Raw genomic sequence first — 263,557 nt, 5'->3', positions numbered from 1 at the left:
CAAGCACGGCGGGAGAGGAACCGCAGCGCCCCAGCAGGCGGGTGCTGCTGGCGGAGGCGGGGACACCTCGGGGCGGAGCTGCGGCGGCGCGGAGGGTGGGACCCCCCCAGCCCGCGGCTCCCGCCCGCAGGTGCGGCCTACACACACACACACACACACACACGCACACACACACACACACACACACGCACACACACACACACACACACACACACACACACACACACACACACACACACACACACACACACACACACACACACACACACACACATACGCACGCACGCACACACACATTCGCACGTACCCGGCACGGGGCCCACGCGCGCCAACTGGGCGCGGGCCCGCGGCCAGTCAGCGCGTCGGGGGCAGTTCCGCGGGTGCGCGTGCCCGCTTTGGCGGCCAATCAGCGCGTCGGGGGGAGTTCCACGCGCGCGCCGTGCGCCCCGCGCTGACTCTCGCGATAGCGGCGGAGGGGCGCGGCCGGCGCGCGCGAGGAAGCGGAGGGTGAGCGGCGGGTGCCGGGAGCGGGTCGGGGTTGCGGCCGCGGGCGGCGACACCGCCAGCACCGAGCCCGGGGCAGGGCGGGCGGCGCCCCGCCCCTGGAGAGTCCTCCTGAGCCGGGTGCGTGCATTGCCTGTGGCGCTGTATGTAGCGAGCCCGCGGAGGAAGGCGCGCGGCGCCTGCGCAGTGTCCCCGCCGTGAGCCGCCCCTCTCGTCCGGGACCCCGGCGCCGCTTCCCGGCCGAGCGGCGGAACCGCGTCCCCGCCGGCACCGCCGAGGCTCCCGGCTGCGTGGGGAAAGCCTCTTGGCACGCGGGTTCCGCGGCTTGGGAGCCGGGAGAGCGCTGGGCAGCTCGGCTTGCAGTGGGGGCTGGCAGGGGTCAGTGCTGCTTTTCCTGCTGATTGCTTGGAGGAGCAGCCTCCCTTCGCCCCAGCTGGCCCCAGGTCTCTCCGTGCCTGGAGACCTGCTGGCCTTTGATCGCCGCCGGCAGGTCACATTGCCTCTGGAAACATAGGAAAGGGTGGGGGACAGACAGACTTTGTGGGCAGCAGCTTTGGGAGAGGGAGGCAGAGCGAGCGTGGCGGTGACACGCGTGGCAGCGGGCCGGGCGCTGCTGCCCTCATCTGCGAGCTTCTCCCGTCCGTGCCTAAAGCGTTTCTCTGGCCTGTGTGGGCACGGTGTTCCCAGAGCCAGTGACGCTGGCAGACCGCCTGCTTTGAAATACAGCCAAGAGTACTCTGGAACGCAAATTCGGCACCTCAGGTCCGTGGTCAGCAGGTTGAGAGTCTCAGTAGGGTGACTGTGCACTGTCACTGTTTCAGGACTGTCAGTCACTGCACTGATAATTTTCTGCACTGTAAGTTTATTGGGGAGAAGAGTCGATTGTGTTGTCACAAGTCTTCATGCACTCTGATTAGTGTTCTGTGTCTTTTGATGTGTTTGGGCAGGGAGAACTTTACAGAAAATTATTTGGCTGTGTTTCTTCACACAGCAATTAGGTAGTGGCTTTTAAATCCTCTTGCTGGCTGCTATAAGTTGCTGTTTGCAATAGCAATTTTCTGGAACTAATTAAAGCAGTGTATTGGCCTAGAGCATTTGCTGTTGAGCACCTTGTCTTTCTTGTAGCTGAGGAGAGGAGTGTTAATTCAGATTTATATATGTTAATGTGCCTGAGGGGCTTAAAGTAATTGCATTTGAACTACTGGTACAAACTTACATACTGAGTGTTGCTTAGACTTGTTCTGAGGCATCCTTTACCTCCTCCCAGCAGCTTGGAGCTCTCCAACTGAATCATCTTATTTCAGAATATTTATTAAAGTAGGCACATCTGGCTCAGGATGGGTGTCCTTTTGGAACTGATGAATTTTTCTTCTTTATATTAACAACCAGTTTTAGGTTCCTGTGCACTTTCAGTAGCTGCCTTTGGGGCTGAAATAATAGGACTTAATTTATATCTTTGCCATCTGTGTTCATCATGAAAGTATTCTTCAAAATGGGTTGCAATAAAGAAAAGAACTATCTGCTAACTACTCCTGTGTTCAAATAGCAGAGAACTTTGGTTTTTTGTGGTGTGAACTGCAAGCAAAGAGCGATCAGAGTTTAAATTAAGTGTTTGTGTAAATTCCTTGTATGTTAATTCCTTTTATCGCTGTTTCCACAGCTCTGAAGAGACCACTTTCCAGCTAAAGATGGCTGCTGATACCTCTGTGGATATCCTGCAAAAAGTTCTGGAGAATGAAATACTTCAGTCAGCCAAGGTTGTGGAAGAACATCTGGATGCTGAACTACAGAAGCTGGACCAGATGGATGAAGATGAATTGGAACGCCTTAAACAGAGGAGGCTTGAGGCCCTAAAAAAGAGCCAGCAGCAGAAACAAGTAATTTCTGTAGTATAGACTCTTGATGTGTAGAGTGTAACAGAATTTTTGGAAATTGTATATGTGAACTAAGTGTTTTGGGGTTGTTTGGTTGGTTTTGTGGATTTTTCCCTTTCTCTCCCTTCTGTGTTTATTAATTTTAAATTATCCAGGAAAGTAAGTGTCTGTCCATGTGTGCATGCTTTGTGTTTTTTAACAGAAGGAGAGAAGCACCTCTGTGGTTGTTACAGTAAGGATAGGATAAGGAGTTTCATACAGAGATTTGAGTGTGTCCCTGTTCACTGAAAATTGCTATCTAGAAGCATAAGTCCTGTAGCCAACCTAACCATAAGGCTTTAGGCTCTTTCTGAAGTGTCTTCTTCTGAAGCTTCTGGATTTTTACTTACAGCATGTGATATGTGCCCCCTTGTTAAGGTATTTTGTAGAAGGGTGAAATGGCATTTTTCCTTGTTCCTAGGCTGGAATCATTTGTCAGACTCCTTTTGAGCCAATGAAATGTTGGCTTTGTGTGACTGCTCATTTCCTCCTACAGGAAGGAAATACTCCCTTGGGACCTGACACCTCATGTCAAACGAGGTCTTTATGCTCCCTGAGAGCTCTTTTTGAGCAATAGCTTACACCATAATTTTGGTAACATATGGTGTGAGACCTGAATTACAAGTAAGGAAGCTGTAGGTTTCTCAGCTTATTCCATCTGAGCTAACCTAAACAAGAAATTGATTGTGGTGGGGGAGAAGCTTGGCTGAAAGGAGATGCCTGGCTGTGATGGAGTCCTTTAAAGCTGGTGCCAGACTTTGAAATGGGAATGCAGTGAAATGTCATGGCATGGCTGGGGTGCTGCAGGACAGGCAGCACCAGCAGCTTTGGTTCTGTAAACACAGAAGTAGAGAAAGTGGCACACTATTCACTTGTCTTCAGAAGTTCAGTTTATATTTGAGTCTAGCATTCTCCTTTTTCAGAAGTCATGACACTTAGATGTCCTTGGATGTGAACATGTGATAGGTCTCATGCAAAAACTTCATGTGTTTGAGCTTAAGTCGCTGTTCTCACACACTTTCAAGTGCAAATGTGGAGTAGGATACTGCTCAGTAAAAGGAGTGTGCTGTCACACTATTCCACAATAAATCTGTGGAGAGAGGAATTAATGCATAATCACTGTTGAGGGATAACTGAGTTCTTGATTTGCATCATGGTGACTTCTTCATATGCTCATACTTCCATGAATTTTTAATGTATACAGTATTCAGGAGAGTCTTTGTTCTATCCTAATTTAGCTTACAGGATATGTTTGGTTTGCTTGGAAACCTTTTTTTTCTGTCACCTTCCTAAGACAAAACTGCAAGATTAAGAACAGTGATTTATCTAAATTTTTCCCCCACTGGAAAGTTAAAGTTTTTGTCACTTTTTGTCATACTGCACTACTTCTAATCATGTAGATTAGTCTGTACTTGTTTAAATACACTGCAATTACCTTTTAGTAATGTAGAGGTTGTGGGGTTTTTCCTTTAAGTGTGTTTGTTGAAAATGTGGAAGATTAGCTCTTTGGAAACTGTGTTTGCACACTTAATCAGACAGTTTTTGAAGTTACCTCTAAATTTTAGCTTGTGACATTCTGTTTCTCTATCAGTGTTATGACTGATGGTGCACATGTGTTTTCTGCATGATTTTCTGTGAGCCTGGTTCATGTTAAGATCCCTTCAGTGTATATTTGATAGGTAAACATCATTTATTGCAGATGAGTTAGTAGGCTTTTTCTCTCACAGATTTTTTTCATAGAGTAAAAAAAATTTAAAAATGTATTTAATTCATGTAATTACTTGACTAAGTTTAGACAAGTTCTTTGAGCGTACATAAAAATTTTCAAATGCCAAGAGTTTTTGTTGTATTCTTTGAACTACTCTTGTCTTACTAAGAGGCTGCATTGCAGAATTTTATGTAGCTCTGTACAAGATTTGTGTTTACAAGTAAGTAAGGTGGACTTATCTGTGTATTTTTAAAATACAACTAAAGAGGAGGAAGTAATTTGTTTCTCCACTACTGTATGAAATGGGTTTTCCCTGCAGGCCCCCTCTTCCATTTTCTAAAAGCTGTAGAGTTTGCACAACAGATAGACTAACAACCTCCATACTAATTATTTGCTTTTATGTTTTTCAAGGAGTGGCTTTCAAAAGGACATGGAGAATACAGAGAAATCCCAAGTGAGAGAGACTTTTTCCAAGAAGTCAAAGAAAGTAAAAATGTGGTTTGCCATTTCTATAGAGATACAACATTCAGGTATAGTAAATAAGCTGTGCTGAAGAAACTTTTGTTTAAAGATGTCTACAAAAACAGATGTGTTTTTTGTTCTTTCAAATCCCACTCATGAACAAGCATTTTTAGAAGTATTCACTTTGCTTCATTATAAATCTCAGTCACTTTTCAAGACATTTGATTTTTAAAATGTATTTTTCCACTACAGTTAATCTGAACATGATTGGATAACAATTCATATTCTGCTACATAGTTGATTAGATCATAGATGTTTAACCTCTTTGACAGTATTTGAGAGACTGCTGTGTTTCATTATTGATTTAGTTTGAGGCAGTTGGGTCTGTAAATGTAGAGCATACAAGAGCAGCCTTTCAAAAAGATGGCTTTGGTTAGTCCAGATCTGGGTGGTTCTGGCAAACAGGAAAAAATGCCCTAAATCTTGTCTAGGCATCTTGAGAATTTAACCTTTTACTTTGAAAGGATCAGTTGCAGCTGCTTTCCCTTTGTGCCTGTGCCTTTGTGATTCTGTCACTTTTTTTAGAGTGTGAGACACCAAGATCTGAGAATATGTGGTGACTCAGAATAGGAACCCAAACGAAGATGTCCACTTCCTTGGAAGAATTTTGGAAGTTCTGGGTTGTAGGCTGTTTCTCACTGGGTCTCTCAATGTGTTCTGTTAAAATGCAGTAGCAAAGTAGAGTAGTTTATTGAAGGAGGAGCCATTTTGTCCTGGTTTTGGTTCTTTGGGGTTTTTTTTTTCCCCAAAGGTGTTATGTTCTCCCTAGCGTATAGAATATAAACTGAAACAGCCTCCATGTGAGAAATTGCAAGAGGTCAAGGCTGGATTTTGCAGTGAGGTATCCATCATGTCCTACATTTCATAAGTCTTTAAAGCAGTTGTATTTGGCTAGCTTTTACTCAAGAGAGTGAAAGGCTGTCACTGAAGATGAAGCAGCTTATGACAGGTTTGGGTTCTTGTTTCTTGAATCAGCAAAGTCTGTAGGCTCAGACAGGAGAAGGAACTTCTGAGAAAGTGCTTTGTAAAGTGTGTCATGCTGACAAACAGGTTGAAGCTCATGTGTTGGGTTTACCAGCCACCTTATCAAGTTGCTTTCATCTTTGTCCAGTCCAGCTTTTTTGATCTGTTCAGCTCTCCTCTCAAGTTTAAGGACAGTCACATCACAGAGTTCATGCAGCTAAACCAAACTGCTTAGAGAAGGCAATCCAGGAAGCTGAGATTGCAGGTGATGAGTCCATGCATCTCTGTGGTCTGACAAGTATTTTGGGCAGTTCACATCCCTGCCCCATGGCTGAGAAACAGTAGTTGTATGCTCACTCCTATTCCATGGCAACAGAAGCCAAGTATTTTTGCCTTTAGCACTAATGTGCAAAGCAGTCCATGCAAATCACTTTTTTTTACTTACTCTGAGTTACTGCATCTCAGCTGTGAAGGTAGTGACTGCAAAACTCCAGAACACTGTAACATTTCTCTGAGGAAATCTTCTATAGAGAAATGTTTCCAGTTGACAGGCAGTGAAGCTTGAACTGGAAGAACAGAAAGAAATGTCACCAGTAAGTGCAGGCCTCCAGAAATGAGGGCGAGGCTTCCAGGTGTACGGAAGGTAATTAGGAAGAAATTAGAGAAAAGGATGGTATAATTATACAGTAGAGGTGCTCCAAGCTGTTCCACTATTAGTCATTAAATCCAGCTACCTCTGAAACATAGTTTGTCTTGAAACTAAATTCTCTATTACAGAGGTAATGCTAAGTATTAACATGATAGAGCTAGTTCTTTTAAACTTTAAACTGCTCCTTTTAAACTTCCTCTCAAATGCATATTCGTCAGCTTATTCATTCTAACACTTTATATATTTTGGGTTAATTTTTCCACAGGTGCCAAATAATGGACAAACACTTGACTGTATTGGCAAAAAAGCACATTGAGACAAAATTCTTGAAATTAAATGCTGAAAAATCTCCTTTCTTGTGCGAGAGACTGCGCATCAAAGTAATTCCCACTCTAGCACTAATAAAAGATGGGAAAACACAGGACTACGTCGTGGGCTTTACTGACCTCGGTAACACTGATGACTTCACTACAGAAACCTTAGAATGGAGATTAGGCTGTGCAGATGTAATTAATTACAGGTAATTAAGTGTTTTGTGATTCTTTTGTTTTCAGATTAAGTACAAAGAGAATGAACTTGCAGACAGGAGAATCTGAAAGGTTGTAACTTCATTATGTTGTATGCTAAAAAAGACATTTAAGAGTTTAATCTAGTTACTTAATCTGTGTGCTCCATCAAGGGAGAGAAGATAATAACTTGCCAAAGAGATTGAGATGTTGTAATGAGTGTTGAGTTGTCCTTTTTGTAGAGTAATAAAAATAAACCCAGTTCTTTTCATGAGGTGTATGGTGTAGCAGTGATGCTCTGATGTGGCTTCAGTGTCATGCATCTAATGTAACCCTATAGCATCTATAGATGCTTCATGTCACTGTTGCAATGCAGTGAAGTCTGAGCATTTTTCGTCCACTTTAGAGAAAACTCAGCAAGTCATCCTTAAACTGCATCTAAGTCAGTATTACATACTTTTTTCTTCAACAAACTGTATATGAATATGAATATTCATATACAAAAGTATATGAATATACTTTTTTCTTCAACAAACTGTACTGAAAATGGAAAATAATTCAAATAAGTGTAAATAAACTGAGTAACAGTACAATATAATCATCATAAGTACCTTGTTAAAGACTACAGAACAAAAGGCAGTAGAAAATATCTGTCACCACAATAGCCTAACTTTACCAGAGAATTATTTACCAAAATTCTGCTTTCCTTTCCAATTTGATTCAAATGTCATCTCTTGTTTTAGGTTAATTTTGCTCTATTGTTTTGAATGTATTTAGTGCACTTTAAATTTTAAATATCATTACCTGACTTTATTTAAATGTCTAATGAGGTAAATTTTTGGCAAGAAGTATTGTATCTTAAAGCCAAAGAAACTACTAGTCAATTTGACTTGGTAGCTGTTGAACTTCGGGTGAAATGACTGAAACTTACAATTTTAAAACAACTGGTATTTCCCAGTCCAGTGAAAAGCAAATATGCAAAGACAGCTTGGATGCAACAGCCTTTTATGGGAAAAATCCTTCACTGGAGTTGTATCAAGCACTGCTGAATTTGCTAAATGTTGATACATTGGCTTATGGCATAATGTTATTTCTACTTGACTCAACTAGTACTGTGAATTTGTTCTTAGCTCCTTGTGGAGTGGGGGAATTTTGTTCTTCGTTCCTTTTGGCAGACCCTGGCTTTGCAATACAAGCCACATTTCCAAACTGTTCTGAAACAGTTCCCACGTCCCTCTCTCTGGAGTTCCTGAAAAGGGCATAGGCCTCCTGAGAGCTTAGAAATAGTTCTTTTCCTTCAACCTGTAGGATAGCAGATGGTAAAAGGGTATACTTTGTTTAGGGGAAAAACTGTTCAGGTCAAATTATTTGCCCAAAATCAGGATTCAAGTGGTATGTTAACATATGTGATTAGGTTGCAATCTGTGGGCTGTATATTTAGGATTAATATCAGTAAAAGAGTATTAACATTTTGTAAAGAACTACAAATTTCTGAACATCCCTTTATAGCTAATCACAGAAGGTTGCAACTGTTGTAATTGCTCGCTCACTCACTCACTTGGATGCAAACCCCTCACAGGTCATGTGAGCAAAAGCCGGGCACGCCCATTTCTGAGCAGCCAGAGGGGATTCCCCTCCTTGCACAACCCTGCTGGAAGAGAAGTAGGTGCTCCAGTTTCATGTGAAACCTGCTGCTTCCAACAGGGAGCACAGGCCCATTCCCATGGATGCACATGCTGCTGAGAGAGCCCCTGCAGGATCATGGGGGCACTCTGAGGTGTGAGTTCCTGCAGGGAAGAGATAGCAGGGATAGCACAAGGTGCCTTCTGGCAAACCCCAGTTCTGACTCCAGAGTCCTTGTTAGCAACATTTTAGCTTCTTTTGTGCTGGTGCTTCCTCACCTGTTTTGAAAAGTCTCTCTGTAATTCCCTACTTAGAGTTTGCTCTGACAGACTGTCGTCTTTAGCATGATCAGTTTACAGGAAAAGCCTTTTCATTTTACAGCTCCACTTAGAGGTGCTGTTTACTTTCACACGCCTGTCTTAACTCCAGTTATCCAGGCCATCTTCACCAGGATGTGCTATGCTAGCAACACCACAGTGCTGCTTAGGGTACAAGTAGGCATTGTGTTCTCTTAGACTGTGTTTTTCTGTAGAAACAGGTCATGAGACATGATGCTTACTGTCTGGATGAATATGGCTTTAATCAACTTGTCTTACCCTTTTTCTGTAGTGGAAACTTGATGGATCCACCTTTTCAAAGTCAAAAGAAATATGGAACAAGCTTTACAAAGCTGGACAAGAAGACCATCAGAGGAAAGATATATGATTCAGATTCTGATGATGACTAGAAGAGCTGCTAAATATATTTGTAAATCATCTTTTGTTTATGCGTGGTACATTTCTAAGAATGATTTTTATAAAGCTTACTGCTTTTCATTACATCTGCACATAATTCTCATTTTTCTATACAGTTTTATACAACTGAGTCACAGCAGGAAAAAGCTTAAGTATTTTTTTTCCTCTTTTGGAAGTCATTTGTAATTTGAAAATCTTAGTCCTTCTAACTAAATGACGTGGCAAGTGATGAACTTAAGCCCTTTGTCTTAAGTATAAGTTTATGAAATGTTTTGAAGTAACCTAGAAACTGCTGTATGAAGTCAGACCAAAGGTCCCTCTGGCCCAGGATCCGGTCTCAGTGGCTAAAAGGAGATGCACAAGGAAGAATGCAAACAGGGTGACCAGATAGCAATGCTTCCCCACAGTCTAGTTTAAGTAATCTGTGGCTTGGGGAACACCGTATCTGAGAGTGTTTGCTGCTTAAAATAATAGAAGAAAAATCTCTTTAAATCCTCATAGTATCCAGGCATCCACATCATGTGGCAAGGAGGTCACAGTTTAACTGTGCTGTGTGAGGAACTACTTCCTGTTGTTTTCATTGAATCTAACAAGTTTTTTTTTTCTGTTTTTCATTATTAAAGGAGGTAACATTCACTTCTAAAAAAGATTGTTCTTTATAAGTTCCTCTTCCAGTTGTCTTTTTATATTTATTATTACTTACATTATCAGTAAAGCATCACAAAATTATTAGTAAAGAAATTGTGCATTTTAACAAATAATTGCTTTTCTTATGGTGCCATATCATGCCATTGAATAAATTAACTGCATTGCACTGTAAGTTGTAAAAACAGTCATAACTTCTGTGAATTCTGAAATAGATGGCCAAGAGAAATGCCCTTTTACCATCTACGAATGCTGCATGTCAGAGCTGATCCAGCAGGCAATAGCACATAGCAACAAGCATATTGAAAAGAGCCTTGTTCATGGGTTTGTATCATTCTGTGGTTGTCAATGTGTGGATTTTATAGCAGATGCTTTGTACAAGAGAGTAGAATAGAGAAAAGTATTTGGGAGAAACCTTGATCGTTAAGCTTAGATATAGTGCCGCATACTGTGTACTGTTCTTCAGTGATGGACAGAATTTTTGAGATCTTCCTTGGACACAATGTAAAATTCCTGGCTAGGTGAACCATTGATGGGGTTTTTTTTTCATTTTTAGAAAAATTGTTTGCTTTGTGCTGAAGGATCCTTTTGAGGTGGTACTTTGAATCTAGTTGGTCCAAATAGCAGTGAAATGGGTCTAGCCAATCTTGCTGCCTTGTAGTAGAGAACACTTGTGATTGGGCCAGCCCAGCAATATATCTCTTTAAGTTTAAAAAATTATATTTTATTTCTGTTCATGTACATTGAAATAAAATTATTTTAATTCTAATGTTGACTGCTGTATCCTTTCAAAGAAGATCTAGGTGCTGTGGAATAATTTCTTTATTAATAAAGTCAATCAGAAAGTTTGTTTGAGCCCTTTCTGGATTTCTAACAGGTGATATACAGTTCTGTCCTAACATACAGGATCACTTGAGAACACAATCAACTTAAGATGTGCACAGCTGCCCATTGATCTAGGAGAAGCATAAAGGAGACTTGCTTCACACTGATCACTTTTTTAATCCACAATGCTTTAGAAAGTGCCCCTTTTTTTCCCCCTGCATCCAGTTGCATGAAATTCAGGAAACCAATGTTCCAGCAGTATTTTTACAAGTGTCTTAGCAGGAATCATCACTGAGCCCTAATTGTGTTGAATAAGCTGTGGAAATATAAAATCACCTCTGATGCAGCTGTGTGCTGTGTGGAAACGTGTGGGCTTGTCAGGATTCCAGCACGGTGCGTTGGTGGAGGTTACTCAGTTCCACACGTGAAAAGCCTCATTACAAACTGAGTGCAAATCCTACTTGGAGTCTCTGCTTTCATGTCACTTTAAGCTGATGATTTTTTTTTTTCTAGGTTAATCTTCCTGGGACCTCTTCCTTCATCAGGCTTGTAACATGACCACACATACTCTAGTGCTGATACAAGGAATTTGCAGGAATGTGTGGCTTGGGTAGAATCAGGCTCAGGGAATGGGCTGGGTTGCAGGGGACCCTAGAGATAATCTAGTTCCAACCCCCTTGCCACGGACATGGGTAGCAAGGGAAGTTGAGACTGTTCGTAATGTAAGTTTAGATTTATTTTGAAAATAGTAATCTTACAGATTTTCTCTTCAAGTCTTTACTTCCATGGAAACTTTTCTTGTTTCTGTATATTTTGTCTTGAATGAACATTGAATCTTTTACTGAACAGTCGTCTTGGTTACACTTCCATCCTGCATATTACTTTGAGATTAACAAACCCAAAAATTTTATTTTTTGCTGAAACCCAGAAGTTCTTTAAGAAATGGGAAATTCATCTCGTTTGAGTAGTGAGGAACAAATTACTCTTCTGTTGTAGAGTTTAATGATTTTGCCATGCAGGTTAAATTAATGAATTGCCCATGATATAAGACCTGGGACAGCAAGCTACAAGTGTCACAATACAGAGAACACCAGCTCAAATAAATGTCAGCTGTACAGACTTGAAAAGCAGAAAGATAACTTTGTCAACAGCAATCTAGTAGTGATATGGCTGATTGATGAGATGCTAATGATTCTCAATATGCAGAAGAAATGCAAGTTTTATGTGATTAATTGCTTACCACAGATGGATGAGGTATGTCAGGACATGACTGACTAAGGTTCCTGAGCTTAGACCAATTACAAAATGGTGCCTGGTCTGGCATGTGTCAGCCATGAAAGCTTGTTGGACAACAAAGAGATGAGGAATGTTCAGGTATAGTTTGGGAAGTGATGGGGTTTATGCCTGAACTCAGCATATAATTTTAAAATGATTAGTGCTTACGTCTGTGCCTGATGCTTGGTATGAAATAATAAAAGAAACCAGAAGGCAAAAATAATAACCAAACAAGATCTCAGTTGTTCAGCTCTTGATGCTGAATTATGTGGACACAGCTGGACACTCCTTGATCACTGACTTATCCTGGCTTTTGCTCTGTTGCTAGAAATCTTTTCTAGCAACAGAGCAAAATCTACCCCAAAGTGAAGTGCTGAGCTGAGCTTTGGGATCTGAGAGTGTGAAGAAGTCTGGTCCAAGAAAGAGGCAGGATGAGAAACAAGTTCTGGAGAGAGCATCAACTGAGTAGCTGCTCTCAGACCCCATTAGTAGGCTGGATTACCTGCAAGTGTCACAGGGGTGGAGGGAGGCCAACTCAAAAGATAATTGATGTTAAGTCCTATGTTACAAGTAATCCCCTTTTTTCTATCCCCCACCTAGAAATACTAAAATGAAGGCTTTTCTACAGAAATTTGTATAGAAATTTGGGCTTTGACCAGTACAGTTTCTAAGACAATCCCTTTGTCTGCCCCATAAGGGTAAAGCTGGTGTTCTCAACCCAGTGTGAGGGATGTTGTCACTTTATCTCTCATATATACACAAACAAGCACTAGCTGCTGAAGAAATAACATGGCTTTTGTACTCATTGCATATACAATAGCTGTGTAACCCACTTTTTGAAAGGAAAATTCTGTCAGGAGTGGCTGATCTGTCTCTTTAGAAGAGCTGCATGTGACAGTTTGAGAGTTATGATCTGGAGCTGAAGAAAAGCCTCTAAGAATCAGAAGGTGAGGGTGCTTGATGTTACAGTAGTCTGCTTGAGAACTCCTCTGAGGAGTATGTTGCTCCTGAGCCACATTTAAAGGATAAATAGAGATAAGTTGCGCCACATTTGACACAAAAAAGATTTACTCTGATCTTTTGTTCTTTGGATCGTGCTTGGGAGCCTTCAGTATTCAGCCAGTCCAATATGGTTGTGGTGATCCAAGACATTGTGGTCTGCCAGTTGCTCTTTGTTCCCTGTCCCTGTGCAGAGCGCTGTTCCTGTATCATATGCTACAGAAGGCAACTTATGTTCATACCTACTTCATCAATTTAAGGTAACACATCACACTGGCTAAAGCAGTACATAGCACCCCAAAGCACTACCCAAAAATACCTTGTTCAAATTTGGTTAATTATTTTTAAGTGCATCTAAACTGAGAAATACTGGGTGCTTGTTGATGGAAAGGAAGTAATTAAGAAAATTTACTTTTAGAGAGCCCATAAGGTGCATATTCTAAAGCTACTTTTTGGGTTTTGATTAATTGTTACAGCCATGGCTTGAGGTGCCTAAACTAAGCCAGCCCTGATCTAGTTGCCATGTAGCTATGTCAGTTCAGTGTTGAATCTGTGTTAATATAATTTGCATTTTGGAGCACAGCCCATTCAAGCATCATCCGCCTGGTGGTATGACTTCAACATGTGACTCTTATAAAAAAGGTTTAAAAATTAACTTACCTTCCTTGCAAAACATGTAATATCCAGAGTAATGATTGGCTTTCCCCAAGATGACATTGTATGAAAATCAGATGATTGATACACAGAACAAAATTAATTACCTTCCTGATCTACTTCCTCCTTGCTAATTATTTCTTTTGTTAGTGCACCACCCTAGAAAAAGCCTGAAATGGTTTCCTGTTTGTTTTCTAGAATGTTAACAGTCTTCAATGCTTTGTATCATTAATTCCAGGCACACAGAAATGTCCTTAATAGTTATCATCAAAACACAGAATAGTTTGGGTTGGAAGGGACCTTAAACATCACTTAGTTCCAAGCCAATGGGCAGGGACATCTTCCATGAAACCAGGCTGCTCAAAACCCTATACAGTGTGGCCTTCAACACTTCCAGGGATGGGGCACCCACAGCTTCTCTGGGCAACCTGTTTCAGTGTCTCACACAAAGACTTTTTTCCTTGTATCAAACCCAAACCTACCCTCTGTCAGTTTGAAGCCATTCCCCCTTGTCCTATCACTACCCACCCTTGTACAAAGTGCCTCCACAACTCTCTTGTTTGACCCTTCTAGGTAGTGGAATGTGCTATAAGGTCTCTCCAGAGTCTTTCCTTTTCCAGAAAAATCCTAATCCTAGCTTGTCTTCATAGGAGAGGTGCTCCAGCCCTCTGATCACCTTGGTGACCCTCCTCTGGACTTGCTCCAGCAGTTGCCCATCCTTCTTCCTCTGGGAGCCCAGATCTTATGAGACTGTAGTGGAGGGGCAGAATCCCCCCCTCAGCCAGCTGGCCCCAGCTGACTTTGCTGCAGGCCAGACACAATTGCCTTTCTGGTCTGTGAGTGCCCATGCCTGGGTCATGTTGAACTTCTCGTCAACCAACGTCCCCAAGTCCTTCTCAGGGCTGCTCTCAATCCATCCATCCCCCTGCCTATATTTGTGCTTGGGATTGCACCCATGTGCAGGACTCTAACTTGGCTCAAACTTCAAATTACTTTGCTTTAGGTGATAGATCTGTGTTTAAGATGGGATGTGAACAAGCTCTCATAGAATCCAATCCAGTAATCTTTTTGCTAGGACACCTTTCCTGTGGTCAAACTTCATTTTAGAGAACAGAAGGCAAACACTTGTTTCCCTCCCTCATAAACACTTCTGGCCTTAGATACTTTATGTGAAGGCCAGAGAGATGCAGAGGTGGATGTTACTGCAATGCTCATCTGCATTCTTCAGAAAGGCAAGGTAAAGGAAAAGATTGGGACACTCCACACGTGTTTACTTCTGAATAGAGTGAAAACTGACAGCCTCATGTCTTACAAGTTTGAAGACTTGAAGATGTGTAGATGTGTTACTTAGGGATGTGGTTTAGTGGTAGAATTGGCAGTGCTGTGTTAATGGCTGGACTCGATGATCTTAGAGGTGTTTTCCAACCTAAATGATTCTATGATTACTTCCAGGTATGCTAGATGTTAGAAAGAAAAACCTATGGAAATGTAACTATTAAATTGGGTGTGTCCCTTTAAAAGCTGGGAAGGACAACAGTAGAGGATTTGTCTGAGATGATGCTACAGATGCATCTTTAACTGGTCAGCTAGTGGTAGGTATCCAACCTACGTCAGCATGATGGGCAGCTTCCCTATAAAGCAGTTACAAAGTCTGAGAATACCTGGTGTTACCTGTAATTACATCCCAGACAAAAGGAACAACCTGGGAAATTCATCTCCCTGTCGATGTTATGAAACAAGCTGAAACTCACAATGGAGACAATAATTAATGTGAGTATCATTCCAAGTAATTTTAGATGGTATTCTCACCACCCAGTGACATGTGATGCTAAAACCTGGAACCTGAAGGAGAACAACATGTGCAGCATGTAATCCTTTTCAAACTGATGCTCGATTTTGATCACTTCTCCATCAAGCCGAAAGTAAAAAACTTCCCTTGGCATGAGGGGCAAAAATATAAAGTGAAAATCTGTGAGTAGGAAAGAACTGTTGGTAGTGAACCTTGGTGTCCTTTAGATCTCAGTTGTGGTCCCTTCTAGTTTATGTAAGGGGAAAATGCTATTGTGTCAGGTAACATTTTTTGTCCACTCTGCTCTCCCTTTACCTGAATGTAACCAACAGTGTCATTGACAGATCACAGAGAAAGTGTGTCTGTGGTCACTGACTGCAGCTTAATGCCAGGATGCCCATGAATACCAGGAACCTTTCCTGCTTCTTAAATTTAAGATGCAGATACTATTTGATAAGTGAACTCCTCCTCTTTCCTTGACTTTCCATCCCTTCCCTCCCAGTCACACACTGTGCTGACCAAACCCAGACAAGGAGAACAGGTATTGACATTCCTCCTGATGAAAATTTCCAAATTAAATCTATCATAAAAATGAAAATATGTGCTGTACTAGTGACAGATGCAGCCCACTCTCATTAAGTGGCTCACCTACACTCAATGCTCTGTGTTTACACAGCCCCACAAAGACCTTTTAGCAGAGGATGGTGTTTTCTAACATCATGCAGCTCTCATTAGGTGGTGGTGCCTTGGACAAATGCACTAGCTGAGAGCCCTGCTCCATTCAGTATATATGAGCATGTTTCCATAGAGGCTGCTTGCTTTTGGCTTTTACTCTAAAAGACAGCTGGAAAAATTTGTGTGGATAAAGAGGGTTTGAGTGAGAAGAAGTCCATAACAGTGCTGAAAAAGTATCCTCTTATTTGGGCTTACAGTGGAATTTGTGTGAATACAAGGAATCTGTCCCAGGGACCTAAGAGCTTATAGCAGCACAGATAAAAACTTGCATTTCAAACATAATATCCACTACTCAATGAGTATATAAGGAGCAATGCAATGCAGAAAAGGCATTAAGAATTCATGTGACTACTGTGAAATGTAGAAAAATGTGATTACACGGTAACAAATGAAAGAGAAAAATATGTAGCAAAAGCAAACAGTATTTCAATTAAAAACTTTATCTCAAGGACCATCAGCAAGTGGACAACACATTAGGAAATAAATCTTACCTAAGATTATAGGCTACTTCTCAAAGAAGGTCCCAAGTCATCAGCATGAACACAGGCTCAGTGATAGAGGAGCATTAGTTTTTTGTCACTAACATGATGTTGTTTTTATAAAGCATACCTAGATGTTAATACTAAATTGTTATAATCTATTTGAGAGAATACATCTCTTTCTAATACAAAATTACTGTCTTGTTCTGTAGAGGACAAAGTAATGTGAAAGAATAAACCCCTACTGGGTTTGCTGCCATCAAGCTGTGCAGTATGAGCTTTTCCCAGAAAATTTCTTCTTCTTCTTCTTGTCCTTCCCTCCAGCATTTAATCTGTAGCCATTGCCTTTGAAAGGATTAAAGCACACTGTACATGTGATGTCTCTATTTTCTAAGTGTTAGACCAGGACAACACCACAAAGATGTGCACCTTACATTATATCAAACTTTACCTTCTGCTGTTCAAAATGTTAAACCCCAGTAAAAGGATTACATGATAGTCTAGTCTGAAATACCACAGAAGATACCAGATATGAGCACAAAGAATTATTGCCTAGCTTTGTTGTAATCCTTGAGAAGGTTTCAGTAGGAGGTCTGTATTTAACACTCACCTTAACCCTTATAACCAAACCTCCTGTAACAATGCCTGGTTTTGAACATACTCTTTAGTAACTGGCCAAAACAGCATTTCCTACCTGCCACATCAGTCCCAAAAGAGCAATGGCAATAGATGGATTTGTGATGTATCAAATAATGAAGAGAAAGCAACCAGAAGAAAATCTTTGCCTTCCTAACCTCCATGCATGCTGGGCAGATTCCAGGGAAGAGAAAAATGCGGCAAACAGAACAGGATTGAAGGGCACTAGCCTTCCAGACTCTCTTTCCTTCTCCGAGTAACTCAGATGTTTTAGATATGTGAAAAGTGTCTTGGCTGCAAAGTGCAAGTCTTTCAGAGCCCCTCTGTGTGTCCCCACTAACTCCAGTTTATGGGAGACCAGTTTCTTCCTCCTAATTTCTGCTGCAACCTCCTGGCTCCCCACATCTTAAACTCAGACCCTGCCTCTGCTCAAAGTAATCAAGTGCCTGTCCTGAATTGGGTTTGTTGTAAACAATGAAGCTGTGGGAGGATTTTCCTTAATTGTCCTTGTTAAAATTCATATGGTACTTAATTAAAGTATAATACTTAATTAAGTATGAGACTTAATTAAAAGCTTGCCTATCTGAAACCACTGAGGAACCAAGACAAAAACAATCCTTCCAGAAATATGTCCAGATGCAAAGCAAGGAGGGGACTCCACGTGGATCTGTTTTTTGCCTGGCCTCTGCCACTGATTCACTTCAATAATTTCTGCAAGTCATTTATTGTGCATCAATGTGCTTATTGATGGAGGAAAAACAGTGTTTATTTCCTTTCACAGAGTTGTCCTGAGTCTGACTAACCACCCTTTGTGCAAATCTTTGGATGAAGGAAATCTTTGGAGTTTTAAGCTCTTAATATATATTACTTAGTGTACTTTAAAACAGTCATCACAGTAGCTAGGAATTAACATTCCAAAGCCCATAGGGTGGATACCTTTTCCTATGTATATATATAAAAGTCATCAAGGGACCTGCCTCAGAGGAAGGACAACTGAATACAGGTGAGTCTGAATTCACTTACAGAATATTTATTTAGAACCAGAAGCCTTGATTTGTTTTGATTTAGCATTTTGCCAATATTGTGATTGCAATGGTGTTTCTGTATAAGGTCTGTGAGGTTTTTGTGATGGGAGTGGAGTGAAAAAAATTCCTGCATGTGGAAACAGCTACATCCTGTAGCTTTCAATGGGGACACAGATGGATTTCATAGGTGTTGTATCAAACTGTATTTATCTGGGCTTGTGAATACTTAGCCTTAGTGTTAGAGCTCAAACAGAGCTACTGGGTGTACCCTGATCTGGCCATGGGCATTGCTGGCCTGAAAAAGCTTAGTCAGGACAAGAGAGTCTTTCCAATGATACTGGTGGATTATTTGTGTTTCTGCATCCATATAATCTGGTTTGCAGTAGAAATGCACTCTAGAGAAATGGTCACATGCTATTAAAACTAATAATGTTTTAATGTTTTAATGTTTAACTGATAATGCCAAACAGGATTAGTGTGAATTGCCTACAAGATTCGTGTGTATTTTATGTTTGAAATCTTCTTGGGAAAAAAAACCCCAGATATTTGTAAGCCATAAAAGCTGCTCAGTTTAAATGTGTTCATCAGCAAGGCAAATGCAGTCAATTTTTTTTTTTTGCATTTGATAGCTATCATCTGATGATATTTTGGAATTTTATTAATAGGCACAATATACACATTTATTAGTAAAGTGGTTATCTGCCAGTATCACACAGAGAAGTATTATTTCACCAGATAAATGTTGGAGTTGCCTTGCATGTTCTTAGCAGAGTATTAAGGATCATAGTTCTTGATTTTTGATAACAAGTTTTTCCAAGAGCCAAGAAAAAATCCTTTTTGAACAGGGAGGCAGGGGTTGTGTGCACTGTATAGCACATTAGACTTCAAACACCTATAAAATTAAAGCAAAGTTAGTGGATGTGCTCATCATAAAGACACACTATGGGCCTTCAGGAGGGGCTGTATGAGCAAGCAATGACAAATGACAGGGGCTAAAAAAGGCCCCTGCTAGTCCAGGGAACCAACCCTGGTCCCAACCTCCCTAAATGGAAAAAATTCCTCTGCTGCCCAACTCCTCTTCAGCTAATGCCATCCCTGTCTGGTGCCCCAGGGTGGAAGCTTTTGGTGTGCCAACTTTGCTAGAGTGCTGCTGAAAATCATCAGTAATTTCTTCATGTTTTGCAAACCATGTGTTTCCAGGTCTCCTGGGACAGCTGAGGAGAGCCATCACCATGATCCCTGCACTGCTGTTGCTGGGTCTTTCAGCCCTTGTTGGTAAGACAGGTTTGGGTTGCTGTCAAAAGCAGACTGGGAATTGTTTGTGGAAGGGCCTTGGAGCGGAAGTGCAGTAGGCCTGAGGTTCCCTTCCTGCATGGCCCTGTAAGATCTGGTGTGGCTGAAGGTCCTCAGCTGCTGTATGAGGCTGCTTGCTGCCCACATGTGCCTTTTAAAGCAGACCATCTGCAGGATGAGACTGAAGCCAAGGGAGTCACAGCCATGTCTCCTCTTGGTTTTCCCAGCTAACCTTATCCAATCTCTCTGCCTTCTCAGAAATGGTCTCACAAAAGTGGCAATCTGTTTGATGGTGGCTATTTGTCCCTCAGTTACTAGGGAAATAGAGAAATTTTCCCAGACTGAGGCAAGCATTCTCCTGAATTAATTCTTCACCAGGTTATCAAGGGACACAGCAGACAATCCCAGCCAGGGTGCTCAGTGACCACCAGCCATCATCTGAGTGGGTCCAAACACTGAGGGGCATTGGATGAGAACTGCCCTCTGAAATAAATGCAGAGGCTCTGGTTCTCCTCTCCCACACCAGCCTCTAGACCTAACAGGGCAGGTGCATGTTCACCTAAACAGTTATTACATCCATTTGCTTCAATATTCAACTAGAAAAGAGCCAATTTCTGTTCTCCATCTTTCTTTGATAACATTACTGATGGAGACCAGTGGACCCCACACAAGCAGGGCCAGCACAAGGGGATGTGGGTTGCAGGCCTGGGCTCTCTCATGCTTGACTTGAACAATACTGCTCTGAGACCTTCTGTGTTCAAACACTTCTGTTTCATATTTCAGCTCCATCCCTGAGTTACAGTTGCTATGGTGATATAAGTGCTCTTCAAGCCCCCACGATCTCCTGTACACCTGTAAGAGCCTCTGACTGTGGTATGTATCATTCACTGCTTGATTTGTCAACTTGTTTGTACCTGACAGAGAGATGCCTTACCTCCTGCCATTACCAAACTAAATGTGGTGCAGCTATTCAAACAGCCAAAAGGGAGAAAGCAACACTTCCTCTCCCAAAAGAGCAGGTGAAGCCTCCAGACCTGATGGGAAGTGGAAGGACAAACTTCATGTCCCAAATCAAGATCTTTGGCCTCAAAGCAAAAGGAAATAGTACCACCTCTTTTCAGTTAAAACAGCCTCTTCATCAGCCAGGACTTTAGCATCAGCCTCCTCACTAAGCCCCAGGGCTTGTCTGCTCCCAGGGTAGGATACACAGAGCATGTCCTGAGTGCTGGCATGTTGGCTGAGCTGGCCAGTGCTTCATGTTTCTCTCTTTCTTGCCTGAAGTTACTGCCTGGTGTGAGCACAGAGCTGACTGTGTCATGTTCCTACTGCTGATATCTCCATGTTTCTTGGATGTAGGCTTTTCCAGGGAAGACACCTGACTGTGAGAGTTCAAGCATAGATATGAACCTGCTTGCTTGTTTCCAAACTGTTCCAAATTTGCTTTTAAAAAGCCCCCACTTTCTAGAGATAGAACATAGCTGTTACTGCAATGTGGACAATCTGTAGTAACACACCCTTCAATTTTTTCAAATCCATTTTGAAACTTCACTTCTCTGACTCCAGAGGTATTGGAATAATACCGATATAGCCGGATGAAATGTGCCTGGGCTTGTCTGGCCGTTGCTGCTTGACCAAAAGGCAGCAACTGTGGTGGTTTCACCTCAGAGACACCTTTGGCTAGCTGGATGCTGCAGCTGGGCGCTTAGGACAAGTCCAGGCATGCAGGAGCTCAGGTTTACCTTGGCAGAGAACTTTAAGGCGAGGATGAAGGAAAGGAGTTGGTTCTGATGGAGGGTTTCGATCCAGAGCTTTATTCCTGGCACGCAGGCCTCTGAATGCAATAACAGCTCCAACAGGACTCTGAAGTGCATGGTTGTTGTTCCTTTTAACCCGGGGGAGAGGGGGGGAGGGAAGGGGCACGAGGGACCACCAGCCAGGTAGGGGGGAAGTCTCAGGAGACAAATGACACCTGGATGGCCCAATGTCTCTCCAGGGGTGAAAGGCATCTTTTGAATTCTGCCAATCATTTGATGCCCTTCTGGAATGCCAGGACTGACAGACAGCGCTCAGCAGGGGTCAGGGTGTGGAAAGGAGGGATGATTGACACACCTGGCAGGGAATTATCAGGCAGGAACCTGGGGTATCTGAGGCAAACCATGACATCACACTGCAAAACAGAGGTGCAGCAGAAGAAGAGGACCATGCATTCCACCTCCTAAGAAGCCTCCCTGTTTTCCTGCCCATCCTTGGGTAGTGGAACAGCAGCTCCCTGGCCATAGTTAGAGCCAATAGAGCTGTGCTTGTTCCTCAAACCCTACTGCCCAACTTGATGTAGATGCGATTTCTTGAACATTTGAGTACTCCTTTGACACACCTGCTCACGGGGAAGCCAGGGGTTTGGGCAGGGCTGTGTGTAAGTCTGCCTTTTCCTATGCAGCAGGATATGCCATGATACGGAGGACAGCTGAGGCAGACCTGCCACGCCTGAGGAGATACGAGATCCCAATTAAGAGAGTAGCCAGAAACCTGTGCTTGGATCCAGCGCTCATCGGTGCCATCATGTCCCAGGAGAGCCGCGTGGGCCTGCTCCTGGACAACGGCTGGGACCGCGCGCGCCAGAAGTACGGCCTGATGCAGGTACTGCAGGGTGACAAGCATGAGCAATAGCAATGTAGTGCACACCCCAGGCTTTATCGCAGCAAATCACTGTTCTGTGTTTGAAAGAGCACTTTATTGCCATCCCTCTGTATCCAAGGCTGTCCTGAATAAGGTCATTCAATGAGTCAAAGCCTGGGAGGGCAACGAAGAGGGGGAGGCATTCAGAGGGAAACCTGTTTTCTTGCTTGTCTTTCCTAGATCAGCAGGCAGCAAGTGCAACCTTCTGTGACGTGGGATAGTGAAGAACACATAAATCAGTGCTCAAATATCCTGGTTCTTTCCATTAATGAAGTACGGGCAAGACATCCTACCTGGTCCTGGGACCGGCAGCTGAGAGGTACGGAATGGGCTTTGTACTAGGGAGGGACAGACCGACTGATGGGAATGCTGTGTGCTTGTTGGTGTCACTTTTGAGGGAAAAGGAGCATCAATCTGGCAGATTTTACAGCATCTCGTACGAAATAAAACCAAAAAAAAACAAAAAAAAAAAAACCACAAAAACCCCCAAACTAACAAAATAAACCCCCAAAGCCCCAAAATAACAACCAGAACCAAAGTTTTCTAGTTGAACAGAAGCAGTACCAGACCAGCAGACTGGCAACGAGAAATGGCTGTTAGATGGATAAATAAGATAGAAAGTAACTAAAGAAAAGTCACTGGAGAATGCAGAAACTGAGGCATCACAACACAACAGAGTTATTGTGGCAACCTGTTGTGTCCAGGAAGATTGCATCCAGGTTTCCTTGTAGTCTGTGCTGTGTGCTGGTTTGTTCACCCTATGCTATTTCTTACTCTCCCTTCCTTGCTCTGCTGCTGCCCTTCCTTTCCTCTGATTACACCCTTTCCTGGTAACAGTGTTCCATTTCCACCTGCATTTGGAGAGAGTCATGGCCTCCTTCACTACAGCAATAAAGATTTTACAAAATCAGTCACTTTTCAACAATAATGTACAATTGGCACTTTGTCAAGCAGTTCCTGTTTGATGAGATGCATGGTGGTTTTTTGCTACAAATTTTTGCTCTTAAATCCCTATTTCTTACTTACAAGCCCATAAACTTCTTCTTAACTCTTTCCAGGGGGAATCTGCACCTACCATGCCAGAATGGGCAACGTCCAGGTCTACGAGGCAGACCCATGCAGCAGCGACTACAACTACGTCAACAGCGTGATTAGGAGAGCCCAGTACTTTAAAAGAAATGGGTTCTAGGTCTCAAACCCACCCCACCACGGAGCCTCCCCTCTGCAGACTGGCCCAGCAGTGATGTAGTACCCACTACAGCCCAGTGCTGTAGTACCCAGAGCAGTTCCTCAGGTCTCCTGGCAGGACCGATGCTGGTAGCATTGCCAATGTCACCTTGCTCGCTTCAGCAAACCCCAGCCCCCTGCTCACTGATGGGCAAGCTCAGAACTGACTTCCAGGACATCCCCAGGGATGAGATTCCACCAGCTCAGGGCCTTTGAAAGGCAGATGGGGACACATCAGCAATGTTTAAATTTTGAGTGAGGAAGGTGACTCTTCCTGTTAAAGCTGCACCCCAGGGCTGTTTGTGCATCTCCCAGACGTGGACACAAACAGGTCTCCTTGGGCATCAGCTGCACTCCTCCCATCTGCATCCACCTTCTTTCCTCTCCATGGCCAAAGCAGGCCATGAATAGCCTGTGTTCCTTGCCTTGGTGCTGCTGGCTAAGGAGCAATGAAGAGACTTCTCTGCAGTAGTTGAGTGTTCCTGTAGCCAACCTTCAGGGGAACAATACTAAACATCTTTGGTTGGTCTCCTGAATCCATGGCCATGGTGCAGCTGGGGACCTCATCATGGCATCTATATGGAAAATACTGCAAATGCCAGAGCAGGCAAAATGAGCAGCTTTCCATCAGTGAGCAGCCCTTGGAGCAGGAGTCAGCCCCATATGTACCCACACCAGGAGCCATATCACAGCAATAGTTTTGGTAAAAAACCCCACAGCCTTTCCTGGTTTAACTTTGGCATATTTATGCTGAGGTTCCTCCAAATTTAAAAGCATTTCAGCATCTGTCCCTGTGCCAGGAATCCCAGTTTCTAATAGAAGTGAATGAGCTCTGGTCTGTTTGAAAGTGGATGGGTCTCTTGGTGCCAATTTATTAATTAGATAATAATAATTAGAATAAGACAGAAATAAAGATAAATGTTAAATCCCAATGTTTATTTTTTTCAGTTTCATGGGACTCAGTGGGTAGCTGTGGGTACAGCTTGAGTAAATAACCCCATTCACTGCTCTTGGAAGGGGTCTAAAACTCAGTTTGAGAACAGAGAGAGGATAATGGTGTTGCAGACTGGATAGGTCAGAAGAGCTGGGCTTGAGTCTGGCTGCTGACCCAAACTTGTGAACATGGTAATAGGAATGTTCACATTTAGCCTTTCAAATAACCATTTTGGAGGCATCAGAGTACTTTTCTTCCAGCTGCCACCATTGCTGATGCAGCAGTGATGTTCCTGGCAGCCCTTGCCTGGCAGCAAGGGGCAGTGCTGTGCCTGTGCCTGGGCTGCCAGGCAGGGTCAACACTGGCAGCATGAGAGCTGGACTGGAGGCAGCTTTTGCCAGCAGAGCACTTTTAACACTGTGCCCCTTGTCTTGCCAGTCCCTCATCTGCTTACCATCAAGGCAAGGACTCTGCACGATTAACATACATTACAAGCAAATTAATTTTATCACCTCTGGAGACCAGAGGGAACCCTATGTTGTCGCAAATGTCACTGATTTCTTTTTTAAGACTAACATAAACAGTTCAGTGTTGAGCAACACAGATATTGAAATTAGTCCTTAATGAAATCTGCACTATATTAATAGAATTTTACTAAAATAATTACTTTGTAACACAAACTTATGACATGTATCACATTGTTGTCTACTTAACATTACCTATGTAAAATTCACAGGATGAAGCCTTTGGTGCATTATGTTATGTAAACCTATGTTACATAAACCTTTTATGTAAAGCCTATGAAAGAATTTTTAGTAGATCAGTATAAATTTCACATGGGGCAGGGAATCTCATTGCTGACTTTGTGTACAAAGCTGGGGCTTGAGTTCCAAGGGTGAACAAGAGTGGAGCTTTCTTTGGTTGCCTTCACATCATCCCCCGTTGCTGCCAGAAGCTCCTTGTCACCACTATTGGTGCTGCCAACCCTGCAGATCTCTGAGCTCCTCAGGAGTCCAATTTGAAGCTATGAAGCTGCTGCTTCACATTGTGGTAGCAACACCCAAGGGCCTGCAGACCTGCCTGCTGAGTAGTGCAGCATCACCACAAAGGATTATTTAGATTTTAAAGTCTATTTAAAATTCCAAGTTATGGAAATTCCATATTTTGTTCCAAATTTTGTTTTAGGGTATCAGCATTTTGCAGCAAATACGGGAAATCTCTGCAGAAAATTAGGTGAAGCTTGATAAAATGGTAGGAAGGAGCAAATAAACAATGAAAGTTTAACAGTAGCATGATGCCTTAAGATTTAACAAAAGGTTTCCTGACAAATTATGAGTTCAGATTGTTGCTCCTCTCTGATCTTTTCTGGTCACCTCTGTCCATGTTGCTGGAAGCTCCTTTTCTGCCTGATGTAGACAGAGCAGCTGCAGTCGCACTCTTGGTCACGCTTTTGACCCATGGCCTATTGAAAAAAAAAAAACCAAAAAACCAGACATTTTGCAAAGCAAATTACCAAGTAACATATCAGAAAAAGCAGAAGCACAGGAAAGGAAAGAGAAAAACCAAATCAGAGGGGGGAAAAAAGGTCCAGGGAATCAAAGACCAAGACACCTGCCTGAAACAATGAAGAAGGTGCTAGACTAAAGGATTGAATGGTTCCTTCAAGAGATCCTGTAGGACAACAGCAGCAAGAAGCTGTCAGGAGGGTGCTGGCAGCCTGGCTTGGCAGGGAAAAACTATCTCAGATCAATTAAAATCTTTAACTGGGTAAGTGGCCGAGAGAGAAACCATGGTTGTGCCATATCATGAGGTCAATAATGCTTTCAGCAGAAATATGAATTGCCCTCATATGTGAAGGGCTTTAAAATAAATGGAAAAAGCACTGGTTAGCAGCAGCTTCTGGCCAAACTCATGGGATTTCCAAGTGGAGATACACAAGTCTGTCCTACAGCAGTGCCTCTGAAATTTGCAGTCAGAAAATGAATGGAGGACGTGAGCTATCTAACCATGGGCTACATGGAAAGGGAACATGAGTGCTTCCATTGTGGTTAGAAACTGTGAAAACCTGTTAGGAACCAAACACAGGAATCAATAAACACAGGTGCAAAACACTCGATGAGGTCAAGCAGCAGTGTAGGAGGTGAGCAACCATCCCACAGAAAGGGCTGGGGATCCTGATGGGAAGCAAAGTTGATGCCAAACACAGAAGAAATCAAAAAGAAGGAATATCTCATTTGTGAGGTTATCTTTGTTACAGCACTGTGTGTGAAGCACCTGGGGTAACTCTTCTCTCAGCTATTCAGCTGTCAGTCAGTGAGGCTTGGCAACAGTGCTTGAGGCTGTTGCACCAACAAAAATATGCTCAGGACAATCAAAACCCTGATGGAAAGTACAGCCTGTGGAAATAAGGAATTAGATCTTCCCCTCAACCCAGGAAAAAAAAAAAAAAAAAAAAAAAAAAAAAAAAAAGAGAGAGAAAGCACATAGTTATGATTTTCTAATATACAAAAGAAACAAAGGGCAAGGACCTACCAGCTTCCATTCCCCTTGAGGGTAAGACAAATAGCAGTGAGTTTAGCAGCAGATTTGTTGGATACTTAAAAAAACTTTCAAGATAATGAAGTAATGTAACACTTCCTGGGTTTTTTAAACAACATTCAAGACCAACATGTAAAAGTTGCTGTACATCATGTATAATCACAAAATGGTTTGAGTTTGAAAGGACCTTAAAGATCACCAAGTTCCAACTCCCCTTCCATAGGTAGGAACACTTCCCATTAGAGCAGGTTGCTCAGGGCTCCATCCAATCTGGCCCTGAACACTTCCAAAGATGGGGCATCCACAGCTTCTCTAGACAACTTATTCCAGGGCCTCACCACACTCACAGTAAAGAATTTCTTCCTAATAGCTAATCTAAACCTGCTCTCTTTGCAGTCATGTTTTGCAGAGAGGGAAAATAGGTGTTGTTTAAGGACCTTTCCAAGTTAACACTGCTGAATCAGAATCAGCAGTCAGCAAATGGAAAACAAATTGCAGACTGGGAAGAAAAACCTTCTTTGTTGGGGACCTGTGATTTGGTTTTACAACTGATGTTACTACTGGGAAATTTATTTAAATGTGCTTCCTACAGTAAAGAGCAAGTGTGAGGTGGAATTTTTTTCTCTCATCAACTTGTTAAGCTGCAGGTGGCATGGGCTGATCCCTCCGTGGCTCAGGCAGGGATCTGCCTGGAGACTGGAGCTGCAGTGACTGGTTTTCATAGAAACCAGGCAGAGGGACCAATTAAACCCCCTCTTTCAGCAGTAACTGAAGCAGCAGGAAAACACTGTCAGAACCAAGTCCCTGTTGGGTCAGAGCCCTAAGCTACGTGGGAGAGCAGATTGTTCTGACGGCTGATTCCAAATGCTGCAGCTGGATCTGTTTGAGCCACGTGTCTGTGCCTATCTCCAAGATATGCAGAAAACAAAGGGAAACACCAGCACATGAAGGGAGTGCTGAATAACTGTGTTTGTTCTGCTTTGTTACTCATTCCAAAACTGGGCTGGGATTTCCTAGCCAGGACAGAGCCTCTTACACTGCCCAGGACAGGCACCAGCCTGTGGTCCTAGGGATCCCCATGGAGCCAGTGCTGCAGCTGGGGGTGACTGGACTGTTTCTAATGCTTGCCTTAGGTTATTTAATTGCCTTCCTGGAAACTGAATACTCCCAGATTGGATGCACATGGCCTGCTTTTTCCTATTTCAGTGTTAAAAGAGATCACATTGTAGGATTGCAATCTCAGAGTAGTTTCCCACCAACATCCCTCAAACAAAATCCTATTGTCATCTTATTGTGAAGCTCCCATACCTTCTCGGTGATTGCAGCCCTGACTCCTTCACAGCACAACCAACAAAACCCCAGATCTCCTCTCACCCAACTAACCCACTCTTTTGTAGCACTCATCTTATTGGACACAGCTGTGACCTATTAAGGGCAAGCCTGTTCCTAATCTTTGGTGATTGGTACAGCTGCAACTCCTCAGGTGTGAGACTACCTTCTGCACAATCTTTATTTTCTTACATTCTATGCCTCCACAAAATCCTTGTGCCTCTCTCTACCATTTGTTTCTGTCAGTTCCTTAACCAGCTCCTCCTAGAAGCCAGGATTTATTGCAAGCAAAAATTCTGCTTCTGCATCTCCTCCTGATGAGGCACTGATCCAGCCAGTGTGCAGGCTCCCACTCACGCCACCATCCCACATTTACTGCTCCTCTGGCCTCACTGACCACTGTCACAGAACTGAAAAAGAATAGTACAGTCCTACTACAGCATTTTTATCAGTAGCAACTGGGATTTCCACCCACAGGTTTTTAGGGTGCTTTTCTTTTCCTGTATTTTTGTGCTGTAACATTTTTATCCTTCACATAGAGCATCCCTCTACATACAGCATCACACCTCCACATCCTCCTCAGTGGTTCCTGTGAGGCTGGCAGTGCTGCATCTCATTGGTTTTCTAGCCTCCACCGAGACTCTGAGACACCTTCTGTGTCAGGGCTGTCATTTGGTCCAGGCATTTGTGTTCTGGCTTGATTTTGAAGTCTCTAGCAACTGTACAAAAACACCTGCAAGTTTGTCTTTGCTTTGTTGCTTAATATTGCACTTGCCACTGAATTCTGTTTATTTTGTCTTTCTCACATATTGTGATTGTGCTGTTTATTCCCCTCATGTTTTTTTCAGAGGTAAACTGAACATCAGCCTTGTTCACCTTGCAGATCACGTGAGTTCAAACTAGATACTCCTCTGTATTTGTCAGTTTTCACCTGCTTCTAGTGGAAATGTTCCTGTAAAAGCCCTTCAATTTCCAGTGACACTGGTTGTCTATGTTACAGCTCAGGCGCAGCCTGCCCCTTCCATGCTGCACGTCTCATCCATGTTTTGCCAGCTCCTCACATGCCTCACTCATCTATAAATCCCTGCATTTCCCCATGAGGCCATCTTGCAGCCTCAGGACACAGACCTTCTCCCAGCACCCAGAGCACTGTGCCTTCCTTACACGGGCTGGGTAACCTCCCCCAGCTCAAATGGGCTTGATTGCCTTGGGAAGCTTGTGTCAGCCTGGTTTCTCCCCTGAAAGCATAACTAGGATCACTCATTTCTTACCCACTTCTTATTCAGGTAATTAGCAATTAGAAGAAATGTTCAAGAACATGAAAAAACCCACATAGGGAGAATGTAGCTGACCTGAGACTCTACTGCTGCAGCCCTCAGTCTTCCACAAACACTCAATTTCCAAGAACTGGAAAGGTTTCTTGTTCCAAAGCAGGCAAGGAGAAATTTGACTCATTTTTGTCCTTTAAATCAGGTTTTATTTTATTAATCCCCTGCTTATTCAGCCACCCCTTAGCTGATTCAGATAAGAAACTAACAAAGTTTTTAAAGGGGTTTGGGTGTGTGCATAGTTACAGAAACCAGGTTTATAGATTCTTGTCATAATAATAAAAATCCTGGCAGCATATTTTTGTACCTTTCCTCTAGAAATGAAGACAAACTCTAAAAAGGCACAGCTGCATGCCTGAGCCATAAATGACATAATAGAGGACCAGATTATCCCACAGATGTTTTCCCTGAACCATTTAATTGCCAGAGGCAATTTTTCCTTCCTGCCAGACACATGAGAGAAGAGTGAAGAGTAGCTGGTACTAGATCTGGCCCAGTGCCCTGCAGCCTGGCTTCTGGGTAAACCAAATTGTCCCTGCCCTGAGACTCTTGTGATCAATAAAGAGCTTGCTAATGGATCATGGATACTGATATTGAATGGATCACTGTGACCCTTGTTATATATACTACAGGTGGATGTCCTACACTTACCACAGGCACAAAATATTTCAGTAGTAGAGCTGTCAGGTTGCTCTAGATGGAGGCTGAAGAGCTAGCTGAGTGTAAATAAAGACCCAGGGAATTCAGGTGAAACTGTCCAGGTGTGGCAAAGGAGGTTTGTATAGAGAATAGGGGCAGGGAGTAAAGTTGGTCATGGCGGGAGTGCCTCAATTACTGTGATGCAGAAGAAGCAAACTAGTACATCCTTTATGTTTGTGCCCCAGAAATAAGGGAATAGTAGCACAGGCCACTTGGAGATTACTGGTTTGTGAATCACCTTTAGTGCTTTTTGAATTTTTTTAAATGTCACTTGTTTTGAGCCACATCTGTTCTATTCTTCTTCCTGTCAGATGCACTTTCCTTTTTCAACCTTCTTTACACTCAGTCATAATTGTGAACTTGAAGAGCCCCATGCATGAGCTGCTGTGACTTTGTGCAGCTGATTCTCTATGGGAAGTATCAACAGCACAGCAAAAACTTACAGAATCTCTCAGTGTCATGACACGGGACGAATTCCCCCGCTAAAAATGTAAAAGAGCTGCTGAAAGAGCAAAACGGCATTTCACACCCTCAAAATCTGCCGTGGGGGAGAAGCGGGTCAGGATGGATTCTGCCGCGGGAGCTCTGCCATCCAGCGGCTGTTTCCTTACTGCTGCACAGCTACAGCAGCTTGGAAACCACACCGCCTGCTAATTTGGGGCTGCCGACCTTTGTTGTTCCTGTGCAAGAGGGGCCTGGTGTAGTCTCTGCATATCCGAATGCTGAGCAGTTGCAGCTCTGGTCGTGTTACTGTTCCTGGATCTTTGCCTACAAAAATGTCATTAAAGCCAGAAGCCCATTTTCCCATTGTCAGCATGTTACTGCTTCCAAGAACTGAAGGGGAGCAGCCGTTTTCAAACAAGGCTCCTCCATGGCTCCTAGCAATGGGACTTAAAATTAAATTAAAAGCTATTTCATTTTTACAATTATAATTGTGCTTTTGCTGTAGAACAGAATCCCTGCTGTGTTTGGGAGGATGCACAAGTTGTTAGGCGTTTCTGTTTCTTGTAAGACCAGTGGGGGTGGGAAGAGCTCTGAGCCAGCTGTTCCAGAACACTGCCAGCAGATACAAAGCCCATTTGTCTCCAGGAAGTGCATTGAGAATGTGGGGAGACATCCTGCAGCAAACATGTCAGGTCTGTGATCTTTGTCTAATATTCTTGTAAATGATTCACTGTACCAAAGTCTGTACTCCATTAGATGAAATGTTCCTCTCAGTTGATGTTTGTGTGTTTTCCCTTCTGCAATGTTGTGTTAAGACAACAGATAAATGCAGATAAATTGCAAGTCAAACAATCTGCAAGTCAGATAAACTGTAATGGGTGTAATTGAAGGATGTTTCTGTTTGATTTTCTTGTAGCTATGGAAAAGCAAGCTGGAGCCAATAAATAGTGTAGGATTTCAATTGACTCTCATGTTTTTTTTTTCTTTACTTTTAAAAAATTTTGGAATAGAAAACCTGCCTTTTTGAGATGCCCTCCTCCACTGGCCATGCAGGCAGCCCAAGTCACAAGCTTAGACCAGGACAGCTAAGTTTTAGGTAATTAGGGGAGATGAATTGGGCACAAAGCACCAGTTCATAAGGCACATGAGCTAGCATGACTAAGAGGTAATCCCCTCCAGAGCAGGCCATACACACCATGACTGCATCTGCTAGCACAAACACCTGCACTAGTATCAAAAGGATGCCATGGGTTTCAGTCAGAGATCTGAAAGCATTTTAACAGCATGAGTCACACATTGCACTGGCCTGACATCTGCTTGTAAAGACTGCTCTGTGCTGGTTTCAGCTGAAACCAGCACGTGTTCTTAGGCTGTTCAGAGTGTTATGGGAACATACTGAATGTTGACACAACTGGTGCTTTGGGGACAACTGTGAAAGCAGATGGTGTGAGCTGTGTAGGTAGGCACTAATTCAGTTGTTCATTCCCCCCTTACACCCATGCACAGGCTCATGCCTCCTATGGATCCTGGTCTCTGACTCTCAGTCAGTGCCAAGCAAGCAGATATTTTCACAATCAATCAAATAAGACCCTACTTGGGCACATAGTTTATGTTGCGAATAGGGTTGACTTTGAGATGACATTTAAGACCATCACAGAAAAAAACAAAAGTCTTCTGGGTGCATCCAACCTCTGAACCTACTTTTCTCTCTCCACTGAGAGTTTCCCTGAAAATCAACTTCTGAACATTTCTCCACTATACTCATAAATTCAAAGGGACTAAATCTGGGACTAAAGCACACAAAGGCTTAGATTTAAAACAAGACTCACCTCACTTTCAATCTGCATGCTAGAGAAATGCCCTCTGAATCTGAAGAAAAAAGTCTTTTATATCATCTATGTATTGATTTCTAAGGTATCCTTCAGTAAAATTAGTTAAATCTATCTTTGTTTCACTCTAAACAGATTCAGAAGGATTCAAAATGTCAGCTCAGCCATAATGACCTTTAGAAAATCTGTGTTTGGATTCTAAAATGAAAGGCAAAGTCATGCATGTCATGTTGTAGAAGTTCCTGCCTTAGAGAAGACAGCAGAAGAACATGGAGAAATACCAGGCCAAGATGGCAAAAGCTGGCAATGGTGAGGGTCTTGCTCCAGCTGTGATTGATTGCTGGTGTGATCTTTCAAGGGCTGGGACAGAACTGAAGGACAGCCTGAGTGACCATGGGAATGCATTTGGCTTAACACAGGTATGGTCAACCTTCTTAAAAACATAAATCTCATTCTTCCTTTGAAGCAGAGTCAGAAGAGTGGCAGGAACCCTGTTGAAAGGCAACCCCCTAAGCCTTTTCAACCAAGTCTTTGGCCAGGCTAAAGCCCATGCTGACCAGGCTGTCAGCTCCCAGCACCAGAGAAGGACCTGAGTGAGCATCAGTGCATGAGCAGACTGCTTTTACACTGTGACACTGATGATTGCTTCCCAGCACTCCTGTGGGATTGAAGAGATTAATTGTTCTTATTTCACATTTAGATAATAAGTCTTTTTTTCAAAAAGCACCTTTTTAAACTGAGCATGCTGTAGGCTGCAATTACTACCATCAGGTTAATTATACTTTATGCACCACAGGGGACTCGGTTGTGGGGGATCTTGCTTCATTATTCATGCCTACATTTGTGCTTAGCTTGTTTGCCAAGTTGTAGCCTTATCTGTAAAATCCCTAAACATTTGCTGCATGCATGGGATCTGTTTTTCTAACAGCTCCAGCCCCCTCAGACTTGTGCTTTACTACCTCATGGATTAAGGGGAGATCCCTATAGGAAATGGATTTTCTCACCCTTGATTCAGCTAGGGAGGAGAGGGGCAGTCACCTTGCACCTGGAAACAGTGAAGCGGCAGTAATCCTGCAGTAATTTCTTTATACTGTCACCTTTTCAACAGCAGCTGTGCTGTTTTTTTAAGACTCTGACAGACAAGGAAGTAGGGCTGGCATTCCTCTTCTGTGTCCAAAGGGACCTCAGACATCTGCTGGCTTTGCCTGAGCCATGAGAAGTGCTTGTGTCCTCTCCATAGAGTAACAAAAGAGGTAAATCCTGAGACTGAGGACCAAAATGAACACCAGCAGCCTGTAAGCAAAAAAGAGCTCTGGATAAGTACTGGAGTATCTGGTGTGGTGATGTTGCTGTCTCACTTTCAGGCTGGCAACCATACCATAAGTTTGGCAAGCCATGGGACACTGAAGAGCACCTAGGACAAGACAGAGATTTTATACAGGATGATAAATCCAGAAAAAATCTCCATCTTGGACAGAGGAACAGCACCTCAGAGGTTGAGTTTTGTCAGCTTTGAAACACTTCACATATATAAAGTCAAGCATGATAATGCTGTAAGCACTACAGAAAGCTAAACACATCCCAGTCCCTGTGTTCATGTGGAATAATATTCCTTAGTATGCACTAAAAGGAACAGAAGAATAAGATTAGCCTTCTAGCAGGTTTTTCTTGAAACCTGGCAAATACCATGATATTTTTCAGTTGCAAGGAGTAAGGGTGGGTGTCACAGACATCTTTTGTGAAAAATTCTTTCTTTAGGATTTTTCCCTCTTCTGGGAAGCTGAGGCCCCAGAAAGAGAATGTAAACAATGGTTATCTGCTGCTGTGGAATGCAACAGGTGCACCTGTGATTGGCCTGTGTTCCATGTTTACAATTAAGGGCCAGTCAAAGACCGAGCTCTCTCTGGGACAGAATCAGAGAGAGCTCCTTTGATTATTTCATTCCTTTTCTATTCTTAGCATAGCAGCTTCTGAACTTTTCTCTCTATTCCTTTTAGTATAGTCTTAATGTATTACATATCATAAAATAATAAATCCAGCCTTCTGATCATGGAGTCAAGATTCTCATCTATCTCTTCACCCCTGAGGAACCCTTGCAAGCCTGGCAATAGGTGGGCTCTACTCCTTCTCTCTCCATCCCATTTGTTTTATGGTTCTATACCCATCTACAAAAAGTAACCTTTCCTGGTTGCCTATCCTGGCAACCCTGAAGTATTATTTACTGATGAAGTAGCACCTCTGTTTACATGTTTCTTTCACCTTCTTTCTGGGTGGGATCTCATCTTATAATGCAGGAGTTAACACTGTGAGACCTACAACAAAATGGGTATTGGCAGAACACACAACTATGCCAATGATGGCGATGTCAGAGCCAGGTTTTATAGGAAAAATGGATATTGAGATCTCTGAGTGTTGATTAGAGGCCCTGATTGCATACTTTGCTTCTAATTTAAAACATTCCGAATTTCTTCTCCAGACACAATAAGAATGGGGCAGGACAAGCCAGGAACAAGAACAAACTTGCAATGGGTTTTTTTCCAGCTAAGGCTAAAAAAAACTTAAAAGATAACACAGCTAACAGTCCAAAATGTAACTTGCCTTTTGCCTTTAATTTTTATCTTTCATCATGAGAATATCCAGAGTTTTCATCTGTGCCTGCAGTTTCTCAAGCAGCAGATTAATGCTGCAAGGAAGTTGTAACACCACTTAACAAGATTTTACCCACGTTATGTTTTATCTGTCAATACACATGTCTAACAGCAGAACAAAACAGCAGTGCCAGCTCTGGAGAGAGGCTGAGCTGTCCCTGTCAGAGGCTTTCAACACCCACTGAGCAACCTCATCTGGCCTCAGTGCTGGCTCTGTGTTGAGCAGTAGGTTGGACTAGAGACCAGAAAAGTACTTTCCAATCTGAATTTTGCAATCATCCTAAGTCAGTCTGTTTGTTCTCTACACAAAAAGTTTCTTACCTGTGCTTCACAAAGATCTACATGGAGCATTACAAAGCTCTATTACTGAAAGGGTGTGGGCAGACACTGTGTTTGTGCATGATGCTGGTTCAGGTTTTAGGGTTTGAGAGCAAATCTATGCTCAAACAGAGAAGGTTTGGGATAGCAGACTAACTGTGGGAGAGTGGGGGCCCTTAGGGGAAATACCATTTCAGAAACACCCAAACATACACATATATTAAAAAGTTAAAAAAAATAAATTCTTTTTCATTGAAACTGTCAGCTTGTCAATTAAACATCTCTGTAAAGATCCCTTACAGCTGCATCTTACTCAGAAATAACAGCTACTATGTATTTTGCCTTCTCTCCATGTGGGAGCCTGCAGTGTCCATAGTTTATCAGACACTTCTTCAGCTGTGAACGGTACCAAGCCTTTTCATTAACACAGGCCCTCCGGGATACCCTGCAGCACTTCTGTAGGCTGCAAAGCCAGAGATCCACACTCACATACATACACAGAGCACACAGAGCGTGTGGGATGGAGCTGGCAGAGCCCTCTGCTGGAAGCTCCCCAGGCTGCAGCGCCACGGACGTGAACCCCGAACGCCCCCAGCCAGGCTGACCCAGCCTGGCCCTGGTGCTCCGGGACACCGATCCAGCCACAAGTCTTATTATTTGCTATCCACAAGCAGCAAGATCCATTTGCCTAATTTTCTGTGTCCTAGTACTTGCACCATCTCTCTAAAGAATGCCTTGTGCCTTGGATGCACTACACATGTCCTTTAAAAGGGCTCAAACTCCAGCTTGTACCTCCCTGTGGGAATATGATCAACACCTTGCAGAGACTGCAGTCATAACACACTGCAGCACAAGATGCTGTGCAGATGCTGGAAGAAAGGCAGGAAGTGAAAAAAAGCAACATTAATTTATTTGAAAAATGATTAATTTATCTGAAAAGTTATTAATTTATGAGTTCTCCCATGCTATTTTATTTCAGCTCAAATTCTCATTTCTGGCTTCAGCCTGGCCATAGGGGCCATTGCACTCCTCAGTGCCACTACCACAGCCTGTTACTAATGATATTTTAAGAAAATCCTGTCACTAAGATTTTTCTCCTGAGAAGCTTCAGAAAAAAAATGTAAACAATAACTATCTGATAGCTGTAGAATGTAGTCTAGAGATGATTTACCAACAGGTGCATCTTTGATTGGTCTCATGGAAATTGTTTCTATTTGATGACCAATCAGAAGTCCAGCTGTGTCAAGACTCTAGTCAGTCACAAGATTTTATTATTCATTCTTTTCTAACCTTCTGATGAAATCCTCTCTCTATTCTTTTAGTATAGTTTTAGTACTAATTTTCTTTTAATGTATATCATAAAATAATAAATCAAGCCTCTGACACATAGAATCAAGATAGTCATCTCTCCCCTCATTCTAAAAACCCTCAAACACCAGCACACCTATCTTCTTCCCTCTGCACAGTGCCTCCAGCTCTTATATCCCTGTCCCCTTTGAACTCCTACAGGTGTTTACTCTTCTCTGCAAGCAGGCAGAAAGGATAAACACTAATTCTCAGTGACTGCATCCCTCTGATGTTCTCACAACATGCAATCATTAAGATTAACTCCTCTTCAGTGTGTCTAATGTGGGAATGGCTCACGGCGTGTTAAATTACAGAATTTATCCTGACTGGAATGCAAACTACTTTATCATTTGATACAGCAGCAGCTTGCTAACTTTGGCCACAGTTCTTAAAACTGTAAATAAAATTACACACACAGTAGTATTTTATAAGCTTGCAGCCCATAATTCTAACTCACATCAGAGGTTTTCTTCAGTGTCTCCACATTTCTAACGTCTGCCATTCTAGAAAAGGAAAAGCATTAACTTTCACATGGACTGCAGCTCTCAGGCTATTCTTACTGAACACTTAGGATCAGGGGATACATATGAACACAGCAGGTTTCCTGAAAGACAAATTAGAAAGCAATGAAGAGGTGAATAACTCCCAAATGGAGAGTTCACATGCTTTGTAAACTACAGAAGAAGCCAGAGGACAGACTGTTTGCTAGGGAACTGTCACAGACAGATTTTTTGTGAAAAATCCTTTCTTTAGGATTTTTCCCTCTTCTGGGAAGCTGAGGCCCCAGAAAGAGAATGCAAACAATGGTTATCTGCTGCTGTGGAATGCAACAGGTGCACCTGTGATTGGCCCGTGTTCCATGTTTACAATTAAGGGCCAGTCAAAGACCGAGCTCTCTCTGGGACAGAATCAGAAAGAGCTCCTTTGTTATTCATTCCTTTTCTATTCTTGGCATAGCAGCTTCTGAACTTCTCTCTCTATTCCTTTTAGTATAGTCTTAATGTATTACATATCATAAAATAATAAATCCAGCCTTCTGATCATGAAGTCAAGATTCTCATCTGTCTCTCTCACCCTGAGGAACCCTTGCAAGCCCGGTAACAGGGAACAAGCAGAGTGAGATCTGGATGACCATGGTAAATCACTCTCCAATTCTCATGTGACAACTAAACAGAGGGCTTTTCAATTCCAATTCCAATTGCCTCCTCTGTGCAGTGAAAGTCCTGCAGTATTCCTGTAAATCTTTCCTGCTAGCTGTGAAATGTCCTCACCATCATTAGCTAGAACTATTCTACTCACCTCTCTGCTTATTTGACTTTACCAATAAAGTCAAACTTTAATAAGAGAACTTACAGTTAGCCAAAAACTGCACCAATCTAGCCACAAAATTAAAACACAGAGATCCTATAATTATTTAATATTTCAGGTAACTATTAACAACGTTGAATTTTGTATCTGTACACCTGCAATCCTTCTTTAAGCATCAATACCACCTTTGCCATTCATACCAGAGTAAGAATTTTTACTTTTCATACACAAACTCTCAACTGGGGATTTAAAATATTTATTTTATAAAATCTAAATCCACCCAGCACACCTTATGCCTTAATTTTTTTCTGCTCCACAGGTTTCAGGCGCTTTTTAATGATAAGCTCTCCTCTGCTTGTCAGAAAGGTGCTGGACAATTCCTCTTCTGTTGGCAGCCCGTGGGGGAGCTTCAGTGGCTGAATCCTACAGGCAAAAGAATTTGCTTAGTGAACTCCTGTGACTAGAAGGGAGTTACATTAAATGTTCCAAATAAACAAATAAATAGTTAACAAACCTTATCAGATGTTTAACAACTTTCAGTCTGGAATTCACAGAAGGGATATTTTTGTGCAGTCTTGGCTGATGTGCCTACGTAAGGGATAAAACAAGTTTTACAAATGTGTTGCCAAATACCAAATCTTTGTTCACTGAACTTTGCACACTACCAGAACAAAAATAGACCACATTTGCAAATGTAAGGTTTAGAGAAGTGCCATTCATCAAGATCAGACATAAAAAATATGCAATCAAAACTTGATTCCAGTAAAAAAACAATTCCATCTTTATTCTTACTTCACTATAAATGCATTTTCCTTCCAACTGCTAAAAATACCATAAATGTAAATACAAGAGTTTAGGGGCAAAACTGCTTTCTTCAGTTTTATCTTAAATTGATCAAGCACACATTTTTTCTCTGTAATATAACACTGACTAGACAAATCTTTGCATAATGTGCAGTTGGTCTGAAAAACTCAGATAAACACATCTTTGACACAAACTTTTAGAATCCTGAATTTGGAAGCCTTTTCACTGATAAATGAATTTTATTTGCCTTCCTACAATTTCTGAATAATATGACCTGCAGAGACCTGAATTCAAAGTATTTACAAACATATTTCTATTATTTTAGAAGAATTCTCAGGGCAAAGTTCTCCTCATGCAATGCAGCGCAATACCATACAGAGATATTCTGAATTCCCACTAAAAGCACATTTGCCACAAACATTCCCCTCAACTCTTAAACACATCATCACCTTCTCAGATTGCTTTATGGCTGCTATACATGTAATTCTGGTTTGTGACTGCAAAATGGAGGTCTTTATAAAACCCACCAACTTAGTGCTACAGTTCTGACATACACAAGTATAAAAAACAACAATCATACTTTATCCAGCCCCAGATCACGGATTATCTTCTTTTCCCAATATGGGCGACCAATGACACTTTTTATTCTGGTGATAACATGGATTTTGTGGGGCTCCTCAGGGTTACCTCCATACTTTTCATGATCTCCAGGCCGTGGCTGAAATACCTAGAATAAAAAGTTCACAAAACCAGAAGTTTTATCCCTAAATATCCAGTCATCAGTACTGCAGTTCACTACTGCCCAAAACACACTTCAACCTTGGTAAAAATTCTTACATCTTTTTCTTTTCAGGCAGTCAAAGCACCAATAAAGTGACCTCATATTTAGCTTTTATAACATGAAGTCAAACACATTGCTATAATGGTTTGCTGGTAAGTATAGTAACTCTAGAGTTTAGCCACAGAATGACACAGAAATACACGGACAACACCCTGTACCAGCACAACACCTAATTCACATGCATTTTATCAGGGAGCCTGTGATCAGCTTCTGGATGGCAAGTTTTTCCACAGGCTTTAAGAATGCTTTTAGGGAAAAGAGTCAACTGGCACCAGACAAAATTAAAAATAAATAAAACTAAAACAAAAATAAACTGAAACTATAAATGTAAAAAATATAAAGTGCAAGTCAAGCACATACCGAGTCTGGAATATTGGACCTGGTAAAGAGACAACGAACCCACACCGAGGACGCCATCCCCTCCAGGCTGTTCCCCAGCACCTGCAAGGAGAGGAGGGCATAACTTGTCTGCACTTTCCTTACAGCTATGAACACCTGCGAACAGATGACACAGCCACGATTCCCAGCCCCACCTGGATCCCCCGCTGAATTCCCAGCGGGGCCCCGAGCAGGATCCCCAGCTGGATCCACCCCCACGAGATCCCCTTGTGTCCCTTTCCCGGAACCCCACCTGGATCCCCACTGTCCCGGAGGCTACAAATCTCAGCCCCAGCTCAGATCCCCAGCTGGGTTCCCGTTTCCCCTGGATTCCCTCACACCCCCAATCCCCACCCCAGGTCCTCACCTTCCCGGTGCCCGCAAGCCCCAGAGCCTCACCTTCCCGGTGCCCACAAACCCGAGGCCCTCACCTTCCCGGTGCCCGCAAGCCCCAGAGCCTCACCTTCCCGGTGCCCACAAACCCGAGGCCCTCACCTTCCCGGTGCCCGCAAGCCCCAGGCCCGCCCGGCCCGCCGCCGCCGCCGCCGCCATCGCCATCGCCGTGCGCAGCCTTCGTCCCGGCCGGACACCGGTGCCGCGGCACTTCAGTTCCGGGCGGGCGGAAGGACAACGGTGCGGCACCTCCCCTCCGTTTCCCCGCCTAGTCCCCGCTCCCCGTCCCGTTCCCGTCGGGAGCCCTCCGGTTCGTGTCCCCGTCCCTGTCCATGTCGCGGGCGAGGAACGATGGCATTGCCGCGCTGGAGCGGGCCGGGGCGGAAACGCTGAAGCGGGCGGTGCAGCTGGACGAGGCGTCCCGGTTCCAGGAGTCGCTGGTGTGTTACCAGGAGGGCATCGACCTCCTGCTGCAGGCGAGGAAAGGTACCGGGCGGGCGCCGCCGCCGGGCTCGGGGTGGCCCTGGGGACACACGGGCAGTGCTGGAGCCCTGGCGGTCTCTTCCCGGGAGAGCCGGGCCGGGCAGGGCTCGGGAGGGCCGGCCCCTGTGCTCAGCTGGCCCGTGACTTTCTGTGATTCACAGCCACGACTGATGAGGCAAAAAGGCACCGCTACCAGCAGAAGATATCCGAGTACCTGACCAGAGCCGAGGAGATTAAAGAACACATTAAGAAACAAGGTATGAATACCTAAATTGGGGGGTACCGAGAGGAGGGAGGCAGGCCCTTCCTGGTGGTGCCAATCACCAGGATGGGGCAGAAACTGATGCACGGGAAGTTCTGCCTGAGCATGAGGAAGAACTTCTTCACCGAGCACTGGAACAGATTGTTCAGAGTGTTGAGTTTCCCTCTCTGGAGATACTCAATGAAATAAATAGGGCAGGAGAACTTTCTCCTTTTTAATGCCTTTATTAAAAAACCAGCTCGGGTGGGAAGAACCGACGGGTCGCTCTCACGCCGCCGCTGCTTCCAGGAGTGGCACGGAGGAGGAGGAGGGATGGAAAAGTGCAGCTTTGTGTGCTGGTCTGTGGGCAGAGCTGGGGCTTCTGTCCTCATGAGAGCACCAGGAGATTCCCAGTTTTTCAATTTAACATTCGAGGTCCTCTGTCTTGCCAACGTCTTTTAGGTTAGGGTGAGGGGTAAAAAGGGACACTGGATTCTGTTCCTCACGTCTAGACATCACTTCGATCCCTCAATTCCGTGTTGGCTCGTTGTTTTTAGGGGTTTTTGCTAGGTTTGGTGAGGGGCTTCTCCATTTGCATGCCAACCCCGATGTCTCCTCCTCTTCACCATCCCGGGTGCCATCCTCCTGGAAGCAGCAGGGTGTTACTCAACAAAAAAGGGGAATTCCCAACCATCAACATCAGGAAGTTAACGAAAAACCAATAACAACAGGTGATTATAACAACAAACAGTTAGAACGCCACCCTGGCAGCAACTGGCCCAACCTGTCAACTCTGCAACCTGTTAAATAAATGGGCAACTTTTCTACTCATAACACTCAAGAACTGTCTGGACACAATCCTGTGCTATGTGCTCTGGATGACCCTGCTTGAGCAGGAGGTTGGACCAGATGTCCTGCTGTGGTCTCTTCCAGCCTGACCCATTCTGTGATTCCCTGAGCTGGGATGTACCCGAGGTACCTGTTTGCTTTTAAATGTCTGTTGTTACATGAATGTTTGATGCGCAAGATGTTTAACATGGGAATTATGTCCTGACCTTTACTTAAACAGAGATTTACTTTCCTTTCAGATAGTAAATACCATAAGCAAATCAGGATAGAAGAAAATGCAACAGGTTTTGGCTATGAAAAGCTTTTCCACGAGTACCTCACTGAGAATGTTTCTGAAGTTTGGGTGGAGGACCCGTACATTCGCCAGGTTCATCAGGCAAGTAGATATTTGATGTAACTGATACAGATATAGCCACTAGAGAAATTCCAAGCTACTAAATTAAATAAAACTTTTTCAGTTGTATAACTTTCTACGATTCTGCGAGATGCTAGTTAAGGGGCCGTGCAAGGTGAAAACAATCCACCTCCTTACTTCCTATGATGAGGTAAGTGTCTAGATTTTGAGTTCTATTCTCTGTACTCAGATGATGCCACATGCAAAACAAGATATAAAAATAGACTTGTTTCTAGATAGTTGAACATAAGTAATTTTGTAAGTCCAGAGTTTTCTGGTTAACAAATTCTGAGTAAGCTAAATCTTAAGTTGAAATTTCTCTGAAAGTTTTGTTGTGGAAAATGTCATAAAAACCAAAGCATCTGTTGAGACAGGGTTTTTTTTTGCTCTTCCAACAGCTGTATTTGTTATTTTAGAGGCTTTCATGAGCTGAAATCTCTCAAACTACCACTGCACTTATTTAAACTATTACTGCATTTACTTTGGCTCAAATAGTACATATCAAGTTTCAAAGAGCTGAGAGTGAGCTCATCCTCCACATTCTTCAGCAAATATACCTGTAGACTGTCTGCTTTTTATCCTGTCTTTGAAACTGTAAATCTGCCTTCATCCAAGTTACTTTCTTTTGGTTTACTTTGATACTGAAAATGTTTTGAGTTGAAAGGTGTTTAAGTTTAAGAAATGGTGACCAGAAATAGAATATATAGTTAAAAAAACGAAAATGAAACCCCATCACATTATTTTTACTTTTGATAGGGTAGTGGGAGGAGTCAACAGATGAGTGCCTTGGAAGAAATAAAACAGTCATTGAGAAATTATGGAGTAACACTGAATATTAACTTTTCGTCCTCAATACATGATCGAGAAATCAGGTGGGTGATATAAAAAATGACCAAATGGCAATTGTTTGAACTCAAAACTATTTAACCCTAAAAGTTAAATAGTTAACTTTTGAGATAATTACGGCTGTGGTTAACAAAATAAAAGGCACTGGCCCTCACTGGATGAAATCAGCCCTCTGTAGTTCTGTATTTTTTAATTGTGAATAGTTGTCTCTATACAGAATGGTGTCTTCTGTGGTTCACACAGGTGTAGGTGATACTAGGAAATAATTGTTATTGAAACAAGGAGCTTGTGCATCATGTGGATGTAACCTTTTTATTGTGCGTTTTTCAAACAGATTCAACAATGGGTGGATGATTAAGATAGGAAGGGGTCTTGATTATTTTAAGAAACCAAAGGTAAGGATGCTTTGACTTCTTTAATTAAGTTAAAATGAGCTCTTCATGGTGAGTATATGCTCAGCATGTCAATTCTGTTCATTTCTGCAGGGTCTTTTCAGCATTGGATACTGTGACTTTGACTTGAGACCTTGTCGTGAAACAACAGTGGATGTCATTCTTACTAAACACACAAAGAAAACGTGATCAGAAATGACTGCTTTTAATAAGTGTTTTCATAAGCATAAAAATGTAACACTGAAACATGCTGCTTGAGTCCAGCTGGTTGCCCACAGAAGCAACTCTTCTAAGTACTTAGTGCAGCACAGCTTTTAAAATCTATATGTTTTAGAATGTTTGAGACTTTCCAGTCTGAGGAAACAAAACTGCGTGATTCCTTCATTGTACTTCTGTAATCTTAATTACCATCCATGTCTAAATTTTATCTTGATTTCATAACAGACCCTCAATAATGTCTTTCAAAAGCCTCTATACTGTCATTTCTATTTTTACTGTTGATTTTTTCTTGAGCCTGTTTTGGATTTTATATCTTTAACTGACCACCCAACAGTCATTGGAAGCTGGGCTCCCACAGGTCCCCTTTTATAAGCATTCTTACTTATTTCCTTTAATTCCTGTATTCTAGTCATGACTATTCTTTTGCAGGGTTTTTGTCAGTCCTGTAATACTTTATTTCCCAGACTTTACTAGTAATCCCAATTTTCACATTCCAATTTCCAAGCTCTTTGCCTATGGATGTGGTAGTGTTCAGTACACAGTCATTTTAGGGTTGTCTTATGTGTCTCTGCATAATGGATTTTGGACTGGGAAGGCTGCAAACAGCTGTAATCTCTTCCCTGGCACCCCTGTGTGTTCTTTTATTCCATGATACATGACCAAATACCTGATATCCATCCTTTGCATTGTGTGGAAAGGATGTGTGATCCTCTCAGTCTTACTCTCTGTCTCTAAAGCTCAATGACTGGCTTTTCATGCCACTCTCAACTGCAGTAAGTATTTTGCTACCTCTAAGGGAGTCCCCTAAAAAGAAAATTTAAGTTTTTTCAGAAGTTGGGTACCCTGAGTATCTCAGTTGGTCAGAGAATGGTGTGAATAATGCCAAGGTCATGTGTTTTATCCCTGTAAGGGCCATTCACTTAAGAGCTGGACTTGATCCTTGTGGGTTCCTCAAAATATAATAAGTCCCTCAACTCAAAATATTCTGCAATTCTTAGCAATATGCTATATTTAGAATAAAGACAAAGTCTTCCCTTGTCATTCCTTCAGCCTTTGGAAACCAGAAGGAATTACCAGAGGTGCTGCCTTTTTTTTTTTCCTTATACAAGAGTTCTTTGTTAGCAAGAATCTGCCTAAGTCATACAATCTGACATGAAAAACAGGCAGTGGCCTCTTTTTCAGGTCCCATCAAAATGTTTTCAGCCTCAGGACTGACACGTGCCTTACACTTTCTGCCTTGTAATACAATAGGCCTTTATATTCTAGTAGCATGTTTATTGCTAGAACTTTTTTTTGTTTCCTGTATTTATTTTTCTTGATGGTTGGTGTATTCCATTATCTTTTTTTCCCCCTTAATGTACTTTATTATTTCATCTAATGTCATCTAATGCTGCTATTCTTTTCCTCTTGTTTTTAATAACAAATCTATTCCACAGCAATCAATAGGAAATGGAGCTGGTCTTTGCCTTGTTTTCTGGGTCACAATTAGCCAGTGGTCTGCCTTCTTTATCCTTTCTCATAATAATGTTTCAGCTTTGCAGTGTTGCCTCAGCAAAATTAATAATATATGTGCCACAGAGCTGTGTGCTATTAGTCATTCCCCCAAACATTCCATAGGAGCTTCCTGGTTTGCTGCTGTGATATGAAGTTTCTAGTCACTTGTGAATTTTATTCAGTTGTGTCTAATATATGCCTATTTTTAATGGGAATAAATGTTATTTTTTATTATTTGTAGCTTCAGTCATCTGTTTGATTTCTTCACAATATCAGGAAATTCAAGCAAGCTGTGTAATGCCTCAGAGATCCAGCCACATTCTGGAGAAGTCTCACTGTAAATACAGTAATTTCCCATATGTGAAGCTTTGTGTCTTTTAACCTAGTATGGCAATTTCAAACATAGAGAATCACAGAATTAACTAGGCTGGAGAAGACCTTTGAGATCATCCAGTCCAACTTGTGACCTAGCATCACCTTGTCACCTAGAGCATGGCACTGAGTGCCACATCCTGTCTTCTTAAACACCTCCAGAGAAGGTGACTCCACCTCCTCCCTGGGCAGCCATTCCAATGCCCAATCACTCTTTCTGTGAACAGTTATTTCCTAATGCCCAGCCTAAACTTCCCCTGGTGCTGCTTGAGGTTGTGTCCTCTTGCCCTGTCACTGGTTACCTGGGAGAAGAGCCTGAACCTCACCTGGCCACAGCCTCCCTTCAGGTATCTGTTCTGACCTAATCAAAATTGCATTACGCTTCTTCTTCAACAACAGTGAAATACATCTTGAGCCTTTTTTCCATAATTTTACTATATATAGAGCTATTATTTAACAATAAAACTGTCACATTGTTGCCTTTTATGGGAAAATCTGCTAGGTGGTAACATAAGGAAACTCTCCTAGATCTGTATTTGCATTTTCAAATGTTTAGCTTTGATAGCAGTACCCATGGCAGCAGGGACTCCCAGCGTTGTGCCAGGCACAGGAACAGAGGAGGCACGTGTGGCCTCCCAGTTAGCCTCTTCTGTCCACATCACACAAACCCCCACACTGAACTTGCTATTTTCCCCTGCTCTTACATGTGCATGGACAAAAGCCCTGACCCAGGCTGCACCTACCCAGCAGTGAGCTGAGCTCACTGCAGTGCTTATACAGCAGAGGCACAGCACTCTGCAAGAAGGGACTCTGAATCAGAAACCAGGGAACATCCCTCTCCACACACCTCAGGGGCTGTGACACAGCCTTTGGGCTACTGTCCACAAGGAGCAGGATGCAGCCTGGGGCATCCAGTGCAGCAGCACAACACCAGTTTTACACCTACCCATTCCATCTGTGTCAGCCATTTGTACCTTCTCTGCTACACGGCCAGTTTGGGATGTCCCCACCATTTTCCCTGGTTCAAGCAGCAACCATGTCTTGTCAGCAGTGGTTTCAATCCTACAGTTTAGGAACATCAGGTGCATGCAGTGTGAAATTTAATTGTAATATTAAATAAAAGCACAAGATTGAACAGTTTGTTTTCTACAAGCTGAATTTTTCTCTTACTAGTGATTGTTTTAGTTTTGTTTTCAATACATTAAATAAAAAAGCAGCAGAAATTTAACTTATATTTTCAAAATGCAAGTCACATTAATCTTATCATATTCTCACACAGTAGACTCCACCTGCTGTGCAACTCATCATCTTGTGGACACACTCTTAGTAACGTTGTCACTAGTGCAGTGATTTCGTTTGGGCAAAACTTACTGCCAGTAAGACTCTTGACCAGTTCACTGTACAGTCCTGGTGGCAGCCACTGCTCTGGCAGATCAATGTTACAGACTTCAATCCTTCCATGCTTTACATCCATATTTACTTTAACGTCAAGAACAGAATCTTTATAGACCATGTTAAGACATGTGCTGATGCTGAACTTTGGTGTCTTTCCATACACCCATTCCCAGGTTTGTAGTTCTTTAGTTTTGTCACTAATTCCAGGAAGCAGAATCTCATCAGCTGGATTTATTAAGGTGATATGGTGATCTATCTGGTGCTGCATAGCATATTCTTTAGCAATGGCATCCAGGAGCATCTCAGAAGTTAAACTAGGAACCTCTTCAAAGAGATTTTTCACCAAGGCAGGCACACTAGGAGTGGCATTGCTCTTTAATCCTTTAAAAGGACTTTTTAGCACAGAAGATAAAACAAACTTATCTGCATTACAGAGTAAGGTACAGTGGTGATAAGCACTTGTCCTTCCCAGCTTAGCAGCAGTGCCTGAGATTTTATATTGCCTATCTAGCAAGATGTCATACCTGTCAGTGACATGTACATCTAACTGGGGTCGCAAGGCTTTCAGAGCCTTCACAACAAGCTTCAGGTTTTCCATTCGTTCATATTTTTTTCTGGTTGTAAAGAAAGTCAAATTGATATTGCCTAAGTCATGGTAAACTGTTCCTCCTCCACTTCTTCTCCTGGCTAGTTTTATATTTTTTTGCCTCAACAGCCTGAGGTTGCATTCCTGCCAGGGATTCTGATGTCTGCCTATTACCACGGCAGGGGAATTTCTCCAAAGGAAAAGGACCTGTTGCTTCTCTAAATCCATGTGGTCATGGATCCAATCTTCCACGGCTAGATTTTGGTAAACATCATTAGAAACAGACTGGATAATGAGGCCACCACCAGCTGTGCTCCAGAAGCAAGCTTTTGGAGTCCTGAGGACGCAGGGCAGCCAAAGGCAGTTCTTTACCGACTGGAGCACCATGTTTTTAATAACTGCACAGTGCACAGAAGGAATGCCTGCTCTGCTAATGCTGAATGCGGCAGGAGCGCAGCCGCCTCCTGTGACAGAGCTGAAAGGCGGGTGGCGGGCATGAGACACTCATGCTCTGCCCACAGCAGCACGCCAGCTCCCAGGCACGGCGCTCCCCCGCTGATGCCGCTCACACCCGGCGGGAGCCTCGCAGGACATCGGGGGTGTCACAGCAGCTGCTCCTCGCACTCCCTGGTGCCTGAAAGACCAAAGGAAAAAGCGGAATGTAATGTATATTATCTCCTCACTCAACGCAGCCTTGCTAATTCGATTTCACTTTGCGTAGTCCAGCTTTGTTAAGGTTTTCTGCCTTCTTTTCCACGGGGTTACCGGCGCAGCGTGCCCTCAGCCCCGGACGCCGCGTCTCCGCCCGTACAGCCCCGCCGGGCGCCCTGCGCTACTCACGGCGGGGAGCGGAGCGGCTCCAGCGCCCGTCCGTGCTCCCGGGGACTCCTTGGAACCGGCGGCACCGGGAGCGCCTTCCGCTTCCCGGGTGAGAGGTGCTGGGGGCGGGCGCTGCGCCTGCCGTGCGCCGGGGAGGGTTGGGGGCGGTGGCGGTGGCCGGGGAGAGCCGGGGGCTGCGGCGGTGAGGGCTGAGGGCCGGCTGCGAGCGCGGCCTGGTGCTCGGTGAGCGCCGGGGTCCCGCCTGTCACAGCGCAGCCACGGCACCGGGCGGGGGATGGAGCTGGGGAGAGCGGGAATGACCAGATCACAGAATCACCGAGCCGGTCGGGTTGGAAGGGACCACAGCGGGACATGTGGTCCAGCCTCCCGCTCAAGCAGGGTCATCGCAGAGCACATGGCACAGGATTGTGTCCAGACAGTTCTTGAATATTCCCAGTAAGGGAAACTTCACACCCTCTCTGCGAAACCTGTTCCAGTGCTCGGTCACCTGCGCAGGAAAGGTCTTCCTCATGTTCAGGTAGAGCTTCCTATGCAGCAATTTCTGGCTGTTGTTTCTCATCCTATTGTTTCGCGCCTCCAAGAAGAGCCGGACTTCATCCTCTTCACACCTTTGCTTCAGATACTTTTGGGCATTTCCCACAATATTTACAGGGCAACAAGAGGCCAGTGTACAATGCATAAAATGGATTATTTTTCTTGCAAGACCCAGATGGGCAGTTCCTCTCTGCAGGATATTCTGGATGCTAGAAGCTTTTATGAGTTCACAAGGAGACAGTTACTGCAATTGCAGAGACTTGTGAAATATACTCTCTGTGGTGGTCATGAAGATACAGAAGCGAAATGTCAATAGTATAATTCATTAACAAGCTGGAAAGTGATCAAAGACTAGACGTATTGCCTGCAGCAGATTGTCTTCAGATTTGCATTTAAGTCATTCTTAAAGTCTGCCAGACCTTAGCTATAATTCTTCATCAGAAGCTATTGTCTGTGCTTAAGCTTACACCGTGGGAGAATGTTCAGTGCTAGGTGAAGTTTTTTATGCACAGTAGTATCCCTATGGGCAAATATGTGCTGTATTTCTCTTGTTCATGGATGTGTATTTCTAAAAGGTACATTACATACCTTTGTCTTCCATTCTGCCTTAAAAGAACTGTGTGGGTGTAATAGGGCAAGTAAGAAACCATCACAACATGTGTGCTGGTGGTGATTAGTGAGAGAAACAGACTCTAAAAGGAGCTTGATGAGATGTGTGTGCCAGTACCTTTAAAGTTGTACTGCCACATTAAAAAAAAAAGAGAATTTTTTAAAGCAATTTTAAATGGACAGAGCTTTTTGCTGAATTAGACTGGTAATCATTTTTCAGTGGAGTGAGCTATTCTGTAATGCACAGGTTAAAAAAGTTAAAAAGCATGTGGAGTTTGTCCATAAAAATGTGCTGGAAATCAATGTTGAAGGCAGTTGACAAAATGCAAACACAAAGCTGTGCATTCTAGCACTGGTCAGAAGTATGGAAATGTCTTGTGAGACAACTGATGTTACTAAAACCCCCAAAAATGTGGGACCACTTGTCTCCATTTTGGCACTTGATTCTTGAACGTTTGCAGTGTGTCATTTTGCCACAGGGTGTCCCTAAAAACCTACCAAGAGATGTTGCAATGTTTTCTATGTTTTTCTACTCAAAAACTGTTTTCACAATTAGAACTATAATTTTCTAAAAAACGTAAAGTGAACAGAATACTGGGTGGACAGATAAAAATGTCATGGGTCACTTTCTGATAAGCTGAAGGATGAAATACACATGCAACAATAAATGCCTTCCTATTGTTGAAGACAAATCCAGCAAGATAGAAATATTCTTAGAATAAGCAAAAAGTATGAATTTGTAAATGCACACCATGATTTATTTATATTGTCAGAATATAGAAATATTCTGACAATCAGCAAAAAGTATGAATTTGTAAATGCACACCATGATTTATTTATCTCTTCTGAATTGGGCATTTAAGTTTTTTAAAGTCCCAACTACTATTGTATAAATCACATATCTGTAAAATACACCAAATATTATTTTCACTTTTGAAAACAATCCTGTATAGGAATTTAATTTCTTTTTTGATCAATGAAGCATTGTTTGATATTTAAAAAGCAATGCAACTGCTCTGCACAACGTTAACCAGCATTAAGATATGAAAAATAATTCACCCTATGTCCCTTAGAGGATACCTTAGACATACCAGAATAAAATCAATTAAAAATAAATTGAATAAATCCTAAAATGAATTTTCATTAGGAATAATTTTGTTAAAGTTGTGAAAACATAAGATGCCATTTTCACATCTCTTTTGGAGATAAATGTGATAATACAGAGCCTCCACTTCCACCGTGCCAAAATTTGAAAGTAAGATTTACAAGAAATCTAGGATGGGGAAAGGGAAAAGAAAAATACTTGTTTCTCTAGCTCTGTGTCTGGAAATTAAAATCTTCCAATTTCTTTTCTGGCTTTAGGTGGGGATTTTATTTCAGAGGTGTTTCTCACTCCTGATGTCTGAAAAGGCGAGCTGTATCCATGAGTGCTTAATAGTGGCTGCTTGCCAAAGAACCCCGTAACTCACCCTGCACTGTCTCCAGAATATAAAACCTGTGCTAGTGGCCAGCAGGAAAGAGAGGACATTTTGTCTGGTTTCTCTGCTTGACTTTGGAACTACCTAAAGCAGCCTCTTACAAGGGCTGTTTGTATCCTTGCCATGAGCAGGCAATAGGAGTCACAGGGTTCACATGGCCTCTTTACCCTTTTTGCATCAGTTTCTTTGAAGGCACCAGTCTGCTTCTCCCTGTCTGTGCTATTCCAAGAAGATATGTGCAGCCAGAGGTACTGTAAATAAGAACTCCTATCTTGGGATATAAGGAAACATAAGAAGTAATTTCTCTGAAATTATTTTGTTGGTGGGATAAAGAAAAGCTTAATTAGCCTTGTAATACTCTGATGTTTTAACTTCATGTTGTTTGTAAACCAGTAATATATTATCCTGGCATTAAAAATCAGGATTGAGTTCAGACTGGTGCTTATCATACGTGTGAAGCTAATGTTTGACACTGTCAAGGAACAAGTATAGTGCAAAGAATAATATTTATTCTGGGTGATACAACTGGCACATAGTCTTACAGATAGATACATTAATTAGATGGGTTTTGGATAGAAGATAAGGTTTAATTAAAGGAAGCTATTTTCACAAGATTAAGTCAGTCTTATCTAACACTTGCTTTGTTCTTGTCAGGCCTGAGAGATTGTGTGGCAATTGCTGGAGTTTTCATCTGTGCAAGTGTCTCCTTGGATATTAGTTTCTGGAAGAGATGAACCTAATTAGAGTGGAGGTGTTCAGCTGAGCTCCCTGAGTTCACTGTCAGTCCCGCCTGATCAGCTGTGGCAGTTTCAGAATACCCATCTCTCTCCTGGGGCTGGGACTGACAAGACTTGGCTGCTTGGCTTTGTCTCTGAAATCCTGTGACCTGTAAGCATTGCTCATGCTGCCTTTCCCTGCCTCTTGTGAGGCTTTTGCATTAATCACATGCTCCATGTGTGGGCCCAGGAGCTTTGGGTTAAAGGTGCTTTAAAGAAATTCTTTGAAAGAATTTCACTCAAAGCAACAGTGAATGGTGGTATTGCATGTGTCTGAGTGTGCCAATTTATGATCCATCCTCCTGTTTCCATCCCCAAATAACTATGAAGAATTTTAATTATTATTTGAGGAAATCATCTTTTTATCTGTCAAGATGTGGAAAAAGTGTTGTGTCACTTGAGGAGAAGCTTGGCTTAACTCCAACAGAAAAGCTCTTCAAAAAGATGTAGCAGGAACCAGTCACTCAGTATTCATTTGTACTTAAAATCAGAAATAAATATGAGCACCTTTCCTTAACTTTGGTAATGTTTATTGAGAAACTGTGCTCTACATCATAAACCTGATAGAGAAGGTTGAATTTTCATAGATAAGATTTATTCAAAAACCTCCCAGGATGAAATCAAGTAGAGAAATAATTAAAATTTCTATGAATGCAATGGTCATAAATATTTATATCAGCATTAATGGGAAAAGGGGTTTACTGATAGTTTTGTACAAGATTTTACAATCCATCTTTTCAAAAATTATTTTTAGGAATATTTCTAACCTCTCATTTTGTTTTGCCTATAGAATTTCAGTCATATACACCTGTAGAAACAATATGATCATCTTGGAAAGCAAGAGTAAAGAAAATAAAAGTGCAGAGATGTCATGCTTACTGGAAAGCTGTTTGGGTAAGCTGTTGTGCTGGTAGTGAGCCAGAAGTCAGTGTGTCAATCACAGCTGCTTGGTTTCTGTCCTATAGAGCTCCTGTCTCAAGGAAATCAGAGTCATAGAATAGTTTGTGTTGGAAGGGACCTTTAAGACCACCTAGTTCCAACTCCCCTTTCATTGACAGGGACACCTTTCACTAGACCAGGTTGCTCAGAGCTCCATCCAGCCTAATTTTGAATACCTTCAGATGTGGAGACTCCATAGCCTTTTTAGGTGATCTCTTCCTCATCACCCTCCAAAGAAGTGAATTCTTCTTGAAAATAAGCAATTCCTCCCTATTGTGTAATTTAAACCTTCCCTCCTTCAGGTTAAGGTCATTCCCCCTTGTCCTATCACTACTTTCCCTTGTGAAAAGTCCCTCTCCAGCCTTCTTTAATCTCCATTTAGGTACTGGAGTCTCCCTGGAGCCTTCTTTTTCCAGGCTGAACAATCCCAGCTCTCTCAGCCCATCTTCAGAGGAGAGATGCTCCAGCCCTCTGATCAGCTTAGTGGCCCACTGTCACAGACATATTTTCAGGATTTTTTCTCCTGAGAAGCTGAGAAGCCTCAGAGAAAAAGAAAAACAATAATCTGCTGCTGTGGAATGCAACAGGTGCATCTTTGATTGGTCCATGTGAATTGTTTCTACTTGATGACCAGTCACAGGTCCAGCTGTGTTGGGACTCTGGTCAGTCACAAGATTTTATTATCATTCCATTCCCTTCCTTGCTAGCCTTCTGATGAAATCCTTTCTTCTAATCTTTAATATAGTTTTAGTATATAATTTTCTTTTATTATAATATATATCATAAAACAATACAAATCAGCCTTCTGAAGCATGGAGTCAAGATCTCTTCCCTTGTCCTGGGACCCCTGCAAACGCCACCACAGCCCTCCTGAGGACTTACCCCAACAGATCAGTGTCTTTCTTGAGCTGGGGGCTCCAGAGCTGGCTGCAGCACTCCAGGTGGGGTCTCATGAGGGCAGAGTAGAGAGGGAGCATCACCTCCTTCACTCTGCTGGGCATGCCTCTTTTGCTGCAGCCCGGGGTGTGGTTGGCCTTCTGGTCTGCAAGGCCACATTGCCAGCTCATGTTGGACTTCTTGTCCACCAGCACCTCTAGGTTCTTCTCCCCACTGCTGCTCTCCATGCATGCTCCTCCCAGCTTGTGTCCATATCACTGACAGATGTTAAACAGCACCAGCCCAATATCAGCCCCTGAAGAGCATCACTGGTCTCCACCTGGACATTGAGTCATTGGCCAGTTTGAGTGCAGCCATCCATCTAATTCTTTATGCACAGAATGGTCCATCTGTGAATTCCATGTCTCTCCTGATTAGAGACAAGGACATTGTGCAGGACAGTGTCAAATGCCTTGCACAAGCCCAGGTAGATGATAGCAGTTGCTTTTTCCTCACCGCTTATTTACACCACTGCTGTAACCCCCTTGTAGAAGGCCACCAAATTTGTCAGGCATGATTTGCCATGGTGAAATCCTGTTGTCTGCCACCAATTACTGTCACTGTGATATTTTATGAAAAATCCCTTTGCCAGGATTTTTCTCCTGAGAAGCCTCAGAAAAGAATGAAAGCAATAATTATCTGATTGCTTGGAATGTGGTCTGGAGGTTGCTTACCAACAGGTGCATCTTTGGTCTCATGTGAATTGTTTTTAATTAATGACCAATCCCAGTCCAGCTGTGTCAGACTCTGTGGTCAGTCATGGGTTTTTATGATCATTCCTTTCTAGCTTTCTGATGTATCCTCTCTTTCTTTAGTATAGTTTTAGAATAATATCATATCATATCATACCATATCCAGCCTTCTGAGAACATGGAGTCAAATTCTCATCTCTCACGTCTTCCTGGGGACCCTCACAACAACACAACAAATTACCTCCTTATTTTCCACGTGTCCAGGTGGACCTGCTCCATGATCTTGACAGGTACCAAGGCAAGAGTTACTGGCCTGTGTTTCCCTGGATCTTCCATATTTCTTTTCAAATCAGTGGTGAAATGTGTCACAGCAGTAAATTCTTACCACTAAATGGCAAGTGTAGTGTAAGTGTATATTTTAGGATATATAAATATTATAATGTTTTCCAAAAAGTGCTCTTTCACTAGTTGGTAAAGGTAGTGTTGTGAGTGAGCAAATACTGTGTGTAAACTCTGTGTGTAAATTTGAGTCCTCGATGCTCAGTGAGGTACTGAAGGTGCCAATTGCTGATTGCTGTGATCTGTTCCCTTCCCTAGGACTAGGGAAATGCACATAACTGCAGAACCTGAGTGACTCTTTCAGAGAGAACAGTATATTAGGATGGGATTCACCTAATCTACATGATATGTCAGCAGTGATGATGACTGTAATAGATATCTAGGCTGTCTTTATCATCAGAGGTACTCCTAGGATGTGATTATTTAGTATGAATGCCAAAATCGATTGTAGGAATCACTTTCTAGAAATTACTCTTTGTACTGACTCAAAATTACATTAGTTTGCTCTTAAACAAATGGGATTTGATGTGCAATTTTGGATTTCTGAATTGCAGTTGATCTTCAGAATCTGTCTTAGGCTCTTACATGACTTCCTGGATTTCAGCAATACTTACTTGCACATTACTTTATTTCCATTGCAGAAATTCACCTTTCATGGACCTTAAACAAACATGGTGGCCTACTTTCGATCATATTTAAAAATTCATTAGATATTCCAGTAGAAATCTACCCTTGGTTTTGAACAGATATATTTCAAATTAATTAACATTTTGCTTTTATGTCCCTTTCTTTCCTGTTAGATACGTATTAGAAGGACATTCAGGCATATTTGCAATATAACAAAGAAAGAAAAATACAGACATTCAAAAGTTACTTTAAAGTATTATATGGATATTTATTTTAATTAGATATATGCTTCATCTTCATTTTAAAGAGCATATTTATCCATTTTACATTGAAGTATCAATAATTACAAAAGTGTTATTTCTATGCATGCACTCTCTCATTGATGCTAATGCAGGTTATGTCACAAAGAGAATATGAAATAAAGCAAGGATACCATCTTGAGGCATGATGCCTTTATTTAGTCACTGGAAAAGGACAGAGACTGCCATAAATGTGAGACTGAGAATTTGTTGTAGGCATTAGGAAACACATTCTCAAGTCCTAAGTATATCTCTACTTGTGCAGCATAAAAAAAATCATCCATCCAGGCTGAGCTTGGGAAGTCACTCTGGAAGATGAAGAATATATTTTTTAGAATATATCTCATGTTAAACTACTAAAGCTGCAACTACCAGGAAGAAAAACTAGTTGATTGTGAACAGAAGGACGTGTAAAATGGGAATGGGCCAATAATAGAAGTTTTCTAACCAGATATAATAAGAAAGTGTTTCAAGTTTTGTTTCTCTGCTTTAACACTATATCACCATATTCTTTAAAGGAGTGGTTTCTGATCCAGAAGTCTTGAAAATATTGAGAGAATGTGAAAAACTTGAGTCAACATGGAAAATAAATGAATGTCATGGCAGAAATTCATGGTAGCTAAAGTTTTAACAGCTGAGAGAGACAAAATTCTCAGTGTTTATGAACAGATCGTTTTATTTATATTTGTGTGATTCATTGAAATAACAAGGTAATGTGCAAAAAAAATATATTTTTGTCTTCATATGAAAGAAAAAAAGAAAGAATGCTAAGTATTTGTTTAAAAAATATTTTTTTAAAAGTTATGGAAATTCTGTGATTTGAATCTGTCAGTTCAATACAAGTTTTTAAGTGCTGTCTTGAGTTAAAAATGCTTTCCTGAATCAAAGAATCTGTGCACAAATGTTTTCTTCATCTTCGATATTACACAGTTCTGGGATGCTCTAGCCAGCCACAGGACCCAGTAATATATTGATTATCTATTCCTGTTTCTGTTATTCTACTGATTTCAAAAACAGGCACAGGAGGAGATTTCCCAGCTTTGTCAGGAAGTTACAAAATCCCCCAGGACTCCTAAAAGCATCACTCCTGTGACAGCTCAAGCTGTATTAAGACACATGGAGCCAGAAAGGAATACAGCCCTGTCAGATTGCCAAAGGATGCCTACAGAACATGATAGCCTCAGGGAGCAGTTACAGGTTTGAGTCTGTCCCATCCCACCTCAGCCCCACCCCACAGGTTTTTTAAACATGAAAACTACCTAGCAGTGTAATTAAAGTTGCTCAGGATTTCTCTTCTGGTTCTGAAAATTAATTGCTTTACAAGTCTGTGGTGAGTTGAGACTTGTTTTATAAGGGATTTTGTTGCTGCTATTATTTGATAAAGATTTCCCAAGAAACTCCTTTTAATGAAAGGGCTCATTTGGAACAGAGAATTGAAGAGCTTTAAACTACTATTCACAATGTAAGGGAAAAGAATTATTTATGGAATATATATTTATGGTAAATATTTATTTATGGAATATATATTTATGGTAAATATAATACAGATGATGTTATTGGTTAATCCTGCAGCACCAGCCAGACTGCTGTCAGGAAACAGGCTGAGAGCAGTGGATGTTATTTACCAAGACTCTTTTCCCTCTACTGTGCTCTGGAAAGGCACCACCTGGAGAGCTGTGTCCAGCTCTGGGGTCTCCAATATAATGGTAACAAGGTGATCAGAGTGGGCTGGAGCACCTCTCCTACAAAGACAGGCTGAGAGAGTTGGGGTTGTGCAGCCTGGAGAAGGGAAGACTTCAGGGACATCTTTTGGCACCTTCCTGTACCTAAAGGGGACCAGCAAGAGAGCTGGGGAGGGGTTTTCACAAGAACATGTAGTGACAGGGCTAGGGGGGTGGTTTTAAACTGGAAGACAACAGGTTTAGATTAGATACAAGTTAGAAATTTTTGACTGTGAGGGTGGTGAGGAGCAGGTTGCCCAGAGAAGTTGTGGATGCCCCATCCCTGGAAGTGTTCAAGACCAGTCTGGATGGAGCACTCAGCAACCTGGTGGGATGGAAGGTGTCCCTGCCCATTGCAGGGGGTGCGGAACAAGATGGTCTTTAAAGTCCTTTCCAACTAAAACCATTCTGTGATTCTGTGATTTTAAGCCTGTACCAAGCTTTGTCAGATTTACCCACAGTGATCATATCCAGGTGAGGATTGGCTTGTTTCACCTGGAGTAGAAGGGGCTTAAGAGGGACATAAGTCCTACCTGCCAGTAGGTATGACATCAAGAAGTCATAAACAGGCTTTTTACTGCAGTGCTTGGTGGAAAGATGAGCAACAATGGGCATCCACTGAAGCCAGGAGGGTTCAGGCTGAATACAAGGAGATACTTGCTTCTCATGAGGGCAGTTGAGCAGTCCCCAGCCTTGGAGATTTTCAACAGTGGACTGGACACAGTGCTGAGCAGCCTGACCTCAGAGCTGGCTCTACTTTGAGCAGGGGTTCAGACTAGAGACCTGGAGTCTATTTAAATGTGAATTATCTTATGACTGTGCATTACTAAGACCTGATGCTTCAAAGCTAAATGTAATTGCACTCTTCTGGCAAGTCGGATTTAATAGGGGTTAAGTTACTTGTGTGTGCAATTGTTAGCTAACAAATGGCACTAAAAGAGAAAATGGAAACATTAATATAATGAATATAAATCCTAAATTTACTTACAGTCTTGGTAGAACTTGATTTTTAAATAAATTAACATTGATTTCTGCAGTATATCTTTCTTCTAGATCTTATGGTTATAAATTCTGGTTTATCTTCTTTTTTCACCTCAGCCTTCTAAAATCCTGCCAAGCTTATAAATATAATACCACAGTTTATAATATTAAATAGAGTGCATCTGATATGAAGAATACACTGTAGGCTGAAATAGCTCTGAGTAGTAAATTAACTTTAATCACACGCCTACATGTGACGTGTAGTGATATTGGGAGCCCTGTTTTAGGTACATCATCTTTTTTCTCCAGTTCTTTTGGTAGCCTTTGAGAGCAATACATCAACATGAAATTTATGGCACTAGTACTGAAGAAGCTACTGTATAGCAGAGGCTTACAGACTTGCTCTTTAGAGGCCTGACCTTTGATTGTAGTAACACAGAAATTAGTACTGAAAAAATTGGTAAAGGAAGAGAGCGATGAGGTGAGAATTTTTGTACTTTAAAATATGTGTTTCAAATAATTTAGAAAGGACAATCCTTTGAATTGAATCCAATAATGTTAAGTGTAAGCATTTTAATAAAAACATAGAGGTTTCTTTAGACTGAAGGTTTCAAACTGGCTTTGTTGGAGTCTGTGAAGGAGGCTTTGGATCTGTTCTTTGTTTTAGCTACAGACCTGAAGGCCTTATGGTGGTAACTGATGGTTTACATGGTGGTTACATGGTGCTTCATGCAAGTGTTTTACAGTGATTTCTCTACCTGGTTATTGACATAAGCATGTAACTTTATAGAGACCTAAAGCCATTATTGGTCATGTTGTGTCCCAAACCATGATTTCTCCCTTCATACACTCATAATGTTTCCTTTCATGTTAATTTGCACTGAAAACTTTTAATGTTGATCAATGGCAAACATTTTTGCCCTTGAGCATTGTTACCAACCAAAAATGTATATGAATAAATGAAAATACTTCCAGAGATCTAAAAGATGGGAAATCAATTTACCTTCAAAGGATGTGAAAGTCGCATTTCAGGTGTTTGCCAACTATTTTCAGTAAACTGATTGTTGAGTAAATGAGATACTTGGACATTTCTTCTTCAGCAAAAGATTTGTGCTAAAACCAGTAAAAATTGAAATAAATTCTATAAATCAGCTCTTTTTATTTTCGCCAGCTGTTACTGTTTGATTATATTTGTAGTTAGATAGTGAACAGTTAGAACAGATGTCTAAAGTGGCACTGATGAAAGACACCATTGATTCTCTGGAAACTGAGATGAAAAGATTGACAAGAAAAGTACTGGATTCTGAAACTGAGTGAGTTGACAGGAAGCTGAATATGCTTCTCTTAGGTAAGTAAAAGTATGTAATTGCATTAATTTGACTAGTAACACCAGCCTATGTCTTGCCACAGTAGGCCCCTGACCGGTAATAATTTGCATTGACTCCATGATTCTCAGAAGGCTGATCAATTTCTTTATTATTCTATTTATGTTAAAAACCCATTGCTTTTATAGACATTTACAATACACCTGGACCTAATTGGTCCTCCAATCTAAACACCATCACCATTGGCTTATTAAGAAACCACCCTTTGATAAACAAATCTCCATAACACATTCCACGTGTTCACAACAGGTGCAGCAAGGGAAGGTAAAAATTGTTTCTCATTCTTTGATCTTTTCACAGCCTTTCCCAGAAAGGCTTGGGAAACTTGTGTGCTGCTCTCTGTAGCCAGAGAGCTGCTGCCACACCTATGTTCACTGGTTTCTGTAACTTTTATAAGGCAAAGAAATTTATGAAAGCTGCTTATGAGCCATCATTCATTTTGGAATGAAATTGTTTTCTTCATTGCTTATTTATATGTAAATGTTCTTGTCTTATTGATATCATGATATGGTGGAAACCATCTTCAGTGAAAAAGTAAGATTAATTTAATTTAGGGTTAGGAGCTTTCTATTAGAAACTATGAGGATTGATGGGTTTTGGTAAATATCATATGAATAATTTTGTTTTAATTTTTAAATTTAAAAAAAATAAAAATAGGTAAACATGCATAAACTAGCAAATGTGTTGTTAGTTTTAAAGAGCCATTTCTTACTCTTGCAGCCTTTTCATGAGAGGAAGTAAAACTGAATCATTGTGTAGGGCTTATTGTCTGCTGCTCAACTGGAGCTCCCAGTCACGTTCAGAATCATAGTGGGCCTAGACTCGATCAAACTCTTTAGGGAATAAAAAATATGTCAGTGAGTGCTGCTTTATAATAAATTGTCAGATTTCTGAACACTGTTGAATTGTTGAAAACTAGGTGCTGCTACTGAAAGATCTCTTTCTTTACATCCCCAAACCAAACTGATGATTCTTTTCAGTTTGTTGAACAGTGCGAGAATCATGACCATTACTACCTTTGAACAGATCACTTGGTTATAACTTGAAACAGGTCAGGCATTCAAATAGATGTCTCAGGGGATGGTTTTTATTTTAATTATTTTTGTGACTTTCTTATAATCACCTGTTGCAACGAATTCTTCTTAATTTTCTGTAATCCTTTAGACAATTATTCACTTACACAATTTAATACACTGAGATTAAACTTAACATTAATAAAATATTCCAAACAGTCTGAAATAGACAGAAAAATCACAATTTTTTCCTATCTTTTGCAATTTTAGTGACTTTTCTAAAAGAAAAAAAATAGTACATCAGCGTCTGAATTCTCCTGTTTAATGCTTCTGCTTTTCCAGTTTATTGAATGAAAAGACAGAACTTAGTGTTTCAGAGATTCAGTGAAGCCTTGTGAAGAAAAAAATTGAAATGCAACTTAGCCAAGAGAAAATGATGCATTTAGATTAAAAAACTGGCGAGTGACAGATCCAATTTTTATAATAAAATTCAATAGGCTAATTTTCATATTCTACAGTCATTATTTTATGGGTTGAAAGAAAAGGCATTGAATGCAAATAAATAAATATACACTGAAAGTTTTAACATTTTGAATGCAAAACTCTTGTTTTCTTTCATTATTGAAAGCTTTTTGCATTTTAAAATTGTGTGACAGAGCTCTGGCAAGTGTAAGTTTCAGTGACAACACGTATTTATGTTTCTTCAAGAGTTACTTTTGGATAGAAGATACTTGAAATAGTGGTTTATAATACAGCCTTACATTATCTACTGTGTTATTTATCTCTGTGCAGTTCCTGGTGAAAGTAGTTAAAATATTTCTAGTGTCATCTCATGCACACACAATACTCCTGCACTGATGTGTTTTCCAGGCAGCAAGAAATGTATCTTAATACCTGTAGGAGTTCATTACTTCTCTAGGTGATTTGAGTTTTCTTCTTTTTCTTCAGCTTCTTGCCTTCATTTGGGTTTTTGGTACTTGATCTGTGCACTTGCTCTACTGCTCACTTGACTTTCTCTTCCTCTAGAAATGCTACTCAGTTTTAAAGGAGCAAATTACCTGTACCTGATGTCAGGTGTATAGAACTTCTAAGTCATTAAGGGTCACTTTTAAGTGAAGAAAAGTCCTCCAGGATATCCCACCCCAGTTTTTAAAGTGATTAATTTTACCTCTCTCCCTTCATTATAGAGGTAGTATAGCTAATGGATTTAGATCAAGTGTTTAATTCTTAGGTGAGACCAAAGTTTAGGTGAGACCACTTGCATTCTAAATAACTTTTCTCCCAAACATACTAATTTTTTGTCTTAAGTGCCCTCCTGGAAAAGGTGAGGTTGGTAGTGGGTTTGACTGCCAAAGGTTCATCGGGGAATGACAACTTCACCTTCTCTTGGAATCACACTTTATAAGGATGATGTCAGCTGGTACAAAATGCAGCTTCCTGTGCTCCCAGCTACTCCTGAAAGGTTCACGGTTTTCTTTGCAATACTTGGATACCTGTTGAAGCAGTGGGAAACAAAAAAATCTTGGTATCATAGGATGAAGTACTTTTTAGTAGAATTGCCTCTGGAATATGTATTGATTCCTCCAGGCCCTTCCATTAATTGAAGTGATACTCCAATATTTAAAGTATTATTCTTTGCTGGGGTTTACTGGAAAGTTTCCAGAACACCTTTCTCAGTAACTCACAGCATTTTTGCAACAGGAATGGGAGTTTCTCCATAGGGCCTTCCCCACACTACCACACCTTCCCCCAGTTCTTACAGCTGAATTCTCCTAGCAATTTTGCACGGAAGAAATTTCTGAGCTGTGCAGTTGAAGACAGCCTTTCTGCAGCTCTTTTCCCTTCTTCTGTTCACTTTTTCAAGCAATAGTTCTCAGAAGTTCTGTGTCTGTTCTCCCAATACTTGTGGCTTTATTTCTCCTGATTGGGAGATAACCACTTGATTAATTACTGTGTCAGCAATTACATAATAATTAAATTACTTAATTTTTATCTGTCTTCTACTTTTAAAAATATAGGCTTTTAAAAAACTGTAATGTAAAAAGAAATGGAATTGATTGAGCTCTACTTGTTAAATGGGACAGGCTGTTTTTTTAATGACAATCTAGATGCTAAATAAACCATCTTTTTTTTTATTTTCAACTGTTACATTCCTTTACAGACATTTTTCTTCTTTATAAGAAGATTTAGCATTATTTATAAGTAAAAAATATTTTTCACAAATGAAAAATTTGGTTTATAAAAATACACATAATTTACATTTCATATAGCCTTTAAACACCAGTTAATAAAGCCACAGACCTTAGATACACACTAATTATTATTTTTTAAGGTACAAGCAGTATACCTAATACTTATGGAAAAAACTTTTCTTCATAGGTACTATATAAAAAACTAGCAAAGTACCAAACTGAGCTTGATAATATGAAGTTGAAAGCCCAGAGTTCAAACAGAGATATTTTCAGGATGAAGCATGTGCTGAAGTCTAAAATGAGTATACAAATTAAAACTGTTTTTACCAAAAAATTAAATTTTTAGATATCTCTATAGAAGAATTAGCTTCCAAACCAAAACTCATTTGCATTCCCTTAATTTGGTTTTAGTAGTTTGGACACATTTTCATTATTGCTTTTGCGGTGCAAAATTGATGTAGAATATTTCATTGTGGTTTTATACATATATATATATATATATATATATATATATATATATATATATATATATTTATAAAGCACACACACGTGTGTGTGTATTGAGCTTAAAAAATCAGACAGGAAATGATAGATGAACTTGGAACTCTTTATTTTAATCCTATAAAATAATAAAAAATATTACTGCAGTATATTGCTATACCTTGTATGTCTAATGTTAACCTAACCATTCTTAACAGATGTCTATTCATCATTAAAATGTGCTCATCTTGGACAAAACTCTGGTTTATGAGGAGTCTCTCAATATTTTCACCAAATGGCAGAATTTTCAGTGGAAAGAGTATATCCAATACCATATCTGTAGGTCTATAAATATCCCTATTTTTTGGAGCTTACTGTAAATTATTAAATAAATAAGCTTTATGTGTTTGGAGAGAGAACTGTGAGCTCTTATCACAAAGCCTGTGATCAAGGAGAAAGTTGGGAAGCAAAATGCCATGAAGCAGAAACAGGCTTTTCCTGTTAGACTGGCAGTGATCAGTGCAGTCTGAGAGCCACAGTTGGAAAGGGAAAATAGAGTCCCTTGAAACACAGATGGAGCAAGTGAGTTGAAATCATTCTTTCCATAGTTCACCTTTGAAATGGTCTGGTAATATTTAAAAATTATGTTTAATGCCACTTCTATTTCAGGGAGGTTTTCCACCATGAATGTATGCATTTTACTTTATATAATTATATGATTAGAATTCAACTAGTCACATTTGGGAAAAAAAAATATAAAAAAAAATCAAGGAAAATAAAAAAATTAAATGCTCTTGTGGTTTGGAATCACTGAAGGCATAAAGTCATACACAACTCCACTCAGCATACCTGAATCATATGAAGTACTTTGTCATCTGTCACGTTCCTGTCCCTGCTCTTTTGGCTTTGAGCTCCTTAGCCTTCTTTCCACTGCTTTAGATGTCCCAAAGAGCCTCTTCCCATTTGAAGATCTGAAGAATTTTAAGAAAAATTCATAGCTTGGCTTTGGAAATACATTGTGAGCATATAAACATGGTTTGGGGGCTCTCCAGTTTTTGTTGCAGATCATCTGTGCTTACTGAACATCACATAAGCTGCTGAGGGCTATCGGTGATAATTTTTGTCCAGCATCCTGGAGGAATGATGAAGAGGACTCAATCTTATCAGCAGGCTAATTAATTAATTTATTATACTATCTTATTCTGTATTATATTGCATTCCATCTAAACTGAATCTGCCAAGCACTCAACTGCACTCTACTGCACAGCATCTTGTGACTGTCAGCTGACAGTCCCAACACACACAGGTTCAGTTGGTCAGTGAATCAAAACACTCACACCAGAATCCAATCATCAATTCCCTTCAGGTAAGCAATCTTCCACAATGCATTCCACTTGTGAACAATACAGGAGCAGTAAATGAGATAGGAATTGTTTTGATCATTCTTTTCTCTGTTTCTCAGGTTCAGAGAATGTGAATCCCACAGAAGGCTACTCAAGAATATTAGATACTCTAGAGGAAATAAACTGTTGCTGTGCATAAAGTGGATGAGAACACAGCAGTAGCAAAACAGCACAGGAGGGTGGTGTGGCAGATTTTAGAATTCCTTGAAGATATAATAAAACTGGTACATGGTTTTAGTTTGTCCAACAAGCCTGACACCAGCAGATATTTTATCATTCTAATCCCTCCCACATGCCTGCTATTAAGTGTAGAAATAAATAGGCCTCTTCATGAGCACTATGTCAACCTACTGGGTCAATTCCAAATGTCATATTCCAGTTCATACAGTTACATGCAAGGCAAGTATCTACAGAAGTTTTTATTCAAAAATCTTAATGTGCTCAGCAGTGCTCTGTGTTCCTTGTGCTCTTTTTTTATGTGATGAGACAGAGCTAGAATTAATGTGATGTGCTCCCATAAAATAATCTCTTTGGATGTCATGTCTAGTAAATCCTTCAAGCAAATCACAGCGCCTTACCTCTCACTTTGCTCTGTTAACCTCCCCCACTCATTCTGCCACCCACTGAAACTTAAGGAGTTGAAAGTGGCTGACCAGGAATGTCACTGGGCAAAGTACAGGCATTTTTCAAACAGGAAAAATCTAGGTTATGTTAATTTGAAATGTACGAAACTCTTAATGCTTTTAGTCAGACCTGCTGCTGCTGCCTTGTGGACTTCACTTTAATGTGACTCTCTCATCTCTTAGTCATGCCTGAATTTACAGGTGACAGCAGTATAAATATGACTGACAGAATCTCAGCATCCACAGATCATCTACACACAAAGCCAGATTTTATTGCTAAAATGAGAGGATCTCATCTGAAAATAAAATGCAGTCCATAGCAGAATTTTCAACCTTATTAACTCTGCAAAAGGAGTAGAATTCTAAGAATAGTTTAAAATGCCAGAAGATAATTTTGATGTCAGAAGCAAGAACTCTTCTAATTTTTGTATACAGGAGGTATTTAAAGAAATAACTTTAAAGTTTACTCTAGAATAAATTACTGTAGCCTCTTAAAATTTGCCACAATTACATGGAGATATTTTGTAGGATTTTGGAAGCTGTTTTAATTAATTTTTTTTAGTAGACTTTTATATTGCATTGTTGTATCATTTAACAACAGAAGCAGCATACAATTCTCCTATTTTTGCCTTAAGCAACTCTTTTGTGAAAATGGGCAGAGGGCCTCAAAATATACATTAGGAGAGTGTCTCTGTACTTGAAAATGCCACATCTACACCAGAACTTTGCATTAAAGTAGATGCAATCAAAGAATGATTAAATTCGGATTTAATTTCCACAGCAGAGAAGGTAGAAAGGGTATGTGAAATATATTAGAAAAATAAGTTTATGTTAATATTACACTTAAACTAATCGAAATATACTTTAGGATTATGAATGATCACTTTTGCAATTTTTTCAATGTTTAATTTGGCATTTCTCAGGGGCTTACTCCTCAAAGGGTATGAGTTGAACACTTTTTGATAGGGACACTGCTTCACTGCTTTGCAGAGTTTTACTATGAACACTCAAAAGTCAGGGCTAAAAATTACTGTTGTTTTCAAGAAAGAGATCTTGGATTTTACATCTAGTCACTAGGGAAGCAGAATAGCTGAAGCTGTTTGTTAGCAATGAAACTAAGTGTGGACTTTGAAATGATTGACTAATTTAGGAAGTACCAATATCTTTTAATATTTTCTTAATTTCCCTTGAAAATCAATTTTTGCTGACCTTGATTTTTACAGAAACTACAAAATTATTATGTGATACATTTTTTAAAATTCAGTTTGGATAAACTTTGAAAAGTTGTTCATACACACTCAGATTATTCAGGTATTTTCAGTATGATGCTATTGCTGACCTGTCCATCCTCTGCTCCAGCTGAGATAATTTCTTGTTCTTTATAGACTTCCAGCAGTCTCTTTAAACCTTTTGCCTTTTGGAAGCAGAGTGGGTAAAGCTGCTGTTTGCAGTTGGTTATGCATTCCAGCCAAATGTGTCTGATGTTTTTTGTATCCTTGTGAAATCCTCTATGATTCTCTTGATATGAAAGAGTTCCAGCATAAGACATTTATCTGAAACTTTATGAGATCTAATATGGCTAAGCCTCCCTGGATCCTTCTGTGAAGGGGATTGCTGGGACTGTGGAGAACAGCAGCAGTTTCAGGAAAGAAAACTGCAGAAATGCAGTTGGAGAGTGTGAGAAAAGTCAGAAGTTGGGAAATTTTCAGTAATTTTTCTGTATCTTCAACCAGTAGTCTTTCATTAGCCATGTATAACCTTCAGATAAGGCTCTTGCTTTACACAGTATTCCAGCACAAAATCTACATTATTAGATTTCAACATATTTATATTCAGAAGTGGAAACTAAACCTGATTCTGAATAATGTTGTTCTCTCAATGTTTCTAATACTGTTTATTTTCCTGTATCTTCTTCTGTCTACAGTTTTCAGTGTTCTTATTTTCTGAAATGCAAATGTAGAATATCAAAACTGTTTCTCTGCAAAGGAAGTAGATTTTTGAGTGACATAGAAAATGGGATCTTTCAGAATGAAGAAACCTTTCAGTTTAGTTTGGTAAAAAGAAAAAAAAAGACTTTTGTTTTGATAAGTGACAAATGCTTTTTTCTTGCCTTTATCTTTCTTATTTCTTTTTTTCCTCCCTTCGCTTGGCCTATGATCTTAGTTCTTCCTCCTTTGAACACACAAATGATTATCTTCTGAAATTTCTGAGAAATGTGCTGCAGAGGTGGAGAGTTTGTTAAGATGTCCCAGTTCATAGATTTCCCATGGCCTTTGGCTGAGCATTATTGTGCTTAATGTAAACTAGGCTTGAGTAAAATACAGATAAAAGTGTTGCAGCACCCCAGACTCAGTTAGTCAGACTATAATGCATACATGAAAAGATGAAGAGAAAATACCATCCAGTTTACTTATACTAAGATTGAAACAGGCAGTTTTCTTTGTCTCTATAGCTGACCCAATACTGATTTTCCTGATTCTCAGCCTCTGGAATTATTTTTTAATGTGTGTTTGTAACTATGTCTCAGGTATGTCCATTGTTCCCTCTACAGTAAAATATACTAGGTTTTTTGGGTATTCTTTTTTAGGTTCCTCAAAGATATATAGATATTTAATCTCTTTGATTTGATTTTATTCATTTTCCCTTTTCTCCCAGTTTATTCTTGATGCTCCTGTAAGTAAAATAAGTGTAATCTCACACTGCTGGTGATGCTGGTACCAGTTTGTAGTATCACATGTTATTTCCTGTGTGCAAACAGTTAATCAATAGCTTCTTGCCTCAACAAAATGTGAAACTTCCTTCTTCTTCATTAATGATTCTGTCTACAGAATCCATTGATCTGTCTATTTCATAGTGTTTTCTCATTTGTATCAAGTGTATTTATATTAAGGTATGTACATTGGATTATTTTATAAATCTCACAGAAGATTTTGACTGGGAAAATATAAAATATAAATATAAAACTAACCACCCATCTTGCAGTGAAAATAAATTTTGTCATTGATCCCAGACTTCCTCTTTTAATTATTATCTTTTTTTTAAAGATTACCCCACTAGAATGCCAGTAAGCTTGATAGACATACTGCTGAAACTTTAAAATCTTTGTTTTTCTGCAGAGCAAGTGTGAATCAAACCATTCTGAAACAGAACTGCTGAGAAAACAACTGGGAAATGAAAAAGCATCTATGAAAAACCTGGAATCTTCTCTTGTGTCCAATTGTGAGAAGGAATTTCAGTCACAGAGAGCAAACCAAGGGAAAGTCTCTGAAATTCAGGTTCACAAGGAACAGCTTGCTTTAGTAGAAAATAATCTGTGAGTAAATGACCAGGAGATTATTGCAGTTTTTCTCATAACTTCCAAGCATATTTAAACAGAGGTAGTTTTATGTCTAGCTGTGTTTTCAAATGGCCAATGTGCCTTGACTATATTAATAGCAGAAGATACCAAGAACCTCCTTTGGATTTCCTCAGTTAAACCCTAATAAACTCTTCTTCATAGTTTTATATTTTGCTCCAAAAAAATGTTCCTAATCTCATTTGCATAGTATAGCTGCCCTTTTGATTTTGAATAATTGCATGTGGCTACATGCTTGGAGAATTACAGATGCTATCTAATTAATGTGTATGGGCTTCAGAGTGCTGTGCAGAATCAAGATTTTACTCACCTCAGAAACAGAGCAGCTCAGTTAGAGTCAGAACTGGATATCAGCAAAGCACAGCTGGGGACTGAGCACTCTGATAGGCAAGTATATGTTTTTGTATTGTGCTTCCTGCAGCTAATTGGGGTGAAATGCAGTATAGTACTCAGACTCAGGCTAATTAGTCAGATAAACAACAAAGTTTGGGTTTACACTGCTCTACATCTCCTATGTGTTCAGAGACTATTCATGTCACTAAATTTAGTCTGTTCAGCTGTTACACATGCTGTCTAAATTAGTTATGTAGGTTGCATGTGTAGCCAACAGAATGAGACAGTGAGATTACCCTCTGCAATAGCCTGGTTTAGGATGAGGCAGGTCACTTTCCATCTCTCTTCACTCATATATACTGATGCCTGCCTTGATTTATAGTGAAAATCCAGGTGAATAGTCATTTATACAGGTGCTCTATATCCTACTAGTTCTCTGCACCTCTGGAATGATTTTTGCCTGTACCAACCCCATTTTCCCAGGTACTACTTGAATATGGGTGATTCCCAAATGACAGTATGACAATTATATATATATATATTTTTTTTTTTTTTAAATTTTGCAAGAAGAGAGTTTAACAACATGTAGGAACTATTTCACAAGACTTGGCCACAGCAGCAGAGAATGGTCCCTGTCCTGCTTCATGCATTAATTTATCCGTGTAGTCATGGTGTCTTACCAAGATAAGATAGTCTTCTTATCTTTGAAAAAACAATACTTCTCTATTTCATGGATGTATTGAGGATAAAATATTACAGTTTTGGGTATTATTTTGGATATGTAAAACAGCAAGCTAAAAGAAGCAGAGTGATGTGATTATAGCACAGGTCTGAGAATGGGGTATCTCATTTAACTAGTAAATTGTTGATATTCTGTTCTCTCATAAGTAAGGATGAAGGGTCTGAAGAAGACATCTCTGGGAAGATCATCTTCTTCATGGGAAGAAATTAAGCAGCTTCTCAGAGCCAAAGTATTTTTTGGCCACTGGCAAGTGAAAACCAGAAAATTTGCCATATAAGAAAAATACTATCATTAATATTATCATGTTAGCAGATAATGGAAGCAACAGCTGTGAGTAGTGAATGGTTTGTTGTTAGTTTGAAGAGGGAATGTGCTATCCTTTTTATAACAGTGGCTGGACTAGTCCTACTTATTCACTGCCTTGGTGCAGAATGAAATAATGCCTGAAATTAGGAGGTGGAAGTGCCAACATTGTCAGACCTTGAATAGGCACCAAAACAGTGATACCAGGAAGCTTCATCCATCAGTCTGGCTTTTTCTTTACCAGCCAGGAAAAGCACCTGCCCATCCCTCCCATCTCTCTGACTGCAGAAGCAGTTTGGACTTCTGTGGAAACAGCAGGATTTAATTATTGTCCTGCCCTGGCTCTGGTGACCAAGCACAGGGACTGTTGGGCTTGCTGTGCTAGAGCAAGTGCTTTTGTTGTCCCTAGATCCAGCTCCCTGAGCCCGTCTGAATGTGATCATTCCCCAGCAGGGTTTAGTGACCTGTTTCAGTGGTCCACTCTACAGGTAGGTCTGTGGTAATGGCTGAGCCACACTGAAACCCAGGGGTTGTTGTAGTCACCCTATCTGTGTATTCACCCAATCCAACACAGACTAGATTTTCTTTAGTGTAAACATCTGACAGACTGAAACCAGGATCCCAGAAAAGCATGTACCTTCAAAACTTTCCAATGGATTATCCAATCCCACATACTTCCTTCCCATGCAGCCAGATGCAGGAGTTATGGATTGAACTAATATCCAGGCCCCATCTCTTGCACTCAAAATGACTGGACTTCCATTTTGCAACTTTCCCTTTGGGGATTCCAGCATCTCTTAAATATCCATCAGTTTCATGGTGCTTCAGCAGACTCTACTCCACTGGCCTTGCCAACTCAAACAGCACAGGAATACTGCAAGCAGCACTGTTCTTACTTTTGAATAACCTTAAAATTAAGCTCTTCTTCCCAGGAGATGTTTACAATTTTTCATTTTAAACCTGCAGTTACCATGGATATCTTCTGTCTTTCAGTGAAAAATGAGACAATAGATACATAGAAATAAATCTCAGTAAGAGAGATACAAAGAGACTCACTAATCAGTCTTTCTGAGAAATATTTGATGAAAACTACATTGCCTTTTAAAATGTTTAGAAGCTGATAGCATGCACAAAAAAATATTGCCCATGGAGGGGGAAGAAGTCTCAATTCATGACTTGCTTTTGAGATGGTTATGTACTTCCAAGTTTAATTTGTTCACTGAGATTATTTCCTTTGGCACTTGACTAATCTTTGCTATCAAAGCCTTCTCTAAGTATTAAAAATGGCTCCCAATAATAAGAGACAAGTTTCCTCGGGTCAGTGAGCTGGTTCTGGTGCCCTTAGGAAGAAAACACAGCTGTGCAGGACAATTATTTTTTAGTTACTGCCAATCCTTGATAAAAGTACAGGGAGTCTTCATTCCTCTGATAGAATTGTGTCTACTCCTCCTTCATCTGAGTACAGTGTAGCTCTTAAATATGTTGAAAGAAACATTGTGTCATTTGGAACAGTTTCATTTACTTTTAACTACCATAACAGTTTCTTCTATTTTGATACTTACAAAGAGGAAACAATCCATGCAGTTGCCACGCTGTTACTAACAATTATGGTGCTTTTTCTATTTGCGTTACTGCCTTTCCAGGGTGATAAAATTCCATTCTAAGAAGTAAACTCCTAGCTAAATAGCAAATGAAGACTAATCTTCTACAAGCTAGATTAGGAATTAAATTCCTATCTTGCTTAATGTTCCCTTTCCCCCCTGGTTTTGTGGGGGATTTTGGTGTTCTGTTTTCGTTTGATTTGGGCTTTTTTATCTTGGTTGGCCTTATGTGACTTTTGCACATGCCTAGGGTACATTGAGTTTAAAGACTAAAAATGAAGTAAGTGAGCCAGGTTTAAAATTTTCATACTGTTTTAAGCTAAGTTTTTCTTAATTAAATCTAGGTAGCTTTTGAATGGCAATGAACTAATTTTTTCTGTTTGGTTGTTTTCCATTTTTGAGAATTCAAGATATATAATTAATATGTAATAAATAACATAATTCATAACTTTTTTCCTCATCCAAGTCCTTGGTATACTTTTATTTTTTGCTACATGGGAGGAACTAAAGTTGTTTCAGACTTACAGAATCCTGGAATTCTAGAATGGTTTGAGTTGGAAGGGACATTAAAGACTATCTAGTTCTAGCTTTCCACTAAACCAGGTTGCTCAATTCCCTTGAGCACTACTTAGTTACTTGTTTATGCTAAATGGTTTGGGATTGTTTTCATTTAAAAAAAAAATGCAATAATAACTGAAACATTAGCTGTCTGTGCTACATTTTAAAAGCTTAAATTGAAAGAATTTATCAGGTTTGTGTAGTCTAGTGACACAGGGATGAATGAAATAGCCTGTTAGAAAAGGCTGTCCTAAAATAGAGCAGAGATCTGAACCTGGAAATCTCTGCTTTGTATAAGTGATTTACATTTGATCTACATATTTGCTTTAATGTCCACAGAACTAAAGTTCTTGATTAATTTTATGTCAAGAACTTAAGAATGTCAATGAAGAATGAGATGGAGTAGTAGAAATGTACGAAGTATCTATGAATGATGATTTTCCTCTCAGCTAAGTCTAGAAAGAGTTAGAAAATTCATTGAGACCATAACAAAATAAAAACAAATGTAGAATATTGCCTGAGAGTAAAAGCAAGAATGTTAATGCAAATATCTGGTTGTAATAATCATCAGAATTACAGAATTAAGACTTTAAAAATAGATATTTGGGGAATCGATGAAATATGATTTAGGTGTAAGTTCCTGTTAGGTAGTGTACTACCATTCCAGGAGGGTCTTCCTGGAGAGGACATCTCATTTTCCAGCCACTTTAAGATAAGTCACCAGGGATTGAAAAAGGTACTGTAGAAACAACTGCTAGAAACTGGAGAGGCTTCTTCCACAGCTAATGTGTGACTCTGCATCATACAAGAAGTATAATGAGATATTGGTGTTGGAATCACAATTAATGCCCTTCCTTCTTTCCAGCTGCTGTTTCAGCAGACACTCTGTGATGGGAGATGAGGCAGGCAGTCACCTTTTCGTTCTATGGAGGATGTGATATCAGAAGTAAGCTGGACAGTAACTTTTTCTTATTATTCCATCTTTCTCTTTGTATTTGTTGTACCAGAGCCCTTGCTCCAGTAAAGTGCAAAGGATGTGCCCTGCAGTTTGTGTTGCAGACCTGTTGGGAAAGACCTTTTCTGCTTGATTTTCTTAGGTGATAGGAGTCCAAAGCTTGCCTTACACATCAAATGTGCTATGACATTTTTATACAATAAAATCTAGTCTGTCAAATGATCTGGATGGACTGTTAAAGAGTCTTGGAAGCTTCCTCAAAGTGCTTTCAGAATCCACACCTGAATCCTTTTTGCTATCTTCATAAAATAATCGATTACGTCTCTGGTTTATTTTTGCAATGCATGTTGGTCACAATAATGGATTAAGCATAAACTTGCATATATATTCCTTTATAAGAGTTTTTTTGTGATAAGCTGAATGTTCAACATTAACATACATGTCTGAGTAATAATTAAGGACAGCATAATCCATATGAATGCTCCTAATACTGAAATAAAGCAACTGTGTAGCTTTTTGGGAACAGGTGGCTTTTAAAATCCTCTAAAAATAGAGGATTGAATAATGAATAATGTTTTTTAAAAAAATTACATTATAGATATATATGTGCAACATAAATTTTGGATTATCTTCCACAAGAGTAACAATATTTTTCAGTACAGGTGAGCTGATTTTAATTTCTTATTTGGCAGACAGCCACAGAAGCCATATCAACAATCAGCAGTGTTAATGAGACTGCTTGCAAGTAATAAATAAAGACTGTAGGAGCAGACATAATGATATTAACCATTGCCTCATTATGCAGTTATTAAAAGGCATATTGTACACTTTTCCCAGATGAGAGATGATAATTTCATTATCCTGGAAGATGAGAAAGAAATTTGTTGTTTTGCAATCATATTGTCATACTGATTTTTTTTTTTCCAAGAAGGTGATCACAAAACAGCTTGAGATATGTGATCTTGGTCTATAAAACTAATACCCTATCATCTAGAAGGTGAGAAGCTCATATTAGATAAACTTACTACAGATAAAAAGAGTTATTTTTGGGAGTGGATATACTGTGCAGAGGCCATGTCCTAAGATGTAATTCTTTAGTTGCAATGATGATGCTTTTCCATGTAACATAATGAAGAAGTCAGTAAAGAGGGGCTAGGTGCTCATCTGAAAAGTAAAAGCAGAAGATTCTTTAGCAATCTGGACTTTAAAACTCTTCTCTTATGCAGAAAGGAGTAAAGGAATATGAGATTATAAATATCAAGATGTAATAAACCTGCTTTTTCTTGAGTACTCTGGTAAAGTAATAGCCTTTTTATTAGGGTTAGCCTTTCCTTAAAAAATGTTTTGGAAATGAAAACCTGAATTTTTCGCAGGAAAATTGCAAGGGGATTACAATGTCATGGATTGGAGCCAAAGGAACTTTTGTCCATGGTGATGACATACAGACTTCAAGTGACTTCTGACAGCAATTAATTGCTGCATAATTTTTGATGATTAAGAAAAAACCCCATTCAAGTGAGTATATTCAGAGAGCAGGATCACTGTAGTGGCAATCGCCCTATGTCTGATCTAAATCAGAAACTGAAAGAAAGAAAAAATTGAAAAAAATAATTGAATTTGCTGAAGTTTGCAAACAATATGTTTTATTTGACAATAAATTTGCTTGTTGGCAATGTCTGTAGTAATAGCCCAAGAGGACTGGAACAGTGTTTGTTGGTTGGGAATTGTACACACTGCCCCAATAGTATATTCTAAAAACCTTCAGACCATGACTGAATATTATAGGCCAATAAGCTCAGAGTTTTTACAGTTCTTTACTTTTGGTTGTAAATGCTCTAATCTGTAGTAGTACTTAATTTTTTCAATACCCAGGAGTTGTATATGCCCAGCCTGAAGTGTGTTACTCACTTTGTGATAGTATTTATTTCCTCATGATGTAGGTTACTTGTCATTTTCTTGTTGTTGCTTAGTTGCAATATTTTGAGTGGAAACAGACCTACACAAAAAAAAAAATAAAATCTATGTATCATTTGTTTGCATTTGTGGCACTTATTTGCAACTGTGAGCAATGCTATACTTGATTTTATACATATATTTAAATTGCCTCTTACCACAATATTTTTACATAGGCAAACCTGGAAAAACAATTTGTGATTTTATAAAAAATAAGAGTATTTTAAATTCAGCTATGCTGTTAGGACCTAAAATCATGTGGTTTGCATAACAAAGAAACCTATAGTATTTGTAAAAGTATTCATGATAATTTTTAACCACTGGTTACAGAGTTGTTTCTCACTAAGTTTTCTTACCTGTGGCAGTGGAAATTGTCCCCACTTCTCACTAGAAGGTATTTCATTCAAGCATAACTGGTTTACAGGATTTGTAGAAGAAAGAATTCAGTATGTCTGGTGTCATTCTCCTTATTATCTTTTCTGCATTTTAGAAGAAGCAGGATCTATGGACACAGAGCGTTATCTCCATTACAATATGACATCTGTTGTTCACCCTTTGTTGACCACTGCCATCATTCCATCTTTTCTTCTTCCTCTTTCCAGTCACTAATAAAGCTTGAACTTTAGCAACATGTAATTGGAGTTAAGATTCTGCTGTCAGTGTTAAGGCAAGTGGTTTTAGTCTTTGAGCAGAAAAAATGTTCATGGTATGTGGTAGTCTTTGCTAGTGCTACAACTGAATTTTTTGTTCTACCCCCTTTCTTCTCAGACCAACTAATCCTGTCAGTGTAGGCAGTGGGGTATTAGCAACATGGCTATCAGCATCAGGTATGTTTTAGCTGTTCTGTTACTCAGTTGTTTTTCTATATTTATTTAATCTCTGATACTGGCAGTTGCAATGATACAGTAGAACCCATAAAAACTTAGTATATATTCCATATTTAAGTAGTTAATTTGCTTCGCCTTCCTTATCATTTTGGAATGAATAGCCTTGCAACAAGAAATGCAAATTGATTTACTGGTACAGACTGGAGAGTCTATAAAGAAGTGTGATCTTTAAAAGAAGCAAAAGAGGCTTTTTAATGTATGTTGCACTCTTAATGATCTTTCCTCTGATCCACTGAACTTTCACGCTAATTCCCAGCAGAGGGAGTAAGTGAAATGAAGATGAATGAATCATACATAGATTTGTGGTATTAACATGCACTGTTATCTGAACACATGGAAAGATATTTAGTTTAGTTTTGCATTTTGGACACTTTCCAAACAGAAGAAAAAGAGCTTGATAAGATGGATAAAATTTTCTTATGACTCCACTTGGACTGAATGTATCAAAACATAATCTTATTTCATGACAAGGATCAGATTTTTTTATTAATAAACTTTGAAAAAACAATATTGGTTTGTAATTAAAACATTATATATAAAGGTATGGCCTGAAATGATGTTCCCTTCCAATGGATTTTTTTTTAACCTGACTTTCTAATATACTATAATTTGAATTTCTTTACGCTGTCCCACATTTGATTTTTATTAAAATCCATGAAGCAGTTTAATAATTTATTTCAGCAGATGAAAAAGTCTTAGCTTAGTTTTAAGTTTCCTATCTTGTGCTTCTCATCTATGTTGTACTTTTGGTGCTTTTATTTCCTGAGGTGGGAGAAGAACAAACATTTTTTATCTTGAATGCAGCCTACACCCAAGCAATTATATAGAGTACACAAAGCAGAAAACGTCTTTGTTGTCAGAGTTGCAGTGCAACCCAGCAAGTGAACAATGTACTTCTCAGATTTGCTTTACATGAGGGTATGTCTTTCCTACACATAGAAATATTTTATAAAATCACTTCTGCCAGTATAGCATGAATATTTTTAAAACAATGCTACTTGGGCAGAAATAAAACCTATAATTGAATTTCGTTTTTGACCCACAGTGACTGCTCTGGAAGTAGTGCTGAAATGATTTTTCACTTTAAGACTGAGTCAGTGTGCATCAGCTTTCCATTTTCATTTCTGGCTCCCTTATCAGTGCCCTAAGAAAAAAGCAACCTCCACAGCATTTTTCACTCTAATGCTTTTACCTTGGACTGCAAGTCAGTGTGGTGTGGTGTTCATTCATTTATCAGGTAACACCTGTATTTTCTATGCAAAAGTGCTGTCCTCAGACTCACTGACTATACGGGAGACACTCCTTAGGGGAAAAAAAGTAAAAATAAGTGCTCATGTTGAAACCAGAACTCACAAGTTTGAGAGAAGTTTATTAAAATACATAAGATGCTGAAGTGGGGAACCAGCTACCCAGTACTATTTTGGTCAGTTCTTGCAGTCAGTTGGCCCAGCCTTCCTTTCTCACCTCTAGCATAGAAGCTGAGCTTGAAACGCCCCATTTGAAGACCCAAGGGCTCTATAGTTCATAGATGCAAGCAGCTTCAGCCGAAGCCTTTCACCAGATACCACCGCAAGGATCCTGACTGCAGCTACGTGCTGCGATTGCCCCGCCACCTCCAACACTCGCTCGAGAACAAAACCTGGAGATGGCTCGTCGCTACCTTAAGCCACTTAGGGTAGGCGAAGGGGGAAAGAAAGGCCGAGGCGGAAAGTTGCAATGTTGAAATCGCCCTTTCTCAGTGCCTGGCCGCTCCTACTCCTCCTCACCCCCGCGTGGCCCGGTGACTCGCTCAATGTCTTGCCGAGGTGGCACCACCTGAGCGCCGCACCCCGCCCTGCCCGGGCAGCGCCGCGGGCTCGCCTCGCCTTTGGCCCCGCGGCCGCGGGCGGGCCCTGGGCCGCAGGTGGCGGCGGGCCCGGGGCGGAGCGGGCAGGCCGGCGGGCAGGTGGCGGCAGGTCCGCGGCTCGCATGGCTCCGCGCCGCCCGACACCGCCGCTCCTCGCTGCCGGCACCGCCGTGCCGCCGCCCCGGGCCGCCGAGGGCCGCGCCGCCCCTCACGGGCTGCAGGTGAGTGAGGCAGAGCGGGACCCGCCGGGCAGCGAGCGGCTCCTCGGGCCGAGCCGCGGGCGCTGCCGTCGGAGGAGGCTGGGCGGGCTTCGCTCCCTTCCCCGCGCCTTGTCCGGAGGCTGTTTGTCTGCGGGCACAGCGACGGGAGACCCTGAACCTGAAGCAAAACAGGCGCTTAATTTGGAGGCCACCCGTACCTAGCGGGACACGGGTTTCCGTGTACACAGTACCTGCGGGTCCGGCTTTCCCGAAGGTGTGAATTGCATTAAGGTGAGCAGCCTTGTGCTCCCACAGCCCGGCTCCCCGCAGCAAGGCCGAGCTCAGCAGGCAGTGCTTTCTTGCCGTAAAGGCTGTGGCTTTTCGTCTCCCATTCCTCAAATATCTCTCAAAATGCTGACTGATCCTCTACCCTGAAATTAGCTAAAAATTGTATGACTTTTCCATCTCTTTAATGTATTTTCAGACGTGAAACCTGAAATACCACAAATGCATTGTTTTCATTATTATGGTAGCCTCTGTTGACAAACTTTACTGTCCATAGTATATTTAATGTATTGAATTTTATTTGCCACTAATGGATCTTAGGTTACTGTACAGTAATCTCTTCAATTCAAAGCCATTTAAGAGCACAATGAAAGTTTAGTTATGAAAACATCACCTTGCCAGTTTTGCTATACCATTAGCTAAAAACCACTCTATATATAAAGAGAAGTTTTTAGGAACACACCAACAATATAAACACTAATTGCTATGCATATTTTCATGCTAGTTAAAAGCCTAATTTTTTCTCTATAGCTTTTAAAATTGTATTTAAATTGGATAAAGTAACACATGTCTTACACTTTATATGTGTATAAGTACCAAAGCAATGTTAGTATCAGCTAGAAGCATGCAGTGGACTGTACATTCCATCCTTTGTCTGAAAATAAATTATTCCAGGTAGACACACAAGATCTTCCAGAAGCTTTTCCTGTTCTCTTATTTTGCCATTATAAATCTTAGGTACCATAACTATCTCCCATAAATCTTTCTTTGGTTGGACATCATGTTCTCTACTCAGTACTGTACATTCTCCGTATTTGTCATCATTAAGAAGTTCATTTGTTTTACCACTCACAGATCATTACCTTCCAAAAATAGCAACCATGCATCAAAGTCTGTTTGATGCGGATACAAGGCTGTACATCATTTCTTGCATCAGAATAATTTGTCAGTCTTGGTATCACCATGCCAATAAACACCGGGGCAACAGTCCTTTTCCATGCAACATGATATGGATTGTTTTTATGTAAATTTTAAGTGGAACTGAGCTCTCATCAGCAGTTTCTACAGGGCAAAGATTAGATTACAGAAGGAAAAAAAAAAAGTAACTTTATTACTGGCACTTGTCTTGTAGCTCTTTAATCATTGAAAGAAGGCGTTTTCAGGGTAGGAGTTGGCTTATCATTAAAGGAAAGGGAGCAGGTGCATTTAAGCTTATCCAGTGACGAGGTAGGAACTGTCTGTGGTTGTTTATAGTGATGGGTAATTAGTTTGTCTGTGTACAGACGTCAGAGTTTAGAGAAAGTAGAAGGTCATGTTTCTTTGCTTTCGCAGAGACCTTGTGAACTTAAATTCTGCTGTGTTTTTAATTAAAAAGTGTTTTATTTAGCATGTGCTTCTGGGTGTATAGGGTCTAATTCTTCTCTTGGAAAAAACCCAGCCAAGCTGGAAGTGTTGCTTCTAAGGCAGTGGATGGGAATGTGAGTGTGTGCTGGCTGCCATTGAGCTCTTCAGAAGAAAAGGTTCTGCTCCCACTCAGCCTGTGGTGGTGCTGACAGCCTCTGCTGTCCTCTCTGTCGTGCAGGACATTAACAGCTGTACAGTACTTGGCTGGTAGCCTCAGAGTTTATAGTCATGAGAAAAGAGAAGAGAAAGGAGGAAAAAACTCCTAAATAAGAAGGACTGGCACTGAACTGTTACTGAGAAACTGCAAATAGGATTGAATTATGGAAATGTCTCAGGCAAATATTTATTGCAGTAGCAAAGCTGCATTTCAGATTCACCAGGACAACAGTGAAATCATCAATGTCTAACAATACATAGATTAATTCTCCCTGTTTTGTGTGAAGGTTTAATAAATGGTCATTGTCTCACAGGCCATCTGTTCCACTCTTGATTTCAGATGTGTGTTGCAAGCACAACTGGTCTTTGACTGGAGAGTGTAACCAACACACATTGTGGAGAGGGACCTGGAGAGCACTCACTGTGCAGAAAGTGAAGGTGACTCTGAAGTCTGTTGTCACTATGTCACAGACCTCTTGTGCAGTGCCCTGCACAGCTGGAATCCATCAGTTTTCTTCTCTGTGGTCTTGCTTCATAACAGCAAGCTCAGGCTTTGGCCCATTTACCCAGCAATGCACAGTTCATTTATCTTTTTGTTACAGAAGCCTACAAGTGCCTTTCTGCAATTGTAGGTGCTGATGAACTGAAGATGTCTTATTTGTTGAAGTCCACAATAATAAAGGCCATCCATTTGAACATGGAAATCTTTGTTGGAAGGCAATAGAATGAAGGCTGTACATGCCAAGATTGTAAAATATTCTTAGAAAAAGCTGCTTCATTTCTCAGCTGTCCATATACTGGAAGAAAGTTAACAATCACAAGAGAGATGAAGTTCAGTCATAAAATGTAATTTATCCAAGATATTAAATATACAGTCTTCTCTTACTGCAAGATTTATGGTTCTGTATTATTAAAGGGACAGTCTGTGCAAAAATGTCAGGAAAGGAGACCATTTACCTGCCTATTTTATTGCAGTGAAACATCCAATCATGGATGTTGTCCCTTAAGGAAGATGGCTTTATTTGTACCAAAGCATTTCTGTGCATTGCTGCTCATCCTCAAGTCAGCAGAACTCCCTCAGAATTATTTGGGTTTGATAAGCTTGGAGCACAAATCCCTCCCCAGTGGCTTCTCAGTGTGGTACTGCAGCCTCTCTCCTTTCACACTACACATGAAGAGGGTTAAGCTAAGACAGGCTCATTAAATCTGTGTCATCTCATAAATTCATTAATGGAAAGGTCTTCCTGATACAGTATCAAATTTGATTAACTTTTTGGAGGTAGATGTGGGTAAAACAGTGCAATGTAACAGTGCAATATAAGAGTCTAGTTGCTCTGAAATACATTTAAAATGGAAAGTTTTGAAATTAAACATAAAAGTAAACAACGCAATCAGTACAGGAATTCTGGAGTACTCAATTTTTTGGTGTCTATAAAGAGTGCACATAGTGGGTTGTAGAATTGTTAGTGCCTACATCTGTTTGATGAGTTATAACAGGATGAAACTAAAAGTCTTGGCAGCTCAGAGCCAAGCAACTGGGTCTGCTGGCCTCTGGGAAAATGCAGACAGCAGTCTGGGAGCAGAGTGTAAATGTATTAATAGATGTTTCTGTGAAAACTATCAGCAGTGATGCTTCTAGTGAAGCTCAGACTTAAATAATCATTGTCTTAATTTCAAGGGTACCATTTTACTGTTTTCATACCTCTTGCAAGTCCTATTACTCCTGATGCCTGTACTCTATATAGCCTCAAAGGGAGTCAACAGAATTCCTCTTGGCAGTAGTGGCTTATCCAGTAGTTGCAGGAATGGAACAGAAAATTGTCTTGGAACACTTTAAACAACAGATGGTGTATCTGCTTTTGTGCAGCACTTTTGAAATACACCTTGGGAGCAAATTTCACTGTAGACATGGGTGATGCCTTAAATTCTGACACATTTTGAAATAATCAAGAGGAAGACTAAATCAAGGACTCAGAGAAATATGCATCAAGACAGGTCTAAGAGATGAAGTGGGACTTTTTAGCAGTTTATCACCATTGACTCTTCATGACCTTGAATGAGTCTAGTGAACTGCAATTACTAGACTATTTACTTAGAGTAAATGGTTTTTTAGCCAGCCTGTTGATGTTCAAAGAGAATGAGATAAAACAGGACACTGATTTCTTTGGTGTTTTTTCCACTGCATTTTGTTTCTCAGAACTCTCAGGCCTGTGGTTCTCCATGCTCCCAGCTGCTTCAGAGCAGCCTTCATCAGTCAGCTCCAGGAGTGTGGAAAACCTTCATGTGTATAAGCTGGCACACACCTTCAGTGCTGTCCTCTGCCAGCTGCTTCTCTGCTGAAGTTCATTGCTAAGTTAAGACAGAAGTAGCTTTGAAAAGAGTCTTTCAAGGAAAATTTCTTGACAGTACTTGACAGCACAACTTTTTCTTTTATGGAAACACTAAATGATTTTAGGGATAATGTCTGAGTTTACAGGCAAGACACGCCTGAGAGTACATAGTTATAAGGAGTGCTTCAGCTTGCACTGCTAAGATACAGTCCCCATAAATGGTTTGTTTATTCTGTGGATAAAAATACACAATAGCTCTGCTTTTTTTCCCTTTTTTTTTCATTTTTCTTTTTTTTTTTTTTTTTTTACAGAAAAGGAGTTTATATTTTAAAGAGTCTATTTATTTTTAATGAAATTGTTTAATATTGCATCCCTGAAAAGTGAAAAACTCAGTGTGTTTTGGTTTGTTTGTTTTTATCTGCAGCACATAAAAGTTCTGGGCAATGGAGACAGGTAGCTTTTTTTTTTTTTACTTCTTTGTATCTTAAAGTGGTGAGTGAGATGGGAAGATTACACAGTTCTCATTCTCCATGTCATTCTTCTTTTATCACAACAGCTTTAGCAATTCTGCTATTTAAAGAGAAGTAGGATATAACAAAGGAACTGCTTCATCTTCTAACTCATTGTCTAATACAATGCAATCAGCTGCATGTATTTTAGAATTATGGGGTTTGTTTGATTCTTGAGTAGATTTCTTTCCTTCCTAAAATGGAAAACATTCTAGAACTGAACAAAGAAGCTATAAATACAATATAATGTGGAACTTAAAGGACTCAGGGCACTGTATGCCATCAAATTAGTAGCTCTTTTAATCTAACAGCTGTGGCATTCTTTCCTTAATACTGGAGTCAGTATCACTAAGGTTTTTTCAAGGTATTGGGGGGTTGGCAGATGCAGGGCTTGCATTGCATCAGCTGACCATGGAGACACCAAGAGTTTCCATAGGTACTTGGACAAATTGGAGGTTGAGGAGGGACAGATGAATGATCTGTGTATGTGTCCTTCTAATTCCATTCCTAGAAGAAGAACAAATTTCTGCAGCTACAGGCCTTTTGAGTTGGTGTAGTGGTGTTCAATGCATCACCATAGAGTTGACAGTTTCATAGGTAGGAGCACTGTGCAAAACATCCCCATGGCTTAGGTCTCAACTGGTAGGGCTACAGGATGGGGAGGTTCCAGATCCACATCATTTTGTGTGTTGCTCTGCAGTGGAAGGCATGGATGTCTGGTCTGTTTGAGGTCTGATTTTCACTTACTGATGTTAGCTTCAGAAAACTATGGGACAGAAAAGCATCAGGAGAGGATGAGAATTAATTTCTCTGCTTACTGGTCCTAATCAGAGTACAGTAGAACATGAATGGAGTATTTTTGGGAGTATCTGGGGAAAGTTCTCTTTTAGGCCTCACAGAAACTTCAGATCTGGTTTCCATCCTATCTTCTGCACTGTAAGCTGGTTGTGTAGTGCTTTCAGGCATGCTCTCTGGTGTTTGAAAGGAACCATTCATGCTGGTTTAATAGATATTCACCTCAGAGTCACCTGTTCTCAGACCTTCTGAAAGCAGTCTCTTCATCAGAGAACATCAGAGTATCCAAAACTGGGGAGATTACTTAGTGGGACTAGAAATTGCAGAGGAAAGATGACAAAAGCATGTCCCCTCAAACATTTTACTTGCTGTTTTCCTTGCTGGGTGGGGTGATGTTGAAAGTTTTAGCAAAAGATAAACAATGTAATTTTTAGAAATTTAAATGAAAATCAAAACTGTGCAGAGGTAACGTGGCATTCAGAAAGACTATAGGTGGCAGCATCATAATAAAATAGAGTTTATTTAATGTCATTAGTCAAAGAGAAATCAACCCTTAGTTTCTTCAACAGCACGTCAAGAACAAATATATAAGACAGTGTGAAACAAAAAGAGGAGATAAGAAACCTGGAGTTTATAATCATTTAAGCAAACAGTTAAAATGTGCCAATCGGTCTCTTAATCTGTGTGATGTCACTTCTGTAAACATGAATGAACATGCAGACTTGCAGAGATCCTTCTCAATATCTTGCTTGGTGCATTCAAGCTCTTAGTGGTAGCTAAATTTTGCCACACGGGCACGTAATCCAAGCAAGAAAAAGAAAATGCTATTCTCATTAGGACTGTTGTGTGAGGATTTAAAAAAGGAGTATTTGAAGAAAGACAAGTTAGTGTACTTTATGAAGTGTCCTGTCCTAGGTGGCTAATGTCTTTGAGACATTGAAGGTGGATGAAGTAAAGGTTGTTTTTTTAATGGAGAGGAGTACTCAACAGTCTATGAAAATGGAGTCCCTTTCAGGTATTTTGGATGTAGCTTCCGAACATGAACACTTCTAAGTTAACTTTGAAAAAGAAATCTGCTTTTAAAATAAGGAGGACAACATTTTTTACTTTTGTCCCTCTTACTTGCCATTAAGGTTTATAGAAACTGTTAATGAGGAGCAGCTTCTTGTGCCAATCAGCTGTGTGCCATAATTTTCTCCTAGTATTGGTTTATAGGAGAAATGAGAATTTTTTTCCCCTGCAGCCCAGGGAGAGCTGTCAGACCCATTTGGCAGGGCACAGATTCAGTTTTTTGCTTGTACTAATGCATTCCCCTCGAATCACTCAGTCCAAAATTATCAAAGTGAAGTCATAGACTGTATCTGGTCCATGGGTTTCTTGCTCCTCAGCAGTCTGCTTTATAAGATACTGTAGAGCTTACTTCTCTCAAAGATTGAATTATATATGTACTTCTCTCAAAAGTTATTTGATACAAAATCATGGGAGCACAAGTATAGATTTGTTTTTATTTAATCTTGTAGCCTAGCTCTTTTTCAAATCTTATTGTGAGATGAAGTATGGTGCAGACTGTAAACTCAGTTTGTTTAATTGCTACTGGACCAACTGGTGAAGAGTGCTCTGCTTCTATATTGGTTTATTTTTTTAAAGTGAGGTGCTTGATGTACGTCAGTGTTTCAAACTGACTGTGCAGATTACAGAGTTCTGGGTGACTTGCATCAGTGAAAGGATGCTGGGGGAAAACAGTCAAGTGTCACTGTGAAAATTATTTGTTCTTTCTAATGACTTAAGGTTCCCTTTTTTTTTATTATGTCTACAAAACCTCTTTGACCAAATGACAAACCAGTGTGAATTAAACTAATTAACTATTTCTGCCTGTCTTGTGTCTCACACTACCAGGTAGTGTTGAAATTTACCTGAGCAGCTTCCACAGGACTTCAATTTGTTTGCTCAGAGATAGACATGAAGCAAGGTTGCAAAGCTGAAATACACAGATGTTATTTTTTTTTACCCAGCAGAGGGAGGAAAACACTTGCCTGTATTATTTATTTCTTTCATAAGCCAGTGTAATGAATTAGAGACATTGTACTTTAATATAAAGAGTTAACAAAGGGATCACAAAACAGAAGCTTTTAACATCTTCAGGGACAAATCCAAGTCAACTGCAACAGGAAGGAGACACCTAACCTCAAATTCTTGCTGTGCATCTTATTGGATAATGATTCCTATTCACTGCAAGAAGTGATGGCTCCCATCTCTATTTTTAGGTATTTAATGGCTGTAAAAACTTGACCCTCAATAACTATTTATCTGAAGAGTGGGTGCTTGTAGGAAGTACTTCTGAACTTGTAAGCACTGGCTGTGCCATGTCTGCAGACATGTCTGGGTAGTCGCTGTATGTGTGTCATTTTCACCCTTTTTCCTTGTTCACATACCCTGATTTCAAGGAAAGTAAATTTGGTTCTCTGAGCAGAGAAGGCAGCTGCCCTGTGCCTTGGACATGCTACAGACTGGAGCAATTCAGATAGGTGGACAGGGAATATGCATCTAAACCACTGAAGAGTGCAGGAAATGTTCCTGGGTCAGGCTGCCATTGATCTTGGGTTGTTGGAACAGCCCTGGACACGATCATGGTTGGATAGTCTGATGATGGCTTGCAGCAAACACAGTGGATATAGTCAACCTCTTTTGAAGATCCTGAGAGTTTAGCAGTCTGGTTTCAAGCATTGTCCCCCGTGCCACAGAACAGTCCTGAGAGTGTTTCACTTACAAAAGCAGAGGCAGCCTGAGGCAGAGGCTCCTGGATATGGGCTAGGCTGCATCAAACACATCAAGCAAAGTGATTTTGTCCTTACTCTGGCAGGTGTCAGTAGGTGAGCATTTAGGTATATTGAAGGGGAGGGGAAATTGTGTCATCTGTTTTGATGATTTTTTTAAAGCACAGTTCTATTTTCTGTGCTAGTCTGTGGACTTTTTATAGCATGGTATGAATGATTCGTGTTTGATCCCACAGCTAGAGAGAGCACTTCCAGTCTGTAGGGCAAAGGAGGTCATTTATGTGTTGCTGGGAAAGGCTGTGGGAGCAAATGCCAATTTTCTCACAGTCACAGCTCACACTTCTCTTTACACTCTGGGGCTGGAGGTAAGGTCAGTGGGCAGCAGGGTGCCGGCAAGAGTAGGAGTTCACTGGAACAAATGAGTGTTCACCCAGCTAACACTTATTTCTGTCTTTTCTTTTGCTGTAAGATTACTCAAAGATGGTCTAGTACAACACTGTTCCAACAGCTGCTGTAAGCAGAAGATATTCTGGGTATAATCGGACTCTGTACACTGATGACTGATCACACAAATGTGATAAATTCTTATGACAGGATCTGTGGCTTTGAGGTTCATTGTAGAAGCCAGATTGTGCCTTATTTGCTGTTAAGGCTTAATAGAATTGCCCATTGATTTCTCTGCAGCCACGTCCCCCAAGGGATTTATTCATTCAGGGATTAAAATTGTTCCACGGTTGTCTGATTTGTTTAAAGCTCATGCATTTCTCTTAATTTGAGACAGTGACCTCAAAAATAGCCAAAACCTTCCATTATCCTTATGTGGAAGAGAAAGGTGTACCAAAAAAAAAAAAGTCATATTCTAATGAATGAAGGCTCCTACATTTCTACTTTTGTACCTTCCTACTTCTGCTTGCTTGAGTCAAAAATGACTTGAAATATCTGTCTGATGAATTTGTTTGGAGTGGAAGGAAGCCAAGAATTATTTTAACAAATGTTTTAGCTTGACACTGAGTATGGAGGCTTATTTTGCCAAGCTGGAAAAGTGAATAACTAGGCAGTTTTTGTGAGGCTTATATAGGGTGTGGGTCATCTTGAATGTCAGTTCCAATCTGTGTTACATATTTGTAGAGGAGCATATATCGTGGATGAATTGACATGTTCTCATAAGTTTCGTGTTTCTCTGAAGCAGCAGATTAGTTTTGAGAAACTGTGGCACATAGTGCAGTCAGCAGAGAAGCTGAAAGGACTTCAGGAAATCAGCTCCTTCTATGTGCTGGACAAAATTTCTGAGGCACCCCCAAATGTGTCTGGAGGAGCGTTGTGTTGGGTGCCATGACGGTGCGAAGGGAACGTGTCTGGTAAGCTGGGTGCAGAGTACAGTCAGGAGCATTATGGCTCCTGGGAAAACTGGCTGGAGTTCAGCACAGGAGAAGGGAGCCTGTGAGCGCAGGGTCCTGTGGTTTGGTGGGCTGCAGAGCTGTTGTCCTGTCTATGGCCTCTTGGCTGTAGAACAGGCTCTCTTGCTTCTCTTTCTTCTGTGCCAGTGTTAATTCTTCCCACAGCTGTGAAAGAAATCAACAAAAGCCACCTGAAAGTCGATCTGCTGCTGCTCCCACTTTTGCGCGGGCATTTGAGATCACAGTGTAGTGTATGTGAAAAGCCATATGTGGGCAAGACAGAACAAGGATCTGCTTCAAGGTCAGAATTGGATTGTGTCCCTAGATTCACTTGAGATCTGAGGCTGTCAAAACTTAGGTCAAAACCAGGGTTTTAGCTAATGTTATTCTGATGATGAAGCCAGATACAATCCTGGTAATTAAAAACGAAACCCCAAAAAAACCTTGATTCCATGGATGAAGGAGAATTCATTGAAGAGAAGGGAGGCTTCTCTGAGCATCACTCTCTACTTTGTTCTGCCCCCAGTGAAGTGGTGCTCTATTATTACCCCTTTTTAGGAATTTTTTTTCAATGACTATCTTGCTTTCACTCAGACTTTCTGCAGCCTTCGCTGCTGTTTTCCCTGCAGAGTTTCTCCTTCCTTGCTTTCTTCTTTTGCAGAGAAACATCTCTGCCATACCAATACCTGCATTTGTGATAGCAATCTTCAGGGACACCTCTCTGCCCCAGAACATGAGTTGCTCCTTTGGACTTGCCATGCATAGATATATATATATATATATACATATATATATAGATATAGATATAGATAATGATTCTGTTTCTTTCATTATGTCCTTGGATAAGGAAGGTCTGTTGCATTTTACTCTTGCTTTGAATTGCTTCAGTAATGCTTAAACCAGTTGCAACAAGGGGTTATTAATTTGAAATTTAACAGTGGAAGATGATAGGAGGAAAAGAAGTATATTTCTTTCCTAGAAGCAAGTTGAAATCATGGGTTTGTAATATACCAGTGCATATCTGATAATCCAGGGTCCCCAAGTGGGCTTCAACCCTTGAACAGGCAAAGTTTTATGACACTGAAGGTCAGTCCATTTCAGAAATACCTGAACTGAGTAAACAGTCTGGCTCCTCTGACATTTGCATTGAGTCTGCACTATACAGAAGGATAATAGTAGCTAGCCTGCTGTTTTGACAAAATTATGCTTTTTAAACTGGTTACCTGTGCTTGTGTAACTCAACACTGTTAGCATAAGCATATGAGTGTTTTTATTTGGACTCTGATGGAGTACTTTAAGGAAGTGCTGTCTCCTCTAGAGTAAAGAGGTTGTTTCCATGACCTTTCTCACAGTGAGAGGATGTTTTTAGCAATAGCTAATCCTGTGAATCTGATATGAAATGATTCTGTGAGCAGAGAGCACAGTAAATTGTCATGTATACACAACAATTTTTGGTCAGTTTTCTTGAAATATTGTCTGCAACTCTTGCAATGAGCCTGGTGTCACAAGTTCCTTAGTCAAAGCAACATACTGACAATTAGAGTTTTAAATCAGATTCTTAGTTTTTACTTACATTGCTTCAACAGTCTGGTTTAGTAACCAGCTCAGCTGCTTTGCCTTCTTATTCTGAATGAAAGTCACAAGCTGTAGCTGAGTCACAAGATAAGAGGACCATGTGTGCAGATAGGTACATCTCAACCTTCTGCTCCTAGGTACTTTGGGTCTGTGGATGGTGGTGTGAGAACCTCCAGCAAGGGCTTCTTGGTTCTACCTCCACAAAACAAACTTGCAAATTCTGCTGAAAAGTATTTCATTGTTTTTTCAACCACATCTGCTCCTACACAGCACTGCACTTGTCAGCTGTATTTCCATCATATAGAGTCTCATTTCCTCCTAGCTTTTTGTATCTGACTAGTTGTTATTTTAATAGCCTCTATTTCTGAAGCATGGGGCAAAATGAAAGTGACCAATCTAGTTTTATTCATTGTATTTATAAGTGATTACACCATTTTGTTTTCTCAGTCCAGTCTTTGGTATGGAATGTGGCTGGAATTTCCAATAGCATTGAGCATCATCCTAACTGTTTATTTGGCTGTTAGAATTAGACTGAAGCTGAGTGTTTATACTAGCTCAGCCCAAGAGTCTGCTGTGATGTTATTAAAACTTTTTACTCCCCAACAGTCTGTAAAGTTTGTAGTGATCTGGAGACAATATCTGCTTTAAAAGTTTAGGGTAAGGAAGCAAAAGCCATTTGCTAATGAAGGTAACAGTGCTACTGTGATAGGAACATGCAAATGATCTACTTACATGAGAAGGTTCATTATCAAAATAATCCTCAACTTTTAGCTAGTCTGTGTGATGTTTCCTATTACTCAGCCACTTTGCTTACGACGAGGAAATTGCCAAATACTGGGTGAGATCATTTCAGTTTTTAAATGTCTTAATTAATTATATTGGATGTGTAATGCCTGATAAGATGCTGTTTGTTAAACCATAACGCCCTGGCAATTTTCTGCAGACTGCTTGCAAAGAGCATTATTTACTTTGCTGAGTCAAAGCACAAGGCTGAGTGTGTCAGAACCAAAGTTCATTGGGGAGCTCTTGTGTGTGGGGTGGACTCCAGTTACACCATTCCAAGTTATTCATCCTTTTGTCCCCTCACTTGAAGGACCTAAAAGTTACACCACCTGCCAAAGCTATGAGTGACTGAATATAATGAAGGAAATTAATACAAGTATCGCTGTTGTCTCTAATAAAATATCACTGGCTTACAGTGACAACCTAAAGGGAAGTTAATCAAGAGATAAAGACATTGTGTGCTGCATAAATCAATGCTGATTTCATGTAGCTGTAAAAATGAAGATGTAAATTGTTTACATGCAACTGTCAATTCTAAGACTTTGAAAACCAGCTAAAATAGAAAATTACTTTTTCCTGGGCTTTTGTGTCATTGGAAAAAATAAAAGGTACTTAAGTCCCATTTTCTTAAAGGCATTGTAGAATTTTACATCTTATTCTAGATTAGGAAAGTAGTTTGCTCTGCTGTGTAGTTATCAAATCATGCAATATTTAGTAACTAGATCACACCCAACTTATTTTAAAACAGATTATTTAAAAACATACCATGTAGTTAGTATAGCTTGGAAACAGAAGATATATTTAAAAATAAGAAGGAACTTTTCTGCTTCTCTTTGGATGTTCAGATGACTTTCTGGGTATGTAAAGTCTTTTTTTTCCTAAATTTTCTTTCTATTTCCCCTTTCTTTTTGATATCAGTCTCTCTTGCCTCTAGTAAAACCCAAGAAAAACCTGGACACGAAATAAGCTGGAGAATTGGAATCACATATCTTAAACTAAAAATTGTTGCAGGGGCAGGAGAATAAGAAAAGGAGATTATTAAAAGAAACTGTATTTGTAGAAATTTTTCATCCTTTTGCTTCAGAGGTTATGTACAGTAGCATGAAAGAGGGTGCCAATTTCTTCTCTTCTGTCTGACTTCTGCCTGGCAGTTCTGGATGCAGGCACCCAGAATCCAGTCCGTGTGGGCTCAGCTCAGTGCTAGTGGTAGTACTGCCCTCCTGCTCCAATGATGGCTGTAAGGAAATGGAGATAGATGGCAGTTCTGTGAGTGTTGTTTGCGGAACACAGAGCGCTTGGGAACTCAAGTGATTGCCCTTTGAATTATTTGAATCATGTTACATGTGTGAGGACACTGGTATCACTCTGTGTTGCATGCAGTTTTGGCTTTTTAACTCTTCTGAAATTGCTCATGCTTCCTCTGGACATTGTCCTTCAATAGCAATAGAACTTTTATGGCTAGTCATGAATCAGTAAAAATTGTAAAACCCAGCCTAGAACTGATGCAGTTGTGTCATCATAAATGTATTCAGAGCGTACTCATACACACAGAGGGAAATGAGCTACACTGGTGCTTGGCAGTGCTAGATTAGCAGTTGGACTTGATGGTCTCTAAGATGTTCTCCAGCCTAAATGGCTCTGTGATTGGTGCCTAAATGGTGGATGCTGAGAGCTGCATAGAAGGTCATTGTTTCTTTCTGTAGTCTTCACATCCCAACCAGCCTGTGTATGCCTTGGGTACTGTACTGTATTATGTGTATTATAATGGGCTGTTTCAAGGGCCACTGGGTGTGCTTGCATCAACTGCAGCCTAGGTGGAACAAGAGCTGTGAGCATGCAGAGACATGGACTGCAGTGCAGGCTAGACAAGCCCTCTGAGGACTGAAGGTGCTGTGTTGTTCTCTTTTCCTTGTTGCTCTTACAATACAGAGGTGCACATGTCCTCAGCCTAAATAATCTCACTAGATGGTGTGAGCTGTTTAGCCCTCAAAGGGGAAAAGAATTCTTTGTTCCCCATCTCACAGCTCCTTTTCTCAGGAGATCCTCTCTTAGTTACCATGGATATGTAAACTGGTGGTACAGTCTTCCCATCCTTTATTCATACACCTACTAACATCTGCACCAGTGCAGCTTTCAAATATAGGCCTGGCTTGTGCTGGATCTGGCTAAATCTGGAGCTGTTTTACACATTTCTTTGACACATTGGTTTTGGCTGGTCGTTCTACCTTTTTGAGCAGATGTAACATTTCATAACTTGTCACTGAATTTTTATCCTTCCATTCATGATGGTGACAACCATAAATCTGATTGTGAACCACCAATGTGAAGCATATAAAGCAGCTTGGGAATTTCAAGAAATCTATTTCTCAGCACCCCTCCCTTGAACATTGGGTGGTGTACAAAGTATGAGGTTACATGGAGACCTGGACCAGGTGGGTCAATTCCATACAGTTCAGCAGCAGAGGAATTTGCATTGCAAAAGAATTTATGCATCTTATTCTTCAGTGGCACTCAAGCCTAATTGCACTTGATTTGACATTAACTGGCTAATTAAGGAATCTTTCTTTAGGCTTCAATGGACATTGGAACAGAGCTGCTGAGACCAAGGGCACTGAACCACCTGGTTAGGTGTATTACTTTCATAACTTGGTAGGAAGCTCTGGAAAACTAGGACCAGCTCTGTAGTATCAACATTTATCTAAACATTAAGAGATAAAGACACTGCAAATGTGACACTGTTCCCACTTACTGACCATGTAATGCATGGAGAAAGTGGAGAGCAGACAGGCTGCTGGCTGTCAGCTGAGCCACAGAGGAAACAGAAAAAGACAAGTGTGTTTGCAAATCTAAATATACAGAGAAGCATTGAAGTAGGAGTTCTCAAGCTTTTGTTCACTTAGACTCTTTGGATAAGCTGTTGGTCTTTTGTGGCATTCAGACGTGAAATACAGTTAATATTTTTTCATGACATTTTTTCTGTCTTTACCTATAAAAGAAGGCCACAATAGTAATGAGAGAATTAGCAAATGTGTGTGTTGAGAGTGTTGCTGTGGCTGTGATTTTTCCAGAGCCATGTGAGATCTTCTCAAGTATGAATAGTATCAAGGTTTTTACTGCTCTTATTATTTAATTGTATTCTTACAGTATTCAAAGGACTCAACCAGCACAAGAAGCTATTGTGCTTGGAACTGTGCAAACACTCAAGACAGAATAGTCTCTAAAAAATTCTGAGTTTAATGCAACAAGACAGGTAAAACATGCGCATTCAGGCAGCTCCGTAATACCTTGCTGCTAGGCATTTAGGTGGGGTCATAACAAGACTTTTTGTCACCTTGCCCTTCCTCCTCCTCCTATGCAGCTTCTGTCCTCCTCCTGACACCCTTCCCAGCCAGCTGCTATTGCAGTTTTGCAAGCTCTTGCTCTGGCACTGCCCCTGTAGCGGGCCCAGGGTGGGCAACCTGCAGGGTGCAGGCATGGTCCCATATCCAAATCAGTTATTTCAAGAGTCCTCATACATTTTCACTGAAAAGAGCGAGACAGTTGCTGAAGACTCTGGAAAATTATTTGAATTTCCAAGTCAAGCTTTTTCCCACACAGCATTTGTTTCTTTTGGAAGTCCATGTGCAATTCTCTGCACTTAGCTGCTGCACAACTTGATGTCTTCTCTTTGCACCAGAACACACACAGCCAGCTGCTGGGGCTGCAAATCCTGCTTCCAAGAAATAGCTGCAACACAGACCACTTTCCATCACTGAACATGGTTCATAGTTCTTGGTACCTGTCTTTGCTCTGGCTTTGTACTTTGTTCCCTCTTAAAAACTTTGCTCCTATGCTAATGGCTCTCAAAGGGGCAAGGAGAAAATTCCTGTTGGCGGAGCAAGGCATTACCCAGATCTGCCAGTCTGCCTGCCATACTATTTTGGATGCCAAGTTGACAGCAAGAATGAATTTATGCCATGAGATTGAAAAGGAAGTGTATCATTCAGCTGTTTGGACCAGCAGATGGCAAATGTAAAGGAAAAAAAATCAATCTAAGAGCCAATTCAGAGTACAGACATTAAATAAAACCATCTGGCAAACATATGAAGGGAGAGAAGATGATGTGACAAAGTTCTGCTTTAAATATCTGCTCACATTGAGAGGAAGTTGGTGGGAATTCATTCCATGGGAGAGCAGGCTTTGAGCCTATAAGGAGTCCTGTGTAGTGTCAATGCCTGTGGCACTGTTGAGGATTTATAAGGACCCTAAACTATCAAGCCTAAGCAGCAGCATTCCTGCCTGTGTAAGGTCCTGGTGATACCACAGAACAGTGAATACAGAACTGCTTGATCCCCCATGATGGGATTGAAAAGACCACACCTAGGAAACTCATTTGTAGAAAGAGACTAGAAAGATAAGCATGGAAGTAAGCAGAGAGTGATCTAATATTAGTTGTGGAAGCCCCATCCTTGGAAGTTTTCAAGGCCAAGTGGGGTGGGACTTTGAGCAGCCTGATCTAGCGGAAGGTGCCCCTGCCCATGGCAGGGGGGTTGGAACTAGATGATCTTTACAGTCCCTTCCAACCCAAACCATTCTATGATTCTATGATATCACAAATTCTGAAAGACACTGATAAATCTATGCCAATGCCATGGCATTTTGTTACTTGGACCTACTACATTAATTCCCAGAGAAGAAAGATGTTTGTGGCTTTGCACTTAGGCTTTTATGTAAAATTTCAAAAGAGAAACATTGTCCCTTGAAAAGGGAATTGGTATCTTACATAAGTGCCCAGCCTTTCTTTTGGAAACTTGCTCTCAGGGAATGTGATTTCAGAGCCCAGAAGTCTAGCAGATGTTATTACTATTTCTATTTTACAGGTCAGTGCTTTTGGTTTTTATGCTCTGAGAAATGCCTACAGCTGCTAGCCTGCCTTTTATGTTATAAAAACAAGTCAATTCAGTATCGTATTCTTAATTTGTACATGATTTTTTCTTTTTCTGGTAAAATGGGGATACTGTTGAACATTGCAAAAACATCTAGTAGCCAACAGTTTTGTTAGCAGACTGTGTCATCTTATTTCCATGAAGGGCAACAGTGGATAATTGTGCAGTGAATTTTGTCCTTGATATCCAGGCCCGTGGCATTAAACAGAACAAATCATACCACCACTTAACTGCAGTAAAAGAAAAATATTTCAGTATTGTAACCTAAGTTTTTAATGCCTCTGTTGATAATAAGGTTCACATGAATGATGATGTTGTAGGAGTATTTTGTGCATTAACTGTTTTCAGACTTTACATGGGAAAAAGTTGCCAACTCTCACTGAACAAAATTTTCAAATAGCTATTTTCTTTCCATTTCATCTGTGTTGTTACTGATTAGTTGCCGTATCTGAGAAAGTTTTCTTTAGTTTCTCTCAGTGTCTAATAGCCAACAAAAAGGCAGTATTTCTGTCCCTCTGCTCAGATGAATAATTCATTGCCCTGCATTTTCTTGTGTCAAGTAAATTTCAACTCTTGCTTTTGTAAAGATGGTTTATGAGAGGTCCTGGACATACAGAAATTAATTACTGCCTTCAGGCATGTCATTATCTATGCTGAGAGGGAAGTAACAGTTTATTTCTGTTAAATTTTGGTTAAAGAATTTACTATGCAGAGTGTTAGAGGGATGGTATCCTTTAATTGAAGTTGGAGTTTGGCAGGTTTTTTCAGTGCTGTTCTGCTGCTATTCCCCCCAGCTCAGCTGAACAATGGGCTGGAGAGATGCTGGCAGTGTTGCTTGGTTACAATTCAGCAGCGTGAATCAGTGCTCCACGCAGCTCCTTCTGCGCCGAACAACACGGAGACTTCTCGGCACTGTGTCACTGATGTGAGGGAGATGTGAGCAGATTAGGGACCATCTCAATTACTGTAACACTACACCTTTGCAGAGGGATTTGGACAGCTGTGTTTGACTTTCAGGGGTTGAAGTCAGGCAATTTGGAGCTGTCTGTTTTACATGGCTTTACAAGTATGTAGCCAAGTAAAGCGAATTTTTAACAGTGTGTTTTGTTGCAAGGTGTGTTTGACAAGTTTGGTACTTTGGCATCCTTTTGTATTCATCAAGGAGATTAAATCCTTCATTAAGTATGTTCCTCTGGAATAGACATGCCATTTGTTGAAGCCTGCCTGCAGGCAAAGTGAAACATGTAAGAGGAACTGCTACCTTCCTCTTATTGCATTTGACCAAGTCTTAAGCTGGCATAAAATGAAGCTGGTGGAGTTATGACAGTTTAGACAATAGCAAGATGTGACAGGTTATTTTTAACACCATGGAGTGAATTTTCTCTACCCTACTTAAATCCATTTTACTACTTACCTGTTCTTGCTGTTCAAGACGTGACTGGAGGAAATGTTAGAAGAGAGGAGAGGTCTTCAGTTTGTGCTTTCCATGGAATCAGCCTTTCCCACAGCATTGTTTCCATCTACATATTTTTTCTAACTTTTACATGAATCCTGAAATTATTTTCTTCTTCCTCTCTCTTTTGGGTTCAGCAGTTCTCCATTTCTTCTCAAATCTACCATGCTTGTGTCTTTTTATTTCTCTTTGCCTCCACTAAGGACCTCACTAGTAAAAGCTTATATTTGCCACACCTTTGATCTTGCCAAGCTTTCTCTGTTTTCTCTAATATCTGCTATTTAATGCAGCTTGTTGCATGGCTGAACATTAAGACCATTTGGAAAAATCTGTAGGAAAAAATGCACTGAAGTGCCATGCACTTGACTTGGCTTGCAAAAGCTGAATCGATAATAAAATATTAGTCTAGAGCTATCTAAAACACTAATATTTCTATGAGTAAATTCTCTGCACTGTTTTGCCTCCTGGTGATGGTATCTGTAAGATGGCCTTTCATCAGAAGATTGTTTCAGAGTATCTGCACTGCTTAAAAATCAGTTGCACTGCACAAAGCTGTGATTTCTGATTTGTGCTGTGTTGTTACATGATCAGTTTTTCTTTGGCAGCAGATGAGCATATATTTAATATCTTAAATTTTCAGTATGTTTCCTCCAAATGCCTATTGGTTATCTACAGGGATTTTTATATTTTGAGTCTATTTAAAACCTGCTGAATTCAGACTGTGGAATTTGTAAGTATTATGTTTGGAAATTTAAGTGCTTATGGGATAGGACTTAACTCTGACCTCTTCCTGTTTCTACAATAAAATAAGAAAGGGAAATTAACAAAATAACTTTAATTTTCCTATTAATATGATGAGCTTTGGCTCCTGTTCAGAAAGGTACTTGAAGCACCATAATACTCATCTTTTGGGCAGTTATATTTGCTGCAGGGATAGACTGATTCCCTGGATAAATAGGCATGTTTATGGGGTGGGAGGGGTCTGAAGCATGGCTAAGAGACTGCTTCCTGACCTCAGGCCTGTGCTGAACACAGATTTATAGGGCCACTGGAGCTGGCTACAGTGAAAGGAGAGCCTTTTTGGGGACACACTGCATGCATGAGGAGTAAGCACTAGGTGTACCATTGCACATCTGAGCAGGGCTGGCGTTCTGCAATGGCACTTGTGTGCCCTTCCCTTCCATTAAAGCATTGCTTTGTTTCTGCCAGCTAGAAGGCTATTGTGGAGTAATTCCTTCCAAGGTCATAGCTGGACTTCTCTAGACATGACAGGCCAGTTCCCCTGTCCCCTGAGACCCTTCTTTAGGAGAGCAGTTGCCTGCATGGTGGCTGTGTGGTAGGGACACCCGCTGCAAACAGAGATAGGTACACCCACTGCAAACTCATGTAGAGATATGGAAGCTACTGCCCTGGCTGAGCTGGAGTATGAGCTGAATATCCTCACAGATGTTCCTGTCTGGGACTGGCAGAATCTACTTGAGCAATGAGGGAGCTGCTCACGTGTGAGAATGTGCTCAGATGTGATGGAGAAGCAGCCGGCTGGAATGAAAGGACTTGTTTCTGCACCGATAGCCCTCAGCCCTCCCAGCCTCATGGGCCCCTCCAGCCTGTGGGAGCCCTGCCACATGTGGGGTGCACAGCACTGCTTTCATGCCATTTTTGCCAAGAAGTTCCTTGGAGCCAGTAGAAAGCAAACAGGCATCTTTTCCAGATAGTTGGGTCTTTGACATTCGTGTTATGCTGCATATGAGGAGGCATTAATTCCTTTTGCTCTACAGGATGATAGGGCTGGGTATACCCCATCCAAGGGACTCAGAGGCACTTTAGCTCTTCAGGTCTGGCTCAGCATTTACTTTTCATCTTTTAGAAAATACATCCTGAGGAATTTGCAAGCTAAATAGAGTAAATAATACAATGACATGGGAATAACTTAAAATATTTACATGACCAGAAAATGCAGAGTTCTTGTGTCATCATAAACTTCTCTGATTTGCTTCCTTTCAGTTTCCTATGTTGAGTTTGGCTTTAGATTATGCTTCATAGTGTTGTGTATGGGATAACATTTTTTTTGTTTTCATATGCTTAATATTTTCTCATTGCATTTGTTAATGTTGAAGCTGTGCCTATGGTGGGTGGTTTCTTCTGCTTTATTTAATGACCAGATTTGAAATAGATCTTATTTTAAGGTTAAAAACTTTCTGGTTTCATTGGCATGAAGAGCAGAAAATGTTACCCTCCATTTTTGTGTGTGTATTTCCTATTTTCACAACAGGTGCCTTTTTATCATAAAAAATAGCTCAGCACCTGTTCCTTTGTCCTGGGTGCCACGCAGTGGCCTTTACAAAGCCAGGAGTAACTTTTGGCATGGCCCTCCCTTTCCAGGAAAGACCCAGCTAAGCTTCCTGAGTAACATCAGCCTCTGCTAAGAATTCAGGTCAGGATCTCCCTGCTTGTTACCTAGCAACTGGGGGATACTGGTGCTTTTTCCTCTGACCGACTCCTTCCGCGTGAGATCCAGGGATCACTTGGGGAAGGATCAGGGCAGTGCTCATCACTCATGCTCTGGGAAGGCAGGATAGCCCCATGCTGGCTCTCTGATGAGGCATAGGATGCACTGTCCAAGCTGAACGGAATTGAGACTTTCAGAATTCTCTGCACAAACTTGAAAGTGCCTCTGCTGGTTTTGCTACCACTTAAATGTCTGGCAAGGTGACAGATCGCATCTGAAACACCAGTAGCCTTCTGTGGTGTGTTGAATCTGACAAACAGGAACCTACGCAGGTAAGCAGCCTGAAGAAAGTTTATGTCTGAGGTACTTTAAGGGTTGTTTTCCTCCAGGTGAAATTTGTTTCTTGGTTACACAGGTGCACAACATTCACTTCTGGGACTATTGACCTGCCTTTGTACTTATTAAAGTTTCATTGGATGGTAAGTAAAAAAGTTAAGTAGAAAGATGAACTGTCCTCCCTTGTTCTTTGTGGTGTGTGTTTATATATAAATTGCTGAAAACAACCTTTAAACTTTTCTGGTTAATTTATTGTAGAACTGGCTAATGAAAAATCTTTAAGCGATCAAGAGTTATTGGTTGCCATGCTCTCACTGCAACTCACTGCTGGTAGCATATTTGCAAAATAGAAAGCAGCAAGTCCCTCTGGCTGTGTATTGTTTGCAGAGGCCAGCAATCATTGCCTCTGGTTAGTAACACAATGGGATTTTGTTTCCCTGTGGTAGATTACAAGTAGAAACCGTTTGTCAAATGTAAAAATTAGAGCGATGTGCCATTCTAAGAAAAATACTTACAAAGAAAAAAAAGTGTCCCTCGTGTTGTAGCTTCTCTTCTCACAAATAGTAGAGATGGTGGGAATCAAACCAGAGTATGTTCATATCTAGTGCTGGTACAGGGCTGGCATGGTAGTTTTCTGAAGGACCACTCTTAACAGAAAATACAGTTTTCATGTTTTGAAAAACATGGAAATTAATGTTTCCAGGTACATACAAACTGTTTAACTTGCCTTTTTCAGAAGTCTATAAGCAGCACATTCCATCTCTTCAGAAATATGAATTGATACAGATCAAATTGACTTGAGCAAAGGCATGCCTAGTGACATCAGCCAAAGATCTGGCTGCACATCTCTGGGGCAGGTGCACTCTAAGCATGTTTATATGATTTTTGCACAGAAGGTTGTAGTGGTGGATTCAGAATAGGGACATAAAAGACCAGATTATTTTTAAGCAATATATTTTAATTATTTCTAATATGGTGCTGTTTAATTTGTGTGCTGACTCTAAGGCATTCAGAAGCTGATTTCTTCAGAGAGACTAAGTGCAGCTTCAATTGATATTTTCCACATTTAGTATTCAGAAAAACAATTCCTGGAGTCTCATGTTGCATACCTGATACAGCAGCTGCTTTTTAAGTGTGCGTGTCCAATTTGGTATCTGAGACTTTTTGTCTCTATCGTACTTCTGGGAGTGCTCATGCATTCATTCCTAGGACTTGCAGGCTGTGTGTCCACATAAGAAGAGTGAAAAAATATATACCAGGTCAGTATCTTCATGCAGTTCACCATGTCCTTTCTTACAAAAAGCTCTCCCAAGTGTGTAACTTCATACTACTGTCTGATTAGGGGATGTAGGACAGAGTAGGAAAAATATCTGTTTGAGGAGGTGCTTCACATTTCATTTAATTGTTCTGGTCTCTAGGTCAACAACTTTCAGGAGGCAGTTAACAGCACAAACCTCTTCAGTAGCTTAGATCTAGCTCTCAGTAAAATAGCACCCTCAGAGCACAGCGTGGGACCTGAGAGATTAGGTCACCCAGCACCTCCTGATCTCTTCTCTGTTCACAAAGCCTGGTAGTGTCCTCTGAGTAGTGCTCTTCTGGCAGAGCTAGGAGCTCTGCTAGATATCTCATTCCCTACCCATTGCTGTGACTCACAAATATTTTTAAAATGTTTAAAAAAAGCAGGCCCTTAAGCAAAGAGGATCAGAATTTCTTCAGGCTTGAGCTAGTATATTTTCCAACTGCATGTAAAAGGCTAAATATTTTCCCATTATACCTACACCAGAGACACTCTGTAGATACACAGATGGCTGGGCCCTTGCAAATTCAGCCAAGGGAGCGTATGTTGGCACTTCAGGGTTTGAAAAGAAGCTGGAATGGGTCCTGTAGTCTGGTATTGGCAGTCAGCAGCAGCATCTGAGTGGTTGGACCTAGGAAAGAGCCAAGTCTGGAAAGGTTATTGCAACACTGGCCTTGCATGAACAGTATTTCTTGATAGTAAATAGCTCAAACATGTACTTGGACTCTTCAGTAGTCAAGAGGAGGCAGGTGAATGCTTTCTCTCTATTTGTCTGTCAACATGTGCAAGCCTAACTAGGAGCTGGGAAGCTTAAATCCAAGAGTTATCTTTGTGTCATTTAGCTATAGAGGCTGCCTGGGACCCAGTGTCTGGTTCTGGGCATCTGGCTTCCAGAAGGGGTGAGCTTGGAGTAGGGCAGGTGCAGGGAAGAGTTAGTAATATGTCAGGATAACGGAGAGCTTCTATCTGTGAGGAAATTAGGATGCCATGACTTATTTGGCTTTGCAGATGAAGACTGAAAGGGGAGATAGACATCTTCTCTAAATACCTGTGGCAAAAGAAAAAGGCTCCTTCAAGGAAAGTATTACATTAGCACAAAACCAAACAGGTATACACTGGTCATTTAGTCTGGGATTTTCTAACCATCAGAGTTACCAAGTTCTGGAATAGCATTTGACTTCGAATAGTTTTCAAAATAAGACTTTAATCAGCCTGTGAAGGGTTTATATTGAGTGTTTGCTTGCACTGAATGCTCAGGAAATTTGCTCTGATAGTATGTTCCCAAATTTTATTCTGAAACACCTATATGAAGCTCAAAGATATAAGTGTATCAAAACATTCCTCAGGATTTTCTTAAGGAGTTTTTACCACGTGACAGAACTGAAAAAGTCCAGGCAATGCATGGAGCTCCTGCAATGAGAAGGACCTGATAGGTGGGATGCATCTGATAGTGATAGGTCTTGCAAAACCACAGAGCTAAAGAGCCTTTGTTTGCAAAATGACTCATCTGACTTTGGACCTACCCAAGGGACCAGCAAAGGCCAAGAAGTGCTGGGACCCTTCTAAGATGTTGTGGGATTGATTGTTTTGGACTTGAGTTTCTGATTTGTTACTGTAACTAGCTCCACACACATGGAATTTTCACCTACCTCCCTGGGAAAGCAAGCAAAACACAGCAGTTTGAGCAGGGAGTTCCTTCCAAGGAGTTCCTTCCCTAGGCATGGTACAGACCTTCAGGGGTGACCCTGGAGGTCTGTGCCATGCCCGAGAGACAAGTAGTTCCTGACTGAAACCACTTTGGTGGCCTCACTCTGCATCACCTGCCTTGGTATGAATTATTGCAGACCCACAGAAGGTGGGAGAGAAGCCCACACAAGGAGGGTTTCCTATGCACAGTTTTGCTTTTTGAGTTTTGATTAGGAATATTGCTCTGCCACCCTCTCTCCCAGTGGTGTCCCTTTTGCTGCCCATGGGGATATTGTCTGCTTCTCTTTTTCTCTTTCTACATCTGGGTTCTTTCTAGCATATGAATGTCAATGGCATTTAATTTATGAATGCTGCAGTACATTTTGTTGTGTTTATTTAAATAAGGCAGAGATCAAGCATTGTACAGTCACATCACAAGGTGATGGCAGATGAGTGCTCTTTATGTCATGCTGGATTTCTGCTGCACACTTGCATTTATATTTGCCAAATTACAGGCAGGAAATTTTTTGAATTAGTGACAAATATTTCCCAACAGTAGTTACTTAAGTGCCTGCACATGTTAAATTAACCATAATAATCTTGTCATAGTCATGAATTAATAACCTGCATCTCACTGGGCTTTTGAGAATTGAAGTAAAACATTTGTGGTACATTCAAAGAAGGGAGCCTGGGGATAAATGGGATGTCTCCAAATGGCTTTACATTCCTGTCCCCACCATCCTATTCCCCTTGCCAAGTAAGCCCCAAAGGCTATACAGGAACCTGAAAATTAGGTTTAGAAGGGGCAGAAAGGAAGAGATCTCCTCTGCAGAGGAGTGTCTCTTTCAGGTGAAGTGATTTAGATTTATTCATTCCTGAAATGTCTTCTTCTCTCCATTGCTGAGAGCGAGGTGCTGCCAGAGGCAAGTGTGCACGCAAGAGATTTCTGACAGAGATCTTAAGCAGTGAGGAGTTTAACAAGGAAGGTGTTTATCATGTCAGAGGGGGATGGGAAGAACTTCTGTCCCAGTGGCAGAAAGGAGAAGAGGCTGGGGGCAAGTGGGAAAAGGGAGATATTTCTCACAGGGTATTCCCCATCTGTGGTTCATGGAACCCCTTCCAGTGGGGACCTGGGGAGCACAATCACGTTCCCTTTGCCTCCTGAGTTCCAGTACCCCACAAGGTGCCAGGGGGATCTGGGCCCTAGGCCAGAGAGGGCACCTCAGTCTATGCTGCGCTGGACCAAGGGACCGGCCTGGAGCCGAGCATCATTTCTGCATGACAGGCTTGCTCTGGTCCCTGCTCTGGGAGTAACGACTTGAAAAACATCAGGAGAAGCATGGAACCTCTCTTGTGAGGAGAGGCTGCAGGAGCTGGGCCTGTTTAGAGAAGAAAGGACTGAGAGGAGATCTTATTAATGGATATAAATGTCTCAAAGGTAGGTGTCAGGAGGATGGTGCCAGACTCTTTCCAGTGGTGCCCAGTGACAGGATGAGAACAAAGGCTATAAACTAAAACACAAGAAGTTTTACCTCAATATGAAGAACTTCTTTATGTATGAGGTTGACAGTGCAATGGAACAGGTTGCCCAGGGAGGCTGTGGAATTTCTCTCTCTGGAGACATTTAAAAACCCACTGCACATGTTCCTATGTCACCTGCTCCTGGTGACCCTACCTTGTCAGGGGGCTTGGGCCAGATGATCTCCAGGGCTCCCTTACAACCCTAACAATTCTGTGATTCTGTGCTATGCTTTCTACTTCCCAGTCCAAGGGAATGAGTGGGCTTGGGCAGGTGGCACACTAGAGACTTGCCTCTGGATTTCTGACAAGCTGGCAGTAAAAACTATTAGGATGCATTCAGGGATTTGACTTTCAAAAGTCTGCAAGTCTGAAGCAGCAGCTGGAGGTGATACATATAGAATGGCTCACCAGAGGTTATATTTGCTGAGATTATTGCTGCAGGGAAGGAGTGAACAAGAAAACAAGAATCTGAGCTAGTGGCAGTTATTTCCATTTGCTCATATCTTTGCTTTGGAGCACAGTGTGGTTTGGAGCATGGACCTGCAAGTAAATGAGATAAGAGCTACAGAAAACATTTCCTCTCTTTCAAATATAAAGAGCAATTATGTCCTGAATAGATAGTAAGTATGAAAAGTTTGCAAGTTTGTGTCATGAGGGGAGGAAATGATAAATACTTATGGCTCTTACATTGGTGAAATCCTGATTGTTTTTCTTATAGACTGTGGAGAAATGTTCAAAACAAAGATGAAAAGACTCAGCCACGTTTATTGTGGCATGGAGAGAAAGCAACGTTCCAGTCTTTTTGTGTAGGAAGTTATTTGGATTATGAAGTCCAACTTAACTGGACTCCTACCTGAAACCTCTGAGGAAGTCATGTATTACGATACCCTTGTCTTAAAAATCTCATGCTCTTTCTTCTAGAAGTGATCTGAATGTTACTGGTGTGGAGGAAAGATAAAAGAGCCTGTGGCTCATCTGTGTCCCAGCAGGGCTTAAGAAAATAATTATATTTTGAGGGCTGAGAGGGCCTAAATTAGGAAGGGTCAAAAGAGGCTAAATAAGGTCCTTTCCAAATGAAAGCCTGCCACATGTACTACCTCAGAGCAAGCCTCATACAACCGTTAAACAAGAGGCTGTTCAACTTTGCATTTGACCTGTGGGGTTTAATGCAACAGGAATGTGGAATGTGTTTACAAGGCAGCAGTTATTGCTGAAATATGTGAATGCTGTTGCCTGGGGAAATTTCAGAGGATTGTGACTGTGCTGACAGTGGCTGTACCTCTTGGACGGACTGCGTGGATGCTGGGGAGGAAACTGACCCCAGAGTCTGCAATCTACAGAGGGAATGCAGGGCGTGATGGTCCCCCTCCCCACCTTCAGCTGGATCTCACTCCATTCCTGCTGCTCCTCCGTGCTAGGATGACCCAGGAGCGTGCCCTGGTCCTTGTGCTGGAGACATGCCTTCTTGTTACCCCTGCATCCGAGGGGACTCCAGGTTAGCGCGCGGCCCCAGCCGGTTCAGCAGCGTGAGGTAGAGCTGGGGATGGAGAGCCCCTGATGGCACCTTTCATGAGCAGGTCCTGAAAGCAGCCTGCTTATGTTCTGCCTAGTCTCAGCTTGCAGGCTGGTGTATCTCTGCCTGGAAGCACTCAGGCTTCTCCTAGAAATATCTATTTGGTTGTCTTTGCATTTCCAACTTTCTTTTTTTCCCCTCTCTATTTTAAATGTCCAGTATTAATACTATTCTGCACATGGTTCATGGATGATTTCAATAATTACTTCATCCTTCCAGCACAGGAATTCCCAAGGAAGCTGGTAAAGCCCAGCTTAGTCTCTTTGTTTCATTCACTTTCCTTCTTACTGAAGTTTGCCTAATTTTCATTGCACTAATGGCAAAATATTTGGAAGTAGGCCTAGGATATAACTATATTCTGTATTCAGCTGAACACAACATTTTAAAAGATTTTTCATTAACTTTTAAAGAAACTTCATAAAACTGTTGAAATTACAATGTTGACTATACCACACCTTATGGACCTGTGGAGTTTGGGCCAAATTCAGCTCTAGATGTTGACTAGTTAACTTGGCCCACTGAGTCTCCTTCAGAACAGCAGATAAAGCTCAATAAGGATCTCATTCCAGGTACTGCTAAACACTTTCTGCATCTTAAACTCCCATTAACCTCTGCACTGTACAAGAACACCCTTACATCAGGCTAATTGATGGAGCAGCAGGTGTCAGTGAGCCATTGCTCAGGGCTTGCTGTGCTTACAGGGGAGATTTACTCTTCCTTCACCACAAAGAAAGTGTATGTGTGTGTCTGTGTGTATGTGTGTATGCAGGTGAATAGATAATTTATTGTATTTATGGTTCCAAAAACCAAGGAAGGATCAATGAAAGTCCTGTTATGTTTTCCATGAATTTAAAGGCACTGAGACCTTACAACACTGTTGATACTTCTACTCACTCTGAATACCAAAAGACCTGGTATAATTATTTTTGTGAAATAGCTTCAGGAATGTTCCTGGTGCTGAATTCAACAGTAATTGCAATTGCAATATGTAGAATCAAATGTAATTTTGTTCTAACTAAAGAAAGGCCTTTTACTTTATTTTCTCTTTTTCTTTTCAAGGAAAGGCACAGTGAATTTTTAATACTTCACTGACACTTGACTCTGAGTGATGTTAGCCTGCTATTGTAAAAAAGTATGACCTTCTTCACAACATTATTATCAAAATACTCTATGTGAACACTCAATATTGTTTAACTTAAAAATACAGATTGTGCTTCTATCAGTAAAAATGGCTGGTACAAACCTAAAAGTCTGGTAGTGTACTGAGCTGTTTGTGCTCATAAATATAGCAGAGGATCTCTGGTAGGCAGCTAGCTAGGGGAGATCTTGTGTCTTTGTATAAAATAGCTCTGCCTTTATTATCCCTAAATGCTGAGGAAGGAGAGCCAATGTGGCCTTTTTTACTTCAACAATTCTCTTTATAATCATGCTTTCCATGTTGCTGGAATAAATCTCCTGACCCCTCTATTAAATCACAAAAAGTTAAAGACCAAAAGCAAGAAAGAAGGATTACTGCATAGGAATAAGACATTTCACATGAGTTTACTTTATTCTTTTGTCCATGCAGACTCCTCCCCCCACCCCCCTTCCTGTAATTCTTTTATATGGTTGTTTGCTTTGCTTTGGTTTTGGTTTGTTGTTTTTTTTTGGGGGGTTTTTTTTTTTTTTCTTTGTTGTTTTTTTTTTTTTTTCTTTGTTTAAAGAAAGCATGCAAGTCAAACTAAGGCTTTTCCCGTGAACAAGTGTGGTCTTTGTGAAGATGTATACCTTCAAGTTACTGGATTCTATCAGGGAAGGAAGTTCCCCTCACCCTTCTGGAACAGCTAATTCCCTGCACTATCCAGGACATCAGACTGGGCAGTCCTAGTAATGCCTTCTGACCTCTTTTTTTCTGTGCTCTGTAGCAATGAATTGTTTTAAAAAATAAAAATCTCACTCCTCACAAACTGCTTGGGAGGAAAGTTTATTTTATGGAGTTTCTCACTTCTCAGAAATGCTGAGGGAAGGACTATTAATTCTTTGGGGGAAAAAAGAGGTAGAAAATGAAGGTTTTTACCTCTCCCTCCTATCTCTTGGAAATGCACTGTGCTTGTAATAGAGAAAGGAATGTGCTCTTGGCAGGGCATGGCAGAAGGGCTGATGAGGCTCTGATGAGAATCTGCACGGCCTTTGGAATAGCAGGGGTAGATGCATCAGAGGGTAATTTGGGCTGGTTAGACAAAGGAAAATACACACTGCCCAACAGCAGTGGAAGAATGAAAACAACTGAATGCCCAGAAAACCCTTCAAGGACTGGGAAGAGCTCTCTGTTGTAGCCCCTAAAACCTCACCTGTTGCTCATGGCAGGCCTTGCCCTCTTTGCACAAAGGCTCAGGCTTGAAGCCCATGCAGCAAACTCTATCCTATCTCCCCTGTCCAGTCTTCCTTTAGGCAGGTATTTTATTACATGACAGCCCTTGATGTCTCTTCTCAGTGATTACAGGAATGTTTACATCGTGTGCAGCAGGAATTTGAGTGATAAATGCAAGAACTGCAAAGGCAAGGGCAGATGCAAAGGGGCAGCAGTGTGTCAATAGTTACACATTGCTGCTCCTTGTGGCACAGCTTGGTATTCTTCCACCTCCACCTATGCTGAGCAAACTCTGGTGCAAAGAACAGCATTGGAAGAGATGTGTGCTGGTGCAACTGACTTTCATTAGTTATTTCTAAGAGAAAGGGCAAATCAATCACAGCTAGCTCTATTTGTTATGACAGAGAGTGGGAGGAGTATTAGAGGATCCTGAACTGGCAGAGTTTTAAAAGAGAGGGACATTGACTTATGTTCAGGCTGCACGTTGTCACCTGGATGCTGGCCTAGGGCTCGTGCAGCCCTGGAGAGGATGCTGGCAGCAGACACTTGAGCCAGCCTTGCTCTGAGCACGAGGAGTGGCTCATAGGCTCCCACCATGCACCGTGCTTGTGCAATACGCACATTGTCTTTTAACGCTGCAAACATTGCATTAGCTGGAGGTAAATGTTAGCCACAAGCAAGGAAACAAAGCCTTTTATCCGCCAATAATGCAGATAAGAAAAGATATGGGTAAAGTGTATACCAGCTTCAGGGAGAGACAGATGAAAATGGATAGCAAACTACCATTTAGGCAGCCAACCATTTGTGCAAATACCGCATTTTGTTGGTGTTCTCATGGACATCAGTGTAAAGTGCTAACAGCAAAGAACACATGAAGTCATAGACTTTGCAAAGCAATAATTTTTGTTTACTGATACACACTATTTGAACAAAATGGAAGGAGATGATTGTCTGCCCAATTTTGAAAACAAAAGGCAAAGTTGCATACAAAAAGTGAAAGGGTGGGTTTTTTTCCTGATTTGGCATGAAGATTATTTTTTTATATTTTATTTAGACTTGGTAGTACCAACCAGTGCATAAAATGTCTCAGAAAATGTCTTCTCTGGTTAAATTATTTTTAATAATTCACAAATGATGAGGACACAGCTAGAATATATACTGTGGAGTTGCTGACATATGGTAGAAAGGCAGAATGACCAGATGCTGGCACTCTGGATAAAGCAGCTAGGATGGCTGTGTGTATGTAAGCATGCACTCAGGTGCATTTATTCCCTTGATTTAGAAATTGGTGGCCAAATAAAAAATGAAAAGTGAAACTCCTTTGGCCTAATGAGAGGTCTGAAGCAGAAAAATGTATGGCTTTGGAAATGGTGTTGCAGTTGTTATGAAATTCTCCTGTCTTTTTTATGAGCTTTTTGGATGTGTTTATACAGACTAATGAGATTCCCAGAGACCTGCTCCTCACTCATGTGGACACTCCTAATACCTGGGCTCATATGTGTGTGCTCTGCTAGCTGAGGGGGAGCATTCCCCATGCTTTTTAGACCTTCTCTTGCAGGTGATTTATCTTAGAAAGCAAAGCTTAAGATGATGACTGCCCTTTGGAAATGATTTCATAATTGGACATACTGTGAGAGATTTAGTTTTGGCTAGGCTCAAGCCTTGTCACCTGGGAGCACTGAAAGTTGTTTGAGAGTGTGGAAGGCGGGGACAATGACCTCTGCTAGCAGGAGCATGTCTGAGCAGAGAGGTGTGCTGAATGAACAGCAGGGTTTCTTGGGCTGTGTGAATACCTGCCTGCTGCCCTACGCTTCCTTCTGCCACACCCTGCACAATGTTTTCAGCACAAGGTCTCCCCTGGCTGCAGAGACAAAGCTCTGTGTGGGAGGCAGGAGATCACAACACTATTTGAACCTGTGCTATGCCAAGGCAGGGCACCCTGGGGCAGTGTCCAGGTGGTGCCCTTGCCGATGCACATGCCAGACAGCTGGAGTGCCTCCAGGGTTGTGAAAGCACTGCTGATGTGCCTGGGGTGGCAGAGGACCATGGCAGGCACTCTGGGCTTGCTCCCTCTGGAGACTGTGAGCTGTCCTGTTTCTGCAGTCCAAGTGACAGGAGAAGAGACTGTGTGGCCTCTGGATGGTGCCTTCACTTCAGGTCCGAGTCCTCAGAGTGGGGGAGGATGAGACAAGGCTGCCTCGGTCTTTGCTCCAGGCACTTAGGATGGTTTTGTGTTGGTTACTCTCTCAGCTACAGGAGTATCTCTGAGTATTTGGGTTTTCTTTATATCCCCAGAATCCCTGCTTTATCTTCTTTTTTCTTTCCCATCCCAAATCTTCAAGGCTCGGTAATACCAGAGGGAATGTTAGTGTATATAGTGATGTTCTGAGAAAAGGGCAGCTCTTTGTCTCATGTAAAATAATTTCCCCAAATTCCGATTTTTTTAACTCCTCATGTTTCTACTAGAAAAGGGATATTCTTATACAAAAGAGAAATGAAAATGTAAATTGCTGTTGGTTTTTGAAACCCGCTTTTGAGTGTACCGGCATTTGGAATGGATAAGAAGGGAAATAAAAACTTGCTGTGCTGCTACATTCCATCTCTATTCTCTGCAGTGGCATAGTCTCAGATGTGTTTCTTGTGTCTCAGCTTATCTAGAAAGGACCTAGGAAGGAAGGAAAGTGAAAAAAAGTCTCTGCTGGGAAATACAGCAAAAATACTGTTATAAACAGGTAATATTTAGCGGTTTATCATCAGACATTATATTTTGCTTATAAAAGCTCATAATAAATTGATAAACCAAGTATCTCTAGTATTCCACTGTGAAAAGAACCACACATACAATGTGGGAAAAAAAAAAAAAGGAAAAGGGTGTGACTGCCAGTGGTGTGGTAAATCTTGCCCTTGCTAACAAGGGAGAAGCAATGCCAGTTGCTTCTTTAGGATGAAAATCCTGCTGAATTTTCAGATCACAGGATGATTTAGGATGATTAAATTAAGTGATGGACTTCAGTAAATCCTTAGGGAAACTGGAAATGAGAAAGCTCAGCAGCCAAGCCTCTAGATCCAAGCATAAGTGCACAATGAATGCCACCCATCCCAGTGGGTGCCAAATTCAAAGCTGCTGGATTTTGTCAGTATTTCTCTGCACAGCTCTTAAGCTTGTAGACCATTGTAGATTTTAAACAAAGCTTTGAGAATGAAAAAACTTGGCTCCAGAGCAAAAACTGCAATCTCTGTTTACATCAGGGAAATGACAAGCAGTTACAGTAATATCAGGGGTAAACTCTGGATTTTTTTTGTTTCTCCTCTTAAGTATCATGTTCTAATCAAATCTTTCCTATGATGAATACATTAATACTGGAAAGCTTATTGCAGATGTTGAGGAAAAGGCTTGAAAGATTGAAAATCTGCCTAAAGATACCGTTAAAATACATTATACTGAAAGAAAAAGGGAAGATATAGATAGTATGCTTCTCTGAAGCATAGAAAAAATATATTTTTTCTATATTTGGGAAAAAAATAGGATTATCTCCTGGTGTTGGAAACCAGTGTTTTCACCAAAGGAAGCATTTAAAAGGAAGCCCAGTTTCCCCCACGTTAATAAAAACAACACAGTAAACTTCAAGGTAGAAATGAATGTGATTGCCTTCAGCTGGGCTTGGTGGGACACCAAGGCAGGCAGTGCTTGGCTTGCAGAGCATCACAGAGGGATCTCTGGCAGCTGCTGGATGCTCAGCAAGGACCAGTATTGCTTCACACTCTCTTGGGACACTGCTCCAATGCAAACCATCACCTGGCAAAGTACTCAAGTGTCAGCTTCAGTGTTTGCTCAAAACCAGGGTTTTGAGCAAACACTAAAATGAATCTGTTGTCTTTTGAGTATTTTTCTGAAAAGCTGAACACCAGTACAGTGCCCAGAAGCATTTTGTGAGTTCGTGCAGTCCTCTCTGCTGCCTGCTGATTCCCTCCCCACCCTGTGCCCTTCTCAGTTGAGGAAGCATGTGTCCATTCATCCTTTGATGCAAACAAACAAATCTCCCTTTGGTAACAGAAGGCACAAAACTCTTCCTGCATCCTTGGTATGGGGCAGGTGGCTGCACCTTGCTGCCCTTGTCATGGTGTGTGTTTGCACAGCATAGTGACTGCTGCAAGGGCTGCTGTCACCTCCTCCTCTGTGTCAGCCACCACTGGCCTGGGACAGTCACACCCAACCCTGGGTTCAGGCTGCAAACTTGTCTTTTGAACTGAAAACCAAATCCTTAGAATGGCATGATGAGTTGAGAGGCAGTTTTTATTAAAAGCCTTAGTGACACCCCACTGCAAAGCCAGTACTGCTTACCCAACCCAAACTTACAGGATTTATTTACCATAATTTAAAATAGCCATTTCCTTGCTGAGGGTAAAGGAGTCTCTGGGCTCCTGCACAGGAGGTTGAGGCCACTGGTATTTGTGCCTGGTGTCTCCTGCACTCAGGTGCCTCTGACCCACACCTTGGGTTGCTTTCTGCCTCACTCCAAAGTTATCTCACCTGGACAACCTTCCTCCCTGCACACAGCCCGGGTCTCTTGGGCAGCCCTCCCACAGCAAGGCAGCCAGGTTTTTCCCCAGGTGACACTGAGCTGTCTAGGGATGACTGGCAGCAGTGGTGGGACCTGGTGTTATGGAAATTACACATGCCAGCACAATAACTGGGTTCAATTAGGCTTCTGCTCAATCAATAAGCTGAAAGCCAGATTCCTCTGTAAAAGTATTTTAGAAGTGCTTTTTATTAGTAGCATTACAGCCTGAGTTGGGCATCTCTCAAGAGGATACTTAAACAAGGAAATCCCTGGATAAAGCAGTACATGGAAAAACAGTATATTTCAAACAATCTTTGTGTGTTTTGCTGGCAAGTAACAGATCATTTACATATTGGACAAATTTAGAACCCCTAGATAATATAATATCTTTCTGATTTTCTCTTTGTCACGTGATCCTTTCTCTTTGACATGTGATCCTTAAAATAGTTGCAGATGTCAGAGGCATCTGGGTCCACAAATACACTTGCTACTGTATTTTATTATAATAAATAATAATAAAATATTGTTAAGATTCTGGAGAGTCATTCTCCTGTATCTCAACAGTACCCATTACAATCTTTTCTAGTATTTATTGTATGCTGCTCTGGTCTCTGTCTACATTCCTGTACTTTAGTTCAATTTACTCATCTCCTCACAAGCTCTAATCACACTTTGGGAGTTATCTCTCTCTGATTATAACAATTCCAACTAGGATCAATGTGAGGCCAGAGAACCTAACTTTCCCTTGCCAGTAGGTCAACTCCACATGTTTTTTTGAATTGTTTTATCTTGCTCTTGAGAATGGAACAAGTCCTTCAGCAACAGGCCAGCATTGGCCCAGGGTGGGTCATATCCAGAACAAATAATATAAAATAATGATGCACATTGACTTGCATCTTCCCTTAACCTAGGAATTCGATTTTCCCACATAACTCAATCCCCAGGATTCCAGGGGTGATGGAATATGAGGAGCACATACATAGGCACAGGTAGTGGCCAAGCACTTCCTTCCTTCTCACAAGCCAGGGCTCCAGCCCTGTACTCCTGCAAGAGTCGCAGTAATGGAGGGCTGCCTTCCTCTCAGTAAAACACACATTCTGAAATAATGTTAGAAACCAGCAAAAACATGGTGGGGCCAAAGAATTTCTGCATGAGGAAAGAAAGAGAGTGAGGATCTTGCTTCAAAATGCTAGACTGGCAAGAAGAGAGCCCATTCAAGGTTCAATGTCCTTCTGTTTCCTCTAAGTGAGGAGATTTATGCTGCACCCCTGGTCACGTATTAGTGTCCCTCAATGTTTGAAGCATCCAGAGGAAACACTTTTTGTGACCTCAGATGTCACAAAATAAATCACACTAATCTTTGCATGCATTATGGTGGAGCTAAGTTTTTTAAAAATTGGTTTTATTCTCTAGAAATTTGGCTGCCAAGGTTTGAGACAGGAACATAGTTTTGGTTTGTCAGGAGTATAATATACTATCTGATTGAATTTTGCCAGAGGGAACATGTTTATACTTGCCTGCATGTTTCCAACAAACATTGTCACTGTGTGGGAGTTTATCTCCCAGTGGCTTTGCTATTGAGAACTAGTGAAGTATGGCATACAAACATTTGGACAAAAAATAATATACCCTTACCTGAGTGCAGCTGAATGCAGCAGGCTCATGCCAATGAACCACAGATGGGGATGTGAGTTATGTCATCCACAATTTATACAGAGACTGTAGAATCCCACTTCTGGATGTGTGCAGCTTATAGATGCTACAGGGCATGCATATAAAGCTGAAGCTTTAAAGATAGTGATTCACATTCCTGCCATTGCTACTGCAACGTGACAGCAGGAATCTGAGACACCCTGTTTAACAATTGACTGGGTATGCCACAGCCCACAATACATATTTATCTGCCACCTCCCAGTGGACATTTACTTTAAAATAAAGGTATCCTAGATCACAGAATTGTTTGTGTTGAAATGGACCTTAAAGAACACCTAGTTCCAACCTCCCTGCCAGGGGCAGGGACACCTTCCACTAGAATGGGTTGCTCAAAGCCCCATCCAGCCTGACCTTGAATACTTCCAGGGGTGGGGCATCCACAGCTTCTCTGGGCAACCTGTTCCAGTGCCTCCTCCATTTGATTTTTTTCTGGGGTAAGTTCCTTATTAATTCTCCATACTTTGGGCAGGTGCCCTTGACCAAAAGTTGCTCACCCTCATGTTTGTGTTAATTCTGATTTGGTACCTGGTGTGTGGTGGCAGGGGATGTTTCACACCCAGGCTGTGGGGCTGTGGTGCAGCAGCCCTGGAGCTGCCAGCCAGCAGAGGTGCCTTTGCTGTGGCTGTCACTGTCCTGCAGCCCTGCACTGTGGCCCAGCCCAGGTGGCTGCAGATGGCTCAGGTGATATGTTGTTATGTTTTAGATTTGAATAATAAAGGTTTCATTTCCATTTCACTACCTTGTTGGATTAACAAGCCTTATTTCTTAAGTCTCCTGGTACTTCAGAGGATCAAAACAGCCACGGTCTACTCACCCTCCCATGCAGGTTGTGGCATGAGCTTCTGCCTCTGTTCCAGCCCAAAGAGTGACTGTACAGCATTTAACTCACTATCCAGTCAATGGCACCAATGACTTTCTTCTCCCTTGACCATGAAATTATGGCTCTCCAGATGAAGAAAAGAGAGCACAAACAGACTACTGCACCAGAAATATAATTTAAATTACAAATAAATTGTCTTCAGGGTTTGGACATGTACAGTTTTGCAATTATTTTTTAGTTTAGGAACCTTAATAAGCAAAGTAATATTTTGCTCTGAAAAGCAAAGAAGAGAGAAGAAAAAAAATCAGGTTTTTTATTTTTGCTTGTATTTCTCTGTTACTAATTCTCCCTAACTCTGTTATCTATCCAAAAAGAAAGGAATGGAAGGAATCACTACCTTTCCCGAAGTTTCTTTAGAAAGAAGAAAAACTGTAATCTACAGAATACTTAAAATTGGACATAAATAAGGGAAAAATATGTGGGGTTCTCTACTATTGTTACTTGTATACTTGCTGAAATGCTGTCATTTTGTCTCTGGACCTAAATGGGCTGAGAAAGGGAGAATCAAAGAAGCCCATCTCCCCTAACACATATTTTCAGAAGCATTCAAGAATTCACCAAAGTCAGTTGTGAGACAGGAGGGGCTGGTGGACTAAACTGTCATGTACTATTGTCTTCTTAAAGTGGAAACAGTCTGTGTAATCACTTATACCTCTCTATAGCCTAATAAGTACCGCATGGGATATTTTTATATATTATGTATATTTATATATAATATACACACACACATATATTTAGACATGTATAGAGACGTATTATGTAAGCATACACATAATATTCTAATTCTAATATTCTATTCTATATCTTTATATTTTAGCAACTTGCCTTATGTATGTGTACACATATATAGTGAAGTACTGTTATTTTGTTGATACAACTAACAGTTTTTGTTCCTCCTTTAGTGATTGCCACATGAGTTCCTCAAGGACAATGGACCCTAAGATGAGAGAGGCTGAAGGAGATGGAGAGGACAATTCAGGTATAATTTCACTCTTCCCTGGTGAAGGAAAAGTGCTGCGGCTTCTTGAGCTTCTATGCCTTAGCTCTCTCATAGAAGTGAATTTGTTTGTTTAGAGAACGCTCTCTGCCTTTCTCTTCACATTTTTCCAAGAGCTGTTACATGTTTTCAGCATTTTCAGAGGTTTGAAATAAGATTTTTATAGCATCTTGTGACCAAGCTAACTTTTTTACCCAACAAGATCCAGGAGGGAATGAAATGCTGACAGGGATGCCTCACAGTACTGTCATGTCAACTTAAACAGGCCAGGCACAAGTTGCTGGAATTCTTGAGGAAAACACTGATTTAATTTGAAATAGTTTCCTTCACAGAGCTGCAACTGATCCTAATTTAGGTCTTTCCTCACTGAGCAGACTAAAATTGCTTTTCAAGGTTATTGCTTAATTCCTAGATTAATACTTTGTGATCCACTGAATCTTGTAATCAGCATTAAAAATATTCTTGATATATTATAAACCCAACATTTTAACAGCATTAGCCTCCCAACACTGTGCATTCACCTATGTTTGCCTTTTCTACATTTAAATTGGTTTTGGTAGCATTGCTCTTATCATCACTATTTAGCTTGCTGAACAAAGGCATTGGGTTTCCAAGTAATAATTTCTTTTTCATATCCCAGGCAGTTTAGACAAAATTTCTCCTTCACAGTTTAATTACCTCAAGAGGCAAGTAGAAACGCTATTAGGAATGATTCTACACCATTGGTTATTTCTTATGTCTCATAAACATTGTAATCCATTCTCCAAGATAACAGTAATTTCATACTATCAGTACAGTCGTGAAAGACATTAATGCAATAGTGGACTGTGTTACATTTTCCAGGCAAAATCCACTTATGCAAAAAATTATAAAGAAATGTTATTGTTCAAAAATTTGCACATGCCGCTGGTTGCATCTTCTTTATGTTTCTTCACTTAGGAAAGAAAAAATCAAAGTTCAAATCTTTCAAAAAGTTTTTTGGTAAAAAGAAAAGGAAAGAGTTGTCATCTTCTGTGAGCAGCAGTCTGAATCTGTGCCAGTCAACAAATGATGTCGCGGCCTCTCATGACACGCGCACTAGTTATGATTCTGAAGATGAGCTTGAGTAAGTCTTTGGGCTCTGTTTGGTAAACAAACACAAAATTGCTACGATGTCTGTAGATTAAAGACACCCCAAAATTGCCTCCTCCCCTTGTTCATAGTGCTGTATTTTCAAATAGTTGCTTTTCCCAGGAAAGTACAAATTAAAATGGTTGATGCAAGGCAAATCAGAAGGGAATTGAGTGGGGTGTAGCAAGAAATATTAATGTAAAAAGCTTTCATTTAATCATAAATAAGCCTTGGGTTATAATTTCAAAAGAATGTAATTCCCATCTTCAAAAATGAATTAGATAATCGGTTTATATCCTACCAGGATATAAACCTTAGTCCCCTAAAATGTAGCTACTAAGGATTGTTAGAGAAGGTTGACTAACCATTTATGCCAGGGTTTGAAAGCAAGGAAGGAGTAATGGGAGTAATGCAACTGAAATCAGCAGGATCCAGAGGCTCTGAAGCCTTCTTTTCCTCTGTGTACATGGGATTCATCTGACCAAAGTAAAAATGTCTGCATTTGAGTTCTACCACAGGTCCACAGAATGGTATGAGTTGGAAGGGTCTTTAGAGATTATCCAGTTCCAGCCTCTCTGCCATGGACAGGGATAGTTAGTTACTAGCTGCCTTTTCTAATCAGAGAGAAGTCAGCATTACTAACAAAGATTGTATCATCCTTATACATGAAATAGGCTCTGGAAGTGCCTACATCTTCCCACTGAATGTAAACAGGAGCCTGGGATGGCCACCTCCAATGTAAATAGCTGCAATTTGATGTCTGAAGTTAGACCAGATGAGTCCCATCCTGTGTACCTCTGCCTCTGAAAACCCTGTCTTCATGTTACCCACTATGGAAAGTGACCATGAGAAGCCCAATCCAAACATTCAGATATGTCTCTGGACAGACAGGTGGACTGAAGAGCCCCTTCGATAACCAAAGAGCAAGCCTTTGCCTTGGTGGATGTTGTGCCCCTCAGTACAATTCTCCTGGTCCTCAAGCAAGGGGTGCTGCTGTGCCCAGGAATGGGAAAGGAAACCATCCCGGCCATTTAAAACGACATTTTTCGATGTGGCCACCAGGCAGCGCCAAACAACCAAAAGAAATTATTAACAATCTTTTTTTTTTTTTTTTTTTTTTTTTTTTTTTTTTTTTTTTTTTTTTTTCCTCTCTTTGATGGTTTGGTTTTGTTTTTTCTTTTTGCTTTCATGGCATTGGCAATAGTAATGTTAGTTAGTACAGCTTGAAGCCCTCGGAGTTCTGGGCTGGCAGACCAGGTGGTGTGAAGTTCTGTTGTTTGACAACTTGCTAAGTCCTGTAAGACGTGGATGGTGAGATTTTCTTTCCCCCATGTGTGCCTTAACAAGGTCATGTCTGGGTGGGTGCCATCTCTGGCTGTTCTGGCCATATTCCTGTGCTGTAACCTGAAGTGTTGGTACATGATTGTTTCTTAATATTTATGCAGACAGACAAAGACCAGGAAATTATTTGAAAGGAAGGAAAATTAATTTGAACACTCTTAATCTGAGGAGACATGAAGGGTACTTCCATAATGTAGCTGGGAGGGATGCACTTACTAGAAAGAGGAAATGAGGATGGAATGGTGGGATAAATGTGCCCACACAGTGACACTGCCTGTGAGTGACACTCACCCTTGTTGAGTGCTGGTGCAGGGGGCACCACTGCAGCCCTGGCTGGCACCTACTCTGCAAATTGCTATAAATCTGTCTGACCTTGGATGCTTTGCACAGATCACATTTGCACTCAGATAAATTGTTCTTCTAATGTCTCTAATGCATTAAGCAGAGGTAGCAGGCTTTCCTTCCTTCTGCAGCAAGAATGTAGATCAACTCTTTCCTGCCATTGTTTTATCAAACATATTTATAGCAGCCACTATGGGGAAAATGTTGCTGTCTGCCATGATTGTTGATGTTTGTCTTCAAGGTTCCTATGACAGTATGTAGGATCCAGAAATACAGCTCTTTTTTCTTTTCTGCTCAATTCACTTGATAGTTACATAAACCCAAACAATTATCTATTCTGGACTCATTTACCATTTCATGGCTCCCTGATTTAAAAAATTAGAAAAAGGTAGTCTTAAAAAATGCTGTGTGCGCACATTTCTTGTCCCTTCTCAGTCAGGGTATGAGCTAAGCTGAGGAAAATGAGCATAAGGAACCTCCTAGCAGCTGTCTGTGGGCCTCCTCTACCATTCCCATAAAGGAGCATGGCGCTCATACCCCACATGCACCATTTGCAAAAGAAGTTACGTAACACATGCATCAGAAGTAGGAAACAGAATATGAGAGAAACTGCCCACAGAGCATCTCCTACTTCCCCCAGCTAGGCCACAAACATTGTCAGTGAAAAAATAAGTCCCACAGGCTCATAAGAGAAAATCTGAGGGACCTTGATATAGAGCACAGCACCTTTTAAGGATTTATGCAAAGGATTCCATGTAAGGACTACATTGCCTGAAATGCTTTTGTTTATGATCTGTATGGCAGAGATATATTAAATGCTGTACCACATTTAGATAGTAAAAGGTACTTGTTCTTTCTATGGTCAGTCATTTGCAAGACACGGTCTTACATTAGCTAGAAGTCTCAGTACAGACTCGTTTATGTGAAGTCCGTTTTGCACCTGGGCTTGCCTGTGGCACTGTGCCACCACCCAGCTGCTGGCTTCCACCCAAGGGCCAGTAGCTTTTTTCATAAGACATAACTCGTCTTCTGGGGTTAAACTGTCTTTAACCTTGATTCATTTTGTTAACGTGGAAGATAACAGCATTTCTATTTTTTTGTTGTTTTTAAAGATGTTACTTAGATTACCCTGAATGGCTGTATTCATGGGGAAGTATGGAATCTTGTTTGTGATGTTGCACATCCCTGTATCCCATTCCACCTTCAATACACCCCTTGAGTTAAGAGAAATGGCAAAAAAGTTTGCATGTTTTCACTCATTTTTTATATTATTGTAGGACACATAAAGGCATTATGGGAAGCAGAGCTTTGTCACATGATAGCATTTTCATCCTGGAGACTGGGCAAGAGCCTGCAAGGCCAGTAAGAGTGTTTTCTCAAGAAAACATTTCTGATCGGATTAGAGCTTTACAGGTAACTTAGACAATATCATTTTTTTTCAAATGCAAGAGATGGAATGTCTTTCCAGGCTTGATTTTTTTTTTTTGATAGTATTTGTAGTTGAATGTTTGATTAGTAAGTAATATCTGGCTGCAGTTTACATCAAATTATGCATATGCTAATTAGACAGCAGTATCCCATCTTAGTTCTACATAAATGATAGCTGAAAAATGGGTCGTTTATTTGGCTCCCTAAGATAATGTGTCAAGTCAGATGTCCTGTGCCCTGGATCATTCAGCTGTGAAGTTAAAATAATGGTAACTCATTGACCTCAGCTAACAAATATTCTGGGGAAACCTCCATCACTATCATAAGCTAATGTATTTTATGCCACACTGAAGGTGAAACTCCAGCCTACCATGAAATTGGGACCTCCGCCTCCATTTGGACTTCATGCAAAGAGAACAGAGGATGCTGGGACCAGTTCTGAAGATGATGGATTACCCAGGAGCCCTCCAGAAATGTCTTTGCTTCATGAAAGCCTAAGCTCAGGCATGAGACCAAGAGTGAGTAGTTCCAGTGTTGGCAAATGGGTGTTTAATGCCTTGTTTTACCTATATGTGGATGGTAGAATAAAGTATTTGGTTTTACATATCCCTCTTTTACCTCTGAGCAATTCAGAAATACCTTACTCAAATTGGGAAAACACTCTCTCTGTAAACAGCTATTTAGAATCTGTATTCCTATTAAAACATAAATATCACACCAGAAAATGCAGAACTAGGAAGAAGAGTATGTGATTGTGTACACGCATGGGAATGTTGTGTTTTTTATAGAGACTACAAAGAGCTTCCAGGCATAAAAAAATAAGGCTTAAAAATCTGTATTCCCCCTTGAGTGTGTTGATAAGAGAACTCTCTAATGTTCTTTTAGGTTGTCATTGGAAAAAGAAACATAAAATAATCTGATTTTTTTAAATTATAGTTTTGTTAGACATTATTTCATTCTTTATCTGTATGTCTTACACTTTATGTTTGCAGTGTCCTTGCTAATCCTTAAGACTGTAGAGAAAAACAACTTACATTGTCAGTACCTTTGTGCACTTTGTGTAGATGATTTCTGTGATTATATCCACCTTGTTTGTCATCTTTTACTGAATCTCTTCCTCATTCCATCCCACAGTTCTCTGACTCTCACAGGCACCTTAGCTCTTTGAGTTTAGCTGGAACAGGCAGTGAAGAAGAAGAACAGGTAACTTCTGCCAAATGTATTAAGGGACAAGTAATTACCCATAGTGGTTTTTAAAAGAAATATTAAAAAAATATTTTTTGTTGCCTGTCTGCTGCAAAAAACACCATTGTATACATGTAATTGCCTGCCTGTCTGTTTGCTGTTTTAATCTTTGTCTGTCTAACATAAAAAACTATGATTATTTATCAACATAATTCTGATGCAAAGTCATCCCATTATTATCTCATTGATGATAATGTCTCTAGAAAAGCTCATATCCTTTAGCAAACTTTAATCTCCAAGCACAACCAACCAGATTTAGACACTGAGGAGTGTCCATTTTTTCAAAGATGGGAAACTGCAGTAAAGGCTGTTTGAGTTACATGCACAGGATAAGGGAGAAAGCTTATTGAAGAGACAGGAGCAGCTCTAGATCCTCTGAAATCTGCCCAGACCCTGCTTTAAGTACAAAGTTACCTCACACTGACACAGAAAGTGTTTGCCTGATGACAGTGGCTGACACTGCTGCTCAGGAGTCTGAGTTCAGCCTTCAGTCAGATTCTGGCTGTGAATTTTGCTGAAGTGGTGTTTTTCAGAGCTCAAGTATAGGCGCATGGTTGGCTTTCTTCAATCAGAAGCCAGCCCTTCTGGCTGATTAAAGAGCTGTTTTGCAAAGCTCTGAAGAGTCCCTTTTAGCTGCCCGCAGCTGGAGTCCTGGTGGAAACAACACAGGGGGTAAAGGGAAGAGCATTTTCTAGGAATAGGAGGAGGAGTAGAAGGAAATTGCAGAAATGAAATAGAGAAATAGTCCTGAGCTGACCATTTCTTGGTAATTATGCAAAATGTACTTCAGGACCAGCTGCAGCACGGCTCAGCAAAGATTTCTGGCCTTACTTCTTAGATTCCACATGAAGCTGTTTGAAAAAACTGCTTATATGCAGTGCAATATTATTATTCTTAAAATAAAAACAACAGAACTCATGAAGGAAGTATTTCTTGAAAGCTGTTACGGGCTCAGTGCAATTGTGCCCAGTCCAGGTGCATGTTTGCTGAAAGAGGATTTATGTCTCTCTGTTGATCCATTAACATTACTTTCTGACTCACTTGCTGACTCCTGAGTCGTGGCGATGACTACACAGCTGTTTAGCTTTTTCCACATGCCCTATCATTTAGCTCAGAGTTCTCTTCAACCCATGCCAGTTTGAGAGTGCAGCCAGAATGCAGCTCCATCTAAAGGCTTTCCTCCCAAACCACAGGATCTACTACCTGACATTTCAGAGAAATTATCCCTGCTTCTGGGAGCCAGAGGAGAACAGTTCACAGGGCTGAGGAATTTTGCACAACCCAGTCCTGAGGTTTTGGGCAGCAGTGACACCTTGCTGTGTCTTGGCAGCTTTTCTGGATTGAAGAAAGGAATCACAGCTCTCCTGTCTGGGCTTTGGGGATGGGGTTTCCTCCTGGCCCCCCACCTTGTGCCACCCAGCACGACCAGCTGAAGGATGACTGAGCCATGTGCACATGACATTTGGAGAAAGGGTCTGCCAGCTCTTTCCTTCTCCAGCAGGGTTTGTCAAAGCCAAACTTCATGGGACAAACAACTTCTGCAGCCGGCTCAGAGCTGGCATTCACTAAGGCTGCTGAAATTTAAGCAAGAAAGCAGATTTTGGATTTTCCGGTGTAATGGCCAACACTGAGCACTGCCAAGGAGAAGACATGCAAAGTTCTCGAGGAAAAGCAGGAGCCAGAAGAAAGGCAGGCAAATAATGACGTGCTTTGAAAGAGAACATGTGCTGTGTTTTTATCATGGAGCTGAAATGTCAATGTATTCACTGTTAGCTACTAATGTATAATGCAGCCACCTATCGTTTGTTGTACATTAGTCATGTCTGACTACTAGACTGCAGATATCATAGAGTTAAAATTAATGAGAGCATCCATTATCCATTATTCAGCATGTCTGAGCTACCTTCTTTTTCTTAAGTAGAAAGTATGATTAGAAGGTGTGGATCCAGCCTCTGCTAAAATCAATAGGAGTTTTCCCCTGGCCATTGAGCAAGCTGTAGCAGGCCCTCACTACACTACAGAGTTTCTTTGGGCTGCAGTGCATATTGCAGAATTCTACTTGCAGATATTGCTGATGCTTTTTCTCTTCCAAAATAAGATGAACACAACCTGCCCTGCCTTTCTCCCATCCAACGTCTTTAGTAAAATACCACTTCCAGAAAAAAAGAAAGAAGAAAGAAGAATGCCCACAAAAGAAAGTGTGACAAAGAAAGAAATCTCCAAAGGAGTGAACCAGAATTTCAAGCCTACAAAGGGAGTGCTTTAATGAGTTGCCAGAGGTGATATTAATGCTGTGACAGATAGTTTGGAAATACCATTTTGCCTATATGCCAAACTGAATCTGAGAGGAAGGAGGAACTCTTTTTAGAGTTTATTTTAAATAAAATTTCCAGTGTTCTTGTTGCATCATCCCTGGAACTAGGGTAGTTTTTGGCGAAGCTCACAGGCAAGCTGAATTCCAGCTTTGTGAAACTGTGACAGCAGCATTCAGGAGCTGTTTCTGGATGGGCTATTGGCCTCTAGTAGGAATTATCCATTGCTTCCTTCCCCAGAATAGTTTACTAATGAAACTTTACATTTCCAGTAAATGCAGATATAAATACATGAGGTAAAAACACAAGCTGAGTTAAGTGTCAATGCCACGAATTCTTAATTTTTTTTTCTTTGGGAGGGTATTGTAGAGTTGAAAAGGACCTGTTGACATATAAGAAGCTAAAGATGCTCAGCACAAAACAGCTGTGGATAGGAGCATAGATAAAGATGCTAGAGGACAGACCCAGAAGGGAAAATGGCCCTTTAGGTTCTGTAACTGAGTACTCTTCATAAATCTGTCTTCTAAAACATGCTGGCCATGTATTTGTGTGCTTTAGATCTTCCAGTTAGATGGGATTTGCTCCTTCCCCCTGGACAGTATATCATAATACTCTAGCAGCTAAAAATACAGAATTGCTAACACCAGTACATCACATGCAACTTTAGGAAATGCAATGTATTTTAAAGAAAAGTCAAAAAGAAAAAGAGGCAAATGGTAATAAATATGGCTACTTATTTGTAGAATTGTTATTTTTGTGTCTTTGTTTGATTCTCCATTTGGGGATTTTTTTCTTTTTTCAGGTTGCATTGGGTTCTTCTAGATCTCGCTCCACAGACGGCCAGCTGTTCCTTAGGCACGGAAGTAGCAAAGCTGGGTCTCCCCGGACATCTGACAGCACCATCTCCCCTACAGCCAATTTTGACACTCCACCTGAGCTTTCTGCTTTCTTGGATAATTCTGCTGCTAAGCATAAGCTTTTAATAAAACCCCGGAACCAGAGATCCAGCAGAATGAGAAAATTTTCTCAGGTACATGTGAAAATAAACAGTGTAACTTTTGACAAAAACCCAGAAAGTTCTTACTGGACTTTTTACTTCAAACTCAGATATGATAAATGAAAGGGCATACTATTTTTAAAAAGGCTATTAAAAAGTGTATAATATTTTTTAAAAACCACATATTTTTTTCTAAACCATCCTAAATACAGTTTATCTGATCCCTTGTCATATTTTGTGAAGGGCATAGCTTAGTTTTTCTTCTTGCTTTCTTTCCTTCCTCTCTTTTAGCACTGAAGCTTTCAACTTTTACTACAGTACTTAGACTTCTTTGTTCATAGGTTTTTTCCAATGTTTTAAATACAGTAAAACCATTAATTTGGCTTGCTTACTACCAGAAATATTATTCTCCCTGTCTCAAAATATTACTAGCTGATAGTCTGTATTCCCCAAATCTGTGAGTGACCTTCCAGCTTGGTAGAGCACCGCTGTGAGCAGCACAATGATGAGGCCAGTTATTTAGAAAAACACATAAAGCAATAATTCAGCAATCAAGCCTTCTTTTCCATTCTAACATTGTTACTAAAATATGATTGCTTTGTCCAGACTGCCCATAACTGCCAGCTGACTGGGCCCTTCTGGATTCCCACAGAGAGTGTTCACGTGTTTTGATAAAACAATTTTTCATATTTTCTTGACCAACTCTGCCTGTGCTCCTTGCTTCTGGCTAACTGATACCTTGCACTTTTATGTTCTTGTGTATATGGATTGTATATGCAGGTGGCATTGCAACTGGAGAATTTTTGCTATTGCATTTGCAGAACGAGAAGTCATATGCACCCTAAAATATCTTCAAAGTGTAGGTTTTGTGTTCTTAGTGTTAGGGCCTACATCCAAAGTATATATTTACCCAACAAACTATGGGGAAACAGTGAGCTAATACAGGCACCATATGAAAAGGCATATTCAGCAGCTCACTACTGTGCTTTCAAATAATCCTGTGTACTTAGCCAGTCCTCACATCAAGTTTAATCACAAGACTTCACAGATAACTACATATGAATTTGTTAACTTTTAAACTAAATATGAATTTATAAACTTTTATCAAATAGTCTAACTCTTGAAAAAAAAGAAAACTTTTACACAAAGGAAGCAAGGCTGTAATGCTGTATGACAGTGGGATTAGAAACAAGACTGCCATATGGGGCAGATACTCAGCTGGAATGGAGTGTCATAACCGGATGTTTTTTTTAGGCTTTTGCTCTTGCTTCTATGTACCCTTTCCTCTTCAGAGCCATGTTTAAGGAAGAATGGGTTGTTTTATTTTTAATGCTAGTATGGAGTAGCAAAATACAGAGACAGATTTTTCTCTTTCAAGTGTTGCTTTTTGCCCAAGGGCAGCACAACATAGGCAGTATGCTCTGGAGAATCAATTGCCAAGGACAGTCCAATGGCCATTGTTCTGATGGACTTCCCATCTACAAGGGCATGAAAGCACTAGTTGTGCAGAAGGAAATTTCACACATTGCTTTTATATTGGTTAAATGCATTATTCCAGAATCTGCTTAATTAAAAAAACATCCAGTCTGTAGGTTAAGAAAACTGCAAGCTCAGCACTGGAGGCAAGTATTGCCTTCCTCTAAGATCTCAGCTGTAAATGTAATGATGAATAAGAAAAAAGGTGAAGCTGTACATGGTCACAGGGCTTTTTGTATTTCTTTTTTACAGAGGACCCAGTCTGAATCTCTGACTGATTTGAGCTGTACCCCAGAGGAAGAAGAAGAGGATGATGCTGTATTCAAGCCCAGCAATCAAGAACTGCCATGCACAGCTGCAACACAGGATGTGGCTTTCTGGCCAAAGCCCAAAATGCCTGAGGACCACTCCCCTGCTCTGAGACCAGTGGTGACTCAGCCTGCTTCCGAGCCTGCTGATGGACAGGAAACCCTGCTAGCAGAGAATCAGCCAGAGGACTGCCAACCAGCCCTGGAAATGACGTGTGAGGAGCCTGAGCCCTCACTGCCATCAGAAGGCAAAGACTCTGCAAGTTCTTCCTATTCCAGTTCAGACAGAGGAGTACAAAAGCAAGAAGATTCCTCAGAAACACTGGTTCTGTTGTCTGGGGATGGGTCAATCAATATTGTAAATCAAGAAAATAAGGAGCTTCCTACTGTGTTTCCATTAAACAAATTACCGTCTGAAGAAAATATTTCAATTAGTAAGAATAGTATTGTTTGCTTGGGAAGGTCAGAAGAAAATAAGCAGAAGGATGATCAGGTACATGTGGAAATGCCCTGTAATAAAGGGACAGACAAAGAGCTTACTCTATTTTCAGAGCCCAGCAAGGAGTGTTTCATGGGTTCTTCCCAGCCCACAGACTCATTGCATGTTTCACATCCTGCTTCCTCAATGCAGATGGGATCACCTACTTTCTGCTCTCTAGAGAAAATAAAGACTGCACAGGAGGCAGCTGCTTCTGAGAAGGAGAACAAGGAGGAACAGCTGGGGAAGAAAGCTGAAAAAGCAGTTAATGAACTCAATGCCTTCAAAAAGTTTTCTGTTTCCTCTGCACGGGAGAGACCAAGCACCAGAAGCCTGTATTTCCCAGAAAGATCAGAGTTGGAAAGATCATTAAATACTGGATTCTTCCTGTCCAAAGCAAAGGTCTCCTCAAGAAATGAGAAGTGGCAAGATGACTTCCAGAAGAGATCAGATTTGGACAAGGAAAAAAGTAGCAGCAAAAAGGAGACTTTGCTGCCAGAATCCTACTCTGAGAACACAGGCCAATCTACAGAAAGTTTGGCTGGTTATATTTCCCCAGCTGTTGATGAAGTACCAATGCCAAACAATTCTTCAGCAGTATCTCAGAATCAGCCAAGTTTTAAAGATAAAAGTCCTTTTCAAGTGAAACTTAGATCCACCTCACTGTCCTTGAAATATGAAGACAACTCACCACCAGAATCCAAAGGGATTAAAAGATACAGTGCAGAATTTAATTTAGAAAATGAGGGATTGCCTTCTTTTCTAAGAGGTGATAAGCTAGAGATCAGAAAAACAGCCAATACAAATACAAGTGATTCTTTAAATGAGAAGATCAAACCCAAAGCAAAGTCCTCTGAGCAACTTAGTTGCAAACCACCATTGCCTAAAAAGCCAGTGTTGCAAAGCATAACCATTCCAAACACTGCTGCAAGCAAGGAGAAACAGGACAAAGCTATTCACTCTCCTGAATCCAGAAATGAAGACAGAGACCTGGAGAAACAACCAACTGCTTGTAAAGTGCCTGGTAAGACTCCCAAAACTTTATGAAGTTATCTTCACTTGCAAAGAATGATCTTACCTGTGGAGAGCATGAGGCAGCACTGTTGTGTCTGCCTGGTGAGCACGAGCTGATGGCTCTGCCTTGAGTGATGTTGCTCCCTTATCTTCCCTTGCTGAAAAGATTATAAAAAAGACAGCAGGGAAGAAACAACAGACAGAATGAGATGTTTTTACCTCTGATTTTTGAATTTCAGGTTATTGTTTAAAGGATGTTCAAAGTGACACTTAAAAAATAAAGTACACTAGCACATATTGGAGAACAGGAATAGCAAGCTACTAAGTGTCCCCATTTAGAGGTGCTGCATGGCAATTCAAAATCCAAGAGTCCATATTAAGTGCCCTTTGTGGGGCAAGTGACTCAGACCTCTAGACCTTCTTTTCACCATAGCATTGAGGCAGAAATGCAATGAGGCTCCACCACTGCCTGCCATGGTAAACACACCACTTATTTGTTGCCTCCTGTGAGGTTTTCTTATTCATTTATCTATCTTTATCATTACTCATTCCTTGTTTAAAACCAAAATTAACAACCCTGCAGCTTCCTGGAGTTCAAAGGCAGGAGAGACCATAAGATCGTGTGCACTGCAGATTGTTATATTTTACCCTGTTGTCTGTATTATATAATTAGGTTAGAGATTAAAAAAAATCAGACCTCTGGAGACTAATTATACACTGTGGACTGCAGGCAGAGAACAGAAAAGACTGGAAGAGGCACCAATGTCTGGGATCTTTGCAATGACAATAAACACGTTAGGTGAAGCACACTCAAGCAGTTCTAGCAGGAGACCTCTGCTCTTCACTTCAGAGAACAGCTGAGAGGGGGAAAAGTAAATCTTTAGGTCTTCTGATATGTGGAAGAAAAGTCTTCCTTGTCCTGGACCTGTATGGGCATGGGTTTGATGTTATGAATGTGAAAAGATGCTGGCCAAGTAAATAATAGGCTGTCTCTGTGCCATTGCAGAGCTGCCCCCCATCTGGTTGCTCTTCCCTGATTGGGGTCTGTCTCTGAGCTTTGGACTAGGCAAACACCAAAACAGAAGAAGATCTCAGAGCACAGGATGCCCCTTGTCCTCTAGGGTGACAAAAGTCTCTTGCTGGTCCCAGAGGCAACTTACCTGACACCTGATTTCAGTTGTCTTCTGCTGCAGCATTACAGACATTTTTGCAGGACTTTGGCCATGTTCACAGTTTCCTGCTCTCCCAGCCATCATAAAGCAGGAGATTATTAAGATCCACAGCTGGATGTGGTCCCCACCGCCATCCAGCCAGAGCCTCCCCACCCTGCAGGCAAGGCAGGGTATATATATATATATATATATATATATGTATGTATATAATCCCAATACACCCTTTAAAGGCATTTTCCCTTCTGTGCTGCCCTGAGCAGTTGATTATTTGTTGTGATGTGTGATGCTGTGATGCCCACATCTCTGATGGAGTGAGATTTTGGGGAGGGTCATACTGGGAAAAGAGAGGAGGAGACCTAGCATAGCAGGATTGTTCTGGCGGGGTATGGAGGAGAGCAGTAGGAGTACCAGTGCTCCCTCTCACAGCCCTGTATCACATCTCTCTTGCTGAGTCCCAGAGTGCCCGAAGGTGGACTGGAATGTCTTCCTGCAGTGAAAGACAATGAGTGCTGGAGAAAGAAGAAGGGGAAGAAATGAAGCCAGGGAGCACATTTCTCCTCCAGGCTTCTCCTGTGGCTCCTCAGCCCTAGGATGAAGGAGCCTCTGCCCTGAGATGCAGAACTGCCCTCTGCAAAACAGATCTGCGGGTGGGAGTTGTGCCTTGGTTTCCCTGATAGAGATGCATGCACCTGGAGTTTGAAACAGGGTTGAGAAGTCCTGCTGTGTTCCCCTCCCCCTGAGAGTATTACACCAAATCTGTATGATCTGATGTTGTTTAAAATGATGCTTCAGATTGGTCTGTGATGGCAATTAGTTTTCTTCCTTATCTACTGCCTTCTTTAGACACCTGACCAAGCATCTCCCTGTGCTGTTGCCACATCAGCCTGACCTGGCCACCTGAAGTCATGGGTGAGTGAGGTGTGCCCACCTCCTCTGAGTGCCCTGGAAAAGTTGCACAGTGACTCCCAAAATTATGTCCCTCTGTGAGGCATAGGAGAGTCATGGGATGCAATGAGGCCTTGGCAGGGAAATAGCCCAGCCCAAACATAATTTTAAGCTCCTTGAAAAGTTTCCCTCAGCTCAGTGAGTCAGGACTATGTCTTTGCAACTGCAAACAGGAGAAATCCGACAAACACAATCAACACAGCCCCTCATGGATCACATGTGTCTTATCAGGCATCTCTGGGCTCTGGATCTGCTTGGACACTCACTTCTTTTTTTTACTTTACACCCACCCAGCCGTCTCCTAGCCCTGGAGTTCATCAGCCTTTTCAAAGAGCTGTGGTCACCATCAAGAGATGCTGTTTATTTAAGCTGTCAGGGAGTTTCCTCTGCATGTTAGGAAATCTGTGTGCTGAACAAGACAAGCTGTGAAATGGTGATACAAGGGGATGCAGCTCCCTTCTCATGCACACTCATTTCAAAAAAGTCATTTTGCTGTGTCATTGAGGTCAGCAGGAGCAATGTGGTTCATTCAGTTCACATTTAAGCTTTTCAGCACTTTTGGTACCAAAGGAACAGGAGAGCTGATGGATGCTGGCTTACCACTCCAGGTGAAAGCATCACACCTGCTCCCCAGGGCTTTCTGGGGAACTTCTGAGGGATTGCTTTACCTCTCTCAGGCTGCAAGGAAACCCTTTAATGTCTGTGTGAAATTAGTCACCCCAGGAGGAGTCTTTTTGAAGTGTCTGGAGCTAAAGGCACAAGTCCTTGCAAGATTTAAAAGGTTAAGCTGTGTTGTTTGGAGTTGATACTTTGCTATAAATCCTGTAAAGGGCAGAAACAATTACCATATGTTAACAGGTTATTACAACAGCGAAGCCATAGGCAATACTTGTCTGAATCTGCATATTAGGATAAACAAAAATCAGCAGCTGAGGAGCTGTAGTGGGCAGACATCCTCTGAAAAGAGCAAAAGAGCTCAGGGAAGAACAATGGATGTTATGGTGAATGAAATTGGTGTGCATTGCCTGGAAAATAGAGGCTCTGAAATGACAAGAGAAGTGTTTTTCTCTACATCAAAAAGACATTGCTTTAATGCTGTCCAGGCTACAGCTGAAAAACAAGCTGTCTGGCTTTTTTCCCCCAAAAGAAGTTGCTTTCTCTGTTGTGTCAGGCTATTTTGCAACATGGCTGTTTTCCAGCAGTGAAATAGACTTTGATGCAAACAGCAGTTTCTTGTGTAAAAAAGACTCTTCTGGCATCGGTGGTATAGATCCAACCAAAAGTCAAATACCTCTCAGAGCAGCTTAGGGAAGAAAGAAATGTCAGAAATTCTTAACCAAATATCTAGAATAGCTTTGTCTGAAATTAAGGAATTGGGTGTGAACACTGACATGAATGCATGTAGTACTTTAATAAACAAAGGGAAGTATGTAGGCCAGGATATTCTAAATGCTATATGCATTTGTTAAGCCCTTCTTAAAATAACTGGAGTTTTATAAATGAGCAAAGATACAACAGTGTGGAATTAAATATGCATGCATAAGCAGTGTTATAAAACAATGACACTTACATACAGAGTGTTATCTCCCTGTGTAAAGTTGTTTAGATTAGTTTTGAGTATGTTTGCTTTTAAAACACTCAGGGAATCCACAAGCTAGCTTTACTTGCTGTTAGTGGTTTGACTTTCAAAAGACTCTAAATTCTGGCTCTGACCTTTCACCTGCACGCATGTAGGGCAAGAAGAACCACTTTGCAGTCCTTGCAGGCATAAGATGTTCTTTTCCAAGTGTAAGAATTATATGTCATAAAGAACCTCTTCTACAATTTGTGTGCACAGAGGCTTTTAGATGTAAAGAAAGCAGGTCTCAGATATAAAGAAATCTGAGGCCATCTCTAAAAAAGACAAAGTTAAACCCTAAATCTCAAGGTAATGGTTGAATATGTCTTTGCTATGTTTATCCATATAAGCAGCACACACAGGGAGGTGTATTTTAATACATGAAGTATGTCTGTCTGTCAATAGACAGAAGTAGGTATTTTTCTTTCACTTCCTGTGTGTGTGTATAAACCCATGCACAGTAACAAGTCAATCATAGTTCCTTTTGTACATTAATGTATTATCTTCCTCTTATTGTTCATACAACCAGTCTGACACATGTTACAGGATAATATCCAAATATCAGTGAGAAGTGTACACATTTATTTCCACAATATTTAGGCAGAAGACATTTCATCTATAAGATCAGAGCTTTAGTCTGAGGAAAAAAAGGAAGTTGTTTTAGTAAGATACTAAGAGAAACAGATACCTGTATTAAATGGGGTTGCAGAAGGGGAGTATCCCCCCTCTAGAGGACCACTGAGGCAGCCAGCCCTGATGCTTTCAGACTCAGTGGAGAGCTCAGGGGATTCTGATCTGCAGGAGGGAATTGAGAAGGTGGCTATGGTTCACTTGGCTTCAGAGCTATCCTCAGTGGTTGGTCTGGAAGCTGTGGAAGTGATGAAGAATGCAGCAAGAACAGCTGACCTTGTGACTGTCCCATGTGTGTTTGTTGGCTGTGGGGAGGACATGAAGGGAAGGCTTCAGCAGCCTCTGGGTGTGGTTTCAAGAGGCATCAGATCTCAGCTTACAGTAATTGCTGGCTTTAATACATGGTGACATTATGCACAGACTGGCTTGACAAGTTCTGACCTGGTATCTTTCCATTGTTGGTGGCTTATCCCAAGGGGAAAAAGGGGCTCCTCTCTTTCAAAAAAGCCTGAGGCCAAGCCAGCTCCAAGGAAACCAGGGAAAGAGGCAATCACGAGGTTAAAGCTGTGAATGAATGAGAGACAAATTGCTGCCAGCAATATCCTTTATTAGCTTATGAAGTTATTAAGGAATGAGTTGAATAGCACATTGTTTAAAACAACATGTTGTAATATGAAATGAAGAATATTATTTAGATTTTAGTTTTGTTCTGAAAATCTCTCAAGTGCAACACAGAAAGAAGAGGCTCAGCCCTGCTTCAACAAAGAAATGAAACACAGGGCATTTGTGGAGGCTCTGATCTGTCAAAACTGACTCAGCTTTGGATGGAGCATACCACTGCTTGCATTTTGTACTTCTTTGTTATCTTCCTAAGAGTGGCATTTACCAGCTGGGAGTTTCTGTATCAGTTATTGTGCATGTGACACGCAGCAGAAGCAGGAGTTTAAATCGTCCTTTTGAGTACTTTTGGTTCCACTCTGGCTACCCAGTTCCTTAAATGCTGTGCCTTGCCAGGGGGTGAACCATAAAAGCACATGGACTATCCCATGACTAGATAAGACAGAGCTTGTTCAAGGCAATCATCCAGTCATGAACCCAGAAAGATGTGTGAGCAGCTCTTCCCTTGGGAACAGTCACTTCCTGAGAAAGCTTTTTGCTTCTTTGTGTCCCTTGGGGTACCAAGAGCTGCATAGGACAGTCTCAGGTCACCTTAAACTGCCAGCTCTCTTCCCCACACTATCTCCTGGATTACTTCACCACCTTTCATCCTTCTGCCTGGAACAATGGTGTATATATACTGCCAAGAAACCTTATCTAATTTGAGGTGGGAGGATGTAAAGGACCTCTGGGCAATGGGATAGGTAATAAATAGTGAATATGCTCTTCTACCTCTTACAGTAATTCTGGCTGACGGATGAGGTAGAAAATCCTGCGTGGGTTGCATCTGATGGGTTTTTTCTGAAGATAAGGCACTTCCCCTGCCTTGTCTGCCTGTCTGGCTTACTGCAGCAAAGACTCTCAAAGGGACAAGGGCAGAATGTAATTGCTTAAAGGTACAAGAAAGCCTCTCCCAGCAGCAGATCAGCTCTTGATCCTCTGTAGATGATACTACTCTGCTGTCCTAAGTTGGCCTGTACATATATATATAAAATCTTCAAGATTATAATGAAGAGCTTTTGTTCTCTACTATCAAAGGGACATTTGGATCTCCTATGGAATAATACCTAGCTCTAATTTGGCTGCCTTCTAATTGGCATGACTAGAATGCCTAGCATCTCATCAGGGAGAACTGCCTGAAGAGTAAGGGTGCTTGATGCCCTCATTAGAGTGTCTGCCTTATGAAAAACATTGCTATAATAGCAGCCTCCAGACATATCACTGCAGGACTGGGAACCTGTTATCTCAGGCAATGCACAGTGAAATAACAGCAGGATGAATCCTAAGCTCATGAGGATGACAGAGAAATGGAAGCACAGGTACCAATAAGACCATTACATGTAGTGCAGTAAATAGAGCCTGGGCATAACATTCATTTTGTCAGTGTGGATTGTGTGGTGGAAGCAAAGAAGGAACAAGCTTCATGTTTACATAAAGCTCCTGTGGTGTGACAGGGAAAATGGGACAAAACACAAAGGGGGATTTGGAGTCACAGCATCTAAGATGTATATCACTAGCAGCATCAAGGCAGAAGCCAGGTTCCCAGTCTCATCAAAAAGTGGGTGGCTTGAAAAGGACCTTCAGTACAAAGACATTGGAGTTTTTGAGCACCAAGACATTACAGATATTGAAGGAAGGTAAAGAGGTGGTGGAAGAGGTTGCATGTGGTGGTATGTCTGCAGCTGTATAGCCAGAGAGCTGCTCCTCAGCTCTGAGGAGCACGGGACATCATCTTCAGTCAGGGCTCAGGAGTGCCGCAGGAGAGCTTTGGGAGCTGAGGAAGCACAGCACCTGTTTTACTGGGCAATGCACCTGGTTTTACTGGGCAATGCCCAAAGTGCCCACCACCTGAAAAGGTGCAGATGGCTGCAGATGGGCTTAAGGACACGGCTACAAGCAAAGGAGGGAATGTGATGGCAGATGCATTAGCAGACATCACATCATTTCAACTGTGTGGCTTTACTTAAGATCCCAGTGGGGTTTGTCCTAAGACACTGGGAGAAGATGGCTCACAGAATTTGACTTGCTAGTGGTTATCTTGGAGAGCTGTGGGAGTTAGGGGGCACTGACTGACATGTACAGAAAACCATTCCAGGTGAAGTGGTGTAGTCCTTCCATGTCAGCTGATGCTAACACTGTTTCATCTCAAGTGCCACTTCTGACCATCATATTTGAAGGAGATTTCTAGGACAATTCCTGCAAAGGAAAGAGTGATCTAGAGAATTAGATTAATAGAAAAGTTAAAAAAGTAGGGAAAATGTGGTCTAAGTCTTCAAATGCATAACAGGCTGTTGCAAGGAGACTATGAGTAATCTGCTCATGTCCATAGTGTGTAGGAGAAGTAGTTACAGATTTAAATTAGAGCAAGGAAGATTTAACTCACCCAACAGGCACAAAAAAAAAAAAAAAAAAAAAAAGTAGAAAAAAAGAGCTATGCCATAGGATAGGTTGCTTAGGGAGACTCTGAGACTCTGAGACCTGTCCTGTTTCAGGAGACTTAGATACATATTTGTGAGGAAACAGTTTCTATGAAACTAATCTTTCAGCTGGTCTTGCCTTGCCTTGCAGTTGAAGGATAGACTACATGACATATTGAGATCTCTTCCAGCCTTATTCTTTAGCATCCTGTTAAAGAAGATAAAAATGAAGCAAGGAGAGCCAGTAGAAGGCTGATTGGGAAAAAAAAAAAAGATTGGAAAAAGATTATGGGAGGAAGAGCTGCTGTCATGCAAAGATGGGGGTTAGGTGGGATGCAGAGAATTAGAGTAACACGCTGTGCAAGAGGGAGAGCAGTTCCTTCAGTGTTCAGGGACCCTGCTTTATCTGTGCTGCATTTGCACAGCTGGACTTCTGAGTTGTTTCTTCCAGAGGTTTTCCTGCAAGATTGCATGAGGTGAATGTGAAGGGAGATGCAGGCATCAGCTGGCAAAACATCTTGCTTTGGCATTAAAACATGGGAGTTTTTCTCTTTTTCAGTTTTTAGCTGACATAGGCTTTACAATGTTTTCTTGTTCAAATAACTACTCTCTCTCTGGTGAGGTATAAAAATGACTTGAGAAAATCCCTGAGCAAAGCAAGTTTGTGGGCTTTCATAATATGCCTGTGTTGGCAGACTCCAGCTCTTGGGAGTGCATCATCCCTTTTATCTTCCATGCCTTCATGAGGCATCTCAAATGTGCCTTCAGAGACATTTGCCTGCTTTCCTGAGCAGGGCCAAACTCCACCAAACTAGACCATAGTGCTCCAGAAACATGTCTGACAGCTCCACAGGGTCCTGTGGCTGCCTCTACTGTCAGCAGAGCAGCTGAGCCCCCAAGAGACCCTAGGGCAGTAATCCTTTCTAGCTGGGTCTGCCTCCTCCCAGGCCCCTGAACAGGATGCTGGCTAAGTAATAAACTTTTCCAAAGAGCAAGACCACATGTCATTTGAGGATCAGAAGCTTAACTTCTGCTCTGCAAGAGCCTTCTGTAAATTTTGATACATCAGTGACCAGAACTGGCTGGGAAAGGTGAAATCAGCCTTCTTGGGTCTAAGGTTGTTATTCTTGTTCCTCATTTAAACTACACAGAAGCTCTACCATTCATTGGGAAACTCAGTTTTGTGTTCGGTGTGAGTCAAAAAATGGAGAACCAGGGGGATGGAGCCAATGGAGCTGCTGAGGCTCTTCTCTTGACCAAGTTCTGTTCAGTGACTAGACAGGGTTTCCTTTCTCAGAATATTTGAGTACAGGGTATTTCTCTTTCTGCACACCCTTGGGTAGCAGTTGTGAGGTCAGCAGGATAGTAGTTTTGACTTTCTTCTCCAGAAATTGTCTTTTTTCTTTTTGTGTTACTCAAGTCTCATTTCTGGTAGAGCACCAGAAGATGATGACCATGGTCAGCATCAGCAGGGATAAGTCAATGTAGACCTTACATCAAAAGACCAGAAAGTCCCTCTGTGGTTTTAGCAGTGCTTCTGTGTGCTCAGTCACCACAGACTGCTGTGCACAGGCACCCATGACTGAATCTACACCTGTGAGCTCCACAGAGCTGGGGAGGAGGCTGCTCCTAAAGGGGTGGAAGGGAGGCAGGAAACAATTAGGGCATGGACTGCTGCTGCATGTGAAAAAGCTGCTCCTAAAGGGGAGCAGCTTGGAAGGAAGGCAGGAAGCAGACTCAGGCATGGGCTGCTGCTGCAGGGGCATCAGAAGAGCGGGAGCTGAGAGCAGCCACACTGGGGAGAAGTTTGCCTTTGAAACACCCCAGTCCCTCTGTGTCCACCTTTGCATGGTCTGCTGCTTGTCTCAAAGGTACTGTGGGAGAGGGAGCAGAAGGAGCAGACCTTGGGAAAGGGGTAGATTAGAGAAGTTTCATTCATGTTTCTGCATCTCCCTCACATGAGGGCAGTGACACTGCCACTCCAGCTGAACAAAGATGCAAAGCGTTTCTCACCAGTAGAATGATAACTTAAACCTGTGAGCACAGGAAAATTGCTCTCTGGAGACCAAACTAAACAGAACTCCTATTTATCCAGGCTGGTTTCATATTCTGGGGCCAATCAGTACATTGAGAAAGTATGAACTGAATCTGATTACAACTCTTTTTCCTCTAACCATGTACATAAACAATCTGTCAACAGAGAAAAGCGTGTCTTCCCCCATGGCTGCAGGAGACCCTGGAAAAGATCCTGACACTCCCACAGAGCCAGCCTGGATTTCCATTGCAAGGCAAAAACAGAGGGGCATGCACCAGGAGAAGGAACTCGACAGAGGAAAGCTCATGGCTCCAGATAATGAGTCAAATACAGAGAAACAGAATAAAGGAAAGGAACAAACAGAGGTACTTGCAGTACAAATTTGTGATGCTTTTGTATCACCTGCTGTGGTATTCTTTGGATCTACTGCTATGTTACCAGTCATGCCATAATGATTACAGATACTTAATGAGTGTAACTGTAACTGAAAAAGACACTGTTCTCATAAATGTGTTACAGATCCAAAGTTTTCTGATTGTTCAGATATGTAATTTTGTGTCTCCAAGAAATCAAAATCCTGGAACTATGTGAAGTGTGTAAAATTTCTTGGCATACCACCAGATCTAACACATGTATTGCATGCTGAAATATCCAAAAGGAAGTGCTAAATTGTAGTCTTTGATCCTCCTCAATGCAGAGGAAATGTGTTCTCTTTTAACTACCCTTCTAAGCACAGCCTTTCATTGAAGCTCTTATACCTCCTGACTGAGTTAACTCTGAATGAGCAGCTTGGTCCCAGAAGCTCCTAGGTAACAATTTTTAGAGCCCTGAGAAGTGAAATAGGATAAAAATAACTTTTGCATTTGCAGAGATTGCCGATATACAAATTCTGGTTCCCTGTATATGGATAATTCAGAAGCCCATGTGGTGCCATGGAATCTGGGCTGACACTGCCTCTTCAGAGATCCCATGGAAAACAGGGTGATTCCTGTAGCTAATGATCTTCCCAGATGACACAGCTGTGCCAGTGGAAGTGCTTGGCATGGATCCAGAACACTCATCTGCTGCCTTTTTTGCATCCTGCACAAATAAGAACCCTGGTCTGATGCAGCAGCATGTGTGTCCTACACCAGTATGGCATACCCAGTGCAAAGGACCTACTTTCTTGCTTCAGGTGGCACTGCTAGCACCCCAGACAGGTGTATTATATCCTGGAATAAGAGATGCTTTCTAGGTGATGAAAAATAGCAGTGGTTAGATTAACAAGAAATAATACCTAATAAGATGTCTAGGCCAACTTCTGAACTGCAGTAATGCCCAACACAATCCCAAAATACAGTTTCTATGTCAGAACAGGAAACTCCAGATTTTAGCTGGCAATGATCCTTGAAATTCATGCCATGCATTTTATTTCCCTGTAGCAGCTAGCAGAGAAACATGCCAAGATTCTTCTGACTGCAGCATGTGAGGCTTGGTGCCACTGTACTACTCCCACTTTCTCTTTCTCCCACATGGCACCAGGCACTATCACTTCAGGGTAGTTTTTGATACTGGCAAGAAAATCTGTTGGAGGATATGTTTGACTTCTTTTTTATGAAAAATCCATTTACCACCAACTGTCCAAAAATACAGTGCCATAGCCCTCAAAATTTGGGAGATGGAAGGAGAACATGAGAGAATGAGGCTGTTTCTAAATCCTGTGTATGCTTGTAGAGATATGCAAAGGAATACATTTTGAAGTGAAGACTATAATTATCTACTCATACCATTATGGGTAAGAGATACTGAGGGATAGTTTCAGTTAGTAAAATTGAGCTCCATGGATATTACCTGAAAACACTTTAACTTTCTGAACAGGTGTCAGCTCAAGGGAGAGGAGTGGGACCAATGTCTGCTCAACTGTGGCAGGCTCCCCATCCACTGCTTTGCTTGTGTTCTTCCAAACTGAACTCATTCTCCCTGAATTACTTGGATTTTATTCCTCTCTGTGCCTAGGGGGCAGTGAAACAACAATGGAGTAAACCTTCACACGTGGCACCTAAAACCACTTCTGAAGAGCAGAGGAAAGACACCAAGTCTGAAACAAAGTCCCTGCTGAGAACCAATTCATTGTCACATTGTGTCCCTGGTAAGAAACAAAATTCTTAAAATGTAGGCTGTTACCTCTCACCCTTGTCAGAAGAAATCCTATTTGAGTGTGCTGCAAAAGGAGTAGGGGCTAGATCCTAATCTCTTCCTCAGCCCCACATCAGCCAGGACAAAGAGTTTTCTCAGCACTTATGTCTGGGATTTTATTTGGTGTTTTATTTATTTATTATTTTATTTGAGGTTTTATTTATTTATATTCTTCTGACCAGTTTGACTACAAGCAAAAGAGTAAAAAGGGGTAGCCAAAAGCTTGTGTTGAAAGAAATGTGAATAAAGAGCCCCAGGCCCTTTCACAGGACAGAGGCCCAAATGCACTATCCCAGTGTAAAATGTAAACAAAAATATTTACAATAGCACTCAATTTAAATGTGGCTGCTTCAGCAAGCTGAGGACTGGTGCAATCACAAGCTGTCTGACCATCAGTCCTCCCACAGTGAGTTTGTTATAAATCTCTTTGGTAAATTCAAATTTGAAAGAAGGGCAGAAGTTTTGAAGTAATAAAATTCCTGTGAATTGGGGGCTGAGTAAAGGAGGAATTCACATGTGAATACTTTAGCTAATGAAAAGACTCTCTTCTTTGGCCTGGGTGCTAACATAGGACACTACAAGGAATCCAGGTCATCATGTTGAGTTTTGGTAAATTTAGGGATCAAATTGTAATAGTGATGAGAAAACCATTGCATTATTTAGAGCACAGATGGGTAATTTTCTCAATAACTTATTGCACAAGAAGTTTCCATGTGAAATGTAAAGATTTTCTACCACAGGGCAAGGCATGGGAATTATTTAATAAAAGAGAGTGCTTAGTTGCACAGCAGGTAAATGTAAAATGCCCATGTGCTTTATTCCCAGTAGCTCCATCACCTGCACTGGTGGATAAGGAGGAAATGAGCCACTTGAAGAAAGCCAGTAATGCTGCTCCCAATCAGCCATCCTGGATGGAGCTGGCCAAAAAGAAGTCTCAAGCTTGGAGTGATATGCCGCGGATTATAAAATAGAACCACGCAAACAAGGAGCATCTTTCACAACTACTTGACTGAACTCCTACAGACCAGCAAATCACAGTAAAAAATCTCTTGATACAGAAGGGTTTTATTATGCAGCTGTGGAGAAAGTGTGCAATAGGTGCAGTCAAAAAGTTTACCTTCAATTTTGTAGCAATCAGAATTGCAATAGCAATGGATTACTTAAATTATGCTAAGGACGTACTTACACTTCAGAAAATAAAACTTTTGCCTTATATATTTCCTGCATTTTCTGCTTTTACTGATGTTTGTATCCAAACAGGATCTTTGCTAAACTTTGCTGAACTTCTGTTGTTGCTGGAAAATTCTATTTGTTACGGTTTTCTCTGTTTACAGATATAAATTGTGCCCTTACATCCTGATTCTCTTGATGCCTTTCACTGGAATCACGGGACACACTTTTTACCAAAGCTGTTAGGCCCATGGAGATACTCCTGAATAGCTGCTAGTGAGTGCTCCATTAAAATGTGTTGCTTGAACTTCAGGTTTGCCTAGCTAAGCCACTGGTACAGTTTCTGGGGTTAGGCTCCATTTTGGGAGGCACAAATATGCACATTTATGTGTGACCATGAAAAAAATTCTCCTTTCTTTCTGTGAGTAGCCTGGGTTGCACAGTGTTTTCAAGCAGGCAAACAGTAAGGAAATGGAACTGCAGTTGGAAGCTCATCAATATATTCACAGTTACTTTCCTACCTGGGTTCATCTGGCTGCAACTGGCAACAGGAAGGACTGTGGAACCTCATGCCCAGTCAGGAGGATGGTATTAGCAACAATGGTCAATATGAATTTAATTAAAAATTAAGAACTGAAAATACTGGAGCTAAAGTTCAAACTGAATGCTGAGAAAAACTGTGAATTTCATCACAGTGCCAGCTTCACATATCACCCCCCACATAATCTTAATTCCTCTCATTAAAAACCAGTAACATACAGATGGCATGTCTGTACTTGACTACCTTTATGTAACATCCTCATGCTCATTGGCCTGAGCCTCCCCCACCAGTTTGTGACTCCCACTCATGAAGTCTCAGCTCTTCACCTTCGCTTGTTTAACAAGATTGACAAGATAAATCATTTACTGCTGATTGACTGAGACTACTCTGAACATATTTTAAGACTTCCCTATGAGTTACAGAAGCAAAGGACAAACCCTGTGATGCCCGACTGCTAAGACAAGCATTTCATTTTGTGTATGCATGGGTGAAGTACTACCTTAGCACTGCAATCCCTAGGTTTATTTATGTTTATATTAATGGTTTTGTTTTTATTATCACATTACATTCTCTTTGGAAAAATGTGGGCAGACTTTAGGAAACATAGGATTTTCTAGCACCTGTGTTTGCAGTTTTGAAATCCTGTCTTCTCTACAGAGACAGGAAGGAAAACCTGAGCCCTCTTGGTAATGACAACTGCATTTAGTAATGAATAAAGAAATAGAAAGTTGAGCACATGAATATCCAAGATGCTGCTAAAGGCTTTCAGTCAGGTTGTCTTCCATCATTGAAAACAGGAGGAGGAAGAGCTAGTTTTACATTTGCAGAGCTTAGGACAGAGCCAGAGAGCCCGCACTGCTGTCAGCCTGCATGGCTGCTGGGGTCCTGGATGGGCCCAGACCTGCTGCAGCCCATCACAGAGCTGTCAGCAGCCCCGACCCAAACAGGGTTCTGCTGCTGTCCCAGGGTTTTCTCCTTCCTGCAGATGCAAGAGGCAGTGTGAGATACCTGCTGAAATCACCAGTGGCAAGACAGCTCTCTGTCAAACAGATCCACAGCAGAAATGGTAACAATTACAGGACATGCAGCCTTGGGCTCAACTGCCCGAAGGTTGGTTGTGCAAAAAACTTTCACACTTCTCCCCCATGAGCAAGCATGCACAGTCCTTAATCTCCAGTGATATTTTTTTGTTTTGGTATTAATATTCTAGGACCTACACTAGAAATATACACATTTTTGAGATACATTAAAACCATCTTAACACCCTCTCTTTTCAAACACCCTTTCTGAAATAAATAACTTATTAGCAAAAAGTGTAATGTTATTACCTTTTGCAGCAATCTTGAAAAAAAACCCAATTTCTCTCTTTAAGGAATATAACATATAAAAAAAGACCAAATTTGTACCCTCTAATTATTGCCAACCCATGAAAAGGTTCCCCGGAAATACAGTTAAAGGTACGTTCTGTCTTCTTACAATTCCTTCTCTTTTGAAACAATTAAAACTGCAAGAACTTTTGCAATCAGTGGTCTTCTTCATATTCTCCCACCACTGCAATGGCCTTGGCCTTTTTGCAAGAGAAGCCACTTGGCTACTTGAACCTCTGATATGACAGCCAGGGGAATTTTGATTTTCTCATAGTGTTGTTCTGTCTCCAGATCTCTAAGACAAAGGGTCATGCAAGTAGGACTTGCTACAGGTGTCCTGCAGCCAGTAGGCAGAATATAGTTGTCAAACTCATGTATTTTTCTTTGGTGAAATGGCTCATTTGTGGAAATAGAAAGATGCAAATAAAAATATAGTTCTCTCCCCTGTATGAACAGTGAGCTATGTTTCATGCTTGATGCCACCAGAGAAGCCATTCAGATCTGATCAGTTTTCATGAGGACATCATTATACTTTTCCAGCTGAGAGGCAATATGACTGACTAAGGCTGATCCATTTTGTTCAGGCAGCTGCAATATATATTGTTGGAATATAACATCTAACAGAGAAATTAAATATAAAAATTCACCTTTTGTTCACAACTCACACGCATAAGCTAACAGAGTCAGAAATACAGTCAAAGAACAACAACAAAATGGACTTGAACAATAGAAATTTCCTCTTCCAGAAGTGCTGCATGAGCCATCTTTGGCTTTCTGTTTAATGAGCAAGGTGCCTTCCCAGCAGTGAAAGGCTTCACATAATGCAGGTGAAATCATCTACCAGGTGTCTTTCAGCACAAAAGGCCTAAATTTGATGATTTATGCAGTTTACTAGTTGGATTACCCTAATCAGCTACCTCCCAGTGTTTAGTAATTTTATATTAAAAAATGCACCTAAATGATTTTAAATGGACAGTGAAGTGCAATGTTTTAAGGTCAAAATATCCCCTCAGTCTTTATTTTGATATGGTGTTTTGCACTGTGCTGCCTTTGACAATAAAAACTGTTGCATTTGTTTTCAAGATGAAGAGGAACATAAAATCCTGTTCCAGTGAAAAAATCCAGCAGCAATGTAGCAAGCAGCTTGCTGTAATTTTGCAATGCCATTAATTCTGTCTTAGTCTCAAGGAGCACAATAAACTTGCCAAAATGTTTGCTTTGTATACATGATGAGCCCTTTGCTGTGGGTAACAAAGATTTAATTATAGGATTTTGTGTTTGTGGTTAGAAGATAACTTTTGTACTGTTATAAAGTCCAAAAAAACCAACCCCAATGTGAGCACTGGGCAGTGCTGTGTGTCTGCAAAAACCCCAGGGGGGAAGGTAACCCCTTCCTGCAGGTGTGATCCTGCACCATGGGGCTGCCTGGATTGACTCTTGCAGGAGAAGGCATTTCAGCTCCAATGGGGCACAGGTCTCACTCAGGCTCACATACTCCCAATGTTTGACAAGATGCTCAACAAGTGACAGAAAACACTGAGTTTTTGTAGCATGGGATCTTTTATTGTCTGACTTCACAAAATAAAAACTACATATCAATTTTTTAATGGATTATTACTCCCAGATAATGCTCTGCATCATGTTTCACTTTGAAGCTGGGGACTGATGGGACATGTACTCACAGAGCATTCAGATCTTCTTCTTTGCAGTATCTTGCAGCACCTTTGCTGCAGATTCTAACTCTCTGCGTACACTGGCTGTATTCCCAGAAGAAAACCACTCTAGCTTCCTTAAGGCAACTTAAATGGAGATCATTCTGGGAAATGCTGAACTATCTCCCTCTCCAGGATTCCAAATCTCTCTTTTAAGAATTGTTAGGAATGCAGCTAAGAGCATATAAATATTACTGAAGCAAAGCGATTGAGGACAATTTTCCTTCCTTCCATCTCACTCACCATCACACTGAATACTTTCACTGTTGATTTCTTTTTGCTTTGTTCATTTACCTATGCAAATAAGTATAAAATGATGTATTTTGCAGGTTCATAATTCCATTGAATTGGATTCAAGGTCGCTGAGCAAAGTACTGTGGTATCTTAACTCATTGTAACCAGTAGTCTCCACTTTTTCCCAAATATGGCTTGATTTCTCAAGTCTAGAATTGACATGTAAATTATTACCCTGCCTTTGAAAGTCAGTTCTTCCTGAAAAACCTCTAATTAAAAAAAGGAAAAAGAAAGAATTCTCTGTTTACTGTCTACTAAAAAATGACACTTTGCACCAATGGGTCTGCAAGAATTACCAGCACATGGCTTTTACACTGGCACTTGTCACCCATGCTGGCAGCTCTGGGACATGGCAAATGGGCCATCCATGCTGCTCTTGGGCCAAGCAGCAGCAAACCAGCAGCTGGTACCAGAACATGCTGAGGCAATGCCAACATTTACACACCTCTGGGGTCCCTCTCCAGTCATGGGACTGCTTGTGCAGGTGGCAGTCCAAGGTGCTGCGAAGATTTCAACACTCCATCAGAAATAAGCAATTGCTGAACTGCAGAGCCAAGTTTGTCCCAAAGTCAGAGGCTCTGGTCATTGTGTCTCCCAAAGAAATCCTATTTCCATATTCTTTTTATTCCCCCTGCCCCAAATTTAACAAGACTACCAGTAAATCCCTCCAAGTCCTTGCCTCCACTGAAGAACCAAGGAGAACTGTCTGGAAAAAGCAGAGGAAAACAACCAGAGTTATGACAAGAGAAGAATTCAGTTAATAACCCTTCAGGAAAATAAAAGCCACCTTTCTCAGCAGAAATAACAGAGACTCCTATTTAATAAGCTGTTGGCTCATCCTCTCTGCACTCAGCACTGGAGACAATTTTGATGGGCAGGCTGCCTGCAGACAAGGCAGTAGAATAAGGTCCTGAGCCTGTCCAGGCAAAACAGACATCGTCTTCCCCATCTAGCCACTCCTTGAAACAAGACTTGCCTTCTTTTAACTCCTCTGCCTCTTCCTGCAGCACTCACCTCAAGTACACAGAAGGGATTGCTTTTGCTTAATGAAGCCTGCAGATTGGCTTATGCCTTTTTGTTGAAACACAGCAATGAGAGTCCCAAGTAAGACAAGTCATGGCACCAGTCACTCCCTGGCCCCCAACTTTGTGGAACTGCAAAGCTGCTTCAGTAAATGCAGCTGCAGTGCTCACAGGATGTGCTCCAACACCTGATATGCTGCCTATGCTTTTGGGCAGCACAGCAGTGCGTTGGGCACAGCCTGGCTATGGTGCTGCTACAGTCTTGGAAGGGAAAAAAGCCGTACAAAGTAATAACTTTGAGCAAGAGATAACAGATTCCTACCTCAGCTGGGAATTCCAACTGCCCGGTTTCCTTGCTGCTTCCTCCTCTATGATTTTCTGTTTGTTTTCCACGTGTGCTGAAGCAGCCCAGAGTGAGCTGCCTGCCACCCAAGGGTGCCTCGTGCTCTGCAGCATCAGACCCAGCTACTGAGCTTGGTCCAGCAGCAGAGTGCAAGGCACTTTTAGTGGTGGATGGTGCCGTCAGCTGCTCACCAGAGAGCCTTTGAATGGCCTTTTCATGCCCTAACTTTCCCAGTTAAAGTGAGAATATATTTTACTTTACCTTGGGGTCATGGAGAAGAGATTGGGGAGGCAGATTCTGATCTGTGACCTAGTGCCCTAAAGCAGGATGGTTTTGCTTTGGCTGAGGAAGAATGCAGTGTTTGCTGTCAGAGCCGGTTTATGTGGGCCCAGGTTTTCACGTGGTGAAAGCAGAGGGTGGTTATTCCAGCAGATAGATATATGCTGGTTTCCCTGCTTGCTTTATCCTTTTGCACAAACACCTCCCCAAATTGCTCAAATTCACCTACCAAAGTCAGCCATCCCTTCACCACATCCTGGGTGACAGGACCGTGCCACAAAACAGTAATGCTCAGACGGAGCCCTGCAAGTTACACAAACAGTATTGGAGCAGGAGAAGTGGTTTCCTTGGCTGCTTTTATGTAATTGGTGGACAAAAAGGGAGCCTCTGAACTATATGCATATTGCAGAAATTGGTTTGAGTAATGCAGAGTTCCTGTTAGCAAGTAGCAGATGAGTTTCAGAGAGGGCAGAAGGACACAAGCTTAATTTCTTGCATAATGTTATTGAAATACAACAGAAGTATAAAGTTAAATTTAAAAGAGAGGATAAAAACCTCAATCTTACCCAAATAAAATGAAACAAAATAACCTTTTAATTTTATGCTTCTCTTATGTGCAAGCTCATAATTTCAAATTTCAATTTATTAAAATCTTTTACTTTAGAGGTGAGCGCTTGTTTCCAGGACATAAGACATACTTCCTCTTAATTCAGTGTGCAATTGTTTCTTTAATTGAGAATTCTGGTTCTGAATTCTGCCTTCCTTTCAAACAACCTAATACAATTTGGAGCTTTCAAACTTGGGCAAAATAAACTATTTTGATCAAATTAGAGTCCAGTAGGTGACAACCAGGGTCTGTCTCTTCCTCTGCAGCCTGCAAATTTTACTTGCTTGAAAGAACCTCTGGATCTTGCCTTGTGCCACATTTGTCAGCTTCAGTGTCTACTCTGGCCATTCATTTTAGGGGAATGCTTGCACTTACACACCAAAATGACTGAGATCCAAACTGGTCACTCTTCCCTACCAGCAAGCAATGGTGCAGAAAGGCTGCAGAAGCATTTCTTATGTCAACAAGGCAGATGTTTTTTTATTATGTGCCTCTGGCTACTTTACTAGATCCTGTTTTGCTTTCTTCCAGCCTGTTAGGCAACTGCCTAGAGGAACCCTACGAAGAAACCCCCCCTATCCCAGGTGCCACTGGGGTGGGACAAATGTGTGCCTGTCACCTGGTGGGTGGGCCAGGCACCTTCCAATGGGCAGTGTGTGGGAGCAGGAGCCTGCAGATGCCTCTCCAAGGCTGCAGCACCACGTGTAGGCCCCCAGCTGACCCCCAGTTTTACCTTTCATGGACAAAAGGCTCACTTCAGCTGGCTCAATAGAATTGATCCAGTCTTCTTAAAATGTTATGTATTGATTAAAGAGTGAATTAAGCCATTGAATTCTGGCTCCCTGACCCCTCCAAGTTACAGCTGCTGAACTGTTACGCTTTTAATTGTCTTCTGCTTGGTTGGACCCAGAGTTCATGCTGGTGGTTGCCTTGCTTGGGGACCCACTTTGGAATGGCATATTTTGATTACTGTAGATGCAGCTACTTGCTTTTTTCTGACTAATACATTTCATGAATGTTCCCTGCTGTTAATAAACATAGTGGTGTTTAATTATTGAGACATTTCACCAAAATGCTTTTGAGAGGAAGACAAATTTTATGTTCTGCCTAAATAATTAAACATTATGCAAATGTTTGCAACCCCAGCATTCTGGTTATGCAAAACAATATTTGGATGATGGTCTTGTTTGCACACTGAGTTAGTATTGTTGGGCTGTAATTAGCAACAGATACAGTATTAAAAATATAAACATCCTTTATGGGTGCAATGGTAACAGGATGGGTGCAATGGTAACACTGAGAGCCACACTGCGGCCACGCTCTGCAAGAAGAAAGATGTGTTTTCCCCAAGGACCACGTACCATCTCAGCTGGGCTCCCTGGCAAGCCAGGCCAGCCCCAGGCTCACACTCTTGCACTTGGCAGCCTCACCTAAATGCAGAGGGAAAAGGAGACACAGCCTGCAGCAAGGGAGAGACAGGGAGGAAAGCCACTGCTTTCCAGACAAGTCTGCTTTGCTGTGCCCAATGTGAGCCTCTCTGTTCTGTCCTTGCTTTTACCCCACTTCAGCTCTGGCAGTCAGGGAAAACACCCAGCCCTTGGTGGTTTTAAAGTTTAATTATCCATTAACAGGAGTCATCCTTAGAACATGTTGCTACACATGTGGCCTAACTCTGTACCTGTAATTACCTTAAAAAACAAAGGACTGCATGTGTCAGTCTTGTCATTTATGAAAGCTCTGTGTCTCTCAGCATAGGGATAACAGCAGTATTATGCATGACATGCAATGTGCCAGTGATACAGCTGTTGCAGTTATCAAACTCACCACCACCAACATGGTAGCAACTTAAGGAAGGGTTTATCAATTGCTCAGTGTGCTCCATCTGCCTGTGGTACTCAGCAGCTTTGATGGGAGTCTGCTCCTGACCCCAGTCCTGTTCACTCTCATTACCTGCACATTTGGTGGGTGGAATTAGCATTTGCCCACGTGGCTGCACAGCACATGGGATCACACTAGGAGCTGTCATCATGAAAAGTACTTTTTGGGAAAAAAATACAATATCAACACATTGCTCTTAAACTGCTGGTTTCCCTTTGTGTGTCAGGAGAGTAATCTGCATGCAATTGAGAGGAGGCTGAACCTACTTTGTAAGTGGAGATGGGAATCTAAAGCTTCTTTTAAATCAATGAAGAAAGGGAATACACTACTTCATTAAAAAATGTACATCCTCACTGTCCTTCCTGGGGGAGGAACCTGCCTGATAGTCCCAAAGCTCTTACATTATTACTGAAATTTTTGGTGCCTGTTGGAGCTGCACCAGTGCCTAGCTTGTTGCTACTTACATGGTATTACAGCTATATGGTTAGGGCTCCTGTCTGACTGAGGTTCATTTCTCCTCTTCCTGAAATTATGGTCTAAAAAGTCCTAAGACCTAGGAAATTGCACTCATTATTTCTAAATGCCACAAAGAATGCTTCTGTGCTATGTTTTCCTTGCCACCTACCATCCTCCACTACTGCTTGGATAACTACAGGTTTGCTTTATGGGGAGGAGATGGGATTCTAAATTGGCAGAAAGATAACGCTCAAATGAAAGAAACATCACTAAAGCCTTTAAGGCCAGCAAGAATGACTTAATACAGCCTGGATCCCTGCTGTGATAGGGCAAAGCATGAGATCTTTTCATTACAGTAGAGCAACAGCTCTTCTAGTTTAAATGGAGAGTGGCTTTGATAATTCTTTTCAGTGCTGCAGTTCACAGGCTCACAGTGATTATGTTGACACTTGATGTGTCTTGGAAGAGAACTTAATGTTAATGATTTGTACTACAGCTTGAACAAGGGGCTCTAAAGGTATAAATTCTCCTACTCCTTCATTCCCCCACCCCAAATCACCTGCTGACAGAATCATTTGGGCACAAACCTCAGGTTCAAGCAACAGACCTCATCTCTCCAGGCTGGATTTGGAGAGATGAGGTCTGGATGCCCTGCTGTGGTCTGGAATGACTTGCACAGTAAATACACTGTTCAGGGTGAAATTTAGACCAGGCAGATTAATGAGGAGACCAAAAACCTCTTACCAATCATTAGGGATCAACTGGATTTGAACATTTTACCCATATCTGATGGGATGGTGCTGGACATGATTAGAAGAGTGCAAGCTTCAGGGTCATGCTTTGTCAAGGTGCTCATAAATCTGTCTCTTTTTCCATTCATACCAGTTTTAATGGAATCAACCACTTCTGCCTGCTCTTCACAATATTGGCACAGCATTATGAAAGCAAAGCAGCTGGGGAAGACAGGAGAGTGGCATGGGATCAGAGCAGCAGGTGTGGTGAGCAAGGCACAAGAGGAAGAGTTCTGCTGCTTTGCCCCTTGAGGTGATGCTGACTCAGGTGCTGGTGGGCCACTGCTGTTAGCGCAAATCTTCACCCAGCCATCATCTCCAGCACCAGCTTCCATGTACACAGTTTGGATTGGGAATTAAGTCACTAGGATGAATGCACACTGCTAGAGTCACTCATGGACATGCAGCCTGCTCCATCCTTGAAAACATTCCATTATTTACTTGTTGCTACCCACCTCCCAGCTGATCTTTTGCTGTGAGAAGGAATCTTAATTCCCTGCCCCGTGCTCTCTCTAGTGACAGAAAATGTTCATCCTAGTGCTCTCTCTCTATAAAGAAAGAGGTCAGGTCAGCATGAGGAAGCACAGGAAGCTTTCTCTTGCTCCTCCATCTGTAGAGATCTTGTCTTAATTGACCCCCATCAGAAACAGAATATAAAGTGAAGAAATGTGGCTACAAATGTTTTATTCCATTTTGGTCTGCAAGAGATATCTAGACCTGCCATTCAGCCAGCAGTGGAAGGAAAATACATTCACTCTCCAGATGTCTCCTGAGTGACAGGGCAAGAGTAGGAGGGAGCTACTTGCCCCAGAGTTAGATTTTAGCCAATAACCAGGTGCCTGGTTTTGACTCTTTAGTATCTGGTTCTAACAAAGTAGATTGAGCCATGCCTTGAATAACCCCACCTTCCTCTGGGAAGAAGGATTGGTGAAGAGGAGGCAGGCTGGGTTAGACAAGAAGAGAGATGAGACAAAGGAAATGATGCAAAGACTAATGTGCAACCAGCCCATTCTTTGGCAGGGGAGCGTGTGCCAGAAGTCTGGAGCACAAAGTTTTATAGTTCATACCCCTTGGCAGTCAGATATTTAGATTGGCATTTTTTTTGCAAATTTTAGATCAGTCTTTACAAATCTTCACATCTTTGGGAAATACTCTAGAGCCTTAACTGTTCATTATTCAAGTAGGTATTTGGGCATTTGCAGTGAGTGGAGCTTGAAAATCAGAGTTCATAACAATTTTGCACAGAATAATTAAGAGTTATAGAGGGGACATAGACTCTGTCTTTCAAAGCCATCAGTGAGACAGTATGCTGGATTTTGACAGACCCTTCTAAAATATCTCATTTTTTGCCTGTGCATGTTGCCTTGGATTCTCTTGCCATGCTGTCTGGACCTATATTCAGTTTTTCCAGGAAAGAGTGAAACAGACCTTTAGAAGAAGAAGACCTTCAGAAAACCACACTTGCTGAGGACCTAATTCTGACTTCCCTTTAACTGCAGCTTCCTGGCCATCAGTGGATCATCCACCAAGTTACCCTGAGGTAAGTCACGGGAGCCACCTTCACAGTGTGTTTTGCTTACAACGAAGATGTCCAGTGTGTGAAGTCTATTTATCAAAATTTCCCGGAACATTTTTCTTCTAATTGTACAAGAGCAGTACCACAAAGCAGGCAACTGGAAAATGAGCTGGCAATGAAAATCCTTAATTCTTCATGTGATTTCCTTTCACTTGGACTATCTCTTCAATATAAGCATATTTGACTGCTCTTTACGCAGACACCGGACCTCAGCTACCATCAACAACATTGGCACACTTTGAACTTCACAGTTTCCAGGTTTATGTTTATGTAACAGTATAAATGCATTTAAAAGCCTCTGCCTTCAGGAAGAGATGAATAAATGTAAATATTCATTACCTTTAAGAATATGACAGAGGCTTTTGTGGCTCAGACAGAATCTCCACCAAAAGGGGAATTAAAGTGATGTGGGGGTGAGAGTAAAGAAACAGAGACTCAATGATCTTAATGGTCTTTCTCAACATAAATGAGTCCATGATTCTGTAAGTTTGGAGACCAACCTCTGTTCCTACCTTCCCAAAAGACTTCTCAGAGAGATTATTTGCTCTCTCTCACTCCTCAGTTTTTATCTTGTCAAAGTGGAACAACAATCTACCTACTGGAAAGAATCATGCCTGATTTCTGAGCAAAACAGCTGTGCAGAGATGCAGCATCACAACATAGATTATTTCATAATGTTATCATGGAAAAGACAGAGTAAAGATTACCTAAATGTGGCATTTTATGGCTACTAAGCATTTGTATATATAATCATATTTCAATATGATCTCCATGTCCCTTTTCTTGTTGAGTATTAGTGCTACAGTAGGTGCTACACGAGCCATGAACTCTACATCTAGCAGTTTTGTGTACAAAATAGGTTTACAATACTACAAACCAAAACCTGTATTTTGCAAACTAGCACAGCAACTGAGGCATTCATTTGTTTCAGTTTACATCTACAAAACCAGAATGAGATTTGAGTTTGCACGAGCATGAAATCTGTCTGTGAGATGGGAGAACCTTCTCTATTCTCATGCTGTTTAACCTACTCATGGGAAGGGGATGGGAAAGATCCCCTTCTTCCTCCCTGCCCTCCACATGAGCCTGGCCTCCTGCTGCCCTGCCATGGTGCCAGGTGAGGGCCTCAGATCCTCCCTGTGCTGTGCCCTGACTTGAAGCCCAGCTCCTCAGCACACTGGGTTTAAGGACATGGTTGAAGGGCAGCTGGCTTTTCCTTCCCCCATCCATGCACTGTAGGGATGGCACGTGGCCTTAAGCAGGAGCCAGCCTGGGGCACAGAACAGTTGCAGGGCAGTGGGCAACCATGGCCAGTCCTTCTGTGGTACACACTGGTGTATTTGTGCCCCTCTTTCTTCATTGTTGATGTGGGAGTATAGAAAAGGCCCAGCAAAAATACAGCTTCTCTGAGCAAGGTGCTCAGCTAACATAAAGCAAAAAAGAGATGGTCATGAAAGGTTTACAGCTGAAAAAATAAAAACTGAGGTTAAATGGAGGTAGAAGCACTGAGAGGAATTTGCTCTGTTAAAAAACAGGGTAAGTGGCAGGCTGGGAATAAATCCTGTCTCTAAGAGAGAACTCAATTTTTGGTTGGGAAATGCTGACAATTTTCAGATGGCCATTTTTCAGCCAAAAAAAATTCAGATTTTTGCTGCCACTGCCAAGCCCCTCTACCTTTTTTTGCATGTTTTTCAGTGCCTGAGAAAGCCAGAACACAGTGAAATTCAAGAACAACAGCTGCTGTGCTTCTGAAGGAGTCAGGAAAATGCTTGGATAAAACAAGAGCCAGATCCAATGAATAGCAACAAACACACAGCTCTGTAGAAGCTGGCTACCTAGGTGTGCAGCCACTGCAGCATATATGAAATTATGGCAAGCCTGGAGCATCTTTTACCAATTTATCTTTACTCTGATAGTTAGGTAATACCTTAACAAAAATCTCCCAGCATGAAATCTTCCTTCTGTTGAAATATGATTATTCATTTCTTACTTGTGTTGTTTCCTGCTGCAAGTTTCTTGGTATTTTTTTTTTTTTCAGCAACCAAAGCTGGAATGCTAGGGATTTAAACTTCCTGTATTTTAAAAATTTTATTTTCTCCCTGCAGGTCTCCCCAGTTAAGGCTGTTACAGTGTATGTACCTTACACTTGTGTTTAAATACAATTTTGGGAGTTTCAGATTGCTTAATCATCTCTCCCATTTCAGACAGATAACTCCAGTTCAACAGCAGTGGCTGCAGGATGAAAGAACAGCAGGAAGGATGAATTCAGAAACTTGCTGGCATTAAATATTGTTCAGGCCTAAAAGGGGGCTGCCATCTTCACCAGAAGTAAGGGATGTTTCAGTGTGCCTGCCCCAGCTCCTTTCCACTGGCAGCTCCAGCATTTCCTTCACTGTGCACTTTGTTCATGCATCAAGCTCTGGAATAAGCCAAGAGGCATTTGATATTGCTGTAGTAGGTCAGATGAGGGCAATGTGGATTTTTTTCCTCCCAGTTTTGAACCTTGCCTTCTTTCTCAGGAAAGAAGCACAGCTAACTCAAGAGGATGATTGCCAGAGGAGCAGCTACATTACATGCACTCTATTGTTTGGGGAAGTTAATAGTTAATTGGATACTGCCAAGCTCCAGTCAATAAACCTTCCTAATGTAAACGTTCAATCAGTGAAAGGACAAAAATTAGGAAGGCTCAGACAGTCCTTGTGAAATAACTGTCATTATACTCATCTTGTAACAGTCTTTTCTTCAGCAGACTAAGCTCTCCTGACAAAAGGACTTATCTGAAAATGTCTCTGCCAGTTTTTTGGTTTTTTTTTTGCAGCACAGAAATGCAAAAATTCATATCCCTAAGCAGCACTAATCTATTAGATGCAAACAATGGTGCCTTTAATGTTTCTAGCTCTTTGGGATCTCTGCAGAAAATTCTGCCATAGATGTGTCTGTGTGCATGAGGATATGCATGCTCTAATTTCTGTTTGAAAGTTATTGTGTTAAATTTGTTTTTCAATAAAAAATCCACTTCATTCCACTTCTTTGTAAAAGGGAGGATTGAAGCATACATTTACATAATAAATTCTCACCACTCAATGAGTAAAATCACAGAACAGCCTGGGTGTCAAGACCTTGCAAACTTCTCCTGAGCTTCTTTATTGCAATCTGCCTCAATTGCCACAAGACCCTCTTTGAAATCCTTGAGAAAGAGAGAAAAATCACTGAGGGCTACTGTGCAGGTACCCAAATGTGTAAAAATACTGTAATGTGTTGAAGCACTGTTAAGAAAACATGAAGGCATATGGAAACTTGTTAAATGTCACTCTGCAGACAGAACAACTTGCAAGATTTTTCCACAGTTACTAAAGTTCTAGTGGGGAACTATCCCACTACATCCAGTGTAAGAGCCTTAATGGAGAACAAAACTCCACAGGTTTCCCAGAGAAGTTGTTGATACCCCAGCCCTGGCAGAGTTCAAGGCCAGCTTGGATGGGACTTTGAGCAACCTGGTCTAGTGAAAGGGATCCCTGCCCATGGCAAGGGGCCTTGGATGGACCGAGATAATCTTTAAGGTCTCTCCCAATACAATCCATTCTATAATTCTATGGAGATTAGAAAGGTATACTATGGACTTTGAAGTAGATGGAAGGTAAGCACAGAAGGGGAAGAAATCGAGTCCATAAAAAGGATTGAACATTGCCAGCTAGTTAGCACTACACGTCAATAACAGAGCTCTTGTGAGGTACATGGGACCCTGCTCTAAGCTAAACATACCATCTGATTTGAATTGAAGTTTTCAGACCCTAAAAGACGCATGGAATTCCTGGAACACATGAAACAAACCACTGAAGATAGGGGATTACTTACAAAACAGCAGCATCGTGACCCTAAATAGTGAACCCACAGAGTAAAGCTGCCACTGACTCTCTCTCGGTGATGGCACAGAGCAGGAGCCTCTGGAGAAAGCCGCGTTGGTTTTCACGCCCACACGGCTGTACCTGTGTAACACCCCGGGGCGGCCCACACGCCGCTGCCCGAGAACACCGTGCCCAGAGCGGGACAAAGCACACTGGGCTCCATTTACTGCCGTGAAGCAACAAGCCGCTCTTTAATTTCAACACCTCCCAGTCCAAGCTCCGGGAGGTGTTTATTAGCAGAGTGTGAACTCAACGGTGAAATTCATGACTGTGACTTCTTGTAAGTGGTGAGCCGGCAGGTCACAGGGGGCATCGATACGTGTGGCTTGTGGGGCACTGACAGGCAGACGGAGAAACACCCACGTAGTAGGCTAGGGGCTCAGCCCTGAGCCAAGTTCAGAGTGCACGTCACCAGGGGGCAATGAGTACCCAAGCGCTGCCGCAGCTAAGCCGTTCCTGGGGCTCTCCCGAAGCCACAAACCCCCAAGAGCGGCTCCAAAAAAGGGAACGCGCTGCCGAAAGCGGCACTCCAAAACACCACCCCCGCGCTCGGCTCCCGCCGCAGCCGCTGAGGGAGGCTTTGCGAGACAGCGCCATTTATAGCCGCGGCCGGAGAGAGTGACAGGCGTCCCAGCCAATGAGTGGTGCCGTCCGCGGCGGCGCCCATTGGCTGCCCGCTGTGTCGGTGGGTGGGCGGGGCGGGGTTCCGCGCGCTCCATGGCGCTCGGGCGCGGGGGGCGGTCGCCGGGGCTGGGCGCGCCGCTGACGCGGGGGGCGGGCGGGGAAGGGGAGCGAGAGCCCCGGCGGAGCCCGCACAGCCCCCGCGCCCCGCGGGTCCGCCGTGCCGGAGCGCCGCGCACAGGTGAGCACGGCAGCGGCGGTCAGCGCGCCCCGCTGCTCCTGCGCGCTCCGCACCCTGCGGACCGCCGGCTCGGCTCCGGGGGGGTCCGGGGACGGGTGGCTCTCCTCACCCTCTGGAGCGGCAGCGCGGCGGAGGCGCTTCCCCTCCCCGCGGGTCTCTGCGGTGTCGCCGGAGGGAGGCTGGGGGCCATCCTGCTCCGCCATCTGCCCGCCCGCTCTCCTCTGCGCTCCGTGCACCTGCGTGGCGGTGCGGGGAGCGCCGGCCGCTCTTCCGCAGGACTTGCTGCCGCCCTCTCCCTTGGCCCGCTGCTCGGCGGCGCCCGCGGGGCTCCGGGGCAGAGCGGCGCTGCGCCGTCTCTCTCCCTTCTGCCGGGGTGCCTGGGGATACCCCGCTTCCCACCCTTCTTCCTCCTCGCCGCGCTGGGATCGCAGGGGCGTTCAGCGGAGTTTGCAGTTTCCTGTGTCTATTCCTTCCCCCGCAGCCTCGCCGCGATGCCCCGGGCGCCGCGCAGCTCCCCGGACTGGCGCTCTCCCTCCCCTCCTCCCTCCGTCCCCGTCAGCTCTCGCCCTCTGCCGCCCGGCAGAGCTGGCGGCTCCCGGTGCCCGTCACCCCCCCGATTTTTCGCTTCCCCGACGAGATAGCTGCGGCCGGAGCGGAGGGGCAGCGGGGAAGGTCCTGACTAACTCGGACGGGTTCCACGGAGGCAGCCGGTCCCCCTTCCTCGCCTTTGAGGGCTGCGGGTGCCGGGGCGGCGGCGGCGGGCTGCGGGGGAGCGTGTCAGTGGAAACACGGCGGAAAAACCCCTGTTTAGCAGGTCCCCGCCGCCTTCGCCTTTTAGCTGCCGTTTCCTCTCGGGCTGTTCTTCCGTGCCTTCAAGAGCGCCCTTTTCAGTGCAGCAGCGCTACCGCGGTAGGAGATTTCGCACCCTCCCGGCAGGATGGGGTCTGGCTCATCCTCTCGGAAGCCTGGCACGCTTCGTGCTGTGATCCCGCACCATCCAGCCCTTCAGCAGCTATGTGAAGAGCCTTTGCAGGCGCACTGGAGTGTATCAGTTTTTATGTTTTGCGGTTGGGAATATGCTTTGTATGTGTTGTGGGAGTGTCTGGATACAAGCAGAAACTTCTTGGTTTATTTAAGTCGTGATTCAGTAGGGCTCTGCTCAGCATCCGAGAGGTGCCGGCACTTCAGCACCCTCGGCCTTCAGCATCCAGCCGGGTCATTCCCTTTGGTCTGCAGTGGGAAAGGTTCAGGTCATAATGGTGCTGGCAAATTTCGTAGGCTTCATCTGTCTAGTTATACCCTATCATACTGTCATCTCAAACTGGATTACCCCTCAAATTTGTTTAGATTGTGCTGTAAATTATTGAACAAACCTAAAGTGACCACCTGGGACTTAAATAATTTATGTGCAACTACACATGTGTTTCTGCTGGTTTAGCTATATACATTTTTAAAAGCTGGAACATGTCTAGTTTATGCATGGCCTTGAAGTATGCAGTTTGATACAGTGAAATGCTTAAATAATCATCTAAGTACTGCTGAGCTGTAGCTGGGCTGCTGGTGCCTGTGCTAAGAGGAGTGGTTGCAACACCCAAAGAGAAGGATGAAAGCAGAATCAGCCAACTCAAACTCATGATAGTTATTGATTTGACACAATGTTGCACATACTGACTGCTGGTCGAATCAGGTTGCTACTGTTCCTTTTGCTTTTTTGTTTTCTGAATTTTTCCTGACTATTTTGGAGGATTCAGATAGCACAATGAGAGGCCCTAAATGCAGCATCTTGGTTTTGTTGCAGCAAATGTAAAAATTATGCCTATGTTTTCTGGAAAGGCAGACGGTTCCTTGCATTATTAGATAGTATTTCTACTCGCCTGGTTGCCCTCTCTTGTTTGCACGTTGGACCAGCTGCCAGTTCCCCTCCCTGTGATAAACCCTCTAGCTTGCAGCCTGGTTCTTTGTGCACCTGAGCTGCTCCAGAGAGATCGGTCTGATGCTAAAATAATGGGGAAGCTAAGTTACAGTTTAAGGATACTGAAACAGGGTAACAACATCCTTGCTTCAGAGACACTGCTCCTAAGTTGAACTGTCGCTTATCTGGTAGTTTGGGAATCACGTGAACTTCCTAAATTCACATAGTCCTTATAAAACTTTGGGACTTGGGATCTTTGCCTCTCCTTGCTATTAAAGTTCATCAAGACAGTTATCATTGCCCTTACTTCTGGCTTTCATTTTGTCCATCTCCCATTCTGGGACTGATGATATTTCCTGGCATTCTGTGCTGTGTTAGCTCTTTATAGGGGTCTCAGTTGTCTATATCTCTCGTTGTGTTGAGCTTGGGTTTCTCCTTGTAAGGCATTTTGCAGTTCTTTCTATTCCAGTTCATTATTTTGCTTCTCATGAATTTTATCATCCACTGCGTCTGCTTCTCATGTACTTGCATTTGTTCCCTTCCTCATAGGTAGTGTAGGCTTTCTGAGTTAATGTTTAAAGCCACAAACCTATCTGTGCATGAAGTTCCTCAAATAAAGCACGTTACTGGCGTTATTCCAGTAACCTAGATTATGTGACTGAGATTTGAACACAAGAGCATGTAGTTCTGCAACTTTATTGATTGTTTCCATTCTTTTGTTAACATGCTTGTTGGTTATGCCTTGTTTTGTGGGCCCTTTCATAGAGGTGATATGTGTTGTGATGTAAGCTTGGGAAGAATAGTTCAAATTGGACTGGAATCTCTTGGTACCATAATAATAAAGAACATTTTTTCCCCTGTTGTTCTGAATGCAGCAGTGCAAGAAGGTGACAGAGACTGCTTCCAAAGAAAATGCAGAGCAAGTTATTTATTGCTGAGTAACATACTTGCATCAGATATAGTTTATAGTGGGGGAAAAAACTTGGCAGTGCCTTGAAAGAATGTTGACTGCTAATGTTTGACTACTGTAGAGATGATTTAATACTTTGAAAACCTCTCCCCTCTCTTTTAAAGTCAGTTTATTTATTGCCCTATACTCTCTTTGTCCTGCTTAAGACAGTGTGATTAACTGGTTTTGGCCAGTTGATGATTTTTCTAATACCAGGCTATGGAACTTTCCTGAGGGATAAAACTGAGCTGTAGGTAACTTAGGTTTTATCTTTATGCCTGTGTGGTATAGAGGAGTTCTGGGTTGATGCCAGTTGGTATGCATTGAGCAGTCTCTGCAGCTGGGGCTGTAGTTAGGGCTTTAGCTGCAGCTGAGATAGGAAAAAAATGGTTGTGGATGGATCAAATCCTCTTGCACTGAGCAAAGATGAGAGATGTAGGTTTTTACAGTGTTCAAAGCTCCGGTCTCTCAACTCACTGGAGACAGTTCTGCTCCTGCAGTTACATGAGACCCACTGATTTCAGAGGGGTTTTGTTGAAGTGAGGTCTTAGGAGTGGGACCTCCTGAAAGTTACTGCATCCTGAAAGCAGCTGTTGTACCAGTTTGACACCTGCCAAGTGACACATGACCTTCCCTTGGGCTGAAAGTCAAATTGTAATGTTGGTGACGTGTGTGTTTGTCCTTTGGTGACCAAATTCCCGTGAAATACAGCTCCCCCAGATGCAAATAGTCTTAGAAAAGGCACACATTAATTTAACAAGTTCTGTTCTCTGAGCCAAGACTGAGGCAGTGAGAGGGTGGTGCACCTAAGACACAGAAGATGTAGTGTATTTCAGTTCTTGGGGGACTCTTGTAAGTTTTTTTGGCATAATCTGTCAAAATTTTGTTTCCTTTAAACAGGACTAGAAGAATAAAGAGAAGCTAGATTGATGAGAATGATGAGAAAGCATCCAGCAGTTTGGAATGGATTGATTTATGATACACCTGATATGTGACAGCCACATTTCGTGTTGTTGCTGTCCAGCTGCTGCTGGAGTACTGGAGCTGACTTCACTGCAGCAAGCCCAAGTGATCAGTCCTCACCACTAGCAGAACATAAGCAAGTGTGATGCTGAAATGAGATGAGGCTCCGAAATGGAACTGTGGCCACCGTGTTAGTTTTCATCACTACTTTCCTCAGTTTGTCCTGGTACACTGCATGGCAAAATGGGAAAGGTAAGGAAAAAACTCCAAAACCTTCACATGGCTGCATTTCTGTGTGCTGCTGCTGTATTTTGGCAATCTGTAAATTGCTTGTTGACTAGCTCTGCTACAGAAGGTACTGCCTTGGTGAAAAATAAACAATTGCTAATAAGTTCAGGAAAATTAACTTTGAGTGGTCCTCATTTAAAAAGGAAAAAAAAAAAGAAGAAAAATACCTAACAAAAACAAGTGCTGCTCTTGGATTAATGAGTTGGTCAAGGCTGAGGAGTTGTGGTTCGATTTTATTATTTTTTTGTTTCTTGGTTTATGGTTGTTGGAGAAATATATGTTTGTTTTTGGTTGGTGGTTTATTTATTTTTTTTCGTGTGTAACATATGGCCAATGGACCCAACTAGAGAATGTTATTTTTGGTTCTGCTTTCTGTCTTCCCCGGTGATTTACTGATGGCAGTGGCAAACTGCCAATCAACACTGTTGGAAGACTTTTCTTACTGTCTTTGAAAAAAAATTTAAAATACTTTTTGTTAAAGTGCCATGTAAGAAGTGAAATACAATTATGAAATCCACTAGGTAAAAGGAAATGCATCTATTAAAGTAAGGAGCAATTTTATAGAATACTTAAGTAACTGTTTTGTATAGTAGACTTTTATCTGTTCATATATCTTTGATCTTACTGCACTCCCTGTGAACCCTGAAAAATCCAGTTTTTCTGAGGGTTGGGATTGTTTATGAAAGTAAGGTGATTTAGTTTTGTCCTTCAGTAAAGCAAATAAGCTTGTTCGGCAATGTTTTCTAGAAGAAGAAAGGATTGTTTTTTATTTTATAAACATCTGATCTCTTGAAAAATAGGAGACTATGTCCTTCAAAGATCAAGTAATTTTAAAACTAATAATCATCTTCAGTGATTGTTTGTTCTGACTGTTCTGCAGAAAATATTATTTTCAGTTGTGCCTCAAGTCCAATTAGAGGAAGCTGAGGTTTTCCAGGAATACTGTCTGTTGTAGCATGGCCAACTATTAAAGTAAAAAAGAAGCAGCTGAGTTCTGTGGCGTGCTGGGGTTTTTTTCCATTGGACACTTGTGGAAGAAGCAGATGCTTTGTGATCTCTGCTGTAGCAGTTGGTTGGTAGGCCACCCTTCTGAATGCAAGCAGCAGGAAAAATGTCAGGTTCTCAAGGTTATGGTAATATATAGAGATTTTTAATTAGACAATAAAAGCTTAGATGTGGCTAAGACAAGAAAAGGGTGTCTGAATAGCACTGGAAGGTAGTACTTTCTTCATTTTGACTACTAACCAATTCAGTAGTTACATTTTTACTAATTTCTTGCTTAAGAACTTTGTAAGAATTTTGCTCTTGCTTCAGCAAAGATGTGTTTCTATGAAATTCTTCCATATGTTGTTTTTTTTCTTACCTGATATATGACTTGCAAGTCTTGTTCTCTTTTGTCAAAGCATGACACAAAGAAAAGTCTCTGCTAAATCAACAAAAGCCTGCTATTTGGAGAATATACAATATATGGCACTTTGCAACAATTTAAGATTTTGTTAGTTAGACTGCTCTTTTTTCTTTTATGCTTTTGTTAGTTAGACTGCTCTTTTTTCTTTTATACTTTTGTTTTCCATCTGAGTGCTTAAAATCAATACTTTCTTAATGCTGGTATAAAAGTTCTGCATTTATCTTCTTCAAGATCTTGCTGTTGAGCATTATGATAGTTTGTGAAATAAAAATCAGTGTAACAGGACATCAGTAATTTGTTAATTAATCATAAGTCACAATCATGAAAATAAAGTCTAAATAATATTGTTCAAGAAATGTTCGTACATAGAACATTGCCTTTTAATTTTTTCACAGGTTACTCAAAATTAAAACAGATTTGAGTTAATTCAGTACCACATTTTCAATCAATGCACAATGGAAAGGTTTCAGAAACTGATGATAAATATTTGCTGAAGTTTTTTTTTCCGGTGCAATGTAATTTTATAGCCTTGTGGGATGGTATTTTAATTCATTGATAACACTTTCATTACAAATTTTTGAGTGGCTAAGTTAGAAACAAACATAGCTTGCTGTTCCCATTCACTGAAAGGCTGTGGGGTGTCACATTCTTTGTTGATCATATTTTGGTTTTCATGACATTTAGATTCCTGTACGTATTTGTCAATCTTTGGACTGCAAGTTAAATCTACAGTCAGAAAGAAAATGCTGTTTTGCACTTTCTTAAAGAAAAAGCTACCTCCTTCAAATTGCCCATTGATAACTAAAACAAATTCTGCTTTTTAAAGCAGAAGTGTAATGCTTTTTTTTAACTACTCTAATCAGTTTTCAAGTGATTAATTTTAATTTAGAAACTAAGATCTTGGATGATTGTCACTTAAAATGCAGCATTATTTGTAGAATACCAATTAGACTGGGATGATCTGATATTTTTGTAGATCATACCTTCCTCTAGTAAATGTATGTAGACTTAGTCTATACAGGATAGCATTTAGATACTTGTAAGTGGTACAGACTTTTAAAGCACAAAAGTTTGTCTCAGTAGAACAATGCTTTACAAACTTTAAGATATGCTAAGAAGTTGCCAGGAGCTGAAGGAAATATTCATTGCTGGAAAGAGCATGGCTGTATCTTACCCAGAGGTTTGATTATGTGAATAACATTTCACAAGTCATATATTGCTATTTGCATGAAATGGCCCATCATATGATTTTGCTTTTAAAATAACTGTGTTTGAAGAGGGTTCACTGAAATATTTTTTGGTCATTGGAGAGAATCTTCAAAATGAGTCCAAGGTCTTTGTTGCTTTCTGGACTTCATTCAATGTGTAGAAGCACTGGTGGTGTGAGGAAGCAGTACAAGTCCTGAATGCATCTGGGAAAGACCTCTCCTGGGGGATTCTTGCAAATCAGTTGAAAGACCATTTTCTAGGGTTTAAAATGTGCTATGGTTAGCATGAATGAAGTACATGTTGGAAATGGAATCGTAAAAAATGCTCATTACTGTGGTGTGCAGAAGAAACACTTTAAATGATCTGCAGTCACTTCACATTCACAGTTCTGTGTAAGATGTCCTTGAGTTCCTCCCAAAACCGACCTCTTATGCAAGGAATAACTTTATGCTTAATACTATCTCCTCTGACTGAATTGTGTTTTCTGTTACTACTGACCTGCTCAGGGTCACTGATCTTGTCTTCACCACCCCATTTGTGAGCTCTAGAAATGTTAGGTTTTTTACCCTGAAGGCACTGCTCTTAAGATCTAACCAGTACAGAACAGTACTGCATACCTATTAGACCAATCACAAAATTTACATCAAAGCAGTTGTGTGCTATATAAAATGTGTAGTCTAGATGCTTTGTTCTTTAATGTGACTATTGGTCTGAGTCCATAATGTTCCAGGAAGAGTCCTGTGCTCCATAATGCTAAATAACTTTCCCTACTTGGATCAACAAACTTTCTGATGGCTGTGGAAACTGGGAAGGAAGGTAAATAACTTCACTGAATTAGTGCAGGCATGGTAGGATAGAATTCAAGTATTTTTTCATTTAAAGTATGTAACTTTTATTCTTGACCAAAGACAGTTGTTGGCAGTGTCTTGCATCACTTCTAGGAGATGTTTGGCTACTTGAAGTGTTGAGAACAGGTACTGCAATATCTATTGTGAAAATCTGATGCAATTTAGTCCTTCAGAATTGATTAAACTATGTAGTTGTCACAGCACCCTGAAACCATTAGTGTATTTAATCATTCTTCTTTCATGATGAAGAATTGATTGAATAACTTGTGGTTTTCAGTTCATCCAGGGGTGTCTTCCAACTGCAGGATTTCCTCACTACATGGGGATGGTTTATTTTGGTACACCAATACAAATTCCCATGTGAAGACCTCCAGGAAAAGTTTTGAGATATTTATCTAGCCTCCTGGTTCACTGAACAGTCACAAATGCTCAAGTAATGAAGGTTGAATGTGTTTTCTGTTAAGCATGAAGTTTTATCTCATTGGGAGAGAAAAATGGCCTAGACTTTATAATAAAAATGTCATCTTCCCTCTTTTCTGTCTATTTTTGCAAAATTAGAATTGCAGTGCTGGTTCTCAGCCACAATAGTCATAAGTGTTCAAAAACATCTAAACTTAGCAAGGATAACAAAACCTAACTGTGACTAAAACAAAAAACCTCAGCCAGGGGTGGCTAATTTTGGAGTAAGAAGCAACAATATTTATCCCCAGAGGAAGAAGAGTCCTACAGCAAGTACCACAGAGGAAACAAGGCAAGGAGGGCACAATCTGTCCTATCTATCTACCTACCTACCTATCTATCTATCTATCTATCTATCTATCTATCTATCTATCTATCATCTATCTATCTATCTATCTTCCCCCTTGGCAGTAGTTATGCAATATTCCCATTAAGAAAAGGTGAAAATTCTGAGAGATACATGTATTTTGCAACTATAACCCACCTTAGTTTCTACATTGGTCCAGGGAGAGGCTGTTGTGCAGGTAAATGCTGCTACAGCCCTCTGGCTGTGTGTTCTGATCTTCAGAGTTAGACACTCATTTCCCACTGATGTGTGAGCTAAGACCAACCAACCAAAAAAGTTAAATGGACTACAAACTAGGAGGAGTGAAGGCAGGGGAAGGGATCGGCTGCTAAAGTGGAAAGTGCTATAACAATTTATGCCAGTTTGAAGAAGAGGGGGCACTTTAATTTCTGTTAAATAGAAGGAAAATATTGGTTTCCTTTGGAAATTCTGTTGCACATCCTCTAGGAGCTGAAATTGAAGGAAATAAGAATTTCCGTTTTCTTTTTAACACTGGAACATGAATGCTGTTCTGTTCTTTATCTAAAATAAATTTCAAGCTTGTTTTCAACAAGAAATTGGCCTATAGCTTAGTGATACTAAAAATAGTTGTATTTCATTGAAGCTAATCAGGAATGTAGGTTTGGTTACTGGTAGTGAACACTCCGTCCTGAGTGAATAATACAGAAGAGCTGTACAGCTGTTCAGGTGGGACAGCGTTTAGGTCTGCAGCATCTTTGTGTCTGTCTTATGACTGCTGCAGGAGGACTGCTCTGGGAGCAGTGAATTTTGGAGAGCTGCAGTGAAAAGGATTGCTACGAAAGGGGTTTTGCAGCACTGCCTTACTCCTGGCACTTTTTTGGAACCTGCTAGCTAGGTTAGCTCATCTGTGCATGGGATTATAAAACTTGGTTACTACCAGAGTATTTGATGGGATCTGGCTTAGCCAACATCTTGAGGTACTGCTCTTGATTACAGCCTAGTGTTAGAGTTGGGGAAAGCCCATACTTCTGCTCAGTGTAGCTTCTTGTAATTCTTCTTCAGCCTGAGTCTTCTGTGCTTCCATGAGATACCCCCTCTTGCATCCAGCCAGAGGGAATGCCTGCTTCCTAATGCTACATTAGTGTTAAGGAGTTTTATTTTTACTAATTTTTGGTAACAACTCCTCCAAAATCCTGGTTGCTGCTCACATCCAGAGACTATTGAGACTATCATGGGTGTAATTTAGCCAAGCTAGAAAAGACAGTTGCATCTGACACAATTGCTCATTACTTACTGTAATATTTTTAAGTGAGTAAAAGGGGCTTTGCAATGATCTATCCTTTTTTGATGGCATTTGATGTTTTCCTTAATGAATCTAGAGAATTCTTACACCCTGATGGGAGGAGCAACAAAGGTAGACAATGAGATTGAAATTTAAAATCGGTTAAACAAATGAGAGACCAAGTCAGGAAGCAGGGTGAAGGTGGCTTGAAGATGGGTGAAAGTGCCCCAGTCAAAATATGGGGTGCTGTAAAGAAAAAGAAAATCAAATATGTACATGAAGAATTGGGAAGAAGTTTTATGTTGGCATTATAGGTAGGAATGGCAGTCATGCTACCTATGACTCATCATGTTATTGCAGAAAACAATAGGAATTGAGCAAAAAAGAGGTTTAAGGAAATACGTATGAAGTCTACTGCTCTGTAAGACACAGGAAATCTTTCTGCTCTGCTTTGTACTGTGTCTGCTTTGGGATGGTGCACTGGAAAGAAAATAGATTCATTAGATGGGGTTCAAAGAAGCAGCAAGTGATCAAAGATCCAGAAAGTCTGCTCTGTAAGGGAAGGGTCAGCATCTGGACATTCCTTACCTTAAAGGAGAGGTGTGAGGTGAGAGACAGGATGATAATTTTCAAATATTTTAAAAGTTCTTGCCAAGAATTTCTTGTCAAAAAAAGAAAGAAAAAAAAAAAAAGGCATCATCTGTTGTTTGTGGCCATAGTGAATAACAGGATCTAAGGGGCTGAAATTGAATGGGAGAGGAAGGTTTGATAGTGGACAGTTTTTGTAGTGGCAAGAATAGTTACATAGTAGAGTAGATTATTGGGGAGGAGTTGTTGGTGAAGAATTTTTATGTAGGCAGTTTCAAGAATAGTTAAATCAGCAACGACAAATAAATGATACCATAATTGGTACCAATAGAGATTTGGGCTAGCACAAAAAGAGTGAGTCAGTATGACACTTCCAAAATAAATCTTACCTAGGGAAGACCTACAGCTGGCAGGAATGCTTTAGCTTTGAAGTAGCAATTGTGGTGAAAATAATTTTGAGCAGGGGATTGGACTACATGACCCCCAGAAGTCCCTTCTAACCTAAATTATATTAGTTATTCTTGGCATTCGCCAGGTTTATCTCTCTTTATGCCAAGAGCAACATGATAGTGTGTTTCATTACTAAATAATATTGATGTTTGCATGAGATATGAGAGTGTTGCCATTTCTTATAATATAATTTGATCCCTTAAAATACATTAAATATTTTCTTATATTTATCAGATTCCTTTATCTGTTTTTTATCTTATCTGTTATTCCTTTATCTTGTTTATTTTTAGTCTCTTGCTGTTATTAAAAATAAACAGCCACTTCTGTAGCTAGGAGCCATGAACATACTGCGTTAGAAAAGCATCAAAAAATGACTTACTTTTATTTTCAAGTGTGATTTTTTTTTTCCCTCCCCTCACAGTTTGGAGTAGTACCTTACTCAGTAACCTTTTTCCTGCTGTGTAATTATGACTTTATTTGCTGCCAGGATGACAAAAAATCTTTTTTCTTTGTTGATACAATCTTTAGGACTAGAATCCTGAAAGTTGTTTTTTTTTTTTAAGATGATACACTGGTAAGTCTATAATTTAGTTTTGTTTATAATGCACTATATTTTGTTTTCCTGAGCATGGCAGAAAGTGAATAGAAAGCAGTTTCCTTGCTCACAGTGAAAGGCTTTATTCCAGCTAGTCTCTGCCTAAAAAGCAATTGCTCTGCAGCATTTTAGAACTGTGCTTCCAGCTGTTTTTCTGGTTGTCTCCTCAGCTTTCATGCAGATTTCTGCCTATTCTTGTGGATGCTTCCCACAGATGTTCCACCCATCCATCTAACTGTAAACAACAGATCCCCTCTTTTTTTTTACATACTTGTGACAGTATGTAATTTTACTATATAATGCTCAAAAATAACTTAAAAGTTTTCAGCGCCTATCAAGCATAAATTTTGCTATAGTTGCCTGCAGATCCATTGTGGTCTTACATATCAGTGCCATGGATGTGTAAGTTTCCTCAGACAGTTCAGAGGTGGGCTGAACGCAATCTTTTTTGCCATTACAAATTACTAGTGTAGTGCTTGTGCCAATAAACAGCCCTCATACTTGGTTGCACAGCCCCTGGAGACAAACTGTAGAGCTACTGTTAGAGAGAGATTTGAATAAAACAAATGTGATGGGATTACATTTGACTTACAAGGTTGTTGTTAATTTGCAGCAATGTGTGAGCATGATGAAGCTTTGATCCTGTGTTGTTTGCAAGGAGGACAAGTTAGGAAGAATGTGTTCTCAGAAACAGTTTGTTCAACACAGTTGTCAAGGCACAAAGAAACAAGGAGTGTCAGCAACCTCAGCCCGCTAGCGTGTGTGGAAACAATAACCACACTTCCGCAATAACTTGAGTTTTGTGCCCAGGCTATTGAGAATTTCTAAAAGTTTCAACTCTTAAAATAGTGCTGGTAATTTTGAGGTAGTAGTACTCACTCCTCTGAGCACTTATTTTTGCTAGATGAATTTTTTTCTAATGTATTGCCATGTTAAACATTTGGCTGTAGATCAATCATTAATCTCTTTTTAGGAAGCTGGGTTTTCTTGCTGTAGTTCCTGCCTTGTATGTATATGTTTGTTTCTGAGAGGAGGGAAAGGAATGATTGAAAGTAAGAGCATCTTGATTTACATGTACAGAAACTCACTGAGTTACTGACACTTCTGTACTAGAGACAAATCATGTTAAAGTGTTTGGAAGCTTTCAGGTTATCAGAAGTAGCTGCTTTTTCTGTGTTCCACTTTGCTGTGCACTTTGTTTCCTTGCCACACTGGACTCTAAGTTAACTATGCTGAGAATATTCAGCATCTTAACCCTCAAAAATCTTGAGCCCTGAATGTTGAAGAATATGTGAGCATATTAATGTGATAATTTTTGGACAAGGTTTTTGACCCATAAACAGGAGTCTTTCTGGACAAGACTTCAATTTCTTCATGGAGATTTTGCCAGGGCAGAAATCCCTTCAGAGGCAGAGCCTGCAGCCTGGATGGGTGGGTGCTGCTGCACAGGCATCCTGTTGCTGATGAGGTTACTGCATGAGCAGAAACTCCAATTGTGTTCACACGGACTGAGTGTGCACAGCAAGCGTCACCTTTGGGAAGCTTTCTGTAAGTGCATATTTGTGATCAGTAGTTGCTGAGCAGCAATGGCACAGTAGTGCTCAATCCACGTGCTTGGGATGTCTGAGAGGGGTCAGCCACTCGCTCACTGCACAGTTGGTGTATGTGCTGTGACTCACAGTCTGGAGGATGTGTGGAGGTGCGTGTGTTGTAGAGTTTGTTTGTGTGGAAGCATCAGGGTTAAACATTTTTGCTTTGCACAAAGTTCTCTGTTGATGAGAGGGGCTCTGGAAGAAGTAGGGGAGACCTTTCTGGAATTCACATCTGTACACACGTGCTGGTAGAATAACAGCCTTCTCATAGACTCCCTCAGGTCAGGGCTCATTTTCCCTTGTTCTCCTCTTCCACATGCTTTACTGAGTTGTACAGAATGCTATTTTATGTTACACAAAAACCCTGAAAAAGGGACTATGCTTTACTCTGTACTTGTAGTATGTTGCTTTAGACCTAACTGTATTTAACTCAGTTTGAGGAAAGTGTTTAACTTGTAACAAGCTGTAACTGAATGGAAGACTTCTCTTGTTGTGTTTTGGGATCCAGCAATTAATTGAATTGGGTTTTGTGGTATTTTAGCTACATGTAGATTAAAGCGAGCAAAGGTTTGAATTGAGTGAAATTGAGGGTTTATTCTTATACAGGACAACAATTGATGTTACGACATTCACAGAATGTTTAGTTAAGGGCTTTAAGTTGTTTTAAGTGCAATCATAAGATAACCTAATATCTTGGATAATGAATGTAGAATGGCTTTTTTCAAAAATTGCATTTAAAACATACTACTGTATCCTCTTTTTCCCTCTTTCATAATACTGTTTTAGTCTGGCTTGGTTCAAATTTACTGCAGAGTAAAAGTGAACGTTGTATTCCTCTGAGTTTGTTGGAATGCTCCATGCTGCCACTGCTCATGTTCTGCTGACTGTGTGGGTGCAGAGCTGCTGCAGCACTGCTGCTGCTGGGGGTCAGAGGCTGCTGCTGGTCGGGGTGGAAGGGCTGTTATGCATGGGAAGGCACACATGGGGAACAGCATTAGGGCTGGTGTGTGCTTGGGCTGAATGCTGGTTTTGAGGGCTGGGGCAGAGGAACAGAGAGTCTTGGGGTGTGGGACAGAGTCTTGGGAAAGAGCAGGGGCTGCAGAGACAGAACCTCCTGTAAGTGAGAAAGGGTGGAAACTGCTGGAAGTCAAATCTGTGAAGCTTGTGTGGATGCTGTGTTTGAGTTTGGGGGTACCCTCCCCACCTCAGTCTTGGCACTCTCTAGCCACAGAAACTTACCAGAGTGCCAGGTGAGAGAGATGGCTTATTTAAAACTCAAGCAGGCATTTACATGTAAATTGTATGCCTTAGTTTTGGATTTTTCATGATACTGCTGGTTCAATCCTTCAAAGTGTAAGACAAATGCTTGTGATAGTGTTCACAGTCTTATTTTTGTACTTGGTATTTTTTTTTTAATTAGTGGAGGCTCAAAGCCTGGCTCAAAGCTCAAAGCCTGGGAAGAACCTATGCTTCAGCTTTTTTTTTTATCTATACCTGGTGTTGTGGTACATCCTAACTTCTTGTCCATGCTGTTGGTATTGTTAAATCTGCCATAGAAGAAAACAGCATTAAAGGCTACTTGGCTTTGTTGTTTATTGAGACATTATAGATGCATTTTTCAAATGGAAGTTGGATGTAGGAGGTTGTTATTAGGTTAGGTTTTTATACCAAAGGGGAGTGTTGCCATTTGTGTTGTTTAGGTGGAACTGCAGAATGTGTGGCTGATGCAGTTGACTCTACCCTTCATTCTCAAAAAAAAGCTTTATAGCAAATTTTTTGATATACCATAATAATGATATGAAAGGAACAGGACACTTAATAAAAATTTCTATGCCTTTATTGATCTGCATCTTTCAAAATTAAAAGCATCCATGAATTTTCCATCCAATTTTGGCAATGCAAAATTTTTTGGGTACAAATCTTTAACAAAACACAAAGTCCTTCCTGTTAGGAAAATAAAAACTTTTTTCAGTTAACCTTTATTAAGATCATATTTCTTGGATCTCTTCTTCTGTGGGAGTAATTACTACACTGTGCTAGTTCTTCTGCAAACTCCTTGTTTCCTTGTTGCAGAAAGGATCAATATGAAAATCATAATTCTATTCAGAAGTGTTAACCCATTTGCAATACAAGTGGTGCCATATTTCTCAGTGTTATAGCATCATAATGTTCAGTAATACTGATGAAGAGTACTATAATGGAAAAATAATTTAAAATGTGTAATTAGCAGAGTGATTTGGAAAATTTAGACCAAAATACTAATTTCCTGCACTGAATCCCCAAAATACTCAATGCAGAATTAGTATTTTGGTTTAAATTTTTACTTGTCACCAAAAGCATTTAAAATTTCACCTTCCTATCCTTTGTGGCACACATGCTCTAATGGCCTTAGTCAAGGCTAGCTAGAAGCTCAGTAGTAGAAGCCTTGTGCAAGCATCTTTGTTACTGTTTCAAGACCATTGTTTTCCTGTTTGAGGCAACTGAGATCAGCTCAGTTGATCAGAGCGTGGTGCAAATAACACCCTATCCAGCCTGGCCTTAAACATTTCCTGAGATGGGGCATCCACAACTGCTCTAGGCAACTTGTTCCAGTGCTTCACACCCTCATAGTAAAGCAGTTCTACCTTGCGTCTAATATAAACCTACCTTTTTTTTTCAGTTTAAGGCCATTTCCCCTTTCCTGTCACTCCATGCCATTGTAAATGGTCCCTCCCCAGCTCTCTTGTTGGCTCCCTTTATGTACTGGAGGTGCTGTAAGGTTTCCCTTCCAGGCTGAACAACCCCCAACTTCTCAGCCTTGTCCTCATAGGAGAGGTGCTCCTCTGACCATCTTTGTGACCCTTCTCTGGACTGTCTCCAATACATCTGTGTCTTTCCTGTGCTGGGGACCCCAGAGCAGGATGCAGCACTGCTGGTGGGGTCTCATGAGAGCAGAGAAGAGGGGCAGGCTCACCTCCCTCACCCTGCTGGCCACACTGCTTTTGATGCAGGCCAGGACACAGCTGGCTTTGAGGACTACACATGCTCATTGATGAGTCCTGTTGAACCTCTTTTCAACCAGCAGCCCCAAGTCCTTCTCTGTAGAGCTGCTCTCAATCCATTCTCCACCCAGCCTGTGCTTGAACTTGGGATTACCCTTACCCAGAAGCAGGACCTTTCACTTGGCCTTGTACTTCATGAGATTCACTCGGTTCCATGTCTCAGGGCTGTCCAGGTCCCTCTGGATGGCATCCCTTCCTCCCAAGACATCAGATACCACACAGCTTGGTGGTGTTGGCAAACTTGCTGAAGGTACAGTCAGTCTCACTGCCCTTGTCACCAACAGAGATGTTAAAAAGCGCCACGCCCCATGCTGACCCCTGAGGGTGCCACACATCACTGGTCTCCATGTGGACATTGAGACATTGACTGCAACTCTGACTGCAGCCATCCAGCTCATTCCTTACCCACTGAGTGATTCATCTGTCAAATCCACGTCTCTGCACTTTGGAGACAGGGATGCTGTGCAGGACAGTGTCAAATGTCTTGCACAAGTCTGGCTGTTTGCAAGAGGTGAGAGTTAGAGGATTAGAAGAAGCTTGAATGATTACCAAATTGGTAATTTTATGGAAACTTGTTTTCTCTTTCAAATCCCTTTTCCAGTTTTAACTTACCAAGTTAGTAACAAAGAGAATCAAACCCCCTACTTCCATAAATTCGGTTACAGCAGAGAATGTTGTGTTAGTAAATGGAATTAGAAGTTCAGTGGGTTATAAAATGTGGTATGCAGAGAAAGTTTTCTTTAAAATAAAAAGAAAAACACCACAAAAGAGCTCCCCAGGAATTTGAGGCCACTAGATAGCATGATATCTTAATATAGGTCTATGTGCTTGTTTGTAGAAGGTAGCTGAAAGTATTATTGTCTGATTGAGATCTGAGGAGAAACATGAGATATCACAGATGACTTGTAGTCAAACTGACTCTAAGAGGTCAGATTACCTATGGGGTAATTACATTTGTTTATATGGTCAGCAAATCTGTAAGTATTTCAGGTGAAGGGTTGTTTCTTGTGCACTTTTAACAGATGTGAAAGAAATGCGTAACCCAACCCATCAAGGTTAGGTTTTGTTGTTATTTTTAATGTTGAAATTATGATACCATGCACAGATGCTGATTCTAAAGCCACACACTGCTCAGATCAGATCAATGGTTATGGCTTCTTTAAAATGTGTAATGAGGAATGAGTGTAATTAGCTGTTATGTGGTTTTTGGAAGATACTCCTGTTCACTGGTAGAAATAATATGTACAATAGATCTAAACTAAATGATGGAAGCAAACATAATAAATGAATGCAACAAGTATGCTTAATACACATGTTTCTGCAGAAATGTAGAAGATATTGTTTTATTTTGGTATGTTAAAAAAGCAATAGAAATGCTTTCTTTCACCTAATATGCTTCAGTCCTTGAGTGTTGCCAAGAATGCAGGCTAGCTATTGACCTGTCCTGTATCTTAAGTGTGCTTCAGTGTTATGGTTGTAATGTTTGCTTAAACTCGAGCTTTGTGCTTGCTTGAGCAGTATAGTTACAGTCTTCCTTTTTATTTGGCAGTTAGCGTGAAAAAATAATTGTGACATGATGATCTTTGTAAAAGCTGTCACTGTAAATTATGTTTTTGAGGTAATACTGTGATGTTGTTGAAGGTTTCCTAGTTTCTTTTACACTGCTGTATGCTTTAAATCTTGTGCAAGACATGTTAGAAATGTCAAAGTGGGATGTTTTAGTGACAGTTACTTGAAGGTAATTTTCTTCACTGTAAAGAGTTACTGTCCATGTTACATGAATTCATTGCTTTGTGTACTCAGCTGAGCTTTTCTTGTATCAATTTCTTAAACTGAACTCTTTGTGCCATGAATGTCTTCAGCAGAAGTTGCAATGATTTTTGTTGTTCTGCTTTGCTTCTTGGGAATAGAATGTATGAAGGGATGTATGAACATATCCCTTAGTGTTTCTGTTCAGGGACAGAGTTGTGTTAAATACTGATTGCTTATTGTGGGACAGATTTAGCACATGATTTCAGTGATGTTTTTATATCACTGTCCCCTTAAAGAAGAAATGCCAGTAGAGGTGGCTTTACTTAGCTCTGGGAATAAAATAAGAACCAAGTAGCTAGAACCTAAAAAAGCCCTGAGGTTGATATTCATCCTTAGAGTGTTGGGCAGTGTTGTTTACTAGTCAGAGAAGTGCAAAGTGAAAGTTAACAGTCAGATCAGGACAAATAATTTGCAAATGCGTGATTGTGCGATTTCTTTCTTGAAGTTCTTTTGTTTTTTGTTTGGGGTTTTTTTTTTTTTTAGGGAGGGGATTGGGAGTTTTTGGTTGGTTGTTTTGGGGTTTTTTTTTTTGTTGGTTGATTGGTTGGGGTTTTTTTTGTTGTTGTTTATTTGTTTGTTTGTTTGCTTTTTCCCCATCACTGTGGCTTGCTTTTCTCTGCTTTAAAAGAAGACCTTCAGCTCAAGTGCTGCCAATAACTCTTCTCAAACAAATCATGTGTTTAATTATCTTTATTGTCTGAAGCAAGTGCACAGACAGAGGACCATATGCTTCTGTTGACTTGACCTCCTTATTTGTGGGCATCTGGATTTTCTGATATATTATTCTTTTTATTCCTTGTGTCCAAAGGAACATTCAGACTCGCTGTCAGCCCTCATCAGGGGATGTTTGAATGTGGTGTCATACTGGATTTTATAATTGATTTGTAAATCTTCTTAGTTGTGACCTTTCTTTATTGAATAAATTCTATCTAGAAGCGGAGGTGTGCAATTGCATCTGGAGACGTTTAAAACTGTTCCTGGCTGTTCTATCCGGCTATGAAGATACTCCTTAAGTAAATCATTCATCAGTTGTCACAATTCTAGTTTGGCTTTTGGCTTTTTAATTTCTTAGGACTTTTTTTCCTCTAGAAAATTGTTGAATTTTGTGGCTTTTTAGAAAAAAAATCAAACAAACATGATGTACCATTTCATGCTTCCGTTTTCATTGGTAAGCTACATAATTTTTAGTGTATTTATATTAAAGATTGAAAAAATGGAGGGAAAGGGAATTCTCAGATCAAAGAACTATTTACAAGAAAATTGATTCTGAAATTTACAGATCAAAGTAGAAAGGTTTTACCAGTTGATATGACAAAGGATCATATTCAGATTGCTTAAAAAATTTTAGAGAAAACAACTTCAGCTCCTGCTGCAATGGAATGTTTAAACATAAGTATCTAGACTGAGATTGGATCAGGCCCTGAAAGTTTCAAAGCAAGCACTTCAGACTTGTGCTAGTGCACGAAATGTGGAGAGAACAAAAAACATTATTTGTTTATACAGATCCTTGAATTGCAAAATGTAAAAAGTTGCAATGAGAAATGAAGTAATTAGAATTATTGAGTTGTTTTTTTACCAAAGTTAGGAAAACCTGCAGAAACCTTCCCTCAAAAACAAATTGTTCTTCACAATGAAAGCTACTTGAATGAGCACTTTTAAAAATACTTGCAGTCCTGATAAATACATCTCTATGTGAAAAACAAGGGCAATAAAGAGTAGTTCTGATGGATTGTTTTGGTAGATTGAACTAGTGAATTGCTGAAATGACCTATCAATTTGAATAACAAGATTAGGGATAAAGAAATTACTTGCCCACTTGTTTTCCTGCATCTTGATTTTGTTTGTTTGTTTCCTGATGCAGAAAATGTTTTGTCATGATTAGTAGGATACATTTTTTTGTGAATCATCTCCCACATTTTTCTATCTTTAATTTCACAGAGTATTATACTCACAAAAATTTGCATATCCTCTAATCCCTTCAAAATAGTAAGATAGCATTATGAATAGGCATAGCTACAAACTCTGTAACTAAAAAGGCCTACAGAATCAAGTGTTGAAAGAGGACTGATAAAATTTGACCTTGAGCAGTTTTCTTAAGAGCTTTTATTTATAGCATGTCTTGTTGTTAGCCTTTACAGTATACTGCTTTATTTGTATTTGCATGGTTGATTGCTTTACTGCTTTGGATTTTATAACTCATCACAGCTTGTTTATAAAAGGTTTTAATTTCACTTTAAGAGCAGGGAAGCTAATTAGCTTTTGTTGAGTAGTCATCCATGGTAATACATTGTAACATTTCAAGGACACCATGTATCAGCTTTTAGCCAGTTTTGAGACAAGTCAAAATTTGATTTGTGTGCGCACTTGAGATTTAAACTTTGGGGACAAATTTTGTTAACACCTTCTTTACTCTTCACTGTTTGACATTGCTGATTTCTAAATATGATTTGTGCCTATGTGCAGGTTTTGACACTTGATAATTAGCTCAGCTTGCTGTAGTGTTTTGCTGTTTTTGTAAGTCTAAATGTCACAGGAGGATTCTGGAACATCTTTAATATCTCTTGTGTGGACACAGCTTTTTGTCTGTGCCTGTGTGATTGGTTTGACAATTCGTCTGCTTGCCTCCCTCGGTTGGACATTTGAGAACGCGGTGCCTCGTCTGTGCCTTGTGAAAATCTCTGAGCTCTGGAGTCACTTCCAAAGGGCAATGGAGGCAATGTGCATGCAGTCTCAGTAAATGCCAGTGTGTGGATTTTGTCTGTGCATCTTTATTGGGTACTGGATGACTGTGCAGTGCAGTAGGAACAGAATTTCATATCACAATAATGGGTAATTGTATTTGCAGTTACATTTTGAAAAACCTGTGCTAAAAAGAAAGTATAGCCTTTGTCAAAGAGTGTCAGTTTTAAGATGAAGTTTAGAATTACTTAAGTGTTAGCATGGTAAGAGTTTTATTTTATATATTAGAGAAATTCACTTTTTCTGGTTGACAGTGGAAATAATTTAGTCTGGCATGTATTAGCATAGCAGGGTTTTAATTTAAAAGGATATCTGCTTTTAAGAGATGCAGATGAGTATTTTATCACTAATACTACAAATGTGATGGCTTGTAATGTACTTGGGTATTATGAACCAAGCATGATCTAAAAGATTCATATTGCTTACATCTGTGGGAATGAAATGCAGGTTCATGCAGGTATCATCATGACTTACTGGATACTGATTTACTTGATACTACAACTTCATGGGTCACATACAACATTTGAACTGATTTTACGGGAAGTGCAGAACTTAATTTTTATACCTCATGTAGCTCAAACAAAGGAATGTTCCTGTAAGAGCCATGCCAGATTGAATTGGCTGGCACATTGACAAATCCCTAATTCACTGGGGAATGACCTCCTCTTGCCTCACCACAGTCTCTGTGTGAAACTTTTTAGTGTGGAAGCTTGCTGCCAGTTAAGACCTCTACTCTCTATCAACCTGTAAACTGATCAACATCCTTGATGGGAGTGTAATGAATTAATACATGAAGCTTGTTAGAGCCTCTGACCCATGGCACGATGGTAACTACTGTAGGCTTTTTATAATGGGAGTAAATGAGTTGGAGAATAACTAATCACCGAAATACCTGAATTAGCACTAACTACAGTGTGTTCTCACACATTCAAACATTTATTTAATGGCATTTTAATAACTCTTCAATAGGGTGTACAGAAAAATGAGGCTTTTGCTGCCGAACCTTTAACTTGTAAAAGCTGAAAGGGTTGTCATTAGGGTGGGCCATAAAGTGTTACATTGGCGAATGCAGTGATACATTGGTGAATGTGTGATACATTGTTGATTTGAATCATGATTTAAAGTCTCCCCGCTTGGGTAGAGGAAAAATCCTCTTGTGTCTGGTACCTGTTCCTTCTCTAGGTGTTTTACTTATTGAGTATTTGTGTACAAAGCTTTGTTGCCAACCAGGGCCTTTTGTCTGTGTGTCCTGTTGCTCTTTAATGAAAAAAGGGGGTAAGTGAGGTATGGTTCAGTTGGGCAAGGGCAAAAAATATAAATCAGGCCTACAATTAATTGGCAAAGCTAAGCCCTCTGTGCTTGGCTTGCTATCTTTTTTGAGTGCCAAGTCTATTGCTGATTACCTTTTTGTCTGTGTGGCAGATCCATCACTTTGGGTGTTTAGCTGGTTTGGAGTTTGAAGGAAAGCTCAGCTGCCTGCTTGTGACACAGAAAGATCATAAAGCTTTTCCTGATCCTGTCTGATGCATCTGTCTTTGGTACAACCAGCCATACTAAAACAGAGCTCTTGAGTAAATTATAGCTTGTGTTTTATTCATTTAATTGTTTATTTATGTGAATGCAGCCACCTTAGTTCAACAATCTTAATTCGATGTGTTCAATTTTCAGTTGTGAAAATGGCCTGTGATTTAACATGTTTGGGAACCTGCTTGATTGATAAGATAAATAACAGCTTGCAAAGCTTTCATGCTGCTTTTTGTGTTGTAGACTGTAGTTCTTTTAGCAGACAGTCAAGCTTTCCTTGAGGAATAATGGCAACACTGAGGATTGCCGAAACATTCTTTGGTTGCGAAAGGGTTTTCAGGCAATTCTGTTTTCTTTCACAAGTGTGCACTCCACTCAGTTTAGAAGTGCACTCAAATAGTTTCTTCATGAAGTTTTCATGTTAGAATAGAATAGGCTGTTTCAGTTGGAAGGGAACTACAGTGGTCATGTAGTGCAGCTGCCTGACCACCTCAGGGCAGACCAGATGCTAAAGCACGTTGTTAATGCCATTGTCCAAATGCCTCTTAAACACTGACAGGCTTGGGGCATTAAAAAAATCTAACTTAGCTAAAAAAGTAACATGAACCAAAAACTAAGCTGTTGATGATTTTTATTGACTTTGAGACTCTGTAGCCTTGAAATTGCTTTGATTGAGTTTCCACAGTATGTTTTCTGTTTTGTTGTTCAGTAGATATTTCATTTGGAATTACAATTCAGCAGGTGTTCTGACAGTGCTGGTAATTTACCTGGAATTCAGATTTATGCTATTTCAGCTGAGCTGAAATACTCTGCAAAATGCTTTTCTAAATTCAAACTACAGCCTATTTTCTTATTCCTTTACTTGGATGTCCCTTTTTATCTCAAGGGAGAACTCTTTGCTGTTATGGAAAGCAGGGGTGAAAGTACATTAACAGATTTTTCAAGAAGTACAAAAGCCCAAACTAAGAAATTATATGCATGTAAAGATGTTAGAAACTCCATGTTTTAAAACTTTGAATTTTTCTTCAAATTTAGACAACTCTTTAGCAATCTGTGTAGTTAATATTGTCTATGGCTAAGAGGAGAGTGGACTGAGTTTGTAATTTTGGGTTAGTGGTGTCTTTTTGGAATATTTTTTTTTTTACAGTTATGTAGTAGAAGAGTTGTAAATAACCCAGAGGAGGCTGAGAGCTGAGATTTCATCTCTGGTTGAAAACTGGCAAACCACCCGAGTTTCATTTGAATTTTCACTTTTCAAAAGACTGCATCAACTTTCAAGTGAGCTTGTCTAAATTCTAAGTTCTGCATATTTAAGGGAATGTATTGCAACAAAGGAAAAAGTTGACAAAGTACTGATTCAGTTGGCATAGTGCTGGGAGAACTGCACAGCATCTGGCCAGCTAAAATATTTAGTCTTTAGCTTCTGGAGTTTTGCTGGACCAACTAGAATTTAAGAGAAAAATTATGAAGAATTAATGCTTTCATTTCTGAAGTAATTTCTTAACAAGATATTTATTTTATTTGATCTTTCTGGCTTCCAGAGAAAAGTGTGGAAAATCTTCTCATTTTAATGTAAAATAGTACATTATTCTTAAATAAAAATATGCCTGTATGCTGAAATTATTGGAGACCAGATGTCTTCAATATTGGCTACAGCTGCTGTTAGAAGGATGTTTTGTTTGTCAGAGAACAGACAGATATGTTTGGGGTTCTTCCATCAGTATTGTAAGGCCAATAACTTACTGTCTGGATTCCTTCTTCTGTCTTCTTAAATAACTCTAGATTTCAGTATGAAAAGAAGAACAGAATCCATAATCCTGTAGAAAAATAATATTTTTTTACTGGTGGTGATCACTCTGTTTTCTCTGTGGTTTTAGGCTCACTACTCTCCTTTTTGCTGTAATAGCAATCAAAAAAAGTGTTTTCATACTTCTGGACAAGAAATCAATTCAATTTCTTTTAGTTTTGGAGAAATCTCTCAACAGTAAAACACTAAATGGTCAAATGTCTTTTGAAAATATCAGGTGCACTATTGACTGTTTTGTATATACAATGCCTACAAGTCAGCTTGTCATAGAATGGGAATCTCAGTTGCAAGGGACCTACCAACAATCATTTAGTCCAACTGCCTGACCACTTCAGGACTTACCAAAAGCCAAAGCGTGTTATCAAGTGCATTGTCCAGATGCCTCCTAAATAATTATGCACTCCAGGAAACCTGTTCCAGTGTTTTACCAATGTCTCAGAACAGAAATGCTTTCTGATGCCTGATCTGAACATCCCTTGGCATAGCTTAGGGCCGTTCCCGTGTGTCCTGTCACTAAACACCAGGGAGTAGAGCTCAACCATCCCTCTCCAATTCCCCCCCCTCAGGAATCTGCACAGAGCAATGAGGTCACCCCTCCAACCTCCTTTTCTCCAAACTAGACTGACCCAAAGTCCCCAGCCATTCCCACAGGACAGACCTTCCAGCTGTGTTCCCCTCCTCTGGATGCATTCAGAGAGCTCCACATCCTTTTTAAACTGTGGGGCCCAGAACTGCTCACAGCACTCCAGGTGAGACTGCACCAACCACTGCCTTTCCTTCATCTTGCCTTTATCCATGAGGAGGGTGATTTTATCTCAGAATGATACCAAATTAGTTAAATAGGGCTTTACCAAACTTGACCTTAGTCAAAGTTCAAATAAAAATAGACTCTTTAAATTTAATCTTCTAGGCTCATTCTCACATACTTAGTCAGGAACTCTAAAAAGTCAAATTAGAATTTTTATAAAATGCTGGTGGCTTAAGGGATGCTTTTGTAAAGCCTGGGACATGTGGTCACTGCTGATGGTGGTACTGTAAAAGTCTAAGAAGTATTTTCTCCTTTGCAAGTGCCTTTCAGTATGAGATCAAATTTGTTGTGTTTTTTTGTTTGTTTGTAAGTAATAAGTATCTGAGCAGTTGATCGTTGAAGGGCTGAAAGTATACTAAAGATATGAGTGTTGGGCATTTAAATTTAATTTGTGTAGTTTTAAAGTACAGGCAGCCATATTATAAAACCAGTACCAAAATGCCAAATTACACATTAATCTCCAAAATCATGAAAAGGGCTCTACTAGTGTTAGAGATGTAAATGTTTTAGGTCATGTAAGTTCACATAAATAAAGAATTATTTTTTACTTTCATTTTACATAAATAACTAGAAAAATATTCATAGGGTAGTAGACTTAAAAATTGTATCGTATTTGTAATCTTAGGATTTTTAGTTACATTTCACTGAATAATATTGTGCCTAATTGAAAAAAAATCGCTGTATATTTGTGAAGGATAGATTCCCAGAGTTTATGTATCTTTTAGAGCAGTCTCCTTAACCTAGATATGTCTGGTTGAAGCAACTGTTGAAGCAACAAATACTTGTCTAGTATTTCTCAAAGGAATTAATGCTTTTGAGGTCTCCAGTACCATGGATGCAATACCAGCACAGTTCACTGGAAGCATCAGAACTGAACTACTTTGTTAGTTATCATTGGCAAATAAGAATGGCCTTCATGCCAGAAACTTCAAAAAATTTACCCAGTCTTCTAAGTGCTGCTGACTAAAGCATCAATTCCTATTTCAAAGAGCAGCCTGATCCAGTCAGCAGTGTATAGTGTGCCTAGCACTGTGGAGTGGGCCAGCAGCTGTGTTCTGGGTTTGTTGGCACAAAAGCAATGATCTTCTGGTTTTAATGAAAGAAGCAAAATAAAGCTGGCAAAGGAGATGTTTTAAGAGATAGTGAACCATGTTTTTATTTTTCCATCTTCAGAACAGAGGGCATTTTACTTAATTAAGTTTTCTAAATGTAATTGAAGCAGTACCTCCCAACTACCAAAAAAAAAAAAAAAAAAGAGGAAAATAAATGTAAATTGAAAGAATTTGGAGGAAAAGCAGCCTTATTAACAAGGGAAGTTGACTCTAATTCCTTCTTGCCGTGTGTCTTATGTAATATAGCAACAGGAAGGGTTTCAAATTGCTTGCTAAACTTCTGCATCCCTGCCATTGCATTATGAAAAGGCTGGGAATGGATAGGTAATTAACAAGAGAGAAATGTCTGTGGATGTCAGCTGAATGGCTGGAATACTGATTGAGTTACAAATTCACTCAAAATACTCTAGTCAGTGTCTGTATATTGGTTGAAGGGGGATGATAATGATGATGGTGAGCAGAAGATTTGAGGAAATTAACAATGGGAAGGAGGAAGGATACAAAATCTAGGCCCACTTACTTTACTGGGTAACAAGGGAAAAGGGAATATATCAGTTTTGGTGTTTCCATCTCCCTTTTGGTCCCCTTTCAAGAGTATGTATATGTATCAACATGAGCAGAATTTTGGTAAAAAATGTTGTTCTTCAGTTCTCAGGCACTGACCATAATATTAAGTTAAAACTTGGGTTTAAAATTGATATGTCTGAAATACTGTCAAATTCCACTCATCCTTATAAAGTATTCAGAGGGGTCTTTCACAAGATGTCACATCTTTCACAAGATGTGCTTTTGAAAGGGGCCACTGCTGTGTGGCTTCTTAAAAGAAATTGTTTGTGTGCATCTGTTCCAAGAAATGGTTCAGAACTGCCTTGTGCTGAGTGCTCAGGGTGTCCCTGGTCTGTGGCTGAGGTGAGGGGCATCCCCCTCAATGCCTGTCCCCATCCTGGTGTGTGCGTGTGTGCAGCTGTCCCCTTGCCGTGCTGGGGAGACAGCTCCTCAGGTGGGGCCGTGCCGGGCTCTGCCTTCCTTGGAGAATTCCAGGTGCTCCAAGCTGAGCAGTGTAAGCTGCTGGTCAGATCTGTCAGCAGGTGTTGGTTTCCACAAGTAACCTGGATCGTGGCTTTTTTCCCCAGAAAAGTTGATTGCCTATTGTAGCATCCCATGAATTCCCTCCCCTCAGCCAATTCCCAAGGGCATTGCCTTGGAAAGACCATAGAGTTCATTCCTCCTGTGGGACAGATGAGACTCCCTCATGGACCTCTGCCCATATTTTACAACCTACCCTGGTTTTTCCCTTCCCTGTTTTCTCACTGGTTGGGTACCCCTGGTGGCTGCTACCCCTGGAGACCAATCTCCTTTGCCCCGCCCTTATCTCTGCCCCCATCCCTTCCCATTCTGAAGCTGTCCAGAGCCCATGGTAGCCCTCGTTTTTCACCTGCATTCCCTTCGGCTTTCACACAATAAATCTTGCTGGAATTAACTCCTGCAGAAAGACCCTTCTTGCCTCTCTCGCTGAGCCAGCTGTGATGTGTGAGTCTAAATGCACTGCCTGAATGTTAATCCAACTGGCTCTTCCACAGGAGGTGCTTGTTGGAAACAGATAATAGGCAGCAGTGTCCACCATCCACCGCTCACATTGGGTGCTGGCACCCAGCTGCTCAGGTGGAGCCATACCGGGCTCTGCCTTCCTGGGAGCATTCCAGGCGCTGCCCAGGTGAGCAGCATTAGCTGCTGGTCAGATCTGTCAGCAGGTGTTGGTTCCCACACATAACCTGGATCGTGGCTTTCTCCCCAGAAAAGCTGATTGCCTACCAGCGGGAGTTCCACGCGCTGAAGGAGCGCCTGCGCATCGCCGAGCACCGCACGCTGCAGCGCTCCTCCGAGCTCAACGCCATCCTGGAGCAGTTCCGGAGGGCCGTGGCAGAGACCAACAGCAGTAAGAATGCCATGAATAATTTTTCAGGTACACGCTCCAAAATATTTTTTTTTATAACTCTGCAATGCCAATATTTCTTGTTATTACTCTAGAATAAGAAATTGCTCCCAAGACTGGTGAATGAAGCTGTTCAGCACTGTGAATAAAGTTGTATCTGATGTGGATGTTTTGGTTTGTTTTTTCCAGTTGTTGTCCTTAATGATTCACCCACCCTTATTCAGTCCCTAAAGTCATAGGAATTACTTACTCCACACCAAGCTCCCAAAGTCTGGAACTGCTGGTTACTTATCTATTAGGTTGAATATACTTTGATGATTAATTTACATCACTTTTTTAATAGAGTCAGAGGGGAAAAGTGAGCAAACAGAAGAAATGGATGAACTTCAAGCAGTTAAAATAAGCTTAAAAGTCAACTGGAAAGTATTAAATCATATAGACTAAAGTATTGCTTATGATTTGTAAGAAGTACAGGAAATGGCCTTTTCAATAACTAATGATTAAACTGGTAAAATCTTCCATAAGTTTTTACCCATTTTGGAAACTGATAGTCAGATTTATAAAAAGCTGTTTGGCAATATTAGAGACAAACACTGCAATATTCACCAGACTATTGATGTTGACTTCTAAAATCACACTGTTTCTATTTTGTTGCTCTGATTTTTGTGGACGGAAAACGAATAACAAATAAGTACAAATTTTCTGTCAAGGGGGCTGACTTGGTAGGTTGCAGAAATTTCACTGTATTGATCTTAAGGAGTTGGTCTATAAGGAGTTGAAGCTCGAAGAGTTTTGCAATTCAAAAGCGTGGAACAAGATTTTTTTGAATTTGTTGTCTACTTGCCTTTGTGCTGTGATTTGCAATTTTCAATAGACTTTTTTTGGTTGGGAAATGGTTATAATTATAGGCTCCAATGTTGATGCCACTAATGAATTGCTGTCTGACACTAATGGCCTGATCTCACTAGTTCCCTGGATCTCCAGGAATTGCACAGATAAAGGTTACATTTAGCATGGTCTATAAATCTTGTCTTCCTATTTCATGTGTGTGTTTTTGCTTTTAAAGTAAAGCGTGGAAGAGGTCAAATAATTTTGATTCTGGGTTTAGGATTAAGTTATTACCACATTTGTTTCTAAAATTGACTTAGCTTGCTTTTAGGCATTATGTTTGTAAGGAGTTATTCTCTTCTGATGCAGCTGAAAGTACTAATTCATTTAACATTCTACCATGTCTGGATCCCAGCTGGGATGGACATGCACTTTTTTCATGCAGAGCCATAATGGGAAGCCATCTGAATTACTGAGCTTTTGTGCTCAGAACATAGGATTAGATAGGTTTTTATTAAGCTTAATACACTTAAGTATACATAATACTCTTTGCTCTCTTTGAAGCTGAAAGAATTCCAGATTGTTTTGTGTAGATCCTTATTCATTCAGACAAGAGCTGTCATACTTGGACAGAATTTAGTCCAGGTTTTGCAGTTGAAGTTAAAGAAATGTTAGCAGGAAAAGTAAAATGTTCCTGTATTGGAGTCTATCAAGATAGACATACCTACTTATGGCATCTATTTACAAAGCTTTTTGTGAGGTTTGACGTGGTTAGGAATTTAGTTTCACCTAAAAATAAATGCTTTAAAAATCCCCAAACATACAGAACCAAAATCCACAACAAATCCCATCTATCTTTGTAGAAGCTGTGCTAAGACTCTGAGAGGAATTACACTTATGGCTTTCTTTTTCTTGCTTCTCAATTTTATCTCAAGAAACCTTGACTACAGTTTTTTGCTTAACTTGATATTATAAAGCCCATAAGTTTTTGAAGATCCATATGCTATCATATTTTCCATTTGAAATTAGTTGTTTTCACACTTGATGCAAGAAAATCAACACACCCAGCAGGGTAATTTTAAAAACTGTTATTTGCAACTTTGAGAGCCACCTGGACATACTGAAAGGCAGTTGCAGTAGAAAGAGCAAGAATGATTCTAATGGAATCTAATAGGATAATACTGTGCTAATGGACTAAATTAAGTTTGTGTTAATCTTTTTTTTTTTTGCAGGAATACTCAAAATATCAACTCTATGTTTAATGCTATTTTATTTTGTATTTCTATGTGCAGTATATTCCAATATGTATTCATAGCTCTGAAAAGTTATTTGCAGTAGTGTTTGCTGGATGGTGATGACTTCTGTAAGCAAAAATGAAAAATTATTTTGGGAAATAAGCCTCCCATTTGATTAATTGGGGAAAAAACCCAACAAAATTACCAACCCCCCAAATAAATGGAGCATTATTTACTTCTGTAAATTCACACTAAATCTTATGTGATCAAATAAATATTAACTTTATCTGTAACAAGATGATAGGTGCAAAATAGTCTTGGCTATTTTTTATTAAAAAATCAAAATAAGAAAAGACTTCTTTGCAGACAAAATATGATGACTCAGAAAAGTGCATAATTTATTCTGGCTTTCAGTTAGGACCAAGTTTGGGATTTTATACTGTTTACTATTGCTTAAAATTTCATGTAATTTCTTTTCTGCATTTCTGATTTCATGTATGTTTGCAGATGAGACGCTGAAGCTGTTAAAAGAGCTAACAAGTAAAAAATCTCTTCAAGTGCCAAATATCTATTACCATTTGCCTCATTTGTTGAAAAATGAAGGAAGCCTTCAACCTTCTGTGCAGGTTGGCCTTGGAAGGACAGGAGGTATGCTGATATGGTGGTTATTTCATGTTTTATATCTGGAGGACCTTCTAGTTTTAGGAAAAGAATTTACTGCATTTCTTGGTAGATGAAGGACATCTCATTTAACTTGTGTGATATTGAAATCCTTTAAATTCACACTGAATCTGAGATGAAAGGAGCTTGGTTTCAGCTTTGCTCTTTTCTGCATAATCTCAGTCACACCCCATGCCATGTTAAGGCACACATTAAGAAGCATTTAGTTTGGATGAATTTTTTTGTAGCTAAAGGGAAACAAAGCTCAAGCAGTACAGAATATGGCTTTTCAGATTTGTAGGGCAACCATGCATGGTTGTAATTATTTTAGCATTGATGTTTCTCTTGTTCTGAACAGTATATTTCAATATATAAATTAAAAGTTGAGAGAGGTAATATAACCAGATATAATTGCATCAATAAAATCTGGACAGTGTTGTAGTTAATCCTGGCTTGTATTTTTTCATTACTTCAGTGAATTTGACTGCTCCTTCTTTTTACAGAAGGTATGCCTGTATGACAGATGTGTGGGCTCAGGCCACAGGTTTATTTTTCTGACTATAAATACCTTTTATTTCAATGTTGCTGTTCAGGGAGGAAAAATCTAATAATTCATTATTGTTTTAAGTGAAGTCTGTATTATGTCCCCAGGGAATATATGGTAGAAATTTGGAATTGAAAAATAGGAATTGGAATCAGATTTATTTAAGTAAACAGAGGGAGGAAATTCAGAGTTTTAGGACTTGATGAAGTCTGCTTTATCCTTTCACTGCATTCCTGCTGCTATCTGCAATGTTCCCAGCAGGTAACCAGCAACCAGCCCTAGGTACAGTGCAGAAGGAAAACTATGGAAAAGTTAAGCAACACAGGACTCAAATGGCTTGCTGAAAGATGATGTTAATAACTTTCTAGCTAGGGATGTATTGCTTTGTATTTGTGGTGCTTTTATCAGAGAAAAGGAACTTTGTTGAGCAACTTCCATGCAGTTCTGTTGTCCTGGACTTGTTTATTTAGAAGAACCAAGACCAGGTGCAAGGAAAGTAATAGAGGCTTTCAGCAGTATTATTTTAAAAGATAACTTCTGAGAAGTTAAATACTTGAGTTTTGAAGAATGGTTATACCAGTTTTATTTTAAAACTTCAGTTAGGGAGTTTAATCGGTCTTGGTGCACCTTGTCTGAATAATACCGTGGTTGTTGGTAATTTCCCATTGCACTGGGGTTTGTGTGACAACATTTTGGTAACAGGGAGGATACAGGGGTACTTCTCTAAGAGAGGCCAGCAGATTTCCCTGTCTCCAGTGGAACCAATAGCCAGACCAGCACCACTGGAATAACAGATTGAAGAGGGGGGAAAAACTGCTCAAGGGCAATTGCAGCTGGTGAGAGGAGTGAGAACATGCAAGGTCAGTGCAGAAGGAGGGGAGAAGGTGCTGCAGGGCAGAGTTCCCTGCAGCCTGTGGTGAAGAGCATGGAGAGGCAGCTGTGTCCCTGCAGCCCATGGAGCAGAGATCCACCTGCAGCCTCTGGAGGACCCCATGTCACAGCAGGAGGATGCTCAAAGGAGGCTGTGAGCCCCTGGGAAGCCCACACAGGAACAGGCTCCTTGGCAGGACCTGTGGGTCCATGGAGAGAGGAGCCCATGCTGGAGCAGGCTTACTGGCAGGACTTGTAACCCTGTGGAGGACCCACAGTGGAGGCGCCTGTTCCTGAAGGGCTGCAGCCCATGGAAGGAACCATGCTGGAGCAGTTTATGAAGTTTATGAAGTTTATGCAGCCTGGGGAAAGAACTTAGATTGGATGGAGATGTTCATGGAGGACCATCTGCCATAGTAGAGACCCCATGCTGGATCAGGGGAAGAGTCTGAGGAGTCCTTCTACAGAGAAGAAGAAAGTGGTGGAGGTCATGTGTGATGAACTGAATTCCAGCCTCCATTCCCCATGGCCCTGTGCTCCTGGGAGGGAGGAGGTAGAGAAATCAGGTGTGAAATTGAGCCCAGGAAGAAGGGAAGGGTGAGGAAAAGATGTTTTTAGATTTGGGTTTATTTGTCATTACCCTCTGTTCATTTTCTCAGTAATAAATTACTTCCTCAAGTCTGCTTTGACTGTGACAGTGAGGAGGGGTGTCTCCCTGCCCTTATTTCTACCCATGAGCCTTTTGTTGCATTTTCTCCTCCCTGTCCAGCTGATGAGGTGAGCAATAGAACAGCTTTGGTGGGTACCTGGTGTCCAGTCAGGATCAGCCCATCACACCTACACAATAGTCTGGCATGTCTAGGATTGGGGTTTTTTGTCTTCTGTGTTTGTTCTGAGAACTGGTGTTAACTGTTAGTCATGCTGCTGATGCTGGGTGGCATATTTTAAACTATTTTTAATTACTGCAATCTCCACCTTTTAAACCTTTGCATTTATTAAGCAATGCCTTATTGCAAGATTTTTTTTTTTCTATCTTGTGTATGCAATCACTGAAAGTACCTTTCTGGTTTGTTTGATTTCAGTTTCCATTGTAATGGGAATACCTACAGTGAAAAGAAAAGTCAAGTCTTACCTTACAGAAACTCTCCACTCCCTTATTGATAAGCTGTCCCCTGAAGAAAAATTGGATTGTGTTATGGTTGTCTTTATAGGAGAGGTAAAATCGCTTACATTTTTTAATACAATTTCTAACCTGCCTTTAATCACAAGTAACACTCCTTTCAGGAACTGATGAGGATCTGCTTTTTCTTCAAGATGCAGACAGATGACACTTTCCTTCCAAGAAAAGGAAAGTGCCAGTCTTGGGTTTCTGAGATACAATCCTGAAGAGCCCAGATTTTTCTGTTATCAGGGGAATGGTGGACATGGATTCAGTGAAGTGATTATTTTGCAAATCTGAAGTTTATATTTATTGGCAAAGAGGTGTTATTCCTTCAACATAAGAATAATGGCTAAGGAACTCTGTTGTAGGGGAGAATTCCTTCCATTTTCTTTGTGCTGCTGCTTAGTCCTCTGTCAAACGAGTGCTGCAGTTGGAGATGTGAGGCACAGATTGTTATTGAATTAATTTTCTGGACAATGTGGATGTTTGAATCCCAGACCTTTCTAATGGATTAATTCAGTGTTCAGTTGGACTGTTTGTTCACTTTGGCTCTGATTTAGTGGAAATCAAATTTAGGAAAATGATAGAGTACTTTCAGAAATAATTCTGTTAGATGCTGGGAATTGCATGTACCTATTTTGTTCTCTATGCTTTTCTCAGAAGTCTGACTTGGACAGTGGGAAATTTATGTTTGACCTTCATCCATCTAACTGCAGTGCTCTGCTGAAACAGTGTTTTATAAGTCCCACAGATGAAAATTCAAATCCCCAATTATAACTGGAAATGGTTTTAATTTAGTGAGCTGGTGTCCATTCAGGGATGAATCAGTAGAAAATCAGTCATTTTAATACTTCTGTTATCAACATATTTTAAAACTTTCATTGAAAAGTTTGTAAACATTTTGCTTTTATCTGAGAATTGTTTCTCAGTATTTTCTAATGCAAATTGCTCTGTTTTCTTTTTCTTGATAGCCAGTCAAAAACTATCTGTCTGGACAGATACAGTTTTTCTGGGAAAAAAAATGCTTTCAAAACATTTCTTGGTTGAGAGTATCAGGGAACAGAATCCTTTCTGAATTACTGGAATGCTGTGTTTTTCTTCACTGTATTAGTTGGAGAAATTTTATTGCCTGTGAATGTGGCTTATTTTCAAGGTTTAAAACTGAAGTTTCTTTTGTTTTGCTTAAGGAAGTCTGAACTATGAGGTCTGTCTGTTATCATTGGATTCTCTGTCTTCTGCAAAATTTGGAATAGGAGTGAAGTGTCCCCAATGCCCCATCTTGTGTTGCCTTAGACAAGGCATATTGCTGTACCTGGGTTTTCCGTAGCTGGAAACTTTCTTCCTTTGAGGTGCTGTGGAACACTCTCACCTTGGGAGTGTTTCTACAGAGGTGACCACCAGTGAATGGAACATTTCAACAGGGGAGCTGCTGCTCCTGTGCCTATGGAGAGTTGTGTGGTTACACAGCGGTTACCCCCTGTGTTTTACTTCTTTATTGCACTTTGAGAGCAGTTCTGTGTGCTTATTCAGGCACCTGTGCTGGGCACTGCTAGTCAGGAATGTATGGGAACATCTGAAGAACCAAAGTTTATATTTTTGTTCTCTTGTAACCACTTACTAGATTTGCATTTCTTTTTCTTTACTCCATCTAATTTATTATCTTTCCTTCTTTATTCTTGGACAATGCTTTTATTTTCTTAAGCTCAATATCTTACAGTTTGCTTTGCAGTTGCTACAGGGAACTCTCTACATGATTAATATGGTGCATTAAATACTTCATCCTGAATTATGCTGTGCTTTTTCTGAGCTATTCTGTATATTTCAGTTTCCTTCTGCAAGAGGAAAACTGTAGGTTTAATAAGCATTTTCTGTGGCTGTTTGAAGGAAGGCCTACTCCTCTGGTAGACTTCTGTTTCTCCTTAGATAAAAAGGACGGCTGTGTCTTTTAAAATAGCCTTGTCTGTCCCCTCTTATCTGTGGCATATCCCAGTCTGAAATGCATTACACTATTGCTGTCATTAACATGTACAATAGTAAAGGCTTATTTAAAAATACATTAGAGCTTTGACCAACTATGCTTATTTTAAAAATTATGCCAAAAGTTTCTAAAAAAAGGTATGGCCTCTGCTGAAACATATGTGCAGTTTAAGTACAGCAAGGAATGGTCATAGGGTGAGGTTATGTAATTTTGCTAATAAGCTTAAAATTACTATCTGTGCCTTGTCTATAGCTTGTAGCAACAACAAAAAAAGGAGCACAAGGCTATAAAAGTGGTTTTAGAAGAAAATTATAGGAAAAATAGCATTTCAAAAGGATTTTAGTATTTTTCTTGCTATCTTTATTTGAGAAATCAAATTTACCGTGGTTAAGAAGCATTCTGGGAGCCATAGTTGTGGGCTGTAATCTCTGTGCTAAGCACACTACAAAACTCTTCTAATACTGCTGTTTTTTAGTAGTTCAATCTCACTCATTTCTTGTAATTTCATTTTTTGCTGGAAAACAAATTAGAAGGCTAATGGCCTTCTGCAAACAGCATCAACAGTGTAAACAGAGGAGCTAGTAAATAGAGATGCATTATGGTTGCTAAATAAAGAGATCTGCACATTCATTTACTGTATGGATATTTCTCAGTAATAAAATTGTCCACAGTAAATTTCCGTACTGGAAGTTCAAGAAACTCTGAAATATCTCAGCTGATGTGACAGCTAATCACCAATTTAAATAATTACTAGAATTGCTTGACAGTAAACTATTCAATTGTCCTAGTTACTGACATATGTCTGTGTTCTCCAATTTGTTAAAATCACTTTATGGCAGAATAATTTGCAGGTATTCATTAGGATGACTAATAAATAGGTATGATTCATTATTCCTTAGTACTTCAAAATGTTTTTGTTCCCCCTCACTCTGTAGCTAGTTCCTAGTTCATATGAGTTGAAAACAAATTATTTAAATCTCATTAACCTGCTTTGTCCAAGAACTTGTTTTCAGAATAAGCCATAGACTCTAGGTTTAAGAAATTGTGAACTCTGAGTTAAAATTGTTGTCTAGTATTTTTATTCATTAGGGTTTGCAATTAACACGGGAAACATGGTTTTGAAGTACTATAAATTAGCATAGTGGAACAACAGACATATATATACACTCACAACTGAATAAGAGAGAAATTAGAATACTTTCCTAGTATCTAAACAAAATGTTATTTCTTTTTTTGCTGTGAGATGTCATTTATAATGAAGAAAATGCACCTTAGACTTGTTCTAAATATATCAGAAATGACTGTCAGTCCACTTCATTAATCAGAGACTGCACTTAGCACAGTCTTTTGTACAAACAGTAATCAGTGCATGCTGGAAAGACTATAAGCCCTTGATTTGACCAAAAATATCAGAAGGACAAATCATTTCAGGAAGAATTGGAAGCCACTACAGGTATGCAAAAGCCTTTTGCTATTTCTGTGTGCTGCTGATTACATCTGACTAGGTAGTAATTGACCAGCCTTTTGTTCTTGGAGCATTAGGCCACAAGTTTTACTTTCTTACATATTCCTTATCTAAATCTTACTTTCTTGTTCCATGTATGCACAGTTCACTCAAGCTGGAAAAATTTGCATATCTTGATTATCTTTTACTATCATTGTTATCTCTTTATGTAAACAGTGGCTGCTAAATTAAGAGATGTTGATCTTGAGTAGTGTTTTCTCTGTGCTCCTTCTGTGGAGAATCTTATTTATTATTTCTTGGGAAAAATTTTTGTCCTGGTTAGGTCAGTGTGACACAAGCACCCAGCAAGGAACCATCCTGTGCATGGATATGAACAAAGCCTTAGCAGATGAAGGACTGGGTCAAATCTTGCTGAACCTGTTTTGTAGGTATTGACACTGCAATGCAATATGTAAGCCTTCTCCACAAGGCTGTATTTTCACTTCTTCTTGCTCTGGGCCTGAATTATAGCTCTCTGATCAGCAGCTCTCTAGATGAAAAAACAAAAGAGTGTTTTGTCTGTCTTGCTCTCAACCTGGATGTATTAGCATCACCCCAGCTACAGAAATGTTCATGCTTTCTGCTAATTGTTTGTGAGCTGCCCCTTCTTGGAACTGCCCTGGAGAGTGTATTCTCAGTCCCTGAAAGATCTGACAGTGCATCTGGAGTTGGAGAGAATCTGATAGATCTTAGTGTATACATCAATATGTGTGTTTGTGTAATGTATATGAATTTTTAAAAAATCAAAGCTGTGATGTCAAGATACATTATCTACACCAAATAATATTAAAGGCCTACACAGATGAAAATCTTTGTTTTGGACATCTCACTCAAAGTTGATAAGGATGAACACACCTTCCTGATACACTGCCAGCTCTTGTATCTGAAAAGGTAGCTTGACCTGTCAGTCAGAATTTGAGATATTTATGCTGTTTTTGCAGTCCTTCTCCTTTGTCACCTAAGCTTTGGTATTCAGAAGTGTGTACTGCTGATACTGGGCACCAACATAGGATTTTATGCTTCTCTTTTCATGTCAGTGACTAGCAAATTTTCTATAAGGAATTAAACCAGTGATAAAAATATTTTTTAGATCTAAGAAAAGATCCTTGACAAGTTGGAAACCTTGAATGTACCTGAGACAAATTTGCTATCTCAGCACCAAGATAAAATCCAGGATTTTGCTCTTTCCCCAAGCCCTAGACTTGTATGACTGAAATGCTTCTCTGAGATACTTGCTGAGGTGTACCTGGGCCACAATAAATACCTGATGCTTCTGATGAGAGAACATCACTATTGATAGCAGAGATGTCTGATCTCTCTGGTGACATCTAGGGTATTTGTGAGGTGGGAAGTAACAGTAAAAATCTTATTTCAGAAGCATTGCAGCAGGTGATTTCATACTTGTATGGTGGACTGAATTGGCACTGAATTTTTGGACAACACTATCAAGTTTTGCTGCAGTGGTCTGCCTTGACCTAAAAATTCCTTCTCTCCTCCAAATAAAGAGCACAAATTGTAGAAAGGTACTTTCTGTACAAGATACAGCAACTGCCTATCTTCTGGAAGGCAAACTGTCCAGACCATTTCAACAATGGCTTCCCCAAGGAGAACAAATGATTTCCCATGCTGCAAGGCAATATGTGCTGCTTTCTTTCAGACTCCACACAACTAGTAGTGGCTGTATGGCACTAGCATAACTTGCATCTGAATGTCTGGTCTTGCATTCTAATGCGATGCTTTTTGCTCTGGCTGGCCTTCTTAAAAACTTGGCTTGTTCTTTGACATGCTGTTGTGGTTCACAGCACAATCCATATGGATATTTGCTCTCATGATTGAGGATCTGACAGGCAGGGCACAAGGGTAGGGAGAAACAAGAGTGGAGTGCTACAAGAGTATACTTGTAATCCTGCTACTGCTGCCAAAGGCTTTTGCATTATGAAACCCTCTCCTGAACGGCATTGGGTTAATCATAGAAATGACTGAAGACAGAAAGAAATGTCTTGCCTATGTGGTGGAGGGGGGAATTTAAGGGAGAGATGAAGTCATTAGCTCATATAGGACACAGGCTGCATTTTGCTTATGTAACATTAGCTGGTTATGTTATGACAGTATTCTCATTCCTGTTTCTTGCCTTGCTACTTGGTCTCATGTTCCCTGTATTTAACTTGAACTCACTACTTCAGATTCAAAAGAGGACACAGTATTTCTGAATATAAATATTTTTCAGCTGCATTTGTTGAACTCTAAAAGATGATACTACCCTTTTCCACAGGCTTTGTTTATATACACACACTACTGCAACCACTGGAAGCCACTGCTGCACGTTTATTCCTTAGGGCTTTGTCTTCACTGCATATATATCCCAAAATAGGTCAAATGCCACATTAGTGGCTGTTTTTCCTATGAAAATTTTATGCCTTGTATGTAGGTAATGATACTTATGTGTACTTTTACTATTTCAGGGCAAATAAAAGTGTAGTTTGCCTTTTCTGAAGGCTGTAATTTTTTATTGCTTGCCATTATATGAAATACGTGGTAAAATTATCCCACTCTTGTGCTATGGGATGATACAAGATCAAACAAAATTGTAATTAGTAAGCAGTGAAATGACCACACTATGCAGGTTAGCGTGCTTGTTCCTCAGGGTGTTCTTGAATAATGTAAGTCTTGCTTCTAGTAGATTTCATTTGAGAATTGAGATCTGGATAATCCAGATAATCTAGTCTAGATAAATTTCCACAATGGTGAAAGTCCTCAAGGGGAGAACTTTGGAGGAGGTGAGGTCTCTTTGTTAAACTTTGAAGAAAAGACTGAGAGGTGACTTCATCACAGTCTGCAGCTTCCGTGAGGTGGTCAGTGGAGAGGAGATGCTGATGTCCTTTCTCTGGTGACCAGTGAAGGACACATGGAAATGGTGTGAAGCTGCATCAGGGCAAGTTCAGAATGGACACCAGGAAAAGATTCTTCACTGAGTGTCAGTCATGGGAATAGGCTGCCAGTGGAAGTGGTCATGGTGCCATGGTTGTCAGAGCTCAAGAAGCATTTGGATGATGCCTTTAGTCATATAGTTTAGTTTTAGATGGTCATTTGAGGAACTGGGTGTTGGTCTTGACGATCCTTTTGGGTCCTTTTTAGCTTGAGAGATTCTATGATTGCAACTGCTTTTCTATGCATCCGCCACTTAGGACAGTAAATCAACTTTTGGCCTTAAATGCCATGGTTTTTCTTACATTTTTACAAACAGTCTACCTTCTGTCATCCTTGAAGGTATGAAGTCAGGATTTAACAGTATGAAACGGTCGATTCTTAAAAGAAAAAATCTTGGTTTTGTAGGACATTTGGCTAGCTGTTCATCAGAACTTTCTAACCTCTCATTTTGACTGCTAGCTAATGTATTATGCTGCTTTGCTGTGCACACACTCACTCATAAAAATCAATCAAGAAGTTCAGAAAGTTCACTGCTGCTCTGGCTCTTTTTTTTGTTTGTTGAGAATTATGATGTCTGTTCAGACAAATGTGATGTGCAGCCTTGCCAGCACTTCAAAAAAGTGCTTTAGAGAATTGAAGTACAGCATTTTGCAAAAACAGAGAAAATTTTAAAACTTATTTCACTGACAATCTGCAACTTCAGTCTGTTCTACAACAGATTCTGAAGCTTTTTTAAAAGAAAGATTCATCAAAACATTCTACATGCATTTGTCATCAATATTGTTGATGTAAGCAGTTACACCTTAGATACAGCCATGTTCACTGGCTTATAAAACTCCACAGATCTCATAAACTAGAATCTTCTTTTCTTGTTGAAAGTTTAGATAGGCTCAAGGGGATGCTAATGAGGTACCTTGAAGATGAGACTACTGTGGAATGTTAAATACACAAAATCACATCTGTCTCAGGAAGTAACCTGAACTGAAAGTAGTTGGAGTATGGATGATAGCAGGAGGGGTTGTTGTATGTTCTTGTCTTGTTCTTGTTCTTATTCTTTGCTATGTATCATTTCATGGCTGCCTTTGCTGGAAGCAAGGTGCTGATGGGAATCAGTCCTTCATCAGGTGTGAATAAAGGAAGATGTCCTACTTCAAGTGTTTTGCATTGTCTTGAAGATCAGTTATTTCATATGATTAAGAGGAAAGAACAGGCCAAATGATTTGAACTGCTGATAGTAAAATAACCATCTCTACTTATGCCTTTCATTATGAAGTTCTCTGAGATCCACTCTCCAGGACAAAGTTCTTTGTAAGGCTTCATGTGATTCATTGATAAGATGTATCCTTGTGGCTGGAAATTATCTTTGATTGGGGACAAACACAATTTTGCACTTAATTGCTTAAAAGGAATTTCTTCTTAAAATACTCATTTGTGCTTCTTTTTTATGGGTCCAGAATTCCTAGAGATTTCTTTTAATCTTCAGCCTTAGGAGTTTTAGTAAGAAAAAAACGATAGTTTTAGTAATACCTTTGGATTTGGTAGACAAAAGCATTCTTAGCTGTATTGTTGTGATCACCAACAACATTTCACTTCAATATTTACAAGCAGCACTGATGCCATGAAACAGATTTTAAGTTCATCAGGTTTACTCCAAAGTCAACCAGATGATTTTCGCTGGAAGCCTAAAGAACAGTTACACATTTTTTTTCTTGGTGGCTTCTTTTTATAAGTCTGGATTTGTCTTGTCCTGTTTAAGATTATTGGAGATGAGCAGTCTTGTGTCCTTCAGGTTGATAAAGAGTATCTTGTATCTTATTTTGTCAAGGCAGTAAACACTTCATTCCTTGAAAATGGGGAATAGATTTTGATTAATAATGGATTTTTTTTCTGTTGCTTTTAAGTTGCTGATTGAATTTACTGATACTGCTTGAAAGATCCTTAGATTTAATTTAGCTATTCCAGATTTCCTTCCATTGCAACCCTGCAAAGTCTTCTGTCTACTTAGCTCTTCCCTTGGGTATAGTGACAGCCTATCAAATTTGTTGTGTATTCTCATTTCATGATGTTGTATAAATTAACATCAAAGTGCCACCTTCTTGGGACATGTCCTGAAGATGCTACTTGGTGTCAGACTGGGCAGTAAGAGGACTCAATTGTCTCTTGAAGTTCTGATGTAGAAAGATGTTTTGTGTTGAAATCCTGGTTCTGAATCTTGTATGGAGCTGGTAGATAGAAATACAACTGCTTATTTTAAAATGATGGCAGAATACAGTGTTTTAATGCATTTCATCATGTGAAAAATGACATCAACTCTTCTCATCTATGTATTCTTTTTCTTTCTAAAAGTGTCATGTGCTTTTGCACTACAGTGATACAGTGATTGCTGATTGAGAAGGAAAAGTTGTCTACTAAGCCTGCAGTGGTATTTTCTGTATCTCATGTTTATAGGAGCTAGACCAGACCTTCTTGACTTTTTGTGACAGCCAAGATTACCATATGAGGTTGGAAGACTTCAAGCTGCATCTTTTTGATGTGATCCTATTGTGATTGCAGCTCTGACAGGGGGAACTGCCAGCCTTTTGTGTGAAGCACACAAACTCTCTTATTCAAGACTTTTTTTTCTTCTGATTGTGATGTTTTCTGTACAAGAGTGTAAGGTTTTACAAGCAGTAGCAAGGTTTCATGGTAGTCTGGAAAATAGGTCAAAACTATGTTCCTGCTAAGGAGGTGTGCACTAAGGCACAGACTTGTGATCAAATATATGATTCCAGTTGGCTTGAAGTTTGGCATTTATTTTAATCTCTGGAAAACTGAATAGAAACTAGCTGTGTTTCTGCTGAGTGTGTGTGTGTGTAGATATATATAAATCCTATATTTTTCTATGTAGTTTCAGTATGGACTGTATTACATGTGTTGGAGTTCTTTATGCTAGACTGAGTAATTGAAATTTGGCATGCCAACTGAAATGCAAATTATTGTCTTTTCACAGGAAGTTTGAACTGCAGCTTCTGTATTTTTAGTGCTTAAAAGACTTTGAAAAGAGAGAAAAAGAAATGCTTCAATAAAGATGGTTATATTAAAATTATTGTTAGGTAGTCACTAGGTTACTGTGATTTGCAACTGTTATACAAAACAGAAGAATTTATGTGTAACTCCATTCTATTAATTAAATGTGTATAAACAACCCATAGAGGTATTTAAACAGTGATATGTAAAGGTCCTTATGGACTTGTGAGTCTCCTTGTGTGGAACACAGTGCAAGATGACTTTTAAATTGTGAGCACCTTACCAGCTTACTAAAACCTCTGCCCTAGGCATAGCACTTAGAAGAAAATACCTACGACAAAATTACAAGAAATACTTTCTCCTCACATGTTCTTGTGGTATTTAAAATCTGCTTTTGGAAGAAATCCACTGCTGTTGTTATCCTTTTTGAAAAGCATGCGTCACTGGCATTATGTTTGATTTCATAAAAATAAATCTTTAAAAAATAGAAATGGTGGTTTTTTAAGATCAAAGGGTGAGCACCTTTATCAAACAAGATTAACAGTTCTATAGAAAGGCTTGGGAGGGATTTATTCTCTATGTATAATCCTTTAATGATATCCTGTGTTACAAATTCATCAGAAAAAATTTGAACTGTTCTTTTGTTTCTGGTATTTCAAAGACAATTCTTTCTCCAGAATCCTCATGAGCCAGAATCTGGGTTGATTTATAGACTATTTTTTTCAAAAATTTAAACAATATGTCAAATCATTAGATTAGTAAGTGTAACAAAGACGAGGGTTTTCAGTCACATTTATGAGTTCACAAATTCTCTTTTCTTGGAATGCATGTGTACAGCCAGGTTGAATAATTGCCCAGTGCTGGGAATTTAGATGATCTAGACTTTTCCAGAATGTCACAATTTGTATTTTCACCAACAAGTAATTTTTAGAGTAATTGTTGCATCTATGAGCAGTGAGTGATTGATGGGATTGGTTGTCCCTCAGATTTAGTCTCTGATGCAAAAAAGCAACCCTGGTCAGAAAGACAGCAGGCTCACTGCTCTCTGTGGTTGGGGCATTTGCCTTAAATGCAAAACAAAGGAGGTGTACTTTTGAAAGATAAGTGAGTGTGTGTGTGTGTGTTCAATGCTCTGTTTTCCAGAAAGAGTTCTTTGGTAATATTTTCTTATATATTATTGTGATTGAATAATAATAATAATAATAATAATAATATCAAGTTCTTCCTACACAAACAGCGATCATTTTGTCATCAAGGGCATGAGTTCTAACACTTTTCTGTTAAGTGCAGGTATAAGATAATTATTCCCCTCTGTTTACAAAAAAATTCTCACATTAGAGGTAAGACATAGCTACATGTGTATTGTGTTCTTTTATTGCTCCAATATCTTACAAATGAAAGTGATTTTCAAGGACAGCCACCTGCAATGTTTATTTCACTTGTTCTTTTGACATGTAACTCTAGAACTATCAATTAATCTATTCTTTGTTTGTTTGTTTGTTTGTTTGTTTGTTTGTTTTTCCCCAGACTGATCTTGATTATGTTAACAGTGTTGTTGCAAGCCTGGAAAGAGAGTAAGTTGTAGTTTTAATTTGGTATTTCTTAGTTTATTCGTGATAAAATAAATCAGGTTGTAAGAAGCAATTAAAAATATTCTGGAAAGAAGAGGTCATGCCTTTTTGTTTTGTGGAGCTTTGGACTTCTGAACAAAAAAAGTAAGACAAATTAAGAGGCAGTGATTCAGTAGGTTAAACTGTAAAACAGTAAGTGGGATTAAATTCTTTGATGCACCATAAACAGATGGGATTGTTTAAACATGAAGGAAATTTGTGACATCTGTGTTAGGGCCTTGTATTCTCTATGTTCAAAGAGAACTGTAGGAAAAAAATCACTAGTTTCTGAAAAAGCACAAAAAAATGTTTAGAATGTAGTTTAATTCTGACTGGCAGAAGGTGATAGAGCTCTGAAGGACATGCTAAGGAAAACAATGCTTTTTTCTATACTGCTGTTCTTCTATATGGCTCATTTGAGCAAGTCCTCATACCCAGATGCTGCAACTGCTCCAACAGACAGCGAGCAGGAACTACAGGACTCAGGATCTCTCCTGTGACTTCAGGATGTTTCCATTGACAGGTTTTCTACAGAGATCAATTCTGGCTTGGTGGAAGTAATAGCCCCTCCTGCAACATACTATCCTGACTTGTCAAACTTGAAAGAAACATTTGGAGACTCAAAAGAGAGAGTGAGGTAAGTTTATTCTCCCAGATCTTTTCCCATCTCCTCCCACACCCACACTTTGGTTGTTTATAAAATGGCAAGTGGGATGTGAATTCTTGAAATGTTTTCTTACTGTAATTCTTGCAAGTGTGGGGATGCTAAAAGTGCTCTATGAATCCATCTCAGTCTTAGCTACATGCTGCTCTGTGCATGATCAGAGCCTATGCTTGGTTGAATCCATTTAGTGTTTAAATATGAGAGGACAACTGAGACTTTTGATATACTTTTATTCCTGTATGTGGACTCTTTCATTTGATGGTTTTCTTCATGAAATACAGGGTAAAACCCAGTAGTACTTGTTGAATTACCATTTTAAATGCACATGTGTTTTTAGTGAAATGTCAGGTAATTGTGACAAAGGTTCAAATTAAACCGGTTTGATGTCTGTATTAAAGCATAAGGTGAAAGCTTTGTTCCTTTTCCTTTCAGACAGTGGATTTCCTGAGGGAACAATGCCAAAAGCAGCTGTCCTAACATTTCACTAATATGTGTCATTCTTCACAATGAAATTTACTTTATATTGCCAGCTTGTATTGAAATAACAGTTTTTCATAAACCTTAAGCTTTCAATTTAATTTCAGATGGAGAACAAAACAAAACTTGGATTATTGTTTTCTTATGATGTATGCCCAGAAAAAAGGGGTTTATTATATTCAGGTAAATTTTTCTTCTTTATTTTGAGACAAGTTTTCAAATGAGTCTCAGGAAATTATGTTGTTGGACTCATCAGAAGGACCTACACAGAACAGAGAGCTTGATCCCATCATTTAAAGAGGGCATTAAGTATGGTGGTTATGGTATATGGGAAAGTAATTTGAGCAGGATACTGTCTCACCGTCTCTGAAGTAGAAAGTAATTTATCCTATGTCACTTCTCATAAGAGACCTAGCAAGAAAAAGTGAAGGAATCCAAGCAGCTTAACTGTTTTTTCCTTGTCCCTGGAATGAATTATTGTTAAGTTGCCTAGGCAAAAAAAAAAAAAGGAAGCCAGCATAGTTTTTAGTGGGAATGAATGAGGCTAAAATCTATTTTTATTTTCTTTTGAAAGTGCAATGTCACTATAATATGACTGTTCTGTGTAGACATGGAATTTTTTTTTAAGAGGTTTCTAACAACAGAGTTAAGTAGCTCTTCCCTTTAGCTCAGAATTGTTCCTATCCTGTGTTTCTGCTTTGAAGTAGAAATCTTACCTACAGGTATTGCAGATTTAGTAACTGCACTGATGATCTTTATTTAGATGTTGTGCCTGTGTCCTTGGGGTGTAAAGTCCCACACATCTCATCTAGTTTTCACAAAGCTCTGCTGACTCCTCTCTGAGCGCTGTTGGAGTCTCAGCTCTCTGGGAAGCTGCAGAGCCAACAGCATGTGACAGTCTGGTTTGATACTGAGAAGTTGCACAAATATTAGTGCCAGCACGAGGGGGAGGACATGACAGCACTGTGGGAAAGGACAGGAGAGGCAGGATCCTTAATGCAGCAATGGCCTTACAGCGCCTACTGTGAATTAAAGGGATGTAGCACCCCATGTTGGCAGCTCTGCAGCCTGGACTAGGTGGTTATGGACTGCAGATATTGTGTCTCTGAGCCTCTTGTCTCAGAGGAGGAACTCTTTCAGTGCTCTTACTTTTGTGAGTAAGCAGATAATACAGATATTAAACTTGTTCTGGTGATGCCACTTAGACCAACTTTATTTCATGGATGTTTTTCCTTTGAAGAAAGAAGCTGGAAAAGCAATGTTCTAAAGGAAGAAGTCGAGATATGTTTGTAGATTCTTACTGGTTTCTGTATTACTTTTCAACAAGGATTCTGTATTAGTTCTCCACAAATAGACAGACTGATCCCTTCAATAGTTATTCCAGGCAATGGCATCTATGTTTTATATCAGTGCTAGCATTAGAAATGCATGGCTGTGTGTTAGCAATCTATTATAAGTCAGTATTTCCTAGCTGTACTTTTTTCTATTGCTTTGCTAGTGCTTTTTTTTAATGTTGATATTGCTTCTACCTTCCTCTAGCTTGAAGATGACATTGTTGTCAAGCAGAATTATTTCAGCACAATAAAAAATTTTGCACTTCAGCTTGCTTCTGAAGATTGGATGATTCTAGAATTTTCTCAGCTGGGTTTCATTGGTAAGAAAATGTTCACTTTTGCAGTTTGAAAGAATACATTTGTACTCAGAATGTGAATTAATAGTGATCTGACTTCAAAGCAATCTTCTTTGTGCTGGAAATAGACCAAGAAGTAGAAATTCATTGCCTTTTTTTTGGAACTCTGGTTTAGCTCATGGTTGTTGCTTTTGCCCTCATTTGTTTCATATACTTTTGTATGATGGAGGCATACTCAAACTGTTGGAAAAGAGGGAATTTTTATGACCAAAAGTTAATTTATAAAAATACTAACAAGCAAACTGCAAGGCATGATTTATTTTTAATTTAGCTGCTGTTAAAACGAAAATGTAATTAAAGCATAACTGACTGAAAGAAAGAAAAACCATGAAAATTAACTCCACCTAAAATAACTTGCTGTTTGTGCCAAATTTCCAAGAATTAGCAGGCATCAGTTTGTTGCAAAGCCTGTTCTAGCTCCATCTTTCTGCTTCATGAAGGAGAAGTTACAACAATCTGTTCCTTCCTAGATGCAGTCAGTCTGTCATTTGCAATTAGCAACAATGAGAGGAGGTAATGCAGGATCTTGGGTTGTGGGTCAGATGTCAGGGTGCACTGGAAATTATGGTTCTTTGCTCTTACACTAACATCTTTTCATGGAGAGACACTAGACTTGACAGAAAAGCAATGATAGAGAAGTTTGGAAGGGATTTTACAAATCAAAAGATTATTTCATTACTACACGGATGTGTCATGATCTTTTTAAAAGCAGCAAGCTGGAGATATTCAAGGAAAAATCAAAAGCTGGGGCAGACTTTGGAGATTCCTGTGGCCAACACAAATGGTTCCAATATGGAGGCTGTAAGTTAAGTTCAGAACAGAAAGAAAATCCTATGTGTAACAGATAAAAATGCAGCCCTGAGTTCTGTCATTCTCTTGGAAATTCTTGTTGTTCTCTTTCCTTTGGGTCTACTTGCCAGAGAATGGCTTCATTTTTAGCTCAGTGACCCATAATGGTTTTATTGAGAACTGAGCATGTTGGCACTACTTGAATATGTGCTGTCCTGTTTCCAGCTCAGCATCAGGTGGGCAATAGTTCCCTGACTTTGGGAGTCTCAGAGGTTCCTGGAGTAGAAAGGAAAACAGAAATTATCCCTCCTACATGCCATGTTAGGGTGCAGAATGCAGACTTTGCACACTTGCCTGCCTGTTTAACCTACAGAAACAGTGGGGAGGAGGAAAGGAAATGGGCAGAGTGAAGTCTCCTGATACACCTGGCCATCACCTAACTGCTTTGGTCTCCCATCAGAGATACACTGCTGATGAAATAATTATGGAATTGATTCTGTGGCCTTAGAGGTGGGAGAAATAGGAAATTATGCTGCCTAGCATGGAAAAATAAGTTAAGTAGTTTACTGACATCTTGCCCTAAATAAACTTCTCCTTGATTGGGGAACTCCTTGCAACATTCTGTTTTGTGTTAGCAGAGACTGCTTGAATACAGCATTTGATAAGATTTTGTTTCTACTGTTAAGCAGTAAAGCAGTTACCCAGACTAAGCCCACAATTTGAGTTTTAGCTCCAGTCTAATTGCACTTTAAGTGTAAATTCTCTGTGGAGTCCCTGGGCTATAGAATTTACATCTATTCTACATTTGCCTGATTTAGTAGTAGAATGTGCTCACTTACAAATTGCCACTCTGCAAGAATGACACACCAAATGTGCATAAAACCAAATGTGCATAAAACCAACTTACACTTTAGGATGTGTGCTGTATACCCCATGCAGTTGTATTTCAGGTCACTTAACTTGCTTTGTATTTGTGTATTTCAGCCCCCACCCCACCATTCTATTCTCTGCTTTAGAGAGCACAGTGTTTAAGCCTGGTGGAGTAGGTAGATAGTTCTTAATACTGAGACTTGGCTTAATGAAAAGCACAACTCTTTAAAAATATCTTGTTTTTCTACACTGTCTGTATACTTCTAGGCAGTGTGGGCTCTGAAAGTAGCTGTAGTTAAATTTAGTTGTTAGCTCCTGCTGCTTGCATCCCTGTTCTTTGTTCCTTGTATCATATTTGTTTGCCTCCTTTTAACTGGATGATATCAGTAGAATTTCAGATGCATTTAGCTATGGCTACAGATCTTAATGTTGCTTTTCTACTCAGAAAATTAAGTTAGATTTTTTTTTCTTCTTCCAATATAGCTACTTATTATGTTTTTAAGCTTTGAGAGGAAAATTAGTATTCATAGGAGTATCTAAAACTTTTGGCTCTGGTACACATTGGTGTGCTATAATCATATATTGCTTGGAAATTTTATGCAAGTAATGTAGATTTTTCTCATCTCTGCTCCATCCCTTTATGGATCTTGATGCAGCCTGATACTGTGGCAATTTGGTAATGCAGACACCTTTGGGAAGAGCAACAGTAGTTTGTAACTGGGGATCAGTTTTATGTGTAGATGTCCAAGAAATAATGTAGAGCACTGAGTTCACAGAATCATAGAATGGCCTGGTGTGGAAAGGACCTTGAAGTCATCCAGTTCCAACCCCCCTGCCAAGGACAAGGACGCCTGTCCCTAGCCCAAGTTGCTCAGAGCTCCATCCGGCCTGGCTTTGAACACTTCCAGGGATGGATTATCCACAGCTTCTCTGGGCAACTGTTGTCTAGATGCTACTGATTTAGAAATAATCTCTCAAAAAGAGAGGTGTGGTTGATTCACTGTTAGCTGTTGGAAACCTTGTTTGGCTTGCAAGATTGCGAGGTAAAAATGTGGGATTTTTTGTCATAGTGTATTTCTGAACTGAAAATCTAATTTATGCAAGTGCTACACGAGGAAGTGGCAAATGTAGCTATTTAGGCTGACAGCAGGATTATAGAATTCTGTCACCTCTGCTACAGAACAGACGTTGCTTCCTTTGGTTTTTTTTAATCCTGAAAGCATAGTCTTAAGTGCTGTCAAGTATCTAATAAATAATGGGTGAGATGTATGCTGTTTCCTTAAGAAGCTCTGGGGAAGGAGATGTATCTTTTACTCTTCTGGATTCTTGTTTGCACTATGAGACCTGTGACATAATGTAGGAAAGTCCTACTGGCTTTTTATGAGGAATAATGATTTGTCTTCCAACTGCCTGTGAGCTGAAGTGTTTTTCAGAGGAACTGCAATCCTTGCACTGTACCTATAATGCCAGCTGTCACAAACATTTCATGCAGTGGTCTGAAATGGCCTTTTGGTTGTCTTGTGCAATTCCTCTGAGTCTTGTTGTGTCCTGATGTTTTAAGGCCTATTGTTTTGATTATTTTAAGTTGTTCTGATTGCAGTTTTGCTCAAGCTGTGCACATAGTTGAAGTTTGGGAGAGAGTAGAGCAAGTCAAACATTTGAGCTTTAAATAACTTCAAAGAGATTCTGGTTTTAATGCCAGCAATTTGCATATCATTACCAGGGAAAGCATTGAAAACATCAGCTATGGCTAGAATATGTGCTTGCAGGTGTAAAATTATTGTTGGTGTAGACTCAATATTTGTGATGCTCATGTGGAAGAATTAAAATGATTTAGATATTGGCAGTTCAGAGAACTAGAAAACAAAGTGTTTCATTTAGTATGTGCCTTGTATTTGCCAGCAAAATACTGAGATGGCCAGAATAGTTCACTAAGGATGGCCTTTAAAAGGACTGAAAAATGAATAGAAGTCTTGTCAGGACACAGAAAATACAGAAAGTGTTCCACAGGTTTGTTTGTTTTTTTTTTTTTTTTTCAGTCTTGATTGTCGTTTTTATCAATATAGATAAATAAATTTGAGAAGGTCGACATTTTGTATCTTTAGGGTTTTATGGAGCAAACTTTTACCTTTGTCTCTTAGTTCTTTCAGATTTTGAAGTTTTCCTCACAATGATAGGTTGCATGTGCCCAGAATCCAAAAGCTCTGAAGTTTTGTCAGCAGAGTGTTCTGGATTTATGACTGTTCCCATGCACTGTACCAAGTGCATTTACATGGTGCAGGATGAGCCATTGCTTCATTCTTTCTCAGAGTTTGCAGTTTGAGGCAGTGTGTGTTCACTGCAGTGTTTTGCTTAGGTCCCTTTGGCTTGATGATTTCTGGCTGCATATTAGGGATGGCCAGTGGGCAATCCCTAGGTTGGATGTTGGTGGTGTCTCAGTGGTTCTGAGGCTCACAGCACTTTCCTCATGGGAGCTGCAGGATAGAAGGACCTCAGCAAATGTTGCTGCTTGTTCTTGGGCTGTGGCTGTGCCCTAGGGAAGCCAGGCTGGTGCTGCTCTGCTGCTCTTGGTTAGGAGAATCTAGGCAAGGGCTTGGTTGATTTGGATCCAGAGGGGCTGAGTGTTGGATCTCTGCAGTAGGAGTTGTACTGGGTAGGTTTTCATTACAAGGACTAGGTGTGCCCAGTCAGGGATCCAGAGCTTTGAAGGCCCGTTTAACCAGAGACTTCACTGCAGAGCTCTGGTTTTGAGCTGCTGTAGAGAGACTGTTTTGATGGAAAAAAGGAGACATGGATCCATGGCAGAACTGCTGTGCAGGTGGTGTCCTGAGACAGAAATGACAGATGAGTGAGGTGATGTTATGCAGAGGGACAAGGGGCTGGGGCCAAGCTGTGCCAAGCTGTGTGTGACAGCATTTCAGATAGTGATATGGGGATGTCTGTCCTTGGTTACTGAAGGAAGACAAGGGCTTGTCTTGGGATCAGGGTGTTTCCTGTTCATCTTTGCTCCAGTGTTCATTAGGAATTAACACGAGAAGACTTTGTGTTCACTGTTGAACACTTCCATGGTGTGAGTGTTACACTCACAGTGATGTGAGTGTAAGGCAAAGAGGCTGCTTGATCTAAAGATGCCAGTGCAGGTACAGCTGGCTCACCTCTCTTATTCTGACTAGCTGCAGTTGGATGTGTCAGAGTGGCTTGGTTGGTTGGTTTGGTTTTTTGTGGTTGGTTGGGCTTTGTTTGCTGTGTTTTTTCCTGCTGTGCCCTGTGAAATAACCATGGCAATTAGATTGCCCCCCAAGTCTGGGGTGGTTGACTCATGGTGGACAGTAGACTGCCAGCCTAGAGGAAACTGCCTCTGAGCCTAGACAAGTTTGCCATATGGGGGTAAATAATGCATTGATATCCTGTTTCTATTTTATGTAAAATTAGGATAACTTAAATTAGGGATAAGAGTAAATTCCTACTCATATCTTCAGTCTTGTTCTCAGTTTACTTAATTGTAGCATCCTGTTCCTTCATGCCAAGTTCTCAGTGACATGGTCTGTGGGTGAGGACAAGGCAGTAATCCTTATGTTCTTCAGAAGATGAGCTAGTCAAAGGAAAAAAAAGTCAGTGTGATTCTTCTGCTCTGTCCTTGAGTAGAAGAATAAAAGGATTCTAGAGCATCATGGCTGTTTATAGATCCTGGAAGAGGCATTGAGATTAGGGCAATATTTCTGTCTTCTGACTCTCATCATATTGTGCATCTCTCTGACAACACATGGAAAGGTGCACTTTGTATGGAAACAGATGTGACTGACAGACTGCCTCAGCAGCTGTCACCTAGAAATTATGGTTTCAGACCTGTAAAAATCCCAGAAACATCTCATTAGTTCCATTTTTTAGCTGGTGTTTTATCAGGGCTTACAATATTTTTCTCCTCTCTTGCCCTATGCCTTTGGAAGCAATAGGCAGAGATGAATCACCAGCAAAATTGGGGTCTGTTTAGTTGGAAGTGTGACAAGCTGAAAGCTGTTATTCTGCATGACTATTTTACACAACATTTAACTAATCATATGATTGTTTCCTACCCATTTTTAAATATTTACTTCCACAAATAATGCCAAACAATGTACTAATAAAAATAATAACATCTTTTTGATGTCTTTTAAGAATAAAGCTTTGCAATTGTCCCTAGTTTAGTAAGTGTTGTCCCTTGTGTAGTGGAAGCTTCAGATTTTAGTTACAGAGTATTTTCATGTGGAGATACCTATTTGAGGACCTCATTACAGCAGCAACTTAAAAGTGATGACAATATTTTGCTTTGTAAAGGGCTGGGTGAAAAGTTTCTGTAAGGGACAACGTTGATATAGCAATGTTATTGTTAATAAATCAGTTATTGTTTTATCACATTTACTTTTCCACCCCAGTGTGTAAATTGTCTACTATAATGAGTATAGCATCATTCTAACAGGTGAAATAATTGGTGCTTTAGTCAGAGGTTTCTTCCATATTTGTTTTATGGCATGATGATGTAGTCTAACTCAGACACCTCCAGACTGCTCTCAGAGTTTCCATTGAGTATTCTTGCATTGGTTTTGTTCTGATGCAATTTTGCACAAGTCATAAAGGAAAGAGATTGCATCAGGCACCTGCTTTCTGAAAGGGGCAAGGCTCTGCCAGTGATCTCCTCTTAATGTCTACTCCTGCTGGTTTTCCTAAGAGTAGAGAAAATATTAGAAATTCTCCCACTTGGGGAACTTGTTATTTAGAAAGTCTATGGAGGCCTCTTCACAAGTGGAAAAAACCCTCAAAACATTTCCCATGCCCGAGTGCTCTGTGTCAGTGTGTTGTACAGGACTCTGAAATGTGGATAGACAGAGGACTTGCATTGGAATAGAGCTTCTGCTGGACTCTGATCCATTGGTGCACACGTGTCCCAACAGCCCATCCCTGTTCAGCCCAGCACTGCCCACATCTCAGCAACATCTGCAGAACTGAATCCCTTCAGCAGATGTCTTCCTGAGAGATCCATTGTTACATGAAGTCTTTCTTCCTTGCTTTCTCTGTTGAAACCTAGCAAAGACTTCAGACTTCATCTGCAGACCTGGTGATGTTTTCTGAATCTGCCTTGAAATCAGGAGCTGCCTTTGGGATTTTAGCTGGCATGTGGTCATAGTATCATTTTTTTTGGAAAAGACCATTGAGACAAAACACTAACTCAGCACTGCCAAATCTACACTAAACCATGTCCTCAGGTGCCACATCTATACATCTTTTAAATACCTCCAGGGATGTTGCCTTAAGCATTCCCCTCAGCAGCCTGTTCCAATGCTTCAGTGCACTTGTCAGCCTTGGACTGCCCCACTGCCAGTTGTGATGCTCCTGTAGCAGTGTTTTCATGCAAGGCACCTTCTCCAAGTGCTGCATTCAGATTGACACAGTAGCCCTGTGTATCGGCCGCCTTTCTCTTCAGACACCTCTACTGCCAGAGGAGTGTGTTCCACAACCATGTAGGTGATTGCTCATATTGATATTAGATAGACTTTCTTTATCAACTGTAAGTTTCCTTCTTTTGCAAAGGCCCCTTTAAGCCTCCCAGTCTTCAGGATTCCCAAGAATCCTTTTGCACAGTGCCACCCAGAAGTCCTGCTGATGGCCTGTGCACTGCAGAAAAATACTCTGGTTGCTGGGGGATGTCTCTTTTTGAGTTGCATTGTCTCTGGTTATGTTCTGGAACCTTCCTTCTTTCCTTTTTATTTCCTGCCTGGGAGGTTCTGAGTTAGTGGTAGATGTTGCATCTCTGCTTTCTGTACCTGCAGTAGCTGAAACTGTGTGACTGGGCAGATAACACTTGCAATACCCCTCACATCAGGTGCTTGAACTTACTGGTGACATGGGCAACAATAGATGCCAATCCATAACTCTTCTTTCTCTTAATTTTAAAAACTGACAATTTCTATTCTTAAGGAGACTTTCAGTGTATACATAGAATATACAGTGAATTTTTTGATAGCACCAAGATATATGACAAGTTATTGTTTGAATAGCTGTTTTATTTAGTTGAAAGGTATGGAGCTTCTAATAACATTGAAATTTCAAGTTGTTCAGTGCTAATATTTCTTGTCTTGGCACAAATATTATATCTGCTATCTCATTTATTTCAAAAGAAAGTGTTATCTCTAATCTAAAGTAACTCCAGCTATTCTTAATGTCACCCACAGGTAAAATGTTCCAGTCTCCAGATATCACTCTTATTGTAGAGTTCATATTTATGTTTTATAAAGAGAAACCTATTGATTGGCTCCTGGACCATATCCTCTGGGTGAAAGTGTGTAACCCTGAGAAAGATGCTGTAAGTTTTTTTTTTATTATAAAGCTTCTAAAATGTTTCTATGATGATGAATGAGTTAATTTTTGTGAGCTGGAAGCCAGCATAGTATACTTTATAGTTACTGCATGCTCTGGAAGAGTCTTTCTTCCTGCCATGATTATTATCTCAAAAAGAACTTCAGAGGGACAGTTCTCAGGACCATCATAGCTGTTATTGCTTCAGATTTTGGATGCAGCAGGATAAAAAGCAAAAGTCTAGTAAGATTCTATGTGTAACAGACCTAAAATAAACTTATACTGTAACCACTGGAGAAGCTCTGCAGAATGTCACTGCTTGGGTAGAAGTCTTGGAGAAAGTTACAAATGGGGAATGAACTTCATATTTTGGTCCTCTATTTCTCAAGAGATTCCCTTGCTGAATAAACAGGTTCTGTGCAAGGACCTTGAACAGTATTACATTTGCACAGCAGTCTTGATAGATTTCGGGAATGAAAACAAGAAAAACTGCATAAATAGGCCTAGGTTCTTACCTTGTGTTGGTTTTTACTAACGTGTTGTTTTGTTTTTGTTTTTTATCCCACCGTTACCTTTTCCCCCGCCTTTTCAGAAACATTGTGATCGACAGAAATCTAACCTACGGATACGCTTCAGGCCTTCTCTTTTCCAGCATGTTGGCCTCCACTCTTCTCTAGCAGGGAAGATCCAGAAACTCACAGTTAGTAGAAAACATTTCCCTTCCTTTACAGAGCAGGCTGATTAAATGAAAAACATTGTGGAGAAAAAGAGTCTTCTCTTGTTGCCTTGCATTTTTGAGCATGATGTATACTGCTCCAACTGGAATTAAATCTGATACAGACTGGTTGCTACTATAATGTAGAAGTGCCGGTCCAGCATATTTATGTGGATTTTTTCTATTTTTTTTTTACTTTAATGGAATGTCCATATTATTGAGCAGTACAAGATCTGATGCACCCAAAATGAGTAATGCATTAATTTTCCATTTTATGCCAATATTTGTTTTAAGTGTAACCACTTGGGAAAGGATCATAATAAACAATGTTGTCTGACCAGCATGATGTTTGTCTGTCTTTCAATTAGGATAAAGACTTCCTGAAACCATTACTGCACAAAATCCACGTGAATCCACCTGCAGAGGTTTCGACATCTTTAAAAGTCTACCAGGGGCACACGCTAGAAAAAACCTACGTAGGGGAAGATTTTTTCTGGGCTGTCACACCAGTTGCTGGAGATTATATACTCTTTAAATTTGACAAGCCAGTCAATGTAGAAAGGTTAGTAATTACTTGCTGCTGGTCTCATATATGAAGTTGCTTGTGCCAAGAATGCTTTAAGGTAGAATTTGAGGCTGTCATTGTAACCTAAAGTGAAATGGTGTAGGACATTTGGAGTTCAGCTGAAAGAGTGACCATTACTGTCTTCCCTCTAATTCTCTTACTATGATAAATCTTGTCTTGCTTTTAAATTTTCCTTTTCATTTAATCTAGAGCCTTTATGAAAAATGCAATGCAAAGCCAGTGCTTCTCTGATGCAGAGAATTTAAAAGAAGCCAATTTGGTCCTATTTGTATTTGGTTAGTCTGTTTCTAATTACAGAGCAATTGTACAGCATGGTTGTTGTACAGTGTGTTTTGCCCTGTGGCCTTGGTCCCTTGGTTATCCAGATCAGAAATCTTGCTGGAGCATAAAAGGATGTCCCCAGAGCTGAAAGCTGGGGACTCTGAAGGGCAGTATTTTTTTAAGATGTAGCTTTAGAGCTTGAAACAAGTCACTGTGCTAAGATTCCAGGTTGACCTGTTTAAAAAATATTAGAATGCAACAAAAAAGAAAGGGGGGTGTTTGCTTTCAGAATACAAATATCTGAGATTTGATGGGGGACTAAAGGTGACTTCTTTTCAACTACTGGTCAGATGAATTAAGGGTAGTCAAGGTACAATTAGCACTGTAGAGATTAGTCATCCTTTAGTTTTCTTGAGACTCATTTGCTGCTTTGCTGGCTACTGTCTCGCCAACATAGTAATTCAAGATTTATAAAATACTTGGTTTATTTAATGTCCAGTTAAATATTGCTATGTTAGTGGATTCCTTTTCTCCTTACTTCACACACCTTATGTGTTTTTTTTTTTTTAGACCAATACCTATAGCCTGGTAGAACAAAGTTTTTTTGAATCAATTTGACTGAATGTTTTTCTTGTGAAGGAGACATTTTTGCTGTCCTGAATCCAATTAGTCAACTTGTGTACCTTGGTACATAATCAAAGGCTAAATCTTCACCTTGGCTTAGCACAACAGGGAAGATTTTTCCCTTGTGACTATGTTGTTCCAAACTAGTCTGACCTGTGAAACCCAAGGTGGTTGTTTGAGATGTCAGATTACTGTCTCAGTTGATTGCTAGGCTTTGAAAGACTCCCCTGGTTGGCTGTCCCAGGTGCATGTGTGGAGGAGCATAACTGCCACACCTCCTTGGATTAAAGGCAAAACATTTTTTCTGTGCCAACAGTTGAAAAAATGCATTTTTTAATACATGCTGGCTTAATGCTGAAGGGAGCTAGGGGAATGAGAAAGTACTAATTATCTGTGTAAAAGGTGGGAAAATAATGGTCATTGTTGTGCCTTGGAAAATTGTAGCCAGGCCTAAGGTAGTTATGTCCACCTGCTGTGTTAAAGAATAGTCTTAGCTGTAGAGGATTATATGTTTTATTTTTTTTGAGGCGAAGAAGTGGGGCTTTTCAGGGTCTTGTTTTGTTTGGTTTGGGGTTTCTTTTGTTTTTGGGAGTTTGTTTTGGTTTTTTTTTTTTGGGTGGGATGGTGATTTTTGGAGGGTTTTTTGTTTGGTTTTCTTTGCTGTTGTTCTGGGAGGTTTTATGGTTGTGTGTTTTTTGTGGAGGTTTATTGGGCTGTAGGATTTGTTTTTTTGGGGATTTTTGTGTTGGTTTGGTTTTTGTTTGGTTGTACAATTTGGGGGTTGTTGTTTTTTGTTTTTCCTTGGTTGTTTTGTCCTCTTAGTTTTATTTATTGAAGAAATGTATTTTGGTTTTAGAAGAAAGGAAACATCTTGCATTCTGTTGCTTCCTTAAAGGAAGTTCACAAGTTTGAAATATGCTACCTATTCAGCTATCATTGTAAGCCATTTCAAAGTTTATTATAACTTTTAGCTTCTATTGCCACAGTGTCCTCAAAAATACAGTATTTTACCTTTCTGAACTCAGTAACTAATTAGATTTACAGGTGTTGTAATTTCAAATTTTTGGGGACTTGTTTGTCTGTGTAACTTGAGCAGCAGCTGCAGAATTTGGCAAGTGCAGGTCTAGTAGAGCAGTGGAGTTTCCTGATATTTCAAGGATGCTTACTGAGGCAGTCAAAAATAAAACTGTGACTGGCAGATTGAAACACAGAAAAGGGAAAATGGACCAAGTATTTGCAAGACTTACCTGGTGGGGAAATGCATCTGATGGTGGGAATTAAGAGTAGAAAATACACTTTTGATAGCAATCTTCTGTCTGAAAAGACGCAACAGGCTTTTTCTTTTTTCCTTTTAAGTATTAGAAGAGCTCTATGAATTTAAAGGAAAATTTGTCTGCCAAGTCATTTTGAGGTAATTGCTTAGTAACTGTCATAATAAATTTGTGATGAAGAAGTTTTTTAATGGAAATACTGACCACAGCTCAGACTGAATAAATAGCACATCTATTGCACTTTGACAGAGCACTGACTTGTTCCTGTAGTTTATTTTTCCACACCAAATGTTTTGCTGAACTGAATTTGAGTTTTCTGCAGTTCAGTAATTAGCTTTCATTAAGTCTTTAAATATTTAATTTTTGAGATCTGAGAATATTGTCAGGGATAACACTGTCACGGATCTCTTAACTTAAAGTGAGAACTGAGCTCACTTCACTGAGCAGAAAGTAGCATTTGTTCCTACTTTATGCAAGACCTGGCTGGCAGATTCCTGCTGAATATTAAGCAGTCAAATAGATGGTGCTTGTTCTAAACCACACCTGGAGATCAGGGACATGTAAATGGAAACATTCTAATGCTTGCTTTAGTGACAGCTCTTGTGCCGAAGCTTTCTAGGCTCTTTCAAAGCAAAAGTTCTCCAGCCAAAACACCAAAGTTCCTTAATAGTAATCTACGGTCTCATCCTTTGCAATAAGAAAATATATATATTTCTTTCAGTAGAAAATCCTGGAGAAGGAAGGTAGATTGAAGGAGGTTCCTCTTAAAAAGAAATTGTTTGGCAGTGTTGAAGACATGTTTGGTTTTGTTTGTTTTGTGTTGTTTAAATAAAGGGATGGACTGTTCTCTAAATGCTCAAAACAGCCTACATTGTAAAGATAAATAGTATTGAATATCTGTTCCCTCAGGTTTTTTGCATAATTATTGTAATCCACTTTGCTGTTTTGGCACGTGCATTGCTGTTCCAAGCACAGATTTATTAAATCTGACAATTGTACTTAAGAGTTTCTTTATGAACCAGTCAAAACACATCTGAGAAAGACATTCCATTGCAGCACTTAGGTGATGCTGGTGTCCATCACCAACACAACCTTTCCTTTTTTGACTAAGTTTCAGAATCCTCCTTATAGGTGTGATTGACACAAGTCAGATGTTGTTTTCAAAGAACATATGCACTAATTACTTTGAGAAAACCCTTGAAAAAGTGCATAACACATGGCTGTTCTGCCGTAGGAATTAAGAATGGATATTTTTAGACAGGGCTTCAGGTTTGCTTCAGTATAAATGTATTTTAAATGCTGACTTTTATTTTAAAAGAAAAAAGCTTTTTCTTCTTTTAAAAGAAAAAAGCTGCAGGAAAAGACAAGTATGTATTTTATACTGTGAGAAAAAAAGAAACACCGAAAACCAAAACTCACCCCAACCTCACTAGTATACATTTATACATTTGCTTTATATTTTTAAAATATGAGGCTCATATTTTAAAGGTTAAGAGGTTTCTTGTATGTAACTGCTTCACAGAATCATTAAGGTTAGAAGAGACCTTCAAGGTCATCTAGTCCACCAATCAGCCCAGCACCCCTATCCCTAAGTGCCACATAGAGTTGCTTCTTGGAAGCTTCCTGAGATGGTGACTCCATCATCTCCCTGGACATTATTTCAATGCCTGACTGCTCTTTCAGTGCAGAAAATATTTCTGGTATCTAATCTGAACCTCCCCTGATGCAACCTAAGCCATTTCCTCTGAGGCATGGTAGAAGAGACTGACCCTCACCTGGCTCCAGCCACAGGACTTGTGCTCCAGACCCTTCTGCAATACTGCTTCATAGTGTTATTTGGAATGTTTTCAAAAGGATTAGCTGGTTACTTTTTTTAGGGGAGGTACCCCTAAAAAATGGGGTTTTGTTTGTAGTATTGGGTTTTTTCCTTCCTTTTCCCCCCAGCACTGCTTTGAACTCTATAGTTGCCCTGTAGCTGGTTGGCCTCTCCTTTTACCAAGTTTTTGAGTAGTCATCCTCTTTTGACATTGGCTATTAATAAAGTGACTTTATGAGGTACAACTTGCTGACTGGGATTTCGGTTTTAAAGTAGACTCTTAATACCTTGACAAAACACCTTGTAGATTATATTTGACTCTGATATTGGCATAGATACTGGATGTGCAGTATTTGAGACTGTTCATCTCATTTTCTGTGTTCTGGGCACAGGGATCACAGGGAACACATGATGCTAACCTCACTTATATTTCCCCTGACATCTTCTCACAACACAGAATTAATAGTCATGCAAGAAAATCTATTTTTGACTATTTAAGCTAGAAAATCAATATGTTGAGTGTGAATAGTATCTTGTTGGACTCCTGGTAACTAAAGTTATACATTATTTTGTCTGCTTTGAAATTATTGTGACAGTGCTGAAAAATACCTACATAAAATGACAGATGGGTGTGTGATATTTTGTAAAGAAAAATAAAGGCAGCTTTTAAAACAAGTTCTCTAGCAGTGAAAAATAAAATTATTTTTTTTAAGTACAAAACAGTTACCAAAAAAGTATCATAGCAGTTAGTCTTGCATGTATCCAAAATATAATTAACTATGCATCCTACAGGGATGCAAGTCCTCCTGTGGCTAGAGACATACAAGATGAAATGCATTACATCAGAAAAAAACCTTCCTAACAGCTTTCCAAAACTGGAAATAGAACTTCCTCATCATTTGCTTTTGCAGTACCAACCACTCAAAACCTAGAGACCTGCAAAATTGTTTTGGTTTTAGATGAGTACAGCAGTGACTTGCCTGATGTAGAAGCTGTTCTTTGTTCATAATCACTGTTCAGTGTAGAACCTCCCCTTCAGCCCAATGCATTAAACCTTTTATGGGCAGTTTTAGCTCAAGAACCATGTAAGTGCATAAACACAGAGTGTATAGTTTAGAAGTAATTCTCTAATTCTGATTGTAAAGATGTTTGCTATTAAAGTGCAACACGATTTTATAAGCTTGTAATGGTCATGTCAGCTGATAGGAAATATTTGAAAATCTCTGAGTGTATTATTTTAAATGTTTTGGTGTTTGTCAGTACATTTCAGGTGGGATAATACTTTTAGTGTACATAAAAGAGAATTTGAGAACTTTGGTTTTTCTGTTTGCATAAGCTTCTGTACTAATGAGTAGAACATCCTCAAATGGATGCACTGACAGCCAGGATTTGGCAGGCAGGCTCCCAGGCACTGATGCTGTTTGCTCTGGGCATGGAATTCTGCCCATAACAATGAGGCCAGGACTTCATATGAAAAGGGAAAAAACCCTCAAAGTATGGATCAGAGACAGAAGAAGAGAGTTGCCTAAGCCAAGGACGTGCTGCTTCTTCCTTAATGGTACTAATATCCAAGATTTGTGTACTTGGCAGCGTTCCTGGATTTATAGTTCTTACTCAGAAATCTTGGAGGCTTACTGCTGTTGCCAAAATGTTAGATGCCTAATGCCACTTGAGATACTCTAAAATACTTCACGTGATTTCCAGAAGAGCTGGAGTCTCTGAGATGTCATAATTGCATCTTTGCAGCCTTTGATGAGGTCACATACCCAAGTGCAATCTCAAGGGGTGGCAAATGCCTGTGTATAGGAAAACTGAAGGGAGTTATCTGTGCTTCCCCAGCCAAGCTGGAGGAGTAAAAAATGTTTATGTGCATACACCCACATACACACACACATACTAAACTCAAAACCCCAACAAAGCCTTTCTACATCTCACTGGATTAAAAATTCAGCAGAAATAACCTTGTAAAAGAACAATCACCCCCAGCAAAAAATGCAAACAAAAAAAACCCTATCCAAAAAATAGAAAAAACCCCTAATGACCTCCAAAATGAAAAATTTAAGATTAATTTAATGCCAGACATTTTATTACAGTTGATGTGAGCCCACTCCAGAGACACAGTGCAGCTTTAGAAAGTGGATGTCACAGTCTTGTCTGGGAAACAGTAGAAGAGTAGACCAGAGAATGAGATTTTCTTACACAGCTAAATACCTTCTACACATGCTACACAAGTGAAGAGGGTTAGGAAATGGCACAGGTTTCATTGGTTCAGATTGAGTTTTGAAGTGGTGTGAGAAAAAATATTTCTTAGGCGTGTGATGGATAAAACAGACTCAGACCACTCCCCAGAATCCTTCCATCACTTCTTCACTCAAGCTACTTTGTGGTCCATTGACAAACATGAGAAAGCTCAGCCCTTTTGGTGCACTGGTCAACACTTCTGTGAAAATGGGGAATTCAACCCTTACAGCTCTCAACCATGCAGCCCAGTTTATATAAAGACACTTAGACGGGCTCATTTTGTCAGAAGAAGTGGAAATCTTACCAGGCATTTTGCACAGAAGGTAATAGGATGGGGGTTTTTTCTGTTTTGAGTTGTTTGGGGAGGCCAGGACATTTCTTCTTTGTTTATTTTTGAGGAGTTTTTCCAAATTTGGAATTATAAAAACTATATATGTGTGTATATATATATATATAAAAAAAAATATATATACATATACTTTAAAAAGCTTCCACTGCATTGCTTACCTATTGTGAGTACTTTGCAGATGCATATATATAGACTGGAGGAACTGCACTTTTTTTTGGAAGTATAAGCAATTTTTTTCAAATGACTTAGTAAGAGGCATGAAGAATAGGAGAATAAATTGAGCTTGAGAGAAGGAAAAGAAATGATTCATCTTCTGTTTGTGTTTTGCTGGAGGAAATAGTGCATGGTTAATACTGGTTTCCAGTGACAGTAGAATAACACTTCCTAATTAGGATTCTGAGAAAGTGACACAAAGGAGGTAGATTAGTTTTCTTTTACCACATTTGCATCCAGTGATCAAAAATGCTGGATAGAATTGGTGAATAATGACTCTTGCAGTGGATGATGGCATCTGTAGAAAGCCAAAAAATTGCTGACTGAATATTGCTTTTACAGAAATTCATGTTGTGCAGAATTAAAAACTCTAAGGCTGCATGTTGCTATGGATAATTTGTTCAAACATGGAAGGAAACATTTCCTCTCTGCCTTCCTACCTATTTTCCTTTTCTGAAAATGGGATATAAAATACATCAGATTGCTAAAAAACACATAAGGAGGATATGTGAAGGAAAGTATTTGATTGCTGATGTTTACAGAGCACAAAGGCCTGCATTCTTATGTTCTTAGAATCAGGTTTAGTATCAGGTCAAACAACTCGTTTCCTTCAAAACAAAACCCAAACATGTTGACAGTGGATGTGAATTGTGCTGTTTAAGGTATTTTTGTATATTGTTTCCTTTTATAAAACTGCCATAATTTACTAATATAATTGTTGTGTATTCAGTTCTATTGTAATTAGAACATGTAATTAGAACACTTTCTATAGATGAAAAAATAAGACACTTTAAATAAAACGAAGATTTTTTTTTTAACACGTAAAAGAAGTCAAATTGGGTAATACAGAGAAAAATAGTTTTTTGAGCATAAATATGCTTGGATATGCTTGAAATAAGAGAGATTCATCCCTTTATAAGCAAGATAGGGGGTGGGTAGAGGTGTGCATGGTTGTTTTGGGCTTTTTTTGAAAGCACAGGTGATGAAAAAATTCAGCTATTAAAAGAATATTAAAGTCAGCAGTTCAAATTAGTAATATTGATGAATCCATCTTATGGGGGATGTTACAAAAGGTGAGAATCTTTCTGAGGTGCTCACTATTGGAGGAATTCTGAATCTGAGTGTGGGCTTTTAAAGTACTGTAAATAGTTAACTGCATTGGCAGACTAATGGTATCTTTTGTCAGTGTACAAATGATAATCACACTTCTACCTTCCCCTCCCTTTGTGTGTTAGGGTGTGCATGAATATTTGTTTCAGCTTATTGGCTGGGGGGGTTTCCCCTCTATTTGGCTTGATTTTAGATGTGTAGTGAGTTCATAGGTTTAATTATTTCTGGTAGAGAGGAGGTTTTTCTCTGTATTTGAATACCTTATTATCTTTGACCTGTGACTCTAAAAAGACACTGCCAGCAGAAAAGGTTCTCTTAGATTCAGATACATTAGTATACTTAGCAATTGTAAATTTGAGTTAGTTTTCTCTGATGACATTGGTCCAAAATGTTCAATTGTGTTCATGTTTGAATTCTGTAATTAAGAAAGTAGTGAAGTAATATTCCATAAGGCAATAGTAGGGTTTGGTGTTTTTAACTTTAGGTGAATTTGTGTTTGGTTGGGATTACTGTATTTACAGATCCGTTGCTTTCAGAATTTTTATTTGTAGGAATGCTTCACAAGGTGTTAGGTTTAACAGGTTTAACTTGTCTACCTTCAGCAGGTAGACAAGGAAATCTTAGTGATTCTACCCTAAGAAAAATGTTAAGTAATCAGGGAAAAAAGCACATGTTTTTAATGTTTGCATGGCCTGTCATGTGTAAATCCCAGGACAGGTGTCAAAATAATTTAGCAATTGAAAGCAAAGCTATTCCCAGGTTCTTCATTATCTGTATTGAGAAATACCTACCATAGTCTGAAAACCATAAAGTCATAAAATTATTTGGGTTGGAAAAGACATTTAAGGTCATTCAGTCCAGTTATAAACCAGTGTTTCTCTTGAAAGAAAAAAGGATTGGGCCAGACATCTTACTACTGGTGTAGGAATTAAGTAAAAGGAAACAACCTCATAATCCTCTGGGTATCAACTGGATTACTCTACATTAGTGATTTAATGAGGACCCTACATGTCCTGCAAATGTCTCTGTGGTTTTTAGAAATGTCTGTTTTACTTAAAAAATATCAGATGAATAAATTAGCTCATTAGTTAGGAGACATAAGAGTCTTCTCTCCACCTGGGAGGGAGAAACCGATAATACTCTCTTGTGCAATTAAATATCTAGCATAACAGCAAGTTTGTAAAAAAGGTCTTGGCATATAAAGAGTGCAAACCCAAAAGGTTTGGGGAGGAAAAGATAGGTTACTTAAAAGCCATTTCAAGGGTTTTTGAAAGGGAGGTTTAACTGACCTTTATTTTGAAATTAGTTTTACTCTCTCAACCCATTTCCAAAGAATCTCCATTGGAAAATCTACCCTGTCAGAAAAGCAAGTTTTACAAAAGAATAGCTAATGACACTTATTTTAGGAACTGTAGAACATCTGTTTGTTCATAAATTAAATTTTATTTCTAATAAAATTTTCTAATTGGCAAATTTTAGTTCTAAACAAAATATTATAGATATGGATTAACTGTGTATGTGTATTTAGGCTTCTGTTTTCAATCTGTGTAACTTTTAATGTCTAAGTAGGTGTTATCTGTCAAGTGTTGAAGCAAGGCTCAGATATAAAAATATCCCTTCCTTTCTAAACATAATTTAAAATGTGACATGAGCATGTGTTACATTTGTGTGTGCATATGGATTAACAGATAGTTATAGAAAATATACTAAAATAGCAGGTTTGATTACATGAAAATCAGGTTTGATTAATTACTGCTGTAAATTGTTCTGGCTCCGTGCCAGGAGTGCATTGCTCTAATGGAGTGACAACTGCTGAGGAGGAGAAGCTGCAGCTCAGTCTCAAAGCTGATGGCACAGTAGGAGAAATGGTTCCTGTGGCTGTGTGCTTGCAGGGTTGTTTGTAAAAACAAGCAAACAAACCCAAATAAATAAATGACAACCCCTCACAAACAAACAAAGCCCTCACTGCTATTGCTTCCCCCAAAAAAACCATCCAAACCTCTGAAGCCAATCACTGTTCATTGAGAGCACAGTGATCCCAGGTCACAGGGAGTCTCTGGGGATTTTTAGGTGTGTCCTCTCAGAACTAAGTGGTAAGGAAAAGCAGCATGTCTGTGGTTTGGGTGGAGCCTTTGATGGCAGTACCTTAGATGGCAAGTTCCATTTTAAATTAAGTCTCCTCTGAATTGTCAGTGTTTTCAAGAGAAAATATGGCCAGTACTGCTTAGGATATCTCACTGACTAAAGTATGACTAGTTAGATCTATTAGGTCAAAAGACAGCAGAATATACTTTTGGTTTTCTGGTCAGCTTTCCAGAGAGTTTTGTTTTGCTTTTATTGAGATGTCCAATGAAGGCATCTTCCTAGAAAATAATTACTGTTACCTGTTGGGGTTTTTTGGATGTAATTAATGTCTAGAAAAAGTCACAGGATTTGTTTTGGAAGAACTGTGGGTTTTAGGTAGCTTGTATACTTTGGAATTGACTAACCTAACATTAAAGTACAGTGTGGAAATTATTTTTCTTGAGACACAGTAGTGAGGCTTATTTAGTCCAGTTCTGTTTTCCAGTCCAACTGTGCAGTTCTGCTGAAACCAATGGAATAGAAATCAGTGTAAATTTCTTGTATCACAAGTTCTATTGAGGTTTTACTCCTTTTCTGAGCCTTGATAAAAGAAATGTTCTACATGTGTGTGCACATTCTTAAAATACTTCTATTATTTTGGGGTCACAGACATTTCTGGGCTGGAGTCAGAGCACTGTTTTCTACTTGTCTTGTTGCCATGAAGTATGGATTAATGGCAGGTATTCAGCCTGGATTCAGATATATTGGATAACGACAAGCTGGAATTTACATTTCTAACTGCATCTTAATAAATTGCAAATTGAGATAATGTTTTTAATTTTAATCAAGTGATAATTTCTGAACTAATTTTGTCTCTGGCTGGTGACATATTTAATGGTGAAGAGAAATTAACAGTAAGTACCATCTAAGTTCCAATTGAAGAAAGATTTGAAATGTGTTGATAGATTTTTACATATTCATTTAAACCTAATAAAAGTAAAATATTCTTCCTAAAAGTGGCATCTGAGTAGGTGTAGGATCTAATTAGTTTATGACAGTAATCTGAATTAACTCCAGTCCACTAGAAAAAATGGCAAGTAGTGAACAATTTTCAAGCATTGATTCCACCTAGTGGTAAAAAAATATTATTACTGGTTTACATAATACATATTCAGAATAACATGAAGTTCCTGTCACATATCAAGAAAGAGGAATTAACTGTCTCTTTTGTAACATATTCTACACATGTGCAGTACTGAAAAAGCTGTTCAGAGCAGGCAGCTAGAATTTGAACACTTCACTGATTGATACTGATAGGGATGGCTTAGATAATGCTTCAAACATATTTACTCTGTCCAATTAAAAGAAATTTAATTGCACAACTGAGTGAGAGTAATGGGGACTTGAACAGGTTTAAAAAGGTACAGTTTTTTTTATATGTGTATACATGTCAAAACCAGGCTTTTTTGATTTTTTTTTTTTTTTTTGAGGGATTTTTTTCTTAAATAAATCTGCCTTTGGAATAGAAGTTTGAATTCAGGTAACATGTAGGGTGTGGATGTGGGTTGGAAATTCCTGGCACAATAATCAATGAGATTTTGCAGTGAACCATTGTGGAGAAATGGACTTGGGGAACACTCACCTGGCAAAATATTGCCTTGGCTAAGTTCCCAGAACTGTTTCAGAAAGGATCTGCAGAGTTCATCCTGTGGGCACAGGGAGAGGCAGAAGGAGGGCAGGGCTCCTGCTTCAGGAGGTGATAACAGTGTGTGCCAGGCAGTTATGACCACAGCTTTGTGTAATGCACAAATTACACATGATGCAAGCTCCCTTCCTGTGTAAAATACTGCCCAACTACTCTTTAGCAACTGAAAACCTTGACCCCTTCCAATTACAGTGATATGTGAAAGCATCTTATCCCCAGCTGATGCAGGCTTAGTATAAAAATGATGTTTATCCTTGTAACATATGTATGTGACAATTAACATGAAAGACAGTAACACAACTGATTCTGACTTTTGTTTTCCTTTTCCTTTATAGGTACTTGTTTCACAGTGGCAATCCAGAGCATCCAGGAGACATACTTCTAAACACAACTGTAGAAGTTTTGCCTTTTCAGGTACAAAATTTTTGATTTGTATCTTCTCCATTACAGAATAAAAGCAAAGCCTCTGTTTTGACTTCTTTACAGTGAGGAGACATAAATGCTTCTTTTAACTGTATAAACTTGATGTTCTGATACTTTTCCTTCTTTTAACTGGGTATGTTCACAGAAGACTATTGTAACTATTCAAATGTTCATTCAGGGTGCAGTCTGATACAAGTGCTGTTGGAAATTTCGAGGTGAACAAGGTCATTTTCTTCCAGTTCATTGCTACTATTTTAAACAAAAAAAATAAACAGTCTTCCCTCTCCTGTGTATTTTGGGAAATGGGAAACCTAAGTCAATCTACTATTTGACTTAGTAAAAAAGTCTTAGTTCAGGGATTGACACACATCCAAACCCACTAGATACTGAAATATATAGATTCTTAAAACAGAATGTGTACTTTTCTCCTGATTTCTGATGTTTCTTCCCCATAAATAAGCCAGTTTTACCACAGGAGAGTACTAAATTATCTAAAGTGTATTCTTGTTTGAAGTCAGATGGTAGGGGTTCTTTTTCTTCTACTAGATACTAGAGCTACCTATTTATATCACAAAGACTGAGAGGATTAAGAAGTTACTTCAGACAAATTTATTTTATTTAATATTAAAATGAAAAAATATCTCTGCCTTCCCCCATATACCTGCTGTAGGAATCTTGAAATCCAGGCCAAAATTGCTGTAAGTTGAATATTTTTTTAATTTTCTTTTTATCTCTTTTTTTAAGTAAGTAATCATGGAGGATTACTCACATCTCCATTTTCCTAGTCTACCTTCCTTAGAACAGGCAAAAATAGGAAATTCTTACTATTCCCATCCTTGAAAAGAAAATTGTTAGTTTGGTTCCAATTATAAAACATGCCATGTGGGATAATATATCATAAGATCTGAGGGGTTTGTTTCTCAAGACCTGTGGAAATACATTCAACCACAAAAAACAGCAGCAGCCCTCACTTCATCCAAGCTAAAGATACAAGAATGCACAAGCTAACAAGCAAAAATGTGCAGCAGGCATCTCTTTTTTGGCTTTACTTGGCTGTGGAATGTCCCTCACTGGAGCATTCTTTAAAGAAGTAATGCTGCAGGGTTCTATTGCTATTGATGCAATTTGTGGAAAAGGTAAACAGAAAATTTTGCATCTGGCCTGTTCCTAAGCCACTGGTGTCAGAAGAAAATATTGTCAGTAAAATAATGTCAGCTGAGGAGAGCAGCTTCTCAGGGCCCTGTTTCTCCACTCTGGACTTCAGCAGACCTAGAAACTCCTTCAAATATTTTAACCCTGATCTTCCTTTAGTAGAATTCAGGAAAACAAAAAACCCTTAGAAACCAGAGTACCCCCAGCCTGGATTTGCCTGGGTTTCAAGCAGCATACTAAAAACCCCCTCAAGACAATCTATAAAAAAAACCTGCCCTGAACACCCCAACAACAACATAGAAAACCAAAACACCTGCCCCCCAAATAAATAACCAAAAACCTTCCCACCACTTTTTCAGCAGCTTTAGTTCCAAATAGGAATTTAAAAAAAAAAAAAAAAGCTGATGAATATAATGTCCATTTTGCCAAACATTTTAACTTAATTCCTAGGAAATTCTTAGAGTGTGTCTTTCAGTATTGGATCATGGTTGTAATTTTCAAGCTGTTTTCAGGATCTGTTCTACAAATTTTTTTTGTGCTTATTTAATAAAACTGATTGATTCCCATTCATATAGTGAGGCAGTGATAATTGTGGTGCTTCCCTCACTGGTCTGATGGCTTTCTATCTCACCCAAAGTCTTAGATCAAAAAGTAAACTGTAAGTTTTCATTTGTCCAAGAAAGAAAGCTCTTATTAAGCCATAGAAAAAGAAGGCAGGTCCTGCCTTTGTTTGTCTCCTACTGTGTATGGCAGTATGTGCTACGTATTCTGTTCACGTGGCAGTTACCATGCAAGTTTCATGGGGCACTTAGAGAACTTGATTTTTCTCCTTTGAAGCCAAGAATTGTTCAGTTCTGGAACACTGCTGCTCTTTTTTTCTTTCTTTTTTTTTCTTTCTTTTTTTTTTTCTTTCTTTTTTTTTCTTTCTTTTTTTTTTCTTTCTTTTCTTTTTTTTTTTTTTTTATGTTGGCTTCTGTAAGGCTATAAAGAACTATATTCCAGGCTTGTTCTTAATTATTTGTAAAAAATGGGTGCTGAATATATAAGAAGGGTGCACACATACATTTGTCTTTCTCTGGCAAAGTCATATGTCAAAATAAATTATCTCATTTGTGCTTTGTTGTTCTAGAGTGAAGAACTGGTATTAAGCAAAGAAACCAAAGACAAACGCTTAGAGGATGGTTACTTCAGGATAGGTATGTAACAGTAGAAAAAAAGTGTATTCTTACTATTGCAACTCTCATAGACATCTTTATTGAAAAACAAAACAAACCTAAACCTGAGTTTTTATCATTCATTTTTGGGTATATGACCCCATAGGCTTTATTTAATGTTGTGTCCAGTAATTCTTTTCAAAGACTTATGCACTGAACAGAGATCTCTTGTGACTCTTAGCTGTAGTGCAGCTACATCCAACTTTTCTGCCCGGACTGCTCACCTGGATTATAACAGAGGCCTTTCCAGGTTTTGTAAGATCACCTCCTCTGTCCTGTGACTGCACAAGTGCTTTTTTGAGTTGTGTGCTTGGCCTGGATTTGAACTCACCCTATAGACAATCAGCTGTTTCATCACAGGATGAAACTGGCATTTCAACAGCCAAGAGGCTGTTGGGGAAGGTGCTTGGATACATGTTGTCTAGGAAGTGAAATTTTACACATGGATTTTAATTAGTTGCTGGACACAGTTTGGGCAATCCTGTTATACCTTTTTTGTCATAATAAATTTCAGTTGTCTATATGGCTTAACTGTAAAGTCTAACTGGGCTTTTAAATTGAATTCTTACTCATCCTAATATAATTGAAGAGCTTTAAATAGGAATATGTTATGCATGAATGATATCCCTTGTCCTTAATCCTATTTGAAAACACATAAGCCAAAGGCATCATATTAGTTCTGTGATATTAAATGAGTACCTGTGCCAAAACCTTCACAGAGTTTCAGGTGTTAATGCCTTTAGACTGTTTCAAAGCTTTTATTCTTATATGTAATCCTGTGTGTGCTGATGATGTGCCACGTATTGTTTGCTGCTGCAAAACTGGATCTGATGTCAAAATCACTCACTGCCTTTTATTTTGGGAATGATACTGGTTTCACTGTGATACTGTGAATTGTGATACTGCAGATACATTTTCTGGAGTTTGTACTTCAGTTTATTGAACAGGACTCAATTATGTACTTTTGCAGGGAAGTTTGAAAACGGTGTAGCTGAAGGAACAGTTGACCCCAGCCTAAATCCTATTTCTTCATTCCGGCTTTCAGTGATACAAAATTCAGCCGTTTGGGCAATTCTGAATGAGGTAAGAGATGGTAGAACATTGAAAAACATAACCGGTGAATGGGAGATTTCTTCATTCTGTTTGGAAGCTCAGACTTGTGGCTAACACTAAAAATAGCTACCTCTTATTACTGAGAAATGTAATACACTAAACCATGACTTATTTCTTCTGATTCTCTATTTCAGATTCATATTAAAAAGATTACAAACTGATCATGGAAATCTGCTTTAGAGGAAAAAGAAAGAATTCTTGAAAATTTTTCCTATAAAATCTGACATCCTTAGCAAGTCACAAATTGAAAATACTGAGCATGCACCTTATTCCAAATGTCATTCTTTCTCACTTGAACTCTACCTCTTGTGAAATCTACTGTAGATGAGAAGATTGTATTTACCCCTTCTTATCTGATCCATCCAGAAACTGATGCTCCACACTGATAACGCTCGTCTGAGGCCCAGGTTGTCCTCCACTGTAATGTGACTTTACCATCTTATGGTTGCAGAACCCTGCTACGCTTAACCTGTACTATTTTGATAGTATAGTAATATAGAGTTGTACATATTGTTACATTCCTTGAAGAAAAAAAAAATATAATTATTGTTAAATAAGTTTTATGAAGGGGGTACTTTTGGAGTTCCATTTATTTTCTATAACAAGAACCCTCTTTTATAGACTTGTCAGGGATATATATTAAAAATGCTAGGGATATTTAATTTATTAAAATAATTTGAAAAGTACATATTTTTATGCAGTAAAATTTTAAATTGATATAGTTTTTTTATGAATTCTCTAGTTTAAGTTATCTTTCTACATTTTTCTTTGGAGATGCAAACATAAATTAATACCATATTTCAAATATACTGCCATGTTTAAAAAAAAAACAAGATTAAGTTTCTAAATTATGTAGTTTTATACACAGAATCTGAATGATGTTCAGAGGCATAAACAGAGTTCTGAAGAGCATTATTCTTTGGGGCTGTGAAATTCCACTATGTACAGTTTGTAGCCACATAAAAAGCATGTTGAAATGTCTTGTTTCATATTATGTACTAAATCTGCAGTAATTTTAGATTTAATCCATTGCATTTTAGAAGATTTTTTTTTTTTTACTCCAAACCAGTTCTTTCTAAAAATATTTGTAAACATTTCCTAGGCTGAACAAATTCATTTTCTGTACTGAAGAAAATCATTCTCCAGTTTTGCTTTGGAGTGACAAGAGGTTACCTTTTATCAAAAGAATGAACGGTAGATACATTTGATTTACAAAGGTCTCCTTTTAAAAAGTTCTGTTATTGCAGCATTTATTTTGGATACATTAGTGAGTAGTTACAGTTTATTTTCTTCCTTCCTTTAAGATCAAGGTCTTAGTTTGACTCCTTTATGGATCAGTGTGGTAACTCACACCAACTTTATAGTATGAACTGAATTTGGCCTCAAGTTAGTAGCCTGCCTGTTTGTGTCAAGGGAAACAACAGTGATCTTAAATGAATCAGAAATTTGGCCAGGAACAGAACGTGGTCTGGATTACAATCAGACTGGAACTGTTGCAGTACTAATGCTGCTGCTTTTCTTGAGAGTCCTTCTGCTTAGGTGCTTATGTGTAAGGACTCAGGCATGGGAAGATGGGAAGATTTCAGTTAGTCAGAAATGGCCAGGAAAAAAAGAGGCAGGAATTCCTCCCTCTTAATAGGAATGAAGTGCCTGATTGATATTGGAGGGAGGCATCCATGCTGGCTTGGGTATTGTCAGTTGTGCTGTGAACCAGCCTCCTGGAACTGACATCTCAAAAGCTGGCCAGCTTTCCCTCTGGGAAAAACCACACTCTGCTACCCCCAGCACAGAATCATACAATCACTTCAGTTGGAAAAGACTTTTATTGTCTTTGTGATCACAGATGCACAAAACCTGTTGCAGGTTCCCTGATCTAGAGCAGGGGTCTTGAATTTGTACTTCCCTATTAAAATTCAGCTGATAGATTTGGGCTCCCTTTCACGATAGGCTTGTAAGGGGCAGGAGCCTAAAGCTGCCTTGCTAGCACTGCAAGCACCACTGGATTATAGTGTCAACCTGTCTTCTCTTCTGCCTTGTTGGAGAATTGTGCCATAGCTTTGACAATTCAGCAATATTCAAGTTGAAGAACTTAACTACTTCTACAGACTGTTGTGATTGTGGTTTAGCTACGTTGCCTGGGGACGCAGGGAAGACAAGATCTGTACACAGAGCAAGACCTTCTGTTTAGACTGACTGGTGTAAGTTCAAGAAAAATTAGACACCGAGGGGACCTTGCTTACTTTTCCTGATTGCATCAGGTGATGTAAATAAAACGTTACTTGGAAAGCTTGTATTGCCCATAGATGCTGTGGGCATAAGCTAAACACTGGTCACATAAATGGAGTTTATTCTTAGATTTGGGAATGTGGGTGACTGGGTTCTGAATCCTGTATGACTAGCCTATTGTGGTGCTACAGCCCCTTTTGTTTCCTGTATAATGCCCTGCCATCAAATTACCAACATGCAACAGCTTTTATTTTAATCACACATCAGCTAGCAAAGGTCTGAGAAAGTGTTTAGGTTTTCTTCTCAGCTGTGTCTGTGAATGAATGATGCAAGTTATTTAAACTAGGGTTATTTATTACAATCCAGACTGCAGAAATACATTAGATATTGCAGTTTCTGAATATAATTAGTTTTGTTGACAGTGACTTTTTCCATTTTTTCCGTGAGTCTGGAAGTTTACTGGTACTATTTATGTAAGAAACCTGTGAGCTTATTCTAAAAGCATCACTGTTCCTGACATTTCACAGTAGTTAAGATGAATCACTGCGAATATACTTAAATACACAGAACCCATTCCACATTGATTGCAAGACTGGTTAGTAGTAGATTTAGTTTTCAAAAATGTTGAGAAGAAATTTTTCCAAGACAACAAGTTAAACTAGTGTGTGGTAAAATGTGCGTTGCTTTCTAAAGACTGATGCATTTTTATTGCATTGTAGTAGCAGGAGTTGAAAATACTCGGGGCTGCTTCAATGCTTTCGGTGTTCCTGAGCTTATAGGCTCTCTAGAGAAATGTGCTGCATTATCAAATACAAAATGTGCCACATTATCAATACAAATTATATTTCATAGATCCAGGTAAATTCAGAGCTGGTGTAATCACGTAGATTATTTCTGCAGACAGCTATTTTCGGCTTTGTACTTTTAAATTTCAAATCAGGCTAAAGTGGTGCAAGACTCCTTCCTGGAAGTATGGTGAAGTAAAAACACCTGTTTGGCTCATCAGCCTTTAGCTTGGGTACTGTTTGTGACTGGGTCTGCACCAGTGGGCAGATGTTTCCTGCACATCTCCATTGTAAGAGACAATAATATCACAGGAGATCTTAAACAGCATCTTAAACCTATTACCTATTTTGAGGGAGTTTTTCCCTAAATGTATTCAACTTCCTTTGTTGTCACCTTAAAAATCCCCTTGAGGCCGCTGAATCTTAGAGTTATCCGATAATGGAAAGTGTTTGAAAAAAAACTGCACTATCCTGTACTCCTGTTAGCTCCTCCTGATGCTGTTAAAGCTCCAGAAAAGCAAACTTTTGTGAAACCAAAGGCATAGCCAGAAACCTTCATTACCTGGGCAAATGAACTTCTTATACTGGATGCCAAACAGACTGACAGATATGAACATTTGCTTTTTTGAGCTGATCAGGATTGCTTGGGACCAAGAAAACACAAGACTGCCAGTATAATCTTGCTTTGCTCATTCAGTGGGTCATGCTACTGAACACTTTGTAAATAATGTGAACAGGATGTGATAATTAGAGTGTTTCTAAAGCACTGTATAAGGCTTTGAGCTTTTGCAGGCATCTCAATCGTGTGTTTTCACTGATGGAAAAAATTCCTATGGATATTTTTTTTTTTTTTTGGTACTAAAAAGATGGATTAGAAAAATTTAGATAGATGTGATTCATGGACCAAGAAAAGACTGGAGTCTCCTGTTGTCTGCTATCACTGCTTCTCTAACTGTTTCAAAGCAATTTTAAAATACCTTGAGTCAGTTTAGAGCAAAGCAATTTATACTTTGCCTGTGTGAAACACAGTTCCTTGAATGAGCTGAAGTGTGATTAGTCTTTGGAAAAATTTGGAAACTGTGTACCAGTTTTGTTTTTTTTTTTTTCCAGATATATTATAATTTCAGTAATCTCTGTATTTTGTTGAAAGCACTTGCTCCAGATGAAGTATCATAGAGTTTGTAGTTCGCCTCCAACTTGGAAAGTATTATTTTAGTGTCATAGGGGAAAAGAAAAATTAAATCCTCTCAATCCTTGCTCCCCTAAAACATATGAACCCAAGGTTCTACGTTTGTTCTTACTAGGAAGGATGTATTCTGAAAAAGCTAGAACAAGTAACTCTAGCTAGAAAAGGGGGAAAAAACAAAGTCCTCATGTTTTTAAATCATCTTTACAATCACCAGCATAAGGCTGAAAAGCTATTAAACAACTGGTGTTTTCAGGCTAACATTGATTGCTGATGTACAACACACAGCCCATGGAGACCTGGTGAATTATTCCTGAGTGTCACCTTTCTGACCTTAGTGGTCTCTAAAGGGTTTTGCTAAATTCTGCTGTAAACAGTGAACTGCTGGAAGTTGAAGTAGCTTTATTTTGAGAATGAGGAAGTGTTGTTTCAAGGGGAAAACCATTCATATCTCTAAAGGGAAGGTACACGGGCCCTGAGTCCTTCAATGGTATTGCACCATGGGGCACTAAATATGAAGTGTTTTTACTGCTGAAGTGGATGATCAGCGATGCTAGAATTCCTGTTAGGGAAAAGGTGTACAGTTAGGCTGCAGCTGCCTGCAGGACAGGAGCTTGTGCTGTTAGCCAGGAAGGCAGCAGATCCTGACTGGAATCCTTCACCTTCCATGGATCAGCAGTTCACTGCTTTCCTTGTTTAAAGGAGAACATTGCTCAGCATCTGCTGAGAGGGAAACATAAATCTCTTCAAGCCTTAACAGTGGCTGAAACACACAGTACTGTAAGATGCACTGCCAGCATATTTGGTATTTTACGATAAAATATAGTTTTTCTTTAGAAATCAAATTCTAGTATTGAAATTGTCTTACTGTAACCGGTTTACTCTTGTGTTGTTTTGGAACCTGAATCCCGGTGCTCATGTTTCATGCTGAACACTGCATTGGAAAGCTGCCATTTTCACTTTCCATAAGGTATTGTTTGTGATGGTCAGTTTCTACTTCTGCCTTGTGGACTTCACAGCTGCAGGCATTGCCATGAGCCCACCCCTGTAGCCAAACCAACTTGTACTTTCCTTCCATGATCATCGATTGACCTGCCACTCAGAATGGTGGATGTAGTAATACCCATTGGACTGCTAGAGATTGGGTTTAAAACTTGCTGCTATCTTTGGAAACCTGATATGGGTCATGTTAATTGTGCCTTTCATCACTGTTTCTTCTGTGTGCCAGAATTGTCCATGTATATTTGAAGTAGTCACTGAAGTAAATCTGTTCTCACAATCTCTCATACAAGGAGAGGACAGATCTGTATCTTGAGACAGTTGTTGCTTTACCATCGCAACACTATCGATCTGTACTTTCACACAGTCCCAAGGCAAGGTATTACAATATTACTCTTCAATAAAACTGCTTTTTGGTGTCACTTAAACCCCTCATAATGTAGAGCTTATGCCAGTATGTGCATAGTATCTGCAGTAAGAGTTATGCTACATAGACTTGTTGCAGTTAAATTTAAGCTACAGAAATGTACAAGTAACTTGTTTTTAGGAATGTACTGCGAAAGTATTTGAACAAAATTGCTAACATGTTTACTGTTGTAAATATTTTAATAAAAAAAGACACTTCAAACTTTTTTACACAATTATCTACAATAAAGAGAAATTTACAACCATTTACATACAAAATGTTCTTAATTTTTTCTTTACTGTCAAAATGGCTAAGGTAGAAACAAAATAAACATTAGATACATGAAGTCTTGGTTTTATTTCACTCTGTATTTATAAAAGGAACAAAGCATCTTGGTGAAGTTCCATCCACATGCTAATGAGATCAAATAGAGCATGATGAGAAGTGCAAATGGATACAAAAGAATAGCTGTGTTCTTCAAAAAGGGCAATGCTGAAACAGAAGCAATATTGAAACAAGTATAAAGTAGTGCTCTTTGAAAAAAGCGCTTCATGTAAAGTAGCCTTGGGGCAAGGTAGCAATAAAAAACAGTTCTACTTTGCTGTCCTCCTCAGACATCTCTGCCCTGCTAGCCCTACAGTTATCTCAACATGCCTTGGGGAACTCTTTTACCTAAAACTATGGTCTTAAACTCATTACAGAATTTTTATCTAATGCAAACATCTCCAAGTGAATTTACAGAGGAAATCCAACAAAACTAAGTTATGGTGCTACAGGACTAATACAGGAAGGGAATTTGGTGAGGTAGAGAATATAAATTCTTTGGTTAAGATGTCCATCCAGCTGAAAACATGGATTGGTACATTTCTATCATACTTCATTTACCACAAAGAAAGAGTTACTTCAAAATGCAGCTAAGCCTCTGTTTTACAAATAATATGCTAAGATGAAATTAATAGCCTGAAAACATGCTCTTCTTTTTAGTCAAACAAATAGAGAAGAAGTTGATGTTACTCACCACTGTATCCTAGGAATGTCACGTAGATGTAATAGCCAATTGCAATCAGCCATAATGTATTTCCAACAAAATACCCAATGACAGAATCAGAAATTATGACATCTGCAAGAGATAACTGCTCTCAGCTGTTTTGATAGTGCACCATTTTGAAGCAGAGAGCTCAAAGTATTCTACTTACAGTTGATGAAGAACAGCTGGATAAAATGCAGAATGACTAGAAGAGGGTAGAAAGCATTCAAATGTACATCAAAGGCATATCCCCACTCCACATCATAATCTCTGTTCTGCTGCTTCACTAAGTACTTATTTGAAATGAACCTACATGAAAAGATATTTGAGACTGTTGTTAATATGAATCTATAAAGCTGACAAAACATAGGTTTGATGTAGTAAGTCATACGTGATCCCAGTGCTCCACCATTAAGTTTCTGCTATCTGGGAATAAAAACATGCAAGAATCATGCAGACCAGACTATTGTTAAATGGATTTGTTAAAACTGTCATCACATCCCTTGCATGCTACAGGCAGCTGAAATACCCCGCAGGTAATACAGAAACAAAACCTCTTTATAAAGAAGAGATCAGTGCTACAATTTATCAGTCACAAGCTGCCACTTCTCTCTGTACACACCAGGAGATGACTTCAGTGAAGTGCTCTTACAGGATCAGCACACCTCACACAGAGATGGGTTATTTGATCTCTAGAGAACTGATGCACTGCAAGGACAGGAGGAGGGCAAGTGAGTGCTCATAACATGTGCTTATTATTACTGAAAAGATGTGCAAATGCAATGTGCACTGCCCAGTATTACAGGCTACTGAATGAGCCTCAAGGCTCTTTCCTTCAGCTTAAGTTCTGCTGACATCAAAATATTTATCCTTCACAGAGGAGGAACAAGAAGTCAATACATGCTCAGAAATAAGAGACCAGATTTTTCATGGAAGCTTCCTCTTTGACCTACTCTTTGTGCCAAGGATAGGGTTGCAAAGAGGCAGAGCCTGGGTGCAAGGTGAGGAGAGGTGGGACAAGAAGCAGTTCAAACTGATTAGGAATGGGGGGAACTTTTGGGAAAAAAGGAGAGCTTGGACTGGAAGAAGGGACTTGAACCAAACTCGGGCCAGGTGACTGGTATTGAGGCCTGCAGGAAGCTGACTAAAAGACAGAGCAAAACCAGCAGATGCTGAAGTCTTCCTGGCTTAGGAGATTGCATCCTGAAGCACAAATTGCTGGAGGATGGGGGCAGGGAGCAGTACTATTAGCTCTTACCCAAGCAATTTATGGCTTGCTGTCCCAGACAGGAGCATAGGTCAAGTGGACCTTTCCTCTATCAGCTACGTTTCTTTTATGTACCTCATCCTCAATTTGCAATTACAAGCAGGAGTTGCTGAGGCCACTGTCAGGATTTATCCCTTTTCCAATCACCATCACTTTAAGATGTCAACTCCATCCCTAAAAACTCTTACATGCCGTTGCTTTCTTAAGTTCCTTGTAAAATAAAAATTCTTTTTTTTGAGCCCTCCCCTTGCTGCAGCCCAGAAACAGTGGCTTCCTGTAGTTTCATGGTTCCCTCACTGCTGCAGGACCCATCTATGGAGCTGATTAGGCCTGGATTGTAAAATGACCTGCTCCTGCCTCTCTACTTCTGCAAGTCTCTGGACAGGAGAGGATAAAACTGGCAGCACCTACCAACAAAGCAAAAAGGTGCCAAGCACAAGACAGAACAGATGGGGCTGTAGCTACAATCTTCAGCAAGAAGCACGGGCCAAGTGTATATGGCCCTGCTTAAACAGAATCATCCTCAGGCTCACACTACCTGACTTCTTCAGTCATTATTTTGATTGAACAGCTTTTTCTTTTTTTAATCACTTTTTTTTTTTTTAATTTGGCATTACTGCTGAACATTAACCAGCTCAAGATGAAAGAAACAAAAGCTGGAATGGTAATCAAAATACAGACCTTCTGACCATTTAACCTTGTAGGAAATAGTAAAGAAAGAGATATATCTTTTTTAAGGCATCATTTTGAAACAATTACTACAAACAGCATAAAACATATATTCAATACTTTAGTGTAAGTTTACCCAAAACAAAGAACCTAGTGTCTCACAAACAGCAGAGGACTCTGTGTCTGAACAGCAATACTGAACCTGGCTGCAGAAATCACTACTTACCACATCAGAGTTGCAATCAGGAGCCCCACGCCCACGCAGTCTATGAATACAACCCAAAGGAGCAGTTTTATTGTTTCAAAAAAACCCATGTCCAACACAAATCCAAATCCTACAGTAGACACTGAAAGCAGAGAAAGATCATTAAAGTCAGCTGTGGAAATGAAAGCATGAGATCTTAAACTGATGGATTTTTTTACTGTATCCTGTTATATAATCTCCAGTTTGGTTTTTTTTTTTCCCCCAAGATTTTCAGTCCAACAGCTCAGGGGTTTTTTTCCCATGAAAAAATATATATAATGCAGTTTATTCATAATATGAACACTCATCTCTACTTGGGTCCAATTGTAATGCTCCACCCAAACTATTTTTAAAAAAATTCAGACAATGCTACAATAGGACATTCTTTATTTCATAAAAGCTCCTTGTTAACCCAAACAACATGTGTAATTCTATCTCAGTAGAGAGTTTTTCTATTATGAACAGGAATACACTATTTAATAGAAGGCAACTGAGACAATACTGAATTTGCAGTTCAGTCATTTATATTAGCCACTTTTTTATAGGTTAATTCTGCAATATACAGAATCTCACCAGGGCTTTTATGGTAAAAACAATGTTTTATCCATAATATTCAGGTAAACCAAATATTCAGTATTTTTAAACAAAAACATTGCCGTGTGGCATAGGGTTTTCTTACTGTCTGTAAAGTTACAGTGAACTATGCAGTTCAAAATGCAACAGAAAATGAGTTGCAATGGAGAGATCAATTCAAGACTACAGAGTACTACTTAAGCCTACTCCAATTTCTACTTCCCACCTTAACTTCAAAAAGGCTAGTCCTTTTTCTTCTGTTCTACTTTGATTAAAAAATCATCCATACAGATTGGTCCTTTTGTGTGTGTTTGTTATTACAAGGAAAATAAACGTTCATCCCTAAACTTTCCCTGCCTCTTCCTTATGCTGTCTGTTCTCCCGCACTCACCGCAGAGCCAGATACTGAGCAGCACAAGGAAAGCAGGATCATCTCTTGCCCATTGGTCCTTTGTCTGTTTTCTGTAGTGAAAGTTCCTGTAAACCCTCTGTGGTGAAGTGAACAGGTAAAGCATCTGCCAAAGCGCAAACTCGAAGTCCATCTGTCGGAAGTGGAAGAGCCTCCGCAGGTACTTGTAGCGTTTTGCTCCGGCCGTGTGCCTCGCAGCATCTCTGCGGCTCAGCACACCATTGCCCTGGCTCCCAGAATTAACCAGCGTGGTTGGCAGCATCTTGCTAAAGAAAGAGTTGCAAAAGATGTGTTTGATTTTACACTCAGTGGGGGGTACAAATAAAATAACGTGATGCATGCCACAGCTGCAATGCTGAAGTGACTAAAACTGAGCACAGGCATGAACAATGACATTGGTTGGAGCAGGTCCAGAGAAGGCCGTGGAGTTAGTTGGTAAGAGGGCTGGAGAACCTCCCTTATAAAGACAGGCCGAGAAGGTTGGGGCAGTTCAGCGTGAAGAAGAGAAGGTTGTGTGGACACCTCCTAGCACCTCCCAATATCTGAAGGGGGAAAACAGGGAAGCTGGGACACTTCACCAGGAACTGCAGTGACAGGACAAGGAGTAACAGGCACAAACTGAAACAGGGGAAGTTTAGGTGAGATACAAGGAAGAAATTCTTTACTGTGGAGGGGATGAGGCACTGGCACAGGCTGCCCATGGAGGTTGTGGACGCCCCAACCCTGGCAGCGTTCAAAGCCAGGCTGGATGGGGCTTAGAACAACCTGGTCTAGTGGGATATATCCCTACCCACGGCGAGGACTGGAACCATATGATCTTCACGGTCTTTTCCAGCCCTTACAGGGTACGATTTCATGGCACAGGAGCGGCCCGGCCGCCGCTGCTGACGAACACCCGCCCCCCCTCAGCGGGGCCCGCGGTCAGCTCCGGGCCGGGCAGCGCCGCGCCCCCCTTGTCCCGCCCCGCGCCGAGGGTCTCACCTGCTGCCCCGGCCCGCGGCGCGACCCCCGCCCCGCCCGGCACCGCCACCGCGGCCGCCTCCCGCAGCCTTCCGGCACCGTCCGTGGCGCAGGCGCTCGGGATCCTTCCCGGAGCCGCCCCGTCCCTTCCTGCCCCCGCCGGAAGCGGCCCCAGCTCCCGGGATGGCGGCGGCGGTCGGCGGTGGCCGCAGCGCGGGTGGCAGCGGGGCGTAGCGCCGGGCTCGCCGCCATGCCCAAGTACTACGAGGATAAGGAGGAGGACGGGCGCGCCTGCAGCGGCGTGAGGGAGGACCTGCGGCAGTGCCTGCTGGAGAGCCCCTGCGTCCTGCAGGTGAGCGCCGCTGCCCTTCCGGGCCAAAAACACGCAGGTCGCCCTTTTTGAGCTTCTTGCCTCTCGTTTGTAGCAGTTTAGGGAGTTACAGCTCCAGAGGAGAGCGCAGATCACCGTACCGAAACGAAATCCCCAGTGAACTTGTCTGAAGTTGGAAGTAAATGATCCTCAAAGGCTCTTTCTAACCCGTATTACTCAGTCGGCCAGAGCGTGGTGCTAATAACGTGGTCATGGGTCCGGTGCCTGTATTGGCCTTCCCTTAAGAGTTGGGCTGGATGATCCTTGTGGGTGCTTTCCAACTCAGAATATTCGGTGATTCTATGATTCTGTCAGGTGTTTTGATGTCTCTTTGATGAGCTGTAGAAATCAAAGTTTTATTATTTCTTTTTTCATCCACTAGGAGAACAAAAGCCCTAAACAATGCTTGAGGGAAGGACACTGTAGGAGTTTGCAAGTGACATTCTTTGCATGCAAAAGATCAATGGTAAGTGCGGTGTGTGTTCTGCTACTGGCCTGGGTGTTTCCTGTCCTATTCCATCTCTTTTTAAGAAAACATTATTTCAGTAAGGTGGATGTCATTAAGCAGGCTCTTGCCTTTGAATCCTCATTAAACTATGGGTGTTGTACTCAGTTCTCATGAAGAAGATGTAGAGTAGGAAAAACTGGAAAAAAACATTTTTAAATTGTGTTAGGCATGGAATGTCACGGGTAGTGATGTAGGTATTTTCACTGTTGTTTTTAGTAAAGTTTTGGGTTAAAAATTAGTAGATCAGGTAATTGTAAGATAAAATATCATCAAGCTGTCTTTTGCCTGTAAGATCTTTGTAAAAAAATACATAGAGAACATTTAAATGAAGTAAGACTTTCACTGTTAAAGCAGGATCTTGCATTGAATTCATGTAGAGTCATTAGTTTTCTTGGAGTACTAGAATTCATGATAAATAACAGATTGTTTTTTAATATAATGAACTATCCCATATGGAAATGACAAATCATTTTTAAAAATGTAATTAGATAAAGTTTTCTGTATTTTGATAGGACTTCCTTGTCCAGGATTTTTTTGCTTGTGTTTCCATAACATTTAAAACATATTAAACATGTGGTAAAGATGGTATTAACACTTTCCAAACAGGAGAAGTGCAGGCCTCATTTTTATCTGATAAAGAGTGTACAGCTGAAATGATATTTTAGATTTTTCTTCCATTTTGTGTTTGTTGTGGCAGCTTTTTGTACCTCTTCTGTATGAACCGTATTAATCCATAAAGTGACAAATTATTATTTCTGTGTATGAGAGGATGTTGTATATTGGAAGTTTGAAATCCCTATATAAAACTGCAGTAGCAGCATATGTGTCTCCAGTTGATGTGTCTCTATTTTTCTGTCTGTGGATTGTTAAGGGAGCCTGATGAAACTAAGTTTCTAGCTAAATGCCTCCAGTCATGCAGGAAGAGGCTCAACTCTTAAATGATTTTATTTAACTCTCCTGAATTTAATGCTGATGAGTGAAGCTTTTCTTGTCCTGTTAATTCTTTAAATTTCAATAATCATGCTCAGCCAAACTTGTTATTTGTTGTAATAATGAAACTTAAAGAGTGTCCGAAACCAAGTTAGACACTTAATACAGATATAATTTGCAGTATGCTGAAATCACATTCAGGGGTTTTGCATCAATGCTGTTTTCTTTTCAAGGAAACAGAAAGTCTTATCAGAGATGTTGAAGTAGGGCCAAGGTTTAAAATGAAAGCTGTTTGGTTACTGGACAAGCTGTGTCATCGTGACTCTAGCTCTTTACAAATTTTGCTGCTGCCCTGAATTCTGGGAGAAGGTTAGTTAATGGTGGTGAAAGAAACCTCCTCATTCTAATATCAGAATATGGCTGAGTTGCAATCTGTCACTGCCATCTTCAAGACTGGCTAAGTTCAGAATAATTCTCCCAAATCAAAGTATGTTTTTCTGCTGCATTGGAAGAGAACTTGCTGTTTAGCTTCTGTAAGTGCTGCACTGTGGCTTTTATTTTAGCTCTACCATCTTCTTTTGCCTGTCATTAAATTATGTTTCTGTAATTGCCAAGAACAAACTGGCAGATTTTACAAGCTGAATATTGTTTCTGTTTTTACTGATTTATGTCTAGTTTTTTCCAGAAACTTTGTGTATTTAAGTTATCCCTCTCCTCACAGACATTTGTATGACTCCTACTTCAGCCAGCTCTGAATTTTCCTCCTCCAGTTTATCAGTTATATTTGCAAAATTGATCTAAGCAGATTTACTCTACCTTGTTTTTCATGGGTTCCTTGCCATCCTACTATGCTGTTCTATCATTTATGTTGTTTATTTCAGAACACATAGGGCACTTAGCACATAATTTTAGTTTTGTGTGAGGTTTAAGATCATATAACGCCTCTTTCATCAGAATCCCCTGTGGCTTGTTGGCTACATCACTGGTTTTCTTCTGCTTTATTCTGGCCTTTGTTCTGATGTTAAAAAGTGCCAAGGTAGCACAAACATTCTATAATAATGTATGGTCTTCAATTTTCAGTTGGATACCAGGGCAAGATTCAGAGGAAGGAAGGGATACTGAAGTCCTTGTCAAGAGATCTCACCATGGAAATTTGGGGTTCATCAGCACTCTACACAAAACAGAGACTAAAATAAGAAGATGGTACCTGCTGCATCCTTTCATGCAGTGTTTTCATGGAAGGTATCTACTCCTGAGTATTCCAACAGATTGACCTGGATGTGCATTTAAATGTTAAAAAGAAGGCAGGCATGAAGCACAAAGTTCTGGCCAAAATGAGTACCTGTCATGTACTTGCAATAAAAATGTGAAATCCAGAACAAGCTGCAGAAGTTGTAATTCTGTTTTGAAGTAAAGTTGTCATTTGTGACTCTACTGTAAATTCTGATAATCTTTTACTATTAGAAATAATACAAGGTATGGAACATCACTTGATGTGTTGAGAAGGAGTTTCCTTAGTAGATGAGTATCTCAGAGGGTTTCTTGGAATAGAACTATTTTCAGAGACGAGGAATTGACCAAGGTTGTAAAATGTGAGTGCAAGGTGCTTCCTCTCCAGTAAATTTGCTACCCAATAAACATGTAATAGATGGGAGTGGTGCTGTTTTTCAGTCCCACACTGCTAAGGAAGTGGGATTTGTGGGAGTAAGAAGCATTAAATAGTGCTTAAACCACGACTGTGGTAAATGCTAACTGGTTCTGTACAAGACCTGCTTTTCCAGAGGAACATTTCCTTGTTCTTCCTTCAGTGTCCCCACCTCTTTAAGTGTCAAACCTTTAAGAAATAAATGGTGTTGTAACTCTTACATGTGAAAACTCAAATCAGACTAGCTGATTAGAAGTGAGATGAGGAAATAGTGAGAGGGGAGAGAGCCATAGTAAATTCTTTTCTTGGCTGAATTTATAGCCAAGTGTCTGATACACATTCAGTCTGAACAGATGTATGCAATGCTTTTTGTTTCTAAAACTGATGACTTCAGTGAAGGAGCACATGTTGACTATTTAATTTTGTCTTTCTTAAGCAACTGTTCTGTAATGAGTCAGAGAATGTTTGTATTCCTTGTGTGTGTAGGACTTTTTTAACTCTAAATTAACTCTGATTTCACATTTCTGTGTTCTGTTATCATGTGGAAGCTAGTTCATTTGTTCAAGTGCTGTAAGCATCCTTTGTTTTCCACAGCCTACTTACCATATTAGCTTTATATGTACACTAAAATGATAATTTATGTCTGTAAGAGTATTTTTATCTTAACACTAATTCCAAAGTATTACTCACAAGCCTTTTCCATGGGGAAAAACATAAAAAAGGTACTAAAAATAAATATAAAGCCAGATGGCAGGTATTGAAATGTCAGTTAGAGAGAGGAGTGGGAATGGTATGGGAGATTGGTAGTCAAGGACTCTTTCATGGTGTGCCCTAATGCATGTGTTTGTGGGTTGATTGTTCAAGTGATCTTTGTTCCTTTCTCAGCCATAATCACTAAGCCTCTCCTGTTGGTGCTGCAGCAACTCCTTTTGGAAGGGAGCAGAAACATTGCTGCATCATAGATAGACACATAGTTATTTCTAGTAATCAGCTTGATCCAGTGGAGATCAAGTGTTAAAATTAAATCTGTAGGATATTTATGGATTTAATAATTAACAGAACACATGTATTATTTGATCCAATAGAATGTTAGTGTCAAAACTTCCTAATGGTTCACTAAACTACCTAGGACAGTATGAAAATACTGTAACAGGAATCAAAATACTGATTTGCTCAAGAGACTTATTCAATTCCAATATTGTGTAACATAATACTCTATCTAAAGATAAGTAATTATATGATTGTCTTGGGACTTTGAGCACTGTCCTACTTGAGAGATATTTATGCTCCTTTGAGAAAAATAATTCATTTCATTAATGCCCTAAGTCCTATGCATTTGATTACAGCTTTTCCCCTAATGCACAAAATGTTTTTATTTAAATATATTGCTGTTTTTGTTTGTGCCTTGTGCTACATTACTGACTTTTACTAAAACAAATGCATATTTCTGTTCTTTGATAGATTCTGCAAGAGTGGATCTGTGAAATTGAGTTGTTGAGGACCAATGGTTGGCATGGTGCCAAAAGGCTAATACTAGTTTCAGAATCCCAAATATAAGCAGTGCTAATAATTTGTGTTGAATAAGTAAAGAACAGGGTTTGCAAGGACCTCACTGCTGCTCTTGTTCCTCTCATTTGTTTTCCATGATGGAGAGTCAGAGGTGCTAAATGCTGCTGAGACTGACATCTCAGGCTGTGGCTCTGTCAGTGTTAGTGCCTGTCTGTGTTACAACATTCTGTTTCAGCAATTTAAATGTTCTCTCTGTGGTCCAATCCTGCAAACATGGTTCTATTTACAGAGCTGTAAGCACATATTGCAGAACTGCTCACATGTTTATGATGATAAAAAATAGGCTATGGTCATTTATTCTGAAAATTCTTTACGCTGTTAATTGTTCTTTCAAGTCAGTACAGACTGATAAGCATATGAGTCTGTTGAACAAAGACCCACCTGTACATAACTTGAAAAGTGAGAGAAGGGTTGGTGTTTAAAAAGTATCACACATCTAGTATGTAAGATGTGCTTCTCAGAAGGAAAGACAAAGTATCTTTATAAAACCCTTGCTTTTGAAATATCTTCTGCACCCAGATTAGGTGCATTTGTATTATAAAAGGCTTCATAATTCACTGTGGCACAAGGAATTGGTTCTCCAGTCTCTTTTCACTTCTTCAAGTTTCTGGAGAGTAGCAGGTTGGATGAGATGCTTTTTTTCAAAGAAAACATTTAAAATTATATGTTTTCAGTGAAAGCCTGGAACAAACTAGCTTGACACCTTCTACTCATAAGAGCAGCATTAAATAAAGTCATCATCTAAAAATGCAGCCACAGAATGTAGGTGGTAAGCAATATCTGTTGTTCAAGCCTGTGGTTAGAAAATTTACAAATACAGAACTGTAGCAGCTTTGTTAACATGATGAATTTTACACTGCCTTGATACGTGGTCATTTAGAATATGTGTATTTATTGTAAATATGTTTCTTGTCTAAAGCTGAAGAGCACAACAGCTTAATTCCAGTCATAAGTTGTAGTTGACAGAATAATAACCAGAAACCTTAAGATCCTTTCTCATTTTTCTTTTTCCAAATCTGCCTGCTGAATTTTCTGTCTCTGGCATGGTTTTATTGCAGATATCTTCAGAAAATCATTAACTGGTTATTTCTGTAAATTGCACACTTCACAATTACTTGGTTGACAGTCCGTAGGGAGAAAATTCTGTAAACATAGCAGCTTCTTGAAGTGAACTATGCTTTATTTTCAGGATTTACTGAAGATTCATTTATAATGTTCCTGAACACTGAAAGTGGAAGAATAAAAAAGGTTAGCATTTTAACAGTTGCTTAATTAGGTCAGTAGAAGGTGATATATTTCAAGTAATAATGTATTTTAGTAGCTGAACACTGGAAATATATTTTAATGTCAAGCTGAGGTTGGTGTGTCCTGATGGAGGCTTTCAGATGCAATATTATTTTTTGGCTGACCTGTAGGTGCTAATGGGCTGCAGTGAAATAGAATGGAATAATTTCCCTAAAGATTTTTTAGTAACAGAGGAAATGATACAAGTAAATCTCTGTGACCTAGAACAGGATTTTAAAAATCTGCAATATTGCTACTATTGCTTTGAAAAGAGCCATAGAAAAATAGCAAAGCAGAAATTGGCTCATAATTCATAAGTTCTAATGATAAGTTGTGTTACTGTAAAACTGTATTGTGTTTCCTTTCATTACCACTCCAAGGAAGAGGAATATGAACTTTTCGTAGTCAATTTGTGACAGGAACTTTTGAGGCTTTTTTGGTGGGGAAAGTTTTGAAGTCTTTCTGAGGTCATAAAGGTCTAGTATTTATTAGCTGTTTTCTCAAGCTTTGGTTCTGTAGCAGCTCTACCTCACTAAGGTTCATAGCAGGATGATTTCTGGAATTCTGAGTGGGAAGAAATCTGTTACAGGTTGTTGGGTTGTTGGCATGCTGAGGAAGATGAGAGTAAATAGTGCATTGAGGAGATTGATTATTAGATATGTAAAAATTTGTATTGCTCAATTTATGGCAAAAAACTCCATAAAGCCCTTTGTCAGCTGAGACTGGACATTCAGGTCCCTTCCTGTTTATATTAGTAATTAAAGTAAGAGAACCTTTCTTCTAGTCTGACCTTCTGTGAAGCTTTTTATGCCAGAGAAAGGCATCACCTCTTGAAAATGGCATAAAATCTGATTATGTTTTCTCTTGATAGAATATTTCAATAGCCAGTAATCCCTCTGTAGAAAGAGCATGTCTGCCTTATGGTCAGAATTTGACTTCAGTTTTCACTTCTGGGAGAAGAAGAGAAGATGGCTCTTCAAAGAGTTTAGTAGTATCTTATGTTTTCTGCTGTAATGCATTTGAAAGTTAAAAAATTGAAAGGAAAAAGATGCAATGAAATGCATGGATTGACTTCCCAAACTTGTGGCTTGTGTTATACCTGTCTTCCTTAGTCTCATCACAGGGGGGAAATTTGCAATCTTATTTTAGGAAGGAGATAAACCTCTATTACTGATTTTTTCATTGATCTCTGTACAGGTAAAACCCCTGCTTTCTTTTTACACTATTGATTGTGCTTCCAAGGTGAGTGTCACATTTTGTCACTTAATACACTGTGTTAAGTTGAGATCTTGTGTTCAGTTCCCTGTCCCTTACGACCCTGATGCCTTTTTCTGAGTCAGTAGTTTTTCACTCTCATGTTTTCCTAGTGTATGGCTTGTTTTCCCAGGGTGTAGCTTTTTGTTCTTTTCCTGGATTTATAACCTGACATGTGGCCATTGAAGAATAGAAGTTTTGAACAGCATGCTTTTTCATCTGTCGCAGAACTTCTCTGTGATGGCCCAGTTCTTTTGTTCAGCACTGTCAGGTGTTGGGTTGTCCACAAATACAACTGGCAGTGAGTTTATATGTATGTACACACCTTTGAAGAAAATGTGAAATAATCTTATAGTTGGTAATGGTCCCAGAGCAGCTCTCTAAGTACTTTACTGAAATACAACTCCCCTCTATTTGTGAGGTTTTATTACATATAGATTAGGAAAACATAATCTTACAAAAAAATTAGGTAAATAGAAAACCTTTCAAGCATATCCATTCCTACCCTGCTGGGTTTTCTTGTATTTTACCCTGGGTATTTCAGACTGCTCTGCCCACAAATAACATGGTGATTTTCCACATCCTCCAACACTGGTGCAACGTAAGGTCCTTCTGGTCCCTTGGGTTTTAGTGCTGTTTTGATTCCCTAACACTAAATGAATATCAATAGTATCAAATGAACAAAATCAAATACTAAATGAATATCAATAGTAAACATTGTTCTTCCAGAGTCCTTGGTGGGGAGCTGTCCAAGTCTGCTGTTTACAAAGGCAGTACTTAGGTTGATGATGATTAATAATGTCATCAGCTGTAAATAAACTTGATTTATTTTTTTTGTCAGGATCTGTATTTAATTTGAAAGGTGCTAGTGACAAGATCTACTTGCTTTCCAGCTTGTTTTCACCAAGTATATGTAATATTTTTATGCAAGGATGGCTTTAAGTTTGCATGGTATGCAGAAGAACTCTTATTTTCTGTCTCTGCTAAAAAATGTGTCAGGGTTCATTAGCTTTATGCAAAATGATGGGCAAAGGTAAATGTGAAAAATTATGCATGTTTGACTATGCATTGTAAACAGCTCCTCTCTATAAATTCTGTGTGGTTTTCATGCAGGGAGTCCTTCATGGCATTTCACAAATGACACGCAGAAAGAAAAATTAAAAATTCAATCTGTCTCTCCTGGCTTCTCTATCCCAGTTCAGATTATGCTGGGGACTTCAGCTGGCAGCTTCCAGCATGAGGGAACTGCAACAGGCAAATTAAAATTCTTACACTAGAGCAGTGTTGGGACTGACTCAGCTGGTTCTTGGCAGCAGTCCTCTGCAGGTCATGCCCAGTTGGCTGGAGGCATCCAGACAAGTGTGTCTGTGTCTCACTGATTCCCCACTTCAGTCTTTCCCCCTCACCTCTCTCCTGGGAGTTCCCAAAGGGTAACTTGTTAGTAACCTGTGTTCTCCTTGGCTTTTGTGCACCATGTAAAAATAACAGAATGTGCCAGAGCTGGACTTTGACCTCTTCCTACATTCTTTCAAATGACTCTTAATGTTACCTGAGCACTATAAATCCCTCATTGATAATAGTGGGGCACAGAAATTCGTTAAGAAATGGAACCCAGCCTCCAGCTACACAGCAATTTCACCACATGCATGTGAGTGAGGCAGCTATCAAACAAATTCAGGTGTGGAGATGGATGGATGGATGGATGGATGGATGGATGGATGGATGGATGGATGGATGGATGGATGGATGGATGGATGGATGGATGGATGGAGGAAACATGCTGAAATGTATCAGTGTGAGCAGCAAGACTAGGGAAGTAATTCTTCCCTTGTACTCCACACAGGTGAGGTCACACTTGAGTGCTGTGTCCAGTTTGGGCCCCTCAATTCAAGAAAAGCAACGATGTGCTGGAGCATGTCCAGAGAAGGGCAGTGGAGCTGGTGAAGGGTGTGTGTGGAGCACAAGTCCTGTGAGGAGCAGCTGAAGGAGCTGGGGCTGTTTAGCCTGGAGAAAAGGGGACTCAGGGGTGAGCTCAGTGCTCCCTACAGCCACCTGAAAGGAGGCTGTAGCTGGGTTGGGGGTCCGCCTCTACCCTCAGGCAACCAGCGACAGGACAAAAGGACGTAGTGATAAGCTGGGCATGGGGACATTTAGTTTGGACATTAGGAAGAATTTCTTCTGTCTCCGGTGCTTAACTGCAGATGAAGATAGAAGAGAATCCTAGTTTCTATATTTTTGGATCCTCCGGAGCCGGCGGGGGCAGCCCGAAGCGCTCCCCTTCCAGCGCGGGCGGACGGGCGGGCGATGCCGGCCCGGCTGAGGCCGCAGGGGGCCGGGCCAGGGCCGGGGCGGGGCCGCCGCTCCCGGCGCCGTCAGAGCGGGCGGGCGCCGGAGCCGCTGGCGGCGCGGGGCCGGCGGCTGCCGCGGGGCGGTGCCCGGCGAGCCGCGGCTGCGGAGGTGAGCGATGGGCGCCGGCCGCGGAGCGGGGGGCAGCGGGAGAGGGCGCGGGCCGGGCGCCCAGCGCGGAGGGGTCGCGCGGCTGCGGCAGGAGGCGGCCCCGCGCCGGGCGGGCACGGCCGAGCCCCCATCTTGGGGAGGCCCTGCCCGCCCGGTTCGGCCGCCGGCGCTGTCACGGGCAGCGCTGCCGGCTCTGTCCGTGCGCGCTCGGCCCTCGGTCCCGAGTCGTGCCGGGCTGCGGCGGGGCGCGGAAACGGCGTGTGTGGAAGGGACAGCGCGTAAACAGCCGCCGCCTCCGGGGGACGCGGGAGCGAGACAGCGAACACAGGGATGATGTTTAACCGCCCCAAATTTGTTACAGGCCGGGGTTCACGATTCCTTTCCCATGTTGAGAAGCCTTAAAAGGAAGCAGATTGTGTGTTTAATTTGGTGCATATTTCAGATTTTTGCCTGTTTATTGAGCTGGAATATGGTTGTGAAATATGGTAGAAATGCCTTTGCAGTACTGATGCACCATCATCTGTCTTATGTGGGTTTCGCGGAGCAGCGCTAAGAATGAACTTGAAGCTTTAGCCCAGTGGCATAGGTACCCCCATACCATGAGTAAAGTCAATATGTGCTGATCAGAGCCCACTTTGGACTGCAGAGACACTAGAGGGGATTTTGCCTGCGTGGTCCAGCACGGTGTTGACAGAAGCTCTCCATCCGCAGGCCGGTATCAGCCTTCTGCAGAAGCCTCTGCTGTTGAGCTGTCTCGGCTGGCGGTAGAGACCCAGCTGGGAGGGTCTTGCTGGGTTACTTAAGCAACAGAGGCAGAGACTCATCTTTGTCTCTGTCCTCAAACTCTGGAAAACCCTGTTGTGCTGAAAACAAGATTACTTTGCAGTTTCCCACTGCAGAACTACTGTTTGTTAATGCTTTTAACAAAAGCTCTTAATTAAAAGCTTATTAAGTTTTTCTTCCTGCTTCTGAAGATCTTAATTCAGTGGACTGCCTTGCTTCTAGGAACTCAGAGAATGCAATATCTTGCCAATTTTTTCACAAGTATCTCTGACTCTCTTATGCAAATGTTAGGTGGGAGCAAATGGCGGGGGGTGCATATGTATTTTTGGCAGGAACTTGACATTTAGTGTTCTTAAATTTAGAAGTTCTGGCACTTTCAAACTTTGAGGTGGATGTGACCTCTTTTACTCACTGTTCCCTGCTGCAGTACTAAGTTGATAGCAAATCATTATTTCAGTGCTGCTTTCAAGTATCTGTATCCAGGCTGTATGTATTTTGCTAGATACATTTGCTTCTGATTTAATTTATTTTTAATGAACTAATTTCAACTTAATCTGTAGTGGGTGGTATCTTGCAGTGAGCCATGGAGAAGCAAAGAACCCTGCCAAAGTGTGGCAAAAGAACCATGTGATCTATAGAGGGTGTTTGGCTCCCTTACTGAAGACAGTGATGACACCTCTGCAGAAACTTGCTTATTTTACACCTGTCTAATTTGCTGTCAGTTGAGACTGAAGGCTGTACCCCTTCTCAGGTAGCAGAATTTTCAGTCTTAAGGTCTCAGATCTATTGAGTGTTGGATGTCATTAATCATCTCTTAGACCTGTACTAGTTCAGTCTGTTTGTACAGATGCTGTATTAAATGGAGGTTCTCCCTGTGAACTGACTGCTAGGAGAAATGACTGCTTTGTTTCCTATATGTTCTGGTTCCTTAGTCTCTGTATTATTTTACTAGAATTAGGAAGGAAAATGAGAAGGCCGAGGATCCCCTTTCAGTTCTTGTTTCCTTGTTAAGATTTAATTCAGGCTTCTGGGCTGTGCTCTGCTACAGCAAATTTTAATTGCCCAGTTGCTTGTGTATAAGATGCACTGTTAGAATATAATACCTTTAGGACCCCCTTTGTAGATATCTCTGTTGGAAAAAAAAAAAATTTCTTGACTGGATATGAAGAGCAATTGCCTTGCTTGGACGTGAAATTTGAACCCTCTACCTGTTGTGTTTGAAGAGAGATGGGAGATCAAATAATACAGGCAGCACAGCTCAGAGCTCTGTCTTACACGTTCTTTGCTTCTGCTTGCCACTTCCCTTCCTGTTTCTTGTCTGATAAACTGAATTTCCTCTCCATTGTTGGATTATCTACCTAAATCTCAAACAGACATCCTTTGCAGAAACATTGTTGTTGAAAATGTTGTTGACCTTGAAAGAATTAAGCTTTAGGGTGTATCTACTTCATGCACATCTATCAGGCAGATAGGCACAGCCTCAAAAGTAGTTAAATCACACCTATTGCTGCTTTATCTAATACCATAAACTCTTTCCTACAGATGAAGTTGATTCTTCTGACTCTCAGATAGAAGGAAGCATTTCCCTTTTCTACTTCACAGGCACCTCCTGCTACTGCTGCCTGTCTTCCTTTGCTTCCCGCGTTCTGTTCTCTGCAGTGCTTTGCTTGCTGTGAGAGGTGTCACCACAGGCTGGTGGCACCTGAGGCAAAGCCATGCCACAATCAAGACAAAGCAGGTTGACAATGCGGAGCAAATCAATTGAAGTACAGAAAATGTCAGGAACATTGTCAATTCCGGGCATGACTGAGAGGAGGGCATGTGTCTTGACTGCACAGGGGAGTGGTAGGGCCATATTCTTTGTGGTTTGTGTTGTACACGGTAAGGGAGGTATCCAGGAGATAAGGCAAACACTCCAGGCTTTCCTGGCAATTACTGCTCTTTTTTCCCTGTACCATAAAATTAATGATGTTGCCTGAGCCAACACAGATGGACATTGTTCTGTCAGCACATCAATCAATCCAGCCACTTTGGTCTCTCACAGAGAAAAGGCAGGTGCCAGTACTACAGAAATATGATAGCATTTCCTGAAAACAGTATTTGAAGCTTTCAGTAAAGTATGTTCACTCAGCTAGAGGACTGTTTCTGGACTTTCACTGAGTGTAAAATTCTTGAATTTATGACTATTTAACCAAATATGCAATAAATAGTGAACTGGGAAATTGAAGTACCAAGGTACATCCTAACTTAGCTAAAACCATCTTGATGATATATGAGAGAGTAATGTAGTTTTTCCCCAAATTTCCAGGCAAGTTGAGATCTTGACCTTAGGTGAGGGAGTCTTTCTGTCCAGCCTGTAGAATGTGACCAAGGATTTCTCTGCAACAGAGGTTTGTAAATGTGTGTCAGTATTCACTGCAAGTACTCATCATGTACAGCAGTGAGATACTGCTAAGACCTTGTATGAAACCAGCATGCTATTTTCAGAAAAACATTGACATTCTTGAGCTGTTACATTTAGACCTGGCCCACTTGTGCCCTTCAATGTTCTTGTATATCTCACAAATGCCTGCATCTTGTTTGTGCATCTGCTGCTGTGGTGTGCTGACAGAGAAGCCTGTTGTGTATGAGTTGCTTCTCTCTAAATACAGCTGTGTTCTTCCAGTTTGCTGCAGACAGAGCAGATTAACTCCGTGTGAAGGAGGTACCAAGTGAGGTAAAAGGGAATAGTATAGGAGAAAAGGAGTGGGGATATAGAGGAGGGATGTGAAGGGAAATGAGTGTAGACAGTACAGGAAGACAGGAAGGAGGACAGATAGAGATAGGAAAAATTTATCCAGTATCTTTCTCATCAAGGTTTTGTAGCATTTTCCAGTGGAGCACTTTGGAGCTGTAATTTCTGAAAAAAATCTGGACATATCCCAAACCTCTAGCTCTAGCTGGGGTGTGCTTGGGGGGGATGCAACAGCAGGGGCTGGGCTTTATGGCTGGGCTTCCCTGGCAAATGCATCCTGAATCTGAGCATATGGGAAGCAAGTGGGGCTGTGCCACTGTGAGTGAGAACCAGCAGACAGAGGCCTGCCACAAGGTTTGTGTGCTGCTAACTCCCATTGCTAGGTAAGATGTTTTAGAGCTGTTGGGGTCATCAGCTCTCACAAGCACAGGTATTTTAATCTTCCTTAACAAAATAATATGTGTTACCATGCATCTAAACTTTTAGAAGAATAACTATTCTTCCCACAGTATGACTAATTATAGGAAGCATGTATTTACAGATGTTGCAAATCTTTGGAAACAGCACACTTCAATTCCTTGGGACAGTTTATAGTTAAGGTACCTCACTGCAATGTTGCAAACTGTGCAGAATCCTGCAACTATAGCCAGTTCCTGGGAATGCCTCTGCACATGCTCAGTTCCCACCTTTTATGCAAGGCCTGAGCAGCCCAGATTAACTCTGTGCTTGAAAAACTGTTTTACCTGGCTCTACCCTGTTGTATCACTGAGTTTTCTCTAACTTCCTTCCAGCAAAATGAAATGTGATTAGAAGGAATTTGATACCTGGATTTTCTCCTTGCCCTGAGTAGAACAAGTCTCCAAGGTGGAAATTACAGCTGAGAGTGGAGACACAGAGATTTGATGAGAATTTGTTTTTCCACTCATTCTCTGTTGTTAAATCTATTGTTTTGAAATGCAGTGCTGGGTTTACTGCTAAGGTTAGGCATTGGATCTTTCTATAATTCCTGTTTGTGTTTGGTTCAAATCCTAACCCTTGGCAGTCTGAAGCTTGGATTCAAACTTAAGAAGAATTTTTAAATGATTGTCCAGTCTGTAAGAGTTATAATAAGACTTCAGAATGAAATGGCTTTGTATCAGGTATTTTAAAAATACTTGGCCTGCTTGGAGTCTCTTCTGTTCTTTTTCCAGCTCTTTCTCTACATTTTCTCTGTGATGACCAGTGTTAAGAGAATAATTTTTCATAGTTTGCTATGCCTCTAGTTTTTCACAGTGCTTTTTCAAAAACCAACCTGGGAGTGCGGGTGGTGTTTGTGTTGTGCTGAATAGAGTAGCTATTGATCTCTAAAAATGTCTAAAGATTTAAATTTTTTTAGTTTTCCCCCTTGCCCACCTACATTTCGTCTTGCCAGTAACAATTCTTTTGATCATGTAGCTACTTTTTACATTCATTAGGCTGGAAACTACTGCCTCCCACAGCAGGGCAGGTGGAATGAAGTGTGTCCCTACGCTTCAGCAGCTTTAGTACAAAGTTCAGTGGCTTGATTTAAAATGTTGGCTTGACATTTCTGAAGAGTGTTCACTAGATCTGGTCCATTGACTTTGCTTGGGAGGCTGTAAACTTGAACAGAAGTGTGGTAATATGTTCAGTCACCAGAGCTACTTGCCGAGCTCTTAGTGCCATTTTTCTGTTATATTTTTTACCAGAAAGTGCTAAATGCTAGTGCACTGTTAATTCTGATAACAGTTCTGTAAATATTAAAAGTTAGTGTACATTGTATAATTTCTTTTTTAAAAGGTTCTCACATGTTGTCTTGTAGAAGATGCTACACATAAAATGTAAAATCTGGCATAAGTCTTCCTGTCCAAGTCCAGAAGTCTGTAGAGTATTTTTCAGCATTTCTATTTTTGAGAATGGACATTATCTGCATAAGAGAATTATCTCATGGCTATCTTATCCCTTCCAGGTTTTATGAGTCACTTTTTAAAGTTCAGAATTGTACAGTATTACACAGACAGTTACAGCAACAATTAATATGATGCCAGTAGCTGATAATTTCGGTAGAAAAGCCTTATGTATATTTTTATATATATGTATGTTTAAAAGATGGTGTCACAGCTAGAAGCTGGAAGCTCTTGGCCTGTGACATTTAACTCCCTGTAGACTCACAAACTTGCTTTGTTGTCCAGTCACATATTTCTGTGAGCATGGATGAACATGGTCCACGAGGTTTTTGCAGGGATCATAACTTCTACTCCCAAAGTGTGGGTGGACCACCCATCATTATTTCTGAGCCTGGGAGAGCTGTTTGGAACTGGTTCCCTGCCATAATGGAAAGCAAGGCTGCTCCATATAAACATGACAGTTCAGAGGCATGAATAGAGCATTTTAAACTGCAAATGACCCACACTGCTGTCAAAAGAGCTGTCTTGAAAATGCAATCTATGTAGCCACAGTTTAGCCTTGTGGATTCCAATTATGCTAAATCTTTAGTTAGATGATCTACTTTTCTCTTGTTGTGTTTAGTGCACAGGAGGGGCCTAATCTGGGGATGAACTGTTCTGAGGGGGATGAACTCACTGTGACTATCAGTGAGTGTAACAGCTTTATTTGTTGCAGAAATTGGAAGTTGTACAGCCTTCAAAGCAAGAGATTAAAGGAAGAGGAGGACAAAATTGTTTTTTTAATTGAGAGCTGCATCCTTACAGAGGCCTGTGACACAACCCTACCACTCCTCAGAGTTTCTGTGTGGTGCAAGGCAAGTCTGAAAATTTTCCTTTTGCCATTGTTTAGTACAATATTTCTCAGATTTTGTGTGCCTGATTTAAGATCTGGTTTCAGTTTCATAGAACATCTAAGCCCTCCCATCTATTACTTATATTATGTAAAAGTCTGTATATTTCCAATGTTGAATCGTGAGTGTCTTGATTTGGACACCCAAGCTAGTTGGTTCTTTATTCTTTCTGCAGAAGCTGGCTGCCTGGAAATCTGTGTCCAGTATCTCTCCCATTCTCAGAGATGGTTTCCAGCCTCCTTGCACTAGTATAGACTGCTCCCTTTGGTTATTCTCCTTATGCTACTTATCCCATCTCTTTGGTCTGCCCATTTTTGGCAATATCCCAGCTCTTTACTGCAAAGATTCCTCTCAGCCAAGTTGTTTCTGGCTTTATTTCTGGCTCCAAACATCAGTTCTGGTCTTCTGACAACTTGCCAGTATTGCTCTACAGTTACTTTTTCTGCTCCTTTGGTTTGGCCATTTTTACCTGTGTTTTCAAATTTGATATTCTTTCTTATCCCTCAAGGCTTGTTGTAGAAATATGGGTCCTGTTGGCCAAGTTCAATATTTAGCCAAATGTTGAATGATTATTATAAGGAACTGTCTTCTGAACCCCTTGGGGTGCCTGTAAGGCACTGGATGTGCAACTATAATACCTGTGGAAATCAAAAATACTCATTCTTTTGGCATCTTTGGAGATTTTAGTTGTGAATTAACCTCTACTGGATCTGTGTTTACTGTGACTTTTTAAAGGATTACAATAGAAAGGAAATACTTACAGTTTATTGTTTTTGCTTTCTTTTCATGTTAAGCAAAATGTTTTTTCTTTAGACTTTACTCTTGGTAGCAACTGAACTGTTTGAGCTGAAACTGATGATTGTTAAACTGATGATTGTTTAAAAACCAGTCTGAGACAAACACTCAGCATGAAAAATTTCTGGGCACACTCTTTGGGAAAATGTAAGCAAGTGAAAAGAAGAGTTTTAAGAAGTGGTGTTGAGCAGGCATAGTTAGAGGCTCAGATGCTACTGGTCCCACCTTCTCCTTGCTCCTCTTGTGCTGAACAATTAGAAAGTGCTTTACAAACTGTTCATTCACTTCATGGGAGCCTGTGTGTCCCAGCTGTTGTTCAGTGGCATGGCAGTGTAATGTTTGACATGCAATTGCATATCAGAGGTTTTTAAAATAGTGTGGGACTAGTGATGGCATTTAAGTGACTTGGCCATTAGAAAAATGGGGAAATCTTGTGTTAAGGAGGAACTGCTTTCACTGTAAACAGAGAATTTCCTTCTCTTCCCCTTTAGGTAAGAATAGTGGAAATGTTGAAGTGCACCTTTGCTTTGATGTCTAGCAAAACCCTTTCTCTTCCCAAGCAATGTACCTTTTCTCAAACAACCTTGAAGGAAGCATTTGTTGAGCAATAATGCAAAATGTATGGTTGCTTCCATCGAAGTTGTCAGCATTACTTAGAGTGTTTCATTTCTAGTAATAGACACACTTCATCTTACAAAGTTTGTAAGACTTGAGAAAACTGTATATGCTCTTATTGAATCTTTTCTACAATATGTTTCTTTTGGCAAGAACAGATTACCCAAGAATATATGTTCCTGTTAGTTTGACCTAGTCTATATTTTAGTGGAATTACCCTTTCCAAGAAGTATCAGTAAGAACTGTATTTCTGTCAGAAATACTAGTGGCTGTGGTAGCAGTGCTAGTGACACAGACATCCAGCATGAGCTATGGATTTAGAGCTTCACTTGATCTAGAGAGAGATATAGAAAAAAGCCTTGTTAATTCTGTCTCAAGTTCTCACTTTTATTGCTGTGTCATGGTGTTTTGAAATGTTCTGTACTTAATATATGAATGGCAGGCTAGAGTTCTGTGTTCCCAAGAGGCTTTCAAGCTGGAAGCAAGCAATCTTTTATGACCAGAAGATTGTATAATTTATAAAAAGAAAACACAGCAAAATACAGTCAGCCAAGAGGAATTTCAGGAACAGCAGAATTTCAGGTGACACACAGCATGCTATTTTACTATTTTTAATGGAGAGCTCCACTTGGCATGCCTTTTGTAAGTCCACTGTTCCTGGAGCTGTGGGCTTTGTGGTTTTCTCAGCCATAACCCTAAGGTAACCCTAACCCTAAGTGGAGCAGTAAATGGAGCCTTTTGCTGAGGCCAAGGTTCCCAGCACATGGGTGGTGCCAAGGAAAATTATGGGGAGGGACCAATGTTGTGGCAGTGCCATGCTCCCCTTGGTCTGATGCTTCCTGTCTGAGACCTGCTGCTGAGATTTATAAATTAGAGCTTGTGAACAGCTGCTATAATTTAAGCTGTGAGATCTGAGGATTGGAGGAACCGAGAAATGCTAAAAATCCATCTATTTTCTTACCCTTTTTTGTTTGTTTGTTTGTTTATTGTTTAGCATTCTTGATACATTCCTCTAGGGAGGGTAACATTATGTGGCTCTGGAAGGAGGAGAGCTTCAGTTTACCTAAAATGTTGCAAGAGCTTGGGAATAAAAAAAAAGCAAATAAAAGTATTACTTCTGTAAGTAGAAGGGAAAAGTGTTACTTCTATAAGTAGAAGGAAAATGGGATTTTTTTTTTTCAATTACCCCTTTTTTGTCATTGCTACAGTTATGATTCCGCATTGGGATTAGACAAGAATTTGGATCAGTTGAAACAGGGAAGCTGTGAAGGTGGCAAGAGATATATGCCAGAACAGAAAGGGTACTTGCAGAGCACAAGTTGAGAGGCATGGTCTGCCTGTGAAACTTTGGCAGGATTATATATGAGTTCTAGGCTCACAGACTTTAAAAGACCTTGATGTTAGTTTATGGATAATATAGGGAAAATATAGTTTATCTGTCATTTTGATGACATTGCTGGGAAGGAAGTAATGGAAGACACTCTAGAATTGTGATTGAAGATCAGGGGAACATAAAGAGCTGCAAGAAGGAAGACTTGAAAAAGCCAAAAAAACAAATCACCAAAACAACCCTCTAAAAAGATTAAAAAAAGAAAAATAAAGGAAGGAGAGCTATGAGAGAATTTTGGTACTAGGAATTAACAGAATTAGCAGTCAGAAAGTGAAAGTACACAAAAGTTTAGAAGTTGGGAGAACTGCATTTCTCAGAAAGAAAATGAAAGGAGAAGCAGTTCTCTGCATGATAAATTTTAAAAATACTGAAATAATGCTTTATTTCAGTACTTCAAGGTACTTTGCAAATTAGAAGGTCCAGTACAGAGGCTGTGTAGAATTTTTAAATTATAAGAATTTGTTCTACTTTCAAAACTAGCGCACTAAAGTATAAAAGGAAGAAAGAAAACTTAGAAGTGAAGCATGAGGTTCCCATGCTGACTACTATAGATACCTAAATCAAAGAAAACCATTAATTTTAGCTGATGCATATAAAAATAATATTTCAGTTTACGTGGTTATCCAAAAATATTCTCAGCTACTTTGATTTTAGTGACAGTGATTACTAATATGAAAACTTCTTTAATGGCTACCCTGTGGGTAGAAGGAAGTATGCAAATGTAATTAATTTCCAGAGAGGAAGAAAGATGACTAAAAAATAAAGCTATGGTTGATAGCTAACTGTGTCTTCAATGAGACATTGACATCAAATTCTGGATCTCATCTTTGCTGCTTCCATTAGCTGCAAGATACATACCACTTTAGACTCTTTTGGTCTAAATGAACAGCTTTTTGCTTCTGACAGGGTGCTTTGTAAGGCTGTTTGTCAAGGTGAAACCCTTGTGGCTGGAAGTTTGTGTTGAAGCTGGGAGTTTGATGCATTACTAAAATGTTGGCTTGTAATCCTTCCTGTCAGGTAGCTCTGAGTCCCATGGCATGTGGGATATAAAGGGTTTTTTGTTTCCTACTGAACCAAAGTTGAGTAACATCCCACAGGAAATAATCATTCTATCCTCCTGGGGGCTGGGCAGCATGAGAGGTGGTGGTTCTAGTCAGCCTCTGTCTCTGAAGAGCTGCTTGCTGACCTTCCAAAGGCTAAACCTTCCCAAGGTGGCAAATGGAAGTCAGTCCCCTTCCCCATCCCATCACCTCCCTCCCTGTTTGCCTTTGAACAGCTCTTGTACCCTTTTACAAGGTGAATGGGTGTGTGTGTTGGTTAACAGTGTTTAAATGCAGTGGGCAAGTGGGTAGCTCAGAGAAAAGCTTTTTTTTTTTTTTGTTTGCTTTGTTTAGTGGAGGTGCTTTCTAATAGTCTTGCATTTATCTGAGATTATTGTTTGCTGACAATGGAGGATGATAGAATAGTGCAGGATATATTTCTGCTCTCCTGTTGTGTTGTGTGTGGCTGGAAATAATCTGGGTGTAGACCTGGTTTTCTCCTTAAAGATGTATTGAATACATCTGTGTATTGAATACAGCTGTGTATTGAATACAGCTGAGAGCAGGCACTGTGAATAAGGTCATGGGTGCATAGGTTGAAAATGAAGATAAAGCCACATGTTTCCTTCCTACATTGCATAGTTTTGTTGGGTTGTTTTACATGTTTTTGGGAATTCCTTTGAATATTCTTCAATAAGATTTAGTGAAGTTTTCTGGGAGAAAAAGGAACTGCACCTCTATATATAGAATGTGCTTATATTTACCCAAATACCAGAATGGTTGATAACTCTTGTCTTCTTCTGGCAGCCCAGCTAAAGCCATTTTCCATGTTACCTTTCAGGCACATTCTGCTCTTTTCTATCTGATTTTTACACAAAGAAACTCCACCATATGGTGTTTAGACCTGTTACTCTGTGTCTGTGTGGTTGAAATGCTAAAAAAAGTCCCTTCCCAGAGACCTCCTGTGGTATTCACACTTGAAAGTGATATTTTGGTACTGGTGAGTGTGTATGACATTGCATTTATCAGATACTGAATTCCTCTGCAACACTCAGCGTTGGGTTCTAGCAGGGGTGGAAATGAAGGCAGAGTTTAGGCTCAAGAGGGGTGTTCCTGGCAGTAATGATCAGTGGGGAAATCCTTGAAATGACAAACATAATGAGTAAATGTGGTAAGATGAGTAGTAGGGAAGCAGTCTCCTTTCTGAACAGGACGGGCATTAAGCTGGAGTGGGAGCTCTGTGATGTCTCCATGAAGATGATTTTTACTAGAAAACATGATGGTGGGTGATGAGATGGACATGCAACACATTGGAAGGCTTTGGAAATAAGATACTGTCATTTGTTTGCTGACTGGCCTATTGTTCCTCTGGAAAGGATTTGCTAACAACTGTGTGAAAATCTTACAGATGAAGGCATAGCCCCATGTAGCAGCAGCAGTCTACCTGTTGGAGATGGAATTCTCTATTATAACTGCTGGAATCTGAAATCTCTTGCTGTTCAACCTCCAGGCTTTAACTGAATTTCCATATCCAGAGCACTGGATGTTGACATTCAGATGGAAGTGGAGACAAGTTCTCTCACAAAGAGTCACAGAAAATCTGCTGCTGTCTGCACCTTCCATTTGCTGATAACACAGCTTTTAATATCATGCTCCTAATTAACTTGATACCCTGCTTCCATTTCTTGGTGCCAGAAGAATGCCTGAAGCAAAGTGGATTTGCTGCTGTCATTGGAGAACTGATTTCAGGCAATGTTAAAAGGAGAGAGGAGGGTGAGGGAGAAACACTGTTGCAGTTTGATAACATATTTAAATGATTATTTTTATATAATAATTATAATTGGAAGAAGGTATTTTTGTATCAAAATCAGTTGTCTTCTATATTTTTGTTGAAGTCTTAGTTTTTAATCTGTTGTTAATGTAAAAGGCAACACTTGAGATGGCATTACACAGTGTCTATTTTTAATGCTGGAATTTTATCCTCTCAGAAACAGGGTATTTGCTTAATCATACCCTGTTGGATCTTATCTTCTTTTCCCACCCATCCTTTTTACCCATAGTTCAAATGGCTGGCTGGATATCTGTTCTTTGGATGCATCAGCATGAAATTTTGCAGATGACCACCTGTCTGAATACATGTGAAGCTGTGATCACAGTTTTCTAAACAGTGCCAGAGATGCTGAATTGTGTTTGCAGTACTGCCAAATCATTTTAATTATCTTGACTGAAAAAAAAAGATGGCATAAATCCCACTTTACTAATGTGCTTCTGTGAGTCATTAGCAGTGGTTATCTAGATGTGATTGCAAAAGATAGTTTTTATCAACACAAATGGGCCAGGCAGGGCAACAAGGGAACTGCTGTGGTGTAGCTTAGAGTAATTTTTATGTTTCTGGACATGTAGGAGAAGAAACTTCTCATGTATTTTGTTCCCCATAGTACTTTGTAGCTGGGATCTGGACTGCCATGCTGTGATATCTTCTAATCAGAAATGACAGTAATGTCTGTTGTGTAAAATGATTGCTGCTGCATAAAGTAAACATACATCCTGTGCTTTGACTTTGGGAAAGTTTTGTATTTCTGTGTGTTTTTATTTTGTTGTGCTGTAAAACTTTGGGTTTCATTTCAAATGGTGAATTTGCTCAGATCTTTCTTTTCCCTAGAGAATTCTAAATGCAATTAAATGTATTTCACTGTATGATGTGATTTTTTTCTTTTTTTCTTTCAGCCATCATCCCTTTTTAAGTAAAGAAAACAAATCCCACAAAACTAATTTCATATTTTTGGATTCCCACATCTATTTATGGCTACTTGCATCGTGGGGGAAAAATGCACCACGACTCACAGGAGGGTGACATAGAAGGCTAAATGTGGCTGTTGGCTGCTGAGGGTTCCAGTCCTTTTAGAATATCCCAAGAAGCAGTACAAACAGAAACATCACAAATAGTTCTTTGGGTTTTGGGGTGGTTTTGTTTATGTTTTGGTACAAGTCACCACCTGGTTTAAAATCTACAGGCTTTGCTTTCCGTTGTTGTCATTGGTTTTCTCCAAGGAATTGCTGGTAGAAGGGGTGAGTGGCCAGAACCCAGAGATGTGAGGTGTAATGCAGTTGCTGGTTGTTACAGTGCAATCAATAATGATGTTGCTTTGGAAAAAAGTATGTGTTCTTTCCCAGGCAGGGTGAATGTAGGCTTTGAGATGAAGAATTTTCTTAATGCTTGAGAAATTAAAATCTGTGCTTACTTATTGCTTAAGGAAAACAAAGTCTAAAAACAGAAACAGCTCGTGATGGTAAATTATTTTGCTGGACAGAGTTGTTGCTACCCTTGAAATTGGCTTTTAATTTCAGAGAAATAAAATACCATTGGTAGCTGTCTCTTACATAGTGTGTTATTCAGAAGCTCTCCAAAAACAATGAAAAGGCCAATGAAAATATTATGCAGGTTTTTTTCTTTTTGACATATTGGCCACTTTCCTCTTTCAATTTGACCTAATGATAGACTTGAAAGATAAAATTATTTGAACATACAGTTGTTGGTTTTTTTGGGTATGGGCACAGAGAGTTAAGTGAGACACGTGTAGATAGTTTTCTGCTTAAAGATGTTTGTCTACATATCTGTAGGTGAGAAATATCTGCAAATATGCAAACTTACATAGGCATGTCAGTTCCATATACACAGGAAGTCTTAAATTTGTCTGTACAGGGTGTGTATTCAGGTAATTATGGTCAACAGAAACTTTTGTAGGTAATGGAAGATAGGATGAAAAGATGTAATATTTTTCTGAGGCTTGGGGGTTTTTTTCCCTTTAAAAAATAATTTCAAGCTCTGTTCTGTTGCAGGAGAATAAATAGATTGCAGTGTGCAAATGGAGTTCATGATGATAAGTACACTGAGAATGAAGAATGCACAAACCCATCATCTTTGCTTATGATACCTACCAGGACTCCAGCTGAGGAAGTCTTTGTTCTTAGCACTTGGTGTCATTAAAAACTGTAAAAGCCAGACACTAAATTGGTCAGAACAGACCTTTTACATTCTGGCTATTTTCCTCTCTTTATGGTCTGACTTGTCTCTTCCTCTGACATCAGTGGGTGTTGGATCAAACCTTTATTTCTGTGGAAGTCATACAGACTGGAGATAGATCATAGAATCATAGAAAGAAAAAAACATCTGTACATTTTTGTAGCAGGAGAAATACAACAAGCTGACATGAGGAATGTTAGTAAGCAATGTACAGAAAACAGAAATACTACTTAGCTCTAATAGTGTCTAATAGTTTTAGATGAATAAAGTAATTCATTTTAAATGAATGGTGTCATGTTCTGGTTCATCAACAAATCATGAAAGGTTTAGCTCTTACAGGTGTG

General features: G+C 40.4%; 11 protein-coding genes across 17 annotated transcripts in view; 8 read left to right on the top strand and 3 right to left on the bottom strand.

The window, feature by feature from the left end:
• TXNDC9 (thioredoxin domain containing 9) overlaps positions 1–10,536 on the top strand; it is an 11,008-nt gene extending 472 nt beyond the window's left edge. Inside the window, exons 1-5 of one of the 5 annotated variants that reach the window (XM_059493431.1) lie at positions 286–507; positions 2,165–2,381; positions 4,537–4,655; positions 6,525–6,779; positions 8,998–10,536. In XM_059493431.1, the coding sequence (XP_059349414.1) occupies positions 2,193–2,381; positions 4,537–4,655; positions 6,525–6,779; positions 8,998–9,115 (681 nt within the window). In that variant the 5' untranslated portion in view covers positions 286–507; positions 2,165–2,192 and the 3' untranslated portion in view covers positions 9,116–10,536. Of the gene's footprint in view, positions 1–285; positions 625–950; positions 1,361–2,164; positions 2,382–4,536; positions 4,656–6,524; positions 6,780–8,997 lie in introns of those variants that run through there. The other 4 variants (XM_059493428.1, XM_059493429.1, XM_059493427.1 and 1 more) reach the window with 4 other exon arrangements.
• Positions 10,537–18,071: 7,535 nt separating this feature from the next.
• Positions 18,072–24,312, top strand: LOC132070304 (lysozyme g-like). 2 transcript variants are annotated; one of them, XM_059466980.1, is made up of 6 exons: positions 18,072–18,162; positions 19,385–19,459; positions 20,261–20,350; positions 21,918–22,114; positions 22,334–22,472; positions 23,212–24,312. In XM_059466980.1, the coding sequence occupies exons 2-6, from the start codon at positions 19,417–19,419 to the stop codon at positions 23,340–23,342; spliced, it is 600 nt and encodes a 199-aa protein (XP_059322963.1). In that variant the 5' UTR covers positions 18,072–18,162; positions 19,385–19,416; the 3' UTR covers positions 23,343–24,312. The 2 variants fall into 2 exon arrangements, with proteins under 2 accessions (XP_059322963.1, XP_059322962.1); XM_059466979.1 differs by having other exon boundaries at positions 18,078–18,162; positions 21,915–22,114.
• A 2,117-nt stretch (positions 24,313–26,429) lies between these two features.
• On the top strand, positions 26,430–34,881 carry LOC132087604 (lysozyme g-like). The gene is given in 6 exon segments (XM_059493959.1): positions 26,430–26,454; positions 32,031–32,107; positions 32,733–32,900; positions 33,937–33,974; positions 34,750–34,790; positions 34,793–34,881. Coding segments are annotated over 6 exon segments (438 nt in total).
• Positions 34,882–38,192: 3,311 nt separating this feature from the next.
• Positions 38,193–40,773, bottom strand: MRPL30 (mitochondrial ribosomal protein L30). Its single transcript, XM_059466759.1, has 5 exons — positions 40,621–40,773; positions 40,108–40,188; positions 39,487–39,633; positions 38,617–38,690; positions 38,193–38,525 (listed from the first exon to the last, which is right to left on the bottom strand). Exons 1-5 carry the CDS (start codon positions 40,681–40,683, stop codon positions 38,393–38,395), a joined length of 498 nt encoding a protein of 165 aa, XP_059322742.1. The 5' UTR covers positions 40,684–40,773; the 3' UTR covers positions 38,193–38,392.
• Positions 40,767–45,676, top strand: MITD1 (microtubule interacting and trafficking domain containing 1). Its single transcript, XM_059466758.1, has 7 exons — positions 40,767–41,004; positions 41,163–41,258; positions 42,331–42,467; positions 42,550–42,636; positions 43,242–43,357; positions 43,666–43,726; positions 43,817–45,676. The coding sequence occupies exons 1-7, from the start codon at positions 40,851–40,853 to the stop codon at positions 43,910–43,912; spliced, it is 747 nt and encodes a 248-aa protein (XP_059322741.1). The 5' UTR covers positions 40,767–40,850; the 3' UTR covers positions 43,913–45,676.
• Positions 45,677–46,946: 1,270 nt separating this feature from the next.
• On the bottom strand, positions 46,947–48,688 carry LIPT1 (lipoyltransferase 1). The gene is made up of 2 exons (XM_059466305.1): positions 48,630–48,688; positions 46,947–48,423 (listed from the first exon to the last, which is right to left on the bottom strand). The coding sequence occupies exon 2, from the start codon at positions 48,174–48,176 to the stop codon at positions 47,058–47,060; it is 1,119 nt and encodes a 372-aa protein (XP_059322288.1). The 5' UTR covers positions 48,177–48,423; positions 48,630–48,688; the 3' UTR covers positions 46,947–47,057.
• A 6,441-nt stretch (positions 48,689–55,129) lies between these two features.
• On the top strand, positions 55,130–70,296 carry TSGA10 (testis specific 10). The gene is given in 15 exon segments (XM_059493958.1): positions 55,130–55,141; positions 55,988–56,117; positions 56,380–56,472; positions 56,475–56,530; positions 56,876–57,055; positions 57,243–57,320; positions 59,758–59,872; positions 59,875–59,908; positions 61,301–61,400; positions 63,338–63,452; positions 64,044–64,142; positions 64,145–64,212; positions 68,767–68,969; positions 69,294–69,398; positions 70,233–70,296. Coding segments are annotated over 15 exon segments (1,452 nt in total).
• A 45,752-nt stretch (positions 70,297–116,048) lies between these two features.
• CRACDL (CRACD like) lies at positions 116,049–141,199 on the top strand. Its single transcript, XM_059493784.1, has 9 exons — positions 116,049–116,121; positions 117,079–117,244; positions 120,210–120,345; positions 120,714–120,878; positions 124,720–124,947; positions 126,643–128,200; positions 137,830–138,029; positions 139,660–139,792; positions 140,665–141,199. Exons 1-9 carry the CDS (start codon positions 116,055–116,057, stop codon positions 140,808–140,810), a joined length of 2,799 nt encoding a protein of 932 aa, XP_059349767.1. The 5' UTR covers positions 116,049–116,054; the 3' UTR covers positions 140,811–141,199.
• A 15,345-nt stretch (positions 141,200–156,544) lies between these two features.
• Positions 156,545–228,833, top strand: MGAT4A (alpha-1,3-mannosyl-glycoprotein 4-beta-N-acetylglucosaminyltransferase A). Of its 2 annotated transcripts, none has more exons than XM_059466084.1 (16): positions 156,545–156,642; positions 160,404–160,718; positions 184,131–184,298; positions 186,839–186,979; positions 189,488–189,621; positions 200,511–200,557; positions 201,117–201,230; positions 201,842–201,917; positions 203,274–203,388; positions 211,290–211,420; positions 212,006–212,113; positions 212,497–212,690; positions 224,704–224,782; positions 227,073–227,139; positions 228,128–228,240; positions 228,637–228,833. In XM_059466084.1, the coding sequence occupies exons 2-16, from the start codon at positions 160,625–160,627 to the stop codon at positions 228,697–228,699; spliced, it is 1,644 nt and encodes a 547-aa protein (XP_059322067.1). In that variant the 5' UTR covers positions 156,545–156,642; positions 160,404–160,624; the 3' UTR covers positions 228,700–228,833. The 2 variants fall into 2 exon arrangements, with proteins under 2 accessions (XP_059322067.1, XP_059322068.1); XM_059466085.1 differs by having other exon boundaries at positions 228,405–228,833.
• Positions 228,834–234,053: 5,220 nt separating this feature from the next.
• UNC50 (unc-50 inner nuclear membrane RNA binding protein) lies at positions 234,054–239,197 on the bottom strand. Its single transcript, XM_059466086.1, has 6 exons — positions 239,043–239,197; positions 238,044–238,327; positions 237,062–237,182; positions 235,069–235,208; positions 234,891–234,992; positions 234,054–234,364 (listed from the first exon to the last, which is right to left on the bottom strand). Exons 2-6 carry the CDS (start codon positions 238,321–238,323, stop codon positions 234,228–234,230), a joined length of 780 nt encoding a protein of 259 aa, XP_059322069.1. The 5' UTR covers positions 238,324–238,327; positions 239,043–239,197; the 3' UTR covers positions 234,054–234,227.
• On the top strand, positions 239,119–242,211 carry LOC132069700 (cytochrome c oxidase assembly factor 5). The gene is made up of 3 exons (XM_059466087.1): positions 239,119–239,373; positions 239,774–239,857; positions 241,910–242,211. The coding sequence occupies exons 1-3, from the start codon at positions 239,272–239,274 to the stop codon at positions 241,949–241,951; spliced, it is 228 nt and encodes a 75-aa protein (XP_059322070.1). The 5' UTR covers positions 239,119–239,271; the 3' UTR covers positions 241,952–242,211.
• Positions 242,212–263,557: the final 21,346 nt, after the last annotated feature.

This window comes from Ammospiza nelsoni, chromosome 2, assembly GCF_027579445.1.
Source record: "Ammospiza nelsoni isolate bAmmNel1 chromosome 2, bAmmNel1.pri, whole genome shotgun sequence".
Taxonomy (NCBI): domain Eukaryota; kingdom Metazoa; phylum Chordata; class Aves; order Passeriformes; family Passerellidae; genus Ammospiza; species Ammospiza nelsoni.
This window is presented reverse-complemented; position numbering and strand designations above follow the sequence as displayed.

Bases quoted from the DNA above. Each gene is read 5' to 3' on its own strand.
- MRPL30 (XM_059466759.1), bottom strand. From the start codon at position 40,683: ATGGCGATGGCGGCGGCGGCGGCGGCGGGCCGGGCGGGCCTGGGGCTT. The intron at 39,634-40,107 runs GTATGTGCTTGA...TTTTTATTCTAG, and splicing joins GGTCCAATATTCCAGACTCG to GTATTTCAGCCACGGCCTGG. The intron at 38,691-39,486 runs GTATGATTGTTG...TCCCTTACGTAG, and splicing joins GTGATCTGGGGCTGGATAAA to GCACATCAGCCAAGACTGCA.
- CRACDL (XM_059493784.1), top strand. From the start codon at position 116,055: ATGAGTTCCTCAAGGACAATGGACCCTAAGATGAGAGAGGCTGAAGGA. The intron at 138,030-139,659 runs GTACTTGCAGTA...CTCTGTGCCTAG, and splicing joins AAGGAAAGGAACAAACAGAG to GGGGCAGTGAAACAACAATG. The intron at 139,793-140,664 runs GTAAGAAACAAA...CTTTATTCCCAG, and splicing joins ATTGTCACATTGTGTCCCTG to TAGCTCCATCACCTGCACTG.
- UNC50 (XM_059466086.1), bottom strand. From the start codon at position 238,323: ATGCTGCCAACCACGCTGGTTAATTCTGGGAGCCAGGGCAATGGTGTG. The intron at 235,209-237,061 runs GTAAGTAGTGAT...CTTTTCATGTAG, and splicing joins CTGATTGCAACTCTGATGTG to GTTCATTTCAAATAAGTACT. The intron at 234,993-235,068 runs GTAAGTAGAATA...TATCTCTTGCAG, and splicing joins CCAGCTGTTCTTCATCAACT to ATGTCATAATTTCTGATTCT.
- MGAT4A (XM_059466084.1), top strand. From the start codon at position 160,625: ATGAGGCTCCGAAATGGAACTGTGGCCACCGTGTTAGTTTTCATCACT. The intron at 186,980-189,487 runs GTATGCTGATAT...GTTTGATTTCAG, and splicing joins TGGCCTTGGAAGGACAGGAG to TTTCCATTGTAATGGGAATA. The intron at 227,140-228,127 runs GTATGTAACAGT...GTACTTTTGCAG, and splicing joins GGATGGTTACTTCAGGATAG to GGAAGTTTGAAAACGGTGTA.
- LOC132069700 (XM_059466087.1), top strand. From the start codon at position 239,272: ATGCCCAAGTACTACGAGGATAAGGAGGAGGACGGGCGCGCCTGCAGC. The intron at 239,374-239,773 runs GTGAGCGCCGCT...TTCATCCACTAG, and splicing joins AGAGCCCCTGCGTCCTGCAG to GAGAACAAAAGCCCTAAACA. The intron at 239,858-241,909 runs GTAAGTGCGGTG...TTCAATTTTCAG, and splicing joins TTGCATGCAAAAGATCAATG to TTGGATACCAGGGCAAGATT.
- LOC132070304 (XM_059466979.1), top strand. From the start codon at position 19,417: ATGATCCCTGCACTGCTGTTGCTGGGTCTTTCAGCCCTTGTTG. The intron at 20,351-21,914 runs GTATGTATCATT...TTTCCTATGCAG, and splicing joins TGTAAGAGCCTCTGACTGTG to CAGGATATGCCATGATACGG. The intron at 22,473-23,211 runs GTACGGAATGGG...AACTCTTTCCAG, and splicing joins CTGGGACCGGCAGCTGAGAG to GGGGAATCTGCACCTACCAT.
- MITD1 (XM_059466758.1), top strand. From the start codon at position 40,851: ATGTCGCGGGCGAGGAACGATGGCATTGCCGCGCTGGAGCGGGCCGGG. The intron at 42,468-42,549 runs GCAAGTAGATAT...AAACTTTTTCAG, and splicing joins ACATTCGCCAGGTTCATCAG to TTGTATAACTTTCTACGATT. The intron at 42,637-43,241 runs GTAAGTGTCTAG...TACTTTTGATAG, and splicing joins TCCTTACTTCCTATGATGAG to GGTAGTGGGAGGAGTCAACA.
- LIPT1 (XM_059466305.1), bottom strand. From the start codon at position 48,176: ATGGTGCTCCAGTCGGTAAAGAACTGCCTTTGGCTGCCCTGCGTCCTC.